Source organism: Amyelois transitella, chromosome 30, assembly GCF_032362555.1.
Source record: "Amyelois transitella isolate CPQ chromosome 30, ilAmyTran1.1, whole genome shotgun sequence".
NCBI classification, from domain to species: domain Eukaryota; kingdom Metazoa; phylum Arthropoda; class Insecta; order Lepidoptera; family Pyralidae; genus Amyelois; species Amyelois transitella.
The window spans coordinates 3,197,179-3,462,883 of record NC_083533.1 but is presented as its reverse complement, the minus strand read 5'-3'; the positions used below and the strand labels follow the sequence as shown (position 1 = coordinate 3,462,883).

General features: G+C 36.3%; 12 protein-coding genes across 17 annotated transcripts; 8 read left to right on the top strand and 4 right to left on the bottom strand.

The window, feature by feature from the left end:
* The first annotated feature begins 4,319 nt into the window (after positions 1–4,319).
* On the top strand, positions 4,320–10,012 carry LOC106130977 (uncharacterized). Its single transcript, XM_060952861.1, has 6 exons — positions 4,320–4,493; positions 5,071–5,244; positions 5,423–5,866; positions 6,055–6,126; positions 6,539–6,608; positions 6,781–10,012. The coding sequence occupies exons 1-6, from the start codon at positions 4,358–4,360 to the stop codon at positions 10,010–10,012; spliced, it is 4,128 nt and encodes a 1,375-aa protein (XP_060808844.1). The 5' UTR covers positions 4,320–4,357.
* A 2,544-nt stretch (positions 10,013–12,556) lies between these two features.
* On the top strand, positions 12,557–26,323 carry LOC106130978 (uncharacterized). The gene is made up of 16 exons (XM_060952833.1): positions 12,557–12,716; positions 13,301–13,366; positions 15,364–15,507; positions 15,956–16,054; positions 16,742–16,801; positions 17,480–17,596; positions 18,195–18,263; positions 19,109–19,201; positions 19,541–19,612; positions 20,571–20,645; positions 21,067–21,267; positions 22,049–22,108; positions 22,905–24,095; positions 24,213–24,281; positions 24,576–24,635; positions 24,844–26,323. Exons 1-16 carry the CDS (start codon positions 12,603–12,605, stop codon positions 25,918–25,920), a joined length of 3,567 nt encoding a protein of 1,188 aa, XP_060808816.1. The 5' UTR covers positions 12,557–12,602; the 3' UTR covers positions 25,921–26,323.
* Positions 26,324–28,324: 2,001 nt separating this feature from the next.
* LOC106131019 (glycogen [starch] synthase) lies at positions 28,325–51,292 on the bottom strand. Its single transcript, XM_013329998.2, has 18 exons — positions 51,057–51,292; positions 48,042–48,186; positions 46,663–46,740; positions 46,180–46,286; positions 44,827–45,018; positions 43,528–43,622; positions 42,678–42,780; positions 42,089–42,197; positions 41,199–41,352; positions 40,423–40,543; positions 39,063–39,229; positions 38,697–38,811; positions 38,029–38,106; positions 37,004–37,178; positions 36,145–36,274; positions 33,827–33,908; positions 33,359–33,491; positions 28,325–29,553 (listed from the first exon to the last, which is right to left on the bottom strand). Exons 2-18 carry the CDS (start codon positions 48,178–48,180, stop codon positions 29,456–29,458), a joined length of 2,076 nt encoding a protein of 691 aa, XP_013185452.1. The 5' UTR covers positions 48,181–48,186; positions 51,057–51,292; the 3' UTR covers positions 28,325–29,455.
* A 918-nt stretch (positions 51,293–52,210) lies between these two features.
* On the top strand, positions 52,211–60,179 carry LOC106130979 (cubilin). The gene is made up of 3 exons (XM_060952860.1): positions 52,211–54,065; positions 55,455–59,410; positions 60,171–60,179. Exons 1-3 carry the CDS (start codon positions 52,211–52,213, stop codon positions 60,177–60,179), a joined length of 5,820 nt encoding a protein of 1,939 aa, XP_060808843.1.
* A 4,203-nt stretch (positions 60,180–64,382) lies between these two features.
* Positions 64,383–69,589, bottom strand: LOC106130980 (trypsin). The gene is made up of 6 exons (XM_013329943.2): positions 69,294–69,589; positions 67,324–67,431; positions 66,514–66,634; positions 65,954–66,106; positions 64,683–64,811; positions 64,383–64,600 (listed from the first exon to the last, which is right to left on the bottom strand). Exons 1-6 carry the CDS (start codon positions 69,561–69,563, stop codon positions 64,383–64,385), a joined length of 999 nt encoding a protein of 332 aa, XP_013185397.2. The 5' UTR covers positions 69,564–69,589.
* Positions 69,590–78,746: 9,157 nt separating this feature from the next.
* On the bottom strand, positions 78,747–89,954 carry LOC106131034 (D-altritol 5-dehydrogenase). The gene is made up of 10 exons (XM_060952976.1): positions 89,820–89,954; positions 87,913–88,068; positions 86,595–86,719; positions 84,682–84,848; positions 84,144–84,245; positions 82,555–82,650; positions 81,824–81,901; positions 80,946–81,039; positions 79,984–80,091; positions 78,747–78,900 (listed from the first exon to the last, which is right to left on the bottom strand). The coding sequence occupies exons 2-10, from the start codon at positions 88,054–88,056 to the stop codon at positions 78,786–78,788; spliced, it is 1,029 nt and encodes a 342-aa protein (XP_060808959.1). The 5' UTR covers positions 88,057–88,068; positions 89,820–89,954; the 3' UTR covers positions 78,747–78,785.
* Positions 89,955–93,690: 3,736 nt separating this feature from the next.
* LOC106130989 (lachesin) lies at positions 93,691–112,041 on the top strand. The gene is made up of 10 exons (XM_013329951.2): positions 93,691–93,835; positions 95,694–95,812; positions 98,840–98,962; positions 99,701–99,857; positions 100,714–100,813; positions 101,371–101,527; positions 102,582–102,688; positions 103,790–103,929; positions 106,564–106,690; positions 107,181–112,041. Exons 1-10 carry the CDS (start codon positions 93,781–93,783, stop codon positions 107,200–107,202), a joined length of 1,107 nt encoding a protein of 368 aa, XP_013185405.1. The 5' UTR covers positions 93,691–93,780; the 3' UTR covers positions 107,203–112,041.
* A 1,820-nt stretch (positions 112,042–113,861) lies between these two features.
* Positions 113,862–143,255, top strand: LOC106130997 (fatty acyl-CoA reductase wat). Its single transcript, XM_013329962.2, has 14 exons — positions 113,862–114,185; positions 128,994–129,187; positions 129,802–129,932; positions 133,208–133,330; positions 133,955–134,080; positions 134,744–134,889; positions 135,296–135,405; positions 135,832–135,909; positions 136,903–137,026; positions 137,872–137,997; positions 139,853–139,972; positions 140,601–140,730; positions 141,443–141,570; positions 142,057–143,255. Exons 2-14 carry the CDS (start codon positions 129,025–129,027, stop codon positions 142,142–142,144), a joined length of 1,593 nt encoding a protein of 530 aa, XP_013185416.2. The 5' UTR covers positions 113,862–114,185; positions 128,994–129,024; the 3' UTR covers positions 142,145–143,255.
* A 1,130-nt stretch (positions 143,256–144,385) lies between these two features.
* On the top strand, positions 144,386–149,940 carry LOC106130990 (vacuolar protein sorting-associated protein 37A). 2 transcript variants are annotated; one of them, XM_013329952.2, is made up of 4 exons: positions 144,386–144,546; positions 144,676–145,154; positions 146,973–147,279; positions 149,232–149,940. In XM_013329952.2, exons 2-4 carry the CDS (start codon positions 144,693–144,695, stop codon positions 149,354–149,356), a joined length of 894 nt encoding a protein of 297 aa, XP_013185406.1. In that variant the 5' UTR covers positions 144,386–144,546; positions 144,676–144,692; the 3' UTR covers positions 149,357–149,940. The 2 variants fall into 2 exon arrangements, with proteins under 2 accessions (XP_013185406.1, XP_013185407.1); XM_013329953.2 differs by having other exon boundaries at positions 144,389–144,471.
* A 4,752-nt stretch (positions 149,941–154,692) lies between these two features.
* On the bottom strand, positions 154,693–204,910 carry LOC106131030 (P protein). Of its 3 annotated transcripts, none has more exons than XM_060952942.1 (19): positions 204,721–204,910; positions 176,599–176,811; positions 175,687–175,810; positions 175,084–175,147; positions 174,545–174,680; positions 173,515–173,663; positions 172,288–172,447; positions 171,307–171,455; positions 170,571–170,774; positions 169,984–170,099; positions 168,813–168,951; positions 167,950–168,085; positions 166,812–166,909; positions 166,133–166,234; positions 164,491–164,584; positions 163,406–163,548; positions 158,299–158,409; positions 157,236–157,383; positions 154,693–156,804 (listed from the first exon to the last, which is right to left on the bottom strand). In XM_060952942.1, the coding sequence occupies exons 2-19, from the start codon at positions 176,765–176,767 to the stop codon at positions 156,626–156,628; spliced, it is 2,421 nt and encodes an 806-aa protein (XP_060808925.1). In that variant the 5' UTR covers positions 176,768–176,811; positions 204,721–204,910; the 3' UTR covers positions 154,693–156,625. The 3 variants fall into 3 exon arrangements, with proteins under 3 accessions (XP_060808925.1, XP_060808927.1, XP_060808926.1); XM_060952944.1 differs by having other exon boundaries at positions 204,747–204,910; XM_060952943.1 differs by having other exon boundaries at positions 204,764–204,910.
* On the top strand, positions 189,487–197,529 carry LOC132903785 (mucin-2-like). Its single transcript, XM_060952859.1, has one exon. The coding sequence runs from the start codon at positions 189,487–189,489 to the stop codon at positions 197,527–197,529; it is 8,043 nt and encodes a 2,680-aa protein (XP_060808842.1).
* An 8,258-nt stretch (positions 204,911–213,168) lies between the features above and the next one.
* LOC106131029 (TBC1 domain family member 4) lies at positions 213,169–254,396 on the top strand. Of its 3 annotated transcripts, XM_060952983.1 has the most exons (25): positions 213,169–213,335; positions 219,642–219,766; positions 220,305–220,393; positions 221,007–221,112; positions 234,256–234,434; positions 237,910–238,009; positions 238,997–239,137; positions 239,826–240,464; positions 240,813–241,014; positions 241,723–241,845; positions 242,186–242,301; positions 243,186–243,277; positions 244,064–244,202; positions 244,589–244,718; positions 245,240–245,345; positions 246,241–246,356; positions 247,321–247,461; positions 248,091–248,255; positions 248,792–248,956; positions 249,275–249,426; positions 249,905–250,003; positions 250,377–250,530; positions 251,100–251,269; positions 251,649–251,795; positions 252,134–254,396. In XM_060952983.1, the coding sequence occupies exons 2-25, from the start codon at positions 219,647–219,649 to the stop codon at positions 252,998–253,000; spliced, it is 4,458 nt and encodes a 1,485-aa protein (XP_060808966.1). In that variant the 5' UTR covers positions 213,169–213,335; positions 219,642–219,646; the 3' UTR covers positions 253,001–254,396. The 3 variants fall into 3 exon arrangements, with proteins under 3 accessions (XP_060808966.1, XP_060808967.1, XP_013185468.1); XM_060952984.1 differs by lacking the exons at positions 213,169–213,335; positions 219,642–219,766; positions 220,305–220,393; positions 221,007–221,112 and adding exons at positions 224,005–224,481; positions 228,419–228,489; XM_013330014.2 differs by lacking the exons at positions 213,169–213,335; positions 219,642–219,766; positions 220,305–220,393; positions 221,007–221,112 and adding an exon at positions 224,005–224,481.
* Positions 254,397–265,705: the final 11,309 nt, after the last annotated feature.

Sequence of the window (265,705 nt, the reverse complement as noted above, 5' to 3'; positions counted from 1 at the left end):
TAAGGGAATGTTGTGATGTGAAAGAAGATGTAGTGACAGGAATAGAAAAGGGTTTAAGATAGTTTGGTCATGTCGAGAGAACGAATGAAAGGCAGATTGACTAAGCTAATATACAAAGAGAGTAAGAGTAGAAGGTATAAGTTGGTAAGCCTAGTACCTTGATCAAATTAAGGACGTCCTGGAAAGGGGTCAGGTCAAGAGTACCCGAAACCGTGGAGCTTGCATGAAGAGTTATGAGGATGAAACGAACCCAGGGATCGTGGCAAGTGAAAAGATGTAGTCTCTGCCTACCCCTCAGGTATATAGGCGTGATTTTATGTTTATATGTATCATTTTATCAATCATCTCCTCCTATTTTGAAGAGAAAATATATTTTACTTTCTCATAAAAAATATTTCTACGCTTTCTGTACATAGTCAATAGTATTTAAGGCGCTACATTCAGATTACATGTACCTCGATGCGGGCGAGAGGCTCACCCCACGCGGGGCTCACCCCCGACCACGCTTACCCCGCTAGATCGCCGCCGCACCGTAGCCGCTGGCGCGTGACCTCACGTAACCCGAATAAAGTTTGCGAATGCAATGGAGTCCGCATCAGAATATTTTATTGTTTTTGATACAATAAAATAATTTTACAAAAAAACATACATATATTAAATTACATTATAAGCAATGATATAGTTGCGGATGTATGCAAACATTTTGTATAAAATGAATAAGTTTGTAATGGTTTTAAAAAAACTACTCGTAATTACTTATTCGATTTCGTTCAATCAAAGGTAATTTACATAGTAATGTATATCATATATTTTTAGGGTTCCGTAGCCAATTGGCTACGGAACCTATGGTTTTCTATATATGGTTTTCTATCTTGGGTTGTCGTTGATGTCGGCGTCGGAATAATGCCATGACTATCTAAGTCCATAATATCAACTGTCGACTCCACACCATCCGCACTTCTCTGTCCGGACATTGTCAACGACGATATCGGAGACAATTTATTTTTCCTAAAAATTAATAACAATCAAATAATGAGATAATGATTGTGATCGTGCCAAATGAAGAAAGCGAAGAAAAGTAAACCCTGCGACGTCTTGCAGCTGAGGAGGTACCCTGAATAATACAGTTACCTAGGAGTAAGTACCTATAGAAAAAGACAGAACAATCATCCAGTAAAAAGTACTGTTTCCGTAGGCAAAGACCAGGGCAACAACTAGTGACAGTATAACCGACGGCGGCGGAGCTGTTGTTTGTTGTTGTTTTATCTATCTATCTACCTACTGCCGCCCCGCCACAAGCCGGTATCAAATGAAATATTTTTCACCTTCAGTGTTTGCGGAGAAAATCTCAGTAGGCATCTATATGTCTATCTATTAGTAAGTGTAATTAGTACCCACCATCTTAATTGTCCCATATGGGAAGCTCTTTCAAGGTTTTTTTTTAACATGCTAACATTTAACATGCTATCATGACGTAAAATTATACACCTATTTACACTAAACGAAACAAAAAAACTGTATTAAAAACTAACCTAAACTATCTATAATAGGTATATTTCAGAAAGTACCAAAAAAAAAAAGTATCAAAATCCACGATCCTAAATACCTACGTAATATCACCCCGGCCGGCGGAAAAGCGACGCGTAAGATTCAGAGATCAACGACACAATTCAATAAGCTGAGCTGACAATTATGTACAGAAATAAATTCAAACAAAATGAATGTGGGAAATTAAATACTTCGCAGAATATTTTTCAACGACGCTCGGAGCGACTGGCACAGGTCCTACGTCCGAGAATGTGATCCGCGGAGTGAGGCACGCTTACAAAGGATAGCGCTTTATCCCACCCGGTCGTGTAGGAATGAGACAGAGATAAAGTGTCAACACTCTACTGTCCAGTACTATTGTCGCAACAATTTTAATTCCTGTTTTCATCTATTTAGTTTAATTACGTCTAAACAAAACATCCAATCGAAATTTCATCTACCAGAAGTTATTATTTTTTAATGATCTTCAATTTGGTACAAAATTCAAATTTTAAATCCTTATAGTTTGAGATAAATAATCGAAATCTAGACTTGTGTTCCTGAATTTTTTTGATCGAGGATTTTTGTTCCAATCGTGTTTTCATCTTCCACAAATATAATTGAATATATTTACTTTCATATCCTAAAATATTGAAACGATGCAAGTTATATTTTATGAGAAAAAACCAAGTGAAAATGACCCAAAATCTATGATGTATCGCCTTAAATTTATCTAGTTCTTCAAAGACTTTGAATCCATCTATGGATAAAATTGGACTACTTCCTTATACTGCCATAACTAGATACACAGGTATTGCGCGAAAAACTATCGCTCAATACCTGTGTATCTGATATATAAATGGGAACGAATTCAAGTGGCTTGAAAAAAAGTGAAGTATCGTAATGGCGACGTTGTCCGCATGTCAGAGTACCATAAAACTTTTCATTTCGTAAGATATACCATATATATACATACCTATGACGCATCTATGACGTTATTGGGGCGGACTATCACACTATTGATGAGAGTGTGTACAGTGTATAATATATATATATTTATATATAATACTAGCGGCCCGCCCCGGCTTCGCACGGGTGGACATATTTTTGTGTTTTATATTTTGAAATAAACAAAGAGTAAAAACAAATTTATGCCTATGTCACTTAAGGTCTATTCTATATCTGTGCCAAATTTTATCAAAATCGGAGGACCAGTAGTTTTTGAGTTTATTCCACACAAACATACAAAAATACAAATCTTTCCTCTTTATTATTAGTGATATATTCTCTCCTCTTTATTATTAGGGATATATATAATATATATATATATATATATATATAGTGGCCCGGCTATCGATGCTTCATTTTGCCGTATACTAAAACTCCGTCCGCCTTTTTTTCTACTTCTATACATACATACATACGGTCACGTCTATATCCCCTGTGGGGTAAACAATTACGTGTACTTACGTCTGTAGTTGGTACAAATAAAGTTAACAATAAATTTGTAGGTTAACATATTAATAAAGATTTCAATTTACATAATAAATTATCATTTGAGATAATGAATATTTTATAAAATTAAAACACTGCAAGAGACGGGTCTAGGCAAATGTGTTGCAAAGATCAAATCGCGCATGTTCTGGCGAAGACCAAACCTTAATTGACTAGCTTGCATGAAGGGAATGATGAATGTGGATGAAGCAACATAAATTCGCAGGCGTCGTGGTAAATGGAATGATGTGGTCTTACCTACAATCGGAAAAGAGGTGTGATCGAAGACTGCTGTCAGTTTGTCATTCGTAAAAATGTTATAAGTACTATAATAAGTAATTATATAAATTCATTTTAAGTTAGTATCTCGTAACACAAGTCTCGAACTTACTTCGAGGCTAACTCAAACTGTGTAATTTGTCCCGTGTATATATTTATTTATTTTATTATGTCTAAAATTACACCCGTCTTTGGAACGAAAAAATGAGAATATGATTAAAATAATTGTTCAGAAAGATAAACAACAGTAACGGATTTAAAATAGGTATCATAATTTTTTTTAGATATGTAATTTGGTGAATGGCTTTCTACTTTAAATGATGGCTGCCTTAAACAAATGTCTGAATACCACGAAATAAACTTAACATCTTTCAAATTACTTCTAATTTCCTTGATTTTTCCAACTGTCTATAACTATCTTGACCTGATGAATGTAAGTAGGTTAGAGTTTGTGTCAAACAAAAAAAACCATCCAATTTGTTTTACAATTCGCCGAGTACCTATTACTAAGCAAACTCGGATGTGGACTTTTTCAAAACATTACATATTATCACATCTATACCTCTTGCGGGGTAGACAGAACCAACAGTCATCAAAAGACTGAAAGGCCACGTTCAGTTGTTCGGCTTAGTGATTGAATTGTGATTCAAATAGTGACAGGTTGCTAGACCACCGCCTAAAATATGAATCCCAAGTATAACAGTCCCTTTGTCGCCGTTTACGACATCCATGGGAAAGAGATGGAGTGGCCCTATAATTTTTTCTATTAGTGCCAGGAATAGCACGGCACTATTTTTTCGGCGTCGGCTAATCGCATCGCCACCCTTTATTTTTATCGCTTTCTCAAAAAACTTAAATCAACAAGTCTTAAAATCATGCAGAAACAATACTTACACGAAAAATGACAAGCCTGTATCGATGTTTTGAAAACAAACTTCAACAAAAAAAAAAAAAAAGAGCGTGTAACAAGATTGTTAACTCGTTCATTGTTTCATTCACTTAGTTCGTGTACAGTCAGTTGGCTTCACGATTAATTTGTTTATCGATAGATCGATCAATGACAAGATGCGATTACGACGTCATCTTTTACAGGGTTTTCTGTCTATCCCTACTGGTGATTGCGTTCATTTTTACGGTCATTCTCACCAATGTTTTCGTGGACATTGACGGGTTATTGTCTGGAAAGAAAAAGGGTGAGTTTTTCAATAAATACTTATTATATACGGGACAAATTATACAGATTGAGTTAGCCTCGAAGTAAGTTCGAAACTTGTGTTACGAGATACTAACTCGACGATACTATATTTTGTAATAAACACTTATATAAGTAGATAAACATCGAAGACCCAGACCAATCAGAGAAAGTTCGTTTCTCTTTGTGTCTTGACTGGGATTCGAACCCAGGACCTCCGTTGTAACAGAGAGCTTTAATTAAAGGAAAAATAAATAGCATGTCTTCATCCTGCCGAATGGTCAGGTCAAGAGCGCCTGAAACCTACGAGCATGGATGAAGAGAGTTATAAATGTGGACGAGGTTCGCCTCGCCTTCGTAAGAAGTGTGCAGGAATCGTGGCAAATGGAAAGATGCAGTCCTATCCCTCCGGGAAAAAGGCGATGATTTTATGTATATATCACCTACGGGGTAAAAGGAATCTTGACACAAAGCCCGCGTTTAAATCGATAGCTAAAAGTTTGAAGTAAGTTTCCAAAATAGTGAGAACTTGCTTAACTTACTTTTAAATATTGGTTGGTATTTAATTTATATTCTAGATGCATCACACCACACCACTGAATCAAATACTGCCTCAACTATCTTTATGCGGGAAATTAAACCAGAGATTGTATTTAATGATGAGAAAAACTATGAGGACGCTGAAGATGTTTACAGGAGAGAAGACGTCTATGTCAATGAGGATGAATCATTTAGAAATAAGAGATCTTTAGGTAAGAACGAACCATCAGTGCCAGTAGCAGACAGGGTTATTTTAATTGTTATAATCTCTATAAAGCTGTTTAATGATATAGCCATTAAAACTTGATGAGTTTCCAAATACATAATAAAACATAGTAAAAAATCTACACATTACTTGTTCCGTTTAATGACTCTAATATATAATTTCAGAACCCCATACATTCTTACTGCATCTTCAAAATCCAAACGTGAAGAATATTCTCACGAACCATCTAAATGCATTATTAGAACAAATGGATGCTGAAGAATTTAGTACTAATGCTATTGAAGAGAAAAAGACAGATGATAACAATGACAAGGAAATAGATATTAGTAACAAAAAGTTTAAAGAGTCTACAAGGTCACTCGTAACATCCAACAATAAAGTTAGTGTTAATGTAACAAATAAAGAACGTGATGATAAAGAAATTGTAGAAAAAAATTATAAAGCTGATGTTAAAACTAAAAAAGAGGATAAAAGTAGACGTGAAATGCTTCATTTGGCAATGCATGATATACTGCTACAAGGAATTATTGGTCATATGGATTTAAGTGAGGTATATAAGAAGGTTAATATTTTAAACAAGAAGTTTGAGGTGCCAGACCAAAATAGAGGTGAGTTAATGACATATTTTTTGGCAAAACAACTATTAACGCTTAATTAAATAAAACAAATTTTGTACAATTAGACATCTTCGTCACTTTAAAATAATGAAAAATGATTTACTATGCTATATACATTTTCATTTTATGTCATCAAAGTACGTAAATGATTGAGATTGTTATAAACAATTCCCTTCTAGCAGAAGAACTCAGTGGCAAAAAAGATGAACACAAAAAAGTGGAACAACAAAACAACGGAGAAATCGTAGAAAGTAAGTTTTTTGAAGAACTAATACAATGCACTGATCTACAGAATCAAATTCGTGATACAATGGAGAAAAAAGATAAGAAACATGCGTCAATAAAGGCTGTTGAAACTGAAAGTGAGGTTTTTTCAAATATGATTTCTTGTTTTCGATGTTTTCTGAAGGTTTTAACTTCTTTCTTAGGTGTGTCACTGTTGTGTAGAGTCTGAAGACATAAAATTCTTTCAAGTACTTGATATGAAACTATTTTTCACAATATTTTTGCCAGAGGCTTTACTTACGTAGGGTTAAAGAAAAAAAGTAGCCTAAGTTATTCTTAAAGGTTTAGACTTACTTTACTGTCTAGTAATTAATTCGCTAAGACCAAATTTGAATTTTATTTTTGTTTGGTTTACATTTTATTAATTTTATATTACAGAGCCACAGATGATAATCAAAACGCTAATAGACATCAATTCTAATGACGCCAAAACCCACAATGGTGAATCGTAAGTATTTTTTGATTACTTTTATTATCCATCTTTACAAAATCTTTGAGTATTTTGAAACGTATTTTTTTCAAAATTCTCAAATTTTTGGATTTATGAACAAATTCTAGTATTGAGATTGTTATTCATTATAAACAGACTTGCAGAATATTAATAAAATATTAATTTCCAGAAACACAAGAGAAATACAAGGCCTAATTAAATTCATATATAATGGTAAACCAGTTAAAGTAAAATTAATGTCTTCTGATGAAGTCAGTAATACTTGGACATCAACAGCAGAAAACATACCCAAAAGTATAACAATACCTCTTAATAAAAATCAAATAGTTAATCAAGAGATGTCTAAAGAAGATGACATTGAAACGGGAGAAAGTACACCAGTAAAATTTAATATTCCACAATCATATTTAAACAAAGCCATATCAAATTATTTCAAAAATTACAATCATGTTAAAAGCAATCCTATTGATACAAAAATTAAGAGTTTAAATAAAAAACGTTTCAAAAGACACATTAAAATTCGTTACGATCCTAAGAAAAATGCTTCAAAATCTGAAGACGATGAATTGTATGTTGAAATAGAAACTCACTTCGATAGCAAGGGCATGAAAGGAGAAAAAAGAAAAAAGTTGATAAGAAATCTTGTGGAGAAAATCCAAAAAGCAATTCATTCGAATGTTGAGAATCACGGCAATAAAACAAAAAAACATTATCACGCTCATGTGAAAAAACGTATACAAAATCCTTTAGCGTACAACAAAATTTTAATGAATAAAAAAGTAATAGCTGTAAGAAATGGTAAAGTAGAACATAGACATGTGGATCCTATAACAAAATCAGTAGACGGAAATAAAAACGATGTTCCAAACATCTACGATCAAACGGGTGAAATTTGGAAAAGAACCTACATGGGGCCTAGATTTTTAACACCTTCAAAAGCATTAAACTCAGCAGAGATGTCTGAAGTTGACGTTGATTACAATAGAGTAATGACTTTTAATGGCATACCGCAAAGATTACAAAAGCCATTAAATACTGATAATTCCGATGAAGAATTACCAACAAATTTTTACGACTTGGGCAATTTGAAATTTATTGTCAAAGATATGGACGGTGGTGGAATTTCTGTCGGTTTTAACCAGTACACTGATGAAGAACCAGATCCAGAAACAATCAAAGTATTTACTGGTGTTGATAATCTTGCAAAAGTTTACAATCATAATTATGGAAAGATAGAACCGGTTGACGAAACCAACTCTGATAGTCAGTATAAAAATCAAGCATATAATAACGTTGGTGATTTTGAAACTCCTGACGATCATACTATTATTCGCCGCAGTGCTGTTGAAGAAGATTACCATTCTAATGAATACAAAATGATATATGATACCAATTCCCTTCCCTATGAGAACTACCAAGATATATTTGAAAAAGAAACATATAATCACAAACACGAGAGGCCTATAAAATTGGTGGAAAATAGAACTGATAAACCAGTCACGTTGGATATATTCAATAAGAAATTAAAACCAAGCGAAATATTTTCATTGGCAAACTTGTTAGAAGAGTATAGAAAGAAACGTTCACTTACTGTCAAAAAATATTCAAATATAAACACTAGAAGGAAATTAAATAAATTCTTGCAAACAAAATCAAAAAAGATTTTCATTAAGAAAAAAAGAGTGAAGCGTCATATAGATAAAATAAGAATTATTGCTACTGACAAAAGTTCTGACGCAACACATAGAAATCCAGATAAACCTGTTGACGAACAGAATATATTTGTTGTTTCCAATGAAGATGAATTCTCCAACAGAGCTGTTCTTAGAGAAGTTCTACATCCCGGAGACGAGGGAAATAGTGACATATATAGGCCAGACAGAGGTGAAGAAGTTTTTGATTACAGTCACAACCAACCAGTTCCAAGCTACAACATTTTCGAAGAAAGTCAACCAGTCGAAAATTACATAACACACATTTTCGAGGGGCGGTCGAGACATAATCCACTTATGTCAAAATATCCACATGTGTTTATGGAAGAAATATCGAAACCCAAGGAGGCTGATATGGAGCCTGCAATGTACGGAAATATAAGAAAGGTTATGAGTGATTTGGATAACAAATACTCTGGTGATAAATACGAAATGCCAGTTCCAATTTTCGAAACAACGACAGAAAATTATTATCAGATTGTCCAAAATTTATCTACACCAAAAACGTTATTATTTGCACCAAACTCGAATACAAAATATAAACTTTCCATCAAAATTGTTCCTAAAAATGTAACAGAATTGAAACAAGGTTTTAAAGAAATTCACACGAGCATTAACAAAAGTTATGACAGGGATGGTTTGCGCTTTTATTCCCTTGTGAATGTGTCAGAAATATCTAAAGTGGAGAATATTGAAAACTTAAAAAGTGCTGGCAAAAGTCCAAATGTAACAACCGTTCAGATAACAACAACAACTATGAATCCACAGTTGAAAGCGCAGCAGTTTAAAATAAAATCAATGCTGAATAAACATAAACAATTAATAGATTTACAATTAGCTCATTTAAACAAAGAAAGAGAACATTTGGATAGCATAATAGTGTGGAATCATACGGACTCTGATGAAATATTAGACTTGAAATTACCCGGGGAATCTCTGCCTATTCAAATAAAAAAGGGTGATTTAAGTAAATTACTGGCAACAGTATTATCAAGAAATGATCAAAACGCACAGCTAAATAATGATACTAATCGACAATCCCATCAAACTCCTGTTGTTCAAAGTACTACTGTTACTCATCCAACAACAACCCATCCAACCACTACACCTGCTTTTATGCCAGTTCCTGTTGCTCTGCCTATTAAAACCACTGATAAAAAATTGATAAACATTATAGAAAAGAACGGTAAACTAACTAAGGAGATACTGAACAAAATAGACAGAAACACGGAAATGTTGGAAGCGTTTTTAGTGAAACTTATAGACAGAATTGATAAGCCTGTTGAGAAAACTCTTCGTAATGATAACGCTGAGAACACAAGAGATAAAATTAATCCAATACAAGAACAAATTAACAAAGATAAACAAATTAATGACAGAAACGATACAAGATACGCTATTCCATTCATATATGCTTACCAACATCCTTATGTCGATCCGAATAAGCCAAATTCACCAGTAGCTAACGTGGTATATCAAGGTCACATACATTCAGAGCCTCAACAAATGCCAAATAATCCTGTTCTGCACAAATGGGCACCCAAAGATGAGGGTGCCATGAAAAGAGAAAATAAAGCTAAGTTCTTTATCGACACTGACTTGGGAAATGGTTTTAAAACAATACCTATTCCTTTGACAAGTTCCTCAAAGTACATTAATCCTGGTACCGTGAATAGTACAAAAACTTAAGTTTTTAATTGATTTTGTTTTTTTTTTTAATTTTATAATATGTCCTAAAGATTTTTAACTAATAAATATATTTTTGACATGTTGTGTTTTATTTAAACATGCTTTTGTCTACATGGTAGCCCAACTAAGTTCAGAGTGGCGAATCCATTAATCTGAATGTGCAGGTGTCCGCTGTAAGAGCATCGATTAGTGATCAAGATGTATGAACCAACAGTCTTGAAAAAAAAATATTGTGTAATGTGCTGTGTGGTTTTCGACACTTTTAAATCTGCAAAAAACGACTTCCACGAGAACCACTCCATATTCCCATGGATGTCATAAGAGGTGACTAAGACTTTTAAATTTGTGATTAAAAGTCAATTAAGGGAAAGGTTAATCAACTTCGTATTTCTCTTGTAGGCGATTGGTTACCAACCTCAAACCTGTCACTATTTGAATCTTAATTCTAATATGAATTAATACATCTTTTCAAAATTGTTGGCTCTGTCTACCCCGCAAGGGATATAGACTATGTTTGTATGTATGTATGTAGGTATCAAGCTTGGAAAGAACTAGATTGGGCCTACTCCACGTTGTCGAAACGTGTTTCCGACTAAACCATATTTATTTATTTATAAGGCAACACCACATACACTAACTAATAAGATACAAGGTTTCTTAATAACTAAAATTGTTCCAACTTAGCATCCTAAACGCGTATGCGCAGTTGCTTAAGATATTCATAACTGTCTTCTTGCAAGCTCGTCAGTTTCAGGTAGTCTTGACCTGACCTTTTGCCAGGACGTTCTCGATTTTATCAAGGTAACGTTCGTCTACCTTTCAACAGCACAGTTCTTATTCACACTCTCCTTGTATATTCGCTCAGTCAATCTACTCTGTTCATCATCTCCCTACGTTTGTTTGTACATACATACATACATATGGTCACGTCTATATCCCTTGCGGGGTAGACAGAGCCAACAGTCTTGAAAAGACTGAATGGCCACGTTCAGCTATTTGGCTTAATGATAGAATTGAGATTCAAATAGTGACAGGTTGCTAGCCCATCGCCTAGAAAAGAATCCCAAGTTTGTAAGCCTATCCCTTAGTCGCCTTTTACGACATCCATGGGAAAGAGATGGAGTAGTCCTATTCTTTTTTGTATTGGTGCCGGGAACCACACGGCACGTTTGTTTGTTTGTTTGTTTGTAATATCTTTATTGCATAAAAATTTATACAGTAACAAGAAAATAGTAAGTACATAGTTATAAATGAAACAAAATTAATCAAAACACGTTTTGTTTCCTTACTCCCAGCTTTAGTCCCGGTTGCATCCTCACCACTCTGGAGAGGAGCCCGGGGTGTGCCTTTGACCATGGATCCTGGATTGGGTGAGTCAGGTTTTTACACGAAGCGACTCCCGTCTGACCTCCGCAACCTTTGCAGGTAAACCTGACCCGCATTGGATTGATCATGGTTATACATCGCGTTGCATAATTGTACAGGTTTCCTCAGGACGTTTTCCTTTAACTCAATAGCATCAGTTAGTATTTAAACTAATGTATGTACCTACATAACTTCGAAAATTCTAATAAAACTCTTCCTATCCACATGTATTATTTTTACCCATATTTATTAGTCATCGCAATTAATTGAAAATTGAATGTCCTATCAAAAATTTCCGATGATTAATTGTTAAAATCATTAAACTACAGTTATTTTTAACTGATATTTTCTTGATGATTTTAGGCCGGATGATCTTCATTCTGTCATGAGTCACAGGGCGTTGAACCCGGGACATCACTTCCTTAGAAATTTTCCACTAAACACCATGGATCGGCTGCGAAAAAGGAGTTTTGTGTTTTTAATGCGATTTCTTGCTCAATTATTGAAAGATAACTTTTTAATATACATACATACATATACATACATACATACATAAAATCACGCCTCTTTCCCGGAGGGGTAGGCAGAGACTACCTCTTTCCACTTGCCACGATCTCTGCACACTTCCTTCGCTTCATCCACATTCATAACTCTCTTCATGCAAGCTCGGCGGTTTCGGGTACTTTTGACCTGACCCATATAATCACATCTTTATCTCATACAGGGTAGACAGAACAAGCTCGCAAAGAGTGGAAGGCCAAGTTCCGCTATAGGTACTATTAAATGATAGAATAAGATTCAAAAAGTGACAGGTTGCTAGTCCATCGCCTAAAAGAAGAATCCCAAGTTTTTAAAGCCTATCCTTACCTTTAGACTTTCCAATCTGCACGTGGAGAGAAGCATGTTTATTCTTCCAGTCAAGGACGGAATTATAGCTGGAGCAATTTTTCGGGTTCAACCGCCACCAAAGGGAAGATCTTCGGCCAGGCTAGGTGTGATGCCTGGGGAACCGCGCGACAGACGATGTCGAGTCGCACCTTGTATTTATGCTTCAATCCGTGAAAACTTTGCTTGCGCGATCTAGACTTTTCGCTGTTATTGACTGATAGCGACGCGTTATTGTGTTTTTGTGACTCGTAGCGTAGAGATGTTGCTACAGAATCAATATATATCGCATACCCGTCAAAATCTCAGATCCAATTAGGAAATCCGATAAGATCCTTCGATGCCGCCTGATAAAATAGCCATTAGTTATAATATATATAAACGAGATGACCTATTTGAGATCATTCGTGTAGTGATCGGGTCTGTGAATTACTTATATAAAATGAGAATCGTGGTGAGTAGGTAATCAATTAAAAGTGCCGTGTGGTGCCCGTCAATAAAACAAAAGAACCACTCCATTTCGTTCCCATGGATGTCGTAAAAGGCGACTAAGGGATAGGATTACAAACTTGTGATGCTTCTTTAAGGGGGATAGGCTTGCAACCTTTCGCTATTTGATTCACAATTCAAACAATAACCCATACAGCTGAAAGTGTCCATTTTTCCAGCCATTTCGAGACTCTGGGCTCGGTCTACCCCGTAAGTGATAAAGACGTGATTATAGATATGTATGTAAGTATTTACTAAAGATATTCCTAAAACTTGGCTGGTGTTGAAGAAGAAAAACATATTTTTTGTGTTTTCGTACTCAATTTTGAACTTGCTTTGAGTTTAAAGCAATATGTGGTTTTTTAGAATATATTCATTAACCTTAATAATTAATAAAAAATAAGTTAACCTATGTTACTCCCGAAGGAATATTTTATATCTGTGCCAAATTTCATTCAAATCGGTCCAGCGGTTTGACTGTAGCAGCAAAATAGACAAACATACTTACACATTTATAATATTAGTAAGGGATTCATTTATTCTTGACAGGTATCAATGACCTTACTTCTCTTCGAGGTCATGACAGCGGCTCATGCTGTGCCCTTATCAGAAAAGGTAAATGATAACAGATATTTACAGACAGACAAGTTCGAATAAAACAGGTAGCAAAAACAATGCATATTTTTTTATGAATGAAGTGTTGACTTGTCTTGATTCCGACCCGAGATTGCGCGAAGAGATTGATGAATGTGTATGAAGAGAAAGAGTTTCTAGAGGTGTGCAAGTGGAATGAATTTGTATCTGTTACTGCCTACCCCTCCGGTGAAAAGGCATGATTAGTTAAATGACTTACTAAAAAAGTTAACCTATGTAACTCTCGAACCTATCTGTGCCAAATTTCATTGAAATCGGTCCAGCGGTTCGACTGTAGCAGCAAAACAGACAAATATACTTGCACATTTATAATATTAGTAAGGGATTCATTTATTCTTGACAGGCATCACTGACCTTGATGATTTCCCAAAATTCCCAGAATTTTGGAAATCATCTCTGTTAATAACTCTATTAAACACGTTGTTTAAATAGGATTACTTTGCAAACTTGAATGGGATTTGTAGTAATTCGCTTATCGGCTCTCAGACACGCTCATTGTACCTTTCATCATGTACTGCTGTCCAAATTCTGTCATGGCGGCATGTGTGATAGAGATGACATAATACTGCCTTCTCTTTCACTCTTACCTATACGTATGAACTACAGGAATGTTGGAGTGGGAAGGTCTAGTTGATCAAGGTACGTCAAGAGGTCAGGTCAAGAGTGCCCGAAACCGACGAGCTTGCATGAAGTGAGTTATGAATGTGGATGAAGCGAAAGAACAATGTAGGGATCGTGGCAAGTGGATGGTGTGGTCTCTGCCTACCCCTCCGGGGAAGAGGCGTCATTAATGAATGCATATGTATTTACCGAACAAAAATGTAGACTATTTTAGAGATCTACATTTGTAAATTGACGTCCGCTGAAAATGTTGAAGTGTAGTTTGTTCCGCCGCTTCTTCTACACATGCGCTTTGGAAGCGGTGGTAGTAGAGGTGTTTAGATTTAAGTTATGTGACGTCAATAAGTGATACCTTGAATCCAATTTTGAAAATCAATGTGGTCTATTCTAGTATAAAATATCTAATAAATTGGTCGTAAATCAAATTTATGTCACAATGTCATAAATCTAGACAGAACGCGAGCTAAACCAAAGGCAAAAGCCTGTATGCAAACATGTTTTTAATTTACTTTTTTTTTCTATCTGTATGTTATTTTATCTATATATCTCGATAACAATGATCTTTACAAAACCAGATCTAAAGTTGCGTAATCTTATCTAGGTACTTGAATTGGTTCAGGAATTAGTATCGAGGTATGAATTAGTATAGAGGCATTATGTTGACGGCCTCTGTGGCGTAGCGGTAGTGCGTTTGTCTGTAACACCGGAGGTCCCGGGTTCGAATCCCGGCCAGGGCATGATGAGAAAATAATTTTCTTTGATTGGCCTGGGTCTTGGATGTTTATCTTAATAAGTATTTATTATAACATATAGTATCGTTGAGTTAGTATCTCGTAACACAAGTTTCGAACTTACTTCGAGGCTAACTCAATCTGTGTAATTTGTACCGTATAAATTAATTAATTTATATAATTTTATGGTATGGTATGCTGAGGGATGCTCTTACGGTGGTTACGATTTCTGGAAAATCCCACGGGAGCGACGTCGCGACCCACAGTTTATTGATAAAAAACATACATACATACATATGGTCACGTCTATATCCCTTGCGGGGTAGACAGAGCCAACAGTCTTGAAAAGACTGAATGGCCACGTTCAGCTATTTGGCTTAATGATAGAATTGAGATTCAAATAGTGACAGGTTGCCAGCCCATCGCCTAGAAAAAGAATCCCAAAGTTTGTAAGCCTGTCCCTTAGTCGCATTTTACGACATCCATGGGAAAGAGATGGAGTGGTCCTATTCTTTTTTGTATTGATGCCGGGAACCACACGGCTGATAGGTTGATAAAAAACAAAGTTATAAATGTCATGAAGATGAGAACCATCATCTTTTGCAGCAAGACAGACCAAGCGATGTGTATGAAATCCAAGATGCTGGACAGAAGACAAGATTCATAGCGCCGAAGCCGGAGAAACCCACGTTGCGAGAGATAGTGTACTACCATCTGATAGAGAAGCCTTATGAAGATGCTAAAGTGGAGGTAATTAAACATACATTATCAAAACATTCATTTCTGAGAGCATCTTTCACTACAATTTAAGAGAAGGCTGGCAAGTCTGTGTATAGACGATGATAGGACCGATTTACTGAAACACTTTCACCAATTGCTTTGTTTTAACACAGAAAAACATTTAAAGTTTGTTTCATCAAAATCGGTTCACTAAAAAAAAGTTATCGTTTATGAATTAACTCAATGCATGAGTTTGCCTGCAAATAAGTTAACGCGGAAAAAATCGAAATCTACGCGAACGAAGTTTCGGGCAACAGCTAGTGTATGTATGTATATGGTTACCGACATTGAATAACACTTGGCTCAGAGTAGGAGAGGCTGGTGATCTGTCATACAGGTTATCCTAGTGCAGACACCAGTGTCTCACACATAGATCATTATTTTGTACTGACTGAAATAACTAACTGTTAACTTTTAGAGAAAATCGGAGCCAGCTGAAATCGAAATGGATGAGAGTCTGCGACCCTTCACCAACGGCCATGGTTATCAATTCGCAGATTATGGTCTTCACGAAACGGTAATATGATTGTTATTTTGAATGCTGCAGTGCAGATTGTTACCGCTTCTTCTGCACTGTCGCCTTGGATGCGGCAGTAAACTGAGTTTTTAAGTAATTTATTTGACGTCAACCAATGTTGTGAAACTAAAAGTTTTGACAATTATTAAGCGATATGAAGTATCCTATAATAATGAATAAAAATTTCGAATTTGAATTTGAAAAATTTTAAATTATTTTACTCTAAATAAGTATATTTTTTGGGACTTCTCTCCTCTACAAGAATGTAGGCAACCTTCTTTATTTGTATTTTATTATTTATCTATACTAATATTATAAAGCTGAAGAGTTTGTTTGCTTGCTTGTTTGTTTGTTTGAACGCGCTAATCTCAGGAACTACTGGTTCGAATTGAAAAATTCTTTTTGTGTTGAATAGACCATTTATCGAGGCAGGCTTTAGGCTATATAACACACGCTGCAACTATTAGGATCAAAGAAATAATGGAAATTGTAAAAAAAACGAGGAAAATTATTCACCCTTGATGAGCTTCAGTGATGCCCGAAATAACTATTCCACGCGGACGGAGTCGCGGGCACAGCTAGTTGTATATAAATATTAACAGGCAAAGCCAGCTGGCATACATACGAGTATGCATGATCCTAACTTGTTCGTCGTTTGGAACCTAACCTATGTTTTGTTCTTTTCAGGAAACTCACGAGGAGTCTGCATCTGAATCTGAACATGCAAGTGATGAAAATGCAGTAGAGGTAAGTTACTCTATTTTTAACTGCCTTCAAAAAAGAGGTGATTGTTAGTTTTACCCGTATGTACGCGTATATGTATGTATGTATGTAAAAAGAATATATATTTTCTGTTTTTTATATCAGTATATACATATATCAGTGTTGGGACCAACACGCCCTCACGCACCGCCACGCGAGTCTTATTGGACAACTTCTTATAAAGGCATCCAACGCTTCATTCACCATGTTCCCCGGATTCATACATACATACATACATATCATCACGTCTATATCCCTTGTGGAGTAGACAGAGCCAACAGTCTTGAAAAGACTGAAAGGCCACGTTTGGCTGTTGGGCTTAATGATAGAATTCAGATTCAAATAGTGACAGGTTGCTAGCCCATCGCCTAAAAGAAGAATCTCAAATCGATAAGCGTATCCCTTAGTCGCCTTTTACGACATCCATGGGAACAAGCCGAGCAGCTGAACGTGGCCATTCAGTCTTTTCGGGACTGTTGGCTCTGTCTACCCCGTAAGGGATATAGACGTGACTATATGTATTAATGTATGTATGGGAACAAGATGCAGTGGTCATATTCTTTTTCAATTGGTGCCGGGAACCACACGGCACTTCTCTGGATTCAATCTTCTTTGAATATCTGTAACTTAGATACTCATATTAAACCTATTTTGTTGTCGTAGGTCAGTGAGGCAGCAGCCGACATGCCCGTTTCTGAAGAGAAACGTGAAATAGCGTCGGATGTTACGGTCATTACAGAGTCACCAATCACTACGGCTTTAGATGAGAAAGAAAACAAGGTAATATTTAAGTATATACAGTATTATTTATTTATATAAACTAACTAGCTGATGCCCGCGACTTCGTCTGCGTAAATTTCGAGTTGAATCTTGATCATACAATCAGATATGAACAGACAGATAAAAAAATGTAAAAAAGAAATCTCTATCCATTACAAACAAAATACTAAATATACAAACAAAATATTTTTATCGTTTTATTATATGTATAGATGATGTGTGACACATGAGTGAATCATTAAAAAAAAAATATAAATCCGTAGATTATGAAGAGTGATTAAATCATTTCGATGAATCATGAATACATCTTTAAATCCCGGCCAGGGCATGATGAGAAAAGAATTTTCTCTGATTGGCCTGGGTCTTGAATGTTTATATATAAATATAGTATCGTTGAGTTAGTATCTCCTAACACAAGTCTCGAACTTACTTCGAGGCTAACTCAATCTGTGTAATTTGTCCCGTATAGATAGATAGATATAGATATCTAGGTATTTAATTATTATTTTGTGCATATGATTTAAAGAACCTACCTTAAATATTTACTTCAATTTTAAATATATGCTACGAATGAATTAATTTGAAATATTATTTTCAGATCAGACAAAGGCAATTTTTATTCGATCGATTAAGGGAAAGGTACATTGCGAGTATGATGAAAACCAGTGTAAGTTAATCAGGATTAAGTATATAACGTACATATAGTTACGTCTTTATCCCTCGCGGAGTGGACAGAGCCAACAATATTGCAAACACCGATAGGCCACGTTCGGCTTAATTATAGTATTGAGATTCAAATTGTGACAGGTTGCTGGCCTATCGCCTAAGAAGAATCCCAAGTTTAAAACCTCTCCCTTAGTCGCCTTTTACGCCATCCACGGGAAAGAGATGGTGTGGTCTTATTATTTTTCTATTTGTGCCGGGACCCACACGGCTTAAGTATATAACATCATACATATATAATAACGTCTTTACCCCTTACGGGGTAGACAGCGTTAACTGTATCGCAAAGACTGAAAGGCTAACAGTTGTGACAGGTTGCTAGCCCATCATCTAAAAGAAGCATCCCAAGATTATTATCCTATACCTTACTCGCCTTTTACTACATCCATGCGTATAACAGAATATAATAATAAAAGACATCTCTAGGTTGTTGACCTTTGTAAATAAAAAAAGAATGAGACCAATTCATCTCTTTCCCATGGATGTCGTAAAGGCGACTAAAGGATAGGCTTACAAACATGGGATTCTTTTTTAAGGCGATGGGGTAGCAACCTGTCACTATTTGAATCTCAATTCTATCATTAAGCCAAATAGTTGAACGTGGCCATTCAGTCTTTAGACTATTGGCTCTGTCCACCCCGCAAGGGACATAGACGTCACCATATGTATGTGTGTATGTAAATTGACCTCACGCAAAAAGTCGAATTAGATGGCTTTTTTTTAATTCACGTAAGGTACAAGCAAGTCTATGGTGCAATTGACAGTAGTAAACCCTTAAATCATTTTCAGACAACCAAAGAACCAGAAATAATAAGTAAAAATGAAGCGATCGTCAGTTCTACCGATGCTCCCGCAATCGTGAATTTAACGGAGAAAGAAGAGGTTAGTAATTTGATTAAAATATATTATTGTTATTACAAATTATTATATTCACACATACGTTTGACGGCCTCTGTGGCGCAGCGGTAGTACGCTTGTCTGTGATACCAGAGGTCCTGGGTTCGAATCCCGGCCAGGGCATGATTAGAAAAGAACTTTTTCTGATTGGCCTGGGTCTTGGATGTTTATTTATATAAGTATTTATTATTATTATATTATAAAAATATAGTATCGTTGAGTTAGTATCTCGTAACACAAGTCTCGAACTTACTTCGAGGCTAACTCAATCTGTGTAATTTGTCCCGTATATATTTATTTATTTATTATTTATTTATATTCCAGATAAGCAATACAGCTTCACTTTTGCCTGAATCTGATCCAGTTGAAAGAGTTAAAAGGAGTCTTAATTACCAGGTAAGAACTTATTCTTAGAATTCACTCTCTCTCATATCCTACTATCATTTATGAACCGAGTGAACTACGTTAAATATAATTTAAGATAATAAATTAATAATATGAAAGCAATTCCGTAACTATTCAAAATTATGTAAATAGGTATAAAAATAGTAAATTAACTATCTATATTTATTTTAAATTGCTTATTAATATTTTCTCCAAATATATTACAATATTTTTTTATTGTTATATTCAACATAACAGCCGACATAAACCTGCCCGCCGTTCCATATTATTTTATAATTGCGATGCCCAACAGGGTTCATATTATATCTATTTATAAGCAGTAAACTGTAATTCTACAGATGTAGGAACTTTATGATATGCAATGAAGATTTTGAATTTGAATTTGAAATAAAAGATTTCCATCAGCGACACCAACAAACACATTATTAATAATAAAATAAACAAGGACTGTACAATTTATATATTAAATTTTAGTTTGTAGTCATCTTTTTTCTTTCTTTTTATAAGTAGTTTTAGTTTTAATTTGATTTAATTGTAATCTCTATTGTTGTTACTAATATAAAACTAACAATTGGAAAACAAAATAATAAATAAAATACATACATACATACATATGGTCACGTCTATATCCCTTGCGGGGTAGACAGAGCCAACAGTCTTGAAAAGACTGAATGGCCACGTTCAGCTATTTGGCTTAACGATAGAATTGAGATTCAACTAGTGACAGGTTGCTAGCCCATCGCCTAAAAAGAGTCCCAAGTTTGTAAGCCTATCCCTTAGTCGCCTTTTACGACATCCATGGGAAAGAGATGGAGTGGTCCTATTCTTTTTTGTATTGGTGCCGGGAGCCACACGGCACCTATAATAAATAAAATAAAATATTGAATATAAAAAAATGGTAATTAGCATGTATGTAAGTACTTAAACTGAATTACATTTATCTGCACAGGACATTCCTATAGCACCAACGCTGCCACCCATCGACTACAACAACTATCCTGGTCTACGAGTCTTTAGAGAACCGGTAATACATACATACATACATATGGTCACGTCTATATCCCTTGCGGGGTAGACTGAGCCAACAGTCTTGAAAAGACTGAATGGCAACGTTCAGCTATTTGGCTTACTGATAGAATTGAGATTGAAATAGTGACAGGTTGCTAGCCCATCGCCTAAAAAAGAATCCCAAGTATGTAAGCCTATCCCTTAGTCGCCTTTTACGACATCCATGGGAAAGAGATTGAGTGGTCCTATTCATTTGTTGTACTGGTGCCGGGAACCACACGTCACAAATGATATGACAATTATTAAGTGATACGAAGTGTCCCATGATAATGAATAAAATTTTTGAATTCTGAACTTGGTGGAGGCTTCTGAACTGCATTTCTTTTGACCTGCTTAAAGTGTGCTCGAGCTTTTATTTTCCATTAATTTAATTTCAGGCTGACGGAACAGATAACCAGGATTCAAAGTTCAAAATGAATGATATTTTCGCCACATCAAAACCTAATGATGATGATGTTAATAATAAAACAGAAAGCAGACTGAAGAGTGATAGTGATGATGATACTGCTTTTATACCACAGAGCGCTGTGAAAACTTACGGCATGAATCTGTCTGATGATCATGGATATGTTTGGAATGTGAGTTATCTAGTAAGAAATGTACATGCATACATACATACAGATATTCACGTTTATATCCTTTGCAAAGTAGATAGTGCCGACAGTCTTGAAAAGACTGAAAGGCCACGTTCAGCTGTTTGGCTTGATGATAGAATTGAGATTCAAATCTCAGGTCGCTAGTTCATCGCCTATAAGAAGAATCCCAAGTTTATAAGCCTATCCTTTAGTCGTTTTTGTGATATACATGGGATGGAATAGTCTTATTTTTTTCTCTTTGTGCGGGAGTCACACGGCACTTAGTTACAAATGTAAAAAAATTATAATGTGTTTACTTAAATAAGATGACCATAAGAACCAAAAATATGATTTTTCGAATTTCTGTCTGCCTATCCGTCTGTATTGTACTCGAATCACGCGAAACTATTGCACCGCTTTGAATGCGGTTTTCTGAGATGTATTAGGCTTGGCCCAACTTAAAAACTAGTATAAAAATGGTTCTCCCACAAACCCTATAAAGGTGAAATCAAGATTGTTTTTGTTTTTCAAACTAGTATTCACAAGCATAATAATATGACCAAAGAAAATTTTACCAAATGTCCCTAAAGCCAATTTCCATCAAAATGCCAATAGATTTGCTAATGGCGGTCTTACGCCTCTAAATACAGTTGCGAATTGAGACATTGGAAACAGACAAATAAAATATGAAATATATTAGTGACTAGCAAATGTATAAAACTTATCAAAATATAAATTAAAACATATCGTACTGTTAATGTACATAGTTCACTATATTTTTCAGAATATGTTCCGACCCATTAATTACCAAGTTGGGGCACCATTGACACTACACGAAGACAACGTAAGTTATACATACTTATACATATGGTCACGTCTATATCCCTTATCGGGGTAGATAGAGCTAACAGTCTTGAAAAGACTGATATGCCACGCTCAGCTATTTGGCTTAATGAAAGAATTGAGATTCAAATAGTGACAGGTTGCTAGCCCATCGCCTAAAAAAGAATCCCAAGTTTGTAAGCCTATCCCTTAGTCGCCTTTTTCGATATCCATAGCAAAGAGATGGAGTGGTCATATTCCTCTTTGTACTGGTGCCGGGAACCACACGGTACAACGTAACGTAAGTTATGGTACTAATAAAGAGAAAATAATTTAATCGAATGCTTTAGAACTGGCCGCCTCGTGCGAAGCGGGTATAAGGCTTTCAGACAAACAAGCTTGTTTAGATAATAAGGCCGGGGTGTAAAATAAAAAAATGTGTCTTTAAGATAAAGAAAACTATAACATTCAACTTAAAACATAAGAAACCCTAACTTCAATTGTGTCTAATTATCATCGTTGTGGAAAATTAACAACTGACGATCACCATTTTTCTTTTATTTAAAATTTACTTTTTTTTCTTAGCGGCCAGTGCGCTGAACAATTTTAAACAAACCTGTCAATTTGATTATGTATCAGAATTTCAATTTGTCTATGTACTTTTAACTTGGCCTTCCATTGTTTCTATATTTATACCCCCTTTCCCTTACCTTAGTTTTTCTTCATCCTCTCAACATGGTCAACTTATTTAAGCATTCTTATTTCTATATCAGACTAGCAACTATAGTCTCAAATTTTATAATCTTACCTTATTACAGCAAGATGTTGTAACTTCTACACCACAAATTGATGAATCATCAACAGAAGGTATATTAACATCATCTGAAGAAACGATACATTCAACTGGTGAAATTTCAACACCTAATGATGAAATATTAAAAGTAACTGAAGAAAATTTTACACCTAATGAAGAAATGGTAACGCCTACTGAAGGAATATTACCATCGTCTGGAGAAGAATTGCTTTCAGCTGAAGAAGGTTTAACACCCTCTGATGAAATTTTAACACGCATTGAAGATATATTCAAACCTACTGAAATAATTTTAAAACCGACTGAAGAAATATTAACTTCTAGTGATGAAATATTTACATCAACTGAAAGTATATTAACATCTTCCGAAGGTATATTAACTTCGTCTGAAGGTATAGTAACATCGAAAGAGGAAATATTAACACCAACTGAAGAAATATTAACATCTAGTGATGAAATTTTATCTTCAACTGATAAAATATTCACATCGACTGAAGGTACAGAAACATCGTCTGAACTTATAGAAACATCAGCTGAAGGTATAGAAACATCATCTGAAGGAACATTAACATCAACTGAAGACATTGCAACATCAAAAGAAGATTTAACACCAATTGAAGAAACTTCAAAATCTGGTGATGAAATATTAACATCAACTGAAAGCGTAGAAACATCAACTGTAGAAATATTTGCACCAATTGAAGAAACTTCAAAATCTGGTGAAGAAATACTAACATCATCTGAAGGTATAGAAAGATCAACTGTAGAAATATTTGCACCGATTGAAGAAACTTCAAAATCTGGTGAAGAAATATTAACATCAACTGAAGGCGTAGAAACATCAACTGTAGAAATATTTGCACCGATTGAAGAAACTTCAACAACTAGTGACGAAATATTAACATCAACTGAAGAAATAGAAATTCAAGAACCTACAACTGCCGAAAATAATCCTGAGGGCTTAGATGATATCTACGTTGATACAAATAAAGGAGAAACTAGTACTGCTAAAGCCCTAGAGGACAGTAACGCCGATTCGGAAGAAGACCAAAATACTACAGAACAACCGGATGATGTGAGCGAAAAGGGTGAACCTACAAGTGTCATGAAAGAAGATACTGAGAAAAGTATTGATGACCCAGAAAAGGGAAGTGATGTTGACAATGAGAACATAGCTTCAAAATCTATGCTGAAACACGTAAGTTTTTAAGTTATTCTTTTCGGAGCAGATGTTTTCTTAACCTGTTCTGAACTGAATATGGCTAAAGTAAATATACGTTTTGTCGTATTAAAACTATTTTTTTCCCTTTTCCAGAATAAAAGGCCAAGCAAAGATAAACCAGTTGAAGAAAAAGAGGATTTATACGAGAAACTGATCAAGAGCGTAAGTAAAAGTTTATTAGATTTCTATAATACGTTTTGTCTTAACAAATTCTATTTTAGTAGGGCCCTTTGTAAGCCACCAATGCAGCCAAAAATTAAATTTCATTCGCCGACAAATATCTTTATTTTTTTTCTCTCATTGTTAGAGTAAATCAAATCTGGAGATATGTCTCCAGATTTGATATCTCTTATTTTAGGTTATGACCTAGAGTAAGAGAAAGAAAATAAAATATGAAGAGTGGGGAATCTTTGTTTTAAAAAAGACCATTAAATTAATTAACTTAATTTACTGCAGGAACAATTCTGGAAATGGCTGGCTCATTGGACTTCTAATTATATGGAAGTTATTTCTCAAGTAAGTATAACGTGCAAGTTTATGGCATATACACATCCATACATACATATAGTCATATAATAGTCTATATCCCTCTCGGGGCGAGACTGACGGGCTTTATGACGAAATTAAAATATGATGAAATTATATATATTTAAAGATGTAGGCGATGGCCGATAACCTGTAATGATTTAAATCTCAATTATTAATGTTTTTATATATTTTTCAGCGTGTCAAAGAAATGGTCAAGCAGGAAGTCGCAAAAGAAATTAAGAAGTATGAGAACACCAACCATGACATTCATGTTAACCAAACTAAAGAAGAGAACAAGATTAACGAAACAGAAAATAAGGAACCGGTTATTAAAAACAACACCATAATTATAGATGGCAACGAGATACCAATAACTAATACTTCAAACTTAGAAGGTAATGTAATATTAAATGAAGATTTCAGTAGAAAACATAGAGACAGAGACGATAAGCCGAATCATCATAAATCAAATGTGACAAAACTAGAAAACAATAAACTAAATACTACTAAACTAGAAAGTTATAAATTGAATGAAACTAAATTTGAAATTGATAAAACTGTCAATAAAGTAGTGCAGCCTAATGTAACTAAAACTGAAGAAAATCACAATAACGTCAAAGCTAATAATATATACGGAAGTTCAACTGGTAACGACCATGTGACTAATATATTCATTTTCTACCCAAAAACTGAAGCTGGAAAAATTATTGATAGCTTGAAACCGTATTTGAATGATTCTAACATTGGGATAGAAAATGACGTTAAAGATCAAAATGAGAACGAAAAAAAGGATGAAGAAACAACAACCAGTATTATTATTCCAGTAAATAACGCAGAAAAACCTGATGAGAATGACAAAGATAATACTGAAGATAATGAAAATACCACAGAAACTGATAAAGGACCAATTTCAAATAGTAGTGAACATATCGCAACCGACGTCGTGGACGCGGATTCACATACCGAAGAATCTGTTATAGATGAAGAGAAAAACGCAAATGAGGGACTGGATAATGAAGAAATTACTAGCAGTACAACAGAAATACCAAAATCTGCAGAGGCCGAGGGAACGAATTCAGAATCTGAGCCAAATAATGATGACAATGCAAGTGAGAGTTTTGAATTACCAACTAGTACTGAAACGAACAGTAATATTTCAGAAATTTCTAGTCCAGCGCCACCTGACATAAGCAATGAAGAAAATGTACAATCTACAATTTCATCTGCTGATTCAACTACATCAGTATCTAATGAGGACTTTATAGCATTATAAAAAAAATACCTACTGTATTTAGTTATGAAATATGTGTAAGTAAAGAATTCTTATTGTAAGACAGATAACTTTTTATTAAATGCTTTTACATTCAGTTTTATATGGTGAGAGAGCTTGTCTTAAATATTTTTTATTTTTTTATTTTTGAAAACTTTTTATTGTTAAAAATACAGATTTGCTAGAAACTTAAAACGATTCGGTTTGCTTCAAAAAAGAATTACTAATGATTTAAAAGAAAAAAATAATCAAGAAATTCTTCATATACTCGTATCGCTTAAAATAATTTAAAGGGTAACTATAAGAAAAGGTTTTAACTAGCATTGCATTTTAATTTGATATGCCCGTGATAATTGTATTGTATAGAGTGCCATTAATATAATTATTAATATTAAATTATAACAATGTTTATAATCTTTCCTTTTCATAATTTGAACCTATTCAAAGACAAAAGAAGTCCAAATGACATTTTTGTGTCTTATTATTTATAATGCATTATAGTTCAATATCTGTGCAGGGAAAGCAGCTGGTTTTCTTCTTTGCTATCATACTACACACATACGAAAACAGCGATAGTTAATCGCGCAATAAAAACGCGTTCCATGCGACCTTCCCAGGGGTCTATTCACGAAACTTAATTAAGCATATGTATTATCTACTGTCTACTAATAGAAAGAGAGATATATATCATAACACATATGCCATGTCAACGTAAGCACTAGACGAATCTGCAAATTGCTTTAATTCGATATCCTTAGGCTACTAGGGGGAAATTCAAGGGAATAATAATTTAAAAAGAAAACAGACTTACATAACAATTTATTTCGTGACCAATAACAATATTATGGCACATCATTTTAAACTCCAAATATGAAAAAGCGTGATAAATTAATCCTAAAAATATATTATATAAATAATGGTTTGCTTACTATTTAAATTCGTCGAATAATAAATCCGTTTTGACAGCTGTCAACATCAACATTTTAGATCAACCTATTTCGCGCTTTTCACTTTAATATCAAGTCTAAATGATCGTTTTGTTGAATTTTGAACGACTTGAAATTACATGGCATATATTTAGTCACTATAATAAAATAATACGTTTATATTTTATTTCCACCGAAGAAAAATGGCAAAATGGCCTTAGATAAATCTGGGTGATTTGTCTTATATTTTCTAAAACACTGGTATCCTCATCAAAGTACATATATATGCATATATATATATATATACATAGTTTTGTTTTAAAAATAAGCATTTACTTTTCTATATTTAAGATACTGCAATCAATATTAAAGAAAATTAAATGCTTATTTATTGAAGTTTTTTTAAATAAATTTTCTTATAGGTACCTATCTATTTCTTAAATAAATTGCTAATTTAAATATAAATCATTTCTCAAACAGCCCATTTACAAGGTATTAATTTACACAAACTTCTACTTAAATTCTCAATTATTGAAATTATTTTGACTTAAAATTATGGAATAGGAAAAAATGGGCCCATAAATAAATTAGAATAAAATTTAATGATAGTCAAATTAAAATTCCGATAGGTAACCTGATCACACCAACGCTTATTAAAACAAGAGTATTTTTTTCTAAAAACTATTAAGTTTCATTAAGAAACTGATAAAATAGAACACTGATAAAATTATATCCATATATTATAAAATGTTCTTCTTTTTTAAGTTTGATACTGGAGTATCTTCATGTAGTTAATAAATAAAACACGAAAACAACTATAAATAGAATTCTATTCTATTGAAGACAGGTAGATATATCTAATACATAAAAAATAACTACGGCTACAAAACTATACTTAAATTTATTATTTCGTATAAGTATTATAAGTATTTGTTTTCTTTTTATAAATTCATAAAGTTACATTCAATAAAGATTTGAATTTGAAAGAAAGTTATTATTATACGAAAAAGGAAAGTTTTATAAGAGCTGATCTTTTTCAAAGCGCTATGGTTTATATAAGTTTCAATTTTAATATATGTAACAAGAAATATTTCCCTTCCCATTTAATATAATTTTATTATTTAACTGTAAATAACAATCTCTTAGAAATCTTATAGTTATGTATATGAAAAATATATTCTAATAACACTCGTTTTATCTCGTTATAAGATTCAAACCATATTTTTTAAACTTACTTTAACAGACATATAAAATGTATAATATATTTAAATTATATTTTTGAAATAAACATGCGCAATATAAAAATGTACTAGAAAAATAAAATTCGTTTCGTGGCAAGTGTACTTTTTACATAAATTCGTAAAATATTTAAACTTAAACTATATAGCTAAACAACATACATATATAATTTCGCAATTACATAATAAAAAAATTTATAAGGAATATAATTCCATATTATAATTATGTAGTATGTACTTAAGTATGTATTAATATGTTGTATTGTGATTCGTGTTGTAAAATAATATTGTATTGTATTGTAATTCACGTATTTTATAAAATATTTTTTATCAGTACAAATCACGCAAAATAAAATCATAATAGTAAAACAGGAAAAAACTATAAGGAACTCATTTTTATTTATTTATCTTTACTAACATAATAATAAGGCAGTGAAGGCGACTAAACTATAACCAAAAACAAATACCTAAACAGGCTCAATATTACTATTTGACATTATTGTAAAAAATAATAAGAATCGCAGAGACTTTGTGAGAGTGAATTGAGATATTACTTATTAATAATGCCAAATTTATGCGAGCTTAAAGCTTTTTAACAGTTATTTCTGACTTCCTCCACACTTATCACTCTTTTTATGCATTTTCTTCTTCCTACTGGCTTTAGTCCTGGTTGCATCCTCACCACTCTGGAGAGGAGCCCGGAGTATGCCTTTGACCTTGGATCCTGGATTGGGTGAGTCAGGTTTTCACACGAAGCTAATCCCATCTGACCTCCGCAACCTTTGCAGGGGAACCTAACCCATATTGGATCGATAATGGGCACACATCCAGTTGCGGTTAGTATTCAAACTAATGTACGTAACTTTAAAAATAGTCATTGGTACATGGCCGGGGTAGGATTCCAACCTGTGCCTTTTTGCGTCACACGACCATCAACAATTTTTGATGAAAGCCTTAAGCTAACCAGCTGCCGTTACAATTATACAAATGATGATATAGCTGCTAATTCGGTCGCGTCTAAACTAAACATATTAATTTTCCAATCATTGACACATTACTTACTAACCTCGCATAAACAAGGCATAATAAAAAAACAGACGAACATACAAAAAAAAAATTACCAATAGACTACTATCGCTACTAATCTATTCTAATATTATAAGCCTTTCTCGCTATATAATATAATATCGGTATATAATATCACGCTGCAACTATTAAGAGCGAAGAAATAATGAAAAATGCGAAAAAAAAAACGGGGAAAATTATTCATCCTTGAGGGCTTCAATGATGCCCGAAATAACTATTTCACGCGGACGAAGTCGCGGGCACAGCTAGTCTCGCGTAAACTTGGCATTTACTAAACTTCCAACTATACTAATCAGCGATTCTGAGTTCGGCTAATTCTTTTTCTTCATCGACCTCGTCCTCCTCATTGTCGGAACCGTGGACAGAAGCGGCAGGGGTAGTGCCTCCTGGGATGTAAAAAAAATATATGGTTTTAATTTCACCTCTAAATCCAATTCTCATACATCGCGACTTGTGACTAAACAGTGTCAAACAGCATACAAAGAAAGCTCCGCTCATCTGACAGACAATCTTGTAATTAAATACTTAATTTATAAAAAAAAATTTAAAAGAGACTTCAACAATCGCTAAAAATTAAAAGATAATTGAAAATATAACGTACAGCGTTTAATAATTTAAGATTTAAAATATAAAATAGATGGTTAAGCCAATTAAAGATTTTCTTGATACAATTTTTTGTGATACACATCAGAATATGTGTCTAAATGTACAATTTTTGGGTTATTAGGCTTCAAATACATAATTATAGGATAGCCTCATTAAGTTGGGCTTCTTTTAGACGACAGGCTAGCAACTATCATTAAGCCATACAGCTGAACGTGGCATATCGGTCTTTTCAAGACAGTAGGCTCTGTCTACCCCGCAAGGAAAATAGACGAGACAATATGTATGTATATACATGATTACGTCATCGACACGCCGCATAGCTGAAACCGCCAAAAAATACATAAATAATCAAAGGCGAAATAGAAACGTGAACAAACCTTGGTAATACATACATACATACATAAAATCACGCCTCTTTCCCGGAGGGGTAGGCAGAGACTACCTCTTTCCACTTGCCACGATCTCTGCACACTTCCTTCGCTTCATCCACATTCATAACTCTCTTCATGCAAGCTCGGCGGTTTCGGTTGCTTTTGACCTTGGTAATTTACAATATTATCAACGCGAGTGTATTTATACTCTATGTATAAGTATGTACGTCTACAATTATAACTATGTACTTCTGTTAGTGCCAGTTTCACTCGATCAAATGCGTCGAGCAAGTAAACCCGAATTTGTATGTGATTTGATCAGCGCCATCTAGTGGCGACGCGATGGAACTAATGCCAATCTCCTGTTTGGTTTCCTTCCACCCAAAGGTTGACTGGAAGAGATTGCATTAGCGATGAGTCCGCCTTTGTACCATCTCTGACTGTTTTGTATGATTTACTTAGGTACTTAATAATTGTCGTATCTTTTGGTATCACAACATTGGTTGACGTCAAATAAATTACTTAGAACTAAGTTTACTGCCGCTTCCGAAGCGTCGGTGAAGAAGAAGCGGTGACAAACTGCACTGCAGCATTTTCTTCTTTCTAAAGATATATACCATTCAAAAATAGACTCTAATGTGTTAAAAATAAGGCACACAATCCTTAAATTTAAACGAGCATAGTTTTATATTTAAGGATTGTACACCTTATTGTTATACATTAAGAGCAATTTTTGAATAGACGTATTTGTATTCCGACATTTTTTCAGTGTAATTATATGTGTGTATAGATAGTATATCGATTATAACTACAGTGAACTTAATTATTGCGACACATACCTCATAATAAAACACAATACTGTGAATTAATCACTCGAAAATTCAATTACGTTACTTGCCACCAAAAACCTCCCAAAATCTTAACTAACTTACATGTAATACGTGTAAAATTTAACTACTTATATGTATTAACGGTGCAAGTAATTAATTCTAATAAAAAATAAAACCTAAACTACAGCAAACTTAATAAAGGTCATAGCTCATTGGAATCATACGATACTCGAACAGTACAACTTCAATGACCACACCTAGTCAACAGGTGGTCAAGATATGGTCATGACTTCCTTCAAAAATCAATACTGATATTATAAAGCTGAAGAGTTTGTTTGTTTGAACGCGCTAATCTCAGGAACTACTGGTTCGAATTGTTAAATTGATTTTTGTGTTTAATAGATCATTTATTGAGGAAGGCTTTAGGCTATCCATCATAGAAATAATGGAAAATGTGAAAAAAAACGGGGAAAATTATTCATCCTTGAGGGCTTCAATGAAGGCCAAAATAACTAATCCACGCAGACGAAGTCGCGGGCACAGCTAGTAGATGCTATTAAGTTACATTGTTTATGCGCTATTTTTATCGAATTTATTGTTTACGCAATTTTGTATCTTAATCCTCAAATCATTTAAAACCAGGCTTGTTAAACCGTCTCTAGCGCCTTTAACGCCTTTGACGGCCTCTGTGGCACAGCGGTAATACGTTTGTCTGTGACACCGGAGGTCCCGAGTTCGAATGCCGGGCATGATGAGGAAAGAACTTTTTCTGATTGGCCTGAGTCATGGATGTTTATCTATATAAGTATTTATTATAAAATATACTATCGTTGAGTTAGTATCTCGTTACACAAGTCTCGAACTTACTTCGAGGCTAACTCAATCTATGTAATTTGTCCCGTATATATTTATATTTAAATATTTAAATGTTCGCTTTCTTTAAAATTACTTTTACTTCAGTAATTAGTCACAATAATTCTACAATATATGGTCTTCGAGTATCGTATGACATAACAATCTATGACTTGAACCTCACAAATTATTCGTTCCCGCTCAATTTGGCGATCATTTCATCAATCTGGCCGCTCACGTCCGCTTCTAGAAATTCACTCGGCGTCCTATAGTTGTCTTCTTCGAAAATCTTCTCGAACGACACTTCTATATTATCTTCACTCTGTATATCGCTTATTTGGAGTAGTTCCAGTGATTTTTGTATGTTTATTTGGTTCTTTCTCGTGACCATATCGGTTTGAATCTCCTCGTCTTTGGTCATTTTGTCGTCTTTTGTTAAAGAGATTGTGAGACGATTCGGGAGGCGTACTGTATCATATATTATATTAATGCCCGTTTACACCAACGACTCCCTAACTCACTACTAACTTTCGTAATACTACTAAGTATTAATTAAGTAATACTACTAAGTATTACTTAAGTTAGGGGCCTCGTAAAAATCTGATATTTAATTTACAACACGCTAGGTGTTTCCTGCTTACGGGACTCCCTAGTTATGACGTATTTTAAAAAGCTTAATGTTTCAATATTATAATAATTTTTAAAACAGAGTTTAAGGGCAATTTTAAAAGAATAAAGTAAATTGTTAAACTACGCTTAAGCAGTAGCGTAAAACTATTTTTTTTCCTTAACACGGATTTATATTACGAAATTAGTGGCTTGAAATTAGTTTGATAAAATTAATTTGACCAGTAATTTCACGTGTAGACATACAGTTTTATAATGCATCACTTTTGAGAAACTGGAGTAGTTTCATGCTATGCGCATATTTTTTTTGTAAAACAAATGACATGCAACTAATTTCGTAATGTAAATCCGGTTTAAGGTAGGTCTTAGGCCTTAGATGACACTTAAAACATAAGAATCGTTGGTGAAAATGGACATAAATCTATCTACGTATAAACAGCAACTATTTGTATCTTAATCAATTTTCACAGGCAGCACTTATAGATAAAAAACTTCCTTAGAAAAAACATGATTTTTTAACATTTCAAACAGGAACAAAATCCGTCCACGCAACTTTCCGACATTAGCGCATACGTACAGACAGAGTTCTTCTTTTTTGGACAATGGGCTAGCTACCAATTAGCTTTTTTGAATGCTATTTGAATCTCAATCCTATCATTAAGCCATACAGCTGAACGTGGACCCGGCACGTTTAGAATAGAACCACTCCATGGATTTTGTAAAAAGCGACTAAAGTAAATGTCTAAAAGACATGGTATCCTTCTTGTAAGCGATAATAGTAACAGGTCTTGTCACTATTTGAATCTCAATCCTATCATTAAACTGAACGAGACCTTCCAGTCTTGTCGAGATTATTGGCTCTGTCTACGCCGTAAGGGATAAAGACGTGATGTATGTTAACTTACTTGAGTGCGTAGGGCTTGGTGGTTCCGATATAGGTCTGGGGTAGTTGAACCTCTTGCCTAGCTCCACATCTTGAAGATCTACATAGTCTGGGTAGACTATTTTGAGGGCCTGCGCACGCGCTTGGCGGTAATACTAAACCAAAAAAAATACGGTCATTTATTTCACATACACATACTTTTTGAGACGTGTGGTTCCTGGCACCAATATAAAAAAATAATACGACCACTCCACTCTCTCCCACGAATGTCATAAAAGGCGACTAAGGGAATGGCTAATAAATTTGGGATACTTCTTGTAGGCGATGGGCTATATATATGTATATATATCACCCTGTCACATTTTTTTTTATCTCAATTCCATCATAAAGCAATAAAGCTGAACGTGGCCTTTCAGCCTTGTCAAGACTGTTTTCTCTATCCAACCCGTGAGGGATATAGACGTAACTATATGTACTTATGTATACTTACAATTCCTAAGTTCCTCCAGTCCATGAGATCTGACAATCGCTCAGTTCTATTCCTTTGTATGATACGCTGCCTTCGCGTCAATCTGGCAATTTAAAAAAATATATTCATGAGTGAATGAAATGATTCGTTCGCTGTTCAATTCCAATAAATTTTATTATCATGAAATATAAATAGAAATACAAAATGCGTAAAGTACAACAAAGGTACATTCGTTCACTTAAACAGTCATTCACACACATAGGTACATGTTTAAAAACTTCGTTAAAATAACTTATGTTTAGTTTCATTCAATCTCTCCTTTGTGCTATCTGCATTTATTATAATCACACTTTTACTTCACTCAATTCATAATCCACACGTTAGTTCACTCATTCATTCCCTTATTTTTACATATACAAAGTGATTCACGCATTCATAAATCCGTACGTACGACATCGGATCACCTATATTGCATGAAGCAGTTCTTTTGTTTATTATTTCAATGAATTAACCGATTTTCCTTCACACATTCATTCTAATTTTTATTCACGCGACGATTACCTCATTCACACTTAATGCCTTAATTCTATTATTTCATTCACTCAATTTGTACTCAAAATATTACTAATTTATCAACCTACTCATTCACTCAATGCTTCGCTCTTTCGTTCGCGGAATCAACCGTCAAATTTAAGATCCACACTTAGCAAAATCGAACTTCATTCACTCGTTCATTCAACAGATCATCGAACAAAGTAGACTTACTTAGTAAAATCGAACATGTACTGAGCTAACTGTTGCACGGAGCCCTCCAGAGATATGTAGCGTCTGTCCACTACGGAGATACCGTATGACATAGGATCATAGGATTACCTATATTGAATAAAGCAGCTCTTTCATTTACTCGTTCAATTAATTAACCGATTTTCCTTCACACATTCATTCTAATTTTTATTCACGCGTCGATTACCTCATTCACACTTCAAGCCACAATTCTATAATTTCATTCACTCAATTTTCACTCTAAATGTTACTTATTAACCTACACATTCACTCAATGCTTCGCTCTTACGTTCACGAAATCTACCGTCAAATTTTAAATCTACCTCCATCTAAGTAAAATCAAACTTCATTCACTCAGTGATTCACACGTTCATTCAACAGATCATCAAACGAAATAGACTTACTTAGTAAAATCGAACATGTACTGAGCTAACTGTTGCACGGAGCCCTCCAGAGATATGTAACGTCTGTCCACTACGGAGATACCGTACGATATTTGATAACCTACATTAAATGAAGCAGCATTTTCATTCACTCGTTCAATTAATTATCCGTTTTTCCTTCACACATTCATTCCAATTTTTATTCACGCGTTGATTAATTCATTTAACCTACACATTCACTCAATGTTTCGCTCTTTCGTTCACGAAATCTACCGTCAAATTTAAGATTCACACTTAGCAAAATCGAACTTCATTCACAGGTTCATTCAACAGATCATCGAACAAAGTAGACTTACTTAGTAAAATCGAACATATACTGAGCTAACTGTTGCACGGAGCCCTCCAGAGATATGTAACGTCTGTCCACTACGTAGATACCGTACGACATAGGATCATAGCATTACCTATATTGAATAAAGCAGCTCTTTCATTCACTCGTTCAATTAATTAACCGATTTTCCTTCACACATTCATTCTAATTTTTATTCACGCGTCGATTACCTCATTCACACTTCATGCCTCAATTCTATTATTTCATTCACTCAATTTGTACTCAAAATATTACTAATTTATCAACCTACTCATTCACTCAATGCTTCGCTCTTTCGTTCACGAAATCTACCGTCAAATTTTTAATCTACCTCCATACTGAGTAAAATTCAACTTCATTCACTCAGTAATTCACACGTTCATTCAACAGATCATCAAACGAAATAGACTTACTTAGTAAAATCGAACATGTACTGAGCTAACTGTTGCACGGAGCCCTCCAGAGATATGTAGCGTCTGTCCACTACGGAGATACCGTACGACATAGGATCATAGCATTACCTATATTGAATAAAGCAGCTCTTTCACTCACTCGTTCAATTAATTATCCTATTTTCCTTTACACATTCATTCTAATTTTTATTCACGCGTTGATTAACTCATTCACACTTCATGCTTCAATTCTATTATTTCATTCACTCAATTTGTACTTAAAATATTACTAATTTATCAACCTACTAAGAAATCTACCGTCAAATTTAAGATCCACTGAGTAAAATCGAACTTCATTCACTCAGTGATTCACACGTTCATTCAACAGATCATCAAACAAAGTAGACTTACTTAGTAAAATCGAACATATACTGAGCTAGCTGTTGCACGGAGCCCTCCAGAGATATGTAGCGTCTGTCCACCACGTAGATACCGTATGACATAGGATCAGCTATGTGGTCTTGCATGAAGCAACCAAAACCTGGAAGCAAGACGGGATTCACTTTTTCTAAATTTCACTATTCTATTTGAATTTCAATTCTGTCATACATAGGTACATACATATGAGCACGTCTATATCAGCTCAGCTGTTTGGCTTAGTGATAGAATTGAGATTTAAATAGTGACAGGTTGCAAGCCCATCGCTTAAAAGAGAAATCCCAAGTTTATAACTGATAGCCCACGTTCTGTTTTTGGCATGATGAAATAATTGTGCCGTGTGGATCCCGGCACCAATACAAAAAAGAATAGGACCCATGGATGGATGTCGTAATAGGCGACAAAGGGATAGGCTTACAAACTTGGGATTCTTTTTTTTTGGGCAATGGGCTAGCAACCTACCGTATTATTTGTATCCCAATTCTATCATTAAGCCAAACAGCTGAACGTGGCCATTCAGTCTTTTCAAGACTGTTGGCTCTGTCTACCTAGCAAAGGGATATAGACGTGACCATATGTATGTATGTATGTGTATAAAATTAAAAAATACTAGATCACATTACCTGATAAGTTAGTTCTTATACTTGGTATTCCCATTACGGGATATAGACGTGACCATATGTATGTATGTATGTATGTGTATAAAATTAAAAAAATACTAGATCACATTACCTGATAAGTTAGTCGTTATACTTGTTATTCCCATTACGGGATATAGACGTGACCGTATGTATGTATGTGTATAAAATTAAAAAATACTAGATCACATTACCTGATAAGTTAGTCGTTATACTTGGTATTCCCATTACTGTGCATTCGGCCGGGGTGTAGCCCCAGGGCTCGTAATAAGACGGGAACACTCCCAGGTGACAGCCGCGTACGAATTCCTCGTAATCAAGGCCGAACAAGGGATTGGTCGAGGTGAGAAACTCAGGATGGAATATTACCTGCGAGAATGAATGAAGCTTAACACATACATACATATAATCACGTCCAGGAGCAAAATTAAAATAGTTTTATTAATAATGCCGTGCCGTGTGGTTCCCGGCACCAATACAAAAAAGAATAGGACCACTCCATCTCTTTCCCATGGATGTCGCAAAAGGCGACTAAGGGATAGGCTTTCAAACTTGGGATTCTTTTCTACGCGATGGGCTAGCAACCTGTCACTATTTGAATCTCAATTCTATCATTAAGCCAAATAGCTGAACGTGGCCATTCAGTCTTTTCAAGACTGTTGGCTCTGTCTACCTCGCAGAAAGATGTGACCATATGTATGTACGAGTATATTAATAATAAAAAAATAAATATATACGGGACAAATTACACAGATTAAGTTAGCCTCGAAGTAAGTTCGAGACTTGTGTTACGAGATACTAACTCAACGATACTACGAGTATATTTTACAAGTAATAATACTTATATAGATAAACATCCAAGACCCAGGCCAATCAGAGAAAGTTCTTTTCTCATCATGCCCTGGCCGGGATTCGAATAGATTAGATTTATTTTCAAAATTAGATACAAGGTATCACTTATTGATGTCAAATCACTTAAATCAAAGCGCATGTGTAGAAGAAGCGGCGGAACAAACTACACTGCAGCATTTTCATCCGACGTCAATATACAAATATAGATCTCTTAAATGTAAATCATGGACGAATGCACATTGTCTACATTAAAAAACATGAATAAAACGAGCGAATCCGGGACCTCCGGTGTCAAAGACAAGCGCACAACCGCTGCGCCACAGAGGCCGTTAAAATTAATAATTATTAACATTCATTCAGTACTCACTTTGACTTTATCATTGACAGTGTTGAACAGCTGACACCGTCTCACCGAATTTAAAACGGGATCGTTCCAATCGTCCACCTGTCAACAAACAAACATACATACATATAATCACGTCTATATCCCTTGCGGGCTAGATAGAGCCAACAGTCTTGAAAAGACTGATATGTCACGTTCAGCTATTTGGCTTAATGATAAAATTGAGATTCATATAAAGTGACTGGTTGCTAGCCCATCACCTAAAAGAAGAATCTCAAGTTTAAAAGCTTATACCCTTAGTCGCCTTTTACGACATTCACGGAAAAGTGATGGTGTGATCCTATTCTCTTTTCTATTGGTGCCGGGAACCACACGACATAAAAAAAGATGCAGAGTTAGTAAATATGGGAGGATGTGGTAAAAAAAAGGCGCCGTTTTTTATCGCGCTAAAAACTATCGCTGTCCCGTTTCACGTGATAATAAAAAAGCGAAACAGCCATAGTCTTTCGCTGCTAAGTTTTGATCAAGCCTAAGATCTATTCCTGTCTGTTTCTACATACATACATACATAAAATCACGCCTCTCTCCCGGAGGGGTAGGCAGAGACTACCTCTTTCCATTTGCCACGATCTCTGCACACTTCCTTCGCTTCATCCACATTCATAACTCCCTTCTGTCTGTTTATAACTTACAATATTATGCGTGGTGACAGGCGGCAGTCCATCTCTTTGCAATGCGTATATACAGCGTTTCAGTCTTACTGTGTCGTCTTTGTGGAGTAGATCCGAAGCTTCGGGAAGGTGGCCTCTTTGAAAAAAAAAAATAGAACAATAAAAATTAAACGTGAAGAATCGCATATTTATTCATAATCGATAATACGAAATTTTTAGTTTTGTTGAATTAGTCATGAAGAATTAAAATATGTATAGTTCAAAAATTAAAAACAAGTCATTAAATTTTCTTTTTCGCAATTGACTGACAAAGAAGACTGATGAAATTGACTGACAAAGAAGACTGATGAAATGGATTGACGAAACAAACTGACAAAGTGAATTTACCTCAGACATATGTCGTACATGCGCTTGCCCACCTTCTGCTGTATATCGTGTATAGTGTCCCTGAGAGCCTTTGTCACGGCGTGACCTCGGAGGCTCTCCACGTTGAAGTTGTTCGTCTTGGAGGGGAAGATGAGAAACGCCACTACTGTCATCTCTGAGCCTGACGACTGCAACATACATACATACATACATATAATTAAGTCTATATCCCTTACGCCGAGCTTGTATGAAGAGAGTTATGAATGTGGATGAAGCGAAGGAAGTATGCAGAGATCGTGGCAAGTGGAAAGAGGTAGTCTCTGCCTACCCCTCCGGGAAAGAGGCGTGATTTTATGTATGTATGTATGTATATCCCTTACGGGGTAGCCAGAGTTGGCAGGTTGCTAGCACATCGCCTATAAGAAGAATCCCAAGTTTATAAGCCTATATCTTAATCGCCTTTCACGACATTCATGGGAAAGTAATGGAAAAAAAATAAGTCTGTATCCCTTACGTGGTAGACAGAGCCAGCAGTCTTGTAAGACTGACGGACCATGTCCAGCTGTTTGGTTTAATATAAGAATTCGAGAATACAAAATCGCCTAAAAGAAGAATCCCAAGTTTACTATCTCAATTTTATACAATTTATATAATTAACAGCCTATACATATAAAGTCCACCGACATAATGGCCTCTTAAATGCATGTGAATAATTGACATGGTATTGACATATCTTTGTACATTATGTACATACTAGAGGCCGCCCGCGACTTCGTCCGCGTGGAAACCGTATCAATCCCACGGAAACTCGGGGATAAAAAGTAGCCTATATGTTATTCTGGGTCTTCAGCTACCTACATACCAAATTTCATCGTAATCGGTTCAGTAGTTTTTGCGTGAAAGAGTAACAAACATCCATACTGACATCCTGACATACTCACAAACTTTCGCATTAATAATATTAGTAGGATTTTATTACATACATCAATAGGAGAGAGATGGAAAAAGAAATGAAAGTTTGTAAACAAAAAAAGTAATGAAAATCTGTACATACTATCTTTTATATATTTACTAGCTGTGCCCGCGACTTCGACCGCGTGGAACAGTTATTTTAGGCATCATTGAAGCCCTCAAGGATGAATATTTTAATCCGTTTTTTTACATTTTCCATTATTTCTTCGCTCCTAATAGTTGCAGCGTGATGCTATATAGCCTAAAGCCTTCCTCGATAAATGGTCTATTGAACACAAAAAGAATTTTCGTTTTCAATAGACCATTTCAATAGAGTTTCCATTCGAACCAGATGTTCCTGAGATTAGCGCGATCAAACAAATAAACTCTTCAGCTTTAAAATATTAGTATAGATACAAAAAAAACATACCTTCAAATAATGATTCAGTCTAGCCAAAGCTTCTATGAAGATGTCTGCTCCCTTGTTCCCGAACTCGTAGCGTCCGGCGATGAAAAAGTACAGAGTTTTGTCCAAATCGAAGTTGAAATGGCTGCAAAAATAATATATATATTACTATACTAGTTGTTAATATGCTATTACAATTAATCTATCTATTATTTTAAAAGTAACACATTTGTAACTGACACTCTTATATCTTAAAAAGTAAAACTTCACTCCCCGGGCTTTTGTCTGTAGAGGAAACGCCAGGGTAATGACATTGCTTTGAATCTCATTGCACTTACCCATAGAAATGTCACCTGTTGAATTAGTTAATCTTCTCTTGGGTCAGAGCATAAATATTCTGCAACTCATGAAGGGCTGAAATCTTTTTCCCCGAGCTTTTCCCCATAGAGGAAACGCCAGGGTAATGACATAGCCTTGAATTTAATTGCACTTACCCATAGAAATGTCCCCTGGCGAACTCGTTAATCTTCTCTTTGGCCAGAGCATGAAGATTCTGAAACTCATGGAGAGCTAAAATCTTCCCCGGGCTTTTCTACATAGAGGAAACGCCAGGGTAATGACATAGCCTTGAATTTAATTGCACTTACCTATAGAAATGTCCCCTGGCGAACTCGTTAATCTTCTCTTTGGCCAGAGCACAAATATTCTGCAACTCGTGGGGGGCTGAAATATTTTTTCCGGGCTTTTTCACAGAGGAAACGCCAGGGTAATGACATAGCTTTGAATCTCATTGCACTTACCCATAGAAATGTCCCCTGGCGAATTCGTTAATCTTCTCTTTGGCCAGAGCATGAAGATTCTGAAACTCGTGGAGGGCTGAGAACTTCTTCACGTTGAGACCGTTTGGGGTTATGATGTCCGGTTTGCGTTTAAGAAGATGTTCCGCTTCGTACCCTGGCGAGAAAATCAGAATAAATAAAGATAAATTAAGGAATCCTACTAATATTATAAATGCGAAAGTTTGTAAGTATGTCAGGATGTTTGTTACTCTTTCACGCAAAAATTACTGAACCGATTACGATGAAATTTTGTATGTAGGTAGCTGAAGACCCAGAATAACATATAGGCTACTTTTTATCCAGGAGTTCCCGCGGGATTGATAGGGTTTCAATGCGGACGAAGTAGCGGGCGGCCTCTAGTATATATAATATGTACATATATAAATCAAACGAAAATAAGATTCGAGCATTATATTTATATACTGTATTTTTGTCTTTCCACTCTGACCACCTGAAATGGATAAGCAATTTTATATAATAAAGATCTTTTCAATAGATATCATTAATTCACTATCTTATACGGTTTTTTGCTCTTGCTTTTACTTTTGTTATAAATTAGAATATATGTATGTATTTCAAAAAACCTTAAAACAACCAGGAACACTCCATCTCTTTCAAATGGATGTCTGTAAATGCGACTAAGGGATAAGATAATAAACTTGGAATTATTCTTGCAGGCGATGAGCTAGCCATTTGAGATTCACTATTTGAAAGCCGTGAACGTGAATGTGAACTGAACGTGGCCTCTCAGTCTTTCAAGACTGTTGACTCTATCTACCCCGCGAGGGTAATAGACGTAATATATGTATATGTATGTTTATTTATGTGCCTAAACAAAATGAGTGCAATACCTGTTATATCCGAAACGGTTGTAAATATATGAGTCATGTGAGCGGCCGCTCTCTCCATACAGTATCTGTGGTATATCTGTCTTTTTCCCGCTTCCTCGTCAACAGAAAACTGAAAATATTTTTAATTACAATAAATAACGTAAAAAGCGACTAAGACATAGGTTTATACATTTGAGATACCTCTTGTTAGCGATGGGCTTGCAACCTACCACTATTTGTATCTCAATTCTAATACTAATACTCTACTATCTAATACTGCTGAACGTGGCCTTTCAGTCTTTCAAGACTGTTGGCTCTGTCTGCCCCGCAAGGGATATAGACGTGACCATATGGATGTATGTAAGTATGTACATTACACGTACATATATCGATATGTATAAATTTTTTCATCAATTTTAAGTTAGAAACGTGAATATATAAAAAAAAATATATATTTCAGTAACAAAAGTCCCTTCGCGCGCGAATACGACTCGCACTTGGCCGATTTCTTTAAGATTCCAAATGTAATAAAAATCAGCGCTACAAATGTATATTTATAAAAAAACAACAGACTTTTGAAATAATTATATTAATATGGTAGATTACTAACCTTGTCCAAATTGTTATAGAAATCAGTGTTGCCAGCACACAAATATCTGCCAAGCAACGTGGCGTGAGTCGTGAAGACAGTAGCGACATCTACGTGCCGCACTCTGAAAACGAGACGAAATTGGAAAAAAATATATGTCTCAATTCTATCATTAAGCCAAATAGCTGAGCGTGGCCTATCAGTCTTTTCAAGACTGTTGGCTCTGTCTACCCAGCAAGGGATATAGGCGTGACCATATGTATGTGTTTGGCCTCTGTGGCGCAGCGGTAGTGCGCTTGTCTGTGACACCGGGCGTCCCGGGTTCGAATCCCGGCCAGGGCATGATGAGAAACGAACTTTCTCTGATTGGCCTCGGTCTTGGATGTTTATCTATATAAGTGTTTATTATAAAATACATACAGTATCGTTGAGTTAGTATCTCGTAACACAAGTCTCGAACTTACTTCGAGGCTAACTCAATCAGTGTAATTTGTCCCGTATATATTTATACATACATACATAAAATCACGCCTCTTTCCCGGAGGGGTAGGCAGAGACTACCTACTACTTATATATAGTTACTATATATTTATATGTAAGTTAATATATTTAAGTTCAATAAATTACATAATTATAAACTTGGGATTCTTTTTTAGGCGATGAGCTAGCAACCTGACACTATTTGAATCTCAATTTTATCTTAAAGCCAAACAGCTGAACGTGGCCTATCAGTCTTTTCAGGACTGTCGGCTCAGTCTGCCTACTTCGTTCGCTTCATCCACATTCATAACTCTCTTCATGCAAGCTCGGCGGTTTCGGGTACTTTTAACATACCCTATACCTATGTATGTACAGATTTGAAGTGGTATACCTGAGCATGATGAGTCCAACGCCGGCTTGCCACTCATGAAAATGCGCTACCACGCGGGGCGTAGTATCGCTGTAACTCTCGGCTGCTGTGCGGAACTGTAACAGTGAGGATAATTAATTTTTTTCTCTTATCCTACTACTATTATAAAGGCGAAAGTTTGTATGGATGTTTGTTACTCTTTCACGCAAAAACTACCGAACCGATTACCATAAAATTTGGTATGTAGGTAGCTGAAGACCCAGAATAACACATAGGCTACTTTTTATCCCAGAGTTCCCGCGGGATTGATAGGGTTTCCTTGCGGACGAAGTCGCGGGCGGCCTCTAGTTATAAAATATTTGTTTTATTGTGCCGTGTGGTTCCCGGCACCATTACAAAAAAGAATAGGATCAATCCATCTCTTTCCCACGAATGCCGTAAAAGGCGACTAAAGGATAGGCTTATAAACTTGGGATTCCTCTTTTAGGCGATAGGCTAGCAACCTGTCACTACTTGAATCTCAATTCTATCACTAAGCCAAACAGCTGAGCGTGGCCTATCAGTCTTTTCAAGACTGGTGGCTCTGTCTACACCGCTAGGGATATAGACGTGATCATATGTATGTATGTATGTATTATAAAATGCTAGATGTCCCGGCAAACGTTGTTTTGCCATATAAATAATTTTTAAGTATATTTCGAGTTAAAAAAAATGTTAAGGGTGGACAACCCTTATCACTAAGGGATATGAAAAATAGATGTTGGCCGATTCTCAGACCTACTCAATATGCTCAGAAAATTTCATGAGAATCAGTCAAGCCGTTTCGGAAGAGTACGGGAACGAACATTATGATACGAGAATTTTATATATAAAATACATACATACATATAGTCACTTCTATGTCCCATGCGGGGTAGACAGGAGCCAACAGACTTGAAAAGACTGAAAGGCCACATTCAGCTGTATGGCTTTATTGTGACATCAGTTGGCTCTTTCCCACTATCTTTCTATCTTATTATGACATCAGTTGCCTCTTTCCCACTCTTTTTCTATATTATTCTGTCATAAGTTGTCTCTTTCCCACTTTCTTTCTATCTTATTCTGACATCAGTTGCCTCTTTCCCACTCTTTTTCTATCTTATTCTGACATCAGTTGTCTCTTTCCCACTCTCTTTCTACCTTCCTCACTCTCTTGTCTCTTTCATCTTTTACTCTATCGTCACTCCCTGTCTCTTTCTGTCACGTTTATTTTCACTTTTTGACACTCTTTCTGTCTGTTTCTCACTTTAAGCCACTCTCTCCCTCCACAACAACACCCACCTCGGCGATGAACCGCGCCACCATGAAGCCCAGTATGACCGCGTCGTTGGCCTCCACGTCCAGGTGGGGGATCCCTATGGACGTGGTGTCCCACAGTTCCTGCTTGTAGCCGTCCAGTTGCCACGCAGCTGAGCCGATGTCGAACAGTATGATTTGCGGGTTGCCGTCCACTAACCAAGTGCCAGTGACGACCTGGATGAGAAATGATCATTTTAATCATCATCTTATCTTTTTTAGGCGATGGGCTAGCAACTGTCTGTCTGTCTGTCTACCCCGCAAGGGATATGGACGTGACCATATGTATGTATGTATATTACATATAATCACGTCTTTACCAACTACGGGGTTGACAAAATTTTATTCATTATTATAGGATACTATTATATCGCTTAATAATTGTCGTATGGTTTAACAACTTGGTTGACGTCAAATAAATTACTTAAAAACTAAGTTTACAGTCTGTTTAATTTTTGACAGTCTCGAAAAGACTAAAAGGCAACGTTCAACCGTACGGCTCAATGTTGGAATTGAGATTAAAAACCGTGAAAGGTTGCTAGCCCATCGCCTACAAGAAGAATCTCAATTTTATCAGTTTTTCCCTTAGACGCCATTTACGACATCCATGAAAAAGATATGGAGTGGTCCTATTTGAACCACACGACAGCAGATATATGTATATATGTATATATTGAGCTTGATCCAACTATGCTGATTTCGCTTTTGAGTATATCTCTCGCTTAAGATACATACATACATACATATGGTCACGTCTATATCCCTTGCGGGGTAGACAGAGCCAATAGTCTTGAAAAGCCTGAATGGCCACGTTCAGCTATTTGGCTTTATGATAGAATTGAGATTCAAATAGTGACAGGTTGCCAACCCAACGCCTAAAAAAGAATCCCAAGTTTGTAAGCCTAGTCCTTAGTCGCCTTTTACGACATCTATGAGAAAGAGATGGAGTGGTCCTATTCTTTTTTGTATTGGTGCCGGGAACCACACAGCTATAAACAATCAAGAAAACCTAATCCCACCTGTTGTTTTTTTCCCGATTTCCTTACATATGCATACATACTCGTAAATAGGCGCAGAAAAAAAGGCGGACGGAGTGTGGTTAAAAAAATGTGAAGCATCGTAATGGCGGCGTTGTACGCGCGTGTGAGTGACAGAAAACTTGCATTTTGTGAGATAGTCTATGACGTAATGGCGGCCGACTGCCACACTGATGGAGTGGTCCTATTCTTTTTAGTATTGGCGCCGGGAACCACACGGCAGAGTCGAAAACTGAAAGAGAAATAACTAGCGTGTGAGTGTGTGTAATATATATTGTGATAATTCGACATAAAACCTCACCTTATACCCCTGACTTCTCATAGCATTGACGGCGGCAGTCAAAGGTGAGTTTGGCGGGAATTCTGCCTCCTCGACTTCTGTGCGTGCGCATTGCTCCTTATATGGCCCTTTGAATTTAAAAAGGTTTAATTTTTAAATAGGTTAAGGCGATGGGCTAGCGACCTGTCACTATTTGAATCTCAATTCTATCATTAAGCCAAATAGCTGAACGTGGCCATTCAGTCTTTTCAAGACTTTCGGCTCTATCTACCCCACAAGGGATGTGTATGTATGTATGTGTATATTATCCCTTTGTCGCCATTTTCGACATCCATGGGAAAGAGATGGAGTGTTCCTATTCTTTTTTGTATTGGTGCCGGGAACCACACGGCACATAAATGTATGTTTGTATGTAATAACCCGACAATCACAATCTTGAGGGTCACAGGGGAATCACAGGTTCTTTCCAAAAGTGTAAAAAAATAAAGGTGTGGTCATACTTACCAAGCAAACAGTAATTCTCTCCCATCTCCTCGGTGGAAACGTAGGCCTTTGATCTGATAACGGTGTAAATGCCGCCAACTGGAAAAAAAAACGATATAATTTAGGTACTAATTTATTTTAAAAAGTAAGTAAGTAAATTAATGCTTTATTGTTCACTAAAGGAGTACGTATAACAAATATAAAACAGTACATTACAAAGGCGGGCTTATCCCTAAGTGGGATCTCTTCCAGCCAACCTGACAATAAGAGGATCACATACATTATTTATTTACTAATTTATGTGTGTCGTGCCGTGTGATTCCCGACACCAATAAAAAAGAAGAATAGGACCACTCCTTCTCTTCCCATGGATGTCGTAAAAGGCGACTAAGGGGTAGGCTTATAAACTTGGGATTCTTCTTTTAGGGGAAGGGCTAGCAACCTGTCACTATTTGAATCTCAATTCTATCATCAAGCCCAAAAGCTAAACGTGCCATATCTGTATTTTGAATACTGTAGGCTCTGTCTACCCCACAAGGAACAAAGACGTGATTGTATGTATGTGTGTATGAAAAGATTCTCTCAATTCCATCATAGAGCCATGCAGCTAATGGCCGTAAAGTTTTTTCTTTAAGACTATCGGCTATGTCTACCCCGCAAGGGATAAAGACGTGCATATAAATAACCCCATCTGACCGCAGTAAGCCTTAAAATAAATCTTAAAATTTCACTCAGGTAATAGCATAACATAAAACATATCATAGAAAATAAGTACCTAAGTATAATAATATGTAAATCCTAATAAGAAGAAATAACCAGTTCTAAGCTAAGACGTTAACAAAAAGCACTTAACCTACTTTCAAACAAAGAGGTTTGCACAAAGACTAATTCTTTAACGTAGAGTGCACAAACACAAATCTAGATTAAATTACAACCTGTTACAAACAAGGTCCTGTACAGTAAAGTTTACACGAAACCTACGAGCTCGCATGAAGAGAGCTATGAATGTGGATGAAGCGAAAGAAGTATGCAGGGATCGTGGCAAACGGAAACATGTAGTCTTTGCCTACCCCTGCGGGAAAGAGGCGTGATTTTAAAACATAACTTAAGATCACGTTTATATCCCTTGCGGGGTAGACAGACCCAACAATCATCAAAAGACTGAAAGGCCACGTTCAGCTATTTGGCTTAATGATAGAATTGAGATTCAAATAGTGACAGGTTGCTAGCCTATACCTTAGTCGCATTTTACGACATCTATGGGAAAGAGATGAAGTGGTCCTATCCTCTATTATAGAAGTATGTCTACGCGGTTAATTGATCTTTTCATGACTCTATCTTCCCCGCAAGGGCCGTGAACGTAATAAACGTGATATTTAGAAGTATATCTATTTAGTTACCTTTATTGGCGGCTTCCCATGCTGTCTCGAATGTCCACCTGTTCTCATCGCTCGCCGCCTGCCCCCTGTCCATGAATGAACACAAATCGTGGGTGGACTCGGCCCGGTAGAAGCGGCGGCTCTGTCTATCACGCGACATTGTGACCTGTGGAATAATATTATACAGGGTGACTTTTAATTCAACTGCATAAATTTAACTGTTAAGTGTACTCATCTAAAGGATGTTTAAAAACGTTAAAAGAAAAATATCGGTTCATATTTCAGAAAGTACGAAAAAAAATAAAAGTATCAAAATCCACGATCCTAAATACGTCATATCACCCCGGCCGGCGGAAAAGCGACGCGTAAGATTCAGAGGTCAACGACACAATTATTTCAGCTGAGCGATCTGGACAACTCTGTACTTTACTTGATCTTGATACTAGAAAAATAATTTATTTTACATGTTTAGTTTTAATTTCTTTTTGTAGTATTGGTCTTTAATAAAGCGGGTGACGTAGTTTTTGAGGGTTTTTTAAATATGAAAATGATGACGTTTATTTTAAATAAAAATAGGCTAAATCAGCTCAGAAGCATGGGTATAGTCTATGTTTAAAAGGATGCAGTTGTTTTAAATGTCACCCTGTATAGGTACTAGAAACCGCCCGCGACTACGTCCGCATGGAAACCCTATCAATCCCGCGGGAACTCTGGGGTAAAAAGTAGCCTATGTGTTATTCTGGGTCTTCAGCTACCCACATACAAAATTTCATCGTAATCGGTTCAGCAGTTTTTGCGTGAAAGAGTAACAAACATCCATACTGACATCCTGACATACTCACAAACTTTCGCATTTATAATATTAGTAGGATAGAAACGCTTAATTTCAAGAAGATTGGTTTAGTAAATAACGCTAGAAGAGAAAACAACAAAAAAATCTGTTAATATCCGTTCCCGCGGGAATTTCTAGAGACCCTCTCTTATTAATACGTTCGCTCTCTTTATGCAAATTCGGCAGTTTTGATACATAAGTATACATAACATCACGTCTACATCCCTTGCGGGGTATACGCAGCCAACGGTCCCAAAAGACTAAGAGACCGCGCTCAGCTGTTTGGTCTTACGTCAAATTATACATTTAATACAAAATAATGACTTTAAGCCCAACCCATCTGTAGTACAAAGATCTCTTATCAGCCAAGACCATGTTTTATCGATGTTATGTTAAAACAGTGGGCTTATTCTTTATCAGTGGTGATATAATATTCATTGAATAATCCATTTACGTATTACAGATCTATATTGAAAACAAACTATTTATAAACAAGTTTTTCTATTTGGCAGCTACGCTTACAAACTTATGAATATGTTTCTTTTTTAAATCTACTCGTATCATTATAAAGTATAATCTATATGATAAACGCATAAGGAATTAATGAGATAATTACGGATAAAGGTGTACACACCTATTTTATAAAGTGTATACATTGTAAAGTATATACATATATAATTAACTTATGCACGGGGCTTCACTCCCGTGGGACATTTCAGGAAACAAAAGAAACCTGTATCTGTGGCAAATATCGTAAAAAAGCCTAGAAGTTTTTGAGATTATTCATCACAAACATACAGAAATATTATTCTTTTTCCTCCCAGCTTTAGTTACGGTTGCATCCTCATCAGTCTGGAGAGGAGCCCAGGGTTTGCCCCTGATCTGTATTTTGGTTCAGTTATTGGATTCAGCGTGGAGGGAAAGGTCAGAGTGGGAAGACCTAGACAAACATATCTTGATCAAATTAAGGACGCCCTGGTAAAGGGTCAGGTCATAAGTACCCGAAACTGGCGAGCTTGCATGAAAAGAGTTATAATTGTGGATTAAGCGAAGGAAGTATTCAGAGATCGTGGTAAGTGGAAAGAGGTAGTCTCTGCCTACCCCTCCGGGAAAGAGGCGTGATTTTACATATGTATGTATGTTGGATTCAGTTTTTTGGTGTAGTGCTTTGGAGGTTTGGAACTTAACATCAGATTTAATTATTATTTTTTTTGTTTTTTAATTATTTTACTATGTTTTTAATAATAACTACGAGTATGTTGTGTATACATGTTTCTGGGTTCCAGTCCAGATTATAGTGTTAAGTTTATATTAATTTTGACGATGTTATCAATTATAACCTTTTAAATAATAAATATAAATAAAAATACAAAAATATAACTAAGTATTTTCTTTTTTATTAATGATGTGGATTTGGATTAGAAATGTAAAAAACTGGTGCATGTAGGTTTTTGGCACTTTTAAATAGTACCACTCCATCGCTTACTCATGGGATGTGGTAAAATGAAGTGCAAGCTTCTGTGGTAAGAAAAACCATAGTGTATATCAGCTAGTTCTCTTCCCCTGAATATTGAAAAAGGAAGGAAAGGGAAAGGCTGATTATCCTTTCCAGGGTACACAGAGCCTACATTCTTGAAGAGTGAAAGGCCATGTTCAGAGAGACTGATTGTTCAGCTGTATGGCTTTCATAGAATTAAAATTCAAAGTTAATTAGCCTTACCCTTGATTGACTTTTACGTTCTGCATGGGCACAGAAGCAAATATAGGAAAAGAAAAGAGAAGTATAATTATTTTTTTTTTTGGTAGCTAGACACTTTTTACATCTATTAAATTTTAATAAAAAAAAATTATGTTATTTATTTATTTATTTGATAATAACAAAGTTAAATTGCTTACATGTTTTTTATTTAAATAATGTTATTTCACAGTAATTACATATTTTATATTATGTTCCAAACTCAGTAGGTAATAAAATAATATTCTAAAGTTTAACTACAGACTCATGTAAGAAAATTTCTTTGCTTGGGTTAACAAAAAAATTAAAAAGTTAAGTAAGTACCTAGTACAATATAAAAGTTTTCAAGAAAAGTTGTTGCCAACGGCATCATTATATGTTTACTATAGTTTTACTATTTTAAATACGTACATCCATCTATTTTTAACTCAAACAGCTTCAATGAAATACGTAATAACATAAAACTTACCAATATTATGGGAAACTAAAACACCGAAACGACGAGTATATGTAAGCAACTTGATCACTTAAAATATCACAAAACACGTGTTATATTTGATTTATTTTAATTTTGATAATGTTTCGTGAATAATTGTGGTCAAATTGATGATGAATACATGTCTGCGCGGGTAGGATATTCAAAACTGAATAATTTTGTAGGTTAGAAAACGTCAAACTTCTTCACTGTGAAGGTCACCTTGAAACTTATTTGACAGATTGACAAATGACAGCTGATACAGGGTTGCCTGAATGAGGATCCAAAATACATTCAATCCATACTTTATTATGGTGAACTTATGTCTGTTTCCCCGTGTTTCACGTCAAAACCACTGGACCGATCTCCATTTTGTGTTACATTGTAAGGTACGGAGCAGGCATAGGGTAAATTATGTAAGTATGTCAAGGGAAAGACACTGAAAGGTGTGATTCTTCTTCTATAAGATGGGTAAGTAATCTGATAATGTCTGTGTCTGTCCGTTTTAAGCAAAATCTATCCTTAAAGCTATTTTGCTGAACGTGGCCTTCGAGTCTTTTCGAGACTGTTGGCTCTGTCTACCCCGAATGGTACGTATAAAGATAATGACAATCTGAAATAAATGATTGGTGGACCTATATGAAACTTATAAACCGATTTAGATTTTTGATTAGTACCGTAATACAGGTTAGTAGGTAGGTAATTTTGCCCACTGGACCAGAGCCACTGGACAATGCCGTGTGGTTCCCGGCATCAATACAAAAAATAATAGAACCACTCCATCTTTTTCCCACTGATGTCGTAAAAGGCGACTAAGGGATAGGCTTACAGGGATTCTTTTTTAGGCGATGGACGAGCAACCTGTCACTATTTGAATGTCAATTCTATCATTAAGCCAAATAGCTGAACGAGGCTATTCAGTCTTTTCAAGACTGTTGGCTCTGTCTACCCCACAAGGGATATAGACGTGACCATATGTATGTATGTATGTATGGACCAGAGCCTCCTCCCACATATAGTTATAGTTGAAGCTAAAACCAGATCTATGTAACTAAATCCCGAGCCAGATGTGGGGGGCGTTCGTGACGCCATTAGGTCATCAATATGTAACTTACCTATTCTAAAAGTAAAATTCATTGAATTAACACATGGACAAGTACAAAATATTAACTTTAATAATAAGCATATGGACGTTACGAGTTCGTTGTAATTACGATGGCAGACCCAAGATTTGGAGTTCTAATGGGAACCTCTACTTTGAAACAGCTAGAGGAAAGAGTATTTATTTACGTACCCATGGACCAGGATCAAGTGTTATCCTTGGTGATAATAATCTGATCACCGATGCCAAACCGGACAACACAATAGTACCAGCAATCAATGAAATAGACAACCTTGCTTATGCTTTGAACGACGTCATTAAAAGACTCCGAGGGTTAGAGAATGGCAATTTCGTATCTCAAGATAATTTCCTAAGGAATTGCTCAATTTTATCTAGAAGGATTAATAGAATAGCGAATACACTGAGCCACTTGGAAAGCCAAGTTAACAGCTGGTCTGGAGATCAATGTCAAATTCATACATGTCAAAATGGAGGAACTTGTCTTAATTTAGCTGGAGGCTTCCACTGCCTGTGTCCATCAAATTGGGAAGGTAGAAACTGTGAGATAGATGTTGATGAATGCCTCATTTATAACGGCACAGATTTAGGTTGTCAAAATGGAGCAGACTGCAAAAACCAACCGGGGACCTACGAATGTAAATGCAACACGGGGTGGTTCGGTACCCACTGTACAAGGAGAAAGTTGGACTGTTCTGCAGGCAATGATGAAATGTGCGGGCACGGAGCATGTGTGTCAGTGAATTCAAAAGAAGGAATTGAGTGTATTTGTGACCAAGGATGGACTAAAAATAGCAGTGTCGCCTGTACAACAGACGTGGACGAATGCGACACTAGTTTAGGCTCGCGATGTTCAACAAATCCGAAAGTGGAATGCATTAATCTTCCTGGTTCCTTCAGATGTGGACAATGTCCTTCAGGATTTCATGGAGATGGATATGTGTGTTATGATATAGACGAATGTGCGATTAATAACGGCGGTTGCAGCTCAATGGTGTCATGTCACAATACAGTCGGATCTCGCTTATGTGGCGCTTGCCCTCCAAGTTTCATCGGTGACGGAATCACGTGCACGTGGAGAGGCTCCTGCAATATCGATCATGGAGGATGTCATCCATCAGCCAGGTGTGTAGAAAATGTGGGACTTGGCGGCGGACCTCAATGTGAGTGCCCTCAAGATATGGAAGGCAATGGAATCGGCACCCATGGATGTTATGTCGCTGCGGATAATGGTACAAGGAGTTGTGAAGCTAACCCCTGTGGTTCAAATGGAAGGTGTCATATGGTTCGTGGAGGTTACACGTGCTTCTGTTTACAAGGATTTACTGGTGCTCATTGCGATATTAAAACTGATAGTTGCGCGTCAAATCCATGTAAGAATGGAGGAGTCTGTAAACCTGATCATAGTACTGGATTTAGATGTGAATGTACCTCACAATTCATAGGTAATCTTTGCCAGGAACGGTCTTATTGTGGAAGCATATTGCGAGCTGAAGAAGGTAATCTTTTCTATCCATTAACAAACATAGCTTCCGAAAGCAATTCTAAGTGTGCCTGGCTTATTCGTACTGATCCAGATAAAGTTATCAACGTAACATTTAGTCGATTCCACTTGGAGCGTTCGCCTGATTGTAATTTTAATTTCTTAGAAATTCACGATGGTCGCAACACTGCCGATCCTCTCATAGGAAGATTTTGTGGCGACGATCCACCGAATGGAGGCAATATTGTTTCAAACCAGCATAACTTGTATTTGTGGTTCCTGACAAATAGCGTTGATAATCGAAATAGATTTGCACTACATTGGAACAGTATAGCACCTATTTGTGGTGGTGAAGTAAATGCTACAATACATGGTTCTATTAGTTCTCCCGGCTCACCTGGTAAGTATCCTCCTAATCGGGACTGCTATTGGCACTTTAAGACAACCCTAAATAAAAGAATCCAACTGCATTTCTTTCAACTTGATATCGAAGCGCACAGTAATTGTAGCTTTGATTACTTGGCTATTTATGATGGGGATAGTCACACAGGGCAACTCATAGATCGATATTGTAGTACCACCCAACCTGCACCTTTAATATCATCTGGGCCAGAATTGTTAATTCATTTTCACTCTGACGCACATAGTTCTGGTAAAGGTTTTCAAATAACTTATTCTCCTGTAGAAGGTGTGCCAGGGTGTGGAGGATTTTTCAGTGGTGATGCAGGGGAAATTACATCACCTACATATGATGGGTCGTATTTGAATAATTTAATGTGTGAATATAAAATTCGGACAGGTATTGAAACTCAAATTCAATTAGATTTTAAACAATTCGATATAGAAAAATCAGTAAACTGTAAACGTGATTATCTAAAGATTTATGATGGTCCTACAGCAGAATCTCCCATAATGGGAAAGTTTTGTGGAAAGTTAGATAGGAAAATTATTCTAAAATCAACTTCAAATAATTTCTTCATGGTGTTTAGAACTAATTCCAATAGAAATAAAGGTGGGTTTAATATTCAATATAAAATATTGTGTAACTTCTTTGTGCATGGTGATAGCGGTGTTATCAAGTCTCCTGGATATCCCTTTACATATCCTGATAATAGAATATGCGAGTATATAATCGAGACATCTCCCGGCAAAGCTATACAGCTCACATTCCAAGACTTTGATATCGCAGGTGAAATAAACTGTACAACTGATAACGTGGAAATTAAAGACGGTCTTGATGCCAATTCAACACTTCTCGGGACATACTGTGGTAACAAAATACCACCTATACAAACATCGTCCCATAACATAATGAAAGTTATTTTTCATTCTGATATGACACAGTCTGGTGGTGGATTTTATGCCAACTTTACCACTATCGATATTGATTGTGGAGGTATTTACAGGAATAGCACCGGTACCATAAATTATCCATCCGAAGGCGATAAATATAAAGCTAAACGAACATGTACCTGGATGATAGTAGCCCCTACGGGAAATTATATAAATTTAAACTGGAATATATTTCAGCTTGAATATTCAAAAACATGTAATGCGGATTATATGGAAATTTATGTAATAAATGAGGACAATAAAAATACATCTAGAAGATATTGTGGACATACAATTCCTACTATTATTACAACTACCACCAATACTGTTATGCTAAAGTTTGTATCCGATAATTCGGTACAAGATCTTGGGTTCTCATTGACGTATGATTTTATTGACAATAAAAACAAATGTGGTGGACACTATGTGCATAATCATGGTTTCATATATTCTCCAGGTTGGCCCGATAAATACAGCAGGAACCTCGACTGCATTTGGGTGATAAAAGTACTAACAGGACAACAAATCAGACTAAATATAACTCAGTTCGATGTTGAAGAACCAGGTGTTTTTAATGGATGTCATGATTACTTAAGAGTGAGGAATGGTCCGTCTGAATCGTCTCCTGTGATTGGTGAATATTGCGGTAAATTCAAATGGAAATCAGTTACTTCTATGGCCAACACCATTTATATACATTTCCATTCTGACGCATGGACTAGGGGCGGTGGATTTCAAATCGAATGGGATAGCACAGTCACCGGTTGTGGAGGCACATTTACAGGTTCAGTTGGATTCATATCATCACCGAACTATCCAGAAAAATATGCAGAGAGCTCTGAATGTTTTTACAGGATTGTTACAAATCCTGGTTCAAAAATAAAATTAAAGTTTTCAGTTTTTGAACTAGAACAATTTTGTGATGATTACGTCGAAATTTTTGATGGTCGAGATCCCGAATCCCCAGGTTTAGGAAGATATTGTAAAATGCCTCCTGTCATTATAACTACAAGCAACTTCGCATTTATAAAATTTAGATCTGATTTTGCGATGAATGGTAAGGGCTTTTTACTAGACTACGAAGCAATATGCAACAATAATGTTACTGGACAATACGGAGTTATCGAAAGCTTGAATTATCCTGATAGTTATCCGGGTAACAAGAATTGTACATGGATTATCAGTGTACCAAAAGGTAACAAAATCAATGTAACTTTTACTAATTTTAATATTGCAAGTGCACAACCGATGTACGGCAGCTATTACAATAGATTTTTGTTTAATCGTCCTTATCCACTTGAACAGCGATCAACTTGCGAAGATTATCTTCTAATAGGCGAGCCGAATTTTATAAACGCTAAACCGCGATATTGTGGTTTCAATATACCACCACAAATGAGTACAAATGGAAACACATTACAAATATCTTTTAATACAGTAAATAAAATGAGATTGTTCAAATATTCAGGCTTTAGACTAGAATGGTTGAGCTACGGTTGCCAAAATCACATCAAGAAAAGTTTTGGCATGTTTAATAAAACGGCATCATCTAGTGATCAGATAGAGTGTTATTGGTTGATAGAAACGCCCGCTGGGTCAAGTGTAATGCTTCAAGTTACGAAAGTGTACGTACTAGAGACGACCGGCTGTAACACTGATGCTATAGAAATATATAATGGTCCCGATGAACATTCACCACTTCTTACTAAATTCTGTCATAACACTGCAACAGTACAGTCGACGTCAAATTTGTTACTTTTGAAACTGATAAAGAACTCATCACTAAAAGATTTACATTTTACAGCACATTTTCATTCAGTACCTTTGACCTGTGGTGGTTATATGAACGCGCCATCTGGTATTATAACTTCAAAAAATTATCCCAAAAATTATGAGAGTAATTTGGACTGCGTTTGGACAATTACAGTATTGCATGGTCATCGAGTAAGGCTTGAATTTATGGATATAGACTTGAATTATTCAGAAAATGACTGTAGTGATTCCATAAGATTATTCGACACGAAACATGGAATATTAAGTAGCAACTACTCTTATATTATTTGCAATAAGCTGTCACAAAAAGTATATACATCGAAAGAAAACATGTTGCGAGTTCAATTTATAACAAATAAAGGAATAACTGCTAGAGGATTCAAAGCCACTTTTTCCACGGTATGTGGTGGTGTTATAACAGCGTCAGAAAACGGAATTATAAATGCTGATAATTTTATAAGTCAATCAAATTACAGCTGCATTTGGACTATTCTCGCGCCAAGATTAGAACAAAGGGTGTCATTAACGTTAACGCATTTATCGTTACCTATTCATAATGATCAAAGGACAAATCAAACGTGTCCCAATTCTTATCTGAGAGTACTTGATGGAAATGATGAAAATGCCCCACTTATTGACGAGTACTGTGGCCGCACGGTGCCTCCGACGATAGTTAGTCATGGAAATGCACTCACAGTTTATCTTGGAACACATGATGATAGAATTTCTGGAACATTTTCAGCGTATTATTCATCTGTGAATTCCGCATGTGGCGGAACTTTAACTTCAGAAAGTGGTGTCATTGCTTCACCGAACTATCCTTCTTCATATCCTGTTAACGCTCATTGCGAATGGACACTTAAAACATCGCCTGGAAACAAGGTCGCAATTAATATCGACATGTTGGATATAGATTTCTCTGAAGAGTGTAACGAAGACTACCTAGAAATTCGCGAAGGTGACGGGGCCGGCAAAATACTAGGACTTTATTGTGGCAATGTGCTTCCCAGCAATACTACTTCAGCGTCACAATTATTCATCCAATTCCGTAGTGATAACAAAAACCCTGGTCGCGGATTCCTTCTTCATTATAATTTCATTCACGGAAATGATATTACCGATTTAGATTATGGTGAAATAGCCTCTCCACTGTATCCACTCTCGTTTGAGGGCACGGGTGAGTATTGGTGGCGTGTGACCACCAGTAACGGAATTATTAATATAAAAGTTGACAAATTACTAATACACTCTCATAGTGAAATTTGCGAAAACAACTTAAGTATTTACGATGGATATGATGAAGATGCACCTCTTTTGAAAAATCTCTGTGGAGCTTTACACAATAGCGAAGAAATAATGCGAACCACATCTAATGCTGCGTATATTAAACTGACTTTAAATGAACCACACGCGGGAGCTTTTTTTCATCTTCAGTGGTCTCGTGGAGATAGAGATTTAGATCAAGCTATGGCTAAATCAAACTGTGGCAGAAATAACACCATTACTATAGGCCCTGAATTTTTTACTGAATATTTTTCCACACCAAATTATCCTGATCATTATGACAATAATCTTCATTGTGAATGGGTATTCAAGACTACACTTGGTCGACATTTACAATTGCTGTTTTCTGATTTCGATATTGAAGAACGGGAGCCATGTACTCTTGGCGATTATGTATCTATATTTGAATCGAATGTACCAGCGGAATGGAAACCAGTGAAAGAAAATTTATGTCTATACAAAGATATTAAAGGATCTTTTGAAGCTTCTACTTTTATGAAAATTATTTTCCATAGTGATTTCTCACACACAAGAAAGGGATTCCTTGCTCAAGTTATGTCTACATGCGGGGCTAATTTAACTGATTCATCGGGATTCATTGAGGTTACTGTTTTTGATTTTAAAGGATTACCTTATAGATGTGATTGGAGAGTAAAAGTTCGTTTAGGTCGTCGCATAAAATTAGAGTTCATAAATTTTAATATCACCAATACAGAAAACAACTGTAAAACCTATATTGTTTTGCGCAATGGTGAATCTTTGGATTCTCCTAAACTATCCAATGGTAAATACTGCGGTTATTCACATGAAAATAGGAGTGCAATGATAACATCTGGAAACAGCTTGCTTGTTAGTTTTATTACGAATGAAAGAAATTACAATCAAAAATTTAAACTGCATTATGAAGAAATGCAAAGTAATTGTGGATTTCAATCTAAGTTAGATGCCGATCATACTTGGGAAATTATAAGCTCGCCTAACTATCCTAATGTTCCTGATCCTTACACTGAATGCAACTGGGTTATTACTGGACCTGTTGGAGAAATATTAAGAGTTGACTTTATAGACAGATTTGATATTCGCAAAAAAGAGGACTGTGATTCAGAATTTGTAGAAATCCATGATGGTTCATCAGCTCTTTCGCCCAGCAGAGGACAATACTGTGGTAATAAACCAGGAACTATTAAATCAACGAGTAATTCCGTTTTTATTAAGTATTTAACAGAACTTTCGGAGCCTAATAATGGATTTAAAGCCAATGTATCAATAGACATTTGTGGTGGGACTATAATTTCTTCCCAGGGTGAGATCACGTCACCCGGGTACCCTAACACGATACATTTACCTCCAGGAACTGTTTGTCAATGGAACATAATAGGCAGCAAAGGACAGTCATTATCAATCACGCCACATTATATGACTTTACCGCAGGCAGGGTGCTCTACGAAAGTAACAATCGAAGAATGGGACCCAATCAGTAACAAGATTGAAATTTTGAGAACGTACTGCTCTCATATTATTACTGATTTATCGACTGTGCAGACAAGCGTAAATAATGCCACCATCAAGCTGTATATTGGCAAACTTAATGAGTATTCACTTGGAGGAATCCATTCAGGCTTTCGGTTTACCTTTAAACCTTCAAAGATGTCGTGCCATGAAGACTTTACGACTTCTGACGGCTTTATTACGACTCCTAGATACCCGAAAAATGCTCCATTAGAATATTGTCACTGGAATATTAAAGTACCTGATGAGTCCCGAAGAATAACTTTGACAATTTTAGATTCTGGAAAAATACCTATTATCATAAGTGAAAACTTTTTTGATCAGCGTATAGCATTCATAGATAAATATGACAAAACGAAACATAACACAACATTCAAATCCTCAAGTAATACTATGGTAATACTAATACGAAATCTTCATGATGATAGATTTATATTCAAGGCTAGATTTAGTTCTAATGAAGAAGCTGTTTGCGGTGGATCTCTAAGTGGAATAACGGGACAATTGAAGTCACCAGATTTAGATGATACCTATATCTGCACGTGGAAATACCATGCTGAAAATAGCCAAGTAGAAAATAATATGTACCAATCAATATCAATTACAGGTACTGTAAATTCTTCTTACTCTATCGTTAGCAATTGCTTATATTCCAACACAGTTTTAACGATAGAATATTACAAAGCATCGGGTTACCAAAAACAGAGGCAATCAGTTTGCAATGGTCAGTTCTCATATATTATTCCAAATTTGGATATAGTATTTAAGGTGAGGAAAGGGACTGGTCATCATTTTTATTTCGATTTACAGTGGAAATTACAGCCATGTGGGGGACTTATTAATATTGAAGAAACTGCTGTAAATATACTAGATAATATACCACAGTCATATAATGAATCATTAGACTGTAGTTGGGCTTTAAAAACGTCTGATGCTTATACTTCTATTGAAATAAAAATTGACGGATCTTTCAAATTGAACTGTGTTGACGAATTCATAAAAATAGGACGATTATCATACCATAATCGTCACTATATATTAGATTATTGTAAAGACCACGCACAAAATTTACCAGATGTTGTTTCGTTTAGTGATATATTTGTGGAATATCATGCCAAGGTAAGAAATAGTAATAATATGAGAATTTTCGTCAAAACTGCTACACCTAAATGTGGGGAACAGCTTAGATATCCTGGAGTATTCTTTTCGCCAAATTTTCCTAAAGGTTACTCAAGCAACTTGGAATGCGAGTGGGAGATCGACGTGCAAGAATTGGGATTTCAGATATCACTTCAATTTATACATCGATTTGCAATTGAGAAATCTCCTAATTGTACTAAAGATGCCGTTTTAGTTTACGATTGGAAAGATGGTGATTACAATGAAGTAGCAAGATTATGTGGTCGTGAATTGCCACCAATTATCAACTCAACGCATAATCGAATGAAAATAGTACTGCGTACTGATAATGATACCAATTTAGATGGATTTGAAGCAAAGTGGAGTATGATCTGCGATGGCATATATAATGCTACTACGACGGAACAGTATTTGTATAGTCCTAATTTTCCTTATTATTTCCCATCAAGGCATTGCACGTATAGATTAATGGCCCAAAATAAAATGCTCCAAATAAAGTTTTTAGAATTTGAACTAGAAGGATCACGTGAGTGTGATAATGACAATTTGACAATAATATCCAAAGATACTTCACAATACTATTTTCAAATATATTGCGGGAATGAGATACCGACAATTAATGTCATGTTTAGTGACGTCGAAATCCTTTTCAATTCAGATAACTCTATGCAAAAGAGAGGATTTAAAATGGCGTACTCCCTTTTTTCCTGTGGTGGGAATATCACAGAACCCACTATACTTTCATCAGGATCCTTAGCAACTTATAATAATAACATGAACTGTACTTGGTTCATTGAGGCTCCTAAGAACAAGAAAATTATTTTAGAAATAGGTTTCTTTGAATTGGAACAATCTTTTGAATGCATGAATGACTATTTGGCAGTGTATGAAGGGCCGAACATTGATTTTGAAAAACGATTGGCACTTATTTGTGGAAGTGTCAATCCCTCCACAGTTATACAAAGTAAAGGAAATACTATGACTGTTCAGTTCAAAACTGACCCTTATGTACAAACAAAAGGATTTAATATAGATGTTATATTTTCATATTCAGAAGTGGTTGGATGTGGTGGTGATATAAATATAACATCATCTTCATATACCTTGACTTCGCCACATATAAATTCCCAAGTTTCTTACGAGAATTTCCTCGACTGCCACTGGAACATTTTAGCACCAGTCGATCACGTTATAAAAGTTTCATTCTCAGCATTCCACATCGCCCCGTGCCGTAATGTCAATCAAACTGCTGTGGGCTACAGTAAATGCGATTGCGATTTCTTACAAATCAAAGATGGTTTAAACCCTATCAGTTTAGTCATTGGGACGTACTGCGGGCATACACTTCCTCCAGTAGTGGTTTCATCGGGAAATACTTTGGCTGTTAGATTATCAACTGACGGTGAAATAACCAGTGAAGGTTTCACAGCAAATTTAATCATTCAGGAATCTATATGCGGTCAGACTTCATTTAATATATCAAACAAAATTCAAAGAGTGAAATCTCCAGGCTATGACACTGGCTCGATACCTCGTGGTATCCATTGCGTTTACAATTTCATCGTTGCACAATATCAAATAGCTCACATTCATTTCAACGATTTTGATCTACAATCTGGAACGACAGACAATATTTGTAACAGAGATAGGATATTGATTTCTGCGTCCACCCTTGCAAATAACATGACTCTTGGAAAAGATTATATCCTTGGTGCTTACGGAATGTCGTCTATCGGCGCCTTAGTTTCATTTTATATTCCGTTAATAAACGTTAGTACACCCCAACAATATATGATATGTGGTTCAAAGAAATCTGTAGATCTTTATGTGACTGGCTCTTTTTTTATGAGTATATTCACTTATACAGATGGGATATTCTCTCGACATAAAGGCTTTGACGTAGAGGTAACTATGCTTGGTGTTTGTGGAAGAAATTTTACAGAGCTATATGCGAGAGTGATGAACAGTTACAATTTAAATCTTAATAATAATACACAAGATTGTTACACGCTGATCAGTGTTCCTGAGAACTATACAATATCTCTTTATATGAATGAACCTATTTATCCATATCCTCATTCTTATTTAAATATTTATGATGGAAACACAACTGAGTCAAAGAAAGTTTATACATCCGCTGATGGGGATATTCGAAGCAATAACCCATTTTTCTCTACAGGACAAGCTATTTTGCTACACAATCATATTTACAACATGGAATATATGACAAAATTCGATTTTACTTACATAGCAACTGACAAGGGTAGAGGTTGTGGTGGAAACTTTTACGGAGCAGAAGGTACTGTAACTAGTCCTCTGTATCCAGGAGTTTATCGCCAAACTAAAACTTGTGAGTGGAAGTTGGAGACACCTCACGGGACAAGACTGGCGCTATTTTTCGAGGTTTTTGATCTTGGTCGTGACTGCGATCATAATTACCTTCAGTTAGTCGATAGGACTGGCAGAGCTCTATCAAGTTATTGTTCGGAAACCCCTGCAAATTTCATTAGTATGGATAACTATGTAAAAATTATCTTTGTAACCAATAAAAATAATGGTGGCATTGGCTGGTTGGTTAAATTTATGAGTACATTATAAATAATATGTACATAGTATTTAAAGAAAAACTATCATTGCAAAATGTTTCCCTCGTAGATCTTGCTTAAGTGTTTATTAATTTACTGCTATTATTTATGATGCACCATAGGTAGAAATATTATACAGTATATTAAAATAAATATATATGTTTCGTCTACGTTTGGCTTGTGAATAATAATAAATGCCCTAGCTTTACTGATGTCTTTATTATACTTATTTTATAAATTTGGTGTCTTAGTTATATTGACGATATTATTTTACGAGTAAAAATTTAAAAGTTCTCTCACTCTTGTATTTTCTTTGTCTAGTTGCACTTCCCTTTCTTCCTTGCCCTTCATGTCTATGATACGGGGCCCTGCGTTCACTGTCCAACCACTATACGAGTTAGGACTTATTAAATTATTTCCAATATTTTTCAAAAGTAAAATTGAAAGATTTAAAACCAAAGTACAGTAATTAATAAAATTATTTATTTTGCTAATACAATTTTATTAAACATTTTGTGCAGAATCTTCATAGTTTGTTTAAAGAATAGGTAGTTACATTAAATAAATAATAACACCGTGATTTTTTGTATGAAATGCAATGTTTTTGTATAAACTAGTAAAATTTATTACACAATGTTAAAAATTTTACGTAAATGATAAAAAATCACGGTAATACTTACACATTTTGTAAATAAAACTAATAAATAACTAATTATTACAATTATTATATTGTAAATCTTTGGCATTAAATGAATAATACTTTAAAATTAGATTCTTCATGGTGAAACATTATAATGTGAAATCATTAAAGATTCAAATTAATACGTTCTCTTTTTGTAGGTTGCGTTTCTTTTATAATTTTTCTTTTACATATTAACAGTTTTTATTCTCTTTTGTCCCATACAGTGTTTTTAAACATTTTTATTATATTTTCATTATACCAACATATAAGAATTTATCCATATTTATTTTTGAAAACACGTGAAAACTCACAGAAAAGGATTTCTTCATCATATGTCACGTCATGCGAACGGTACTTAGTACTTAAAAGTTGGCTTAACTCAACATAAATCTGAATCTTTATGTTCCAGTCATCAATAGCCAATTTTATGCCCCAATCCAGCAGCAGTCGCCCGCACCCAGTTCACGTAACTGGCGACCCTGGTGTAGACCCCGGGGCGCTGTTTCCTCGCGCACCCTGCGCCCCACGAGACCACCCCCGCCAGCTCCCAGCGCCCCCCCGCGCCCGCCTGGCACGCAAGCGGACCCCCAGAGTCCCCCCGGCAGGCATCCACACCGCCTGATAGGATCCCTGAAATGAATCATGAAAATTCTGAGATAGTTAAAAATAAAATAAAACAATGCACCATATTTTACACCTAAAATGAACTCACCAGCACAAATCATAGAGTCCAATATGGGCTGCTGGCGACCTCCAAGGACTTGGCTTCTTCTACATGTTGCCAGATCTAAAACTGGCACTGAAGCGGCTCTTAGAACTGGTGCGAAGGATTCTGTACCCTCTGCAATGAAAATATATTCCAAATTAGATTATAATATCTGGTCTTCTCATACTGTAAGAAGTTGGATAATTTAGTCATAGTGCACAGTTAGCGCATGCGCTTGTTAAACAACATTAGGTGTGGTTCCTACTTGGATGGGTGACCACAATTGTCACCAAAAATATCGCGAGCTCTGCGTTTATAAGAAGACATGTGAAGCCATTTCAGATGCCTTAAATGGCTGAAATGATCTCACATCAGAATTGGCCATTAACAATTAACAAAAATTTCCCATTCTGGACCAGATGATCCCCTGATGTTCACCCCTGGGAGTCCGTGGGAACCATTTCTACCCCCAGTCTTCAAATCTACATATACAACAGTGTACCAATGGTATCACAAATATACTTTTATTCAGTCATTTTCATTGAACGACCGAATATACATTTGTGTGTTCTTCCTCCAGGCGGTAATTCTATTGGGTCCTGACCTCACTGGATTGAAGTCCGAAGTGCACCTGTGACCACGATCAAGGATTGGGTGAGTCAGGTTTTGACAGACGATGGGTCAGCAACATGTCACTATTTGTATCTCAATTCCATCGCGAAGCCATACAGCTCAACGTGGCCTTTCAATCTTTTCGAGACTCAAATTAAAAATTCAAATTCATATTCAAAATTTTTATTCATTATAATATACTTCGTATCGCTTAATAATTGTCAAAACGTATGGTTTAACAACATTGGTTGACGTCAAAGTCGACGTCAAATGTCGACTGTTGGGTCTGTCTTCCTTGCAAGGGATGTACGTAACTATATGTATGTATTAATGTTTTGTCAAGAAGCTATTCCCATCTGACCTCCGCAAACTTTGCAGGGAGGGCTTATTCTATTCAGCAAATACCTAATTTTTTACAATGATTGTCTAAAATTAGACAACGAACGTATCTTGATCAAATTAAGGAAGTCCTGGTAAAGGGTCAGGTCAAAAGTACCCAAAACCGCCGAGCTTGCATGAAGAGAGTTATGAATGTGGATGAAGCGAAGGAAGTTTGCAGGGATCGTAGCAGGTGGAACGAGGTAGTCTCTCCCTACCCCTCCGGGAAAGAGGCGTGATTTTATGTATGTTTGTATGTATTGTCTTAAATTGAAATATATCTGTACCTGCCTGGTACCCCCAGCCGCTGACGGCGCACCAGCGCCCAGCGCTGTCGGCTGTGTCAGGTAAACAGATGGGGCGGACGTGAGAGTTGAACTGTACCCCGTGGCCTGATCGGGAGACCACTACTAAAGCGATGTCGTTGCTGTGAGGGCCACCTGCAATGTTTTAGGTGGATTGGTGTGAGGTAAAATAACTTTTGTGAAATAAGAACCGCTTACAATTGAAATTCCCTTTTTTTAAGTCTGTTTAAGTTTTAACACAATTTCCTTAGTGCAACAAACGCTTTCCTGAAAACCGCATCGAAATCGGTTTAACGTAACGCGAGATAACCGCGGACAAATATATATACGTTGGGGTTAAACTAAAAACTACCTTTTTTGAAGGCGGTTGAAATTAATCCCAATTCTTTTATCTTCTGACTAAATGTGGGGACGTATTAAGACTATTGGCTCTATTTACCCCACAAGGGATATAGACGTGACTATACTTATGTAAGCATGCATATAGGTATGTATCTTATCGATTTTATCAGTGAAATGTTTCTGAACTTGACGGTACTCACTCTTTCTAAACTCTGGATGAGGAACCACCTTCTCCGCCAGGAATCTGTTCTCGTGCTTGTCCTGCAGCTTCAGACGATGTTCTCCGACCACCAGCCTGATATGCTCCAAGTGTAACGGTTGCTGGGAGCAAGAGTATGTATTATTTTGAGTGTCCATCATGATTTAACTAAATTTCTAAAAAATAACCTAAAAATTTTATCTAACTTATAGATATGCTACCAAGAAGGTTCCACTCAGCTTTATGTCATGACATGGTCATGACGCTGCTTTTCAGCAGTTGCTTAAAAAAATATGGTCACGTCTATATCCCTTGTGGGGTAGACAGAGCCAAGATTCTTGAAAAGACTGATAAGCCACGCTCAGCTATTTGGCATAATGATAGAATTGAGATTCAAATAGTGACAGGTTGCTAGCCCATCGCCTAAAAAAAGAATCCCAAGTTTGTAAGCCTATCCCTTAGTCGCCTTTTACGACATCCATAGGAAAGAGATGGAGTGGTCCTATTCTTTTTTGTACTGGTGCCGGGAACCACACGGCACTTAAAAATAAAAAGTGCCATAATTGGATTTGTGGAGGTTATTCAGAGATACCTAGTAGCTACCCAAGATACAATATAGTATCCTATTATGAAAATAAATTCCATATTTGCCATTATTATAAAATTGATACAAAAAATTCAATCTTTTCAAGACTGTCGGCTCTGTCTACCCCGCAAGGGATATAGACGTGACCATATGTATGTATGTATGTGATACAGAAAAGTATAAATTCCTAAAGTATAAGTACTCATCTAAGCTCAAAGGACTCACTTTATCGAAGCAGTGGGCAGCAGACAGCACTAGCCGCTCTGCGATGACAGCGCCCCCACAGTGGTGTTCAAATGACAACTTGTCAGGGTCCAACATTTGTATCTCCACCTGAAATTACATCATACATACATATCATCACGTCTATATCCCTTACGGGGTAGACAGAGCCAACGGTCTTGAAAAGACTGAAAGGCCACGTTCAGCTATTTGGCTTAATGATAGAATTGAGATTCAAATAGTGACAGGTTGCTAGCCTGTCGCCTAAAAAAGAATCCCATGTTTGTAAGCCTATCCCTTAGTCGCCTTTTACGACATCCATGGGAAACAGATGGAGGGGTCCTATCCTTTTTTGTATTGGTTCCGGGAACCACACGGCACAATGGTACCTAAACATCATAATATAGTCACGTCTTTATCCCTAATGGGGTAGACAGAGCCCGAACAATCTCGAAAAGAATGTAAGGCCACGTTCAGCTGTATATTGATTGATGCGCCTGATTAAGCAAAGTCCATCAATTAATTTTGTCAACCGTTAATAATGTTAATTATACCTAAAAGATGTTTTATTTCTCGAGCAATTTGAATCTTTGTCAAATTTATTATAATCACTTACATTAATAACATTAAGATTTTGTGTAGTAACTACTGTTGGCTCTGACTTGCAAAGAAATGTGTTTATTTAATGTAGATAAACGTTTGAACCTTAGGTAGGTAATCTGTAAAGGCCAATCTTTAACAAAACGATCGAACTGTTTGATAAGAGAACGTCAAAAATTCAAAATGCCAGATTTGTAAATCGCCAATTTTTTGTAATTTGTCACAAATTGCCCGATTATTAAAAAGACAGATTTATCAAAATGACAGGTTTGCGAAATGACAGAGTACTAAAATGAAAGATTTCGTTCTAAAGACAGAGTTACTTTCGCATTAACCTTTTTCGAGGGTTACCTATATATTTACGAGTAAGGGTTTTCAGGACCTTTATGACTCAGTGACAAGAACTTTCCACTGCGCCAGAGACACCGTCATATCGCAATCAAAATCATTTAAATACAAAACATACAATTATCAATCATACCCATAATGTCGGTGCCAAAACGACAGATTGTACAGTTTTGTCGAGTTCATGTTGCAATATGCATTTATAGGTGCATAATCATTAAGTTGCTCAATATTGTTTGTGGGTGGGTTTATGATTTACTGGTTTTATACCAAAGAATTTGTACAACGAGTATAGTAGTTATGTAATTAGTTTATTTAACCTAAACTCTTTCTTTCTCTCCTAACTTTCATCTTTCTCGACAGCTCTTTGGCGCAATGAGACCAGAGTATGAATGAAAAAAATGGATGTAGAGTATGTGCTCACCTATACTAGTGCAAGAGTTGCGAAAGAACATTGAAAACAAAGGAAAATCGATTTCGTAGAAGCAGGCGAAAGTGGCCAATTACCTTCAAATTACAAATACAAAGGATAATTTCAAAATGGCGCGCCGTCAAATTTGCAGAACGCGCGCTTTTGTTTTGGCGCGCATTTGTGTGTCATTTAAACACAGGTTATGTAAGGTTTTTTTTCTTTGTATGAATAATTAGTTAAGTTTGAGTATGTTGGCAGCGACTTGATGGTAATTATGCATAGAGTTTGAAAAGCCACCCGTTATGAGAGTAGGTTGAGCCAGTGCCTAGGTTGTAATGAAAACATTCAAACACAATTTTTTTAAGCAGATATTGAACTGCTAACATGACTTAAATACTTTTTTGATTAGTCTTTTCACTTTTCTATTTAAAAACTAAAAATAGTATTTTAAGAAGCTTTCCTTAGCTGAAGCCGCAGGAAAGGCCACGGTCAAAAAGTTCTTCAAGCAAAGCTATAAAAATGTATGTTTACAGGATTACGTACTGTGAATTTTCTGTAACTGATGCGAGTGATTGAAAAACATAAGCACTTATCAATAGTATTTTTTAAGACTCACCTGCCAGGGAAATGCTCCATAAGGTGTTTCCGTGCCTCCAACAATCTTTCCAGTCCTTCGAGGGTTGAAGTCAACGGTTCTCGTACCACACTTAACTTTATCGTCTTTATCAAGTTTGAGAAAATTCTGATTAAAATAATTAGTTGAAAAACTCTCGAATTTTTTCGACGGACGCGTTTTATTTTTATAATATTCCATATGATTTATTCTGTGTAAAAAATAATCGCATTTAACAATGGCCACTAAAAAAAATAAAAATATAAATTTCATTTTTAATTCGTGCACTTCCACTCTTCAAATCGAACACGGAATCGGATACGAACGTATTTTTTTTTAATATGTCATGGCATAAACGCTCACACGTCGCGGCTACCAAAATCAGAATGGAGTTTATTGCTTTCGAACGATTTTTTTTTATTTCGCCGGACAAGGAGACAATGTCAGTATCTGAAACGCAGATGGGAATGTGTGTCAAAGAATTGATCTCGAGATGAATCCTTTAGATTTGGACAATGTGTGGTTGTTATTTAAATGGTGCTTAATATAGTTCGAAAACAGAATGTGTTTTGTTATTTTTCTATGTTTTGGGGTCAAGGTGAAAAATGCTTGTTTTTGTGCACTTTTGTATTGTAAACAACGTTTATTTATAGAGCCTTTCTCAAGAGCCACTTTCTTAAGCCATTAAGAGAACAATAAATTACATTTTCAATGGAAATAATAGTATTTCTTTCGTCAAAATAAATCTATTAATCGCAATTTCAATATTACTACATTTTTCAAAAGTTTTGCAGAAATTACGAAACAAAAGGCACGACGTCTATTAAAAAACGTGATAAGTATTTTTAAAATTAAAGCTCCCTAAAAATATCAATGTTGACTTTATACCCAAATCAATTTAATTATTTTAATTACAATATTTTCATGGAAATTCAACTTATCCGCAAGAATTATCTCGAAATCTATCTTCAAAACAAATCTCGAATGTAATAAAAAGTTGAATGTCACCCGAGAAATAGTTGACTAATCAATGTTTAATGAAAAATCGGAATAATTTAATATTTTTCCATTTTCATAACTTACCTATATCCTTAATTTATTAAGGGGGGGCTAAGGTTTGATTTTCTTATTAATTTTGGTTTGTATACCTATCTTAGAATTATTTAGTACTTAAATAGTTTTACATAATTGAAGTTTAGCAAAATTGACCATCGGTAGGTTATTGGTAAGTATGTAATTCCCATATTTATTTAAGTGATTAAATATTTTTGTAATAAAATTAGGCTCTTTAAAATATATTCATGTAAATACTGACGATCCCTGAAGTGTTGTGCTTTAGTATATTGGTTGCCAGTTCCAGTTCCAGTTGCCTGAATGTGCAGGTTTCCTCACGATCATTCTCTCACCGTAAGTGTATCAGTTAGCAATCAAATCGACTCAAAAAAGGAAATGGATTACTTGTTATAGGATTAGGAATTCCATAATTATGCTATACACTTGAAATTGATCGTTCAGTATTTTCGAGACCGTCGCTTCTGCACTTCTGCTTTTTATAAAAAAACGTGAAAGTCTGTGCTCAAATTCAAATTCAATTCAAATTCAAAATGTTAATACCTACATTATTTTGGGACATTTTAAACATCACTTAATAATCATAATAACTTATGGTTTCACAGAATTGGTTTGGTTGGAAAACTAAGTTTACTACGACCAAAGCGTCAGTGCCGAAGAAGCAATAAGTAACAAACTGTACTGCAGCATTTTCTCCAATAACTTCGCAATTATCCAAACTTAGAATAGAAATGTGGGCGAGAGAATACATTGTTCATTTACCTAATTCCCGCATAATGAAAACAAACAAATCGTCAATTAAAATAGATAAGGCTCGTATCTAATTTTCGAATAAACTAGATAAAACTGGAGTAATGTAGGTTTTTTTCGCCTTAAATGTTAACCCAGTTTGGTTTGCAGACATTAGCATTTTATCTTGTGTTTAACTTTGACCCATTATGACTGGAAAGGACAAATTGTACGACGCAGCAGGTGTATTTATGTACAGTCAGTAAAGATAATTTGTTAAAAAAATAGGTGAAAAAAATAAAAATGGCTTTCTTTTTTTTTTAATTTGACATTTTGAATTTTGACACAGAAAACGCTTCTCAGAGCCAAGACATAATTAGTAATAATTCACTTAGGAGCTACACGTTTAGTTAAATTGAGACTTGAGAAAGTTGATTTACACAGCTAATGCCAAACCATTGTCTAAATGAAACCCTATTTTATATAAAATAAAGTAGTTTACATTAGTCCGAGACAAATGTGGAAGTAAAAAATACTTTATTGTACATAACAGAATTATAGAAGTACCTACTTAGTATGACAAAAACAATAACGCACAGCATTGGTCTTTTGATTGCAGAAAAACAGTTAAAAAAATTATTGAAATATGAAAGATAATGATAGGGAAAGATTTAAGGTTTCACAGTGTGTATAACATACAAATAACTGAATAAAAATGTCTAAATATAAATTGTGCAATACTAGGTTTAAACAATTCTAATTAGATTTAAAATTATAATGTGATATTAAGTAGGTACCTTTAGGTATGTATAAGTTTGTATGTCTACTAATACATAATAAATGTTTTACAACATCCGAAAGGGTAAATATAAAGATCTGGTATACATATAAATTTAAGACCTTGTTGTACTCATATTATGCAAATAAAAGTTTGAATTTGAATTAATTTTTATTCTAACCGTACCCTGACCATACTTCACATAAGTTATGAATATGGCGCCAATCCACTACGAGGCCGATTGCATCACATAACGGATGGCACGCAGGCAAATATCTCTCTCATTTCATAGAGAAATGTCTTAGCTTATTATATACTAGCTGTGCCTGCGACTTCGTCCGCGTGGAATAGTTATTTTGGGCATCATTGAAGCCCTCAAGGATTTTTCACATTTTCCATTATTTCTTCGCTCCTTAAAGTTGCAGCATGATGTTATATAGCCCAAAGCCTTCCTCGATAAATGGTCTATTCAACACAAAAAGATTGATTCAATTAGAACCAGTAATTCCTAAGATTAGCGCGTTCAAACAAACAAACTCTTCAGCTTTATAATATTAGTATAGATAATGAACTAGGGCCTATTCCTTCTTGTCATTTTGTGGCAATCAAATTTCTTAATGAGGTTATTTTTGCCAGTCTTATTTTAGGTTTTAGTCAGTCCTCGTTATAAAATGTTCATCTTTCCTTCGCTATTTCTTGGTAGTTTTTGGGACAACATAAAAAGTCACAAATCCATTATTGTAACAGTCTTCAACACTCATGCTCATCCACGAATGATGAATAATCGACACTCAGAAATTATTAATAGTCTATAAAATAACAGTAAAAATAGTAGCAGTTTCCTACGAAAACTGAAACTGACGGGTTTGCATGAAGAGAGTTATGAATGTGGATGAAGCGCAGGAAGTATGCAGGGATCGTGGCAAGTGGAAAGAAGTACCAAGTCTCTGCCTACCCACATAATATAATATAGCACAAACAACATAACATTTGAGCTCCCGCCAAAAACTCTGACAATTTATGCATCTTGATTCACATATTCATATTCGTGTGGTTCCCGGCACCAATACAAAAAAGAATAGGACCACTCCATCTCTTTCCCATGGATGTCGTAAAAGGCGACTAAGGGATAGGCTTGCTAACTTGAGATTATTTATTTTAGGCGATGGGCTAGCAACCTGTCTCTATTTGAATCTCAATTCTATCATTTAGCCAAATAGCTGAAGCTGTGGCCTATCAGTCTTTTTAAGACTGTTGGATCTGTCTAACCCGCAAGGGATGTAGACGTGATTATATGTATGATTCACATATTAAAATTTCGTTAATTGTTGTCCTGTCAGTTTTATACACAATGATAGCTTTTTCCATATCATGCTGTTACTTATCCTGTCACTTAATTTTACACAATACTTAGGTAATAATTATAATTATTCTGTGGTTAAAGTGCATAATAATGTGTCACTTCCATCTGTCACTGTCATGACTCACATATTGTATGTAACTGTTACTGTTATTGAGATTTCATCTCGCCACAGAGCAAAGTAAGGTATAAATAATTTACTTTCTCAAAGAATGACATAAATCTATATCTACTGTGATATTATAAAGCTGAAGAGTTTGTTTGTTTGAACGCGCTAATCTCAGGAACTACTGGTTCGAATAGGAAAATTATTTTTGCGTTGAATAGACCATTTATCGAGGAAGGCTTTATATAACAACACGCTGCAACCATTAGGAGCGAAGAAATAATGGAAAATGTTAAAAAAAAAACGGGGGAAATCATTCACCCTTGAGAGCTTCAATGATGCCCAAAATTACTTTTCCACGCGGACGGAGTCGCGGGCATAGCTAGTTTATTATATAGGTACTATAATATTTTTCAGCAAGTAACTTCTAACACAAGTCTCTAACTTACATGTGTGGTTGATCCTGAATACCCGTAAATTTATGTAAATCATATGACCGCTCTAGCACTCGAATGAACCTTGGGACGGGCTGTTTTAAGTCGGACACCTTAACCGCTCGACCACCAAAGTCTGTTGAACATTGTCAACAATGCATTCACAATAATCGTGTATAGAATGTCAGTATGTCAGATAATATCAATAAGATTTCTATAGGAATCGTGGGCGGATGGAAATTGGGACAAAAGCATTGAAAGGTTAAAGGGACAATGTATTTTTAACTTTAACCGACTGTTTAAATGTTCATTTATTCATTCATATAGTCACGTCTATATCCCTTGCGGGGTAGACAGAGCCAACAATCTTGAAGAGACTGATTGATTACATTCAGCTGTTTGGCTTTATGACAGAATTGAGATTCAAATAGTGACAGGTTGCTAGCCCATCGCCTAAAAGAAGAATCCCAAGTTTATAAGCCTATCCCTTAGTCGCCTTATACGACATCCATGGGAACGAGATGGAGTGGTCCTATTCTTTTTTTTATTGGTGCCGGGAACCACACGGCGTTTAATCAACTGGCTGTTTACATTTAATTTTATAGTTTCTCAAATTTGCTTGGGGGTCTGATTAAATTCCACCTGGGTCATGTACATTGATAACATTAGTTTGTATACTAACCGATGCTCCTGCCGTGAGGATACCTGCACATTCAGGCAACTGGATGTGTAACCATGATCGATCCAATACGGGTTATATTCCCCTGCAAAGATTGCGGAGTTCAGACGGGAGTCACTTCGTGTAAAAACCTGACTCACCCAATCTAGGATCCATGGTCAAAGGCCTACCCCGGACTCCTCTCCAGTGAGGTGAGGATGCAACCGGGACTAAAGTAAGGAGGAAGTAAGCTCGTCGATTAAGAGTAATCTTGAACTGATCTTCCGTAGGTACTCTTCTTCCCTTTGTTATAAAAATGAGTTCACGCAGGAGGAATCGCGGACAACATCAAGTACATCTGCTTTCCTCGTCAATTGATTTTGAACAATGAACCTGTACTAAGAAGCGCCCACGCAGATTAGACAATAGGTGGATAGCAATACTAACCCAGTGACCGCATAGTACTGCTTATAGTATAAGAGCTAGTCGTATTAAAGTTTGTAAATTGAGATTTATTTTCAAAACAAGATTCAATGTAGGTAACCTATTACGAGGTGAACACTACTTTTAAATAAATCTTTAACAGTAAACGGAAGAAACTACACTGAAGTGTTTTCACCTGACGTCATATATCCTAAATACATCTAGATATTAAATTTAAACCATGAAGGAATACATTTTGTCTTGATTTTAACAAAATATGTGTCAATAATATAATATTTTGTCGATCTTAGTTTCGTTTAACAGTTTATCCTTCCTACTAGTTGCGTCCGTTCGGCCTCCATAGACAGGCACTACTCTCTGACTTGACATTTAGACGAACAAAGCTGACATACATACATACAGTCACGTCTATATCCCATGCGGGGTAGACAGAGCCAACAGTCTTGAAAAGACTGATAGGCCACGTTTAGCTATTTGGCTTAATGATAAAATTGAGATTCAAATAGTGAAAGGTTGCCAGCCCTTCGCCTAAAAATGGAATCCCAAGTTAATAATCATATCATATCCCTTAGTCAAAATTGACAGATTAGGAAAAAAAGACCATGGATTTGACAGAGAAGATGACAACTAGATAAGACACACCTTGAACGATCTGAAAATCTTTTTTTTTTATTGTGACTGACCCCTCAGACCCACAGCCCGTTGACCACTGATATAACTTATAAATTCAAAAGTTTGTAAGGATGTGTCGATACATATATGGGTAAGGCCGCCGAAATTGTCAATTTTTTTGTGTGACTTTTGGTCGCTTTTTGTCGAACTACCATTATGAAGATATACTCCATAAATTGTAAAGTATACCTTAAATATATGTTTACCATCGAAGAATAATATGATAGCCCCTACTGTTACTGTAATACCGGTGCAAAAATTCCAGATATAACTTGTTTGACGACAGTTTAAAATAAAAAAAGCGTTTTACTTTTGTGTTACATTTTTTTTTGTGTGACGAATTTATACCCATTGTTTTGATTAAAACTACCAAATAGCAAAACAAAGTATTAATATGGCATCACTGTTACCGACATATAAATGTAAAAAAGGCAGACAATGTTGTTTTGTCACAGGAGGCATTTTGAAAGTCCGTTACATAATTTGCTCTGATTGAATAAAAAATTTAAAATTGTGATTTTGAAGGTAAGTAACAGAGATTTGTTTATTTTTGTACCGAATTTCTATGCAAAGTGTTTTAAAGTGTGCGTGGAATCGCTCATAAGCGTCTAATTGTAATAAATAACCAAGTTATAACCAAAAAATATTTTAAATATTTTACTTTTGTGTTGCTTTTGTATGACATATGTGTTACGCTTGTATTACTTCTGTGTTATTGTAACACAAATTTACGTGTTGCGTAACACAATAGATTTGTAAAGCCGCATTCACATTCTGTGAATTGAAAGTCGTTTAGTTTAAATGGTGCTACCTACAATCTCCCGTTGAAATAATAATTATTGATGTTTGATTCCTCTCCGTCGTGCTTCTTCCAGCCAGATAAAATAGGCAAACAGAAAAAATATAAGTAATTGTTTTGGTTGTAGGTATTGCGTTATTTGAGAGCCCTAAAAAAATGTTTACCTAAGTATTCTATTTACTTTAAAAAAATATTTTCAAATTTACAAACCGCGATGAGTTAATTTTACTGGTCAATGTCTGTGGTACACAAGTGATATAAAAGAACCAAATATACGCGGGGTTTTTATATGTGGTTCAAATATAATGAATGACATTGTAATATGTATTAATGTTATTTACAATTTTGGTTGAAAATTACTTGTTATTGATCTTTGTCGTAATGAATCACATCTTTTCATTGCAGCCAAATCCCTGATGCGCTTCAGTTGTAACAGCTGTAAGGAATCCGATTTCTCCTGTCTTTCAAACCACTTAAAAGCTATTTCTAGAGCTTCAAAAGCTTCTGCGTGAGATGTTCCTTGACATTCACCCTCAGTGTCAGTCTCTTCTTTGAGATGAGAGCGGGAGTAAACATTCGGAGGCGCGTTTAAACTTGTCCCCACATGTCTAGTAGCGCGGTACTGGAGCCGTGACGCGAGTCCGGATAATCGGAATTTCGGATAATCGGGATTCTACAAGTTTTCCCTGCTAGTAGTAGTGGTATGTGCAGTATAACAGAAAGTTAGTTGTGTTCATAATATTTTTGAAATTAAAAATATTGGTAAAATTACAAAAGTCTTTTATTCAAACCCTTTTTTACGGCCTCTGTGGCGCAGCGGTAGTGCGCTTGTCTGTGTCACCGGAGGTCCCGGGTTCGATTCCCGGCCAGGGCATGATGAGAAAAGAACTTTCTCTGATTGGCCTGGGTCTTGGATGTTTGTCTATATAAGTATTTATTATAAAATATATCTAGTATCGTTGAGTTAGTATCTCGTAACAAAAGTCTCGAACTTACTTCGAGGCTAACTCAATCTGTGTAATTTGTCGCGTATATATTTATTTATTTACTTTTTCATTACCTACTTCATTTTTACTGCAGTTACTTACTTATATTCGTTAAGGTTATTTTAGTCACCAATCTGAAACGAACTTTACCCAAAATGTTCGTTGCTTTTGGGTTACATTTGTGTTATGGTAACTCAAAATGTCTTGTGTTACTTTTGTGATACAATTGACAATTTTCGCGGCCTGACCCATATACATATAGTTACGTCTATATCCATTGCGAGAGTGAGATTATTTATAAATTGAGATTCAAATAGTGTCAAGTTAATAGCTTATTTACGATAATAGCGCCTTCAAGAAGAATCCCAAGTTTATTAGCATTTCCCTTAGTCGCCTTTTACGACATTCATGGGAAGATATGGAGTAGTTCTCCTCTAAAGAGTAAGACCAAATAAGACTAAAAGTTAGCCTAGAAATTATAGGTACTATAAAAATACATAATCACGTCTTTATCCCTTGCGGGGTCGACAGAGCCAACGGCCATCAAAAGACTGAAATGCCACGTTCGGCTGTTTGGCATAATGATAGAATTAAGATTCCAATAGTGACAGGTTGCTAGCCCATCGCCTAAAAGAGGAATCCCAATTTTATATTAAGTATATCTACTAAGAGTTGAAGCTCGCAACTCCGTTTGCGTGTTTTTGGAAATACGAAGGTCAAGGTTATTAAATTTACTCAAATTTCGGTACATATTATAAAATATAGTACTCAATTTACAGACAATTTTTTTTTTACTGATTTGGTAGGAAGTCTGTATATTCCTCCTAATGTTATAAATTCGAAAGTTTGTATGTATGGATGTTAGTTACTCTGTTTCGCAAATACCACTGAACCGATTACGATGTAATTTGGTATGTAGGTAGCTGAAGAACCAGAATAACACATAGGCTACTTTTTATACCAGAGTTCCCACTGGATCGATTCCACGCGGACGAAGTCACGGGCGGTCTCTTTTATGCAAATAATAATGGAATTACACCGATCGCGATTGAAATATAACTTACCTACTTCCGTTTATTTTGGAGTACGGCAAACAAAAGCCACATACAAATACATACATACATATGGTCACGTCTATATCCCTTGCGGGGTAGATAGAGCCGAGAGTCTTGAAAAGACTGAAAGGCCACGTTCAGCTAAGCCAAATGCTTAATGATAGAATTGAGATTCAAACAGTGACAGGTTGCTAGCCCATCGCCTAAAAAAGAATCCCAAGTTTTTAAGCGTATCCCTTAGTCGCCTTTAACGACGTCCATGGGAAAGAGATGGAGTGGTCCTATTCTTTTCTGTATTGGTGCCGGGAACCACACGGCACACTAAATACACATAGCTGGTATTAACACAAATAAAACCATATACTAAACTCAATAACATTTAATTTTCAACAATAAAACATCATCATTTGATTTTAAACACAGCTTTGGATATGGCACCGGCTTTCAAATCGTCTAGTGCGTTTTGGTACTCCGATAGTGCGTAAGTCTTCACTCCCAACTTGCTGTAGTCTAAGTACCTGAGAACGGAATGATTCGGTAAGTTAACTTTTTTCGAGAAGCCAAGTTGTGTAGTTAACTGCCTGCATCTGAAAATGTTCCTGTATCAAATAGCAGGTGCCCATCGGCGCGACTTTTATCTGTGACTAAAATAAATCTTGAAAATCCAATCTTGAAAAATATTGCCAACATAATGCTTAAGTATAAAAACAAAAAAAAAAACTGCCTGCATCTATAATCCCAGACAGAACTGTCCGCGAACTGTTCAAAATTAGAATTAAATGAGTAACTGTATTATGACTCATTCAATGCGTAATAAATCATTCATTCATTCGTTCTCTTAGATAGGCGCGTAACATGTTCGTCTTCATCGTCACTTACCATCAGGTGAGATGAAAGATGAATGCCTAATCCAATATTAAATTTAAAAAAAAACTGAATCTACCTACATGACAGGTAAGTACCTATATTTCAAAAACATTGATAACATGTTACAGCCGTGCAGTTGAAAGGGACCTTTCAGTCTTTTCAAGACTATTGGTTCGTCTATATCCCTTGCGGGGTAGGCAGAGTCAACAGTTTTGAAAATAAAGGCCACTTTCAGCTGTATGGCTCAATGATGGAATTATATGTAGGTAGGTACATATATTCTTAAAATCACGTAATTATCCAAAAATTCTTGTTTTTGGATTTTTTCTATTTAAAAAGTTAACTGGCAAACTTAGTTTGAAAGCGAAATGTTGAAAATTTGTTTCAAGTTGTTTACATATGGTCACGTCTATATCCCTTGCGGGGTAGACAGAGCCAGCAGTCATGATAAGACTGAATGGCCACATTCAGCTATTTGGCTTAATGATAGAATTGAAATTCCAATAGTGACAGGTTGCTAGCCCATCGCCTAAAAAAGAATCCCAAGTTTGTTAGCCTATCCCTTAGTCGCCTTTTACGACATCCACGGGAAAGAGATGGACTGGTCGTATTCTTTTTTGTATTGGTGCCGGGAACCACACGGCACGGCGGCATGTTTATACGATAGTGATTGTTAAATATTACTTACCAGTAAGTTATAAGGTTTCTAAATAAATAAATAAATAATAAATTACCTGCTCCCCATAGCCTGCAACCAACCGATAGCGTTATTAAAACTGAACGGGTTAATTTTAACGCCAATTATTGTCAGCTCCTTGTCGTAAATTATGAATGGGTTTACTCTGAAAACATTTACAAAGTCATTAATTTTGTACAATATAAACATTGCAAACCGCTTACATTACGGCCTATTACGGTCTCTGTGGCGCAGCGGTAGTACGCCTGTCTGACATCGGTGGTCCCGGGTTCGAATCCCGGTAAGGGCGTGATGTGAAAAGATCTTTTTCTGATTGGCCTGGGCATTGGATGTTTATCTATATAAGTATTTATTATAAAATATAGTATCGTTGAGTCAGTATCTCGTAACACAAGTCTCGAACTTACTTCGAGGCTAACTCAATCTGTGTAATTAGTCCCGTATATATTTATTTATTTATTTACATTGATTTATACCAGCGCAGAAGTAAAATTTTTTTATGGCGGGAAAATATTTAAGCGGTTGAGCCAATCAGAGCGCGCGATTTGAATCCGCGAACTGAACTGTCCGCTATTGTTCTACTAATGAGCGAGATAGGAGACATTTTGTGTTTTTTTAGAGAGAAAGAGACTTGATTCGTATTCAAAAATAACGGATTTCCAGCAATGAGAAAAACATCATGTGCATTAAAAAGGCCGGTTAGAATTAATGCTATCTATACTAATATTATAAAGCTGAAGAGTTTGTTTGTTTGTTTGAACGCGCTTATCTCAGGAACTACTGTTCCGAATTGAAAAATTCTTGTCGCGTCGAATGACCATTTATCGAGGAAGGCTTTTAGCTATATAACATCACGCTGCAACAACAAAGAGCAAAGAAATAATGGAAAATGTAAAAAAAAAACGGGGAAAATCATTCATCCTTGAGGGCTTCAATGATGCCCATAATAACTATTCCACGCGGACGAAGTCGCGGGCACGGCTAGTATATAATACTTACGAAGCCTGGTGTGTGGGTGGGCAGCATCCAAAAAGAATATATTTCCCGCCGTGCCGAAGATAACTGAAGTTTATCTCCATTACTTTGCCGACACCTGAAAAATATTATTTATTTTTTAAAAGAAATTACGTATAGGTATAGAAGATTCATTTAATTTTTAAGTAGGTTTATAATATCAAGTCTCTATCGTCCCTTGGTAAAAGTCCCGACAATAAATGACATTTTTTATTTGAAATAATCATAACCTGATATTATTTACTCGAGGCTAACTCAATCCGTATATAATCCCGCATATATTTATTTATTATTTATTTAAAATTTACTCTATTTACGCTGTTTTAGATAGTTATGTTAATGTCTTAAACATCTAAAAGCAGTAGTTAATTTGATGGAATTAAACGGCATTATTCTTTAACAACGTAAGTTTGAAGTCTTAGATGGAATCTTAATTAAATAAGTGTTTTATTTATTGTGATGTGAAAGAAGATGTAGTTTCAGGAATAGAAAAGAGTATGTTGAGATGGTTCGGTCATGTGGAGAGGATAAATGAAAGCAGGTTGACTACGCAGACATACATGGAGGGTGTGGAGGGAAAGGTCGGAGTGGGAAGACCTAGACGAACATATCTTGATCAAATTAAGGACGTCCTGGTAAAGGGTCAGGTCAAAAGTACCCGAAACCGCCGAGCTTGCATGAAGTATGTATGTCTGTTTTACATGTACATACATAAAATACTTTTACTACGGAGGGGTAGGCAGAGACTACATCTTTCCACTTGCCACAATCTTTGCATTCTTTCGCTTCATCCACATTCATAACTCTCATCATGCAAGCTCGGCGGTGTCGGGTACTCTTGACCTGACCTGACCTGACCTTACCTGTACAATCGACAATAATGTCGAACTGTGGTTTTTCTGACGCCAAAACATCAGGCGTTACTAGTCTGAAACCAGTGTCTGAAAAAAAAAACAATTATTTATTTATTTATTTAAACTTCATTGCACAAAATACAAATGTATGTATAGCACAATTGGCGGACTTTATGCTAGAAGCATTATCTACCAGTCAACCATTGGGTCTGACAGAGAACTTTATGTGGGGTCCAACTAAATAAATATATGTATACCTACTTACACAAAATATAAAAAAAAAGAATACTAATAGATATATATATAAATAAAAACTACAATAAATAAACAATATACCTACACTACATACATAAATAAATAGGTGCAACAATAATGTATTCTTTAATTTCATTATTTTTTTTATAATAATTTGATTCCGTTTTTGTTTTTGTGCCGGGAACCACACGACACCAGTACAAAAAATAATAATACCACTCCATTTCTTTCCCATGGATGTCGTAAAAGGCGACTAAGGGATAGGCTTACAAACTTGGGATTCTTTTTTAGGCGTTGCGTCAGCAACCTGTCACTATTTGAATCTCAATTCTATCATTAAGCCAAACAGCTGAACGTGGCCATTCAGTCTTTTTCAAGTCTGCTGGCTCTGTCTACCCCGCAAGGGATATAGACGTGACCATATGTATGTATGTATGTAGAAACGGTTCATGCGCGTGCCCGACACACACTTGACCCATACTAACCTAGCTTTTTGACAATATCAAGTCTTGCTTTGTTCATTTCTGACACCGTCACGTTGCGGTGGCCGTGGTGATGAAGAGTCGTTATCCATAAGTTTCCTGAAGAAGGCATAATACTTATTATTTTTTTAGATCGTAAAAGATAGGAAGGCACCAAAAACAAAAACAACCTGACAGCTCTGTCAACCCCGCAAGGGACATAGATGTGAGTATAACAAAAACAATAGGATTATACTCCATCAATTACTGAATGTCGTTAAAGGCGACTAAGCGAAAGGCCTATATCTAAACCTGAGACTCTTCTTTTAGCCGATGGGCTAGCAACCTGTCACTATTTGATTCTCATTCTATCATTTACCCAAACAGCTGAACGTGGCGTATCTGTCTTTAAAACACTTGGCTTTGTCTACCCCGCAAGGGTTATAGACTTGACTATATGTATATGTGTTAAATATTTATGATCCTTATAAAAATACCCGAATTTTAACCTAGGCGTAGTTTTAGGTAGGTACTCAAAAACTAATAAGTATTTTTCACAGATCTGTTATCAAAATAAGACAGATAATAAATTAAAACTATCAATTATCAACAGATTTAATAACATTAGTGCCTGTGCAATAATCATATCTAAATAACTTTGCGTGATACATATCGTAATTCGAGCGATTTCCTTGCCGATTTTGTTATGTATACTAATATTATAAAGCTGAAGAGTTTGTTTGTTTGAACGCGCTAATCTCAGGAATTACTGGTTCGAATAAAAAAATTCATTTTGCGTTTAATAGACCATTTATCGAGGAAGGCTTTAGGCTATATAACATCACGCTGCAACTATAAAGGAGCGAAGAAATAATGGACAATGTAAAAAAAAGTGGGGGAAATTATTCATCCTTGAGGGCTTCAATGATGCCCAAAATAACTATTCCACGCGGACGAGATCGCGGGCGCTGCTAGTTTTGTAATGTAGTTATGATAATATTATTATTATATGTTTAAAAGATAACGTTACGTATTTTTTTTATATCTTTACAACTGGTGTTAACGATTTAAGTCTTATGGATTTTTATTATGTTGTTTTGACATTAAGTTATTGCCCAGTTGCCAAAAGAAGTACCCTATGATCTTCTTCTTACTCCTGGCTTTCGTCCCGGTTGCATCCTCAACACTCTGGAGAGGAGCCCGGGGTGTGCCTTTGACCATGGATCCTGGATTGGGTGAGTCAGGTTTTTACACGAAACGACTTCCGTCTGACCTCCGCAACCTTTGCAGGTGAATCTAACCCGTATTGGATCCATGTTTACACATCCAGTTGCCTGAATGTGCAGGTTTCATCACGATGATTTTCTCGCCGTAAGAGCATCGGTTAGTATTCAAACTAATGTAGGTACATAAGTTTGGAAATAGTCATTGGTTAATGGCCGATGGGCTAGCAACCTGTCACTATTTGCATCTCAATTCCCTAAATAAGCTATACAGTTAAACGTGGCATTACAGTCTTCGCGATACAATTGGCTCTGTCTACCCCGTAAGGGATAAAGACGTGACATATGTATCTATGTATATATGTAAAAGTAAAAAACAAACAAACTTACCAATGATTCCAGCGCCCGCGATTAATATTCTCTGGCCGACTTTCAAAGGAGAGGCTCTGTCGAACCCGTGGGCGACACAGGAGTAGGGTTCACATAGTCCGGCTGTAAAAACGAACATTTTTAAATAATGATTAAAAAAAGCTCATGAACTTTGGGTTCTTCTTGTAGGCGATGGACTAGAATCCTGTATCTATTTGAATCTCAATTGTATCATTAAGCCAAATAGCTGAACGTGGCCATTCAGTCTTAACAAGACTTGTTGGCTCTGTCTACCCCGCAAGGGATATAGACGTGACCATATGTATGTATGTATGTATAAAATATAGTATCGTTGAGTTAGCATCTCGTAACACAAGTCTCGAACTTACATCGAGGCTAACTCAATCTGTGTAATTTGTCCCGTATATATTTATTTATACTTAGTAGGTAGTATAGTGCCGTGTGGTACCCGGCACCAATACAAAAAAAGAAAAATTGGTCCACTCCATCTCTTTCCCGTGGACGTAGTAATAGGCGACTAAGGGATAGGCTTACGAACCTTGTTCGGTGGTGATGCCGTCCGGCAAAGCGTACACCTGGTCCTGCGGCGCGAGGCAGAACTGGGCCCAGCCGCCGTTCCTGAAGATGCCTATGGTGCTGTTGATGCCCGCTGTCAGGCAGTACTGGTAGTTGCTGCTGCGGCAGAACTCGCAGAGGTTGCATGCTCTGGAAAGTTAATAATCATTAGACTGCATACATACATATATAAATACATATATACATATAGACACACACACTCACATACATATATATATTTCTCGCGGAGTAGACGGAACCAACAGTCTTGAAAAGAATATATATAGAATAGGACCACTCCATCTCATTTCCCGTGGATGTCGTAAGAGGCGACTAAGGGATAGGCTTTTAAACTTGGGATTCTTCTTTAGGCGATGGGCTAACAACCTGTCACTGTTTGAATCTCAATTCTATCATTAAGCCAAATAGCTGAACGTAGCCATTCAGTCTTTTCAGGACTGTTGGCCCTGTCTACCCCGCAAGGGTTATAGACGTGACTATATGTATGTATGTATAAGCAATATAAAAAAAAAAAATCTGATCAAGGCCAATCCAAACCGGAAAAATAGTCCAAATTCTCTATCTATCTTGCATACCTAGGTGGCAGATATAACAGGCGTGATATATGTATTGTTTATTTCCACGACCACTAACCTAATGAACTTGATAAAATTATCATCATGTTTATTGTTATGTTAACTTTTATCATGTACGTAATACACAGATAGTTTTAGTTTTGTCAAATCATGCACACATGTTTTACTTAAAGTTAGGTAGGTTTATTGAAATTATGAATGAGTAAATAATTACTTCAGAGGCTCACGCCATCTGTGTGATACGCACATACATAAAATCCCGCCTATTTCCCGGAGGGGTAGGCAGAGACTTCATCTTTCTACTTGCTACGATCTCTGCATATTTCATTCGCTTCATCCACATTCATAACTCTCTTCATGCAAGCTCGGAGATTTTGGGTACTCTTGAGTTGACCTTTTGCCAGGACGTCCTTAATATGATCAAGATACATTCGTCTAGGCCTTCCCACTCCAACATTTCCGTCCACACTCTCCTTGTATATCTGTTTAGTCAACCTGCTTTCATTCATCCTCTCCACATGACCGAACCATCTCAACATACGCTTTTCAATTCCTATTAGGTACTACATCTTCTTCCACATCACAACATTCCCTTATCACGCTGTTCCTTATCCTGTCACTCAGTTTCACAGCGATCATACTCCTTAACGCTCTCATTTCCACCGCATTTATCACATAGGTACATACATACATATAGGTCACGTTCAAGCCAAATAGCTGAACGTGGCCATTCGGTCTTTTCAAGACTGTTAGCTCTGTCTACCCCGCAAGGGATATAGACGTGACCATATGTATGTCACGTTCAGCTGCTTGGCTTAATAATGGAATTGAGATTCAAATAGTGACAGGTTGCTATCCTGCCGCCTAAAAGCAGAATCCCAAGTTTATAAGCCTATCCACAGCCTTTTACGACATCCACGGGAAAGAGATGGAGTGATCCTATTCTTTTTCCTATTGGTTCCGGAAACCACACGGCATTTATCACGTATATATTTATTTATTTACTAGCTGGGCCCGCGACTTCGTTTGCGTGAAATAGTTATTTTGGGCATCATTGAAGCCTCAAGGATGAATTTCTTTCTCGGTTTTTTTTTCACATTTTCCATTATTTCTTCGCTCCTTAGGTATAATTGCAGCGTGATATTATATAGCCTAAAGCCTTTCTCGATAAATGTTCTATTCGACGCAAAAAGAATATCTCAATTCGAACCAGTAGTTCCTGGGATTGGCGCGTTCAAACAAACAAACAAACAAACTCTTCAGCTTTATAATATTAGTATAGATACGTATAGATTTATACCTGTTAGGGTCGACCACCACCTTCTGACCTTTCTTGAACACAGACGCCTTGCCGGCTTCGTAAACTTCTCCACTGAATTCGTGACCAAGAGGCAGGGGACGCTCCTTCGATGCCGGGAACTCTCCCTGGACAGATACACACATAAATACATTCAATCACGTCTACATCCTTTGCGGGGTAGACAGAGCCAATGGTCTTGTAAGGACTGGAAGGTCCACGCTCAGCCGCATGGCCCAATGATGGAATTGAGACTCAAATATTGACAGGTTGCTAGCCCATCGCCAAGAATAACCCCCATGTTTATTAGCCATTCCCTTAGTCGTCTTTTACGTGCCACATTATTTCTAATTCTATTCTATTCTATTAAAGTGCCACACGGCACATCAAACCACTAAAACTTTTGATGGTGTTCCAAAAGTTAAAATGAATTTGCTAATTATGACGAGGACTGACAAAAATACGCTCTTAAAGAAGTTCAATTATTCGTCACGTCTATATCCGTTACAAGGTAGATAGTGCCAAAAAGAAAATACTGAAAGGCCAGTTGGAAAGCTTTTTATAATGAATTCAATATTCAGATTTAGTGACAGGTTGCCCATCGCCTAAAACAAGAAACCCAAGTTTATTTTTGACTTTTACAATCTGTACCGTAAGAGAATCAGACCAGCAGCTAGCTCTGTCCACCCCGAAGGGGATAAAGACGTGGCTATATAATTGTGATAGGTTGCCTGCCCATCGCCTAAAGGAACAATCCCAAGAAAAAAGAAGAATCCCAAGTTAATAAGCCTATCCTTCAGTCGCCTTTTACGACATCCATGTGAACGAGATGGAGTGGTCCTATTTCGTTTTGTTTTTTATTGTTACCGGGATCCACACGGCTATATATAAGTATTTATTATAAAAATATAGTCACGTTGAGTTAGTATCTCGTAACACAAGTCTCGAACTAACTTCGAGGCTAACTCAATCAGTGTAATTTGTCCCGTATATATTTATTTATTATTGTACGTACATACATATAATCACGTCTATATCCCTTACCTGTCTACCCCGACAGAGCCAATAGTCCCAAAAAGACTGAATGGCCACGTTCAGCTGCTCGGCTTAATGATGGAATTGAGATCCAAATAGTGACAGGTTGCTAGCCCATCGCGTAAAAAAAGGATCGCAATTTTATAAGCCTATCCCTTAGTCGCCTTTTATGACATCCATGGGAAAGAGATGGAGTGGTCCTATTCTTTTTTGTATTGGTGCCGGGAACCACACGGCACGACACATTATTGTATGTATGTATGTATTTATCTATGTATGTACATACCTGTATGATATGAAGGTCGGTGCCGCAGACACCAGAATATTCCACTTTGACAATAACGTCTGTATCGTTCACCAGTTTGGGCATGGGGAACTTGTTGTCGTATTTTAGAGTAAGGGATTTTCCATCGAACACTACGGCCTCCATTTTGGATTTTAACTGTGGAATGAAAAACTTAATGTTATACATACATACATATATATATATATATATAATCATTATCACGTCTATTCCCTTGCGGGGTAGACAGAGCCAACAGTCATGAAAGTCTGATAAGCCACATAACTACATATAATCACGTCTATATCCCTTGCGGGGTAGACAGAGCCAACAGTCTTGGAAGACTGATAAGCCACGTTCAGCTGTTTGGCTTTAAGATAAAATTTAGGTTCAAATAGTGAAAAGAATCCCAAGTTTGTGAGCCTATCCCTTAGTCGCCTTTTACGACATCCATGGGAAAAAGATGGAGTGGTCCTATTGTTTTTTGTATTGGTGCCGGGAACCACACGGCACAGCACCTATAATGACAAGTGACATCAGTCTTTACAATACTGTTGGCTCTGTCTACCCCGCAAGGGATACAGACGTGATTATATGTAGATATGTATGTATGTATGTCATTATAGGTATTTATTTGTTTGTGTATGTACCAAGGTTAGAATCTGCTTACGTATATTTTTAATCACTATTTGCCACAGAGATTATAACTTTAGATTCTTCAACTTGTTTGTTTCTGTTAGTAACTTCTTTGTTTCTTACCCATATTATACTTGATATGTCCTTTTTATTTGAAATGAAGACTGTCAAGATTTTATTTTGTTATATAAGAATTCTTTGCCAAATACTTTAATAGGTGTAGTTACTAATACCGTTGTATTATTGGCGTAAATTAATAAATAAATAATTAATGGCTTGATAAAAAGGAATATAATAATGAAATGCCGCAGAGCAGGCATTTAAAAAGAGAACGAGGTTCTCTATGTAACACTTTTTCTAATAATTTCATAATAATTTAAGGCAGTTGCATTCGGAATTCAACATCTTTAGTGCAATGTTGGCTATGTAATATTTTTCTAAACTACGTATTTTATTTCAAAAATAAAATTATAGTTGAACATGACCTTGCAACTTTTTGAATTATTTATGTACATTTTAATTCACAAAGAAAATATTTTTGTTTTTGTAGCGTGACGTCATTAAAGTATTAAGCTGTACTTTGCATTATTTTTGCAACGTCATCAACTTACAAACTAATAATTATGATGTGTTATTATTTAAGGTTACTTCTCATTTCTTGAATGAAGTAATTAGATTTTGTTTTTGTAGATAAACATTATTAGATACGAAAATACGATTGATAAATGACGTACGCGGAAGGCGACACAAATTATTTATGTAGGTAACTATATCTATAATCACTGAAAAATGTAAATCATACTTATTAAAATTAATATAACCTTTTTCTCAAGAAAATTAAAAGTGCTAGGTTAGAAAAAGCATATCAAATAAATTATCAAAATTTTGCAGATTGAATGAACAAGGTACCTACTTATAATTTTTCTGAAATGTCTATGTCCTTCTTAGTGTAACTATGTAAGTGATACGAAATTCTGAATAAACTAGTAAAAATAAAACATCAATTATTATGCACCTCTTCTGTTTTCTTTCTTTTCTATATTATGGCTTTCACCGGACTTTCGGTGATTCTGCCAATGTCATGGTTTGAAGAGAACCTCTTCTGTTAATTTAGAATTCTGTAATGTCACATTTACAATTAATTTTTGAATTCGGTTGAGTTAATATCTCGTAACACAAGTTTAAAACTTTACTTTGAGGCTAAATTTGTCGTGTACATTTATATATAAATATATAAATTGTATTTCACTAAATAAATATAACAAAATATTTACCTTTAAAAACAACTAGTCACTTATACAACTTGCCCACAAATGGTGAGATACAGTGTAAACGTTTTATGAACTTAGATAAGTTATAATGTTGATCCACGTTTCACATAATAGTATATAGGGTGGCCATGATTTTTTTGTAAAAATAGGAAAATAAATATTTGCTTAACAATTTATGAACAAAAGTATAAATATTATTATTTGTACGTGTGGTTCCTGGCACCAATTAAAAAAGAGATAGTAAAGCTAAGGGATAGGCTTATAAACTTGGGATTCTTCTTTAAGGCGATGGGCTAGCAACCTGTCACTATTTGTATCTTTAATTCAATCACGAAGCCAAACAGATGAACTTGACCTATCAGTCTTTTCAAAGCTCTTGGCTCTTTCTACCCCGCAAGGGATATAGACGTGATTATATCTATGTATATATGTAGTATATTATAGTCAAACATAAGTAGTATATTTTAATCTTAATTATATCTGGGACATCCGGTCAAAAGTGTTCGAAACTGAAGGGCCTGTATGAAGAGTACCTATATAAGTATGTTTAATCCGCCTACCCCTCCGAGTAAGGGGCCTGGTTTTATAAATATTATGTACGTATGTACATACAAAAATTACGTCACTTTCCCAGAAGGGAAGGCAGAGACTACATCTTTTAACTTGCCACGATCCCTGCATACCTACTTTATTTGTTTCAACCAAAAATCACCAAGCTCGTCGGTTTCGGGTACTCTTGACCTGACCTTTTACCACTTTGACCTGATTTCGTCTTCCAATATTTCCATTTACACTGGCTTAATTTATACCTAGCTACCTACTATATTTGTTAAGTCAACCTGCTTTCATTCGTTACCTACTTATAACTAAATAAAATCTGATTTCTTCTTAATTTCCACGCGTACTAAGCTGCGGACATAATCTTGTTTATCTTCATGATTCAGCCACATGTTAAATTATTAAATAATCAAGGATTATTGAGCATTTTTTTAGTCCATATCAATATGGTTCATACTGATACAACAACGCAATCTAATCATGCGCACATAATCTGCCAATTTTAATAGACACAATCACCCAGATTAGATGGTATTTATCGAAATATAATATATCGTTCGTGGCAAACAATAATCTATAGTCCCAATGTGGTCCCAACTTAAATCAAAAATGCGAAAGTAAGTGTAAATAAATATACCTATACGGGACAAATTACACTGATTGAGTTAGCCTCGAAGTAAGTTTTAGACTTGTGTTACGAGATGCTAACTCAACGATACTATATTATATAATAAATACTTATATAAGTAGATAAACATCCAAGACCCAGGCCAATCGCAAAAAGTTCGTTTCTCATCATGCCCTGACCGGGATTCGAACCCGAGACCTCAGGTGTCGCAGACAAGCGTACCTACTACCGCCACGCCACAGAGGCCGTTAAAGTTTGTTTGTTTTGAATCGCTTCATGAGTTATCTACTGAACTAATCATATTGAAATTGTGCGTACCTCTTAAGATAATTAAGAGTCTGGAGAAGGACTTAGTGTACATTTCATTCCGGTGAAAATTATAGCTCCCGTGAGATTTGTGAAAACCTGTATTCTTTTGTACATACATATAGTCACGTCTGTATCCCTTGCGGGGTAAACAGAGCCAACAGTCATGAAAAGACTGATTGACCACGTTCAGCTATTTGGCTTAATGTTAGAATTGAGATTCAAATAGTGACAGGTTGCTAGCCCATCGCCTAAAAGAGGAATCACAAGTATGTAAGCCTATCCCTTAGTCGCGTTTTACGACATCCATGGGAAAGAGATGGAGTGGTCCTATTCTTTTTGCATTGGTGCCGGGAACCACACGGCAAGACATTCTTTTGTAGGTGGCGCCAAATTCGCGCATGCGCAACCTCGGGTAAAATTTCCCGAGCAACAGCTAGTTTCAATAATAAATTCAATAATGTTAACAGTTCTCATTAAATTTTGTGGTTACCGTGAAGTTTATATTATCTTTTTATATTGTTATCTAAATTCTTCTTATTACATGTTTATTTCCCATATCTGTTACTATTACTAATAAACTCGCGTGGCTTTTCTCGTTATTATTATCATTATCGATCTTTTTTCTTATCGGTTGCTATGGCATGTTTACTATTAGAAGTACCTACCTATTTTTTGTTAAATATATACAACTATTATAATCAAGAAATGGTATGGTCCTAATCTTTAATGGCGGGTATCACACGGCACTTAACTACCTATTATCAATTTATTCTTAAAAAATGTCGTAAAAACAATTGTATTGCGGAAAATTTGTTTGATAATTATGAAAGCAATAAAATTAAAATTGTTTACAAAACATATCTAACATTTATTGTTAATTATCTTACACCTGCAATAAAATGCCTTCATTATAAAATTCATAACGTATTCAAATTAAAATTATTGTTTGCATAATATGAGTACCTACCTACAACAAGGTCTTAAATTTATATAACAGATCTCCATAATAACCCTTTCGGATATTGCAAACATTTATATGTATATAAGAGGTACTTAAGGAAACTTACTTATACCTATTATATAAATATATTGAGTTTGTGTTTTTACTATATACCTACTTAGTATATAAATATAAGTTTATGTAGAAAGGAATAACGATTTCTAGAACTATTTATTATATTCGTAACTAGTTGTCGTAGAAGACGACTGGGACAAAAAGGGCTCACAACTAGTGCATCGAAAATCTAAAGATATGGGTTAATTTTTTCAAACTCAATTTTGTTTCGTTTGGTAGAGAGTAGCGCCATCTATTGTTCAAAAGAAATCCTAACAACATGATTACCGACTCGCTCGGATGAATAAACCTTTCCACTAATAGATGCTAGATGTCATCGTTAACAAACTAGTTGCTTTATCGACGCAGGCGTGGCTAAATCATTCAATCAACTTTAGTTTAATCCGTCTAGTTCATTCATCTAATGTGACATTGACTGACTGTAGCAATGTTACCACTTGTAAAATTTTCCGTTACTATTTCCAAATTATAGTTTTGTAAACCCTCCAATTCGATAGATAATATCCACATATTCTAATGTGGCCTGATGGTATGCATATGATGGTTTATGTTCCATCTTTGGATAGGAGATGTTATTTCATAGGTAACAAAATATAGAGGTAAAAAATAATAATCAAAATTAAAAGGATGCCAGTAGTCTTGAGTACACACTTAAGAATTTAAGATATTATTGTATGAAAAAGTTTTTTTTGTATTCGATATTAGTTTCTATAATATTAGGTTGCTATGAAAAACAAATAATTTAATAAAAATTAAATAAACTGAAATAGTTAAATATTTGTACTTATTAAAAAGATAGATTCATAAATATTTTTTTTCAAATGACCTCCAATATCAAAGAAAGTGCTCACTAATATTATTATAGATTTGTTTTTGCCCGCAACTTCGTTCACCACAAAATGAAATCTGCGTGATTAAATAAAAAAGCTGACTCCTTGCATTACCCCTTGGAGGGATGGGGGGTATTAATTATATACCAGTTTTTAAGTTTTACTGAGGGCAACGATCAACATCGGAAAAAATCGCATTGAAATAGGAATAATAGATATCACGTGATGCGAAATTTCAAAAAAAATATGTTTTGTTTTTACTGGTTACGTTGAGACACATGAGAGATATATATGTTTTGGCTCTTTTTAAGCAAAAATTTAAAAAGTATAAATGGTTTGGTACGTAACTAGTGGAAATCAGCGGCACATTATTTTTTATTTAGTGAATGGTAATTTTACTTTTTTATATGGCAATACCAAGCCCATTCATGAGTATCGTTCACTACGCATGTTTCATTCACTAAACTCATTCAAACGAAACGTCGGTCGGCGAGTCGGTGACAAACAAGTCAAAAATCAAACGAAAGTTTTTGTTGTGAGGTGTGGTGAAGCGTTGTTTGAACGATGGCGTTTTTAAAATCCAGTATTTTAGGACTCTTTCTGAGTTATATTGCTTTTGGTAAGTCATTTGCATAACGGACATTACTATAGATGTATGTTCATTTACAAATATTGCGTACTTTCACATTTTAATTAGTTTTCATTCCTAGCATGATTCACTCTGCTCATGGTGTTTTGTTTGCTTGCAAAAACTATGAGATCCAGACACACCTTATTTATGAATTAACGCTTAAATACCACGTACGCGCGTCTGTTTTGTACCTTTAAAACACGTTTAACACCATTTTACAACATTTCCTAGCGGAACGAACATTGTCAATTTTCACATGTAATTTTATCAAAAATTCTATAATAATAATAGTAGATTTTTATAATAAATGAAATAAACATAGTTTTTTAACATATCGTAACATCTGCGACATTAAAACTAGTTATTTGGTGACATAGAAAAAAATAATAGGGTCAGAATTTTAACCCCTTTCAAAATCGATGCTATACGCTTCATCGCGTCGATTCGGAGGGGTGATAAGCTTTAGAGCTATAAATTACCCTTTGTTATAATAAGTAGATGCTTGTTAAACAATTTGTGAGCTTTTAAAGTTGTTAATAGTGCATAATGATCACTTATTAGTCTTTTGGTGGTGTTCTTACTATACCGGCGTTTATGGCTTTATAAGCACTGTACTAGTTGCGCGACGGGGCTTCGCCCCTCCAGGTTATACGAGTTCTACCCATAAATTTAATCAAATCCTTCCGGTAGATTTTGAGATAAATAGTTACAAACATCCATTCATCTTTACAAACTTTCACATTTAGGTATATTATATTTGTTGCACAAGTTTGAAGAAAAAGAAATAAATGCATGTGATACTTTTAAATGTCCAGTTTAAACCATTTTTAAATTTCATAGAGAACGTCCTGATATTTTTCATTATGAAACTAAATGCCTAGCGATAAAGTCCATTGCACATTATTTTTGTTGCAATAATGATTAAAAAACGCAATTTTTTTTTATTTCTTTTGCCCATGGCTATGCCTATGCATAGCTTTTTTGTTAACAGTCAATTAAATGCTGAATTGTTTCAGAGATATTAATTTTATCTTTATTTCAGAATTGAAATTGAGACCACAAAATGTATACTTTCCATGCATAGGTTCATATACCTACTTTGCGGTCTCAATTTCAGTTTTTGAAATGGAGAAAGAAATGACAGCATGTAATATTTTTATTGGAGGAGAAAAAGTTGAGCAAGTGAAAGAGCTTGTATATCTAGGATCAAAGTTTACATCAGATGGCAAGTATGATAGTGATATTGAAAGGAGAGTGAACGCAGGGAACATGGTGGATGGGGCTTTGCATGCCTTTATGAGCGAGTCAATGAGAGTCAGAAACTATCCAAAAAGGCTCGACTGGCTGTGCACAGGGGCGTGTTGGTCCCAACATTAATGTATGGGAGTGAAAGTTGGGTATGGCAAAAGAAGCACGAAAGCAGAATAAATGCAGTGGAAATGAGAGCGTTAAGGAGTATGTTGGGTGTGAAATTGAGTGACCGGATAAGGAACAGCGTGATAAGGGAATGTTGTGATGTGAATGAAGATGTAGTTATAGGAATAGAAAAGGGTATGTTGAGATGGTTCGGTCATGTGGAGAGGATGAATGAAAACAGTTTGACTAAGCAGATATACATGGAGAGTGTGGAGGGAAATGTTGGAGTGGGAAGACCTAGACGAACGTATCTTGATCAAATAAAGGACGTCCTGGTAAAGGGTCAGGTCAAAAGTACCCAATACCGCCGAGCTTGCAGGAATGTATGTATGTATATAAACGCAGCCTATAAACTACAAGCCTCAGACTACAAAGGAGGAAGAAGAGATATGAGTGTACATATTTATTAACCTGGACTTATTGTTCACAGCTCAAGCCCAACGTACCCCGACTATATCGCACATCACTCAGGAACAAATCAGGGATATCGGAGGTCAGGTCGACCTGGATTGCTCGGTTCACTATGCCAATGAATATCCTGTCATTTGGGTAAGTTATTTGTTTATTCAAAACTTTATGCGCGTGAAATGTACAACAGGTACAGGACTTTATGCCTTAAGATACCCAGAGGGTCGGTGGTTGAATCGGTAGGTGCCTGGTTGAATGTGTTATGCACAGAAAAGCACAGGTTCAAATCCCACTTCAGTTATGTACCAATGACTATTTGCAAAGTTATGTACATTATTTTGTCACTATTTGAATGCAATTCTATCATTAAGTAATTAAATAAGTAATTAATTAATCATTAAGTAAGTAAATCTATCTAACAGCTGAACGTGGCCTTTCAGTCTTTTGATGACTGTTGGCTCTGTCAATCCTGCAAGGGATAAAGACGTCATTATCGGATTCAGTGATTAAGGGATAAGGGCCTGTCTTGGTTGGTCATGTCTACCTCGTGAGGGATATAGACATACATACATACATATGGTCACGTCTATATCCCTTGCGGGGTAGACAGAGCCAACAGTCTTGAAAAGACTGAATGGTCACGTTTAGCTATTTGGCTTACTGATAGAATTGAGATTCAAATAGTTGCTAACCCATCGCCTAAAAAAGAATCCCAAGTGTGTAAGCCTATCCCTAAGTCGCCTTTTACTTCATCCATGGGTAAGAGGTGGAGTTGTCCTGTTCTTCTTTTTATTGGTGCCGGGAACCACACGGCATATAGACGTGATTTTATAATACATATGTATTTGAATAAGCCTTTTAAATTTTCTTAAGTCATATTATAATGCTACAAAAAATAATTGTCTGTATCATGTAACGAAAGTCGTTGACCAACCAACAAAGGGAGTGTACAAATATAAATTACATAGTTTCCTGTCCCTTTGCTACTTGTATTCATTGAACCGTGAATTTAATAGACTATAAGCGGCTGATATTCAATCTGATGTGGGCTCCAGTAATTTTTATGATCGTATCTTTTGTTGGTTTAATTTTTGATTTGAATCATAGACTAAGTAGGTATTGTACAGATCACACATCACATCAGGGCAGACATCACGCCAGATTATTCAATTTGAAACTTCAATTTGAACCAGTAGTTCATTAAATAAGCGTGTTCAAACAAACAAACTCTTCAGCTTTATAATATTAGTATATTTATTTATTTATTTAAACTTTATTGCACAAAAACAAAAATGTACAAAAGGCGGACTTAATGCCGTTTGGCATTCTCTACCAGTCAACCAGCTGACCAAACAGAAAAAACTTTAAGTTGGTGGTGCGATAAAGTGCACATGCATACTGACAAAATACATACATTACAAAAAAATGCGTAAATACATACAAGATACATAATATACACTATAAATACATATACATAGATACAGTATAGATGTTATTAAATTTTTTTTAACTAGTGTTCGTACGGCGTTCTCGAAAATTTTATTTTTTATTAGTGATGACCAGTAATTGGCTCTCAAAGGTATATTTAAAAAGCTAACGATTGTAAAACTTGCTGATGGTCATCCAAATATATAAATTGCCGGGTGCCGTGTGGTTTCTGGCACCAATACAAAAAAGAATAGGACCACTCCGTCTCTTTCCCATGGATGTCGTAAAAGGCGACTAAGGTATAGGCTTACAAACTTGGGATTCTTTTTTAGGCAATGGGTTAGCAACCTGTCACTTTATATAAATCTCAATGCTATCAGTAAGCCAAACAGCTGAACGTGGCCTATAAGTATTTTTAAGACTTGGCTCTGTCAACCCCGCAAGGGATATAGACGTGACCATATGTATGTATAAATAAATAATATTAAAATGACTTACCTCACTGACTGTCTGTACAGGAGGTCAGGATACAACTGAATAAGAATAAGGTTATTCTAAAAAAGAGACCACCTTCGCATTTTCTATATTTAGAAATAGATTGTCTCAAATTCAACAATGATACAAATGTAATGATGACCTTTAGCTCCATAGACTGGAGCTGAGAGAGATAATAGATAAAGAGATTTTTTTTATTTATTTATGTAAACGAAAACTTAATGGCAATTTCAATAATATGTTGTTCTGCCAAGCAGTTTTACGGCAAATTTTGTATAATCTTGCAATAACTTACTTTATGCCATGCTAGCTGTGTCTATTCAACACAAAAATTATTTTTCAATTCGAACCAGTAGTTCCTGATAAGAGCGCGTTCAAACAAACAAACTTTTCACCTTAATATTAGTATAGATAAGGGCAAAGGATATAGTCGTGATTATATTATATATATGTGTGTAATTGTGACACTTGCTGAAGAGAGCAAACATTTTATGATTATTACAATGACATTTATTAGAATGGAGGGGAACCAATGTTTATTTTGTACTTAACACTAATTATGATCGATGCGTCCCGTTCAAGTGGCATGTTTGATAGAGTAGAAATTAAGTTTCCAATGTGTCTTGATCCCGAACGGGGTGGACAGAGCCTAGGTTAGAATAGCAACGGTAAATTAAAAATATATATTTTATTTATTTATTATTATGGCTCATTTTAATATCACTTAATAATTGTCATATCTTTTGGTTTTACAACTTTGGTTGACGTCGAATAAATTACTTGATACTAAGCTTACTGCAGCTTCTAAAGCGTCAGTGCAGAAGAATCGGTGACTTGGTAGACGGCGCCAATGGCCCCCAAAAATTCCTCCAGAAATCGATATACATACGTTGGTTAGGTGCCAACCCACTAATGACTAAAGTACGACGTATTGTTAATTATCAAATAGTTCCAGCTTTTTAGTGTTTCTTGATACATACATACATGATCACGTCTTTATCCCTTACGGGGTAGACAGAACCAACAGCCTTGAAAAGACTGATAGGCCGATGGATAGGGTTGCTAGCCCATCGCCTAAAAGGAGAATCCCAAGTTTATAAGCCTATCCCTTAGTCGCCTTTTACGACATCCATAGGAACGAGACGGAGTGGTCCTATTCCTTTTTTTTTATTGATGCCGGGAACAACACGGCACATGTTCCTTGAGGTCGGTTTTATTTTATTTTTTTCAATATTTTTTTTCCAGGTAAAATACGACAGACTGAAGACCACAGAATCGATCCCGCTCTCCTCGAACGCTGGACTCATCCTGAGGGATTCACGTTTCTCCCTAAGATTCGACGATGCAACCGCAACTTATACACTCTCTGTAAGTGTAATATTTAAGTTTCCGCCTTTTGTACTTCACAAATTGTAATTGTTACAATAAAGATTCATCTCTCCTCTCATGGGTCTACTGGAAGAGATTTCTATCTCTTTTTTTTATAACTTCATAATAAAGGTCACCTTTGTACTAAAAGTACTGTATTAAAATGCTCCTGCATATAATTTTGTGTACATTTATCCTAACTAATATTATAAATGCGAAAGTAAGTTTGTTTGTTTGTTTTCTTTTCACGCGTTATCTACACAACCAATCTTTTAGACATTTCGCATATATATAGTTCAGAGTATGGAGAAGGAAGGACATATGATACCTTTCGTTCTGTAAAAAACTATCGTTCCCGTGGGATTTGTGAAAAACCTGTGCTCTCTTACATAGGTGGCGCTAAATGCGCGGAGTTAATTTTGAATCAATGCAGATACAAGATGGCAGGATGGTAGATTATGACTTGGAGACGTTTGCTAAGGAAGGAATTTTAAAAATTCTTTCCCAATGATGAAATAGGGGTTGCAAGTTTGTATGAAACTTCATAGTTTTTGAAGAATGCGCCATAAAATTTTGGAGTTACATTAGTGGTTAGTAAAAAGTATAAATATTGTTTTATTTCTTTTGAACATAATTGGGTAAGTAAGGCAACGACTCCCGTCTGACCTCCTCAACCTTAAAATCACCCAATACGGACCCACACTTCTGACCTTGGCTATATAAATTTACCCATTGCAGATTAAAGATATCCAAGAGAACGACGCGGGCTGGTACCAGTGCCAAGTCCTGATCTCCTTGACCAACAAGATCACGGCCGAGGTGGAACTCCAGGTGCGGCGGCCGCCCATCATATCCGACAACTCCACCAGGTCTCTCGTCGCCAGCGAGGGGGAGAGTGAGTTGTATATGATTCTTACCTTCTCCCACTAAAAATACTTCTCTATATATGATATATAATTATTGATATACATACATACATACATATGGTCACGTCCATATCCCTTGCGGGGTAGACAGAGCCTACAGTCTTGAAAAGACCGAATGGCCACGTTCAGCTATTTGGCTTAATGATATATATATAGTTGAGATTCAAATAGTGACAGGTTGCTAGTCCATCGCCTAAAAGAAGAATCCCAAGTTTATGAGCCTATCCCTTAGTCGCCTTTTACGACATCCATGGGAAAGAGATGGAGTGGTCCTATTTTTTTTTGTATTAGTGCCGGGAACCACACGGCATTTATTGATATACTCTTAAAAATACATACAAACATACATACTTATAATCAGGGGAGGCAGGATCCCAAGTTTATCCGCCTATCCCTTAGTCGCCATCTACGACATTCAAGATAAAGAGATGGAGTGGTCCTTTCCACTATAGTGTATCACTATACACACAATATAGTGGAAATAAAGGGGGTCAACGATCCAGGGTAACGAGTGAGGTCATAAAGCGACTTCTATTTGACCATCCTGACTGATCCTGATACTACTGTGACCTTTCTAGGGTTAATTGAATAGGCGTAGGTTCCCATGCCTCACCCAGGTTCAATTATCCTTAGATGCGAAAGTCTGTCTGTCTCTTTGTTCCGCTTTCACAGCTTAACCGCTGCACCGATTCGGATGAAATTTGGTGTACGTATAGTTAAACGTTTATAACATGGCCAAATCGGTAGCTAAATAAACTGGTCTTGTCAAAAAAATGATTTGTCAGAGTAGAAGAAATATAGTTTTTTATTTTTGGTTTGTTTTAGGCGCTCAGATGAACTGCTATGCCGGTGGATTCCCGCCTCCGAAGATATACTGGCGTCGTGAGAACAACGCCATTTTGCCAACCGGAGGATCCATTTACAAGTAATTATTATTGCATTTTAAATAAAAATAATATGAAAAATAGCCTTGTGGTTCCCGGCATCAATAGAAAAAGAATAGGATTACTCCCATCTCGCTCCCGTGGATGTCGTAAAAGGCGACTGAAGGGTAGGCTTATAAACTTGGGATTCTTCTTTTAGGCGATGGGCTAGCAACCTGTCACTATTTGAATTTCAATTCTATCTTAAAGCCAAATAGCTGAACATAGCCTTTTCGAGACTGTTGGCTCTGTCTACCACGCAAGGGATATAGACGTGATTATATGTATGTAGAAAAATAACTTTTGCAAAGTGCGGTGAGTTGCTTTCAGCTGTTTGGCTCAATGATCGAATTGAGATTCAAATAGTGACAGGTTGCTTGCCCATCGCCTAAAAGGAGAATCCCAAGATTATGAGCCAATCCCTCAGTCGCCTTTTACGACATCCATGGGAAAGAGATGGAGTAGTCCTATTTTTATTTCTATTAGTGCCGGCAACCACACGGCTGTTTGTGTATCATGGTTCGTTAAGAATTAACTGACTGATTGATTGATTCTCCAGCGGTAACGTGCTGAAAATCGCGAACATACGCAAGGAAGACCGCGGCACGTACTACTGCGTGGCGGAAAATGGAGTCGGCAAAGGTGCAAGGAGGAATATCAATTTGGAAGTGGAGTTCGCGCCGGTGGTGACTGTACCCAGGCCGAGATTGGGACAGGTATGACTCTATCTCTCTCAGTTTTGTTATTTCTCTTTCAGTTTTCGACTCTATGATTATCTCTTTTCTCACTTACTTACTCGTATCTCCTCTCGCCTCTCTTTTCTACCTCCCTCGCTTCCTCTCATAGGCTTTTATTATCTGAAGAATAAGTCTAGGAAAGGTGCAAGGAGGAATATCAATTTGGAAGTGGAGTTCGCGCCGGTGGTGACTGTACCTAGGCCGAGATTGGGACAGGTATGACTCTATCTCTCTCAGTTTAGTTATTTCTCTTACAGTTTTCGACTCTGATTATCTCTTTTCTCACTTTCTCCTCTCGCCTCTCTTTTCTACCTCTCTCGCTTCCTCGCATAGGCTTTTATTATCTGAAGAATAAGTCGGGAAAGGTGCAAGGAGGTATATCAATTTGGAAGTGGAGTTCGCGCCGGTGGTGACTGTACCTAGGCGGAGATTGGGACAGGTATGACTCTTATATCTCTCAGTTTAGTTATTTCTTGTAGGAAACTATAGTCATAAAAGTTATTTAATTCCCACAGAAGATAGAAGGAGAAAAGAGGAGAAAAATAATCAGATATAAAATCGCTATATTATTCAACATAAAATTAATATGAATATCCATTTGACAAATAAAAAATATTTTTTTGACATATCTCTTATAAACTACATCATGGCAACCGTTGCTATGTCGTATACCAAGAAGGTTGCCTACATTTCTCTTTCAGTTTTCTTCCCTACTCTATGATTATCTCTTTTCTCACTTTCTTCTCTCGCCTCTCTTTTCTTCCTCTCTCGCTTCCTCTCATAGGCTTTTATTATCTGAAGAATAAGTCTGGAAATGTGCAAGGAGGAATATCAATTTGGAAGTAGAGTTCGCGCCTGTGGTGACTGTGCCTAGGCCGAGATTGGGACAGGCCTATCCCTTAGTCGCCTTTTACAACATCCACGGGAAAGATATGGAGTGGTCCTATTCTTTTTTGTATTGGTGCCGGGAACCACACGGCACGTGATTATATGTATGTATGTATGTTTATATATTATTCTGTGGTGTTCACAGGCCCTGCAATATGACATGGACCTGGAGTGCCACGTGGAGGCTTACCCGCCGCCGGCCATCACTTGGCTGAAGGACGAGTTTGAACTTTCCAATAACCAGCATTACAGGTATGAAACACTCACATACATACATACATACGGTCACGTCCCTTACGAGAGCCAATAGTCCAGAAAAGACTGATAGAATCAAATCAATCAAATAGTGACAGGTTGCTAGCCCATCGCCTTAAAAAAAAGGATCGCAATTTTATAAACCTCTATACATTAGTCGCCTTTTACGACATCAGCGGGGTAGACACGAGCAAGACAGTATTGAAAACATTGATCGGCCACGTTCAGCTGCTTGGCTCAATGATAGAATTGAGATTCAAATAGTGACAGGTTGCTAGCCCATCGCCTAAAAAAGAACCCCTAAGTTTGTAAGCCTATCCCTTACAGGTATGAAACACTTGTATATTTTAATTTTAATGGTAATAAAAAGTATAGGACAACTTCTTCCCTTTCCCGTGGATGTCGTGAAAGGCGAGTAAAGGATAAACTTATAAATTTAAGACTCTTCTTTTGAATCCCTTGCGGGATAGACAGAGCGACAGTCTAGAAAAGACTGAAAGGTCAGCTGTATGGCTTTATTATGGAATTGAGATTCAAATTGAGACAGGTTGCTAGCCTAGGATAGGCTGTTGTTAAACATGGGATTCCTCTTATAGGTGATGGGCTATAAACCTGTCACTATTCGAATCTCAATTCTATCATTAAGCCAAACAGCTGAACGTGGCCTATAAGTCTCTCAAGACTGTTGGCTCTGTCTACCCCGCAAGGGATATAGACGTGATTTTATGAATGAAATAGTGAATCATGTAGGTACTTACATAAAATAAACGTGTTTCTCACAAGCTTGGAAATTTGTAAAATTTCATTTTTCATACATAATTGACACGAATCAGCTTAATGAGCTGCTAGTGTGTTTAAAGTATATAATATATAATAATACATACATACATACCTACATAAAATCAAGTCTCTTTCCCGGAGCGTTAGGCAGAGACTACCTCTTTCCATTTGCCACGATCTCTGCACACTTCCTTCGCTTCATCCACATTCATAACTCTCTTCATGCAAGCTCGGCGGTTTCGGGTACTCTTGACCTGACCCTTTACCAGGACGTCCTTAATTTGATCAAGATAATAATAATAATATATAAATTACCAGGATATCTCACTTCGCGACAGCTGATGAGTTCACAGACACCACGATAAGAGTTCTCACCATTGAAAAGAAGCAATACGGAACGTTCACTTGCAAGGCGCAGAACAAGTTGGGCTCAGACGAGGGTCAAGTGCATTTGTTCGGTGAGTTTATGAAAATATTAGTGTTTTTTTTTAATTATAAAATTACACAGATTGTGTTAGCCTCGAAGTAAGTTCTTTGAGACTTGTGTTACGAGATACTAACTCAACGATACTATATTTTATAATAAATACTTAATATAGATAAACATCCAAGACCCAGGCCAATCAGAAAAAGTTCTTTTCTCATCATGCCCTGGCCGGGATTCGAACCCGGGACCTCCGATGTCACAGACAAGCGTATTACCACTGCGCCGCAGAGGCCGTCAAAATTATTAATGTAACATTTCAATACAATGTACCTACATTGTTCAGAAATAAATGAAATGAAATGAAAATTTTCAAATCCGAGTTGTAAAAAGTTTGTTGGCTTCGTTGAAGTGTAAAGTCTGTGTAAAAAAAAATTATGCATAAAATTCTCGTGTCACAATGTTCGTTAGCGTATTCTACCGAAACGGTTTGACCGATTCTCATGAAATTTTGTGAGCATATCGAGTAGAGAGTCGGCCATCACCTATTTTTCATATCGCTTAGTGGTAAAGGTTGCCCATTCTTAACAATTTTTTTTTTAACTAGAAATAACTTAAAAATTATTTATATGGCAAAACAACGTTTGCTGGGACAGTTAGTATATAAATATTTGACTTGAATGTGATATCCAACGCCTCAGTATATTGAGTATGTGTGAAACTGTCGTGTGGTTACCGGCACTGTAGAATTGAACTACACCATATCTTTGCCATGGATGGTCGTTAAAAGCGACTAAGGGATAGGTCTATGGATTTAAGGTTCCTCTTGTAGGCGATGGGCTAGCAACCTGTCACTATTTGAATCTCGATTCGAATGTTACTATATGTATGTATGTTTGTCAATTATATTTACTGACTATTCTTGAATACACATATTTTAAAGGAATAAGTTAATTTGAATTTGAAAAATAAGTACCCCGACTAGACAATATGTGTATGAAAAATTTCATGAAAATCGGTTCAGTGTTTTCGACGTGAAAGACAAACAGACACAAAACATTTAAACATTTTGATTACAACGTGAATGTAACAACTAGATGCCCAGGGGACCAGGTTGTGGAGGTCAGACGGGAGTCGCTTCGTGTAAAAACCTGACTCACACAATCCAGGGTCCATGGTCAAAGGGCGCACCCCGGGCTCGTCTCAATGGAGTCTTTCTTTAGACGAACCCGGGATCCACATTTAAATCCATATTGAAGCATGACCAAATAATGCTCATCGACCATTTTGTGTCATTATTTCTTTTTTTTTCCGGCCAGCGTTATCGTAATGTTACAAATTTGTAGTAGTCTTGCGTATTTTTTTTTTAATTTTTGTAGTGTTGCCATTGCGTAGGTATGCCGTATCGGCGACAGATTGATCTTGTAATTGTTGTGTTATTTGTGGATTTCTAGCATAATCGTGTAACGCAGACCTCAATAATTTAAGCAAATTGAATTTATAGAATAGAATAGAAAAGATTTATTTTCAAAATGTGATACAAAGTACCACTTATTGACGTCATATCACTTAAATGCGCTTCCAAAGCGCATGTGTAGAAGATGCGGCGGAACAAACTACACTGCAGCATAATAAATTATTAATAATTCTATGGACTCGCTGATAATTTTGTCCGTCCGTTCGCAAATGGATCTTATTGTTTTACAATAAAGTGCACAATCCTATGACAATGTTTTATATTTGAGTGACATAGTGTGTTTTATTGCTATTCGTATTAAGATCCATTTTTGAATGGATGCATTTATAAGCCATTTTGTAAGATGTAAAATCTTAAAAAATGGCTTATAAATGTTAGGTCCTTTTTATTTTAATTTTGCCCTCATGTTTTAAGTCTATCATTATAATTGAACTAAGATTATTCTAGAACTCCAATTTTTGGCATGTAGCATGCTTGATTTTGTTATAATTACCCGCCTAGAAACAATTAAATTTAATGACATACATAACACGTGTCTCGAACTAACTTCGAGGCGGTTGACTCAATCTGAGTAATTTGTCCCGAAAAAATAAGACATTACATAGTTTTTTTTATAGTATATACACGGGAGAAATCACACAAATTCTAAATATATAGCCCCAAAGTAAGTTTAAGACTTGTGACACGGGATACTAACTCAACTTATACCTACTTAATAAGCATCCAAGACCCAGGTCAATCAAAAACAGTTCCTTTTGCATTACGGCCTGACCGAGGATCGAACTCGGCACTCTTATGTGAAGTGGGGAGAAAGGCCTTAAAAATGCATTTGAGAAAGTTTAAACAAAATTAAACACTCCATCTCTTTCCCATGGATGTCGTAAAAGGCGACTAAGGGATAGGCTTACTTTGGTATTCTTTTTTAGGCGATGGGCTAGCAACCTGTAACTATTAGAATCTCAATTATATCATTAAGCCAATAATAGCTGAACGTGGCCATTCAGTCTTTTCAAGACTGTTGGCTCTGTCTACCCCGCAAGGGACGTATAGACGTGACCATATGTATGTATGTTAAACAAATATTTTTTTTGCCAAAATTTATTAAATGATTTTATCTTAGTAGGTACTCCGAATTTTCGGCATGAAGCATGCTTTATTTTTTATTTTTATTTTTATTTATTACTCGCCTAGAAACCATAGTTCCCGTTTGCCCGCCCGCCTGCGACCAGGCGCGCTATGGCGGCGCCGCGACACTAGCGCCATCTGTTAGCGCCGTGACTACGCTTTTGGTTGTGTATACCGCGTACGCTGTTAGGAGGTATGTGTGTGTGTGTATATATATATAGATAGGTATATTTTTTTTTGTTTTTTTTTTAATGCATGTTTTTTTATTTGTGAGTTTTTTTTCTAGGCCGTGTGGTTCTCGGTGGTAATATAAAAAAAAAGATTAGGACCACTCCATCTGTTTCCCGTGGATGTCCTAAAAGGCGACTAAGGGGCTTATAAACTTGGGATTCTTCTTATAGGTGATGGGTAATCAATCTTTCCCTTTATCTCAAATCTATCCGAAATAAGGCGACTAAGAGATTATAAACTTGGGATTCTTCTTATAGGTGATGAGCTAGCAACCTGTCACTTTATATGAATCTCAAATCTATCATTTAGCCAAACAGCTGAACGTGGCCCATCAGTATTTTCAAGACTGTTTGGCTTTGTCAACCCCGCAAGGGATATAGACGTGATTGTAGTGATATGTATGTGAAATTAAGATAACACAAAATATTTTAAAGTGTCACGTTTATTTTCAGAATCGCCAATACCAGACATTAATTACAGTGGTTTAAGACCGGACCCTCTCGTGTATGGGTACCCTAACACGGCGAGTACTCATCAAGCACATATCTTATTGTTCACGTATATATTATATTATTATGTATTTCATTAACGGGACGCGCCTTCACACCTTTTTGTTCAACCCTTTGGCAGCTTACAAAGAATGTGTCCTAATTTGTATCACGAATCAAAAAGATATTATATAATACGGAATAGATGATCTACATAAAATTAAAATACGAATTCAAATAAAAAATAATAATAAAATAAAAATTCTACGTGGGGCGTTGATATGAGTTGACGGATTTTCAGAAGTAAAATCTTACACATAAATCATCTTAGATAGATTTCGGAATAATACAAGCCTATAGAAGCGGCAATTACTTGTGAATGTGACGTAGCAACTGATAGTAGTTAGTGACGCCTTAACGTTTATCTCAATTTTGGGATCGATATCTACATGTCGATGACGCTTACAAACGCTGTTAATTTCAGGAACAATATGCCATTTCTATTGTTTAACATTGTTCCGATTGCTATCTTGCCTTTTCGTAGGCGGCCCTGGGTACCTTCCTTAGGACGTTTCCTGGACAAAACAAAAGCCAAGAAAATAAATTACGTTAGGGCGCGTCCATTCTCGACTTTAAAAAATTTAAGCAATAATTGTATCAATTGTATTGTAACTAATTTTATTAAGAATGATATCTCAATCAATTTTTACCAAATTATTATTTTTGTAGTGACATTTTTTATTATTATTGTAAGCGTGTATTATGTAAGTTGACGACAAAAATGCCACAAATTATACAATTTTAGTGAAATTTGATAGGAAAATATTGTACTTTTACAAAGCATACTTGTTATAGTTTATTTCTATGGTGACAAAGAAAAAACATTAGGACGAATTGAGAACCACTTTATTTTTCGAAGTCGGCCAAAAAGGGCATTGACCTGTATAATATCTCGTACACAGACAATCTTAGTAATCATTTAATTTCAATATTTACATTTAAATTCCTTACACGATTTGGTCTATAGATTCGAAATGTCTTATTGTTTAACTTATGAATGTGCAATGTGCATTATCTGTCTTTCCAAAATTTTGGGGTGTGCGTCGCACTAAGAAGAGGTACGTAATAATGCGATATATTGTTTGTATGTTTGTTACCACTTAACGAGTTATCTATTGAATTAATCTCCTTAATTTCTTATTCTTAATTTATATATGTATAATTAAGAGTCTGGAGAAGGATATAGGGTACCTTTCAATGCGGTAAAAACTATAGCTGCCGTGGAATTTGCGAAAAACCTGTATTCTTTTGTAGATAGCGCTTAAGCGTATGTTTGTGTATTTTGTAATTATATTTTTCATCATAACTGCAAAATATTCTTTACTGCTTCGGAAATAAACTATAACATGTATTAAAGAAAAAAACTTTTAAAATTAAATAATTTTCAGAACCAATGTTTAACAATGTAATGTGACTTAATATGTACCTACAATTAATTTTATACCACATTGGTTATAAAATATAGTTATAAAAAATAACTATTTGAAGAATCTCAAAATTGTATTAATGTATTTCAGGAATCTCAATTTACATCTTATACTTATCTAAAAAAATATTTTAAGTAATATTAAATTGGTGACTCCATATATTTATGGGTCGTTACCAAATTAAATCAAATCACTCCCAATTAAAAAAAAAAGTGGCCATAGTTGTAAGTTATATGTTGTGATTGTTCTATATAAGACTCAGTGTTTAAAAATTAAGTCCAGTCTAATTTGTTTCTCACTTGTAATATAATTTTTTTGGCAATTTGTCACGCGTATTGCCTTGTGGGGACGAAGGAGGCTTCGAATCAAACAATATTACTGGTGGTAAAAGAAGACTTAAACGCAAAGATTTCACCGTGTTCTGTGAGGCCAAAAATTATGACAACTTGCCTACTAAGTTTCAAAGTAATTAGCTCAATAAAGCTGTTTTTTTTACGAATAATGACTGATAACAGAGAGAATAGAAATAAATATAGCTTATTTTAAAAATTTCGCGTTAATCTATTTAAAAATAATACAGGTATTAAACGCGCACGTGAAGGCACCTTTATTTTATCTCGTTTTTTTACGTGTCGAAACATGTCACATTTGTAATACATACATAAAATCACACCTTTTTCCCTGAAGGATAGGTAGATACTATATCTTTCCACTTGCCACGATCTCTGCATACTTCCTTCGCTTCATCCACATTCATAACTCTCTTCGTGCAAGCTCGGTTTCGGGTACTCCTGACCTGACCCTTTGCCAGGACGTCCTTAATTCGTTCAAGATACGTTCGTAATATGTTTAATACCTGCTTTATTTATAAATAGAAATTAAATTGAAAGATTTTTCCCAATGTCAGTACCTACCTACATTGAAAATGAAAAAATGAAAATGCATTTATTTCTTTAACTACAAAGTGTACACTATACATTGATAGGATTTTCTATTTAGCAAAGTATGCCTGTATCAGAAAATCGTGATCTTGTACATTGTATCTTTTTGATAGTCTTCTGTCTTTTGACAAGTGAAAATTGTACGCACACGCACATATCAGGTTTTATACAAACACGCATTGCTGTGAAGCAGTGAATCCAAATAAAATTGAGATTAAAAAAAAATTACAGATACATATGAAATTTTATCAAAATCTTTTCTGTTATTTCGGGGTTAATCTTTTACCTATGTCGTGACAGGAGATTTTTTTTTAAATTATGAATAACAATATGATTGAATTACATATACTTGACATCTACTTTGAAAGTTGCTGATTAATACGTGTGTTAAAATATATATTTTAAAAAAAACGGACTAAAGGATGAAAAGATAACATTAAAAATATAAGAATAGAATAGTATGTAACTGTGTGTACTTTAATATTTTTATACCGTATTTTGTATAGAATTTTACTGTTTTGTACAATTTTTTAATGAGACTTGTCTATTTGTCAGTACTTAGTTGCTTACAAACTTCACTGTCATAGCCTACTATCTGCATTTAAGGTACCTCTTCTTTAAAACTTGTCATATAAACTAAATTACACATTATATGATTACACTTTTCTACTTGCGTATTAGGCAGAGAGTACATCTTTAAAATTAAGGCACTATCCCTTCATACTTTTGCATCATTCACGTTCATCAATCTTTTCATGCAACCTCGTCAATTTTGGGGTTCATTGCCCGATTGGATCTAGATACCACACAAACTTAAAACTTAAGTGGACGTGTTTGTTAAAGATTGCTAATGACAGATAAATCTTTAAAAAATTGTCGAATCAGTATATATTCACATATAGAATTAATTATAGTATTTTGTACGACAAGCTTTAGTTGGAAACAGCAAATAATGTAGTTATAACCCCGTAAAGAGTGACAATATATATACATTCGCTTGATAATATGTTCACGAAATCTAAGTACTTATAGTGCGTTTTTATGTAATTTTTATCACATTTATTTAATTTTATATGGTTTTAGAGGTTTTAAGGTTACATGATCCCACCAGAAATCTGTTAATTTTTTTTTAATACGAAAGGTAATAAAAACATAACTTTTATTTTCCTTAAAAAAATCATACAAATATTTTTATGGCCTTTGAACATTGACATAACTTTTTTTCAAATTGTATGAACTTATTTCTTTTAGAAAATATCATTTTATAATTGAAATTCTTAAATTACGCAGAGATTAACAGATAAATTAGACTCTGTCCACCTCGTTCAAAATAAAATGGACACTCACCTAGAATTTTCTACGTTACCTACGTTAGAGCCAATAAACCCCGATGACGTATATGAGAACAGACTAAATAGAATTCACAGATTGAAGGAGTGACAGTGTGGTAGCAAATTAATTTTTAACAAAGTCTGTATAAGAATAGACATAGGAAATTTCGGATAGCTTTTTAGTACAAAATGTGGTGGATTATTGGCGTTTTTTAGATTATTTGCACGAGCGTTTTTTAAAAGTCGCGTTTATTATGTTATATTAAGTGTTTGTTTTTTAGAGCGAGAGTTTGTTACCTGCGTTTACTTTACAAAAATACCTTTTGATATAACTCGAAATTAATAAATATTTTTCTATACAATTTCAAGTAGCAGTAGATTAATTATTCTTTTAAATTCTAGTTAAAATTGTATACAAAAAGATTTATATATATTTTTTAAAGTTCAAATTCGAGTTGAAATAAAAAATAATCATATCGGTGTAACTTTTTAAGGGCCTGGCTAAAAACGCTCGTGCTAATATGAATTTGGTCTTGTATTTTTAAGTCAAATCGTCATTAAACTATACAATTTTTACAAAAATGTAATGAAATTCTTTACTTGCATTAGGTATGTAATTTACATGTACAAAATTTTTATACCAATGTATTTTAATGTTTAAGTGGCTTATAATTTGTATTTTAGGTGATCGATCATTCCGTAATAATTTTTGACTGCACGATTCCATCCATTTTTGTATGAATTAAGTATTTATTGTTTAAGACGTATCATTTTGTGTGTAAACGCTTATAACGTATATTTTTGTACAATTTTATTATGTATTCGGCGCACGCTATAGGGTCCTGTCGCTTGGAACGAAAAAGAAGCCTAAACATTCTTTTGCCAGGAAGACATCGACGAAGGTTTTGATTTAAGAATCTTAAAAAAAATTCAAATATACAATATTTTTTAAAATACCGCTAAAGAGAAGATGTCAGTTCACACCAGCACGGGAAACTAGGACGGACTCATATTATTGCGTCTCAAAATTTTACGTTATTTAACAAAGAAAAAAAATTTTTCCTTTTTAAATAAATATAAGTTTTGAAACCGCTTTTTTCAAATGTGACGTCTCGTCTCGGTATGAACTGACTGGAAATAAAATATTTCACAGTCCCATTAACTGTACAATAGAAATTATTACAGTTCATCGCCAATACGAGTAAAATTAATTAGCAAAGTCTGCTAATTAATCAGTGTATAGTGTGCGCCTCTAATCGTATGAACTTTTATATTGATTTATTTATTTTTGTATCTATAATTGTATTATTGTGTATTGCATTTCCCTTTAGACGCCATGTTTGTAGATTTTTGTTTAAATAAAAAACGTATGACAATTTTGTTTTTTTTTTTCAAACCTTTCCTTTCATGGTTATTAGTCTTCAAAGGTTGCATTCTTGATTACGTCCTCACTTTGTCATTATGCTAGCCCGGGATTCGAACCTGGGACCCAAAGACCGCTTATCTACTGGGGTGCCACTGAGAAGATGATATTATGATAGTTTGTAAATGTGTGAATTTGAGTCATACACAGCACACAGACGTAAGTATCATGGTGTGCGTAGAATTGACATAATAACTTAACAAATAACTGAAATAATTTACAATATCGAGATAGGCTATATTTTATAATAAATACTTATATAGATAAACATCCAAGACCCAGGCTTAACTATCGATAATGGACTAATCCGCAACACTTTTCTTCCCTCTTCCTCCTGGCTTCAGTCCCGGTCGCATCCTCACCACTCTGGAGAGGAGCCTGGGGTAGGCCTTTGACAACGGATCCTGGATTGGGTGAGTCAGGTTTTTACACAAAGTGACTCCCATCTGAGCAACAAACAAAACAAAAGCAACGTTTGCAGGTAAGTAACCCACACCCGTATACTCGTACATGGTCGAGAAGGGATTCGAACCTGTGCCTTTGTGCGCATCACGCATTTTAAGACGCAAAACACAGATTTTCATCTATTTTTTAGATTTGCCAAGGTTTTGGAAAATATAGGTATTTATAACTTAGGTATGGTTAATTTGCGTCAAATTGCGGTTTGAACTTCTAGGCTGATCTGTGTGATTTGTCACGTTAAGAATTATATACCTACTAGAGGCCGCCGACTTGGTCCGCATGAAAACCCTATCAATCCCGCGGGAACTCTGGGATAAAAAGTAGCTTACATGTTATTCTGGGTCTTCAGCTACCCACGTACCAAATTTCATCGTTATCGATTCAGTAGTTTTTGCGTGAAAGAGTAACAAACATCCATACTGACATCCTGACATACTCACAAACTTTCGCATTTATAATGTTAGTAGGATTTGGAGAATTCCAAGCTTATAGGTACCTTGTTCAACCGATACGACACCAAATGATGAGATTCAAATAGTGACAGGTTGCACCTGCAACCTGTCACTATTTGAATCTCAATTCTATCATTAAGCCAAACAGGTCAACGTATCAGTCTTCAAGACTGTCGGCTCTGTCTACCCCGCGAGGGATATAGACGTGATTATATGTACCTGCCTATGTATAAGCAAAGTCACATATACAGCTGATAAATCATTACCTACCAATACAAAACGTCTCTTCCGCAATTCGTGACAACAAACAAATTTATTTACATCAAAAGTCACGCAATGAAGAAAATAACATAAAAAAAAAAATGCTTACAATAAAATGATGCGCGTTCTTACAAGATCGTAACTCACTGACCTTGTTAAACACTTTCTCAGGTGGTCAGAATGCGCGATTCTCGTCGTTGCGACGGTGACCTACTACCGATGGTGGGGCTTGGACATCCGTCTTGCTATCTGAACATCCAAGGAATCCATTCATACTGAAACTTTCAACTGGGCGCTCGTGCCATCCGAAAAAAATTAGGGACGTCGATAACCTAAAAATTTTAAACTTTGCATAATATACGGCGAGTGCTAGCGGCGATTTTTATGTAATATGCTGTAATAAAGTTATGTAACTATCATTTTGGCCTCATATTTTGGCGGGTTACGATAGTCTACTCTTCACCATGGCGGCGGTCGTTCGCGCGCTTTCCTTTTGACAGTTCAGTGCGTTTGAAATTCGAATTCGCGAAAAAAGTGTGTGTTCCATTTTGAGTGTCAAAAATAAGTAGTGTGTGATTTTATTTTTCTAATTTGGCAAAGGAATTTAATTAGGTGAGTTGTGCAATTTTTGTTATATCATTTATCTCATAACGTATACGGTTTCGAAATATTTTTTTCTGGGTTTTATCAATAAGAGGCTTGTGAAAGTGTTGTCGGAGCGGAAATACGTTAGCCTACTACCATCTTTTTGTGGTATGGAGGTTTAGCACACGTACTGAATACAATTTAATCATCGCGCTTGCGTAATGATGGCTGATGACAGCTGATGCACCTTTAAAGCCTTCTGGTAAGATTTATCTTCCATTGTAGGTATTTTTGCTTGTACGTGCCGTGTAGTTTCCGGCACATTAAAATAGAAGGCATTCCACATCTTTCCCATGGGTGTCGTAAAAGGCGACTAAGGGATTGGCATAGGATAATCCCTTGGAATACCAAGTTTTTATAAACTTTTTATAAAATCGTAGGCGATGGGCTAGCAACCTGTCACTATTGGAAACCCAATTCCACCATAAAACCACACAGCTGATCGTGGCCTCCAGTCTTTCCAAGATTGTCGGCTCTATCTACCCCGCAAGGAATATAGAAGTGACTATAAGTATTTATACCTATAAGTATAATGTCTGATATCTTTGTACGAACTAATAAATCTGTGTCAAATGTCTCTTCCCGCACAGAATGGTTCTATTCTATGGGAATCTCGATCTCTCTCTCTCTCCCTGTTACAAAAAAATTCTCGAATTAAAAAAAATAACGCGTGCGAAGTCCCCGGCAGGACCTCTTACTAATTACGAAAGTGATTGCCATCAGATAACGGGACCTAACTTCCGTTTATGAACTGAATTAAAAATTACATACATACATATGGTCACGTCTATATCCCTTGCGGGGTAGACAGAGCCAACAGTCTTGAAAAGGCTGAATGGCCACGTTCAGCTATTTGGCTTAATGATAGAATTGAGATTCAAATAGTGACAGGTTGCTAGCCCATCGCCTAAAAAAGAATCCCAAGTTTGTAAGCCTATCCCTTAGTCACCTTTTACGACATCCATGGGAAAGAGATGGTGTGGGCCTATTCTTTTTTGTATTGGTGCCGGGAACCACACGGCACAATTAAAAATTCGTGGCAGTATTAATTTCTGTAACCATTTTTACAAGATCTGACTTTTAATTTAAATGGTTTAAATGGTTGGTTGGTTTAAATGGTTGATTCCTGTTATTGCCTGAATCAGCAGATTTTTACCAAGTTCATCATCATTGTAGAAACATTAGTTAGAAACATTAGTTAATAATATCGTATCTTGATCAAATTAAGGTCGTCCTGGTAAAGGGTCAGGTCAAAAGTAACCGAAACCGCCGAGCTTGCATGAAGAGAGTTATGAATGTGGATGAAGCGAAGGAAATATGCAGAGATCGTGGCAAGTGGAAAGAGGTAGTCTCTGCCTACCCCTCCGGGAAAGAGGCGTGATTTTATGTGTGTATTAAAAATATTTTTATGAAACCAGATGACGCCTGGAGTTCCACTCGTGTGTTCCCCTGGGAGATACGAGATAATCTCGTAGTTGTAACCTACATTTGTCAACATGCCAAAATTCGGCTTCCTTCGCCCAGTAATTAAAAAAAAATTTATAAAATCCGTTCTCCGTGCCGGCGTGAAACTCCTAACGCTCGCTTCTCGTTAGTCGGTTAAGAACAGGTAACTGTTGCCAGCCATAATATTAATTAATAAAATGCACGCTATGATTTTGAACGCGTATCGATTTTAAAAACGTGTTGAAATTACAAAACTGGAGTGCATCGTGAGGAAATCCGCACATTCAGCTAAATGTATCTACATATTAATAATGCAAAAGTATGTAAATAATAATCTGTCTTAAATATAAAAGAACATTGGTTTATAATTAAATTTGGAAGATTGTAAAAAAGGGCTGCACAAAGAGAGAATTTCTCGGAATTCCTGTCAAAATAAATGGCCTTTTTTGCAAATAATTAAAAAACTTCAAGTTTTTTAAATTACCTTCTTAATAATAAAATTAAACTAATTCTTAATAATCTGAAATTAAAATTATCAATTTTAATTAATTAAAAAAAAGAAAATAGACTTATATTTAATTTATAATTTTATTCATAAAACGACTTACCTATTATTTTACAATCATTTAATTTTCATAAATAAAAAAAATTATCGAAATAAATTAAATCCGATTATAATTAAAATTAATCTAAGAAAAAGGAAAATAAAATAATAAAAGATAATACCTCGTGAGAAAGCTTCTCATAGGACTGATGACTACCTTAATGACAATAAAAATATCTGACTTGGGCTTGGCGCAGGAACCTCGTAAAGATTTGTAGGTCAAATCAAATATTTTATTTAAATTTGACATTCCATTTTAAATGATATTTTTTTAATTTCCGCTTTACATAATCACGCCTTTATTCCTTACGAGGTAGACAGAGCCAACAGTCTTGGAAACACTGAACTGGCCACGTTCAGCCGTAGGCATAATAATAGAATTAAGATTCAAATAAGTAGTGAAAAGTTGCCAGCCCATCGCCTACAAGATAAATCCCGTGTTTATTAGCCCTTCCCTTAGTCGCCTTTTACGACATCCATGTGAAGATATGAAGAATAAATTTCTGCTTTATTTTGTACTTTTAATTTTATTTCAATGGTCATAATCAAGCAAATGCGGTCACCGCTGACCACGATATCGTAACAATCGGTAGCGTTCATTAAATTCCACTTGTATTCCAAGATGAGAGTCGAGTGGCGCAAGCGCAGCCGTTCGCAACGCGATATTGTTCAACGAATAACTGTTAAATTGCTTAATAATACCGCGAAATTATTAATACTTAGTTCTAATTTGTATAATTTTGTCCCGTATATATTTATTTATATAGTTCTAATTTGTATAATTTTGTCCCGTATATATTCATTTATTTATATAGTTCTAATTTGTATAATTTTATCCCGTATATATTTATTTATATAGTTCTAATTTGTATAATTTTGTCCCGTATATATTTATTTATATTTACATTGCCGTGTAGTTTTCGGAACTTTAGAATAAGACCAGTCCATATCTTTCCCACGGATGTCGTGAAAGGCAACTAAAGCATAAGCTTATAAACTTGGGGTTCTTGTACGCGAAGGGTTAGTAACCTGTCACTTTTTAATGTCAATTCCATTATAAAGCCATACAGCTGAACGTGGCTTTTCAGTGTTTTTCAAGGCAGCTGGGTCATGTAACTAAGGTTTTTTTTTCTGTGAATACATCCTTATGTATCAGGATTTTATTATATAGATTCATATGATGGCCTCTGTGGCGCAGCGGTAGTACGCTTGTCTGTGGCATCGGAGGTCCCGGGTTCGATTCCCGGCCAGGGCATGAGGAGAAAATAACTTTTTCTGATTGGCCCGGGTCTTGGATGTTTATCTTTATAAGTATTTATTATTAAATGTAGTATCGTTCAGTTAGTATATCGTAACTCAAGTCTCGAACTTACTTCGAGACTAACTTAATCAGTGTAATTTGTCCCAAAAAAAAAAACAATTCATTGAGTAGGATCTGTGAAGATGATATGGAGTTTGATAAAACAGCTTTTAATACATACATATAATCACGTCTATATCCCTTGTGGGGTAGACAGAGCCAAACAGTCTTGTAGAGACTGATAGATCACGTTCAGCTATTTGGCTTTAAGATAGAATTGAGATTCAAATAGTGACAGGTTGCTAACCCATCGCCTAAAAAAGTTTGTAAGCCTTTCCCTTAGTCGCCTTTTACGACAATGGATGGGAAATTTCCATGGGAAAGAGACGAAGTGGTCCTATTCTTTTTTGCATTGGTGCCAGGAACCACACGGCGTTGTAATTAAATGTATTTATAAAATCACATGACCTTAGCCAGCCATCGACCCTAGGGGGTCATCATACAATTTATTGGCGAAATTAACCCTTATAAGTTAATATAGGAAGTCATAAGTTTGACAACCTCGATGTGAAGATGAGTTATTTTTGAACGACGATAAATCGTTGATTACAGTCGAGTAAAAAGCTATTTTTAAATGTATTTCCATTAATTAATAACTCCTTCTTCCTCCTGACTTTAGAACAACTGATTCTCTTTTACATACATACATACATATGGTCACGTCTATATCCCTTGCCGGGTAGACAGAGCCAATAGTCTTGAAAAGACTGAAACGCCACGTCCAGTTGCATTGCTTAATGATAATTTTCTTTTAAAATGGAAAATAAATTTTTATTTATTCATTTATATTATTTCGGAAGACTTATTGAGAAATAACAAGAAATAATAGATAATATAAATAAAAAATACAGCCGATTAAAAGTCTTTACAGTTATAAAATAATTTACCTGAGAAGAACAAAATGCAAGGTCAAATCTGTATGCCTAAGAAATCACTGGAATAATAATTATGGATAAAATAATAAAAATTATTTTATAAAAATAATAATAGAAAAAATTTGAAACAAAAAGTTTTCGTTTTTTTTTTTAATTTTAATTGATTAGTTGATTTATGATTAATTGAGGCCTTAATTAATTGTTTAGGCCCTAAACAAACAAAGTTTCTCCTCAAATATTAGTTCTTGTTGTATATTTAGTTTTTTTTTCCTGTGGGTAGTTGCAGGCAAAACATTAAAAAACAGCTGATCCTATATTTTAATTATTTAATATTATATTTTTAATACTTTTAATTAGTTTTATACAACAACTAATACTACAATCATTAAGTTAATGATATAATAAAAGGAATACCTGCACCTGCCTGCCTTGTGGATAAATTTCTTTTATTACACAAACAAAATGGACACACAGCGAAATTTACAACTGGAGCAAGTCCAACAGACGCAGAGGCAACTGGAATCTTCATTAGCTTGTCGCATGGCAGAGTTTGAGAAGAGGCTTACTGCAGCACCATCAGCAGATATAGGTCAGTTGCAACGGGAGTTCCGGGACTTCAAGGAGTGTGTCTATTCCATTTTTCAAAATTTGCAACAGCAAATAAAGGATTTAGGCTGCAGAGTGGACTCCTTGGAGATGAGAGGCCGACGGAAAGTGCTGGTGCTAAATGGTGTCACGGAAGATCCCAATGAAAATATCAAGGTAATAGTGAGTGACCTTCTTGCCGATAAATTTAAGTTAACAGATTCAAGCGCACAAATAAAGATCTGTCACCGCATTGGAACTAGAAGGCCAGACCGAGCTCGTCCAGTATTAGTGAGTCTCTGCTCTCTGAAGACAAAATCTGACATATGGAACCAGAAAACAGCACTAAAGGGTACCAAAATTAGTATTGCCGAATTTCTCACACACACAAGGCAAAGCGTGTTCTTAGCGGCTCGACGACATTTCGGTATGAGGCACTGTTGGACTCTCGATGGAGTTATCAATATTAAGATCCCAACTGGTGAGCGTGTTAAGATCACAACCGAAGGTGAGCTAAATGCTTTAATCAAGCGATTTCCAGGAGAGGACATATGCAGTGACCAGGGCTCGTCGACGGCAGTAGACAAGCGTCCACCCCCAAAAAGAACGACCGCGGCTGTAGTTGATAAAAGGAATGTGACCCGACGGCAGACACAGGCGGTCAAATCTAAGTTGCCACCACCTCCGCATACAAATTGAGTCTGTTGGCCTCTTTCACTTCCATCTCCCTGTGTATGTTTTCACGCGGTGCTTATTAATTCTGTATTTCGTTGGTTGGTCCACTATATTTTGTTAAATGCGAGTGGGTAAATTCCTAGTTTTCTCTTAGTTACTGATGACTGATGTAGGTAGATTTGTTTGTTTTTCTTTTTTATCTGACAGCCGTCGTTTTCCTGTCTTAATGACAGGCGTCAGTTGTCAATTTTCTTTTTAAAGTAACCGTCATATACTTTGGAATGAATCCAATCGCTATAAAGCCCGCCATACACTCGAGACTTGTCTTTTGGTGTGTACATAATATTTTTTTTTTTGTTTTATGTTTGAGTTTCTTTATTTTTCTTTGTCTGCTTGTGTCATAGACCTTATAATAAAATTTGTATCTGTATCAGTTATCAGGTCCGGCCGGCAGGTTGTGCAGGAACAGACTTAAAACTACACCCTACATACATAATATATTAATATTTATATTTTTATAATTTGATTATTTATTATATTTAAATTAACCTATTTATATATATACAATGCAGCAATGTGATAATATTTTTTTATCCGAAACCTTCTGCTCTGCTGAGGGATCTGGTGACTCAAGTTTTGTTTCCTGTGACTCTTCAATGACCTTGGGGGCTTTTGTTGATAATACATTCCACAATTTTCCATATAATTTTAATGTGTGTCATATCAATGCACAAAGCATTCCTGCGCATTACACAGACTTCATTGAAACGTTTTCTTCCGTGCACCTTGGCGCAATTCTTGTGTCCGAAACCTGGTTGAAACCAAATTTACCTTCGACTAGCTATTCGCTACCTGGCTTTATCTTAATACGAAACGATCGTGTCGGATCCCGGGGAGGCGGTGTTGCCATTTATTTAAGAAGTGATATACATTACCGTGTGCTCGCTATGTCACCTTCTGAATACACCGCCAGCAGCGAATATATATTTCTTGAGGTCTCGTTTAAGGGAGTCGGAGCCGCTTTGGGAGTATTCTATTGCCCCTCTTCACATATTAATTATTTCAGTGTTTTTGAATCTCTCCTTGAGTCGGTTTCTCCAGATTACACACACCATCTGATCCTAGGAGATTTCAATACGTGTCTGATGAAGGATGACTCCAGGGCCAAAAAGCTGCGGGGTATTGTCAAGTCGGTCAATTTCTCAATCTTACCATCCGGTTCAACACACTTCACAGAACATGGTCCCTCTTTGCTTGACTTGATCATTACCTCTTCAGCTGGTCTTGTTGCCAATCATGGTCAAGCGCCCGCTCCTGAATTCTCTCATCACGATCTTATTTACGTTTCCTATAAAATTAAAGTTCCAAGACCAAAACCAACCATAATGAAACTCCGTTGCCTTTCCAAAATAAATAATGATGCTCTTACATCTGATGCAGCTAGGATAGATTGGTCTTCGGTTTTGTCGGCTAATGCAGTGGATGAAAAAATTGCAAGTTTTAATAATGAAGTATTAACACTGTACGATAAACATGCTCCCGTACGTGCCATCAAAATAAAGCGCCCTCCTGCACCATGGATCACGGAGGCGGTACGTATCGCCATGAGAAAACGAAATCGTGTTTTTAGAAAGTTTAAACGGGATCGTACTAACGAAAATTGGTGCTTATATAAGGCTGCAAGGAATCTCTGCAATAGATTTTGTAGAAATGCAAAACGCCAATATTTCTCCGACAACATAGAAAATGTTTCTCCAGCTAATATGTGGAAATTTCTTAATTCTCAGGGTATAGGTAAAGTACAGAAATCATGTTCAAAATTCCCTTTCACTTTGAATGAGCTTAACAATCATTTTTCCTCAGTTCCTCTTTTAGATGAAAATACAAAATTAGCTTCGATCTCTTCCATTCTTGCTTTGCCTTCTCCCGACGGTAGGCCATTTGAATTCTCAGCTGTCACTGAAGACGACGTATACAAAATCATTCATTCCATCTCCTCTAATGCCGTTGGTCCAGATCAAATAAGTCGTGTGATGTTAATTCCAATCCTCTCTTATATCCTCCCTATCATCACCCATATTATTAATAACAGTTTCTCAGAAAATCGCTTTCCTCTATCATGGCTTATGGCCTATGTACGCCCTCTCCCAAAAATCCCAGATCCAACTCATTTGAATGAAGTACGTCCTATCTCCATACTTTCATTCTTATCGAAGGTTCTAGAAGCATCTGCCTTTAACCAGTTATCAAAACATCTACTTGATAACCACCTTTTAAACAAATATCAATCTGGTTTTAGGCCGGCGCATAGTACCACCACTGCACTTCTTCGAGTTACAGAAGACATTAGAACGGGCATGGAACATAAACAAGTCACAATTTTAGTATTAATAGACTTTAGTAACGCATTTAATACTGTTGACATTGATATCCTTTTAGCCACCCTTTCCCGTTGCAACGTCTCTTCTTCAGTGATTTCTTGGTTCTCCAGTTATCTTCATGGACGCCGGCAACAGGTTCGTAACGGTACGGATGAATCAGACTGGTGCGAATTGAAAGCTGGCGTCCCACAAGGCGGTATTCTGTCTCCTATTTTGTTCTCAGTTTTCATAAACTTGCTTTCATTATATATTAACTGTTTCTATCATTTCTATGCTGATGACTTGCAGCTTTATGTACAGACGAATATTGATAACATGAAACAGGCCATTGATTTGCTGAATCATAACTTAAATAGAGTTCTAGACTGGTCTAATCGATTTGGCATTTCTGTTAATGTTAAAAAGTGTCAGGCTATAGTAGTTGGCAGTTTCTATCAGATTAATAATATTGACATTAACACCTTGCCACCGCTGATCTTTGACGGAACTATTATTGAATTTAGTACGACGGTTAAAAACCTTGGCCTACATATTGATACCAACTTACATTGGGATTCACACGTTGTTGCAACCAGTCGGAAAGTTTACAGTGTTCTGCATTATCTGCAACGCTTAAAACATTTTCTTCCAACAAAGACGAAGATTATGCTTACCCAAGCACTTCTTCTGCCTATAATTGATTATGCTGATGTGTGTTATCTGGATTTAACTGAAGAGCATCTCAACAAATTAGAACGTCTTCTAAACAATTGTATCAGGTTTATATTCTGCCTTCGGAAGTACGATCATATTTCTGAATACCGTTCTCAGCTAAATTGGCTCCCCATCCGTAACCGTAGAAATCTTCACATTTTATGTCAGCTTTATACCATTCTCAATAATCAGCTTGCCCCAGACTATCTTAAAAAAGACTTCCAACTATTAAGTTCTACTCACGAAAAAATCCTTCGTTCTTCAAATAAGTTAACTCTTGCTATCCCTTTTCACCGTACAGGTATTGCCTCCAATTCTTTCGCCGTTATGGCTGTTAGGCTCTGGAATTCACTTCCCGAGTCCATCAGGACATCCCCAAGTCGTTCTAGTTTCAAATCGCGGGTAAACGGGTTTTTCTTGAGTCGCGAGGGTATTTAATATCGCCTTTTCACTCATTTAATCGCTGCACCTATTTAATTATGTATATTGTTTATCTATTGTAGTTTTTATGTATGTATATTGTTTATCTATTGTATTTTTTATGTATGTATATTATAATTATTTTATTTTATATTTTGTGTAGGTATAAATATATTTATTTAGTTTAACCCCACATGAAGTTCTCTGTAAGACCCAATGGTTGACTGGTAGATAATGCTTTTAGCATTAAGTCCGCCAATTGTGCTATACATTTGTATCTTGTGCAATGAAGTTTAAATAAATAAATAAATAAATAAAATATTTACCTTGATGTACATACGAATATATATTATATAAATAAATAAATAAGGCGGCCTGGGGCACTCCTCTTTTTTGACTGAGGGTTAAAACAGCAATGTGTGTCATAAGAGTACGAGGTAAGAATACAATGACCGCCTTAGTGACCCATTTCACTAACCTTGTATGGTATGCGCGTGAGTCGCATACAATAACGTATAATACCTGTAGCCCAAGAATTCGATTCGGTAAAGGGCATAGAATTAATAACAGTAATAACTTGGGATTCTTCTTTAAAGTGATGGGCCATAAATATAAAAAACTCATTTTTAAATCCGGCTCGAAGGACCATGTTGGAATGATATTTATATCTCATCAGGTGGATGTTGTGTTTCAATTCTGTACGTTATAACATACGTACATATAATCACTTCTACATAGATACATAATAATCACGTCTATACCCCTTGCGGGGTAGGCAGGGCCAACAGTCTTGAAAAGACTGATAGGCCACGTTCAGCTGTTTGGCTTAATGATAGAATTGAGATTCAAATAGTGACAGGTTGCTAGCCCATCGCCTTAAAGAAGAATCCCAAGTTAATAAACGTATCATTTTGTCGCAAGAAGAATCCCAAGTTTATTAGTGCTTCCCCGAGTTGCTTTTTACGACATCCATTGGGAAGAGATGGAGTTCAATTCTATCATTAAACCAAGCAGCTGAACATGGCCTATTAGTCTTTTTAAGACTGTCGGCTCTGTCTACCCCGTAAGGGATATAGACGTGATTATATGTATGTATGTATAAAAGATTTTATATTCACACGACTTTACCTAAAAAGTAGGTCAACAACCGTTTTGAATGAAGTCACTATTCTATTCTTTAATTGCTTATATAACTTTATAAACTATGATATAATATAATTAATTAGGAATATATTAAATTTTTATAGGTACGTTCGTTTCATACGGTTTCTTGTTTATTTATTTAATTATTTTTTAGCTAGATATTGCCCAAGATTTTATGAAAATTAAAGTCCTGTAAGAGATAGGCAGTACTAAACTTGGGATTCTTCTTCTAGGCGATGAGCTAGCAACCTGTCACTAATTGAATCTCAACTCCGACATAAAGGCATACAGATGAACGTGGCCTTTTCAAGACTGTTTTTCAAGTGTTCTGTTTTTTTTTGTATAAGTAGTTTGTATTTTGTGCAAATGTCTCTTGGATCGTGATAGTATCTTTTCGACTTAAAATTTACTTCTTTTTTTAGGCGATGGGCTAGCAACCTCACTATTTCAATTTAAATTATATCATCAAGCCAAAAAGCTGAACGTGACCTATCAGTCTTTTCAAAACTGTTGGCTCTGTCTACCCCGCAAGGGATATAGACGTGATTATATGTATGTATGTATGTATGAACTTGAACTTCAGAAACTGTATTGCATCAATCTCAAACAAAAAAACAATTAACCAAAAATAAATCAATATTGCCGTGTGGTTCCCGGCACCAATAAAAAAAATTATAGGATCACTGCATCTCGTTCCCATGGATGTTGTAAAAGGCGACTAAGGGATAGGCTTATAAACTTGGGATTCTTCTTCTAGGCGACGGGCTAACAACCTGTCACTATATGAATCTCAATTCTACCATTAAACCAAACAGCTGAACATGGCATATCAGTCTTTGCATGACTGTTAGCTCTGCCTTCCTCGCAGGGGATATAGACGTGATTATATGTACATATGTAAATCAATATTCAATCCTTTTCTGCCATTCGAATCTTTGCATTTCAACCTATTGTAACCATATTCAAGGAATAAATGATTCTGATTATCTATACTGGACATTAAAAATAAAATAAAAAAATACATACAGCAAAGTTGGAAATTGTAAAATTATATGTGATGCTTGCCCCTCCCTGCGCCCATAGCTACGCCCGTTCATGCCATTTCCTTAGACTATTTCCTGATGGACCGACATGTTCTTTACGTGCATTAGATTATATATAAAATATGAGTTTGTTATGCAATAGCCTTTACTTTTGCAAATAATGTATTGCTATCATTATTATTCCAACTAATATTAAAATTAGCTGTTCCCGCAACTTCGTCCGCATCATTATTTTGGGCATTATTGAAACCCTCGAGTGTGAATAATTTTACCCGTTTCTTTTTCACATTTTCCATTATTTCTTTGCTCCTTATAGTTGCAGCGTGATGTTATATAGCCTAGTCTTTGTCGATAAATGGTCTATTCAACGCAAAAAGAATTTTTCAATTCGAACCAGTAGTTCCTGAGATTAACGCGCTCAAACAAACAAACAAAAAACTCTTCAGCTTTATAATATTAGTATAGATGCGTAATAAACTTTATTTGCTTGTTTGTTTGTTTGTCATCTCACGCGTTATCTACTGAACTAATCTTGAATGTACCCTATGTCCTTCTTCAGACTCCATATATTATATATTTTGCGTATGTGTGGTTTCCGGCACCAATACAAAAAAGAATAGGACCACTCCATCTCTTTCCCATAGATGTCGTAAAAGGCGACTAAGGGATAGGCTTAAAAACTTGGGAGTCTTTTTTAGGCGATGGGCTAGCAACCTGTCACTATTTGAATCTCAATTCTATCATTAAGTCAAATAGCTGAACGTGGCCATTCAGTGTTTTCAAGACTGGTGGCTCTGTCTACCACGCTAGGGATATAGACGTGACTATGAATGTATATAGAACCGTACTTTTACTAAATTTCTCTTTAGTATAAATTATATTCCTTTTTTTCCTTGATGTAGTTTGTAGTTTAGGAATTTTACTTTATTCTAATTTGAGTTTTTCTTAATGCCGGGAACCACACGGCACGGTTCTATATTTTTTAGACAAAGTATTTATATTTACCACTTAGTACCAATGGGAATCAATGTTAAACAAATTCAGGATTTCCCAACCATACCTTGTGCCTTGACTTGTATGCATGCAAAGAGTAAACATAATTTCCTCGGTTCCGTTATAGAGCGCGCATCGGCAAGTTACATTGTCTATGCATGATTTAGTCTTAAACATTCTACACCAAATCAAAATTTATTTAATTCTAATTACTAATACTATTTAAGCACAATGATATTGAGACCATCACAAGCTGTCAAATTAAGTATTTGTTCATGTCATGTGGTTCCCGGCACCTATAAGAAAAAAAGGACCACTCCATCTTGTTCCTATGGATGTCATAAAAGGCGACTAAGAGGAAGGCTTATAAATTTGGGATTCTTATTTTAGGCGACGGACGGGTAAGCAACCTGTCACTATTTGAATCTCAATTCTAACATTAAACCAAACAGCTAAAGATATAGACGTGATCATATTTATGTGTGTCTGGATTAACCATAGTAATGTAAAGTCATGTTAATTGACTTCAGGTAAAAATGCTGCAGTGAAGTTTGTTTCGCTGCTGTTTCTTCTACACATGCGCTTTGGAAACGGTAGTAGATTATATTTAAGTTATATTAAAGTCAATAAGCGATAAGTTTTATCATATTTTGAAAATAAATCTACTTTTCTATTTCTATACGCGAATTCTATGTACAGATTGTCACTCTATGTTGAGATTATAGTATAAATCGTGTTAAGTTCGTTGTCTGCTCCTTATTCAACTTGTAACTTAACTAAGTCATACTTAGGACCTTTGATGTTCTTCTAAGTTATAGGTTTTTATTATTTTGTGTTAAAATTAGGGCGTGCGGAGTGTTGAAAGGATTTGTTTGGGTTAGCTAAGGGTAGGAATTCTTAATTTTAAAAAATATATTAGTTTGAATACTAACCGATGCTCTTACGGTGAGGGAAAACATCGTGAAGAAACCTGCGTATTCAGGAAACTGGATGTGTGACCATGATCGATTCAATACGGGTTTTTCTTTTATTTGTTGTAGCTATATGTTTGTCACTAGTGTTAAAAATTTATCTAAAGGTTTAAGCCTGAAAAGGTTGCGGAGATCAGATGTGAGTCGTTTCGTGTAAAAACCTGACTCACCCAATCCAGGGTCCATGGTCAAAGGTACACCCCGGGCTCCTCTCCAAAAATCTCAATTATTAGACAAAATAAGTTTATTTTTATTTAGTTTTTTATTATTATTTGGTAAGCCTTCTGGGCACACTCCCGCAGGTTGATGCTATGGAGGGACTGTACAATATGTAAATGTTTTTCTTCATTGTAAAAACATCGGTTAGTACATACATTACATAATTATGGTCACGTCTATATTCCTTGCGGGGTAGACAGAGCCAATAGTCTTGAAAAGACTGAATGGCCACGTTCAGCTATTTGGTTTAATGATAGAATTGAGATTCAAATACTGACAGGTTGCTAGCCGATCGCCTAAAAAAAGAATTCCAAGTTTGTAAGCCTATCCCTTAGTCGCCTTTAATGACATCCATCGGAAAAAGATGGAGTGGTCTTATTATTATTTGTATTGGTGCCGGGAACCACACGGCATCGGTAAGTATTCAAACTAAAGGAATATACATATACGACGGCCTCTGTGGCGCAGCGGTAGTGCGCTTGTCTGTGACACCGGGGGTCCCGGGTTCGAATCTCGGCCAGGGCATGATGAGAAACGAACTTTCTCCGATTAGCCTAGGTCTTGGATGTTTATCTATATAAGTATTTATTATTATTATAAAATATAGTATCGTTGAGTTAGTATCTCGTAACACAAGTCTCGAACTTACTTCGAGGCTAACTCAATCTGTGTAATTTGTCCCGTATATATTTATATTACACTAGCTGACCCGGCAAACGCTGTTTTGCCAATTATTTTTATATATTATTACGGAACCCTATTTTTTTCCAAAATAAACTATAGTCTATGTTACTCGTGGATAATGTAGCTTTCAAATGGTGAAAGAATTTTTAAAATCGGTCCACTAGTTTTTGAGCCTGTTCATTACAACCAAACAAACAAAGTTTTCCTCTTTATAATATTAGTGTAGATATTCACCCAATGCAGCTTATACCATGATACAATATAGGTCATCCAGGTATACGTTTGACCACCATCATACCCTCGGCACCTCTCCAGAGTGATGAGGAAGTAATCGGGACTAACGCTAGGAGTAAGAAGAATTAATATGAATGGATATCCTATAACTTATTAATTCTTCTTTTGCCGTGTGGTTTACTACCGTGCAGTTTAGATCTATTTCTCCATGGATGTCGTAAAAGGCGACTAAGGGATAGGCTTATAGACTTGGGATTCTTTTAGGCGATGGTCTAGCAACCTGTCACTATATGAATCTCAATTCTATTATTAATCCATAAAGCTGAACGTGGCCCTACAGCCTTATCAAGACTGTTGGCTCTGTCTACCCCGCAAGGGATATAGACATGAATATGTGTATGAATGTATGTTGGAGTATATATATTAAAATAATTATCTCTTGTCCACAGAAAACAATGTTGAAAGGATACTGAGCACAAAATGACAGTCATCGCGAAGAAATCCACCAACATGGAAACTAATATATCTGATGTGAATTATGTGCGCGACTGTACCGCCGTAGACGTGAACATGAACGAGAAACGGCTGACGACTGTACAACAATTTTATAATGGAAAGAATATTCTAATAACTGGCGCTACAGGTGAGTAACTACCTATATACCTAACTAGCTGTGCCCGCGACTTCGTCCGCGTGGAATAGTTATTACGGGCATCATTGAAGCCCTCAAGGATGAATAATTTTCCCCGGTTTTTTTTTTCACTTTTTTTCTTTACTTTTTCGCTCCTAAACAGTGCAGCGTCTATTCAACATAAAAATATTTTTTCAATTTGAACCAGTAGTTACTGAGATTAGCGCGTTCAAACAAACAAACTCTTCAGCTTTATAATATAAGTATAGATTACAATTTCATTCAAACACTTCGCCGTGTGGTTCCCGGCACCAATAGAAAAAAGAAAAGGACCACTCCATCGCTTTCCCATGGATGTCGTAAAAGTTGATTAAGGTTATAATATTATAGGTTTATAAACTCGGGATTTTTCTTTTATGCGACGTATCATTAACCCAAACAGCCGAACGTGGATTATGATTCTTCTGAAGACTGTTGGCTCTGTCTACCCCGCAAGGGTAGACGTGATTTTATGTATGTATGTCATTCAAACGGTTTGATCCAAAAAAACTTTTTACTACCAATACTTTAAGAAACGTGAGGACCCAACAGGGCCACGAGAATGTTAAACGAGATATTATTTGCAGGTTTCCTCGGCAAAATTCTGGTGGAGAAACTTCTTCGGTGCTGTCCAGGTGTTGAAAATCTGTACCTTTTGGTTAGACAGAAAAAAGGAAAGGATATTTACACGAGAATAGATGAAATTTTCGATGACCCTGTAAGTATCTTTCTAAATCTTAAGTATACTTAACTAACTATAGCGAAAGTGAGTTTATGTGTCTGTTTGTTACCTCTTCACGGGTTAACTACCCAAGTAACAAAATTTGGTACCTACTATTAATGATCAAAAGCTCAGCGTGGCCTGTCGGTCTTTTTAAGACTGGTTGTCTCTGTATACCCCGCAAGGAATATAGACATGTTTGTATGTATGTAAAGATCAAAGTTTTGAAACGTGCTAATTAGTATTCATGATTAGCACTTACATATATATTTATATTGTAAACATTTATAGAAAGCCGAATAGGCCTCAGTATTATGACTAACTGGCTGTGCCCCCGACTTCGTCCGCGTGGAATAGTTATTTTCGGCATCATTGAAGCCCTCAAGGATGAATAACTTTACCCGTATTTTTCACATATTCCATTATTTCTTTGCTCCTTGTAGTTGCAGCGTGATGTTATATAGCTTTCTTCGATAAATGGTCTATTCGACGCAAAAAGAAATTTTCAACTCGAACCAGTAGTTCCTGAGATTAGCGCGTTCAAACAAACAAACAAACTCTTCAGCTTTATAATATTAGTATAGATTAATTCTTTAAAATAACATACTCGTATAGGCTGTCTTGGTGACAAATCAGCTATGTAGAAGTGGTAAGAAATACTTTTCAGTACTTACTAAATTAAGGTATTCGTTACGTTTATGGTATAATTAACTAGTCTTCTTGAAATATCACATAAGTATAAATAAATTAAGAGTCTGGAAAAGGACATAGAGAGCATTGAGTGCGGTTATTACGACGAGCGTTGCTATGTGAACGTCAGTACCACAACAATTAGTAAAAATCACAAAAAAAAAATTAGAAAAACCAAAACAATTATTGAAATAAATATCAGTGTTTGTCACAAAAATCATAAAAAATTAAAAAAAAATATATATGTTATATAAATAGGACAGAAAAAAAGTGTAACTCATCTCATGAGTAATTTATTTATTCAGTCGCAGGACGGCCATCTTTAACGATACACAAATATACCGATGAAAAATATTGACAATGCACAATTACACGGCTAAAATGCTTCTTGAAATTCACTTTTAATTTAATAAATTACATTGAACCGAAGTAGACATCATTAATTATTTATTTAATTGATACCACTATTAACTGGCAGGTATTTATTCATTGTCATACATAATTACACAAATTAACAGATACTTAAATTAAATACTCAATGTTTTGTATACTTTTTTTCTGAAATTATTATATAAGTAATAATTACTCATCACGTTTTATAGTTCGTGTTAATCCACGTGTACAATTATTAATCCCAATTCCAAACTCATATTATTATAAATGAGGAAGTAAGTTTGTTTGTTTGTTTTCTCTTTACGCGTTAACTCTATATTATCTATAAAAAAAAACTGGAAATGATATCAGACTAAACTCATAGATATTTATTTTAATTACACATATTTATAGATAAATACTAAATGCTTTATACTTTTTTCCTGAAATTACTATATAAGCATCACGTTTTCTAGTTCGTGTTTTTCCATGTGTTGTGTATTATAATTAATTTTAAATATTAGTAATTATATTACAATTATAGCATATTACTACCATTAATTATTATTGTTATAGCACCTTTAGCTTACGTCATTTTAAAGTATCTGAAAGAGAATTAAAGAATTTTAAATCATCTAGATGCCGTGTGGTTCGCGCTATTTTAGAATATGAACTTGATTTTTTAACATGGGTGTCGTTTTCATTGAAACAGTGCCGTGTGGTTTACGGCCCTTCAGAATAGGTCCACTCTACCATTTATTATTCCCATGGATGTTGTGAAATGCGACTAAACGATAGGCTTTTGAACTCGGATTCCTCTCGTAGGCGATGGGCTAGCAACCTTGTCATTTTTTGAATCACAATTCTATCATTAAGCCAAACAGCTGAACGTGGCCTTACAGTCTTTTCGAGACTCTCGGCTCTATCTGCTAGGGATAAAGTCGTAAAAAGCGACTAAGGAAAAACATATTAATCTTTTGCAAGCTTCGGTGCTTATTTCTTGTAACACAAAAATAAAATAATTAATTCTGAAAAATAACTTCAAACAAATAACAAAATAATAAGACAAAAAAAACATATGTTATTTTGATACACTACGTCATAAAATAATATTATTTTGATAACTAAATTACATAATACTTATTAAAAAAATTCGTCTAAAAAATAATAAGACCGATTTAAGATAATTTTATTTTCAGTGAATAGTTATAACTAGTCCGGTGAAAATGCTGCAGTGTAGTTTGTTCCGCAGCTTCTTCTACACGTGCGCTTTGGAAGCTGTAGTAGTTATAATTAGATTTAAGTGATGCGACGTCAATAAGTGATACCTTGTATCCAATTTTGAAAATAAATCTATTCTATTCTATTCCAGTGATTTCTAGTAAGCACTTAATGTTTATTCTGTTTGTGCAATATTTTGAATACAAAAATGATTTCCTTCTATGACTAAAAGAAAATGCAAGTTAATTATTGACATTGTATCTGCTAACGTACATATTATTAAACATCACAAAGGTTATGACAATATTTCAGTGTAAATAAGTAATCACTTATAGCAGGAAAAGTCGTTTTTCTCAATAACCAATATTTAAAATGAAATAAATACATGTGCCGTGTAGTTCCCGGCACCAGTAAACAAAGAAACGGACCACTATTTGAATCTCAATTCTATCTTTATTCTTGGTCTTCAGCTACCTACATACCAAATTTCATCGTAATCGGTTCAGTAGTTTATGCGTGAAATTGTAACAAACATCCATACTGACATCCTGACATACTCACAAACTTTCGCATTTGTAATAAGTATTAGTATATATGTGGGAGAAGTTTTGTTTTTTGTTTTTATTTAAATCCTTTTTGTTAGCTGACCTCTTACTTATTTTTACGTTGGTAACATTATGAGATAGAATAGTGAGTCTGTGGTACGATGTAAGACGTTATAAGATGTGTTTTTAAGAAGTCCAATAAAATAAGAAGATTTACGATATAATTCCGCTCTGTTTTACTTTCATTCCCACATATACTTATATATGCTGACCATGTCAAATCTAAACCTATTATTAAAAATACAACTAATATTAATTTAAAAAAAAAACAAAAAAATCGTTCTAAATTACAGACTAAAAATATTATTATTTAAATTTCGACCCCTAGCTTTTTTTTTGTAGCTGATTTTTTGTTTTTTATTTCTGTCATACACTCATTTCCAGGTGTTCGACCGGCTCAAAGAACAGCTGCCGAAGTTCCGCCACAAAGTGGTGGTGGTTCCTGCTGACTGCGAGGTCGCTGGGTTGGGTCTGACGCTGTCTGACAGGCAGATGTTAACTGAAAAGGTACCTGCGCACTTTGTCTACATAGATACATAAATAAATTTTGGTTGATTGGAAGAAATCCCGTTGGGGATAAGTATTTTACATATTCTTCTTTCTTCTTCTTTTATTCTTTGTATTGTACATATTCTTCTAAATCCAATAACTGTTTTGTAATTTGTTATATTTATTTTATGTCCAATAAAGAGTTTACATACATACATAAATATACACAGATTGAGTTAGCTTCGAAGTAAGTTCGAGACTTGTGTGACGATATGCATACATACATATAATCATGTCTATATCCCTTAAGGGGTATACAGAGCCAACAGTCTTGAAGAGACTGATAGGCCATGTTCAGCTATTTGGCTTAATGATAGAATTGAGATTGAAATAGTGACAGGTTGCTAGCCTGCCGCCTAAAAGAAGAATCCCAAGTTTATAAGTTCATCCCTTAGTCGCCTTTTACGACATCCATGGGAAAGAGAGTGACCCTTTTCTTTTTTGTATTGGTGCCGGGAACCACACGGCACATTAATTTCACCTCTTTCAAATCTGGGGACAGATTTGAAGTGACGTTTGATCATCGGGTCTAAATGGTCATACATCATAGTTTTTTACATAAAAGATTGTATCTCATTCCAGGTCAACATAATTTTCCACTCGGCAGCCACTGTGAAATTTGACGAGCATCTGAGAGCGGCGCTGAACACCAATGTCAGGGCGCCTCTCCATCTCCTCAGGTTGGCCAGGGATATGAAGGACTTAGACGTAAGTGAATTCTTGGACAATCTCCTTCATCTGTTCCGTTGTTGCCATCCATCTCTTCACTGCGTAATGAATACCTGATTTTGCCAGTCATCAAGTTATGGATAAAATAAGCCTCTATTTAAAACTTTAAATTTGGGAAGACCTAGACGATCGTATCTTGATCAAATTAAGGACGTCCTGGTAAAGGGTCAGGTCAAAAGTACCCGAAACCGCCGAGCTTGCATTAAGAGAGTTATGAATGTGGATGAAGCGAAGGAAGTATGCAGAGATCGTGGCAAGTGGAAAGTCAAAGAAAGGTAGTCTCTGCCTACCCCTCCGGGCAAGAGGCGTGATTTTTATGTATGTATTTATGTTAAAATATTAATGACGCTATCTTTATTTTGCATTATTCAGGGTCATGGATTCTTAGGATTTTTGACCATGTGTTGGTTTTTGAAATTCTAATTCAAAAATGATATTCATTATTATGGGACACTTCATATCATTTAATAATTGTCATATCTTTTGGTTTCACTATATTGATTATTGCTATTTATTCTTAATGAAATAACTTAAATTTGTTAAACACTAGAAAACAAATTAAAATCTGTAGTTATACTATTTCGTTTCAGAGAACTTTAGCTGACTTAAAAACATTTTCGTGACATCAGTTTCTTTTTCTAGGTACTAATGCACATATCGACTGCATACTCCAATTCCCACCTTTCTCACATAGAAGAACGATTCTATCCATGTGAAGCTGACTGCGAACAATTGCATAGGATGATAGACAAGCTGACCGACAGAGAAATAGATGACTTACTGCCTACGTAAGTTTATACTTTACAGTTGTAATTTCACGAAGGCATTTGATTGTGTTGATTTATAAATTTTAGCTGCAATTGATATAAAAATCTTTAAAATTACGGACTTGCCAATTTTCTATATATTTATTGCATTAAATCAATGATCGAACATTTTATGATATATGTATAAAACAGTATGTAATGATAATTTTGATATTGGTGTTCCTCAAGGATTAATGTTTGGACAACAAATGTTGAAGTACTAATGTTTTTGAGACTATCTGCCATTCTTTTGAATGTGTGAAAACGTGAATTAACTAATAATGATTTTTTTTTCATATTTACTGTTTTGTGGTATAAGTGTTGCGAAAAGAAACATGAGTTTTAAAGAAAATATATTAGTAAAATATAAACCTTCATATCATTTCAGGATTTTAGGAGCATGGCCAAATACCTACACATTTACAAAAGCGCTTGCGGAAAAAGAATTACGAACAAACGCTTCTGGTATGCCCGTTGGTATTTTCAGGCCAGCAATAGGTACGTGATCTGCTTTATTTTACCACGCGTGTTCCTGATAGCTCCCTCCATTACTCTCCAATATATCTCTCTCCACTTTTTCCAGTCTTCGGCATCCTTAGTTTTAAGTACATTGGATGGCATATCATCGTTATTTTGATCACCCTTCTCTTTATTACAGTTTCTTACATATAGCATAGCCTTTTAATCTTCAAAGTGCCCTACTTTCAAGTTCATAATTTAGGTCTTATATTTTCAATTTTATTGACATAAACATCATTCTGCATAAATTATCGAATGCAAAATGATGATTATGCCTAAATGGTTATGCCAGAAGATTATTATGCCTTAAAAAATTATGAGACCTAACATGGACAATGTTTGTCACAATTCCAAAGATTTTTTCTTCGGTTCTTGTTCTTAATTATGTGTTGCATCATTTTCCAGTCACATCTACATACAAGGAACCAATAAAGTGTTGGTTGGACAACATGTATGGTCCCACAGGAGTTGCTGTAGGCAGTGGTACGTATTATTTATGTTCTTTTATTTTTATTTGCGAATTTTGCCTCAGGACCTTCCCAAATTCTATAAGTATACAAAATATTTTGAGCATCCATTTGTGCCACAGCAATAAAAAAAAAGAATAAGAATACTAATAATGCCGTGTGGTTCCCGGCTCCAATAGAAAAAAGAATAGGACCACTCCATCTCTTTCCCATGGATGTCGTAAAAGGCGACTAAGGGATAGGCTTACAAACTTGGGATTTTTTTTTAGGCGACAGGCTAGCAACCTGTCACTATTTGAATCTCAATTCTATCATTAAGCCAAATAGCTGAACGTGGCCTTTCAGTCTTTTCAAGACTGTTGGCTCTGTCTACCCCGTAAGGGATATAGACGTGATGATATGTATGTATGTAATAAGACTACTACCATCTCGTTCCCATGGATGTGGTAAAAGGCGACTAAGGGATAGGTTTATAAACTTGGGATTCTTCTTTTCGGCGATGAGAAAGCAACCTGTCATTATTTGAATCTCAATTCTATCATCAAGCCAAAAAGCTGAACGTGGCCTATCAGTCTTTTGAAGACTGCTGGCTCTGTCTACCCCGCAAGGGATATAGACGTGACGATATGTATGTAACTATGTATGTCGGTTTTACATCTAAGAAAATATATACTGCGTGATACAACACACCTGGGAACTGTCTGAAATTTCCATTTCTTTCTATCTCTGAATGCCAATTCCATCAATTAGTCATTCAGCTGAACTTGGCTTTTGAGGCATAAGGCTTCCCTCATCACACTGCCACTCCTTCCAAGCACCTACTTAATACTGTTTTAGTTTGTAATCATCTTTTTTTATTTCTTTAAGTAGTTTTAGTTTTAATTTGAATTCATTTTAATTATTATTTGTTAAACCTAAAATAAATCTTAATACGAGTAAGAGAATGACGAAGTGATTAATTGGTTGTAAAATAAACTTTAATGCAAATAATATGTGTTATCATTTACAGCGACAGGCATCCTTCGGACTCTGCAATGTGACCCTGAGGTCACAGCTGACCTGGTGCCCGTTGACAGCGTGGTCAACTGCCTCATGGTGGCTGCGGCGAAAGTCAACGCTTCCTATAAAACGAGGTGAGCATTATCTCTTTCATTAGAATAGAATAGAATAGATCTATACTAATATTATAAAGCTGAAGAGTTGGTTTATTTGAACTAGCGCTAATCTCAGGAACTACTGGTTCGCATTGAAAAATTCTTTTTGTGTTAAATAGACCATTTATGGAGGAAGGCTAAAGGCTATATAACATCACGCTGCAACTATTAGGAGCAAAGAAATGATGGAAAATGTAAAAAAAAACGGGGAAAATTATTCAACCTTTAGGGATTCAATGATGCCCAAAATAACTATTCCACGCGGACGCAGTCGCGGGCACAGCTAGTTTATTTATAAAATTGGATGCAAGGTATCACTTATTGACGTCACGTAACTTAAATCTAATTATAACTACTACCGCTTCCAAAGCGCATGTGTAGAAAAAGCGGCGGAACAAACTACACTGCAGCATTTTCATCGGACATTCGTCATCCATCAGGCGTTAGTCCAGGTTGCGTTCTCACACCTCTTGACATAAAGGTTTATCTATAAATATACATACATACATATGGTCACGTCCATATCCCTTGCGGGGTAGACAGAGCCAACAGTCTTGAAAAGACTGAATGGCCACGTTCAGCTATTTGACTTAACGATAGAATTGAGATTCAAATAGTGACAGGTTGCTAGCCCATCGCCTAAAAGAGAATACCAAGTTTGTAAGCCTATGCCTTAGTCGCCTTTAACGACACCCATGGGAAATAGATGGAGTCGTCTTATTCTTTTTTTTGTATTGGTGCCGGGAACCACACGGCACGGTTACAATATAGAATAAATAAATAAATAAATAAATGCATGTCACATAACCTTAAACGTTTTTCAGTACACCACCACATGAACCGCCCGTTTTCAACTACGTTAGTTCGGCTGAGAACAGGATGACCTGGGGCGACTTTATGAGGTTGAACATGGCCAAGTTGGACAAAACACCGTTCTCGAACGCTATTTGGTGAGTTTTTTTTTTTTTTTTTTTAATTTTGTTTGTTGTCACTCAAAGTTTTTTTTTTTAATTTTGTTTGTTGTCACTCAAAGTTTTTTTTTTTTTTAATTTTGTTTGTTGTCACTCAAAGTTTATGTGTCACTTGTGTAAATCAGCTTCCTGGTTTGTGTGCTATTTGATGCATCTTCAAGCCAGGTTGCTAGTGTTTTATGCAATGTGAATAAATAAATAAATAAATATATACGGGACAAATTACACAGATTGAGTTAGCCTCGAAGTAAGTTCGAGACTTGTGTTACGAGATACTAACTCAACGATACTATATTTTATAATAAATACGTATATAGATAAACATCCAAGACCCAGGCCAATCAGAGAAAGTTCGTTTCTCATCATGCCCTGGCAGGGATTCGAACCCGGGACCTCCGGTGTCACAGACAAGCGCACTACCGCTGCGCCACAGAGGCCGTGAAGACGCAAATGATTTAGTATATATTTATATTTATATTATATTAAATTGAATTTTAAGACACATCTATATTTAAATACTTGAGGTAGCCTTCTGGCTCAATTGCCATTGGATACAAGCTATTTGGTGAGTAGGTACCTTCATATAATACACTAGCTGTGCCCGCGACTCTGTCCGCGTAGAATAGTTAGTTTTGGACATCATTGAAGTCCTCAAGGGTGAATAATATACTCCGTTCTTTTTTTCACATTTTCCATTATTTCATCGCTCCTTATTGTTGCAGCGTGATGTTATATAGCCTAAAGCCTTCCTCGATAAATGGTCTATTCAACGCGAAAAGAATTTTTCAATTCAAACCAGTAGTTCCTGGGATTAGCGCGTTCAAACAAACAAACTCTTCAGCTTTATAATATTAGTACAGATACTTACATAGGTATAGTCACATCTGCACTTTGTTACCGATTCTTCGAATGTATTCTCTCGTCCACATTTCTAAGTTTGGATAATTGTAAAGTTGACGTTGTTGAAGAAAATGCTGCAGTACAGTCTGTTACCGCTTCTTCTGCACTAAAACGCCTTGGAAGCTACGATATGAAGTATCCTATAATAATGATTTAAAAAGTGACGGGTTGCTAGCTCTACGCCTAAAAGAAGAATCGCAAGTTCATAAGCCTATCCCTTATTCGCCTTTTACGACAGCCACGTGAAAGAGATGGAGTGGTCCTATTCTTTTTTTTTATTGGTGCCGGGAACCACACGGCCCAGCTTTTTATTTATAACCTGAAACGGGACAGTGGTAGTATTCCGCACGTTATATAAAAACTAGAGGCCGCCCGCGACTTCGTCCGCGTGGAATCAATCCCGCGGGAACTCCGGGATAAAAAGTAGCCTATATGTTATTCTGGGTCTTCAGCCACCTACATACCAAATTTCATCGTAATCGGTTCAGTAGTTTTTGCGTGAAAGTGTAACAAACATCCATACTGACATACTCGCAAACTTTCGCATTTATAATATTAGTAGGATGGTAGATAGTATAGATAGCTATGCGGCAGGGGCTGGGACCTTCTAGAACTCACTTAGATAATGATGACATAACATACATACATACATATCATCACGTCTATATCCCTTACGGGGTAGACAGAGCCGACAGTCTTGAAAAGACTGAATGGCCACGTTCAGCTATTTGGCTTAATGATAGAATCGAGATTCAAATAGTGACAGGTTTTATAGCCTGTCGCCTAAAAAAGAATCCCAAGTTTGTAAGCCTATCCCTTAGTCGCCTTTTACGACATCCATGGGAAAGAGATGGAGTGGTCCTATTCTTTTTTGTATCGGTGCCGGGAACCACACGGCACTGCTGACATAACTATAAGAGAATTCTCTTTTCAGGTATTTCTCATTGACACTCACGAAATCAGCGATGAAATACAACATATACGCGTTCTTCCTACATTTAATACCCGGGGCGTTGATCGATGCGCTATCGATATGTCTGGGAAGGAAACCTAAGTAAGTTTGATCATCACTTAAACTAATTAGACTTTTAGGTTCGCATTCATGCCAAGTTCAGTGGCCTCTGTACTCTATTTATCATTTTAAGCTGTTATTATGGATCAATTTACACGAAAGTCGAGACGCGAATACGCGATGCGTCATTTTAATTGAACTTTTTTTATTAAAATCACGCATTTATTATAATTTTCAATTCAAAGTTAACATAACATAAAATCTGACAGAGACTACCTCTTTCCACTTGCCACGATCCCTGCATACTTCCTTTGCTTCATCCACATTCATAACTCTCTTCATGCAAGCTCGGCGGTTTCGGGTACTCTTGACCTGAACCATTACCAGGACGTCCTTGATTTGATCAAGATACGTTCGCCAAGGTACATATCTAGGTATATATCTTCAAAGTTATTAATTTTAAATTAAAAATTATTAATTTTAAATTCAAAATTATTAATTTTAGATTCAAAATTACTAATTTTAAATTCAAAATTATTAATTTTTATTGAAAATTTTATTTTTTCCATTAGACAAATATTCGTCGCATCTTTGGTATAAAGTGTGAACTGACACAAACATTGTTAATGTTTTTTAATAAAATTTTTAAAAAATATGATGTTATTTCCAGAATGCTGAAGGTCTACAAGAAGGTGCACAAGCTGTCGTCAGTTCTGTCGTACTTCTGCACACACGAACTCACATTCTGCAACAAAAATACGCAGGAACTATGGAATTCTACATCTGATGATGATAAGAAGGTAGGTACCTGCCTATTTCTTAGTGACCATCTTCTCTTTGTCATTACCTTTTCCCACTTTCTACGCGGGGTCGGCACAGTATGTTAGTTTTCTCCAATTACTTCTGTCAATTGCCATCTCACTGGTCACTCCCTCTCTCCTCATACTATCCTTTACGCCGTCCATCCATCTCTTTTTCGGTCTTCCCCTATTTTTGAACCTTTCACTTCCATATTTAAGGAAAAGAGAAATAAGAAATGTGAAAGTAAGTTTATTTGTCTGTTTGTTTTCTGTAATATACCTACTGAACCAAACTTTTTGAAATTTTGCGTACGTAGGTACCTCTAATTATCCGAACTACTTACTTGATATTTGAAATGCGAAAGTAAGTTTGTTTGCCTGTTTACGCGTTATATACTGAACCAAACTTCTTGAAATTTTGCGTAGTAACCTCTGATATAATTAAGAGTCTAGCGAAGGTCATAATGTACTTTTCATCCTGATAAAAACTAAAATTCCCGTGGGATTTGCCAAAAAAAATATATATAGATAATAAAAATTACTTTCTTTTTTCCATAATCATCGTGACGCATAATGTTTCACATCTTAGTAAAAAGTATAAGGTTTAATAAAAATTCGCATGCGCATATAAAAATAAGAAGGAACCGTATAAATATTATTCCTAGCCATGCGAGTTTAAGTATAACTATAATTTTTCTATAATTTCCCTCAGATATTCCCGTTTAGCATGAGAGAGGTGAATTGGGAGGAGTTCTTTGAAGAATACGTAGTTGGATTGAGGCGGTATTTGTTTAAGGAAAGCGATGACATGCTACCACAAGCCAAGATGAAGTGGAAAAGGTAAGATTATTATCAGTCATTACAACTTTTAAGTAAAAGGCGACTAGGTGATGGGCTAATAAACTTGGGATTCTTCTTGTAAGCGATAGGCTAAGCAACCTGTCACTTTATGAATCTCAATTCCATTATTAAGCCATACAGCTCTGTGCGTGGCCTTTAGTTCCTCTCAAGACTGTTGGCTCTGCCTACCCCAAATAGGATATATATGTGATAATATGTATATATGTATTACCACTTTCATAAGTTTAAGTTATATAAAATGTACCTGTGCAGAAGTCAAATTTTTTAATGGCGCGTAAATATTTGAACTTCAGCCAATCAGAGCGCGCCATCTGGCGTTCGTATGTCACAGCCACTTTATTCGGACAATATGAGGTATTATTTTGAAGAGTTATCGAGATCTGAGATTTCGACGAGCAGACTTTAATTTAGTTAGTTATTTTTTTTTGTAATATATATTTAATAAATCTTTATTTCTCTTTCCAGATTGTACTATCTACATCAGATAGTGAAAATAATTTTCTGCGTCCTTGCAATTTATATTCTGTGGTCGGTGTTCTTGCGTCTATGGTAGAAGTGTACATTTTTATTGTAAATATTATGGTTACTAAGTCAATTTAGTTATGGTCGGTCAGCGATATTTAATTTTAAGTTTATCTAAACGAACGATGATTCGTTCTTTAGATTTATAAATTTTGTACTAACTTACAGAAAAACATTTTTTTACTGAAAATCGACATATTATGTACAAATTGTTTTAAAGAGTAAAAATTATTCGACATACACGAGATATTATGGCGGACTAAAATCCTGAGTTTTATTTTCAAAATACCGGCCAGGTAGGTATTTTATTGTAAAAGTTAGTTGATTCCAGAAACTAACTTATTTAAACAGTTTCGCATATTTCAATTAGGTGAGTAGTTACCTTATAATGTAACAAACCAAATATTTTGTACCATTATTTATGTTTAAACATAAATAAATTAAAAATAATATTCCATTAGTTACATATCGTAAATAAGATAGACACGCGCCTCCATATAAATTTTTGAGCTAGATAATATGATTCTGAGGTCGTAATTATTATTGAGGAGGTTGCACAAATAAACGAATGTTCAAATTATATTTACCTAAGTAAAATTGCTCAATTCTTTTAATACACACCAAATTTATGTAAAATAATGTTTTATTATAATAAATGAACTGGATAAAAATATACGGTTTGACTATACTTTGAGCTATGTGCCTATGAAAAAAGTGTTCAGTTTATTATAAAAAAAAAAAACTTAACTTCGAGAAAAGGATGGTACGGCCGTGCCGCTTTTTTTGCTCGACTGGCGGGCGCACTGCCGTGCCCCCAGATAAATATTTAAGAAGGTCAGTGTCTTCTTTATGAAATGAATTAAAATATTTATGCTTTTTTTACATACTATTTTCAAGACTGTTGAACAAATATATTCTTTGCATTGTTTATTTTTTATATACATATACCAAATGGTGTTATGAATTTCGGCACATAGATTCGAGATAAAATAAATTGTCCACGCTATTGGTCGCTAACTGAATTTTTGTCGTGGTCACAGACCGGACTAGAATGTCAGTCTATCGGTGCTTGAAAATATGGTTAAACCGTCACATTTCAAGATCTAACCAAAATGGTATTTAAGTATTGGTATCTATTTGTTTAACATTGTATATTTTAATAAATGAGTTAACTGTGTACTTGAGGTGTATTTTTAATTACCTCCCTCTCATTATACCTATCTCAAATATTTCATTCGAGATGACGATTCGACTTCCGTCTCATCCGTGTGACCTCGGTGTCCTTTATAGAGGAATCCTACCTAATAGATACTATAGATGAAAATGCCTATTCCCTTAGTCGCCTTTTATATCATCCTGAAAATTTAAGTAAATATGTATCTCCAACATAAAAAAAAACCTGTAGAGGTAGTCGCCTCCCTGATTTGTCTACCAAGTGAGGGATAAAGATTAAAGAATTGATATTAAGAACTTTGTAAGTATATATTTACATACGTGTTGGGCCTCTTTATTAAATTAATTGGCATAATCATCAATTCGCATAAAGATTATCATAACGTTTGCCATGTGAAAATTTATGCAAAACAATAATTATGCCAAAAACATTATGCAAATCGACGAGGAAAAAATATTAAAGTTATTAAATATCTATATATGTCGGCTGTAGGCAGTTATTTCCGGTCTAGTTTTATTTTATTGGTTGCAGAGATGCGACATAGAAAACTTGTAGTACGGGTAGACAGAGCCAACAGACTTAAAAAAATTGAAAGACCACTTTCAGTTCATCATTAAGCCAAATTAAAAGGAACTTCCTTCAACGACATCCATGAGAACGATAATGGAGTGCTCCTTTTCTGAAGTCCCGGGGAGTTTTATTGTGACCACACGTCACAATAAAATGCCTGCACCCTCATGAAATGGTACCCTGGGCCCTGTAGTAACACATACAGCTAAGGTAAGCTGTGTGACACGAATGATACAGAGGTTCAAAAAGATTTCAATTTTGTAAAATAATTACGGCTACAGCTACACGCCCGACCGGCCACACTGATGTATTTTGACTGATTTTTGTGTTCATTTACCTAGGAACCGGCCGAGTATATACATAGTCTATTTTTGTTTCATTTTCCTTTCAAGCTCAATCAACATGGCCATTCTCTATTCTATTCTCTAACTATGATGCGTACATCGGTTTGAAAAAAAAAAATCTAATTTCTGACAAATAACATAATGTTGACATTGACAGTCGAATCGAAATGACAATGACATCGTCATCTTATCACACAGCAAAACAAAACAAAAAATTGCTGAGATGTGGTATTGATTGGATTGTATATATTGATCGTCTTCTTTTTTATGGTAAATGCTTTTCTTTAGATATTTAAACCATTTCGAATTCAAGATTAATCATACCACTCTTATTGTTGTTAAGGGGTAAGTATCTATATAAATTAACTCTTCTACACTACGTTTTCGTACCGTTTACATGCTTAATATTTTGGTCCTATTTTGTTATACATGCACAGATTTTCCTCGAAAATAAATAACAAATAACGTTTTCAGCATCAAATATACCAAAAATGCTCCAACGCACATATTACAACGAGCAAGACATGAGGAAACGACAAATTGACACGCTAAAGATTTTTAATGATAACGTTATAGAAATCGATGAAAATACCGAATATCGAGTAGAATTTGTTGTTGACGGGAAGAACATGAGTTTGAACGTGATGTTAAGCCCCGAATTCCCTACTGAGAAACCTTCAATATTTGTCAGTCCAGCTTTTCCTCATCCCTGGATTTCCGAGAACAATGCTCAGGTCGTTGGTGCTCCAGGACTGATAAATTTCACCCAGCATTCAGACTTGGGTCGGGTTGTTCAGGCCATAATAAGAGAATTTCAAAGAACTTTGCCTAATTTGGATGATAAGAGTGATGCGAGTACTCAGTCTTTTACGAGTCAGTCACTTACGTTTCCTGAGTTGAGTGAACTGACCGTGGACGAGTTGCAGGAGATATTGGAGAATCCAGATTTACAGGTATTTATTACTTTTTTTAAAAGTACATTGTAAGTTTTTTTTTTATGGTTTTATGAAAGTAATTACAAAACGAGATGTGCCCTATATCTTTTACAAGTTCTTTCAGTGAAAAAATTACATTTATTTGAATACTTCACCTACATTTGTTTGTATACTCTATGTTGCACATACAAACAAATCAAAATATTTATTTCTATATATTAACCGATTCATTGCGGATGGCACGCCTGCCGTGCCATTACTTTCTTTTACGTGTGGCGTAGGGCGCGGGAGCCGTGTCATTTTTAAATCGATGATAACTCCTTCAAATTAGGTTTTAGGGAGATCTACCCAGAACAAAATTGTCGCTATTTTTCATCTAAATCAAGGTCGTAGCCTTCGTTTCTGGTAATTGTATGATTTTATTAAAAGCAGGTGTAACCAACCTTTTCAGATGCTTAAAATTGCAATTTAATAATACCTAGGCTACATTTATCTATACAGAAGTTATCATGCTTGTAATTTTGTGAATTTGGATGTTTGTTCTCAATCACGCTGAAACGGCTGAACTGATTTGGATGAAATTCTGAACGGGAATAGTACAATCAACTTAAGCTTAGACAATGTATAAATTTGAACGCGGGCGAATTGCGGGAAAAAAGCTAGTATTTTTAATAAATATATACCTATTAAGTACTAAATCAAACTTGACAGTTTATCATTACGTAGTGTAAATAAGTTGAAATTTCTTGTGAGCAAAACCAAAACAATAATTACAGAACTAACTTAAAACCTCATTTAGTCAAGCCCACATTCCTATAAAACTATTCAAACCATTAGGACTTAAAAATAAGTTCAAAAGGTTTTGCACACCTTCATTAGAAATGTCACTTACCTTCCATTTTCAAAAATACACTTGTTATGCCACTTATAATCACTTGAAACAACGTTTCTGTATGTTCGCGTTAGATTTCGAATGTCAACTAAAAGTATGTAAGCCTAAAACATGTAAAAACTGGTTGAAATACTGTATTCTTTTCCACATGGCTGAAGACACAGGAGGCGTGTCATGTAATCGTATGGCGCTTGACCCGGCAGCCGTGTCACATAGTTTTTGTTGAACGCCATTAGTAAAAGTTTGCAAAATTAGGCATCGCAATGAATCGGTTAATACCTTCATATTAAATAAATATATATGGGACAAATTACACATATTGAGTTAGCCTTGAAGTAAGTTCGAAACTTGTTACTAGATACTAACCCAATGATATTATATTATAATAAATACTTATAATAAACATGTTAGATCCAGACCAATTAGGTAAAGTTTGTTTCTCATCATGCTCTGGCCAGGATTTAAACCCAGGACCTGCAGTATATATCAATAATAGAAAAGAACTGCCATACGCAACCTTGTACCATGTATTTAAAAGAAATCTTAAGCCTAATAATAGTTTACATATTTGTATGCAAAATGAAAATATTTGTAAAAAATTGGAAATAATAAATCCTCATATTGTACATTTCTTTATACATATGGTCACGTCTATGTCACTTGCGGGGCAGGCAGAGCCAACCGACTTGGAAAGACTGATCGGCCACGTTCAGCTATTTGGCTTAATGATAGAATTGAGATCCAAATAGTGACACGTTGCTAGCCCATCACCTAAAAAAAGAATCCCAACTTTGTAAGCCTAATCCTTAGTCACCTTTAACGACATCCATGGGAAAGAGATGAGTGATCCTATTCTTTTTTGTATTGGTGCCGGGAACCACACAGCACTACAATACTTACTACACTTCTTTATTTGTAGTAAATATTTTAATACATTTCAACAGGACAAATTAATAGAAAACAGTCCACAACTAGTCGAACTAGAAATGGAAACTGAAGAACTGATGAACAGCATCGAACGCATTGCGCAAGACAACATAGCTAAGCAACGGTCGCTTGATGATCTGAAGACTGAACTGATAGATCGTATCTCCACCATCGTTCAGATGAAGATGGAGTACGAGGAGTTGAACAGGAAGCATCAGAGGTTAGCTGAGATGTACGATCCACACCGTATCAGGGATTGCTTGAAAGTGGCAGCGATGCAAGCGGATGAGGATGCCGAGGGGGTGGCCGAGCAGTTTTTGTTGGGTGAGTATTTTTTTCTCTAGTTGCTGGAATCCCAACTAATATGATAAACTAGCTGTGCCCGCGACTTTGTCCGCGTGGAATATTGGAATAGTCTTTGAAGCCCTTGGGGATGAATATTTTTTTTCACATATTCCATTATTACTTCGCTCCTAATATTTGCAGCGTGATGTTATAAAGCCTTCCTTGATAAATGGTCTATTCAACACAAAAATATTTTTTCAATTCGAACCTGTAAATCCTGAGATTGGCGCGTTCAAACATACAAACAAATTCTTCAGCCTTATAATATTAGTATAGATGCGAAAGTAAGCGGGCTAGTGCCGTGTGGTTCCCAGCACAAATACACAAAAAAAGAATAGGACCACTCCATCTCTTAAACATGTCTGTCGTAAAAGGCGACTAAGTGATTTAGGCTTATAAATTTGGGATTCTTTTTTTGGGCGATTGGCTATCAACCTGTTACTATTTGAATCCCAATTGTATCATTAAGCCAAACAGCTGAATGCTATAATAATAGGGGAAGACGGAGAAAGAGATAGATGGATGGCGTAAAGGATAGTATGAGGAGAGAGGGAGTGACCAGTGAGATGGCAATTGACAGAAGTAATTGGAGAAAACTAACATACTGTGCCGACCCCGCGTAGAAAGTGGGAGAAGGTAACGACGAAGAAGAAGTTGTGCTTTTCACAATCTCGCCTCCCGCTTAGATAGATTAGATAGATACATACATATGGTCACGTCTATATCCCATGTGGGGTAGACAGAGCCAACAGTCTTGAAGACGTATATGGCCACATTCAGCTATTTGACTTAATGATAGAATTGAGATTCAAATAGTGACAGGTTGCTAGCCCATTGCCTAAAAGAAGAATCCCAAGTTTATAAGCCTATCCCTTAGTCGCCTTTTACGACATCCATGGGAAAGAGATGGAGTGGTCCTATTCTTTTTCGTAGGTGCCGGGAACCACACGGCACCACACGCAAGATAGATAGATAATAGTTTTATTCACTATCGCAATACATTTGTTGGACACATACGTAATTAACAGTAAAAAACAATGTGAATGTGCAATGTGCATGACCAATGTGCAACCACAAACAGTGATGGACAGTGGAAAAGGTCCTGACTCAGCTTAGGTATTCTTCTTTTCGGCAAATACCAATCTTCACTTAAAACAAAAAATCCAGCGACCTCAATAATTTATTTTACCGCTACCCCACTAACATGAAAGAATATATATACAAAGAAATCAGACATATACACTTATAGGTAAACACATATCTATATCCCTTGCGGGCTAGACAGAGCTAACAGTCTCGAAAAGCCCAATAGGCCACGTTCAGCTGTTTGGCTTATCTAATTCTAGAATTTAGATTCAACCAGTGACAGGTTGCTAATCTGATGTTACAATGATTCGTAACGTCTGAGTCAATCAGTCGCTCAGTAAAGAAAGATTTTCATATAAATTGTATATTTATGCATTCATACGTACATACATACGCCTATATCCCTTGCGGGGTAGACAGAGCCAACAGTCTTAAAAAGACTGATGGGCCACGTTCAGCTGTTTGGCTTAATGATAGAATTGAGATTCAAATAGTGGCAGGTTGCTAGCTTGTCGCCTAAAAGAAGAATCCCAAGTTTATAAGCCTATCCCTTAGTCGCCTTCTACGACATCCATGAGGAATAGATGGAGTGGCCCTATTCTTTTTTCTAATGGTGCCGGGAACCACACGACACTTGTTTATTTATTACTAGCGACCCGCCCCGGCTTCGCACGGGTGCAAAATTATAAATGTTATTATACATAAAAACCTTCCTCTTGAATCACTCTACCTGTTACAAAAAACCGCATCAAAATCCGTTGCGTAAGTTTAAAGATTTAAGCATACAGACAAACAGACTAAAATAGCGACTTTGTTTTATACTATGTAGTGATTATTCATCACAGGTAACATACCAGTGGAAACTTTCATAGTGAAGTTTGCTGAGAAGCGAGCTATAGGCCAAGCGAGGAGAGCCAGGGAGGAGAGGCTAGCGCACCAGCTCGCCCAACTGGACAGGGCGACTACTTAAATATACAGACATACATACATAAAATCACGCCTCTTTCCCGGAAGGGTAGGCAGTGACTACCTCTTTCCAATTGCCACGATCTTTGCACACTTCCTTCTCTTAATTTATATATATATATATATATATATAGGTATATAAATTAAGAGAAGAGAATATATATGTATATATATATATAGTGATGTGTGGTTCCCGGCATCCCAATAATAAAAAAAAAGAAGAGAAAAGAGAAAAATTTTTTTTTTCTTTTCTTACCTTGATGAATGATGTATCAGTTGTTTGTTACCTCACAGATTGTTAAGGTCAAGTAAAGGAGAGTAATTCAAAATGGTCTAATCTTCGGGAAGAAGTATTATTAGTTAAACTAATTTATTCATATCTTCCAGTGTAATAATACTTAAATGTTTTATTGTTAGTATTTGTATGTGCAATAAGTTATTTCAATTAAAATGATGTTCATAAGTGTTTTTAATTTTTTGTATAAGGCGCCATATATGATTGTATTGATTTTGATAAGAAATTTACCAATATTACCAATTTTTTTTAGGCATAATTATCGTTTAATGTAATAAAAAAGTTATGTGGTCTATGGTTCTGCAAAAATTCATTTGTCAGCTTGGTATATCCACACTCACACAAATGTTTGACGGCCTCTGTGGCGCAGCGGTAGTACGCTTGTCTGTGACACCGGTGGTCCCGGGTTCGAATCCCGGTCTGGGCGTGATGAGAAACGAACTCTCTCTGATTGGGTATTGGATGTTTATCTATCGTTTTTATTATAAAATATAGTATCGTTGAGTTAGTATCTCGTAACACAAGTTTCGAACTTACTTCGAGGCTAACTCAATCTGTGTAATTTGTCCCGTATGTATTAATTTTTTTTATTTATATTAATACATACCTAAGTGCACTTTTTGTGATGAGAAAAAAAAAAAGTGAAATTTGCGTTATGACACGTGACCTGGACCCTTGCAGCCGTTTAATATACAATATATATATTCTAATATATTTCGACGGTTGAAAGGCTAATTGTGTCAAGCGACATTTTTTGCGATATTGAGTTATATACATATTTGGAATCAGCGAATTTTTCTCCATCGTTTGGGCTCACTCTCATATTTTTCTGAGCATTTTTTTGGCGCTTGACACAACCGCAAAAAAGGGTCTCATTTTGGCGGTCATTGATCTAAACGACAAAGATTTGGGTAAATTTGTGGATCTGCCACTTAAACCTTTTTGACTTTTATCATAATTTTTGTGTCAAGGCGTATGGATTACATTGCATCATACTATTTTGAAAATCAGAGGCGATTGCGTCAATTTGCCTTTTCGCTTTTTATAGGATATGGTCGCTTGACCCATTTTGATTTCCAAGATAATATTGAAGTACGTCGCTTAGCCGTTTTTGTTTTCCATTGCCCCACATACGCATGTCGTTTGACACATTTTGTTGCACGATGTAGGTAGTTATCGTGTTGTGTGCGCTATCGAGGCATGTTTCGCTCGCGCTCGCGCGCGTCTTCGGCGTCAGTCAAACGCCGGCGGTTAACGAAGTTGTACATACATACATACATAAAATCACGCCTCTTTCCCGGAGAGGTAGGCAGAGACTACCTCTTTCCACTTGTCACGATCTCTGCATACTTCCTTCGCTTCATCCACATTCATAACTCTCTTCATGCATGCTCCTTTATTTTCTATTTCTGTAACTACATCTTCTTTCAAATCACAACATTTCCTTACCACGCTGTTCCTTATCCGGTCACTCAATTTCACACCCATCATACTCCTTAACGCTCTCATTTCCACTGCTTTTATTCTGCTTTCGTGCTTCTTTTGCCATACTCAACTTTCACTCCCATACATTAATGTCGGAACCAACACGCCCCTATGCACAGCCAGTCGAGCCTTTTTGGATAGTTTCTGACTGCTCATAAAGGCATGCAAAGCTCCATTCACCATGTTCCCTGCGTTCACTCTCCTTTCAATATCACTAACACACTTGCCATCTGATGTAAACTTTGATCCTAGATATACAAACTCTTTCACTTGCTCAACTTTTTCTCCTCCAATCAAAATATTACATGCTGTCATTTCTTTCTACATACATACATACATTAAAGCACGCCTCTTTCCCGGAGGGGTAAGCAGAGACTACCTGTTTCCACTTGCCACGATCTCTGCATACTTCCTTCGCTTCATCCACATTCATAACTCTCTTCATGCATGCTCGGGGGTTTCGGGTACTTTTGACCTGACCCTTTACCAGGACGTCCTTAATTTGATCAAGATACGTTCGTCTAGGTCTCCCCCTCCGACCTTTCCCTCCACACTCTCCTTGTATATCTGCTTAGTCAACCTGTTTTCATTCATCCTCTCCACATGACCAAACCATCTCAACATACCCTTTTCTATTCCTGTCAATACTTCTTCTTTCACATCACAACATTCCCTTATCACGCTGTTCCTTATCCGGTCACTCAATTTCACACCCATCATACTCCTTAACGCTCTCATTTCCACTGCATTTATTCTGCTTTCGTGCTTCTTTTGCCATACCCAACTTTCACTCCCAAACATTAATGTCGGGACCAACACGTCCCTATGCACAGCCAGCCGAGCCTTTTTGGATAGTTTCTGACTGCTCATAAAGGCATGCAAAGCTCCATTCACCATGTTCCCCGCGTTCACTCTCCTTTCAATATCACTATTGCACTTGCCATCTGATGTAAACTTTAATCCTAGATATACAAACTCTTTCACTTGCTCAACTTTTTCTCCTCCAATCAAAATATTACATGCTGTCATTTCTTTCTCCATTTCAAAAACCAGTGTTTTAGTTTTACTTACGTTCCCTCTCATTCCGTTCTCTTTTAAAGCTTCATGCATACAGATTACCATCTGCTGTAACTCCTCCGCTGATGACGCCAGTATAACCTGATCGTCGGCGTAGAGCAGACATTTGACGAGTAACTCATTCATCCTTAATCCACTTTCAGACTCTTTGTTTGAACAGTTCCGGTGACGCAACACATCCTTGCCTAACGCCTTTCTCAATCTTAAACCACTCAGTGTGCGCTCCGTTTATCCTGACGCAAGCACTCGAATCCTCATATAAGGATTTCTTTTTTGTTTTATTTAAAAATAACCGTTATTTAATTCCTAAAAAAACATTGTATTGATGACAAGAACCTAAAGTCATGATCACCTTTCTATTGGCATGTCGTTTGTTTCAATTTTCTTTTTGTATTATTTTGTCTTTTAAACTGAAATATCAATTTAGTGTTGAAAATTACATGGCATTTAAATCATTTTCAATTATTTTGTATTACATGGGATGGGCACTTGAACCATTTTGCTGTCCAGTTATTTGTTCACTTCAAGCATTTGACTCATTTTGCTGTCAAGTTATTTGTTCATTTCAAGCATTTAACTCATTTTGCTTTTCCCTGGAAAAGTGTCATTTTGATGTAAGCGCCATAAAATTACTGAAATATTGCTTAATAGTAACAGAAATAATGGTTTTACGTACGTTTTAACCTTATAAATATACTGTATTAATTTTATCAAAATCGGTCAAGCCATTTTTTAACAGCGAATTTTTTTCCAAAAATTAAAACTTTAAACCGCTTTTTCTCAGCTTTCACAAAATGGCGCTTACCACAATTAGCCTTTCAACCGTCGATTTAATATCGGCGATAGTTTAAGCGCGCGATAAACTATCGCTCTCCCGTTTTACGTCATAATAAACGACAAAGTCACGTCTATATCCCTTGCGGATAAGACAGAGCCAGCAGTATTGAAAGACCGATAAGCCACATTCAGCTTTATGGCTTTATGATGGAATTGAGATTTAAATAGTGACAGATAGCTAGCCGATCGCTCACAAGGAGAATCCTAAGTTTTTAAGCTTAATTAAGAGTAAAAAAAGTGTTAAAATATATTTTTATTTAAAAAATAAACACACACTAACAGTTCATATATTTGTGATGACAATATTTCTACCTAAATTACGTATACACAATTACAAAATACTGACTTTCAGACATTTTGATCACCTAATTTTGATAATTTTATGTCAATATACATACATACCTACATACATAATGGTCACGTCTATATCCCTTGCGGGGTAGATAGCTAAAAGACTGAATGACCACGTTCAGCTTATTGGCTTAATGATAGAATTGAGATTTAAATAGTGACAGGTTGCTAGCCCATCGCCTAAAAAGAATCCCAAGTTTGAAAGCCTATCCCTTAGCCGCCTTTAACGACATCCATGGGAAAGAGATGGAGTGGTCCTATTCTTTTTTGTATTGATGCCAGGATCCACACGGCACTATATTTATGTCAATACCTATCACACTCTTTATAATGGCATACCACAAAACACTACGCAATCAAAGACAATCAACATAACCGGGACTAACACCAAAATCCAATATTTCACTACTAATTCCTTTCGGGCACCTATTTTTACACATCTACGTAACTTAAGTACAGTTCAATTAGAATACAATGTCTTTTCACACGCTACAAAATATAATTAACTTACGTATGCACTTTTAAAGTTAAAATATATTTGTTTAGTATAACTAAGAAGGTATAAAAATGTTAAAAAAAATTGTATTAGTAAAATTGTTTTTGTCATTTCGTTTGTATAATTAGACAGGTAAGTATATTTTGTTTATAATTTGCTATCAAATTCATACAAAAATTTACGTCTATCTCATTTCAAACTAGCTTCTTGGCTATCAAAATAATGATTAGAATCTTGCGAAAGTTTAATTTATAGTAGGTACCTAGCAAGCTTCTATGAAATAAAATATACTATACTAGTTATAAATTCTAAAGAGAACGCAATCATGATTTGCTTGCAAAAAAAAATCTGAAGAAATAAGAAGTCATCTAACTGTTTATGTAATTTAACTGAAAACCTTTTTATTGTGATTCAAAGTCGAAATAAATCCTTCGAGAAGATATCGGATCATTGAGAAATTATGCTAAACTTGCCGACTTCGAGTGAGTCGCTCGTTTCAAAATAAGCGCTCGTGCGTTGATAAGTCCACGCTAGTTTTTTTTTAATAATCACAAATAACGTTATATTTAGAAAACGTCCTACTCATTTAACTATCTAATTGTAAATAATAAAATATACAACCACCTTTACGAATCAAATTAATTACTCTGTCCATATTTTATTCTTTAATCATAATTTTTTATAATCAAATTTTTATACAAAGTTTTCATAGCTACTTATATAAATCACAATTTTCGATATATTTATTTTTATCACAAAATAACAAATAACAAAATATTCTATAGGTAAATGCATAATATTTTTCATAACGTCTTTTCAGTATTTTAATATCTACTTACTAACAGGTTTCATGGGTTTTTAAACCCTACCTAAAAAAGAGTTCTCAGTTAATTGTATACAAATTTATATTTCTTTTCCAACACTAGATTTGCTTTCCCGCCTTTTTCGACATGTTACGAGCGCAAAATAGAAAAAGTGAACCTATTGCTATACCTGTGCATAATCTGTGCCCGCTAACCTTAAGAAAATAACAAACCAAATATGAGGAGTCTCAAAATAAAAACATAACTAATGAACAAGATTATTACTATCCAAAGGTTGGCTGGAAGAGAATTCATGTGAAGATCTTGTATTATTTTCAAGTATTAATATACAGTGCTTTAAAAAAAATCTTTCTATTTATCAATATTTTTGAGTTATTGTAAATATTGCGAGGCGTTGGTACTGCCTACCCCGCAAAGAATAAAGTCATGATTATATGTATGTAGGACTTGGTACCTAACATATTTTAATAAGGTGAATATGACTTATCTTCTAAAGATAGTATACTAGAGGCCGCCCGCGACTTCGTCCGCATGGAAACCCTATCAATCCCGCGGGAACTTCGGGATAAAAAATTGCCTATATGTTATTCTGGGTCTTCAACTACCCACATACCAAATTTCATCGTAATCGGTTTAGTAGTTTGTGCGTGAAAGAGTAACAAACATCCATACTGACATCCTGACATACAAACTTTTGCATTTATAATATTAGTAGGATAGTCTTCTAAAGGGGTAGACATAAGGAAGTTAAAATGTGTTATCAACTCCTCAGTAAGGAGATTACACATTATGATTAAGTTCACGGAGGGGTAGGCAGAAACTACATCTTACCATTTAACACGGGCCCTGCATACCTACCTATTTCGCTTCATTTCACACATTTATTTTATCAAAAATTCAAACAAGCTCTTCGGCTTTGGGTACTCTTGACGTGACTTATGTACGACTATTTACCCGATTTTATAAAGGTATGTTCTTACATCTAGGTGTTTCATCCAAAGTTTTCATCTACACTAAGAAAGCGATCAAGATATAATTAAAAAAACATGCTCACTGAGTGATTGACTCACACATCATTTGAAATGTCCAGTTTATTTATTTGTAATTAAATTTAAACAATCTTGATATGTCTTTTTGTTGAAAAATCAATTAGGTATGAAGTTTATCTAGTTGTGTAGCGATGATTCGGCTCGACCGCCACAAAGGGAAGATCTTCCGCCAAGCTAAGTGTTATGCCTGGGGAACCGCGCGACAGACGATGTTGTGTCGGAGGTTGTATATGCTCCAAGCCGTGAAATCTTTGCTTGCGCGATTTAGAATCTCGCTGCTATTGGCTGAGCGCGTCACATTGTTCGCTTTGATTGGCTGATGGCGTGTGACGTTAGTGATGTCGCCACATAATTATGTCATTATTAACTTTTGCTACGATTTAAAAAATAGTTCAAGATCAACTCAGCTAATGATCTGTTTCCTTTGCGTCTCACTTAACAATGGCCGCCACATATCGATGTTTTTTTTTTTATTAACAGTACTTTATTTGAGAAAAGTATTTTTCGACAATAAGACGTATCATAATTGTTTACCTTTATTTCAGTGCCTAAAGAAATGGACAAATATAGGTAGCATTGCCGAACTATTGATATTTTAATCGGATATTTGACAATCGATAGTTGTTCTTGGAAATTACTCAACTATCGAAATACTTATAGTCTATGGACAACTGTCTATGGATAGTCTATTGACAGTCTATACATAGACTGTCTATAGATATTCTACTTAGATTATCTATAGATAGATGATCGATCGGCAACAATAACCATAGATTCCTGATATGGTCTAGCGGTGCACTATGAGAGAATTCCCCAGGAATTCCCGCGGGATTTTACGCTTTATGTACTTACGTCTAGTCTAGTGCCAAGTACAAACACAATGACATAATAACAGATAAGCCGTGGCAACTAATAGGTTTCCTATCATGACTGGAAATCCGATCTTGAGGAACTGCATGAAGGTGAACCGGTAGCCGTGCTGTTCGGCCACTCCTGCGCAGACCACGTTTGCGCTTGCGCCGATTAGTGTGCCGTTCCCTGGCGGAAGGAAATAAAGTTATTTAAGACGACTACATCAGCTAATTGAGACTTTTATAATGCGTCGTGTAGACGATTCACTGCATTTATTATTCGGAAAAAAATACTTACATGTCATTCTAGGGGACATATAGTATGAATCTATATCTACTAATATTATAAAGCTGTAGAGTTTGTTTGAACGCGCTAATCTAAGGAACCACTGGTTCGAATTGAAAAATTCTCTTTGTGTTGAATAGACCATTTATCGAGGAAGGCTTTATGCTATACATATTACATCACGCTGCAACTATAAGGAGCTAAGAAATAAAGGAAAATGTGAAAAAAAAATTCAATCCCTTTAATGATGCCCAAAATAACTCTCCACGCGGACGGAGTCGCGGGCACAGCTAATTAATGAATATGTAGAACTACTTGTATGTTTGTCTTACCTCCAAGACAAGCCCCAAAACTCAACGCCCAAGCCAACGGCGCTAGAGGCAGCGCTAACCCACCAGGGTCTGCGAGGGCGACTGTCACTCTGATCATCATTGTCGTTAGAGGAATGTTGTCTACGAAGGCTGATGTCAGGCCGGATACCTGAAAAAATTCGCGGGAATTATACTCGAAATAACTTTTTTCATCGCTGCATTGTAAATTATAACAAATTTTTCTCAGACATAGACATATTTTCCTGTTCTCTGTTGTCCACTAAAAACAAAGTGTGTACAAAATTTATCTTGAAACAGATTTCTTAATATTGTTTTCGGTTTTATTTTTTATTTTTATACTCTTTACGATTTTTGTGTAATGCTAATTGTATGCATGCATCCCGTTACATACTTTTAATTTAAATAACACAAAGTTCGTTAACACGCGTAGTTTTAAGTTATTATAATTCATATAATATTTACTTAATCGGCACTGTTTGGTCTATAATACTGTATACTGTTCTATAAGATATTTTATTTTGTACTTATGACTGTTTGTGCCAAAATAAATGAAAAAAAAAAAAAAAAAAAAAAAAAAAAAATTATAATTTATATGTGTAAGTGTAAGTGTGAATGGTGTAAGTTCAAGGGTTAGCGTGTAAGCAATTTTAATTGGGTAAGTAAGTGTAAATGTAGGTGTAAATGTGTAGTTTAAGTGTGTAAGTGTAAGTATATAGGTGTAAATGTGTAGTTTAAGTGTGTAAGTAAGTGTAAATGTAGTTCAAGTGTTAATGTGTAAATTTAAGTGCGAAAGGGTAAGTGCGTTGTGTAACTTTGTGTAACAACTTGTCACACCCAATCCAGGTCCGTATTCAGTATAATGATGATAAATGAATTAATGACGATGAATGAATAATAAACAATGAATGAAAATTAATGAATAAATGTTGATTAATGAATAATAATGAATAAATGATGATGAATGAATAATAATGAATAAATGATGATGAATGAATAATAATAAATAAATGATGATGAATGAATGAATGATGATGAATTGAATGAAAACAAATACAGAACTAACCCATAACATGAGGACGATAGCGACAGCCAGCCGTGACTCTTCACCGACTTGCAAAATGAGGGATTCTGTTATTTTCCCGATCCACGCAATGAGACCCAGTTTTGACAGCACCTTTAAAGGTTTTAAATATAAATCATTTCGTAAGTAAACCTACCTACTAACATTAACTACTATTGACCAATCCCGGCTTCTCACGGGTAGCACTTATAGATATAAACCTTCGAAAATAGTCATGAGCATGTACCTATATTACATTATATACGGTCACGTCTATATCCCTTGCGGGGTAGACAGAGCCAACGGTCTTGAAAAGACTGAATGGCCACGTTCAGCTATTTAGCTTAATTTTTAAGCTTTAAGAAGGCTTTTTAATGCTTTAAGATTCAATTAGCTGAAAGTAGCTGTAGAATAACTAACCATTTCTCAGTAAATATGGCTTTATTCAATAAAATTATACAGTATGACTTTGAACATGTGACAGAACTGTAATGTTCGTTTTATGATAAAAGGTGTCAAAGCTAATGTGGAGGTTGCATATCACCACATTCTCCCCAGGTTTTAAGAAAGATCGTAATCTTGAAGATGAGACGGTGGACGTCGGTCTCTAGTAGAACGTCGCAGTTCAGGGTTTTGTGTTGTAGTAGCATCTGTAGTCAAATTAACTGGTTCCTGTTCTTCAGTTGTTGTCTCTTCGTTTGACTCTGCTGAATCCCAATTAGATGAATCAGAATCAGCCTCCTCAGTATCAGACGAAGTACCCATTGGGGCTAAGTGCCTGTTTGAAACTACTAATTCTCGTCCATTCTGTAATCTTATGTGTGAATGAAGGTTGTTAGCTTCTAATAATTGTACTTCTTCTACAAGAGGATCATATTTACTTCTCCTCACCGGGGTTCGATATAAAGCTTTATCTGCTTCTGTGAGCCAAGATGGCATTGATTGTCCATTAGAAGAACGTCGTGAATGATTAAACATACGTTCATGGGGCGTACATCCAGTAGCTGTGCATAGAAGTGAGCGGATAGCATGAAGTGACTTCTCAAGGACAGTTTCCCATTGAGTAATAGGCAAATTAATTGATTTTAAGGTAAGTTGTATAGTTTTCCAAATGATTCCATTATATCTCTCGGTCTGACCATTGCCTTGGGGATTATATGGTGTAGTGTAGCTTGTAGCTATGCCTAATCCGTGCAGAAAGGTTTTAAGTTCGGCTGATATAAATGCGGTACCTCTATCCGAGTGAACGTAAGATGGCAAGCCAAAAATGGCAAATAATTCAGAAAGTTTCTTTTACACAGTTGATGAACTTACATCTGCACACGGGAAAGCGAAAGGAAATCTAGAAAACTCATCCACCACAGTAAGTATATAACGATTTCTTGTATTATCGCATGGCAATGGTCCCTTGAAATCAATAGAGATTCTTTCAAAAGGTGATGTTGCTTTGATTAATGTGCCCTGGGTTCTAATAAATCGTGGTTTTATTTCAGCACATACATTGCATGATGACGTCATACGTCTGACATCCTCAACTGAGAATGGTAAATTTTTTGATCTGATCCAGTGTACCATTCTAGTTATACCGGGATGACACAGATTATTATGCAACTCGAGAAGCTTAGCATTGTCTACTGTTGTTAATGCTGTTACATTTGCTCTTGAAAGGGCATCGGCCACAATGTTATCCTTGCCCGGGCGATATGAGATCTCAAAATCGTAATTTGAAAGTTCTAAGCGCCAACGTTGAATTTTATCATTCTTAATCTTAGAATCATGTTTCTGATCGAACATGAAAGCTACCGATTTTTGATCTGTGATAAGTTGGAAAGTTTTTCCTATAAGAAATTGGCGCCACTTTTTTATACTTTCAACTATAGCAGTTGCTTCTTTCTCTATCGCCGAATGATTTCGTTCATGATTGTTTAAAGTTCTTGAAAAGAATGCTACAGGTCGCCCGTCTTGAGTGAGCGCTGCAGCGATAGCATAATCAGATGCATCAGTTTCAATGATGAGTTGTAGCTTAGGATCAATGACTTTAATAGCTGATTTTGCTATTTCCTTTTTAAGTGTGTTAAATGCTTGTATCGATTCAGGTGATAGTGGGAAAGTCTCTGTTCGAGCAAGAAATTTTATTTTATCTGAGAATTTTGGAATCCATTTTGAATAGTGTGCAAAAATACCCATAGTCCTGCGTAGTGAGGCTGTGTTGTTCGGAATTGGTAAATCCAAAAGAGGGCGTAGACGCTCTGGGTCTGGTTTGATGATGCTATTGCAAATATTATATCCTAAAAGATTTATCTCAGTTTTTGAGAATTCGCACTTCTGTAAGTTTAATGTCAAATTGTAACGAGTGACGACTTCTTGGAATAAGCGTAATTTTGCATCGTGATCCGCTTGATCGTGTCCACATATTGTAATATCATCCAAATAAGCATAAACACTCTGTAAGTTTTCTTTTTGTATGATTGAATTGATTGCTCGCTGAAAGGCTGGCACGCCATTGGTGACGCCGAATGGAATGCGTCGGAATTGATAAAGATTTCCACAAGCTTCGAATGCTGTATATGGTTTTTCATTTTCCAATATAGGAATTTGATGATAAGCGCTGCGTAAATCAATTTTGCTGAAAATTTTATGTTTCGCTACTTTAGCAATCAGTTCGTCCATTGAAGGCAAAGGATAAGCATCTAGTTGAGTAAATCTATTAATTGTACGTGAGTAATCAATTACCATTCTCTTTTTATGGTTTTCGTTAGCTGTCACAAGAACTTGAGCTCGCCAAGGCGATCTGCTCGGTTCGATAATATTATTTTCCTGTAATTTCTTTATTTCTTCAGCAATAAACTGAGAATCTGCTTCAGAATGCTTTCTAGATTTTACTGCGATTGGTTTAATATTAGGCATTAAATTAGTGAACAGGCTTACTGGTTCGATATTTGCTTCATTCAAAGCACACAATTTGAGTGTAGGTTTGGAGCCACCAAATTGCATTTCTAGAGCTTTGTGTCCCTGTAGGACATCGTGTCCGAGTATAATATCAGCACAAAGTCCATCCATAATCATTAGTTTAGTCATGATGTTTTGTTTTTGTAATGTTATTTTAACTGAACAAATTCCGTTTACCTGTGTGCATAGATTGTGTGTAGCCATTGTGATCTTTTGGTTGCATGGAGAAATGTTCAGCTTACACAAATCCACAAGGCGTCGGTCGATAAAGCTTGCTGTACTTCCTGTATCAATTAACGCTCTAGCTGTAATAGTATCATTAACTAGTACAGGTATCGTAGCTCTTTTCAGATCTGCTGCAGATGATATACAAGAGAAAGTATGTGCTTGATTGTCGTAATTATCTTCTAATTGCTCAGTTGCTGATATTTGGTTAGTTCTTTTGCTAAGACACACCTTAGAAAAGTGTCCTTTCTTGCCACATCCAGTGCATATAGTGTTGAAAGCTGGACACATAGACCGCTGCTGATGTCTTTGTTTTCCACAAAAATAGCACGGTTCGTGTTTAGTTACGTTTCTTGTAGCATTTGATGTGGATGTATTTGGAGAAGGTCTATTAATAGTTTGATTTACTATTGGAGTTTGTTGATAGTTGTATTCTGTATTTTGAATTTGTGCCATTTCTAAGGATCGTGCTTGTTGGTATGCTGCATCAAGAGTGAGTGTATAGTTCTCAAGTAGTCTTTGACGTATAGATGAAGACGATAGCCCTGCGATAAAGGCGTCTCGTATGTATTCACTCTCATTTTGTTCCGCAGTTACTGACTGGAAGTTACATTTCTTTGATAACAGTTTTAACGATTGAATGTATTGATCAACTGTCTCTCCTGACTTCTGTTTTCTTTGAGACAGTTGATACCTTGAGTAAACATTATTAACAGGTTTGATAAATAGCGCATCTAGTCTCTCTATAGCTAAGAGATAATCTTTTGTATCTTTGACATGAGTATAAAGGAGTGGAGATAAAAAGTTTACTAATAATTGATACTTGCAGTCGTTATTTACGGTATTTCCTTTATTTTCAATTGCATGTGTGAAATTATTGAATGTTTGTTTCCAATGAATCCATTCGCAAGATTTGTCCGAGTTTGTTGTCGGGTTTGCTTCGAATCGTTCTGGTTTCAGATACTTATCCATGATTATTTATTTTATTGAATAAATTGTAGAATAACTAACCATTTCTCAGTAAATATGGCTTTATTCAATAAAATTATACAGTATGACTTTGAACATGTGACAGAACTGTAATGTTCGTTTTATGATAAAAGGTGTCAAAGCTAATGTGGAGGTTGCATATCACCACAGTAGCCATTCAGCTTTTTCGGGAGTGTTGGCTCTGTCTACCCCGCAAGGGATATGGACGTGACCGTATGTATGTATGTATATTACATATAATCACGTCTTTATCAACTACGGGGTTGACAGTCTCGAAAAGACTAAAAGGCAACGTTCAACCGTAGGGCTCAATGATAGAATTGAGATTCAATCAGTGACAGGTTGCTAGCTCATCGCCTCAAAAAGAATCCCAAGTTTGTAAGGTTATCCCTTAATGAAACTGTTTCTGAACCAAATGCTGTTAATAGGTACACTCAGGGTCACCTCCCCCCACCGTAACCGTGACGTCACCATGACTATTTTCGAAGTTATGTACATTAGTTTGATAACCAACCGATGCTCTTACGGCGAGGGAAAACATCGCGAGGAAACCTGCACATTCAGGCAACTGGATGTGTAACCGTATGATCCAATACGGGTTAGATTTACCTGCAAAGGTTAAGGAGCTCAGATTAGGAGTCGCTTCGTTTAAAAACCTGACTCACCCAATCCAGGGTCCAAGGTCAAAGGCACACCCCGGGCTCCTCTCCAGAGCGGTGAGGATGCTAGGACTAAAACTATCTACACTACTAATTTTTTTTCATATTTATTATTATATATACCTTCTGTGTCGAGGCTATTGGCTATTTATATTTATTTTGTATAAAATGCATGCCCATACTTATATTAATATTGTTTTCTCAGTAAGTGATTTATCTAAATCTAATAAGAATAAAGTTATTCTAAACCTAAACCTGAAACAACTAGGGAGAAGACTCTGACCTACCTCCATCAGAACGAACAAAGCCGCGAAGAACAGCAGCGTGGACCACTCGACCCTCGCCAGCACTGGCTCCAGGTCCTCCTTCTCCGCCAGCACCAGCAGCAGCAGCGCCCCCAGGAGGGCCGTCCAGCCCAGGGATAGGCGTTCTGAAATTATAAAGATACATACATACATATGATCACGTCTATATCCCTTGCGGGGTAGACAGAGCCAACAGTCTTGTAAAGACTGATAGGCCACGTTCAGCTGTTTGGCTTAATGATAGACCTATACATATATCTATGTATGCATTTTCATTATACATCTACGTATTTGAGTATCTAACTAACATTATAACATACATACTTATATATATCTAATCACGTCTGTATCCCTTGTAGGGTAGACAGAGCCAAGAGTCTAGAAATGACTGAAAAGCCACGTTCATTTGTTTCGCTTACTGATAGAATTGAGATTAAATAGTGACAGGTTGCTAGCCAATCGCCTAAAAGAAGAATCCCAAGTTTATTAGTATCCAAATAGCTGATTGTGGCTTATCAGTCTTTTCTATCAGACTGTTGTCTCTGACAACCGCGCAAGGAATCTAGACGTGACTTTATGTATGCATGTATCAATTAAGTACCTATATATGTAAGAAAGAAAGATCGAAAAGAAAAAGTAATTTATTTGACGTCAACCAATGTTGTTAAACCAAACGTTTTGACAATTATTATCTAAGTGATATGAAGTATCCTATAATAATGAATAAAAATTTTGAATATTGAAATTTTGAATTTGAAAAATCTTATGTATGTAACTAACTAATATAATTTTTCTTTTTTAATATTTAAAGTACATACATACATACATAAAATCACGCCTCTTTCCCGGAGTGGTAGGCAGAGACTACCTCTCCACTTGCCACGATCTCTGCATACTTCCTTCGCTTCATCCACATTCATAACTCTCTTCATGCAAGCTCGGCGGTTTCGGGTACTTTTGACCTGACCCTTTACCAGGACGTCCTTAATTTGATCAAGATACGTTCGTCTAGGTCTTCCCACTCCGACCTTTCCCCCCACACCTCCTCCATATTTAATGTAACTTACGTAATTCTGGGAACGCGTGGAGGAAAAACACGACCACTACGAATGACACGCTCACCGCCGCTTTGATGAGCAGCTGTTTATCCCTGATGCGGTACTGGAACAAAAACATAACTCTTGGGAGCCGCCTCCAATAGATGTCCTCTTTTTTGAAGAAGAAGTGAGGTAAAACATCATTTATTTATTTATTTACGCCAATAAATACAACGGTAGTAGTACACCTCTTAAAGTATTTGGCAAGGAATTCTTATATCTGGTCTCGCGGAAGGATATGGACAAGGAGTACCTTTGATCCGTAACTCGAGCTCTCGTCCAGCGCCGGTATCTTCCACGATCCAAAGGGTAGTTTTTGGGAAACACAAATCACTGCACTTCACAAATTAACCCCGGGGTGCGTAGTTAATAAAGTTTTAGCGTCTGATGAATTTTGAGAATATTCACAACCGATGCAGAGAGCGATGCATTTGCGCGCGGAGAGACGAAATGGCGCGCTTTTTTTAAAATTCTTTTTCGAAATTTGGGAAATGTGTGAGAGTGGGACAGGAATAGGATTGAGTGCGTGAGTGAAAGAGTGCGTGTATGTAGTGTTGCGTTTATAAAAATAATGTTAAAAAATAAATAATTGGCGAAGACAATATCTATACTAATATTATAAAGCTGAAGAGTTTGTTTGTTTGAACGCGCTAATCTCAGGAACTACTGGTTCGAATTGAAAAATTATTTTTGTGTTGAATAGACCATTTATGGAGGAAGGCTTTAGGCTTGTATAACATCACGCTGCGACTATTAGGAGCCAATAAATAATGAAAAATGTGAAATTATTCATCCTTGAGGGCTTTAATGATGCCCAGAATAACTATTCCACGCGGACGAAGTCGCGGGCACAGCTAGTAACAAAATAAAATCTTGACAGTCTTCATTTCAAATAAAAAGAACAAATGACAAGTATTATTATCTTTTCTTTCTTATATATAAAATTCTCGTGTCACAATGTTTGTCTCCGTACCGTAATTTTGCATGCATATTCCGTAGGTCTGAGAATCGGCTGACATCTATTTTTCATACCCCTAAGTTTTAAGGGTTGTCCACCCTTAACATTTTTTTTACTTATATGGCAAAAAGTAGATGTGTAACCATGATCGATCCAATACGGGTTAGGTTCCCCTGCAAAGGTTGCGGAGGTCAGACGGGAGTCGCTTCGTGTGAAAACCTGACTCAGCCAATCCAGGGTCCATGGTCAAAGGCGCACCCCGGGCTCCTCTCCAGAGAGGTGAGGATGCTGGGACTAAAGCCGGGAGGAAGAAGTCCATTACAAGTACATATATACCTACATCTATCTATGTAAATATAAATAAATAAATATATACGGGATAAATTACACAGATTGAGTTAGCCTCGAAGTAAGTTCGAGACTTGTGTTACGAGATACTAACTCAACGATACTATATTTTATAATAAATACTTATTATATAGATAAACATCCAAGACCCAGGTCAATCAGAAAAAGTTCGTTTCTCATCATGCCCTGGCCGGGATTCGAACCCGGGACCTCCGGTGTCACAGACAACCGTATTACCGCTGCGACATAGAGGCCGTTCCGATATTTGTACGAGATTACAATATCCGGCATATAAGTTGAACCTACCTTCTCCTTCATATGCGCAAGAGTGGTACAAAATCTTGGGTCAGATTTCGAAGTTCCCCCGCCTGCTTCCCGTTTGCTCAGGGTAGTATTAAGCCTCTCGACCTATAAAAAAAAAAACAGTTTTGTTGAAGTTTTTTGCACATTCTATTCTAAGTTTGGATAATTGTGAAGTTGACGTTGTTGAAGAAAATGCTGCAGTGCAGTTTGTTACCGCTTCTTCTGCACTGACGCCTCGGAAGCGGCAGTAAACTTAGTTTTAAGTAATTTATTTGACGTCAACCAATGTTGTGAAACTAAAAGTTTTGACAATTATTAAGCGATATGAAGTATCCTAATGAATAAAAATTTTGAATTTGAATTTTGGTGGCGCTAAATTAGCGCGAGCGATGCTGCGGGTAAATGCAAATTATAAATTAACGGTAAAGATGGCGCTAATAAATAATCTAAATTGTAGATGGCGCTAAATTAGCGCGAGCGATGCTGCTTGTAAAAGTTAGTTATAAATTAACGGTAAAGGTGGCGCTAATAAATTATCTAAACTGTATATGGCGCTAAATTAGCGCGAGCGATTTTGCTCGTAAAAGCTAGTTTTGAATATAAATCTATTTCTATTCTTCAGTACCACAAAATTGAGGGTCGAAATAACATGTTTTTCATGATTGTGCGTTGTTATTGGTACCTTTTTCTCCAAAGCCCTTCTGACTAGATCTTCATCTCTCGAATACGATGACAACGAAGCGGCCGCCCTTCTCCAAACGGCTATTTCTTGTCGTAATTCTAGAAATTTCATTATTAATTACTTGAGTTTATCGTAGCGTAGTTATAAATAACTTAAGTATGATTTTTTTTTTAATTTTCAATCTCTCTAGAGCCAATACATACATACATAAAATCACGCCTCTTTCCCGGAGGGGTAGGCAGAGACTACCTCTTTCCACTTGCCACGATCTCTGCATACTTCCTTCGCTTCATCCACATTCATAACTCTCTTGAGCCAATGTTTCGATCAAATCAATTAGGTAAATACAGGAAAGCCGAAAAAGTATTTACATTTATACCTACTTCCTCTTCCTCTTGGCTTTAGTCCTAGCATCCTCACCGCTCTGGAGAGGAGCCCGGGGTGTGCCTTTGACCATGGACCCTGGATTGTGTGAGTCAGGTTTTCACACGAAGCGACTCCCGTCTGACCTCCGCAACCTTTGCAGGGGATCCTAACCCGTATTGGATCATATGGTTACACATCCAGTTGCCTGAATGTGCAGGTTTCCTCGCGATGTTTACCCTCACCGTAAGGGCATCGGTTAGTATGCCACGTGAATTAAGTATAGCTTCATAAAAGAAAAGATTTTGCTAATTCCACGTGAATTATAGATTTTACCCGGATGAAAAGTATCGTATGTCCTACTCCAGACTTTAAATTACACAATACGTAAAATTTCATTAAGATTGGTTCAGTAGATAACGCGAGAAGAGACAACAAACAAACGAACTTTCGTATTTATATTTTCACTAGCTATGCCCGCAACTTCGTCCGCGTGGAATATTTTGTATGATGCCCACAATCATTGAAGCCCTAAAAGATGAATAAATTTCCCCGTTTTTTTTTCACATTTTCCATTATTTCTTTGCTTCTAATAGTTGCAGCGTGATGTTATATAGTCTAAAGCCTTCCTCGATAAATGGTCTATTCAACGCAAAAATAATTTTTCAATTCGGTTAGAATTAGTTCCTCAGATTAGCGCGTTCAAACAAACTTACTCTTCAGCTCTATAATATTAGTATACATTGAAATAGTGACAATTAATTACACCTTTTACCTTGTATATCAATAGGAACGCTATGCCTCAGCTTGTTCATGTCTCTAAATATGAACCTGAGCTGTATGTATGTCTGTATCGACACCAGCAAAATGCCGAGACCCATGTGGACTGTGAACGACGCGAAATTTATATTCTGAAAAGAGAATTAAGAACAACATTATAACAACATACATACATAAATATGCTCACGTCTATATCCCTTGCGGGGTAGACAGAGCCAACAGTCTTGAAAAGACCGAATGGTCACGTTCAGCTATTTGGCTTAATGATAGAATTGAGATTCAAATAGTGACAGGTTGCTAGCCCATCGCCTAAAAAAGAATCCCAAGTTTGTAAGCTTAGTCGCCTTTTACGACATCCACGGGAAAGAGATGGAGTGGTCCTATTCTTTTTTGTATTGGTGCCGGGAACCACACGGCACAGGTTAGTATACTTTAGTACCCGAAACCGCCGAGCTTGCATGAAGTGAGTTATGAATGTGGATGAAGCGAAGGAAGTGTGCTGAGATCGTGGCAAGTGGAAAGAGGTAGTCTCTGCCCACCCCTCCGGGAATGAGGCGTGATTTTATGTATGTATGTTAGTATACTTTGTGTGTGCCGTGTGGCTCCCGGCACCAATACAATAAAGAATAGGACCGCTCCAATTACCATGGATGTCGTAAAAGGCGACTAAGGGATAGGCTTGCAAACTTGGGATTCTTTTTCAGGCGATGGGCCAGCAACCTGTCACTATTTGAATCTCAATTCTATCGTTAAGCCAAATAGCTGAACGTGGCCATTCAGTCTTTTCAAGACTGTTGGCTCTGTCTACCCCGCAAGGGATATAGACGTGACCATATGTATGTATGTATGTATACTCACCTCTCGTAGTATGGCTGGGTGGCTCGCTATGATGACATTAGGGGGATCCCCTACAGGGGTAGCGGCGCCCCCCACGTTACTAAAGATCACCATACACATTAGTATGGGCACAGGGTTCAGTTGCATCACTTCGCATAACCTGAAAGCGATGAATATGTAGGTTAGGTTAGGTTTAAAGAACTTTATTTCCTCATAAAGTATTAACAATTCACTTACTGAGAAACTAACAATATACATCACAATTATAGCAAGACAGTGAGCGTTAAACGTTATATGTTAGAATTAATATCAAAATATAATGTACTAGAGGCCGCCCGCGACTTCGTCCGCATGGAAACCCTATCAATCCCGCGGCAACTCCGGGATAAAAAGTAGCCTATGTGTTATTCTGGGTCTTCAGCTACCTACATATCAAATTTCATGGTAATCGGTTCAGTAGTTTTTGCGTGAAAGAGTAACAAACATCCATACATCCATACAAACTTTCGCCTTTATAATAGTAGTAGGATTTAATGTACTACTAGCGCCCTCTATGTTGTGTCGTTGTAACTGCCTACCTAATGTCAAGAAATAAATTTAGTCTTTCATCAAGCAAAGTACACGTTTTATTAGAATAAATAATTATAAAGCTGAAGAGTTTGTTTGTTTGTTTGAACGCGCTAATCTAAGGAACTACTGGTTCGAATTGAAAAATTATTTTTGTGTTGAATAGACCATGTATCGAGGAAGGCTTTAGGCTATATGACATCACGCTGCAAATATTAGGAGCGAAGAAATAATGGAAAATGTGAAAAAAACGGGGTAAATTATTCATCCTTGAGGGCTTCAATGATGCCTAAAATAACTATTACACGCGGAAGAAGTCGCGGGCACAGCTAGTATTAGAATAAATATCACACAATTATCCAGCTCCAAGGTTTCTTGGGTCCCTTTTCCTGTCAAGAATAGGACCACTCCATCTCTTTCCTATGGATGTCGTAAAAGGCGACTAAGGGATAGGCTTACAAACTTGAGATTCTTTTTTTAGGCGGTGGGCTAGCAATCTGTCACTATTTGAATCTCAATTCTATCATTAAGCCAAACAGCTGAACGTGGCCTATCAGTCTTTTCCAGACTGTTGGCTCTGTCTACCCCGCAAGGGATATAGACGTGACCATATGTATGTATGTACCTTATTGTCACTGGAGTCATGAGTAGAACCGTGGTCACATTGTCCAAGAAAGTTGAGAAGACAGCGGTGAAGAGGCAGAGGCAGTTGATGAGAGGCCAAGTACGCCCGCCGGTCACCTGGAACCAATTAATGAATTTATGATCAAAATTCTATCCTTTGGAGACAAAGAGAAAGACCTGGACCCACAGGTAGCTGGAACTGCTTTATCCAGGGTCGAGGTGCTGAACAGCAGCAGCAGCGTCTCCACGTCCAGCCACGACGTCAGCTCTGGGAGAGACGGCCTGGCCCCGCAGATAGCCAGGACTGCGATACCCAGGGTTTAGAAGACTAGACAAATGAGTCAAAGCACTGACCTCGATTGCTTCTATCCGAAGGTGTAGGCTTCTATACTTGGGATTCTTCTTATAGGCGATGGGCTAGCAACCTGTCACTGTTTGAATCTCAATTCCATAATTACGCCTGAACATAGCCTATCAGTACTTTCAACATTATTGGCTTAAAACCCCCTTTAAGGATTGAGAAGTAATTACATGATATTATATGAAGAGATACCTCAGATCATTCTGAATTTCTTTAAATATTCTGACCTCAAAAGCCAAAACAGCTAAGTAATCAAACAGCCCAGTCTCAGCCATGATGGCCACCAACAGCATCATGCTGAACAGCAGCAGCAGCGTCTCCACGTCCAGCCAGGACACCAGCTCTGGGAGAGACGGCCTGGCCCCGCAGATAGCCAGGACTGCGATACCCAGGGTCGAGGAGAGAAGGGCTGCTATAGTCCTGTTTACTATCTGAAATTAGAGAATTTGTATTCATCCAGTGAGGAAAAAAATTGAAATAGAGTTTAAAATTACATATATAAATCACGCCTCTTGCTCAGAAGGGTAGGCAAAGCCAACAGCCTTGAAAAGACTGATAGGCCACGTTCAGCTGTTAGGCTTGGTGATAGAATTGAGATTCAAACAGTGACAGGTTGCTAGCCCGTCGCCGAAAAGAAGAAGTTTATAAGCCTATCACTTAGTCGTTTTTATGACATCCGTGGAAAAAAGATGGATTCTATTACTTTTTATATGTATTTATATAGTCTAGTCTAGCCTTAAAATTCTACCATCAAAAAAGTTAATTTAAATTTTTTGATGGTATAATATAATGGGGGATTGGCCTGCGTCTTGCATGTTTATCTATATAAGTACCTATTTATTATAAAATATAGTATCGTTGTGTTAGTATCTCGTAACACAAGTCTCGAACTTACTTCGAGGCTAACTCAATCTGTTTAATTTGTCCCGTATACCTATATTTATTTATTTATTTAATTCTAACCTCAAAAATGATGAGCAGGTACAAGGAAATAAGCAGGAATGAAGCGTAGACCAGCCCTTCAGTCTCGCCTATAGGGTTCATCTGGTAGTTCAGGGTGAAAGGAACCGTCACATTGCTAGTTGTGCTGATGCAGAGAGATACTGCTGTGCCTGTTGATAATTATAAATCAATTATAATTAAATATCTACATACATATGGTCACGTCTATATCCCTTGCGGGGTAGACAGAGCCAACAGTATTGAAAAGACCGAATGGCCACGTTCAGCTATTCGGTTTAATGATAGAATTGAGATTCAAATAGTTACAGGTTGCTAGACCGTCGCCTAAAAAAGAATACCAAGTTTGTAAGCCTATGCCTTAGTCGCCTTTTACGACATCCATGGGAAAGAGGTCCTACTCTTTTTTTGTATTGGTGCCGGGAACCACACGGCATCGCATGGTTTATCTATATAAGTACTTATTATAAAATATAGTATCGTTAAGTTAGTATCTCGTTTTAAACTTACTTTGAGGCTTACTCAATCTGTGTAATCTGTCCCGTATACATATATATATCACGACAAGTGATACAAAAATATATATATATGATATATATATATAAATATATATCACGACAAGTGACGTGAGTTTTGTCCTGATATATATGTATATATCAGGACAAAACTCACGAGCGTCGGTGGTGCGAATAAAGGCACAGGTTCGAATCCCACTTTGGCCATGTACCAATGACTGTTATCGAAGTTATGTACATTAGTTTGAATACTAACCGATACTCTTACAGTGAGGGAAAACATCGTGAGGAAACCTGCACATCAGGCAACTGGATTCGTGATTCGTGTGAAAACCTGACTCACACAATCCAGGGTCCATGGTCAAAGGCACACCCCGGGCTCCTCTCCAGAGCGGTGAGGATGCAACCGGGACTGCCCAAAATAACTATCGCGAGCACAGCTAGTAAATAAAAAAAACTTGGTACTTACCATTTTGAGAACTTCCGCTTACATTACTAATACTTCTTAATACTTCAACGTTACTTGTGTTTCTATTTAAATTAATGTATAATGTGTTTGTTTCTGCGATACTTTTGGAAAAATCTAGTTTCTCGTCTGGCTGTAAGTGAACCGACCATGTTGAGGAATTCTGAAAAATAAAATAACATTATCTTTATAAACCAATAATAAGTTCATTTCAATATTTGAGGTGAGGACACATCCGTATATCCATAAGCATATCGCAATTGTGTCCTTTTTAAAAATGTTGTTGTTGTCGAAAATGGCGTCTAAGGGATAGGCTTTGATGCTTGATAAAGCTTGGAATTCCTCTAAGGCGATGTGCTAGCAACCTGTCACTATTTGAATCTCAATTCTATCATTAAGCCAAACATCCGAACGTGGCCTTTCAGTCTTTTCAAGATTGTTGGCCCTGTATACCCCGCGAGGGATTAAGACGTGACTATGTGTATGTATGTAAAGATTGTTGGCGCTGTCTACCCCGCGAGGGATATAGACATAAGTTGTATGTCTATTGTCATACACAGGAGGATTTCTTCGTACATACAATTGAAAGGCCACCTTTCAGTTTTTTTCGAGACTATTGGCTCTGTCTACTCCGTTAGGGTAAAAGACGTGATAATATGATTGTACAGGTAAGTATGACCTTACACGTAAGTACTTAAATGTAGGTATGTTTTCCATACCTCGTATGGCGATAAATATTTATGGCGTGTTTGATAGCATTATACGGCCATTGTTTTGTAACACGTGTATGTGTGTCTGTCTGTGCAATGTTGTCGAATAAACAATTTGATGTGTCCACTTGTGCAACACTTGTTCGGCATTCCCTGTGCGACTTTTACGATGTCTATAGTGGTCATTAAAACCTTATAATCTAGGGCTTAGTAAGGGAAGACATTATTCCTTATTATACAATTCTAGCTGTGCCCGCGACTTCGTCCGGGTGGAATAGTTATTTTGGGCATCATTGAAGCCCTCAAGGTTGGACAATTTACCCCGTTTTTTTTTCACTTTTTCCATTATTAATTGCTCCTTATAGTTGCAGCGTGATGTTATATATGTATAGCCTTACCTTCCCCTTTAAAAAATAAGTAGTTCCCTTGTAATAAATTTCTATATACATACATACATATATACCTATAATCACGACTATATCTCATGCCAAAGTTTGACCACGACTCTCAACGCTCCTACCTGTTCCAAAAGCAATCCATCAATATTAATAGCTCTTCGTAGCCATAACTGCAGAACGTTGGATGTATTATTGTCAGGAATATCTTGAAATGGCCCCGTTAAGGTAATAAGAGTCTGCACCTTTTCTTCTGTCATCGGCAGATTGTATTCTGAAAAGAAATATGCCATCAAAAACATCCTGTAAAAAAACCCAAGTCTCACAGCTCAGTCTTTCTACCGTAAAAAGTTGCGAGATCCATGTAATATCAAGTCTGTTAATCTAAAAATTTAGTCTCTACTTATAGGACCTTCTGTCTTAAGTTATTACATACTAGCGACCCGCCCCGGCTTCGCACGGGTGTAAAATTGGGAAAAAATTATACATAAAAACCTTCCTCTTGAATCACTCTACCTGTTACAAAAAACCGCATCAAAATCCGTTGCGTAATTTTAAAGATTTAAGCACACAGACAAACAGACTAAAATAGCGACTTTGTTTTATACTATGTAGCGAAGTTATTATCAGGCCAATATTAAAATTTTATGTTTTTAACACATAGATCGACTTGGACAAAAAACACAATTGACTATTTATTCGGTTAGTACTCAAACTAATGTAGCTTTGAAAATAGTCATTAAAAAATGGCAACAAGGTGGGAATTCGAACCGGTGCCTTTATGCGCGACAAGCGTTTTAACCGGGAACTTTACCAATTCTGCCCTGGTATAACTAAAATGCCGTTATCTGCCAAATCCTTGTTTTAAGTAAAACGTCAAAAACTGCGGTAAAAATTTAAACTGATGCCATTCGTCAATGAGAACGCCTATTTATGACTTAAATGTACCAAAAAGTCGTATATACAAATCGAAAGAGATTTTTTTTTTCTTATTTTACTGGTAAAAAAGGTGTAAATCCTGATGTCAGATAACGGCATTTTAGTTATAACACGGCAGAATTCGACCACCGACGTTCTTGACAGAGCGAGAGAAAAAGGCGTTCTTATGAGAGACAGGTGAGGAGGTAATCAGGACTAAAGCATCGAGAGACATACCTTTAACTTCTCCAGTCTTAACCGCTGTGTGCAAGACAGTATCTGATTTCTCAGTGTTTAGTATAAGAGCTAGTGTCAGTAATATCCAACCGGAAACCAATACAGATAGCTTGAATATCCTCGCCAATTTTAATATCTGTAACGTGCAAAGTTAGTATTATAATTTAGCTGCCGTGTGGTTTTAGGCAACAAAAGGAAAAAGAATGGGACCACTCCGTCTCTTTCCCATGGATGTCGTAAAAGGCGACTAAGGGATAGGCTTACAAACTTGGGATTCTTTTTATAGGCGATGGGCTAGCAATCTGTCGCTATTTGAATCTCAATTCTATCATTAAGCCAAATAGCTGAACGTTGCCAAAAGACTTTAATGAATGCCGTTTGGTATGAAGTCGTTATTATCTTCGACGAAGTATGCAGGGATCGTGGCAACTGGAAATATGTAGTCTCTGCCTATCCCTTAAGGAAAGACGCGTGATTTAATTCACATTAAGTTTGTATGTACAACAGCCTGACTTAAATCTAGATAAAAAGGTATTTACCTGTATTTTTCTACGAGACTTTTCCTTTTGTTCGTCCACTTCTGCTTCTGCGGGTAGCCTTAACCTGATTTTATAAGCAAATGTAAGTGTGATGTGAAATTTTTAAAAGAATTTGTATATATTTTTTACTCTACTAAAGATGAATGAAATTTAAAAAGGTGGAAATGACAATGGCTAATGTGGTTCTCGACAGTTAAGAACGAAACAAGTACCGCGTTTAAAAAAATGTCGTAAAGCGACTAAGGGAATTAGCACATTTGTCTGAAGTGCTAGATTCATTCAGGTCTAGTTTCAATGTACCTTAATGTTTATAATAAAGAAAACACATGCTGTGTGGTACCCGGCACCAGTAGGAAAAAGAATAGGACCACTCCACCCCTTTCCCATGGATGACGTAGAAGACAAATAAGGGATAGACTTGTAAACTTGGGATTCTTTTGTTAGACGATGGGCTAGCAACGTGTCACTATTTGAATCTCAATTCTATTATTGACCACACAGCTGAACGCGGCCAATCAGTCTTGTTAATACGGCTCTGTTTACCCCGCAAGGGATATAGACGTCGCCATATGTATGTATGTAGTTTAGAAGCAAAGCACTGACCTACTTCCGTTAGTCTTATTGTCATGATTTAACTCTATCTTCTCATCAATGGGTCTCAGGTCCGCTATCTTTTTGTCAAACGTTTCATCATCTGATTCCGACAGATTTTTGATGTCCAATTTGCCTGAAAAAATGTTAAAAAAATTAACTTTTAAGTGTCTAGGTAATTATGTTTTAAACTTTTAATCAAATGATAAGTCCTGATTGTTCTCTTCTCTAAAAAGGAGCCCGGGGTCTGACCATAAGAGATTAAGTCTTCTTAGATAGCATTTTACACGTAACGACAAAGATAAATAGATTCTTACCTAAATATTGTTTTTTTTTTTATTAAAATTTATGTATTTGTTTATAGAATAAGCGAAATTAAAACTAAAACTACTTATAGAAAAAAAGATGATCACAAACTGAAATTAAATTTAATAATTGTACGGTCCATAAATAAAAATACATTTTCAGTTATTTAACATATTAACCATTACTAATCCCTCATAGGGATAAGTCCGCCTTTGTGCATTGTTATTTTTTAATGTCTATTTATGTACTACAAAAAATTTGTTATGTACAATAAAGTATTTACAAACAAACAAACTAATTATAATAATAGATACAATTTAACCGGGTGCCGTGTGGTTCCCGGCACCAATACAAAAAAGAATAGGACCACTCCATCTCTTTCCCATGGATGTCGTAAAAGGCGACTAAGGGATAGGCTTACAAACTTGGGATTCTTTTTTAGGCGATGGGCCAGCAACCGCTGTCACTAGTTGAATCTCAATTCTATCATTAAGCCAAATAGCTGAACGTGGCCATTTGGTCAAGACTATTGGCTCTGTCTATCCCGCAAGGGATATAGACGTGACCATATGTATGTATGTATGTACAATTTAATTAGTTCATCAAAAATAAACATACCATGATGCTGTTCATACAGGTTCTTGAACGGCGCCAAAGACGGGTCATATTTGATCTCGTCTGGAAGGTCTACCCACACCTCCAGAGATCCAGGGGTCAGGTCGCTGCAGGAGACCACAGAATATACACTCTTTCTATCCCCTTTCCTCAATTTTCCGAGGAGGGCCATAGTCGTAACATTAGAATTGATACGGCGAAATTGTCATGTAAAAGCTGTGTTGAAGCACATTTTGATAAATATTGACATTGAATACATAATTGGCTCTGTCTACCACGCAAGGGATATAGACGTTAATGTATGTATAAATAAACGGAATGATTTTAATGATTAATATTTTTTTGACATAGCTTGCCGCTGACTGAAAGAGATTTTTAAAATACCCACATTAATTAAAAAAAAAAAAAACACAACACACACCTTTTTGTGTAGGTAACTGTGAACTTGTCTTTGTCTGTGTTTATGTCTTAAATTCAATTCAAATTTGATCTAAAATATATTTATTTCTTTTTTTTTTCATTTTTCCTATGATTCTTTTTGATCCTTGCGTATTATATTATTTTTCATCAAAGATAAGGAACTTATAAGGAACTACTCGTCCTTATACTATATTATAACAATTTTCTTTATTCATTTAATTTTATTTATAAAGCAACAAAATCTCTAAAATAATACAAATAATATATTCTTCTAAATCCAATAACTGTTTTGTAATTTGTTAGATATATTTATTTTTATGTGCAATAAAGAGTTTACAAACAAACAAGAAAGTGACAACACAGCTTCTCGAGCGAAAAAAAAGCAAAAGTTAGTGTTGCCATGTAAGATACCGCCGAAAATACTAGCCACACCTTAGACTGCCTCTGTGGCGCAGCGGTAGTACGCTTGTCTGTGACACCGGGGGCCCCGGGTACGAATCTCGAATCAGGGCGTAATGAGAAAAGAACTTTTTCTGATTGGCCTGGGTCTTAGATGTTTATTTATAGAAGTATTTATTATAAAATATAGTATCGTTGAGTTAGTATCTCGTAACAGTCTCGAACTTACTTCGAGGCTAACTCAATAAGTGTAATTTGTCCCGTATATATGTATATTTACACCCCCGGCGCCACCCGCGTGAAAAGAACCCTATATACTTCTCTCTACTTCATTTCATGGATATCGGATCAGTGGTTGGACAAACAAACACATTTTCACATTTATAATATGAGTACAGTTTCAATTGATTCGTGTAATCGTTTTGCATCTACATCTCACCGGAAAGAACCAGTTCACAATGTTTGCCAAACATTTGGAACAAACATTTTTCGAAGCCGTAACATATGTAAGTTTTTACATAAATATAAATAATAAATATATACGGGACAAATAAATATATACGGGACAAGTTACACTGATTGAGTTAGCCTCGAAGTAAGTTCGAAACTTGTGTTACGAGATACTAACTCAACGATACTATATTTTATAATAAATACTTATATAGATAAACATCCAAGACCCAGGACAATCAGAAAAAGTTCTTTTCTCATCATGCCTTGACCGGGATTCGAACCCGGGACCTCCGGTGTCACAGACAAGCGTACTACCGCTGAGCCACAGAGGCCGTCGAACGTTTTACATACATACATACATACATAAACTCACGCCTCTTTCCCGGAAGTAAGTAATGTAAGTTTTTACATTTGAAGTAATTCCCACGAAACTACATGCCCGACTAAATAAACAATTACCTACTGATATTTGTACTCCGAAATAGATTAATCAATAATTTTCATATCGACGACTGTAATATTTAAACGCCATTTAAAAGGTAGTTCTCAATTTGATCTGCATGTAGGTATATATGTTTATCCGCGATTATCTCGCGTTTCGTTGAAACGATTTTGATAAGTTTTTAAGGAAAGAGTTTATTACACTTAGTAGAAGGTTTTAACGGACTTCAATAAAGGAGGATATCGATTTGAGGCGGTTCTCTTTCTTTTTTTACAAAAGTTATTGATATTCATATTATTCATACTTCAATGCTGGTCTTCAGTCGGAAGAAATCGAAAGTTTGTATGTCAGGATGACAGTATGGATGTTTGTTACTCTTTCACGCAAAAACTACTGAACCACTGCAACATTTTCATCGGACGTCAATTAAGAAATATAGATCTCTTAAATCCTTTAATTTGGCCATTTTCCATCCTTCGATATTTGCGACTGAACAGAGCCAATGCTCTGTCTACCCCGAGAGGTATACACGTGACCATGTCACGTGACGACTTCTCGGGGTACACGTGACGACCTAACCTTCGAACTTCAAAAAAAACCGAATGTGCAATTGGGAATACGAAAATATGAGAGATTTTAATCTTAAGAGAACCAGTTACGGCCGGTGAACGACCGCACGTAACCGCCGCAAACCGGTTCGAACTAGTTTCACGTTGCGTCACATAGCGTTTTCTACGGCGATCGCGTTGTCGGTCGCGACTTTTTGTAGGTTTTGCGAAATGTCTGGATCTAAATAGGCAGGTATAGTATTAGATTTTTTGGATGAAGAGCCTAAAAAATTATATTTGGTAATTTCTACGAGAATAGTCTTCGACGAAAGCTAGTTTGCAATTCAATATGATTCACAAAACACGAAAGTTTTCAAAAAAATCGTCATTTGGTATCGCCTTAATATAAAATTTAAGTTAAAATATGGTAGGCACTTCCTCTTAAAATAAAGACAGTTAATCTTAGTAAGTGCCGTGTGGTTCCCGGCACCAATACAATAAAGAATAGGGCCACTCCATCTTTTTCCCATGGATGTCGTAAAAGGCGACTAAGGGATAGGCCTATAAAATTGCGATCCTTTTTTTAGGCGATGGTCTAGCAACCTGTCACTATTTGGATCTCAATTCCATCATTAAGCCGAGTAGCTGAACGTGGTCATTTAGTCTTTTCGGGACTATTTGCTCTGTCTACCCCGTAAAAAGGGCTCCACCTCTAAATGTGGCAACTACAGAACGCTAGCACTGATATCACATGCCAGTAAAATGATGCTCCATATCATCAACAGCAGAATTAGACACTTCCTGGACTGGCAAATTCCACAAGAGCAAGCGGGATTTGTTAAGGGCAGGGGCACTCGCGAGCAAATCCTAAACATACGCCAGCTGATCGAAAAAGCCTACGAATTCAACGTACCTATCATCTTGTGCTTCATCGATTACAGCAAAGCCTTCGACTGTGTCGTGTGGTCAGACCTCTGGAATATACTGGGAGAACTGGGAGTGCCTCAACATCTTGTGGCGCTTGTCCGCTCGCTGTACCTAAATAACCAAGGCATCGTCAAAATCGAGGATTGCACATCGGAGCCATTTAGTTTTGCTAAAGGCGTTAGGCAGGGCTGCATCCTGTCTCCGATTCTCTTCAACGTTTACGGAGAATACATCATCAGGCGGGCTTGCGAGGACTGGGATGGCGGAGTCACGGTTGGTGGCACCAGACTGACAAACCTTCGTTACGCAGACGACACCACATTAATAGCTGCAAGTGAAAGCGAAATGGTGGAATTCCTTGCCCGTATTGAGAACACCAGTTTGCAATTAGGTCTCAAAATCAACCACGCCAAAACCAAACTAATGGTGGTAGATCGTGCCGGAAGACTTGAACTGACGAATGCTCTCAACTTAGACATCGTCAATGACTTTGTCTACCTGGGGGCCAACATCAGTGACAGGGGATCCTGTGAGACGGAAATAAGGAGACGAATAGGGATGGCCAAAAATGCCATGTCTCAACTACAAAAGATATGGAAGGACCGAAGCATTTCACGGAAGACAAAAAAGAAACTTGTCCACACTCTGGTCTTCTCCATATTTAGCTACGGCGCCGAGACATGGGTCCTGAAAAAGGCTGATAGAGACCGCATAGATGCCTTCGAAATGTGGTGCTGGAGGAAGATGCTACAGATACCCTGGACTGCCTTCCGTACCAATGCATCTATCCTGCGTGAACTCCAAATCAAAACGAGACTGTCCACCACCTGTCTCCGCAGGATACTGGAATTTTTCGGCCACATTGCACGGAAAGACGGTCACAACATGGAGCAGCTAATGGTGACAGGCAAGGTTGACGGAAAAAGACCTAGAGGTCGCAGCCCTACAAGATGGTCGGATCAAATCCGATCGTCACTAAACACCGATCTCCATAAGGCCCTCCACGACGCAAAGGATCGCAACAGGTGGAAGGAAGACATCAAAGAGAAAGTGATTCGGCGGGGGAGTCACGACCCTCAGCAATGAGGTATACGACGCGAGGAGGAGGACCCCGTAAAGGATATAGACGTGACTATATGTACCTATGTATGTATGTAATCTTAGTAATTTATTAGAGGTATTATGCTATGCATATAGAAACAGTTATCATTAAGAAAACTGTTATCATAATGCTTGCCTGTCTATTCATGCTGTTAGGACTAATAAAATCAAACGTGTTTTAGAGATAAGTTTCATCAAGGATACTGAACAACTTACAAGTGTGTAATAGATTAGTTTTATCAACTTCTGCTTTAAGTATGGTTTCAGTCAGAGTTAAATGGAATTATGTAGTGGATGTAAGAGGCGACTAAAGTATTGTTAGGTTGTGCTAGTTTATGAAACTACATAGGTATATTCATTTATTTCATTAACATTTACATAGAGTCACATCTATATCCCTTGCGGGGTAGACAGAGCCTACAGTCTCGAAAAGACTGCTAGGCCACATTCAGCTGTTTGGCATAATGATAGAATTGAGATTCAAATAGTGAAAGGTTGCTTGCCCAGCGCCTTTAAGAATTCCAAGTTTACAAGCCTATCCCTTAGTCGCCTTTTGCGACATCCATGGAAAAGAGATGGAGTGGTCCTATTCTTTTTTCTATTTGTACCGGGAACCACACGGCATGAAACAGTTACTTATATTATCACAAATGCATACAGCTGAACGTGGCCGATAAATCTTTTCAAGACTATTATTGGCTCCGTCTAGCCCGCCAGGGATATAGACGTGATCATGTATGTATACATATAGGTAACACTCAATGGCAATTGCACGGGTAAATTACACGATTTGTGCAAAAAGAGGTGTGTAGGAAACTGTTAATTAATACATCATGATGCGACGGATATGTATATCTAGATGTTAATATTATATTCAAGGCTAGTTACAATTGGGGGGAAGGGGGGGAGGGACGGTTAGCTGGTCAAATGGATATCTCGCTATCCTGCTATAAAACACACAACCGTTTCGCTACATTTATGTAAATGTAACTAAATCGGATTTTTTAACAAGATATATAATTGTTTATTTTTCCTCCGTGCAGTGCCGTGTGGTTCCCGGCACCAATACAAAAAAGAATAGGACCACTCCATCTCTTTCCCATGGATGTCGTAAAAGGCGACTAAGGGGTAGGCTTACAAACTTGGGATTCATTTTTTAGGCGATGGGCCAGCAACCTGTCACTATTTGAATCTCAATTCTATCATTAAGCCTTTTTCTGAATGTGGCCGATAAGTCTTTTCGGGACTGTTGGATCTGTCTTCCTCGCAAGGGATATAGCCGTGACCATATGTATGTATAAGAGATTTGGGGTAAAAATATTTTTTTTGTATCTATAGGTACTATAATATTATAAAGCTGAATAGTTTGTTTGTTTGAACGCGCTAATCTCAGGAACTTCTGGTTCGAATTGAAAAATTATTTTTGTGTTGAATAGACCATTAATCGAGGAAGGCTTTAGGCTATATTACATTACGCTGCAACTATTAGGAGTGAAAAAATAATGGAAAATGTGAAAAAGCGGGGAAAATTATTGACCCTTGAGGGCTTCAACGATGCCTAATATAACTATTCCACGCGGACGGAGTCGCGGGCGCAGCTAGTGCGCACATATTTTTTTTACGCGATAACTTTCAAACCGATGCTCTGATTTTGATAAAACGTATGTATGACCTATGTCAAAAGAATTTTTCAGTTCGTGGGGCAACAAAATCGGTTAATTACATAAATGTTGTCACGTCTACATCCCTTGCGGGGCAGACAGAGCCAACAGTCTGTAAAAGACTGATCACGACAGAGCCAGACAGGCAAGACAAGCCAAGCTCAACTGTTAGGTTTAATTATAGAATTCACGTTCAGCTGTTATAGTAAGTAAGTAAATGTACCTATGTTACTCTACTTTTATTTATTTTAATAACTTAACGAATATTCGTTAAGTTAACATTCCATTACGAGTAACAGGAACCTTCTTTTTGTGTAGCCTCAATAATTACACTTCGAGCAAATGAGAGAACCTATACTTAGGACCTAATAACTAACTAACTAACTCATATTAATATAGCAACTCATATGTTTACCAATCATTTATCTATTCTAGATAGATAAAAGATAAGTTATCGCTTAAAACTGGCGATAACTGGAATAATCCAGAATTCTACTTTTTATCTGACAGGCATAATATATTGAGAACTCAATAGATTAAGGAATTGAAGTGTTTTTAATAATGAACCCTAAGCCTTAAAGTAGTTATTATCTGTGAACAATGGAGCAATAATACTTATTAATAACGAGTAATAATAATTAAAAAAAATACTTAGCCTTGCAAGTTAAGTTGTTAGGAGTTATAACAGATGTTGTTATAGTGACAGAAATAAATATAAATAAATAAATCAAATAAATATATATATACGGAACAAATTACATAGATTGAGTTGGTCTCGAAATAGGTTCGGGACTTGTGTTACGAGATACTAACTCATCGATACTATATTTTATAATAAATACTTATATAGATAAACATCCAAGACCCAGGCTAATCAGAAAAGTTCGTTTCTCATCATGCCCTGAACGAGATTCGAACCCGGGACCTCCGGTGTTACAGACAAGCTCACTACCGCTGCGCGACAGAGCAAATAGCTTCTGAAATAGTCATTGGTACATGGCCGAGGTGGGATTCGAACCTGTGCCTTTCTGTGCATAAACACACATACATACATACATATGGTCACGTCTATATCCCTTGCGGGGTAGACAGAGCCAACAGGCTTGAAAAGACTGAATGGCCACGTTCAGCTATTTGGCTTAATGATAGAATTGAGATTCAACTAGTGACAGGTTGCTAGCCCATCGCCTAAAAAAGAATACCAAAGTAAGCCTATCCCTTAGTCGCCTTTTACGACATCCATGGGAAAGAGATGGAGTGGTCCTATTCTTTTATGTATTGGTGCCGGGAGCCACACGGCATAAAATTCGCGATTTTAACCGATTCCTGCGGGCAAAAATCATGTGTCTAACAATGAATAGATTCGACTCTTTGGCAATAAAATGTACTTATTATAATGACATGATTAAATGCTTTGGCGGACATACCTATATGAGTGTTAGAAATAGAATGCGAAATTTGGCTGTGACCAGACAAAACATACAACTGTTCATGACATTTAAGCATATATATATCTATATCTATACATATAATAAATCTGTAGAAAGGTCAATTCTGTACATTGAAAATATTGAAAAAATAAATAGCAGGGGGTGTTACTGGATCAATACCAAACACAAAAATGTGATTAAAAAAATTTTTGTCTGTCTGTCTGTATGTTCAGGCATCACGTGAAAACTAACGGTTCGATTTTGATGAAACTTGGTATAATTATACCTTATTATCCTGGGCGTAAAATAGGATACTTTTTATCCCGAAAAAATACGAAGAAAAAAAAAACTTAATTTTCAGTTTATCCATAGACGTTGTTCTGTAGAACCGCGAACACACGTTGCGTTACCCGCAGTGGATTTAGCGCTGTAACCTGTAGCGCCTAAAGTCGGCTTTGGCTTGAACCGTTTGCTGCACAAGCGGGCCGCTACTAATTACTATGAAAAAAATACTACATAGCTACATTAATTCCCATCAAGCTGAAAATGAGTATAATTATTTAAAACACAATCAAAAGCATTATTTCAAAATTCCCCATGATTCCGGTTTAAGGAAAAAAATTTACTCACGGTCAAAGGTAAAAAATGGGTGTATCGCAATTTTCACTAAAACGGTAAGTTTTTCAAATCGGAAAATTACCTCAGACATAAATTGTAGATCATAAAGTTATCTATAAAAAAGGTATCAATAATTTTTTTCAACAAAGCTACCGTTTCTGTGATATAACGATGCAAAAAGTTGCAATCGTCATAATATGCATCCGTTTCCTTGCCACCTCTGAGGTAGTGTACTATTAGCGCGTTTTTTTTTTTACACTTTTATTATTAAACTTGAAAAAGTCTGAAATAGGTTAGAATAAACACGTGTTTTCACTACGCAGTGGCACTCAAGACTAACTTTCGTATTTATTATTAAAAAAAAAAAATAGAATAACCCTAAGTGAAGAAAATCATCTTAGGACAATAATAGAGGTTACAATTATCAAATTCAATGCAATAATCAAATTAAAACTAAAGCTACTTATAAAAAGAAAGAAAAAAGATGACTACAAACTAAAATTTAATTTATAAATTGTACAGTCCTTGCATAGCATCAACATGCGGGAATGTGCCCAGAAGGCTGGCAGCATTGCCAATTCGAATGGCAATGCTGATTCTCTGAGCCAGATAATTTCCAGCCCTCCGGTCAAGATATACCTCAATTAGCTTTTTCGACAATTGTCGGAAAAGCTGATGGGCAGATAGGCCCCCCGGTCCCAGAGTTTCTACCCCAAAAGGTTCAAAAGTATAGATATTACTGATAACTACATACATACATACATAAAATCACGCCTCTTTCCCGGAGGGGTAGGCAGAGACTACCTCTTTCCACTTGCCACGATCCCTGCATACTTCCATTGCTTCATCTACATTCATAACTCTCTTCATGCAAGCTCGGCGGTTTCGGGTACTTTTGACCTGACCCTTTACCAGGACGTCCTTAATTTGATCAAGATATGTTCGTCTAGGTCTTCCCACCCCGACCTTTCCCTCCACACTCTCCATGTATATCTGCTTAGTCAACCTGTTTTCATTCATCCTCTCCACATGACCGCACCATCTCAACATACCCTTTTCTATTCCTGTAACTACATCTTCTTTCACATCACAACATTCCCTTATCACACTGTTCCTTATCCGGTCACTCAATTTCACACCCAACATACTCCTTAACGCTCTCATTTCCACTGCATTTATTCTGCTTTCGTGCTTTTTTTGCCATACCCAACTTTCACTCCCATACATTAATGTCGGGACCAACACGCCCCTGTGCACAGCCAGTCGAGCCTTTTTGGATAGTTTCTGACTGCTCATAAAGGCATGCAAAGCTCCATTCACCATGTTCCCCGCGTTCACTCTCCTTTCAATATCACTATCACACTTGCTATCTGATGTAAACTTTGATCCCGATAACTACATATTTGCGCCTTTTGAGGTTTTTTGCCTCATTTGAAGCAAAACGGCCTTAGATTTAGTAACCTGAAGATGAGACGGCGCAAGTGTGTCGACACAAGTAGCATCCCACACCAAAGGCCGCCCCAATCTCCAGGGTACCAAAGTCATACCATCCGGTCTCTTGGCATCATCCCTAGCCAGACCGTTTGGTTCTAGGAGGATTATATCATTTAGGGCGGCATGGCGCCCTAAACGGCCGGCACTCCTAGGGCATGAGATGCCGTGGTGTCCATAGCCGTCTACTATTATTAAAGACTAACGGTATTTCATGTGTTGAGCATTCTGAGATAAAGCAGCTATACGACCCTAGCCACGTACACAATTAAACAGAGAGACAGATGTTGTCTCAAGGTTTCACTACAGTATAAATGAAGGGACTGGGTTTCATTATACTTATGTATATTTTATATTTTGAATTCAAGTTAAAATTACCGACAGAACAATATTTTTACTTATATTACTGCTACATAGAGTATATACGAGACGTGCTTATGCATATTATGACGCTTGCAACTTTTTGCATCGTAATATCTCAGAAACGGTAGCTTTATTGAAAAAAAATATTGATTCCTTTTTATAGATATCTTTATGATCTACAATCTATGTCTGAGGTAATTTTCCTATAAAACTTACCGTTTTGAAGAAAATCGTGAAAATCCCATTTTCTTACCTTTGACCTTGGGTAATTTTTTTCCTTAAACCGGAATCATGGGGAATTTTGAAATAATGCTTTTGATTGTGTTTTAAACAATTATACTCATTTTCAGCTTGATGGGAATTAATGTAGCTTCATTCCTATTTTTTGGTCTAAATTGACCGGACTGAAAATAAAATGGAGAAATAAACCATCTACGCGAAGACTGACATCCGCGCGGACGGAGTCGCGGGGGAAAGCTAGTATATATATAAATAAAATAGCTGTTCAATTCGCGAACTAAACACAACAAATAAAAACATACACACACACACCTTAAATTATTTACATACATACATATAATCACGTCTATATCCCATGCGGGGTAGACAGAGCCAACAGTCTCGAAAAGAGTGACAGGCCATGTTCAGCTGTATGGCTTTATAATGGAATTGAGATTTGAATAAAGACAGGTTGCTACCCTATCGCCTACGAGAGGAATCCCGAGTTTATAAGCCTATCCCCTAGTCGCCTTTTACGACGTAGTTCTATTTTAAAGTGCCGGAAACCACACGGCACACTCAAATAGTTATTTTGGGCATCATTGAAGCCCCCAATGATGAATAATTTTCCTCGTTTTTTTCACATTTTCCATTATTTCTTCGCTCCCAATATGTAGTTGCAGCTTGATGTTATATAGCCTTCCTCGATAAATGGTCAATTCAACACAAAAATATTTTTTCAATTCGAACCAGTAGTTCCTGAGATTAGCGTGTTCAAACAAACAAACTCTTCAGCTTTATAATATTAGTATAGATATAGATATATTTTTTAAAGATAGTACGTCATTTTAAAATAACTCTAAGATGGTGACTTTAAAATAAAACATACTAGAAGTCAAATCAACAACTCTTTTTTGCAAATAAAAAAAGAAACTATATTGAAATCGCTTCGTTTGTGAGCTATGCCAGAGACAGACATACAAGACATCGACAGAAATACACATCAAATTTATTATACCCCTTTTTAGTCGGGATTTAAAAAAGGTCAAAGCCTGAACAGTAGGTACCTACCTACATTGCGCAGAAGAAATGACAGCTGAGAAATAATATTATGAAACTACCCTCTTTTTTTTTATTTGGAGAGATGTTTAATTTATTGTGATCAACAAGATAAATAATAAAATAATATGAAATGAAATAATATAATGATAAAATATAGGAATAGTGACATTATTTCACTCGAAAACTACAACAGGTTAGTTTTTTTTAAGAAAAAATACGTTATTAGTTAATTATCACTAAAATGACAAATTACTTTTTTTAAGTGATGTGTTTAGTTCATAAATTTATATTTTATATATTATAATATTCTGAGTATCGCATACGTTTATAGTTGTGTGTTAGTGTAGTCGATTAAAATAAAAAAGTTATGTGTTTCATTACTACATCACTATTAAAAAAACAAAAAAAGGTTTTATCAAAAACCGACTAGATATTAGAGTGTACAAAAAGTGTTATGATGTTACTCTTTCACGCAAAAACTACTGAACCGATTTCTATGAAATTTGGTATGTACTTTTTAACCCGGAGTTCCCGCGAGATTGACTCCACGCGTACGAAGTCGCGGGCGGCCTCTAGTAATACTATTCATCATCAATAATATAATTTTCAGTTTATTATGGGCGACGATGACCAGCCGTCTTAATCAATGACGGTTATAGCATTACAAAGAATGAAAAATTTCTTATGGCGGTAACGAATAAGTATATAAAATTTAGTATTTGGACAAGGGTACCACAAAATCCGCATGGAGATGGAAAAAGTATCGGAAGAATGCCATTCCAGTATTATGCTTAAGGTTCGTATGTTTTCTGTGACGTCAATAAGTGATACCTTGTATCCAACATACATACATATAATCACTTCTATATCAAATACGGGGTAGACAAAGCCAACAGTCTTGAAAAGACTGATAGGCCACGTTCAGCTATTTGGCTTTAAGATAGAATTCAGATTCAAATATTGACAGGTTGCTAGCCCATCGCTTAAAAGAAGAATCCCAAGTTTATAAGCCTATCTTGTATCCAAATTCTGTATATTATACCGGCTGTTGCCTGTGATGTGGTGTCGTGTGGTTCCCGGCACCAATACAAAAAAGAATAGGACCACTTCATCTCTTTCCCATGGATGTCGTAAAAGGCGACAATGTGATAGGCTTACAAACTTGGGATTCTTTTTAAGGCGATGGGCTAGCAACCTGTCACTATTTGAATCTCAATTCTATCATTAAGCCAAACAGCTGAACGTGGCCATTCAGTCTTTTCAAGACTGTTGGCTCTGTCTACCCCGCAAGGGACATAGACGTGACCATATGTATGTATGTATGTTGCCTGTGACTTCGCCGTCCTTCGAACCTTCGTCTGGAGAAAATCCCGTCTTCACCTTCTGGAAAGAAGCCAGGGGCGTGCCTTTTTATCAAGATCCCAGATTGGGTGAGTCGGAAACCGAAGTTACTCCCATCTTTGCTGGGGAACATTTATTATATTGAATTACGGCGAAAGCTTCATTAGATCTTTGACCTTTTCTCTTAGTCGCCCTTGTCAACATCCATGGAGGTTTTTAATGGTACTAATTTTCTTTTTTTAATTTTACAGCATAATAAAGTTGATTCGAAGATGGATCATTCCGGTGAGAGCTTTGGACCAGCATGTAAACCCGCCCAATTCCTACCTGATCACAGTCAATGCACCCAGAGTCAACCCGCTCAAAATCTGTCCACCCGGAAAAAATACACACGAATCAAATCCGCTCAGACGACAATGGAATCCTGTGAAATGGCATCCCCCGCGATGGCATCTAACCAGAAGCAATCCGACAAAATGAAAAAATACACACGAATAAAATCCGCTCAGACGACAATGAAATCCTGTGAAATGGCATCCCCCGCGATGGCATCTAACCAGAAGCAATCCGACAAAATGAAAAAATACACACGAATAAAATCCGCTCAGACGACAATGAAATCCTGTGAAATGGCATCCCCCGCGATGGCATCTAACCAGAAGCAATCCGACAAAATGAAAAAATACACACGAATAAAATCCGCTCAGACGACAATGAAATCCTGTGAAATGGCATCCCCCGCGATGGCATCTAACCAGAAGCAATCCGACAAAATGAAAAAATACACACGAATAAAATCCGCTCAGACGACAATGAAATCCTGTGAAATGGCATCCCCCGCGATGGCATCTAACCAGAAGCAATCCGACACCCTGAAAAAATACACACGAATAAAATCCGCTCAGACGACAATGGAATCCTGTGAAATGGCATCCCCCGCGATGGCATCTAACCAAAAGCAATCCGACAAAATGAAAAACCGCCAGATGCTGTCCACAACGACGACATCCAACCAGACGCCATCCGACAAAATGCAATCCTGCCAGACGCTGCCCACAACGATAACTTCCAACCAGACGCCATCCGACAAAATGCAATCCTGCCAGACGCTGCCCACAACGATAACTTCCAACCAGACGCCATCCGACAAAATGCAATCCTGCCAGACGCTGCCTACAATGATAACTTCCAATCAGACACCATCCGACAAATCGCGATCCCCCGACATGCTGTCCACAACGATGACATCCACCTATACACCATCCGACAAAACGTGGTCCCCCGAGATGCTGTCCACAACGACGACATCCACCTATACACCATCCGACAAATCGTGGTCCCCCGAGATGCCGTCTACAACGAAAACATCCAACAAGACACCATCCGACAAAATGAAAAACCGCCAGATGCTGTCTACAATGACGACATCCAACAAGACAATATCCGACAAAAAGCGATCTTCCGAGATGCTGTCCACAACGATGACATCCACCAACACACCATTCGACAAAACGAGGTCCCCCGAGATGCTGTCTACAACGATGGCATCCAACCAGACGCCATCCGACAAAATGCAATTCTGCCAGACGCTGCCCACAACGATAACTTCCAACCAGACGCCTTCCGACAGAATACTATTCTACCGGAGGCTGTCCACCATGATGCTATCCAGCCTATCGCCGTCCGACCAAATGCAATCGTCCCAGATGCAGCCCACAGTCATGACGTCTAACCAGACACCATCCGACAAAACGCGATCCCCCGATATACTGTCCGCAGCGATGACATCCAACAAGTCACCATCCGACAACACGCAATCCTGCCAAATGCTGTCCACAATCATGACATCTAACCAGACGCCATCCGACAAAACGGAAACCCACCAGGTGCTGTCGACAACGATGGCATCCAAACAGACGCCATCCGACAGAATACTATTCTACCGGAGGCTGTCCACCATGATGCTATCCAGCCTATCGCCGTCCGACAAAATGCAATCGTCCCAGATGCAGCCGACAGTCATGACGTCTAACCAGACACCATCCGACAAAACGCGATCCCCCGAGATACTGTCCGCAACGATGACATCCAACAAGTCACCATCCGACAAAACGCAATCCTGCCAAATGCTGTCCACAATCATGACATCTAACCAGACGCCATCCGACAGAATACTATTCTACCGGAGGCTGTCCACCATGATGCTATCCAGCCTATCGCCGTCCGACAAAATGCAATCGTCCCAGATGCAGCCGACAGTCATGACGTCTAACCAGACACCATCCGACAAAACGCGATCCCCCGATATACTGTCCGCAGCGATGACATCCAACAAGTCACCATCCGACAACACGCAATCCTGCCAAATGCTGTCCACAATCATGACATCTAACCAGACGCCATCCGACAAAACGGAAACCCACCAGGTGCTGTCGACAACGATGGCATCCAAACAGACGCCATCCGACAGAATACTATTCTACCGGAGGCTGTCCACCATGATGCTATCCAGCCTATCGCCGTCCGACCAAATGCAATCGTCCCAGATGCAGCCGACAGTCATGACGTCTAACCAGACACCATCCGACAACACGCAATCCTGCCAAATGCTGTCGACAACGATGGCATCCAACCAGACGCCATCCGACAGAATACTATTCTACCGGAGGCTGTCCACCATGATGCTATCCAGCCTATCGCCGTCCGACCAAATGCAATCGTCCCAGATGCAGCCGACAGTCATGACGTCTAACCAGACACCATCCGACAAAACGCGATCCCCCGATATACTGTCCGCAGCGATGACATCCAACAAGTCACCATCCGACAACACGCAATCCTGCCAAATGCTGTCCACAATCATGACATCTAACCAGACGCCATCCGACAAAACGGAAACCCACCTAGTGCTGTCGACAACGATGGCATCCAACCAGACGCCATCCGACAGAATACTATTCTACCGGAGGCTGTCCACCATGATGCTATCCAGCCTATCGCCGTCCGACCAAATGCAATCGTCCCAGATGCAGCCGACAGTCATGACGTCTAACCAGACGCCATCCGACAAAACGGAAACCCACCAGGTGCTGTCGACAACGATGGCATCCAACCAGACGCCATCCGACAGAATACTATTCTACCGGAGGCTGTCCACCATGATGCTATCCAGCCTATCGCCGTCCGACCAAATGCAATCGTCCCAGATGCAGCCGACAGTCATGACGTCTAACCAGACGCCATCCGACAAAACGGAAACCCACCAGGTGCTGTCGACAACGATGGCATCCAACCAGACGCCATCCGACAGAATACTATTCTACCGGAGGCTGTCCACCATGATGCTATCCAGCCTATCGCCGTCCGACCAAATGCAATCCTGCCAGACGCTGCCTACAATGATAACTTCCAATCAGACACCATCCGACAAAACGCGATCCCCCGAGATACTGTCCGCAACGATGACATCCAACAAGTCACCATCCGACAAAATGCAATCCTGCCAAATGCTGTCCACAATCATGACATCTAACCAGACGTCATCCGACAAAACGGAAACCCACCAGGTGCTGTCGACAATGATGGCATCCAACCAGACGCCATCCGGCGAAATGCAATCCTGCCAGACGCTGCCTACAATGATAACTTCCAACCAGACGCCATCCAACAAAACGCGATTCCCCGAGATGCTCTCCACAACGATAACTTCCAACCAGACGCCAACCGACAGAAAACTATTCCACCAGATGCTGCCCACCATGATGCAATCCAACCTTTCGCCGTCCGACCAAACGCAATCGTCCCAGATGCAGCCCACAGTCATGACGTCTAACCAGACACCATCCGACAGAACGGGAACCCACCAGACGCTGCCCACAACGATAACTCCCAACCAGACGCCATCCGACAGAAAACTTTTCTACCAGATGCTGCCCACAACGATAACTTCCAATCAGACACCATCCGACAAAACGCGATCCCCCGACATGCTGTCCACAACGATGACATCCTCCAAGACACCATCCGACAAAACGGGAACCCACCAGGTGCTGTCGACAATGATGGCATCCAACCAGCCGCCATCCGGCGAAATGCAATCCTGCCAGACGCTGCCTACAATGATAACTTCCAATCAGACACCATCCGACAAAACGCGATCCCCCGAGATACTGTCCGCAACAATAACTTCCAACCAGACGCCATCCGACAGAAAACTATTCTACCAGATGCTGCCCACCATGATGGAATCCAACCAGACGCCATCCGACAGAAATCTTTTCTACCAGATGCTGCCCACCATGATGCAATCCAACCTATCGCCGTCCGACCAAACGCAATCGTCCCAGATGCAGCCCACAGTCATGACGTCTAACCAGACACCATCCGACAGAACGGGAACCCACCAGACGCTGCCCACAACGATAACTCCCAAACAGACGCCATCCGACAGAAAACTTTTCTACCAGATGCTGCCCACCATGATGGAATCCAACCAGACGCCATCCGGCGAAATGCAATCCTGCCAGACGCTGCCTACAATGATAACTTCCAATCAGACGCCATCCGACAAAACGCTATCCCCCGAGATACTGTCCGCAACGATGACATCCAACAAGTCACCATCCGACAAAATGCAATACTGCCAAATGCTGTCCACAATCACGACATCTAACCAGACGTCATCCGACAAAACGGAAACCCACCAGGTGCTGTCGACAACGATGGCATCCAACCAGACGCCATCCGGCGAAATGCAATCCTGCCAGACGCTGCCTACAATGATAACTTCCAACCAGACGCCATCCAACAAAACGCGATTCCCCGAGATGCTCTCCACAACGATAACTTCCAACCAGACGCCAACCGACAGAAAACTATTCCACCAGATGCTGCCCACCATGATGCAATCCAACCTTTCGCCGTCCGACCAAACGCAATCGTCCCAGATGCAGCCCACAGTCATGACGTCTAACCAGACACCATCCGACAGAACGGGAACCCACCAGACGCTGCCCACAACGATAACTCCCAACCAGACGCCATCCAACAGAAAGCTTTTCTACCAGATGCTGCCCACCATGATGGAATCCAACCAGACGCCATCCGACAGAAAACTTTTATACCGGATGCTGCCCACCATGATGCAATCCAACCTATCGCCGTCCGACCAAATGCAATCGTCCCAGATGCTGTCCACAGTCATGACCTCTAACCAGACACCATCCGACAAAACGGGAACCCACCAGGTGCTGTCCACAATGATGGCATCCAACCAGACGCCATCCGACAAAATGCAATCCTGCCAGACGCTGCCCACAACGATAACTTCCAATCAGACACCATCCGACAAAACGCGATCCCCCGACATGCTGTCCACAACGATGACATCCTCCAAGACACCATCCGACAAAACGGGAACCCACCAGGTGCTGTCGACAATGATGGCATCCAACCAGCCGCCATCCGACGAAATGCAATCCTGCCAGACGCTGCCTACAATGATAACTTCCAATCAGACACCATCCGACAAAACGCGATCCCCCGAGATACTGTCCGCAACGATAACTTCTAACCAGACGCCATCCGACAGAAAACTATTCTACCAGATGCTGCCCACCATGATGCAATCCAACCTATCGCCGTCCGACCAAACGCAATCGTCCCAGATGCAGCCCACAGTCATGACGTCTAACCAGACACCATCCGACAGAACGGGAACCCACCAGACGCTGCCCACAACGATAACTCCCAACCAGACGCCATCCAACAGAAAGCTTTTCTACCAGATGCTGCCCACCATGATGGAATCCAACCAGACGCCATCCGACAGAAAACTTTTATACCGGATGCTGCCCACCATGATGCAATCCAACCTATCGCCGTCCGACCAAATGCAATCGTCCCAGATGCTGTCCACAGTCATGACCTCTAACCAGACACCATCCGACAAAACGGGAACCCACCAGGTGCTGTCCACAATGATGGCATCCAACCAGACGCCATCCGACAAAATGCAATCCTGCCAGACGCTGCCCACAACGAGAACTTCCAATCAGACACCATCCGACAATAAGCGATCCCGCAAGATGCCCTCCACAATGACGGCTTCCAACAAGACACCGTCCGACAAAATGCGATCCCCCGACATGCTGCCCACAGCGATGACATCTAACCAGACGCCATCCGACAAAATGAAATCCTGCCAGACGCTGCCCACAACGATAACTTCCAACCAGACACCATCCAACAATAAGCGATCCCGCAAGATGCCCTCCACAATGACGGCATCCAACCAGACACCATCCGACCAAAAGCGACCCCGCCGGACGCTGTCCACAACGATGGCTTCCAATCAGACACCATCCGACAAAACGCGATCCCCCGAGATACTGTCCGCAACAATAGCTTCTAACCAGACGCCATCCGACAGAAAACTATTCTACCAGATGCTGCCCACCATGATGGAATCCAACCAGACGCCATCCGACAGAAAACTATTCTACCAGATGCTGCCCACCATGATGGAATCCAACCAGACGCCATCCGACAGAAAACTATTCTACCAGATGCTGCCCACCATGATGGAATCCAACCAGACGCCATCCGACAGAAAACTATTCTACCAGATGCTGCCCACCATGATGGAATCCAACCAGACGCCATCCGATAGAAAACTTTTCTACCAGATGCTGCCCACAATGATGGCATCCAACCAGACGCCATCCGGCAAAATGCAATCCTGCCAGACGCTACCCACAACGATAACTTCCAACCAGACACCATCCGACAAAACGGGAACCCACCAGGTGCTGTCCACAATGATGGCATCCAACCAGACGCCATTCGGCAAAATGCAATCCTGCCAGACGCTGCCCACAACGATAACTTCCAATCAGACACCATCCGACATGCTGTCCACAACAATGGCTTCCAACAAGACACCGTCCGACAAAATGCGATCCCCCGACATGCTGCCCACAGCGATGACATCTAACCAGCCGCCATCCGACAAAATGCAATCCTGCCAGACGCTGCCCACAACGATAACTTCCAATCAGACACCATCCGACATGCTGTCCACAACAATGGCTTCCAACAAGACACCGTCCGACAAAATGCGATCCCCCGACATGCTGCCCACAGCGATGACATCTAACCAGCCGCCATCCGACAAAATGCAATCCTGCCAGACGCTGCCCACAACGATAACTTCCAATCAGACACCTTCCAACAATAAGCGATCCCGCAAGATGCCCTCCACAATGACGGCTTCCAACAAGACACCATCCGACCAAAAGCGACCCCGCCGGACGCTGTCCACAACGATGGCTTCCAATCAGACGCCATCCGACAAAATGCAATCCCGCCAGACGCTGTGCACAATGACGGCCACTAACCAGATGACATCCACCCAGATGATGTCACACCAGACGCCATTAAATTATGCACCATTAATTCAAACGCCATATACATCATCTGACAGAATGCAATCCTCCCAGATGATGTCCAGCATGATGCAATCCACCCAGACGCCATCCAATCTAATGCAAACCAATCACATGATGTCCAGCCTGATGCAATCCACCCAGACGCCATCCAATCTAACGCAAACCAATCACATGATGTCCAGCCTGATGCAATCCAACCAGACGCCATCCAATCTAATGCAAACCAATCACATGATGTCCAGCCTGATGCAATCCACCCAGACGCCATCCAATCTAACGCAAACCAATCACATGATGTCCAGCCTGATGCAATCCAACCAGACACCATCCGATCCAATGCAAACCAATCACATGATGTCCAGCCTGATGCAATCCACCCAGACGCCATCCAATCTAATGCAAACCAATCACATGATGTCCAGCCTGATGCAATCCACCCAGACGCCATCCAATCTAATGCAAACCAATCACATGATGTCCAGCCTGATGCAATCCACCCAGACGCCATCCAATCTAACGCAAACCAATCACATGATGTCCAGCCTGATGCAATCCACCCAGACACCATCCGATCCAATGCAAACCTATCACATGATGTCCACCCAAATGGCATCCAACCGGATGCCATATACCCAGATGACATCCACCCAGATGATACCACACCAGACGCCATTAAATTATGCACCATCAACCCAAACGCCATATATCGAGACGCCATCTGCCCCGATACCGATTAACCAGACGCCATACACCCAGACGCCATTCAATGGTACGCTATGCACCAGTCGAAAACAATTGTATGAGTTACTAGAAGCAGAGGCTGCCTACTTTAACCGTATAAGAATTCAGAATTGGGTGAACTCTCAAGCTCCATATATTCCCTATATGTTAGAAAATTCAACATGTACGGATGGAACTGCACGAAATTCATTGTTTGACCCGTCCATCCATAATGAAGCCCGACTAAGTCCGCGTTTCAATGACCAACCATCTTTAGATCCAATCAACTGAAAATCGCTTGCGCCGATTGAATCATTAATTTCTGATAGAAGATTAGCAATAATTCGTCAATCCAAAACATATCAGCCCACAAGCGAGAGAAAGGAGATAGAACCGATAACACATATACCATCAACTGAATATCCGACCCAGATGACGTCAATCAAAAACATGTCAACTTAAATTTATCGATCGGTCGTCAGTCAGCTCAAGTTGGGATGGCGGGACTGATCAACTGCGAAGCAATTAACGGAGAAGCAATAAATCGAGACAAATAAGTAAGAAGCAAATAATTGAGAAGCAATTAAACCAGTAAATTGATATTCAATGCACACTAAACCAATCAATTTAGAAGCAATTGACCAAGGACCATTAACTGAGAAGCAGTTAATTGAAAAGAAAGTAAGAAACTCATCGACTAGGCTTCAATTGACGCGGAAAATATAAAGACAAAATTAACTGGGCGGAGAAACCGCCGAACTGGATCTAAAAGAAGTGATCAAACTATTTATTGTCTTATCAAAAAATTTTTTGAAACAAAAGAAAAAAATACGTAATTAATTTAAAATGTCGACTTTTTTTGATACAATTCAGAATACAATTTTATCGCGTGACCCAACAATCCAAACTTAACATACTATGTCATATCTGAATTATTCTACTTTGAATAAAATATGTCAAGTGACTCATGTGCATCATGATACATACATAAAATCACGCCTTTTTCTCGGAGGGGTAAGCAGAGACTAACATCCTTCTACTTGCCATGATCTCTGCATACTTCTTTCGTTTCATCCACATTCATAACTCTCTTTATACGAGTTTGGCGATTTTGGGCACACTTTTTCTCATTTCGACAAACTGTCTTCATACCTCCTTTAAGTCAGATCAAGAATAACCGTTGAGAGTTATGAATGTGGATGAAGCGAAAGGAGTATGCAGAGATCGTGGCAATTGGATCTTTCCGATTTCTGTCTCTGGCGTCTGGAAAAAGGCGTGATTTTATGTATGTACATATATTTTAATAACAACATTTATTTTTAAATGATGTTTTTATGGTTATGAATGATGATAAATATATTATGTATAATATTTTCCTGATGGTCAATGAATTATATCTGACTGATATTTATTTTGTCTTAGAACAAATTTATTAATTTAATAGATATTTTCACTTTATTAGTAATGGCAATAAATCTAATATTTAAGTTAAATATATTTATTTTTTTACAGGTACAGGTACAGGTTTATAGGTACGAACTAAAATAAATGTAACCAAATTAAAAATCTTAATCAAAAATGTAAAAAAAAGTTAAGTTTATTTTATATTGCCTTTTTTGTATTTTTCAATAAAAAGAGGTTTTGTTTGTTTGTTTGTTTTTATTTTTAATCCAATAATTTAAATTTTGTTCACAATGTTATGAACTATTTTTTATGTGCCGTGTGGTTCCCGGCACCAATATAAAAAAGAATAGGACCACTCCATCTCGTTCCCATGGATGTCGTAAAAGGCGACCAAGGGATAGGCTTATAAACTTGGGATTCTTCTTTTAGGCGATGGACTAGCAACCCGTCACTATTTGAATCTCAATTCTATCATTAAGCCAAACAGCTGAACGTGGCCTATCAGTCTTTTCAAGACTGTTGGCTCTGTCTACCCCGTAAGGGATAAAGACGTGATGTATTTTTTATGTTTATAAATGCGAAAGTGAGTTTATTTGTTTGTTACCCCTTTTTACGGGTTATCTACTGTAGGTTTGCGTAAGTATAAATAATTAAGAGTCTGGATGAGGACATAGGGTATCATTCATGCCGGTAAGAACTAAAGTTCCTTTAAGAACAAAACCTGTAACCTTAAAAGTAACCTGTTTTCATAAGTAATGTATTTAAATTCGTCTTTTTGAAGGTGTTGTTAAATTCGACGCTTTTTGAAGGTGGCGCTAAATTCGTTTCTTTTTGCAGGTGGCGTTAAATTCGACGCTTTTTGAAGGCGGCGTTAAATTCGTCGCTTTTTGAAGGTGGCGCTAAATTCGTCGCTCTTTATATGCGGTCATAATTTCGACACATTTTGTAGGCGGCGATTTACAGGGACTACACAATTGATAGTTTTTTTTTTCTCCTTTTTTTTAATTAATAATTTCTAACTGTGTTTATTAAATAAGACAGATTTAAACGTTAAGTAATATTCCAGTACATTTAAAAATTATTAAGATTGCAATAAAATAACTATTTGTACGTACTTCTCTCATATTCAAGTGACAGTCACTTGAATTCCTCTTAGTTATTCAATGGTCGACTGGAGGAGATCCGTGAATGGGATAAGTCCGCCTTTGTATATTTTGTGTTACAAATTTATTGTATTTTTGTGTTCCTTCGTAAATCAAATCAAATCAAATATATTTATTGTGCCGTGTGGCTCCCGGCACCAATACAAAAAAGAATAGGACCACTCCATATCTTTCCCATGGATATCGTAAAAGGCGACTACGGGATAGGCTTACAAACTTGGGATTCTTTTTTAGGCGATGGGCTAGCAACCTGTCACTAGTTGAATCTCAATTCTATCGTTAAGCCAAATAGCTGAACGTGGCCATTCAGTCTTCAAGACTGTTGGCTCTGTCTACCCCGCAAGGGATATAGACGTGACGATATGTATGTATGTATATTTATTGTGCGACGCAGGTTAAAGGCTGAATGTCGTATCACTACATAGTAAGTATAAAACAAAGTCGCTATTTTAGTCTGTTTGTCTGTATGCTTAAATCTTTAAAATTACGCAACGGATTTTGATGCGGTTATTTGTAACAGGAAGAGTGATTCAAGAGGAAGGTTTTTATGTATAATAACATTTATTATTTTGCACCCGTGCGGGGCGGGTCGCTAGTGAACAATAAAGATATTTATATTATACTAGAGGCCGCCCGCGACTTCGTCCGCATGGAAACCCTATCAATCCCGCGGGAACTCTGGGATAAAAAGTAGCCTATGTGTTATTCTGGGTCTTCAGCTACCTACATACCAAATTTCATGGTAATCGGTTCAGTAGTTTTTGCGTGAAAGAGTAACAAACATCCATACATCCATACAAACTTTCGCCTTTATAATAGTAGTAGGATAGTAGGATAATAAAGATATTTATAATATCTTTACACATAAGAAACCGAAACCGCCGAGCTTGTATGAAGAGAGTTATGAATGTGGACGAAGCGAAAGAAGTATGCAGAGATCGTGGCAAGTGGAAAGAGGTAGTCTCTGCCTACCCCTCCGGGAAAGAGGCGTGATTTTATGTATGTATGTATTACACATAAAAACAAAAACAAAAAAAATGTTACATGATTATTTTAATACCAACATGTTTGACGTTAAAATATTAAATGTACTGTTTTGTATGACAATTTATGTACTTACTTGGATATATATTACCTACAATTTGAGGAAAAATTATGTCATGAAGTTAGAATGAACACGATTTAATTTACGATTCAATTGTGATACGTATAATTATAATTCTTTGAAGCGTTTTCCTGTTTTATTGACTAGCTTTTGTCTGCTGCTTCGCTCGCAAATTTCACACGCTTTTGCATGAAATTTACTCTGTCCTTCTCAGACTTTCCATGTTTGTTTGTATGTAAACTCTTTATTGCACACAAAAAGATCATCATCATCATAGTTTAGTTATTTTGGCCATCATTGAAGCCCTCAAGGATGAATAATTTGCCCGGTTTTTTTTCACATTTTCCATTATTTCTTTGCTCCTTGTAGTTAAAGCCTTTCTCGAAATGGTCTACTCAACACAAAAAGAATTATTCAATTCGAACCAGAAGTTCCTGAGATTAGCGCGTTCAAACAAACTCTCCAGCTTTATAATATTAGTATAGATTTACAGGTCACCTGGAAGAGATCGCTGTTAGTGATAAGGTCCGCCTTTTGTTGTTATATTTTTAATACATGATTGTGAATTTGCTGTAATTTCTTGTGGTGCAATAAAGAATAATTGTATTGTATTGTATAATGGTTTTGACTCATGACAGTAATATAATATTCTTTGCGTCTCGTGACGTCATTTTCCGGGGAAATGATTACTTTATGGATTGGCATTTCACTAAATATCTAATTAAGATATTATTGTCTTTACTTGTTTTTGCTAATGAGTTTGCTAAATATTACTGATAAAGTACCTACAATTTGTTTTAAAGGGCTTCGAGTATTTACTCTATCTATTGTAGGTACTTTGTGCATAATCCTTAAACCATCATTTATTTATGTATTTATAACTTTATGCACGTAAAATGTACAACAGGTGGACTTAATGCCACGAGGCATTCTCTGCCAGTCGAACCTTCGGACCAAACTGAGATGGATGTACGGGTGGAGCGATAACTGATCACATAATTTAAAAAATTAATTAAAATTTTAACATCATACCTGCTTACATAATTTAAAAATCCAATTAAAATTAAATGTTACCTTTACCTTATAACATACATACATATATTACGATTGTTAATTTTTACAGCCTTTCGAATCAAAAGTTAGGTATCAATTTGTCGATCATATTTCAGTTTCAGAATTAATAGACTGGCTTGTATTGTCGCCATCTAGAGAAAGCGACGAATTTTACGCTAACTACAAAAAAGCGGCCAATTTAGCACCACCATTTACAAAAAGCAACGATTTAAGACCTACAAGTAGCGATGCATTTAGCGCTACTTACGAAATAATACAAGGTTTCTCAAATCCACGGGGAACTTTACTTTTTATGAGGCTGAACAGTTCCTTATGTCCTCCTCCAGACTCTTTATACTATTGTCCTAGCTGTGCCCGCGACTTCGTCCGCGTGGAATAGTTATTTTGGGCATCATTGATCATCAAGGATGAATAATCCTTTCTCGATAAATGGTCTATTCAACGCAAAACGAATTTTTCAATTACAACCAGTAGTTCCTGAGATTAGCGCGTTCAAACAAACAAACAAACTCTTCAGCTTTATAAATATTATAATATTAGTATTGATAAACGCAAAATTTCAAAAAGAAGTTTATGCGTAACTAAGTACCTAAGTGGTACCTAACAAACAAGTAACTTAAGGCATTCCAGTATTTAAGTGAGTTAAGTCTGTTCAGAACCTATTTCACACTTAGGTACTTATCTCGAGACTTATTACCGCCTATAAGACAATGAACAACAATATATAATTAAATATCACATTCAACATGCTAAGAGTCACTTCACACGAGAGACGCGAAGCGACATTTTAATAAAACGACAAAAAAAAATTAAATATATTAACTTGTTAGTTTTAAACGCAGCTTCGCGAATTTAGCGCTACCTACAAACATTTAGTACAAAAAAATACAGGTTTTTCGCTATTTCCAAGGGATCTGTAGTTTTAACTGACATATAAGGTTCCCTTTTTCCTTTTCCAGACTCTTAATCTTATATATAAAATTCTCGTGTCACAATGTTCGTTCCCGTACTCCTCCGAAACGGCTTGATCGATTCTTATGAAATTTTGTGAGCATATTGAGTAGGTATGAGAATCTATTTTTCATACCCCTTAGTGATAAGGGTTGTCCACTCTTAACATTTTTTTTAACTAGAAATTACTTAAAAAATATCTATATGGCAAAACAACGTTTGCCGGGACAGCTAGTATATATATATACGTATCTATATATGAGTGTCCTCTTTTTTTTATTTTCTTTAGAACTCTGATTGATGGAAACATCCAAACACACCCAAACTGCAAAGCCTAGATTTGAAAAATTTGTCAAAATGTTTCATAAATGGTCTACATACATACATACATATGGTCATGTCTATATCCCTTGTGGGGTAGACAGAGCCAACAGTCTTGAAAAGACTGATCGGCCACGTTCAGCTTTTTGGCTTAATGATAGAATTGAGATCTAAATAGGGACAGGTTGCTAGCCCATCGCCTAAAAAAAAGAATCTCAAGTTTGTAAGCATAGGCTTACAAATCTTCTTCAAGCATCTTTCCCATGGATGTCGTAAAAGGCGACTAAGGGATAGCCCTTAGTCGCCTTTTACGACATCCATGGGAAAGAGATGGAGTGGTCCTATTCTTTTTTGTATTGGTGCCGGGAACCACACGGCACAATGGCATAAATGGTCTACACTGACGGGATTTTTCTTTGACGCAAGCGTACTTCTGACACATTGCGGCAAGTATAAGTTTTTAATTAAATTCTTAAATAATTAAGACATTATCGATCGAAAAATTGGGCAGTGTGATGAATTCTTTAGAGCACAGTGGCTGAAGAGGTAATGGCTTATTTAACCTTGGCAGTCAAATGTTGGTGCTACACGTGTTTACATACATAAATTATGTCAATTTATTAACTATATATGTTTTTGTGGTCCGAAAAACGGATTTTGTTATGCATTACATAAGTATAATAAAGGGAAAATGGGATAAACTGAGTTTTAGTTTAGGCGTTCAGTCGACTAGTGCAATCTGCGCGCGGCTAGGAACATTAAATGTTTTTTTTTAATTGAGTACTTAGGTAACTATAGTTCAATACACAAACATGGTATATCCAATTCAGCCGGAATACTCTTGGCTGAAACTCAAAAAGTTTGAAATGTTTTCAGTAAAATATTACCAAGACAGTGTAAGAAATTTTGCGCGAAATAAAAATGAAATTGTCGTGTTTACACAAAAGATCTGTCGGTGAGACAATATTGTAATATCGAAATCGATATGTACATTTTGAAAACATGCTAAAAATTAATTACTTACATACATACCTACATAGTCACGTCTATATCCCTAGCGGGGTAGACGGAGCCAACAGTCTTGCAAACACTGAAAGGCCTTGTGCACAAGTATGGTTTCATGGTGGAATTGAGATTCGAATTATTTATATTTAAAGTTTTTTTTAAGAACGCGGTCACTATTTACAGTCAATTTGACGAATTATATATATATTTCTCTACATATACCTAGATAGAAGTAGTTGACTTACAATCTACATAGAAACTAATCAGAAACAAAAACCGTCAAATATTTTACGCTTAGTTAAGGACTATGAGAATTTTCATAAAAAAAATTATGTATGAAAGTTTTGTAAAAAAATTCAGCAGCCGACACCCTCGCGTAGGTATCAAAGTTGCAGAAAAAGAACAACAAAACTTTGTTCTAAATCTTCAAACACTGGCAACATAGAAATTCCGCCATACCAATTAAAAAAAAAACAGACACCAACAGCACAACAACACAAACTTTTTCAAATTTCAGTTGACACTGGCCGAGAACACCTTTCGAAAATGGAAATTTAAAGATGGCGGACGGCGCGCGCGCGTCTCTCGTCCGCGACCGGTGTAAGTTTACTGTCTAACTAACGGTAAGCGCGATGAATATTTTGTAAATACAAAATGTACGGATGTACACGGCTGTTCGCCGCGTAAATAATCAACATATGGTGTCCTTATCTGCGCGGCTGAAATCGAGGACATGGATAAAAAACCCGTACGATATGCAAAAGTAGATTATGCGTTTATTAAAAGCTCTTTTTTCTAAGATATTTTAAGCTATGCTCATGCGATTGACAGTTTAGGTTTTGGCGGCGTCTTAAGATTTAAGTGCCGTGTGGTTCCCGGGACTAAAAAATAGGACCACTCCATAGTTATAGTAAGCCGTATAGTTGAACGTCGCCTTACGGTGGTTTCAAGACTGTTCGCTCTGTCTACCCCACAGGGGATATAGACGTGTCTATATGTATGTGTGTTGTGTATGTCGTCGGTTTAGGTTACTCTTGACCTGACCTTCATCCAGGACGTCCCAGATTCAACGCTAACACTTTAGTTTCTGCCTTTCTTTTCCAATGTAAATGTTTAAAATTTTAATGTTTAATTAATTAATTATTATTAAAACTTAAAATTTATAATAAATTAAAAATAAATAAATAAATTAAATTATTTATTTAAATTTAATTAAACATTTGAATTATTTTTTTAACAAGGTTTAAAACCTCTATTTGTCCTGTCTCCATTGTAGGTATGTGTGAATATTAAGATTTAAGACTCGGAATTATTAAAAAAATTTAATATCTTTTAAAGATCTCGTTAAGGAGATATACATCTATTTAATATTATTTATTTCTATATTTATGTAAATTATGGAAAATAAGAATAAAACTTAAAATAAAGATAATTCAGTACAAGGGCACTATTTATTTCTAGAGAAATTTCTTCCAGCAGGCCCACGACACGACACGACTATTTGATAACATAACATAAAATCACGCCTCTTTCCCGGAGGGGTAGGCAGAGACTACCTCTTTCCACTTGCCACGATCTCTGCATACTTCCTTCGCTTCATTCACATCATCATCAACATCATGCAAGCTCGGCGGTTTCGGGTACTCTTGACCTGACCCTTTACCAGGACGTTCTTAATTTGATCAAGATACGTTCGTCTAGGTCTTCCCACTCCGACCTTTCCCTCCACACTCTCCTTGTATATCTGCTTAGTCAACCTGCTTTCATTCATCCTCTCCACATGACCAAATCATCAAAGCATTCCCTTTTCTATTCCTGTCACTATATCTTCTTTCACATCACAACATTCCCTTATCATAATGTTCCTTAGTCAAAAAGAGAGAGCATGTGAAGAATTAAATAAACAGTCAAGATGAAAAGTAAAAAAGTATTTTAAAAAAATACTTGGGCTATATAGAATATATAATTAAACTAAATATTCAAGGTTGAAGTTTGTATAATATAAATATACCAAAGGATTTTAGATAGATAAAACAAAAGAATAAATAAGTTCATTATTCAGTGATCAAATCGAACTTCTTTTTTTGAATTTAAATTTTCCGAACCGGAATAAACCGGTGAGTGAGGCAACCTTGAACTGTTCTAAAAATAAAGTACAATCACCGATAAAAATGTTGAATATTAATGGAGAATGGGAACTGAATGCGTAATTTTATAAATTATCTTCAATATATTCCGAAATATTACTCATTGAATTTTGGATGGGGAAATATTTTTGTGAAACTAAATAGAGGTAACGTCTGTGAGGCTTCGCACACGTTTCAGAAATAAATGCATTTAAATGTTATTTTTATGTGTTATTTGTATATTATTTATGTGTCAAATGTATTTAATACTGTGCGGTTTAAATAAAGCTTCACGCAGTCCCGTAAAAAATTAGCTAATGTCCTCATGGTATTGAAATTCTTGAAAATACTTAATTAAAATTAATCAACTTTAAAAAATTACTGATGTTTTATATCCTAGTTCTCGTGTTTGTCAATTTATTAATTACCAAATTTTAAACACTTAATTAAAACTAATCGAAGTATGAACAATTACTGATGTCGTTATAACTAATGTTTGTCAATTTAATGTAGGTATAAGTAGGTTACCAAGTTAAAATAAATAAAAATAAATATATACGGGACAAATTACACTGATTGAGTTAGCCTCGAAGTAAGTTCGAGACTTGTGTTACGAGATACTAACTCAACGATACTATATTTTATAATAAATACTAACATAGCTAAACATCCAAGACCCAGGCCAATCAACCAAAAAGTTCTTTTTCATCATGCCCTGACCGGGATTCGAACCCGGGACCTCCGGTGTCACAGACAAGCGTACTACCGCTGCGCCACAGAGGCCGTCAAAATAATTAACAAGATATTCTTTTCACATTAGCGCTCACCTGTACCGTTTAGGCGTGAAGCTTAGTGAATGTTAATTAGTCTCTACACCACAATATCTTGTATTGTTACAGATACTATAGCAATTTTTTATTTAGTAACAGTGCGACTATTAGGTATCTGATATTCTCTCTCTCTTTCTATCGTAATGGTGGTTAATCAAAGTTAGAGAGGGATGGGATATCGGCCTTGCCAACGTTCGTGAAAAACACCTGTATATTTCTAATTCGCAAGGTCCAAGGTTCTCTTCCCGGTTTGTAAATAAAACATGGTGTTTCAGAAGCGTGCATTTTTGACTCTGATGGGCTAGCAATCTGTCACTGTTTGAATCTCAGTTCTATCATTAAGTCAAGCAGCTAATCGTGGCCTATCAGTCTTTTCTAGACGGATGGATCTGTCTACCCCGCAAGGGATATAGACGTGATTATATGTATGTATGTAAAGGCTCGAGCTTCATTCATGTTGCATTTTTGGTCTGACTAAACATTTTTACTGCCCAAGAGGCCATCCTTATTCTAATTTTGTTTGTACTTCAAATATTGTACCTACTTATAGTAAGACACATGTTTTTATTCAGACATGACACGTCTGTATACTTCACGGGACAGGCAGAGCGAATGATTATAAAACTGAACGGTCGCATTAAGATTCAGAATAGTGCCTACTAGAATAATTTCAGTACGTAGTGAAAAAACTAATAGCAAATAAACAAGCATGCGTTAAGAGTCACTTTTGCACTAGGCGTCTTTTTATCATACATAATCACATTTTTATCGCTTACGGCGTAGACAGTGCCAACAGTCCCGAAAAGACTGAAATGCCACGGTCAGCTGTATGGCTTAATGATAATATTGAGATTCAAATAGTGACAGGTTTCTAGCTCATCGTCTGAAAGAAGAATCCCAATTTTATAAGCCTATCGCTTATTCGCCTTTTACGACATCCATGGGAGAGAGTGGTCCTATTTCTTTTTTGTATAAGTACCGGGAGCTACACGGCACACACTGACTACTATCAAAATTTAACCAGCGGTTCGAAATTTATCGTTTAACAAACATACATACACAAATATATTTTTGCCCAAACTAGCTCGGTCTTAAATTTATTTGTGTGTGTATTTATCTATAAATACTGATAAAATAACAACATACCGATCAAAATCAATGGTGGATATTCCTCCAGTACTGTTGCTCCTCTTCAGAAAGCCGTTCTTGCCAAATAAACTTTTTTTCTTATTCTTTTTATTCGTCACCTTCACGGCAACATCTTCAACACTGGATTCTATGAAGGATATAGTCGAAGATGTAATGTCGCTTGTTTTGTCCATTTTTTTTTTACTAAAAGATAAACAAATAAATAATAAATATACACGGTACAAATAACATAGATTGATTTAGCCACGAAGTAAGTTCGAGACTTGTGTTACGAGATACTAACTCAACAATACTATTATTTTGTAATAAATACTTATATAGATAAATATCCAAGACCGAGGCCGATCATAAAAAGTTCTTTCCTCATCATGCCCTGGCCGGGATTCGAACCCGGGACCTCCGGTGTCACAGAGGACGTTAAAAAAGTAATTAATAAATTATTTATATACTTGTAATCGTAAGGCTATACAGCTAAACGTGGCCTTTAAGCCTTTACGACGCTGTCGGCGATTTCTACCTATCTGTCTGGGATAATACGTGATTATATATACGAATCTTATGATAGGTCGTACGCAATGGAGTATGATAAAAAAATAGAATATTTATTTCGTTTTTTTTATAAGACGGTCGGAAAAACTTTAGAAAAAATTAAAAAAATATAACTTCTGAAACATAGAACTGTAATTTTCTTTTTAAAAGAATATAACTTTTTGAAATTTGGAACTGTAATTTTGTTTTTTTTTTTTTTGTTATATATGATATTTACTTCTTCTTACTCCTGGCTTTAGTCCCAGTTGCATCCTCACCACTCTGGAGAGGAGCCCGGGGTGTGCCTTTGACCATGGATATATAGGATTGGGTGGGTCAGGTTTTAACACGACGCGACGAAGGAACCAAACCCGAATTGGATCGATCATGGTTACACATCTACATACTTGCCTGAATGTTCAGGTTTCCTCACGATGTTTTCCCTCACCGTAAGAGCATCGGTTAGTATACAAACTAATGTACAAACACACACTTTGAATACAGTCATTGGTACAAGGTGGGATTCGAACCCTTGCCGTTTTGATTTAAAACTGACTGGCACACGCATTTTAACTGGCCACCTGCCCACCAATTCGACCATCGACGCTCTACTGTGATATTTACTAATAAAAAAAATAATTATCTTACCGTATGCAAAGATGAGGTAAAAATTCTAAACAGGCAACGAGAAACAATTGTTTTAACACTCTGTTTTAATAAAATCCACGTGCAAACCAGTTGCCTAGTATCTTAAAATAAACATGTTCAAAGCTGATGAACTCCTACAAGAGGTGAAATTAGAATCACAATGAAATAATTCGATATAGTCTAAGATCTTGGTGCTCATTTGCATCAGAAGAGAAAAAACAATACAATACTTATAATTACGTCGTTAAAATTTACGGAGTAGACAGGGCCAATAGTCTTAAAAAGACTGAAAGGTCACGTTCAGCTGAATGGCTTAATGATAGAATTTAGATTAAAATATTGACCCATTGCCTAACGGAAAAATCTCAAATTAATAAATTTTCCCTAATTATTACTATCGTAATCATTGTAGGTACATAAAATTATAATACCGATGTATCTTTAAGCATATAAAAAAAAAACTACATTAATGTGTGGTGGTTGACAGGTTCTCACTTCCCGGCTTTTTTCAGACAGACAGAGCCAATAGTCAGAAGACCACGTTAAGCTGGACGGCATAAAGTAGAAATAAAATTAAGAATATCTAAAAAATAAGTTTTTTACAAAAGTAAATTAATTATTAATGGATTTTCACTGTAAGTATGTTTATACAGATTAAACATTTTAATTATAAATTTTAAGTAAAATAATGATTTAATAATCCATACTAGCAATTATTTGTATGAAAATAGTGCATTTCATATAGGTAATATGTCCAATATTATATTATTAGTAATAACTAAGTACTTACAGAAAGTGTTCAAATTTTGGTGAATAAATTTTACACTGAATATTTCAATAGCTATAAAGAATATATTATATATTTCAGTAGGTATTTAGTTTATTTAAAAAAAAATTTAATCTTAATAAAATATGAAATATATATAAATTTGAATTAAAATAAAGTACCCAAGTAGAGCTCTTAGACTAAAACAAATCATTGAAATATTATGTCGCATCGATAAAGCACATTTACCTACAGATTATCTACAGTTTTATTGAATGTTAATAAAACTAAACTTTACGCGCCAAATACGTTTACAGCGCGACGCGCGGTCGTACCTGGAACTAATCACTTCAATTCACATTACATTATTTTTATTCATCACTTTTTGAATTAAGAACATCACTTTCAGTCAATAATATTCATTTAATGGCGGTAACATTATTTGAAAATATGATAAACAAAATGAACGTGCTTGTTTAAGGGAGGTTAGCTAGAAATAACGTAATCGATATTGTGACGTCATTATCCTGGGAAGACCTACAAAATTTAGACTCGAGTGCGAGAGGGACATGTATACTTGATAATCAAGAATATGATTAAAATAATAGAGAAGTGGGGAATGAGAGCAGAATATGTAAATAATAAAACTTAAGTTTCGTTTTTGGTTTAAAAAAAAAAGGAATTTCCATACTTTTTGAAGAACTAGCTTTTAGTCAATCTTTTTACAACGTGGCGTAAAATATACTTTTTTTTTTTGTATTTAACTAGAAGCCTGAAAATGCTTTTAGGAGGTCAAGGTCTCCATCTCTTGTGGGATGTCCATATTGCCGTATTTAATTTTTATCTTCGTCCTGTTTCCTTATTTAAAAATTGTGTATTCTTTTTTAACTATTATTATTTTTCATTTGTATATTTTTATATGTACAATTAAACCTATTTTTACATTTATTTATCTCGATTGCATCTTATCTATTATATTTCCTTATTTGTTCTTTTTATCTTCATCTGTCAGTTTTTCTTCTGTTCTAAGTATAATAAAGTGATAAAAATCAAATTAAAATTTTTATTTGCATAATAAGTATTATCTACTAAAAAAATATATACCTAACCGATCGTCGTAATAACCGTTTCGGATATTAACATTTTTATATGTAATTTAATAATCTAATTAATTTTGTTTTAGTTTATTCAATATATTGTTCTTATTGCAAAAGTTTACATGTGCGTTACTGTGCCTATTTTTTGTTATCGAAGGGGAAATCCTTTTTACGGACAACCCCCGGGTCTTCACCAGGGAGAGTGTGACTCCTGGCACCTAATGTACCAGACTACCCACCAAAACCCACTGCACTTTAAATTAATGGACTAGTTTTAGGTCGGGACATAGCTGCTGTATAAACTTAAAAAATAGGCCTTAGTAATTTTCATATCATTGTCCAGTTTTTTTTACTAATATTAAGTAGTAAGATGTTTTTATTTGCAAACATCATATTATTTAATTCGTTATAATTTTAGGCACCAATACAAAAAAGAATAGGACCACTCCATCTCTTTCCCATGGATGTCGTAAAAAGCGACTTAGGGATAGGCTTACAAACTTGGGATTCTTTTTTAGGCGATGGGCTAGCAACCTGTCACTAGTTGGATCTCAATTCTATCGTTAAGCCAAATAGCTGAACGTGGCCATTCAGTCTTTTCAAGAGTGTTGGCTCTGTCTACCCCGCAAGGGATATAGACGTGACCATATGTATGTATGTATGTATAATTTTAGTTGATCATCATTTTTATTTAATTTCTTACGCAAACAAATACTTACACACGTATTCCTTACAGAGAAATCTATTGTATTAAAGAAAAAATAAAAATGATAGGTATCGGCAAAAGATACTTTTGTTTTATTTTAAAGTACATGTATGTACCAATAGATGGCGCTACGTTATCTAGGTTCTTGCTAAGATAAAAAACGTTATACTTCGTAAAACACTTTTACATACTATTAAAATTAAATTATTTTCGTGTTTATAAATTACTTTTGAAAATAGGCATTTATACATTCATATAAGCACGTCTATATCCCTTACGGGGTAGATAGAGCCAAAGTCTTGAAAATACTGATATGCCTCGTTCGGCTGTTTGAAATAGGTATTGGAAAATAATGTAACAATGCTTTTTTTAATTTACATTATTTTGGTAATTTAACTATTTTTATTTTAATGCAAAATAAACTATTTTCATATCATTTTCGTTATATTTAGTTTTAAAATATCCTTAAATAAAGTATTTTTTTACTTTGTTCTTAGATGATTAATTTTTTTTTTAATTATTTGTTAATTAACTACCAACATTTTTTTACATTGATTGTTTCATAATGGTTTGTAATAATTTATCTAAAACAAACAAACCTAGGTAATTAAGCAAAAAAAAAAACCAATAATACTAGTACAATTTATCTTAAATATTTTTAAGCCCAATTTGTCATAAATTTACCTTACTGATTAAAAAATTACTGACACACATCGGAAAAGGTGAAATTAAATAAAATCTTATAATATATGTATATGATAATATAAAATAAAAAGCTGCATCAAGCATTTCATAAAGTTCTAGAAAAATCGTTAACTACTTCGCAAGGGTGAGCCGAGAATTATTGATTTTTATATCCGGGACCCGTATATATACCTACCTTGTAAGTATATGATTCCCGGTTTAATCGGAGGGTGACAGCCCTTCGCTTTGTAAAGATGTAATGCTGTCACTTTCATCCTCCCAGATATGGCACGCCTAGAAAGAGATGCAAGAAATACAATACAAGAACAAAACTCAGTGTAGTCTTAGAGTTACCTAACCGCGGTTGCCTTTTTGTATATATAAATAAAAATTTTACTTAAATAATGTTAATTGAATTACACATGTTTTCCAGAATGTGCTTTATTAAATGTGAATCTTAGTAAATGAGTGAGGGTTGGGATGTAGCGGTAATTGTTGGAATTATCGATTAAGTGATTTCGACTGGACTTAGCAAGTAAGGTGAGAGAAAAACTTTTATTTTTTGTTATTTTTGTTTTGTATAGATTTATTATTGTATAATTTTAAGTACTTGCTATAAAATATTTTACAGGTTTCATCGTCGAAAAAAAAATGAAAGCACGTTATTATTGTGTTTTGCGAACGAGTAGACGTTTGTTTTTTTTTTTAATTTAAAATTTAGTTTATTTTAATAAATTCTGATTTATATAAAATGCAAATAGAATAGGTATAAGGGTTATGGTATTTCTTTATTTTTCGTATTCCTTGATTGACTATACATTCTGGTATATTTTTTTTTGTTGGGTTGGTATGAATGAGGATCCCACTAATAAGTATTATATGAAAACGTCTGAAAAGATTTGTGGAAAAGTGTTTATGGTATGTGTGTGTGTGTATGTATTTAATTCTTAATTCCATCATAAAGCCATACAGCTGAACGTAGTCTTTCAGTCTTTTCAAGACTGTTAGCTCTGTTTAACCCGCAAGTGATACAGAGTCACTATATGTATGTGTATGTTTGTGACTCTGTCACGCAAAAACTATTGATCGGATTTACATGAAACTTTGTAGTGATAAAACTTTAAACAGTATAACATAATAAATTTAATTTACAAAGCTAGTTTTCACTACACTACATAATACAAAGTCACCTATACTTTTTTCTGTATGTGTCTTTTTGCGCTAATTTCAGATAATCGTGGGCGGTTCTTCTTGTTTAAAATTTTGGAAAGAGGGTTTCCTGAGATATTTATATCAATTAATGCTACCCGTGCGAAGCAGGGGCGGGTCGCTAGTTAATAATAAACTAAACTTCCTACATATGTCAAATCAATTGTCCTCATAATATAAAAAACAGGGAATCGCTACGCAGTTATAACAAACATGTAATGTTATATGTTTGTTATTACCTACTGCGTAGCGTTTCCCACATGCCGTGTGGTTCCCGGCAGCATTAGGAAAAAGGAATAGGAGCACTCCACTTTTCTATCGATGTCGTAAAAGTCAACTAAGGGTTAGGCTCATAAACTTGGTCTTCTTCTAGGCGATGGGCTAGCAACCTATCACTATTTGAATCCCAATTCTATTACAAACCAAAAAGTTGAACGTGGCCTATCAGTCTTTTCAAGACTGTTGATTCTCTCTAGCCGGCAAGAGATATAGACGGTAATTATATGTATATATATGTATGTTATATAACTTACGACGTTTTGCAATTAGAAACCCTATGTTTTTCGACCTTAGCGCACGTTGTTCGCCTACCTAACCATTTATGAAGTTTGTTTTGTAAATTAACATTGATATTATGTAAGTTTAAGAACATGTTGTACTTAGTACAACGCACAATATTATTGACTAGCTGTTGCCCGCGACTTCGTCCGCGTTAATTTCGAGTTGAATCTTAATCATACAGTCAGATAATCTTAATAATAACACAACTCCCATCAAATCTGTCTTTAAATTTAAATATGTTAACTCTGATAATATATTAAAGGCGTTCAAACAACTTAATTTGAAAAAGTCTGAAGACTGGGGTATGTCTGTTAGTATCATAAGTCAAATCATAGACATTATTGCATCTGATCTAGCTTTTATATTTAATGAATGTATTGATGAGGGTATTTTTCCAAATTTAATGAAATGTAGTAAATTAATACCTTTATTCAAAAAAGGGGAGAAAACAGTCCTTGGCAATTATAGACCTATTTCTATATTGCCAGTTGTGAGCAAGGTGTTTGAGAAGATGATGCTTAATCAAATGCAACAATATTTTAAAATCAATAACATTTTCCATTCCCAACAATATGGGTTCACTGCCGGGAAGTCCACCACTGATGCGGGAGTAGCACTTGTTACTCAAATCTATGACGCGTGGGAGAGCTCACAGGATTCAGTTGGAGTCTTTTGCGATCTCTCTAAAGCATTTGATTGCGTAGATCATCAGACACTTTTGTGTAAACTTCGTCAATATGGGTTTGACCACAAATCAACTAAACTAATGGCATCCTATTTGACTGATAGGCTTCAAACTGTAGATATTAATGGAGTAAAGTCAAGCGGATCAAGCGTCTCAATGGGTGTTCCTCAGGGCTCAATTTTAGGACCATTCCTCTTTTTGGTATATGTCAATGACCTGCCTTTTATGGTGGAAAAACAGACGGGTATAGTGCTGTTTGCCGATGACACTTCTTTAATATTTAAATTAGATCGCCATAGCGAAAATGTAAGTTCGGTTAATAATATACTGTCGGCCATATCTATCTGGTTCTCAACCAACAATCTTCTTTTAAATGCTAATAAGACCCAATGCATTAAATTTACCCTTCCAAACGTAAGGCAGGCCAATACTGACATAATACTGGAAGGCCAGAAATTAGAATTTGTTGAAAATACAAAGATTTTAGGAATTATAATTGATGCAAAGCTACAGTGGGGTGCTCATATTTCTAAACTTTCCAATAGACTTAGCTCTGCCGCTTATGCTGTTAGGAGGATCCGACAATTGACAGATGTAGCTACAGCTAGGCTTGTTTATTTCAGCTATTTTCATAGCTTGTTATCTTATGGTTTACGGGGTTTATGGGGTAGCGCGGCTGATATACAAACTATTTTTATAATTCAGAAAAGGGCCGTTCGCGCAATTTACGGCTTAGGACCAAGATACTCGTTAAGACAACTCTTTAAGAAAATAAACATACCTACAGTAGCGTCCCAGTACATTTTTGATCTTATAATGTATGTTAGGAAAAATACCTCTTTTTTTCAAAAAGTTAGTGCCACAACTGATAGAAATTTACGTAATAAACATAAATTAGTCATGCCGTTTCAATGGCTTAGCAAAGTCAGTAAATCATTTATGGGGAACTGTATACGATGTTATGATAGGTTGCCGGAGTCTGTTCTTGATATGCCCAACCGAAAATTCAAAGATTATGTAAAGAAAGTACTTTGTGAGAAGGCTTATTATAGGACTGATGATTACCTTAATGATAAAAACATCTGGCTCGAGCTTGGCACAGGAACCTCGTAATTAATTGTAGTTTGATTTGATCTTAAATCAAAATTCAGTACACTCTGTACATAAATCTTTTTAAAATTGGCAATCCATAAAATATATATATGTATTTTTCTTTTTTCAATATTCAATCTCATATATAAATCTGAACAATGTATTCTCTCGTCCACATTCTATTCTAAGTTTAATTAATATTGTAAAGTTGACGTTGTTGAAGAAAATGCTGCAGTGCAGTTTGTTACCGCTTCTTCTGCACTGACGCCTTGGAAGCGGCAGTAAACTTAGTTTTTAAGTAATTTATTTGACGTCAACCAATGTTGTTAAACAATACGTTTTGACAATTATTAAGCGATATATAGTATCCTACAATAATGAATAAAATTTTTGAATTTTGAATTTGAATTTGAGATACAGACAGACAGACAGACAAAAAATGTAAAAAAAAATTCTCTATCCGTTTCAGTCAAAATATTAAATGTACAGACAAAATATTTTTACCGTTTTATTATATGTAGTATTTTGATTTTCAGTTTTTTTAAATAAAATACTCAAACAATACAAAAAAAAATATTAAAAAAAAAAGATCCTGTAATTGTTGGGATTCGAACTTGGACCGCCTACTTCACAGTCTCACAGGCTAACCACTGGACCATCGAGGCCGTTGCGTTGATGGCGAAATTAAAGTAGACTACAAACATATGGTCATGTCTATATCCCTTGCGGGGTAGACAGAGCCAACAGGCTTAAAAAGACTGAATGACCACGTTCAGCTTTTGACTTAATGATAGAATTGAGATTCAAAAAGTGATAGGTTGCTCGCCCATTGCCTAAAAAAGAATCCCAAATTTGTAAGCCCATCCCTTAGTCGCCTTTCACTTATATTTATATGTTATAGGTATAATGCTGTCGTATAATGATAAATGACTATGAATTTTTTAATTTCATAACTTATTTGCAGGCAAACTGATGCCTTGAGTTCATTCAAATGTCGATAACTTTTTTTTTAGTGAACCGATTTTGATGAAACAAACTTTAAATGTTATTCTGAGTTAAAACAAAGCAATTGGTGAAAGTTTGAAGTAAATCGGTTCAGTACTTTCGGAGATAATCGTGATCATACATACAGACAGACAAGAAATTCAAAAAAAATATTTTTGCTTTCTATTATTCATTCTAAGTGTCCCTCTATCCATTTCAGTCAAAAATACTAAATGTACAGACAAAATATTTTTACTGTTTTATTATATGTATAGATGATCCGTGCTAGAATGACACGCGCGACGTTATTGTCCCACGTAAAATTTTTAATATACACGGACACGGGACAAATTACACAGATTGAGTAAGCCGCGAAGTAAGTTCGAGACTTGTGTTACGAGATACTAACTCAACGATACTATATTTTATAATAAATACTTATATAGATAAACATCCAAGACCCAGGCCAATCAGAGAAAGTTCGTTTCTCATCATGCCCTGACCGGGATTCGAACCTGGGACCTCCGGTGACACAGACAAGCGCACTACCGCTGCGCCACAGAGGCCGTCGAATTATTAAAATTAAAATATCTCTATTTCGTTTTTTATCTTGACACGAAAAGGGACAGAGATAGTTTTTCGCGCGACATGAAAGACGTCTATGCTAGCCTCGTTCCGGGCGCAGTGAGCAGAGATAGAGATAATTAATGTGCCGTGTGGTTCCCGGCACCAATACAAAAAAAGAATAGGACCACCCCATCTCTTTCCCATGGATGTCGTAAAAGGCGACTAAGGGATAGGCTTACAAACTTGGGATTCTTTTTTAGGCGATGAGCTAGCAACCTGTCACTATTTAAATCTCAATTATATCATTAAGCCAAATAGCTGAACGTCGCCATTCAGTCTTTTCAAGACTATTGGCTCTGTCTACCCCGCAAGGGATAGGGACGTGACCATAATATGTATGTATGTATAGAGATAATTAATGCGCCGTGTGGTTCCCGACACCAATTGAAAAAAGGGATAGGACCACTCCAGAGATTCAAATAGTGATTAGGTTTGTAACCCATCGCCTACAAGAGGAATCCCAAGTTTATAAGCCTATCCTTTAGTCGCTTACGACATCCGTGGGAAAAATTCTATAGTGGAAAAACCGCATGGCCCAAATAGTGAGTTAAATATCTATTAATTTATTTAACTATTTTGTCGATAATCTCTTTAATACATACAAACATACATTAATCACGTTTATATCCCTTCCGGGATAGACAGAGCCAACAGCCTTCAAATTACTGATAGGCCTCGTTCAGCTGTTCAGCTTAGTTTGGCCTTTCCCTAAGTCGCGTATATGACATCCATGGGAACAAGATGGAGTGGTCCTGGATTCTTTTTTTCTTGGTGCCGGAAACCACACGGCGCAATCTTTTTAATACATACATACATATGGTCACGTCTATATCCCTTGCGGGGTAGACAGAGCCACCAATCTTGAAAATACTGAAAGGCGACGTTCAGCTATTTGGCTTTAAGATAGAATTGAGATTCAAATAGTGACAGGTTGCTAGCCCATCGCCTAAAAAAGAATCCCAAGTATGTAAGCCTATCCCTTAGTCGCCTTTTACGACATCCATGGGAAAGAGATGGAGTGGTCCCATTCTTTTTGTATTGGTGCCGGGAACCACACGGCGCAATCTTTTTAATATTTTTTATTTATTACATACGGAATGACATAATGTATGCAATAATCGGTTCGACGGCCTTTTTACGACCATTTGCAGATATTATGAACAAGGTTAATCAATAACAGCAAAGCCTTGCTCTTAAATACCCATTCAAGTTCATTCTACCTAGCCGAGTCTCTTTTCTGCAACATAAACAGGAAAGAATGGTAAATTAGAGATATATTTATATTACTAACTAGCTGTGCCCGCGAATTCGTCCGCGTGGAATAGTTATATTGAAACCCTCAAGGAGGAATCATTTTCCACGTTTTTTTTTTCACATTTCCATTATTTCTATGCTCCTTACAGTTGCAGCGTGATGTTATATAGCCTAAAGCCTTCCTCGATAAATGGTCTATTAAACACAAAAAGAATTTTTCAGTTTTAACCAGTAGTTCCAGAGATTAGCGCGTTCAAACAAACTGACAAACTCTTAAAGGCGACGTAAATTAATACGTTTTGTTATTATTGTATAATTTTGAATTAATAAATATATATTTTTTTTTAATTTAATTTATTATTTTCGCATAAGTATTCATTGCACTGACAATATATAAATATATATATATATATTTTAAATTTCCTCTTTCACAGGCAAAATGAAGACCAGACTGACGTCAGTAACCTACCTCGGCTTCACCGCCATGGACCGAAGATTCTCCACCACCATGCTACCCTGGCTGCTTAAGGAAATTCGAGCAACAGGACTAAGGAATAAGGTATAATATTAATTTGCTTAGAATAATAAGTATTAAATGTCCGGCAGTTCAATTAATTTGCTCAGAATAATAAGTTTAAAGTGCAGTGCAGTGTGGTTCAAGGCACTTCGTTGATCACTCCGTATTTCCCTTGGACGTCGTAATAGGTGACTAAGGGCAGGTAAGCAATGAGCTAGCAATCTGTCACTATTTGAATCTCAATTCTATGATAAAGACATGAAGCTGAACGCGACATTTCGGTCTTATCAAGCATGGCTCTGTCTACCGCGTAAGGGATATAAATGTGATTATATGTATGTAAGTATTTTTAAGAATTAGAATTAGTTTAAGCAAAAGCACAAATCCATCATTAAGCCAAACAGCTGATCGTGGCTAACCAGTCTTTTCACTGTTGGCTCTGTCTTCCCCACAAGGGATAAAGACGTGATTACATGTATGTATGTATGTGAAGCGAAAGATAATGCTAAATATATATTTTTTTACACCAGGGTCAGTCAGACGAGATAATACGTGTACGGTAATATCATAATTGTTTCAGCTCAGCATTGCAATAGAAGATGGCTGCTTAAAAGCTTACAACGGTAACTTCGAGCCGGTCATTGTACATCGCTTAGTAGATATTATTCGGTAAGGTTTTACTAAATGAAGTGTCTCTGATAGATTAATTAGTGATGTCTCTAATAGATTGATTAGTGATGTCTTTGATGGGTTGATTAGTGATGTCTCTAATCGATCAGAAAATAAAAACGAGTTAAGATTATGGATGAAGCGAACGAAATATGTAAGAGGTATACAAGGTATAAAACTCTTAATTTATGAATTGTGTAGACCCCGTAAATAGTAATATGTATTATATAAAATATCAAATTGTCGTAAAAGACGAATAAGAGTTAGGCTTATTCATCTATTAGGCTATGGGTTAGCAACTTGTCACTATTTGAATCTCAATTCTATTCTATTCTATCATTAAGCCAATGTGGCCTTTCAGTCTTTTCAAGTCTGTTGGCTCTGTCTACCCCCGCAAGGGATATAAACGTGATTATATGTATGTAAGTATTTTTAAGAATTAGAATTAGTTTAAGCAAAAGCGTAAATCCATCATTAAGCCAAACAGCTGAACGTGGCTAACCAGTCTTTTCACTATTGGCTCTGTCTACCCCACAAGGGATAAAGACGTGATTATATGTATGTATGTATGTAAAGCAAAAAAATAATGCTAAATATATTTTTTTTACACCAGGGTCAGTCAAGTACCCGGTCGACCTGAAGAGCTGTTCTACATCTTCGTAAATGAGAAGGAGGCTCTGCTGAACTGCTTCCTGTTCAGGGCTTCATCAGCTCGGGAGGTAAATAAGATACTATTTCTTATTGACTTAAATTTCATTTTTATATTATTGCGTTATCTTTTTGCGTGATGTGTGAACAAACATGCGTTGGTACTAAAAATATTTTTTTTATAAAAAAGAAAAATAAATATATATATATATATATATATACCTGCAGAAATGTTAAACTGTTTAAAACTAGTGGACAAATAGGTTTATTAAATTTATTTTTATAAAATTAAAAAAAATTAGAAAAAAAATATTATATTTCGAATATAGAAAAGTAAAAAGACTCAAAAGAAAAAGTTAATAATATGTATACCTAATTATAGTATTTGTTGCATTAATATCTTATACATATTATATTACTTAAACTAACTTTGGGGCTAAGTCAATCTGTGCGATTATTCACAAAAACAAAAAAAAATTACATTATTAAAACTGGCACAAAAAATAAGTGATGTCCCATCTTATAATATAAACAAGTACGCCTAGGTAAAGACAATGTTTTTTTTTTATCTCAAAGATATGAAAAAGATTAACGATGTTAATGAGATGACTTCTACTGATAACGTAATTACAGTTATTTTTTGACGTTTTTTATTCGCATATGTAGATTTATTTTACATTTATTTCATATAAATAAGTTAATTATTTGTGTAGTACTTATAATTCTAATATAATTCTCTTTCGAGCGTTTAAAAACTATTTCGCTCAATAATTCGTGTTTAAAAGCCCAGCGTATTGATTTTTTTTACTTAGGTAAAATACATACATAAAATCACGCCTTATTCCCGGAGGGGTAGGCAGAGACTACATCCTTCCAGTTGCCACGATCTCTGCATACTTCTTTCGCTTCATCCACATTCATAACTCGGCGGCTTCTTCCTTTACTTGATCAAGCTACGTTCTTCTAAGCCTTCCCACTCCGACCTTTCCCTCCACACTCTCCTTGTATATCTGCTTAGTCAACCTGCTGTCATTCATCCACTCCACATGACCAAACCATCTTAACATAACCTTTTCTATTCCTGTCACTACATCTTCTTTCATATCACATCATCCCCATACCACGCTTACTTATTTAAAACAGTAAAAAAATTATAAGTAACAATATTTACAGAAAATACAATAATTTCTATGCCTATTTATTGTACAAATACAGATGTAAACTAGCTATTATTTATGCCATTTGGGACTGCCGTGCCGTGTGGTTCCCGGCACCAATACAAAAAACAATAGGACCACTCCATCTCTTTCCCATGGATGTCGTAAAAGGCGACTAAGGGATAGGCTTACAAACTTGGGATTCTTTTTTAGGCAATGGGCCTGTCACTATTTAAATCTAAATTCTATCATTAAGCCAAATAGCTGAACGTGGCCATTCAGTCTTTTCGAGACTATTGGCTCTGTCTACCCCGCAAGGGATATAGACGTGACCATATGTATGTATGTATGTATTTATTGGACTGGCAGAAAAAACCTTATGATATGATTACGTAACAGACCAACAGTCATAGGAATTGATCAATAGACATAATTTTGATTTCCTTGTTTCAAACATTGCATAGTTGTATTCAAATTAATGCCTGTTTATTGGTTTCCTTTAATATTTTATAATATCAATGAATTATTAATTTGATTCAGGGTTGAGAAAAGACCAATTATTTTTTAAAATTTAATTAGTATTAATTTAATTTATAGTTTTAATTTACATGAGACTTTATAATGTCTTAGGTGATTTTCCAATAAAAATTGTAAAAAACAAAACTATTTTCGTAATAGTGTTTTTGGCGATAGAAAATATTTTTTAATGATGGAAAAATGGGGATTTTTCTTTAATGCGATGGGCTAGCAACCTGCCATTATATGAATTCTATCCCTTAGTCGTTTTTTAAGACATCCATAGGAAGGAAGTAGAGTAAGGAGAATGTTATCTTGGAAGCCACCTAGTTCGTTAGTACTAGTTAGAAAATATCTGTCTAAGTAGTTTGTTCAAAGATGAACCTGAGCACGTAATGGCACGATTTTTATGTGGGAGTGGCAACCCTAACAGAAAAACACCTGACATTGTATAAGAACCTTGGTCAGATTTAAATTTAGTATGCATATCGGCATCATTCAATTAGTTATCTATGGAGAACTGTTTAATTAAGTCGTATAATTAATACATTTAAAAAGTGAACAGTGGAAAATATTGTCTGGAAAAAAGAAATATTTAGTGGTAAAAAAAAAATGTTTAAATAAAAATTGGAACTAAAACGCATTTGAAAGTCATCAGTGAAAAGGGAACAGTAATTTCGAATTTGAAATAAGAACAAATAGTTTTTAAAACGACGGAAGACAGCGCTGTTCTACATATAGAGTACGTGGAAATAATTTAAAGACCTAACAATTTATTAGGCGCCAAAAACTTTTGGAAGTTAGCAATGATGTGCATTGATAAAAAGTAAAGTTTTTTTTTAATTCAAAATTAAAAAAAAGATCTAAAACGTTCGCACTTTACTCAAATAGTTAACAATAATTATTGTTACTAATTCTTCGCATGTTTTATACATACTAAGTGGTGTTCCTAAAATTATTTTACTAGTCCAAATAAATTTCATAATAACGAGAAAGCGGATATATAAAGATGAAAAGAAAGATTTATGCTTTAAAGAGTTCACATATAAACGAAAAGTTTTGAATACTAAAATCATTTGTTGACTGAAAATAGAAGTACCTATTAAACCGAAAGCCCCTCCTGTGGTTTTACCAGACTCGTACTAAAACCGGTATATCTCTGTGACAAAAACCAATCCGAAAACCTTCATAAACTACATAAAAAGAATTGACTCGATGCTAAAGTCCAAAAGCGCCAAACGTGGCTAATTATTTCGAAGTGAATATAGTGCCAAGTCAAGACTACAGAGATGAATTCAGTATGGACGCCTCTGTCTCGGCAGCCAGTCGCTTTTACCGCCACATTTTCAAATTTGGAATTTTGGACCGGAACAATTTTAATTCTATTCGCGTGTGAAATGGACCTTATTTACTTTCATGTGCTAAACGCTTTCGATGTGCAGTTGTTTTAAGTTTAAAAAATTAAATCCAATATGGAATCTCATTCAGTGTTTTGAAAATAGAACGCCAGCGACTGCCAGTGCCAACTCGCGTGAACGTTTTGTAAACAGAAAACATCTGATCGATTTCGAACGTGGAATTTTGTGACTGAATTTTATTAATTAATTTTGTAATCGATTACATGAGAGATGTGGATATAATGAGTTTTTAATCGATTGACGCAATAGATGCTTAATTTATTCTTTGGTATGGTTTGATACAATGTTAATTGCGCGTGTGAAAATCATCTTTTTGTTGGATTATAAACCTGTGGATTTTTAGAAAAACGTAAGTTCGTGTGTGTGAATTTTACATAATACCTTATATACATACATTTTTATAACACCATTTACTCATTTTTACCTCAATTTTTATTGTGTTTGTCGAGTTCTCCTGGTTGCAGAGGTCAGACCTCAAGTAAAATCACTGTACAAATTTTGATGATATTTGGTCCAACAAATGGAATGTCGCAAGGACCACTCAAACTGGAAAGTGGTAGGTACGTAGTGAAATTAGACTACCTAAGTAGTAGGAAAGATAATTATCTCACAGAAAATTCTTAGTAGCAGTGTGTATAAGCAAGCACTGATAACACTTATCAGAAGATAATCACAAGCAAATGTTTTCATAATAAAGCCTTAATTTCTCCAATTTTTAACAAGAACTAGCTACCCTCTCTGGCTTCGCACTGGTAGCAATTATGAATATAATAAAACTTTCTCAGAAAACCCTCTTTACAACATTTCAAACAGGAACAAAATCCGTCCAAACTTCATCCACATTCACAACTCTCTTCATGCAAGCTCGGCGGTTTCGGGTACTCTTGATCTTTTCTAGACTCTTGTTATTATTATGTAGTGACATTATTTTCGGATTAACTTTTAATATTTTTTTTCTGCCCTAATTGGCTATGTAAAGTTACGAGACTGATGTGGGTAATTCAACAATTGTCTTACCTACTTAAAGTGTCTGTTACGACGCCATAGACACGTTAAACTTATAACACCCATTGTTTTGTCGTCGGGGGTTAAACATTCTTTCATTAAGCAATACGTGGTCTAGCTAAACGTGGCCTTTCAGTCTTTCCGAGATTGTTGTTTCTGTCTTCCCCGTAAGGGATAAAGACGTTACTTATTATATGTATGTATGTTACAAACGGTTGTTGCTGCTCCATAGTGCGAAAGTCAAAGAGTAAACTTGGAAATTTGCCAACCTTGAGTAGGTAGTGAAAATGGTAGATCGTTATAGATAATAATAATATTTCCTGGATTTTGTATGAACTATATTATATTATATATGTATATAATTATTATAATCTATCGTTATTGAGTTACAAACATAAAAACTTTTGTAAAAAGTGAGCCGCCAATCGATATCCTTCTTTTTTGAAATCGTTTGGATTTCAAAACCTTCTCCTTAGTGTACCTAATAAACACTTTCCTGAAAACCGTATCAAAATCGGTTCAGCGAAACGCCAGTTAATCGCGGACAAACTTTTATACATAAAATACTTTTTTTTTTAAATTTTACTTTTCTTTACTGGAGGACTCTAATTTTAAATTTAAAAATGTGGTTAAATCTTGTTGAAGATAAGACGCTAATCTCAGGAACTACTGGTTGGAATTGAAAAAGGTTTTTGCGTTGAATAGACCATTTATCGAGGAAGGCTTTAGGCTTTATAACATCACGCTGCAACTTACAGGAGCGAAGAAATTATGGAAAATGTGAAAAAAAAACGGGGGAAATTGTTCATCTTTGAGGGCTTCAATGATGCCTAAAATAACTATACCACGCGGACGAAGTCGCGGGCACAGCTATTTTATTAAATGTATGTACAAAACATTATTTGCGGAAAATAACCAACTATACAAATCAATGTCAACTACATACATACATACACGTATGCCTTGGTGTCGTAAATGTTAAGGAAAACTGTATGTAGTGAGTTAACTTAGCTGTTATCCGCGACTTCGTTTGCTGTAAACTGAATCTCTTTAATCAGCGTGTTTCCCGGCACCAATAGAAAAACAATAGGATCACTCCATCTCTTTCCCATTGATGTCGTAAAAGGCGACTAAAGGATGCTTATATATAATTGGGACAGTTTTATTTAGGTGATGCTCGCATTGAGGCGATTTAATTTCACCAAAATCGGTTCAGTGGTTTATATGTAAAAGCCTAGCAGACAGACAGATTTACATTTATGACATAAAAACGGATAGTAGGGATATTTAATGTATAAAGACGACGTTTTCACAGAAGCTCACGATTATGCAAAACAATGTTACCAACTCATGTTGCCTAGTCACATCACGTGAGTTGTATTGACGTAGAACATAATTGATCTAACGTGCCTCCATTTTCAATAACAAAGACTTAGTTTATTAATATTGTACACTATATAACACCTACAGTACTTAACATACCGTAATAATTATGTAGGTTTTAAAAATGTTGTGAACTTAACTATACTTATATTATAAAGCTGAAGAGTTTGTTTGATTGAACGCGCTAATCTCAGGAACTACTGGTTCGAATTGAAAAATTATTTTTGTGTTGAATAAACCATTTGTCGAGGAAGGCTTTAGGCTATATAACATCTCGCTGCAACTATAAGGAGCAAAGAAATAATGGAATATGTGAAAAAAAAAACAGGGCAAATTATTCATCCTTGACGGCTTCAATTATCTATTCCACGCGAATGAAGTCGCGGGCAAAGCTAGTGTTACATAAATCTTTGCCGGAGGAGTAGGCAGAGACTACATCTTTCCACTTGCCGTGATCCCTGCATACTTGTTTCGCTTCATCCACATTCATAACTCTCTTCATGCAAACTCGTCGATTTAATATGTTTTTTTTTTATTTTTTGTAATGTAAGTATAAACTGTTAGTTGAGTGAACTGCAAGGAAATCAATCGTATAAATACATCACTACTTTTATCGACTCAATTCGTCACATCACTAATTTTACACTCAGGCTCAAAGCCCTCAAGTATAAATAATTTTCCCCGTTTTTTTTTCACATTTTCCATTATTTCTTTGCTCCTTATAGTTGCAGCGTGATGTTATATAGCCTAAAGCCTTCCTCTATAAATGGTCTAACTATTCAACGCAAAAAGAAACTGTTCAATTCGAACCAGTAGTTCCTGAGATTAGCGCGTTCAAACAAACAAAAAACTCTTTAGCTTGCAAAATCGATTAAATGAAGGGATTACGAATACAATACTCTGTCTACCACAGAGCCACATTCTCGAAAGGACTGAACGGCCATGTTCAGCTGTATGGGTTGATAATGGAATTTCTATTTAAATAGTGACAGGTTGCTAGCACATCGCCTTAAAGAATCTCAAGTTCATTAGCACAATAAAATAATGAATAATTCATTTTTATCTGATCGACACGGGTCGATTTACATACGAATTTCGTATTTCACATACGAATGTGAAAAATTAAGCATTATTGGACATTAAAAATTGAAAATGAATCTAAATAAATTATATCTATGGACCGTATCACAGGCCCCGGGTTCTAATCCGCCATTTTGAGCCGCCAATTATTACAAAATTAACTTAGGTCTTGCATGTTTATCTATAATAAGTATTTATTTTAAATTATAGTTTCTTTGAGTAACGTTGAGTTTATATTTAATAACACAAGTCTACTTCGAGGCTAACTCAATTTGTGTAATTTTTCCTACCTACACATAACCACGTCTTTATCCCTTGAAAAGACTGAGAAGCCACGTTCAGCTGTTTGGCATAATGATAGAATTGAGATTCAAATAGTGACAGGTTGCTAGCCCATCGCCTAAAAGAAGAACCCGAAAATAAGTCCCTTTGTTGCCTTTTACGAAATGCATGGGAACAATATGGAGTGGTCATCTTCTTTTTTTACTGGTACCGGGAACCACACATCAGTTAGGGACATAGACGTGTCTTTAAGCATGCATTATTTCTGTAATTACTGTAAAAACCAATCAATTTATTTTAAGCATTACCTGTTTGACTTTATATATATATTTATATATATGTATATATAAAGCCCCGCATATTTATTTTTACTATACTTTACACTTAATTATTCACTGAATCTGCATAATAGGTACTTTTACTTTTAGGAACTTACTGTTTTTTTTTATAAATGACGTTTTCGTACTGACATAACGTAAATAACGTTAATAATTATTTTTGATATTTCATAGTTAAATTTTTTTTTTTTTCAACAGAAAAAATGAATCACAATCGGCCCTTTTTTGGGTCCCACTCGGACACGTCTGCTATAAATTTGAAACATATGGTAAGGGCATGCAATGAGTGTTAAACTGACCGAGTTTCCTTCTTGTTTTTTCTCTTAACGCTAGTCCCGGTTGCATCCTCACCTCTATAGAGAGCGTCGGTGGTACAGTGCAAATGCGTGATGCGCAGAGGCACAGGTTCAAATTCCACCTCGGCCGTGTACCAATGACTATTTTTCCAAGTTATTTAGGTACATTAGTTGTAATACTAACCGATGCTCTTGCGGTCAGGCAGAGTATCGTGAGGAAACCTGCACATTGTAACTATGTGTGGCAACTGTATGTGTAACATGGTCTATTACGGGTTTAGGTTGCCCTGCAAAGGTGCCTCTGAAAAACTATCGCCGTCTCGTTTCACGTCATAATAAAAAGCGAAACAGCAATAGTTTTTCGACTGACCTCTTCAACCTTCGCAGTGGAACCTAACCCATATGGTAACCATGGCAACCGGGACTAACAAGATGGATGACGAATTACTTAAACTAATAATGCATTGTTTGAAAGTTGATGTTAAACATTTATGCTTTTAATAAAAATATCTTGCATGCCCGATTGAATTTTTCTGTCTAATAAAATTTCCAGCTTATTTGTTAAATTTATCGACATATTAAAAAAAAGTGACGTGTAAAATAAAAACAGTAATCGCTGTTGTTAGCGACGCGCTCACTTCAGTCATTTTTTTGCAAATTAAATTTAACATAATTTTAGGTTGTACACTTCTCGTAAATAACGATTATTGTTGGCATAAAGTACTTAGATTGTTAGGTTTAATAAATTATTTGTTTCTTTTTAAGAGCGTGGGGCGCAATATTGTTTTGAGTTTGGATAAAAAAGTCAACTGTTTGTTTATGGTTATATAGGTATAGGTACGCACGCTCGCGCCAATTTTAAAATTGGAATTTGTCTTGGTCCGCGCTCAGAGATTCTCTGACAGAGAACCAAGCGCGGCAATTTTTTTTCTCTGCTTTGTTTATTAAACTCACTATATCTGTGCAAAATAAAATTGTGACGTTAAGTTATTTCTGAACCGCACGTTGGTGTTTTGTCTGACCTGACCATCCGTCCTTAACATCTGTTGTTGCATTTACTTCAAATAAAGATAAAAATGTGTCCGTTTTGAATGAATGAAGCATGTTGCTGAAACTGTTCTTTTTTCTTGAGATTGTGCTGTAAGTACTAAGTACATTTACCTGAAAACAAAATTCATAATAGGTAATAATAAACTATATATATTTCATAATATAATATAAAAAACATAGAATAAGAGATAGTATTATATAGGATTATAAATGTGATTCTTCTTTTAGGCGATGAGCTAGCACCTGTCACTATTTGAATCTCAATTCTATCATTAAGCCAAACAGATAAACGTGGCCTTTCAGTCTTTTGAAGATTGTTGGCTCTGTCTACTCCGCAAAAGCTTAATACGAGATTATGTTAAAAAATACATTTCCTTTAATTTTCAAATGTATCTATTTCAATGAAATTTCGCAATAGTAAATAGGTATTTGTAATTGGAGCATAATAATGTGGATATAGCGTTAGAAGTAGGTATGCAGGGATTGTGGCAAGTGTATTCTCTACCCAACCCTCTGGGAAAAAATCGCTACTTTTATTTAATACTAGCTGTGCCCGCGACTCCGTCCGCGTGGAATTGTTATTTTGGGCACCATGGAAGCCCTCAAGGATGAATAATTTTCCCCGTTTTTTAAACATTTTCCATTTCTTTGCTCTTAATAGTTGCAGCGTGATGTTATATAGCCTAAAGCCTTCCTCGATAAATGGTCTATTCAACGCAAAAAGAATTTTTCAATTCGGACCAGTAGTTCCTGAGATTAGCGCGTTCAAACAAACAAACTACAGAAGGAGATAAGGTTAAATTCGCCGCTTTTTGTAGTTGGCGCTAAATTCCAGCGGGCGAAGCTGTGGACTAAAGCTAGTGTAATAATAAAATTGTTCGTCTGCATGTTGCGATGTTTGACCATGATACAGGCATGTGTTTTGTCTACGCATGCCATCTGGTTTGAATATTGTTTCCGCCTGCGAATGTTACTGTAATTTTTACATACATTCATAATAATCACGTCTTCATCTATTACGGGGTAGACAGAGCCAACAGTCTCATTAACACTGAAAGGTTTAACGTTCAGCTTTAATTGAAATTGTGACTATAATTTTTCATATACACTAACAACAAAACTATTTACATATGGTCACGTCTATAACCCTTGCGGGGTAGACAGAGCCAACAGTCTTGAAAAGACTGAATGGCCACGTTCAGCTATTTGGCTTACCTAATTATAGAATTGTGATTGAAATAGTGACAGGTTGCTAGCCCATCGCCTAAAAGAAGAATCCCAAGTTTGTAAGCCTATCCCTTAGTCGCCTTTTACGACATCCATGAGAAAGAGATGTAGTGTATTCTTATTTGTATTGGTGCCGGGAACCACTCGGCACTGCCGGGAACCACACGGCATAACCATAACCTTTGCAGAGAACCTAACCCGTAATGGATCATGATTGATTACACATCCAGTTCCCCGAATATGTAGCCCCCCCCCCCCTCTCCCCACTTCATCAGTTAGCAATCAAACTAATGTATGTAGCTCAGAAAAGGGTATGACCGTAACATATTGAGAACAATTACGACGCGTTGTACGCACGTGTTATAATCAAAGCACTTGTAGGGAATCATTCACATTGGAATTGAATGAGGTCGTGACTTGTGTTGGTAAATGTAGATAAACAAGTCGTTTGTTTGTTTGTATTTCAACGGCCTCTGTGGCGTAGCGGTAGTAAGCTTGCCTGTGTCACGGAGTATGGAGGTCCCGGGTTCGAATCCCGGCCCAGGGCATGATGTGAAACGAACTTTCTTTGATTGGCCTGGGTCTTGGATGTTTATCTATATATAAGTATATATTTTAAAATATAGTATCGTTGAGTTAGTATCTCGTAACACAAGTCTCGAACTTACTTCGAGGCTAACTCAATCTGTGTAATTCGTCCCTAATATATTTTTATTTATATTTAATTTGAGGTTTCAGATAGAGTAAAACCTATAAAAATTACTAACTTGAAACACTATATTCAGTTAAAGGTTATAGAAGCAGTATTAAGTTGGTTAATATTAAATGTATAGGTAATCCAGCTCCTTAATTTATAACTTTTAAGTACACTCACAAATACATACATAGGTACATATCATCATGTATAGTATAGTATAAATTCTTATATATATATATCCCTTGCGGTGAAAATCCAGTTCCTTTATTTAAAATTTTTGAGTACACTCACAAATACATACATAGGTACATATCATCATGTATAGTATAGTATAAATTCTTATATATATCCCTTGCGGTGTAGACAGAGCCAACAGACTTGATTGTACTAAACAACCACATTCAATGGTTTGGCTTTATGATAGAATTGAGATTCAAATAGTGACAGGTCGCTAGCCCATCGCCTAACAAAAAATACGTAGGTATTATAATGCAAATCTTTTTTCTTTATGTGCCGTGTGGTTCCCGACACCAATATAAAAATGAATAGGACCACTTCATCTCTTTCCCGTGGATGTCGTAAAAGGCGATTAAGGGATAGGCTTTATATACATGGGATTCCTCTTTTAGGCGATGGGCTGACAAACCTGTCACTATTTGAATCTCAATTGTGTCATTAACCGAAGCAGCTGAGCGTGGCCTTTCTATCTTCCGCTGACTGTTGGCTCCGTCTACCCCGCAGGAGATATAGACGTGATTATATGTTATGCTATTTTCTTTACAAAAACAGTATCGGTAGAATATTGTCAACATGTTTCATCCTAATGTAAATGTTGATTACATATCGTGACGATGTTGACACCACGTGCGCATGCGCATGCCAGAGCCTTGGCTGAAGCCTGTTGTTAGTGGTCGGCTGGTCACTTAATGAAACTGTTTGTTATTTGTTACACAACCCATACATCGACTAAAATGAAGTATTTGATGTAAATTTTTTTACTGACTTGAAAGGAGAAGTAATGTTTTTGTTTTTCGAAACTTACGAGCTTACATAAAAAAAGAGTAATTTATTTATTTATTTATTATGATACACATAACAAGTTGTCACCAAAATAATACAATGCATAATAACCGAAAAACTACAGCTAGGCAACAACTCAACACATGCGTATTCAACAAAGTTACAATAACAAAACAAATTATAGCTAAATGAGCTTATATAAAAAGAAAAGGTAGATACATATATATATATATATATGTAAATACAAACGAATTACTAATAAAGAAAAGTCTAACAGTTGCAGTACTAACATATTATACATAGTGGAAAAAAGGTATAATTGAGTAACAAGCATAGTATAGTTGTATTGAGACATCAATTAAAACAAAAACAACAACAATTTAAAGACTTAAAAGAAGGCGTATCTTACTTTTGTAGGAATAAAACGAGATTTCAAAAATATCAATATCAATAGATTGTGATTTGTGGCTGAGTACCAGATCGTTAAAGGCTCTGCACATTCGAACAACGGGATTATAATACGAGGTGTTATTTTTACGAACATCCAGTGCGAACAGCTTATGCGTGGGATTACCTAGTATTAAAGCTAATGAGGGACAATAGGGGGGGGGGGTGCATCGACAAGAGCATGAACTATTTTATACAAGTAAATTAGATCACTACAGTGACGACGACCCTCCAAAGAGGATATGTTGAAGTGTTTAAGTCTATCCGAATATGACGTCAACTTACGATGGTTATTAGTTCTAAATGACATTATTTTTAGACTCCTGTTTTGAACTTGCTCAATACGATCAATGTGGATCTTAAAATATGGAGACCAGACAACTGAATTGTATTCAAGAACACTTCTTATAAGTGCAAAATATAAATTTTTGAAACCATTATAATTTTTGAAATCTTTAGTACTTCTTGAAATAAAACCCAACAATCTGTTACCTTTCGAAATAATATAATCATAATGATTACGAAAAGAAAGTTCACTGTCAAATATTACTCCTAGATCCTTGACTGTTACAGTACGTTCAAGTTTGTGCATACCTAACTTGTAATCAAATAAAAATTTATTGTGTTTACGCGTAAAAGAGATGACGAAACATTTTTTCTCATTCAGAAACATGCCATTTCTGCTACACCAATCAGCCACAACATAAAGGTTATTTTGAAGTAACATGGCATCATTTTCATCAGCGACAGTATGGAAAATTTTTAAGTCGTCTGCATATAGAAGTGCGGGGCAAGTTAACTTATCAGCCAGATCCTTTATGAAGATGTTGAAAAACAGAGGGCCTAAATAGGAACCCTGTGGATGAAGCGAAATAAATACCTATGCAGGGATATTGGTAATGCAAAGATGTAGTCTCTGCCTACCACTCCGGAGAAAACGCGTTATATTATTAATCCATCTTTTGGTGACCCAAAACTACAATCGTTTATTTACATACATACATATATGGTCACGTCCATATCCCTTGCGGGGTAGACAGAGCCAAAAGTCTTGAAAAGACTGAATGGCCACGTTCAGCTATTAGGCTTAATGGTAGAATTGAGATTCAAATAGCGACAGGTTGCTGGCCCATCGCCTAAAAATAAAAATCCCAAGTTTGCAAGCCTATCCCTTAGTCGCCTTTTACGACACCCATGGGAAAGCGATGGAGTGGTCCTATTCTTTTTTGATATTGGTGCCGGGAATCACACGGCACGTTTGTTTAAAGTAATATTAATAAGATTTTCCCCCGTTTCAGGTGACAGACCTATTCGCCCAAATGCGGGAGCCGTCTCCAGGGGCCCCCAGTCCCAGGGGGTCTACGGGGTCCCTCTCCAACGGAGCTGTGACCAAAAACATTGGGTTCCAACAGCAGAACTCCGAATTACCCTGGACAAGTCCAGCAATTTCGCTTCCGGGGAACTGCAATAGTAACTTGTAAGTATATATTAGGACAGCCGATTATATAAGTTTAATAATATAAGTTTATTCTAAGTATAATTTAATATTGTGAAGTTGACGTTGTTGAAGAAAATGCTGCAGTGCAGTTTGTTACCGCTTCTTCTGCACTGACGCCTTGGAAGCGGCAGTAAACTTAGTTTTTAATTAATTTATTTGACGTCAACCAAGTTGTTAAACCATACGACAATTATTAAGCGATATGATAGTATCCTATAATAATGAATAAAAATTTTGAATTTTGAATTTGAATTTTTTGAATTGCTCACCATAATCAATTACAGTTAAGTTAAATAGAACAATATAAAAAACTTAATTCTAAGACAATTGGTACAATAACAATTTTTATTCTTATTTAGGTGTTAGGCTAATAAAACAGTACCTTCTATAAGATCAAGGGAATGCTATAAGGCATTCCCTTGGGATTCTACTATAAGGCGATGTGCTAGCAACCTGTCACTATTTGAATCTCAATTCTATCATTATAAGCCATACCTACAGCCGAACGTGGCATTTCTGTCTTTTCGAGACTGTTGGCCGTGTCTACCCCGCAGGGGATATAAGTTGTTACGTCTTCAGTTTCATTGGTTTAATATTGTGGGCTTAGGAAGTAAGTACAGCATACATACATACATACATACACACATAAAATCACGCCTCTTTCCCGGAGGGGTAGGCAGAGACTACCTCTTTCCACTTGCCACGATCTCTGCATACTTCCTTCGCTTCATCCACATTCATAACTCTCTTCATGCAAGTACTCGGATACTTTTGACCTGACCCTTTACCAAGACGTCCTTAATTTGATCAAGATACGTTCGTCTAGGTCTTCCCACTCCGACCTTTCCCTCCACACTCTCCTTGTATATCTGCTTAGTCAACCTGTTTTCATTCATCCTCTCCACATGACCGAACCATCTCAACATACCCTTTTCTATTCCTGTAACTACATCTTCTTTCACATCACAACATTCCCTTATCACGCTGTAATTGACAAAATAAAGCATAAAATAAAGAATTTATTCTTATTTCTTAAATAGTTTTTTGTGACTGTCTGGGAGAAGACTAAAAAAACACGGATGTTCATTTGAACTTGAACTTAGTAATGTTGGAAATATAATCATTAGCATAATACAAAGAGGCTTTTGTTTCGAAAACAGAACTAACAACCATACTAATGTTATTATGTACTAGCTGTGCCCGCGACTTCGTCCGCGTGTAATAGTTATTTTGGGCATCATTGAAGCCCCTGAAGGATGAATAATTTTAGCCGATTTTTTTCACATTCTCCATTATTTCTTCGCTTCTTATAGTAGCAGCGTGATGTTATATAACCTAAAGCCTTCCTCGATAAATGGTCTATTCAACGCAAAAAGAATTTTTTAATTCGAAGCAGTAGTTCTGAGATTAGCGCGTTCAAACAAACTAACAAACTCTTCAGCTTTATAATATTAGTAAAGATGTACTCGTATTTTTATATGACTATACATGTCTATTTATTTCTACTTACCTGCTGTTTTGTCAACATATTGTCACTAAGGATTTGTGTGTACTTCTGCCATAGGTACCTATTCAAGTTACCTACTCTCCTCTTAGTTGTTCAATGTTTGACTGGAAGACATCCGTAAATGGGATAAGTCCGCCTTTGTATATTTTGTTCTTACCAATTTACTACACTTTTGTGTTGTTTCATATGTTCAATAAAAATATTACATACATACATAAATCACGCCTCTTTCCCGGAAGGGTAGGCAGAGACTACCTCTTTCCACTTGCCACGGTCTCTGCATATTTCCTTTGCTTCATCCACATTCATAACTCCTTCATGCAAGTTCGGCGGTTTCGGGTACTTTTGACCTGACCCTTTACCAGGACGTCCTTAATTTTATCAAGATACGTTCGTCTAGGTCTTCCCACTCCTTCCTTTCCCTCCACACTCTCCTTGTATATCTGCTTAGTCAACCTGCTTTCATTCATCCTCTCCACATGATCGAACCATCTCAACATACCCTTTTCTATTCCTGTAACTACATCTTCTAAAAATATTACAAACAAATAAACTAACTTTTGTTATTATTGATATATAAAATGATTTATGTACTTTATTTCAATAACAAATTTATAATAGGAATAAAACTAAAGCTTAAACTACTTATAAAAAAGAAACAAAAAAAAAGATGATTACAAACTAAAATTAAATTTACAAATTGTAGGTACATATAATTATAGTTAATAAGAATGTATGGGTGTTTGTTTGTCGCATTTTCGTTCAAATTTTACTGAACGGTTTTTGATAAAATTTGGTACACTGCTAGAAATAACCTAGAATAACGTATGTAATTAGCCACTTTTTATCTGGAAATTCTCACGGGAGTATTGGTGAGGATGTCACCGGGGCTAGAAAAGGAAGGACAACACTTGTTGTCCTTGTCTAATCAGTGACAAGCTTCTTTGTTCAAACCAAATTTATCTATTTGTGTCAAACACAAGATACATTCACCTTGAATGTTTTCAACACGAAAATTCTCTGGCAGAAATATGAAATGGTTATATTTCGGGTACATACATAAATCACGCCGGATAATCTTTCCCGGAAGGGTAGGCAGAGACCATACATTTTCACTTGCCACGATCCCAATTTGAATCTCAATTCTATCATTAAGCCAAATAGCTGAACGTGGCCATTCAGTCTTCTCAAGACTGTTGGCGCTGTCTACCCCGCAAGGGATATAGACGTTTATGTATGTATGCCACGATCCCTACATTCTTCTTTCGCTTCATCCACATTCATAACTCTCTTCAAACAAGCTCGTCGGTTTCGGTCACTCTTGACCTGACCTTTTGCTAGAACATCTCCGAATTGATCAAGGTACTTTCAACGTAAGTATTTTAGGTAACAAACGTAAATTTGTACTAAAACAATAAGTATGTATGTATGTAGTACTAATATCAATGTTAGGTTAAGAATTGGCACTAGTCCAGTTGATGTCAGTGGAAACGCTGGCCAAATGGTTAAAGAAAATCCAGGTATAAGAACATACATACATACATATGGTCACGTCTATATCCCTTGCGGGGTGGACAGAGCCAACAGTCTTAAAAACACTGTATGACCACGTTCAGATATTTGGCTTAATGATAGAATTGAGATTCAAATAGAGACAGGTTGCTAGCCCATCGCCTAAAAAGAATCACAAGTTTTTAAGCCTATCCCTTAGTCGGCTTTTACGACATTATTATTATGTTTCTCCTCTTGAATTTCACGGGTCTATACACCCCGGATTTTTGAGAGGCTTGCGTGGGGATATAAATCCAACACGTAGAGGCCCTTTGGAGAAGTTGATGTTAGGTTGTTCTCCTGCCAAAACCCGTTCCCGGCCATATCAATAGACGATATGTCCATGAACAGGTCTCGGTTATTATTATTATTATTCTTTGTTTTTTTTTTTTCCAGAACGAGTGAACAAGCCAACCTTGTGCGCAGTGTAAGTAATGCCTCTGCATTAACTTCACTCTGCGCTGATCTGTCACCGACTGACTCCCATTTCTTTGAGGTAATTAATGGCGTTCACAACTTGCCTCAGTTCTATGCGATCCACACGGCAACCACACGGCATATTTTATTTATGTATACCTATTATTATTAGTGCCGTGTGGTGCCCGGCAGTGCCGTGTGGTTCCCGGCACCAATACAAAAAAGAATAGGACCACTCCGTCTCTTTCCCATGGATGTCGTAAAAGCCGACTAAGGGGTAGGCTTATAAACTTGGGATTCTTCTTTTAGGCGATGGGCTAGCAACCTGTCACTATTTCAATCTCAATTCTGTCATTAAGCCAAAGAGCTGAACGTGGCCTATCAGTCTTTACAAAACTGTAGGCTCTGTCTACCCCGCAAGGGATATAGACGTGATTATATGTATGTATGTATTATTAGTTAGTGTGATTGGAGTACACTCTGTGACCCTTTCCATCATGTCTCCTATCTCGGGTCTGCTGGAAGAGATTTCTTTTGAAATAAGCAGAACCTTTGTAATTTTAGTGCCGTGTGGTTCCCGGCACCAATACAAAAAAGAATAGGACCACTCCATCTCTTTCACATGGATGTCGTAAAAGCCGACCAAGGGGTAGGCTTATAAACTTGGGATTCTTCTTTTAGGCGATGGGCTAGCGACCTGTCACTATTTGAATCTCAATCCTATATTAAAGCCAAATAGCTGAACGTGGCATATCAGTCTTTACAAGACTGTAGGCTCTGTCTACCCCGCAAGGGATATAGACGTGATTATATGTATGTATGTATTATTGGTTAGTGTGATTGGAGTACACTCTGTGACCCTTTCCATCATGTTTCCTATCTCGGGTCTGCTGGAAGAGATTTCTTTTGAAATAAGCAGAATGTTTTGTAATTTTATTTCTTGTGTTCATCAGTCTCGATGTTAACTATGTACTAATAAATGATTAAATAAATAGACACTTTAAATAAAATATAGGTTCGTGAATACGTTTCATGAGAATACTTCTATCTGTTTGTTATATTACAGGTTTTATACATCGGCAAAGTGCGTATATCACAAAGAAAGGTCCCAGAATCGCTCATTGACGATGCGCTGATGAAATTCGCTCAACACGAAGCTGAGAAAATTAAGGGTCTAAGGCGGCACAGCCTATTATCTTCCACTGGGGTAAAGAAAAATAACCATAATACCTTTTAAATTCAGACAGGGTCGACCTCGACAAACTTTCAAGGAACAAAATCATGAAAAAAATAAATGAATAGGACTAATCCATCGCTTTTCCCATGGATGACGTAAAAGGCGAATAAGGGATATGATTATAAACTTGGGATTCTTTTAGGCGATGGGCTAGCAACCTGTCACTATTTTTATCTAAATTCTACCGCTAAGCCTAACAGCTGAACGTGGACCAATTAGTCTTTTCAAGATTGTTGGCTCTGTCTTCTCCGCACGGGATATAGACGTGAATATTTTTATGCATGTTTGTATGTAAATTTCAAATGTCTTAAAAAGGGAGATGTTAGGAGTACCTACCTACTCGTAATCGTCGGATATGCATGAATAGAGTAATGAGTGTGGAGGAAGCGGGAGAGGTCTGTAAGGATCGTAGCAAGCGGAAATCCGTAGTCTCTGCCTACCCCAATGGGAGACGGTCTTGATTGTATGTATGTTTGTAAGTAAGTACGAGTAATATCAAAATCGTTTGTCTCGAAAAAAAAACTTTATTCATTTATATAGATAACGAAAGCTTAATCTTTAATTTGTAAACTCTGATGTATCCTATTTTTGACTTGATGCAGACACAATTTTAAAAGCCCTTGATATTAATTTCACATCCATTTTCATTCATTTCCAGACTTCCGTTTACAGTAACGATTCATCAGAAAACCTAGACAAATCTGATAAGCTTAATTCAAAACCAAGTCTGATACCAAGTACAACTCCTTTAGAACCAGACAAAGAAACGCCTTGGAAAAGTGCTGAAACACTCACAAAAAAACCAAAAGCGGAGACTAATGAAATCGATAAAGAATTTGATGTGTTCACTAAAGAGAGAGTAGAAATAAACTCTAAGAAACAAAACGATCAAATTACGAAGAATAATTTGGGAACTGTGAACGAAGATGAAGAAAAAACTGATATACAAACTATCATAAGCGAGACAGCTACATCTATAAGTGCATATTGTAAAAATACAATTGAAGACGCTGACAAGATTGCTTCGATAAATGAAAAAATTAAACTTGTGCCCTTAAAAATAGACGAAGTAACAAAATCTAATGACGATGATTCCCAAAATGAGAAAGTTGATAGTCCTGAGAAGATTAAATTTCACGAAATATCAAGACCCAAGATGAATGATCTTAATAGTGGAACTAGGATGCCTGAAAATAAGCCGTTTTTGAGGGATCGCTCTGCTTCTATAGGTACATTGAACTTGAAGACACCAATAACTCAGTTGATTGGAGAACAAAATCGGACGATGCTGTTTCAGGTCAGTTAAATGCTAATCTTAAAAGATTTGATTTGAGATATCGTTTGGTTTAGATTTGTAGCATGTTTGTAGCAATTTTGGTGTGAATCACAAAGATTTTGTGTGTTCCCGGCACCAATACAAACACCATCTGTTTCCCATGGATGTCGTAAAAGGCGACTAAGGGATAGGCTTACAAACTTGGGATTATTTTTTAGGCGATGGGCTAGAAACCCGTCACTATTTGAATCTAATTTTCTATCATTAAGCCAAACAGCTGAACGTGGCCATTCAGTCCTTTCAAGCCTGTTGGCTCTGTCTACCCCGCAAGGGATATAGACGTGACCATATGTATGTATTAATTTCCAGGTCGGCAGATCGGAACTGAGACTCATCAGTCCCGACAGGAAGCAGATCCTCCTCCACAGGGCGTTCAGGGACGTGGCCAGTTGTGTCCTGGGCCGGATAAGGAAGGACCATTTCGGCTTCGTATGCAGGGAGACGAACCAATATTACGCGTGTTACGTGTTCAAATGCGAGAGTGATTCTGTTGCCAACGAAGTTGTTAATGGTGAGATTTTAATTTGTCATTCGCAGCTTTGGATTCATGTTATACATACATCCTATAGTCACGTCTAACCTATCACTATTTGAATCTAAATTCTATAAATAACACACATTACACAGATCGATTTAGTCTCGAAGTAAGGTCGAGACCAACGTACATACAAACATACATACATACGTAACATACATACATATAATCACGTATATATCCCTTACGGGGTAGACAGAGCCAATAGTCCCGAAACGATTAAATGGCCACTTTCAGCTGCTCGGCTTAATGGTGGAATTGTGATCCAAATGTGACAGGTTGCTAGCCCATCGCCTAAAAAAAAGGATCGCAATTTTATAAGCCTATCCCTTAGTCGCCTTTTACGACATCCATGGGAAAGAGATGGAGTGGTCCTATTCTTTTTTTTTATTGGTGCCGGGAACCACACGGCACTTATTTATAGAATTGAAATTCAAACAGTGACAGGTTGCCAGCCCATCGTCCAATAGAAGAATCCAAAGTTAATAAAACTTGTGTTACTTTATACATTCCCCCAATGTAACAGATAACTCTGATATACTATATCTATATAAGTATTCATTATAAAATACAGTATCGTTGAGTTAGTATCTCGTAACACAAGTCTCGAACTTACTTCGAGGCTAACTCAATCTGTGTAATTTGTCCCGTATATATTTATTTATTTATTTATTATTTATTAAGCCATCAAGCAAGCGTTCGTGGCCCACGCTGAGCTGCTGAAGAAGACCAGGGAGAAGTCTCCGAACATGACCTGCGAACATTGTCCAATGCTGTGGTACCATAGACTGTGTCACGATATTGAAGGTGCGTGTTGTTCTTCTTTATATTTGAAAGTGTCGTGTGGTTCCAGGCGCCAATAAAAAAAAGAATAGAGGACCATTAAGTCTTGTTTCCTTTAACGATAAAACGACTAATATATAGGCTTGTAAATTTGGGATGTCACTATTTGAATTTAAATAGTGACAGGTTTCTAGCCCATTGCCTAAAAGAAGACTCCTGAATTTATAAGCCTATCCCTTTGTCAACGTTTACGACAACCATGGGAAAGACATGGAGTGGTCCTATTCTTTTTAACCACACGGCACATCTCTCTCTAGTATTGCATTGAATATATATTTTTTTCATTCTTACTTTCTCTAACCAGGCATGAATGAGAAGAAAACTCACTCCTTCATCCTCCGTCGCATAGAACAACTACCTGATGATGAACAGGAACTCATCATCATGAAGTATCAGGGTGGAACCAACCACATGTACGAGGTATGACTATTTCAGGTTTAAAAAACTGTAGTCACATTATCTGTTCTGCACATGTTCCGTTTATTAAACTGATCTAGGTAATTCCAACATGATTAGTTTCATGATAATGATGATTTTAGATCATCAGGTCATGGTTAAATTAAAAATGAACTTTTTATAACTGGTCCGGCCTAATTTTTATTCCCGCAAAAATTCCTTTAATTTTTATTCCCGCGGGAATTTCGGGAAATCCCTTCTTAGTGCACCCCTAGATCATATACCTAAGGAACCTATACGTCATATTTCAAATTTCTACCGCCAGCGGTTTGAGCTGTGCATTAATATGTTAGTCAATCAAATTCAAATTAAAAATTGTTATTCATTATCATGGGACATTTCAACATTACTGAATAATTGTCATATCTTTTAGTCACACAACATTGGTTGACGACAAATAAATAACTTAAAAAAATGTGTAAATGTTGTGTGTCCTGTTATCATCTGATGGCACATCACTTAGGTAATCAAAATCAACAAGATTAAATTCCACATTTTTTTTTATTCCTGTAATCACCTAATTGCACATTACTTAGGTAATCAAAATCAACAAGATCAGATTCCAAATTTTTTGATTCCTGTAATCACCTAATTGCACATTACTTAAGTAATCAAAATCAACAATATTTGATTCCAAATTTTTTGATTCCTGTAATCACCTAATTGCACATCACTTAGGTAATCAAAATCAACAAGATCAGATTCCAAATTTTTTGATTCCTGTAATCACCTAATTGCACATCACTTAGGTAATCAAAATCAACAAGATTTGATTACACATTTTATTGTTTTCTGTAATCTAATAATGGCAAATGACCTTGATGTGTGACGTTACCCAATATTTGTAGGTCGGTGAACACAACGCTTTCCTGATGATGCTTCTGAGGGCGCACTGTGAAGCGAAACAAACAAGGCATGTTCACGACACTGCCGAGAATAGGTATGTATTTTAGGTGTAACATTTACACACATATGGTCACGTCTTGTGGGGTAGACAGAGTCAACAGTCTTGAAAAAACCGATAGGCCACGTTCAGCTATTTGGCTTAGTGATAGAATTGAGATTCAAATAGTGACAGGTTGCTAGCACATCGCCTAAAAAAAGAATCCCAAGTTTGTAAGCCTATCCCTTAGTCGCCTTTTACGACATCCATAGGAAAGGGATGGAGTGGCCCTTTTTTTTTGTGCCGTGTGGTTCCCCGACACCAATATAAAAAACGATCCGCTCCATTTTTTTCCCATGGATGTCGTAAAAGACGACTAAGGGATAGTTTTATAAATTTGGGATTCTTCTTTTATGCAGTGGACTAGCAAACGGTTATAATTTCAATATCAATTGTATAATTAACAGCTGAACGAGGCCTTTTAATGTTTTAAGACTGCTATTAATTATTAAATGTTAGTACCTCTCTTTTTGGTTACTCGAAAAAATATATCCAACTTCATTATGACTGCATACAGCATCTTACAAATAGTTTTTTCATGCCGCAAAGGCAAACATGTGATACTTGTAAAATGTAACAACGAATTGTACTTACCATGTTTATGCAAATAAAGCAATATTATTACAATAAATATTATAAGAAGAAAGTATCTACTGTAATAAAAATAATGCATGACTTTGTACTTCCAAAATAATGATAATTTTTCATTACCGATTTATTTCTTAAACAGCCGAACGAAGAGTATTTATCATTGATTGATCACGATTCACAAATTGTTGACAGGTCAGAGTTTTTAAACCAGTACCTGGGCGGCAGCACCATATTCATGAAAGCGAAGCGGTCCTTGTCCAGCGGATTTGACCACCTGCTGAAGAGGAAATCCAGCAAGGACGACGGCACCCTGGCTCAGATGCAGAAAAAGGTGAGAGACTCATGTCATTTGTCTCAATCAACTATGTATAACATTCTTGCTGAAGTTTGAAGAGCAGAGAAAAAGGGAAAATAGAGACAAGAAATTGGCTGCGACTAGACGAAATCTTAAGATATTGCCAAACTTACAAATTTTACTTTTACTTTTACTTTTACTTATACTTTTACTTTTACTTTTACTTTTACTTTTACTTTTACTTTTACTTTTACTTTTACTTTTACTTTTACTTTTACTTTTACTTTTACTTTTACTTTTACTTTTACTTTTACTTTTACTTTTACTTTTACTTTTACTTTTACTTTTACTTTTACTTTTACTTTTACTTTTACTTTTACTGTATTATTGACTCAACCATTCACAAATAATTATTTTAACAGGAAGCCTCCCCAATTTCTCCGACAACAGCAGAACCTCCTGAACAGCCCGCACAAGACTTATTGTCTCCGGACAAGGATGTCGCAAACAGGAGCAAGTCCCTGTCGCCAGCTGTCTGGTCCCAGGATACAGGTGAGATAGTCGTCATCATCATCATCATCATAGTGGTGGCCTTTTGAGTAGGCCTCTTCCATGTTCTTCCACTCTTGGCGATATCATATAATTGGTAACAATTATATACTTACCAATTTATGCTGGTCCAAATTATTCTACCTCGTTGTCCGAATTTTTTTAAATCCACTAGTCCCGAGCGGTTTATTAAGTGAACCCATTGTTTGAATCCTAAAAATTTTATTATTTACTCACACATTTTTGGCCGTGAGTGCCGTGTGGTTCCCGGCAACAATATAAAAAAGAAGAACACTCCATCTCATTTCCCGTGGATGTTGTAAGAGGCGACTTAGGGATAGGCTTTTAAACTTGGGATTCTTATTTTAGGCGATGGGCTAGCAACCTGTCACTATTTGAATCTCAATTCTATCATAAAGCAAAACAGCTGAACGTGGCCTGTCAGTCTCTTCAGGACTGTTGGCCCTGTTTACCCCGCAAAGGATATAGACGTGACTATATGAGTGAATGAACATTTTTCGCAGATCCACCTTCACCCAAAAACCAAGGTTCCTCAATTCCTACGGTGGACGAAGATGATGAGGAAAAAGAAGAAGCGGGCACACCTGTTAATTCTCCAATGATGGACATGTGAGTTATATTTATTTTTATATTATATATGTATATTATATATGTTACATACATATATTATCATGAATTCAAATTCAAATTCAAAATTTTTATTAATTACATTACTTCATATCGCTTAATAATTGTCAAAACGTATGGTTTAACAACATTGGTTGACGTCAAATAAATTACTTAAACTAAGTTTACTGCCGCTTCCAAGGCGTCAGTGCAGAAGAAGCGGTAAAAAACTGCACTGTAGTATATTCTTCAACAACGTCAACTTGACAATATCAATTAAACTTAGAATAGAATGTGGACGTGTCTATACCCCTTGCGGGGTAGACAGAGCCAGCAGTCTTAAAGACTGGTAAGCCACGTTCAGCTGCATGGCTTACTAATAGAATTGATGTTAGTACTTACATATGGTCACGTCTATATACCATACGGGGTAGGCAGAGCCAACAGTCTTGAATAGACTGATAGATCACGTTCAGCTGCTTGGCTTGAAATTGAGATTCAAATAGTGACAGTTTTCTAGCAAATCGCCTAGAAGAATCCCAAGTTTATAAGCCTATCACTTACTCGCCAGCTGAACGTGGCCTATCAGTCTTCCAAAGACAGATAGATAAACATCCAAGACTCAGACCAATCAGATAAAGTTCGTTTCTCATCATGCCCTGGCCGGGATTCGAACCCGGGACCTCCGGTGTCACAGACAAGCGTACTACCGCTGCGCCACAGAGGCCGTCAAACATTTGTGTGAGTGTGGATATACCAAGGGCTGACAAATGAATTTTGGCAGAACCATAGACCACATAACTTTTTTATTACATTAAACGATAATATTGCCTAAAACAACTAGGAAATATTGGTAAATTTATGTGAGTGCTAACATTGAATGACATTATGCCATCAGCTTCATGAAAGTGAGCGACTCCCGGCCGACCACAACGGAGACTGGAACAGAATCTGACGCGACGTGGAGACAGGCCATATACGAGAAAGTTGTGCAGCCACCAGACGAGCCTGAAGGTACGTACATACATAGTATAAAACAAAGTCGCTATTTTAGTCTGTTTGTCTGTATGCTTAAATATTTAAAATTACGCAACGGATTTTGATGCGGTTTTTTGTAACAGGTAGAGTGATTCAAGAGGAAGGTTTTTATGTATAATAACATCTATTAAATAATGGAGAAATACTGTTATTTTCAGGGTTTCTAATGTGGTGTCGTAAATTCTTACATTTCTTGCCGCTTACATTTTTCCGAATTTTGCACCCGTGCGAAGCCGGGGCGGGTCGCTAGTACATACATACATATGATCACGTCTATATCCCTTGCGGGGTAGACAGAGCCAACAGTCTTGAAAAGACTGATAGGCCACGTTCAGCTGTTTGGCTTTATGATGGAATTGAGATTCAAATAGTGACAGGTTGCTAGCCCGTCGCCTAAAAGAAGAATCCCAAGTTTATAAGCCTATCCCTTAGTCGACTTTTACGACGTCCATGGGAAAGAGATGGCGTGGTCCTATTCTTTTTTGTATTGGTGCCGGGAACCATACGGTACCTGTGATTGTTCTTTTTTTATTTAAATGTAATAATATGAAGTAAAATGTACAACAAGTGGACTTACTGCCACAAGGCATTCTCACGACGGCAACGACACTATGTATGTATGTAGCATTGAAATTTGGGAATGCCATTTATGCAAAATTTAAACACGATAAGGATGTAGCGGGAGCTACGTTTTGGGCTTACGCTTATATCCCTTGCGGGGTAGACAGAGCCAGCAGTCTTAAAGACTGGTAAGCCACATTCAGCTGTTTGGCTTGATAGAATTGAGATTCATATAAAGAGACAGATTGCAAGACCGTCGCATAAAAGAACAATTTGAAATTTATTAGCCTACCCCTAATCTCCTTTTACGACATCCATGTGAAAGAGATAAAGGTATATCACCATAAACATCTTTACCCACCGATATTTATAAAACCAGGTGAATCAAAGAAACTGCTCAGCATACCATCAGCGCCTCCAGGCAAACGGAATAAGGAACAGCTTCGACAGCTGTGGAAGATGGCCATCGACCAGACCATACTGCTGGTTAGGATGGAGAAGGAGAACGCTAGATTGAAAGGTAAGAAGATTTTGTAATAGAGGTTACTACTGGATTAGCAATGGATTTATTGAGTTGGTTGATTTTTGATGTTATCTTTTTAAACGCTATTGTTAAAATATACAATCAACTTAAATAAAAATAGCAGATACATAATTTCTTGGTATTTATTCATACATACATACATAAAATCGCCTATTTTTCCCGGAGGGGTAGGCAGAGACTACATCTTTCCATTTGCTACGATCTCTGCATACTTCTTCTAGTTGAGTACCTGACCTTTTGCCAGGATACCCTTAATTTGATCAAGGTACGTTCGTCTATATTTTTTTTAGGTAAAATTAGTAAAAGTGTCCAAATCATAATTTTACGAATACATACATATAATCACGTCTATATCCCTTGCGGGGTAGACAGAGCCAACAGTCTTGAAAATACTGATAGGCCACGTTTAGCTGTTTGGCTTTATGATGGAATTGAAATTCAAATAGTGACAGGTTGCTTGCCCATCGCCTAAAAGGAGAATCCCAAGTTTATCCCTTGGTCGCTTTTTACGACATCATTGGGAACGAGATGCAGTGGTCCTATTCTTTTTCTTATTGGTGCCGGAACCACACGGCAATTTTACTAAAAATTATAATATTTTACAGAAAGAGAAGAATCCTCGGCCGTACGTCGCATAAAACTGGAGTACACAGAATTGGGGCTATGCGACGCTGGTGTGATACTAATGTGGGATTCAATGCTGAACAAAGATGGGGCGAGGCCCATGTCGAAGGTGGACAAGCATATGCTGACTCAGGCAGTCATGCAAGGTGAGGTCTGGAAAATACTATAATATTTATGACAAGAATTGAATGACTTTTCATGATAGTGATATTATTCTGAAATTTATGATATGTTCAGGGATTTGAGTGGGGAATAAAGCTTAAAGTAAGCAAAAGATAAACATAAGTTGAAGTTAAGAAATCAGATACATTGATGATGTTGTAGTTGTTTGTTAAATCAGATGTGGTTTCTATTGAATAAGGTGAAACTGTGTGATGGGATCATTCTAATGTCAGAATCTATATTAAACAAGGATGGGGCTAGGCTAATGTCGAAGATGGAGAAGCATATGCTGACTCAAGCTGTCACGCAATGTAAGATAAAACTACCGTTATGAATACCCATAATGATGTTATTAGGGTTATTAATAAAGATGATATACATACATAAAATCACGCTATTTTTTCCGGAGTGGTAAGCAGAAACAATGAAGAAATTGTGGATAATATAGTGGGTGTATAGTGTATACCCATTTTACCTTAAACAATAAATAAAAACATATTTTTTTTAATTACACATTCAGGTGTCCCGAGGATGTCTCGTGGTGGAGTTTGGTACTTCCTAGCAGAACAAGCATCTCTCCGCTCCCCACCACCCGACGTGAGGGCCTTCCCCCACTACCACACCTCGTACAGAACGCTTTTGGCTGGTCTAACGAAACATCAGCACGCTATACTTATTGATTTAGGTGAGTTAAAAAAAAATTGATTTCTTTCTTTTAGAAATGATTGAATAATGGATACAAATTTTCACATGAGTAAAAAGATATATAAAAAATATTACTTTATTTACGGATACAATAAATGATTCAGAGCACTGAGTGTTTATAAAATAATGCGAGAATTTCATTCCTATTTGTGGGGGACAGCATTAGTAAAATCTTTACTGCAGTATTGTGGTTAATTTTCATTTACAAACATTTAAAAACCGTTAGACAACTAATTTAATTCCATTTCTATTTTTATTAAGGAATCAACAAAAAAATTACTTTGCATTATTTCCCTAGGTCGCACGTTCCCGAAGCATTCTTACTTCGCCTCGGCCCTGGGGCCAGGTCAACTAGCTCTGTACAACATTCTCAAGGCGTACTCACTGTTGGATCCAGACGTTGGTTATTGTCAAGGCCTTAGTTTTGTCGCTGGGATTCTTTTGCTTCATGTAAGGCCTTCAATGACTATATCTGTTTTCAGTTATTGTTTGTTTAACTCTGATTTCCCATTTTATGGAGACACTATACAAAACTCTATTAAATTAGCTAGCTATCAGGGCCATAAATAAGTCTTGGGAGGTGCTTTGTAGTTGATTGTAGAGTTTGTTGTTGCCTTGCTAGACTTCGCCATTACATATAATCAGGTTTAAGTTACAAAGATGAATATTATTTATAAGGAAATAATGTCAACTTTACACTCAACAATGTCGAATAATACTGTATATTGGTTTATAAAAAGGAATGTTTGTTCTTATAACGTGCTACATACGCTGTATTTCCTAAATTGGTTTTTAACTAATATTGGTCTACATAGACGATTTGTTAAAAAGGAGGTTACCGTGACAATGACAAGGAATATACGTTAACACGGAAGACTAACATGCTGTATATATTTGTAGTATATCTATGGCTCATTTTTCTTTTCAGATGGAAGAAGCCGAAGCATTTGTTCTGCTTCGTCATTTAATGTTCAGAAGAGGACTAAGGAAACAGTACTTGCCTGATATGAGCGCTTTACAAGTACAGGTAAGATCCATTGTATGAAGAGAATATAGTTACCTCTATGACGCGGTAAAAGAAGCGAATCTGCAATAAATTTGAGTAGGTTCATATGCTGTTAACTATACTGTTATAATATTATATTGTATAGCCAAAGATTTCGCTTTAGTTGGAATTTTTCGAATAAAAGCGATCACATTATTTGTAGTTAGTGATAACGTTTCCTTCACTGACAAGGCATAGCCTGCCTGAATCAAGTGTCTTCATGCAACCTATAAAGTACCTAGTTTAGATAAAAAAACATCATCCATTAGGTCCGAAGGAGTGCGCTGCTCTCGCCTTTGTTCTCTAACAGCGCACTCTTTCTTGATTCCTTGAAGTTTTATATCTCCAATTGCAGCTGTACCAACTCTCCCGCTTGCTCCGCGATCACGAGCCCGAGCTGCACGCCAAGCTGGAAGCCCTGGACATCTCCCCGGCTCTGTACGCCGCCCCCTGGATGTTGACGCTCTTCACCAGTCAGTTCCCCCTGGGCTTCGTCGTTAGAGTCTTCGGTAAGACTTTCTTTAACTTTTACTGGGATGAGAAGTACCCCATGTCTTTCTCCAGACTCTTAATAATACGCAAAATTTCAAGAAGTTTATTATATAAATAAATATATACGGGACAAATTACACAGATTGAGTTAGCCTCGATGTAAGTTCGAGACTTGTGTTACGAGATACTAACTCAACGATACTATATTTTATAATAAATACTTGTATAGATAAACATACAAGACCCAGGTCAATCAGAGAAAGTTCGTTTCTCATCATACCCTGGCCGTATATATAACGCGTGAACAAACAACAAACAAATTAAATAAACTAACATACGCATTTATAATCATTAATTGGGATTAATCTACTTATTAAAACGTTATAACACAGCGAGTTGCCGCTTTTTTACCTCATTATCTAGTTCCTTTATTGTTTGTCGGTTGACTGTAAGAGATCCCTACATGGGATAAATCCGCCAATGCCAGTGATTTATTTATTTTCCATGTACGTTTCCTTGTAACTATATCAAATTATTTTCAATAAATATATTACAAACCAAATAATTTCATAACTTCTCCCTTCAGATCTCATCTTCCTAGAGTCTTTGGACGTGGTATTCTCCGTCTCGCTCGCTCTCCTCTCCGTGCACAAGGACGGACTGATGTTGTGCGAGAGTTGTGAAGAGGCTGCCGAGTATTTGAAGCACAAACTGCCGGATATGGACAGGATCAGCTACGATAAAGTTATGAAGAAGGTACGTTAGGTAAAGCTACGGTAGGTATATTCTAAGATGTAAATCCTACGTTTACCTTAGTCGCCTTTACCGACATCCATGGTGATAGAGATGGAATGTTCATATTCTAAGGAACCATACCTTAGTATATGAACAATTCATCTCTTCTTCAAAGGATTCTCATTTTAGGCGATGGGCTGGCAACTTTTCTCTATTTGAATCCCAATTCTAAACTGAACGTGGCCTATCAGTCTTTTAAACACTGTTGGCTCTGTCTACCCGCAGGGATATAGACGTGATTATATGTATGTATTTTCAACTCTGTTGTTAAATCGTGTTATTGAATTAATGTGTTTCAAGACATGCGGATATAAGAATTCAACTTCCAAAATCTTCACAGGTCCATGCCCTGGATATAAGCAGGCAACTTAGCGACTACGCAGTAGAGTACGCTGTGCTCCGCGAGGAGATGCCGAGGCTGGCAACACTCACTGAGGAGAACCGACACCTCAACGCTGATAAGAATAGAATGTCGGAACAGCTCGATGTAAGTTTATCTTCTCTCTCCCTTTCTTATTATCTTTTTTCTTTTGCTTTCTCTTTTTATTTCTCTTTCTCTTTCTCTTTTTATTCTTCGGACTGTCACTCTCACACATTTAACGATCTACATACAACTGAAACCACTAAACAATTTTCCTATGGACAATGAAGAATGTTTTTAATACAATATAATTACTTAATTATATTGTATTAAAAACATTCTTCGAACGCACTTGCGTTCTATAGAAGCTAGTATATACATACATATAACCACGTATATATTCCTTGCGGGGTAAACAGTCCACGTTCAGCTCTTTAGCTATTCATAAATTCTTTTATTTACAGTCTGCAATGGACGCCATAACGAACTACCAGAAGTCACAGGCCAAGATGGAGTCGCAGAACAAGATGATGGAGCAGCAGCTGACGCTTATGAGCCGCTACATCTCCTCGCACCACAGGCAAGAATTACCGCCAGAAATCAAGAAAATCGTTCAAATACACAACAAAAAATTATCATTCGGTTCCAAAATATTCTCATCGAAATTCAATTCGATCGATGATGACGATAAACCAAATAAAACTACAGGTGTTAGCAGTCCTAATTTGTTCAGCAAAATCAATAGAGATGACGTTCTTAATATTGTTAATGCTGATAAGAATAAAGACAATGGTAGGTTTGAATTGAAGAAATCACAATCAGTACACTCCGGTTTGATAGCGAATAACTTGAAAAATTATCCTTTGAAAATAGTTGAAGAGAAAAAGGAGGGTTCTAATAAGCGTTCTGAAAGTTTTAGGGGTGATAGTGTTCTTAGTGAAGGTTTGAAGGAGTTAGGTAAGAAAAATTCAGGCTTCTTCGCCAGCACTCACGAACAAATTAGACAAGAGAGACTATTCGAACAGCAATTGAAACATGACTTCGACGAGAATCTCAAAAGGTTAGACAGCAATTCTAAATCTTACATTGAAGATCTGAGTATGTTTCAGAGCAGAAAGAGTATGTCTCTAAATTTGAGTCCAAGTAATGTTAAGGTTAATGATAGCGGTTTCGTCACTCCTCTGAGTCCTCCACAAAAAGATAATGAAAAGAGAGATGATGCTTCTGTTATTTCGCATCCGTTGAGCGATGTTGATGCGGACATCAAATTTGATGGTCAGTCCACGAGAATTAAACAAATCAGGCCTATGAAAAGTAATGTTAGTAAATGAATTTGTTGAACTAAATTACACTGGCCGTCAATGTGGTAGAACCATTCCGTTTCGCTAATATATTTAACTGTTTATTATTGATTTAATTAATAATTTTTTTTTTTGCTTTAAATCCGGAATTGTGTTTGTTACATTAAGAAGAAGGTTTACCGACTTCAAAAAAGAAGGTTCTTGATGGTTTTTCAATTTTATTACTTTTTGTAGTTTTTTCTGGCCTAGCAGCGCTCGGTCACCCAGGTACTAGAATCATTGATTTAGTATCCTCTTACACAATTTCGAAACGTTCTTATTGATCTGCCATCTAACTCACCTAACTATTGTTCTTCTTTTGTAGAAGTCGACTTCTCTCTCAGTTTTAAAATTATCCAAAAATCTAGTTAGAAATAATGTAAAAAACAGTGTTAGAGTACAATAGAAAGGTGATACTATCTTTTTTTCACAGCGGTAAAATGTAGGTACAAATCTCGCTTTGGTCACTTTTTACTGAACTAGCGACCTGCCCCTCGCACGGGTAGCATTTATAGATATATACATACCTTCCTCTGAAAACCCTCTTTTCAACATTTCAAACAGCAACAAAATCCGTTCACAACTTACTTTGATTACCGCATACGTAAATGCACGCAGTAGCGGGACTTTATAATTATGTAGTGATTTTAGGTATTTATAGTTTAGCGTTTACCAAAATGGGTAAACATTAACTTTGATGGTCAGTGTAATAATGTATTAATGAATTCATTCAAATTTAGTTTAAATAAATACCAAAGTATATCGTTATTAGCTCAAAATCATTTCATAATTTATGATTATGTTAATTAATAATGAGAATTTAAAAATACATGAATATCTAGGTTTTAAAATAACTAAAGGTTCTTTGATTCATTTTAAGAAAAATATTTTCTTTGTTTTACGGTAAATCTTCTGAGTTTAAACAATTTTTTTTAATCAGTATTTTATCAAAATCTATTTTATTTTAGCGATCATAAAAATCCATATATATATATATTATATATATACCTGTTACAATTTCTGTACTTAAATATTTTAGCAAGTACTACAATACATAGGAAAAACAAAGAATTAAAAAAAAACTTTTTCTCTGCTTTTATTAGGTATAAAATCTTTTTGAAGGTTTGTGAACAATGTTTAAAGAAATAAAAAAACATAGGCCTCATAAACATAGCGTACATACTAATAGATGTGCAATATAAAACCTTATTGTTAAAGTGATAAGTAACACGACAGTTATTACCAATGTCTTTTTAACAAAAACCTGAGAAAATGACTAGACTTGTTATCAGATATCCACATCTTGAATAATCTCAAAAACATTAGGTCTTTCATTTCAAGAGCGCTTAATTCTGTTGTGGTGTAAAATAAAGATTATTTTTATTTATTTATTTTTGTTTTTTTTATGTTTCCTCATTTAATTTTTTGTTATTTTATTTTTGTTTACAAAACATTATTATTTTGTTATATTTCATCCATAATACTACAAAATATACTTGGTATTAGTGCTTTTTTTTCTTATTCAATATTCGAAATTTCCTTATGAAATATAAACATTATATCGTAATTTATAAATAGTAGGTAATTTAACTTCCGTGCTAGCTCAGTAATTATTATTCTATAAGAAAAATATGTTTAAAAAAGCATTGTGGCATAATATTTATTTATTCAAACATCATTGCACAATAAAAATGTATAGCACAATTGGCGGACTTAATGCTGGAAACATTATCTACCAGTCAACCATTGGGTCTGACCGAGACATAATAACTGATAGGTTAGAAGCTTGCTACCTGTTACGATCTCCGGAAGGGTTGAATTAGTTTGTTGCATTAGTGCCAACGTGTTGCCACTAGATGGCGCTGATCAAATCACATACAAACTCGCGTTTACTTACTCGCCGCGTTTGACCGAGTAAAACTTTCACCCCTTGAAAAAAAGGGACGTGATACTACATAGTAGCAGTCTGCGACACAGTTTACGACTATTTAATAAAATGCCAGTGTCTTTAAAATGTGCCGTGTGGTTCCCGGCACCAATATAAAAAAAGAATAGGACCACTCCATCTCTTTCCCATGGATGTCGTAAAAGGCGACTAAGGGTTAGGTTTAAATAAATTTGAGATTCTTCTTTTAGACGATGGGCTAGCTACCTGTCACTATTTGAATCTCAATTCCATCATTAAGCCGTAAAGCTGAATCTATCAGTCTTTTCAAAACTGTTGGCTTTTTAATGTATGTATATGACTGTGTATCTCTTATCATCGTGTCTAAGTAGTAGAGCCCTCTTTCTCCTGGCTTTAGTCCCGGTTGCATCCTCACAAATCTGGAGATGAGCCCGGGATATGCCTTTGACAACACTACAAGATTTTTTACCCATAGATAAAACTAATGTGTATCGATAGGATTATCAACCCTTAGTTATATACTAAAGTGAAAAAAAAAATAGGACGTCAAGTTTTTAAAATATTTAATATATACATTTTTTATAACATTTTTGTATGAGACTAACAAAAAGTCAAAAATGGCACAGGTTACTCCTTTTTTTATACTGACCGTCATCAGTATCTCTTAAAATACCCCAACAGTAATCGGCTAACATACGTTTATCCCAAAAACTTTGAATCTCTCTTCATAAATCTTCAAATCCTGGTGAAAACGCTCGCCATGCTCATCACTCACGCTTCCCAGGTTCTCAGGGAAAAAAATCCAAGTGAGAATGGAGAAAATGAATTTTTAGGGACATGTTCACTCCCATTTTATGGTAATTTTTTATACATTGGAAACATTTTTTTCATAATTCGAATTAACGTCGTCTATTTCCGTCCCCATCAGCTATGGATCAATTTTCATCTGCTAGGCAATGATGGATAAGGAACTTCACTAGAGTGCAGCACAGGTTTTGTAACTGATTCAACACCTGGGTATTGTATATGTTTCTTGTTTTTGTTATTAAAACCTGTAGTATCTGTAAGGCAGAAGTAACAGGCGGTAGCGTGATTTGTTGGTTCTCTCCATAGCATTGGGATATCAAATCGCAAGTGCTTTTTTTCCTGCAGCCCAATTCAGTAAAATACTTCTACAATTTTCACAAACATCACTAGGAACCCATTTTTTATCAAGGTTTGTCACCGAGATTTTAAAGTATTGGAAATAGGCTCGTTTTACGGCTTCAGTGATCGGTCTCTTCTTCTTTGACCACATAACTTGACCACAAACATAACAAAAGTTATTTGGACTTAATTTACACTCTTCTCTTCATTGATCTTGAGGACATTTTGAAGTAAATTTGATTGTGTAAAAATAGTTAAAAAACTACAAAAGACAACTTATAACGCAGACACGACAGCAAAAATAACTACATAAGTTAATGTGGGTATATCTAAAAAACTTGACGTGATAAAAATATTAGACATACATATTGGTAGTAAGAGGGTAGGTAGCAATCGTATCCAGTATAAATTATCTTGGGTAAAAAAAAAACGTTTTACGTGAAGCGACTCCCGTCTGATCTCCGCAACTTTTGCAGGGAAACCTAACCAGTATTTGATCGATCTTGGTTACACGTCCAGTTGCCTGCCCTCACCGTAAGAGCATCGGTTAGTTTCCTTATTAACCGACATAACTTCAACCGAAATGACCGAGGTCGGATTCGAACCTGCGCCTTTCTGCGCATCACGTATTTTAACTGAACCCTTTACCGATTCGACCATCGACGCTCTCATTATTCTGCGTTTACGGGAAGTTAAAAGAAAAGTATCTTCTTGGTTAAAAGATCTTAATTATAGTGAAACGGAAGTACTAATTAACTAAATATCATATTTTATTGTATTTAATTTTAAGATTTTTAAAGTTATTAAACTATTGTTTTTAATGTGTTATGTAAAGATGTAAGTTATTGAAAGAGCAGGTCTGTCTGGCACAAGCATTCCAGTCAGTCCTCACCCATGTTTGTAAACACAAATACTGTTGAAGAAATAAACTTTATTTTTTTTTATCATAGTGCCCACGTGGTAGAGCCTAGCTGTTATTAATTAATAACAGCTCAGAAACGAGCTGGCTCGACCGGGGAAGGACCACGCTCACACAGAAGACCGACGTGAAGTAACAGACGCACAGACATTATATAGATCCAACTAAATACCAACAGTCAGTCTCCCTTATATCTCTCTTATCTTTGGTGTGTTCTTTATTACACCTTCCACAAATCAGCATCAGCCTGAGGCCCACTTCGTGACATTTCTCTTACCGTTCATTGTTTAACAGCGTCTTCAGGTTTAAAATCATCTTCGACATCAACTCTTCTATCTGCGCCCGGCGGAAGTACCACAGCCAGACGTTATTCCCCAGAACGCTTGGGTGTTTTCGCAAGACGTATCCGCAATTACATTGCAAGCATTTTGTTTGCTATTAAAAAAAGGCTGTCAAGAATGCGAGAGTGAAGTGGTTTCTCCGTACTAACATCCAATGTAGCATTTTCATTACATAATGCTCCTGCGCTCTAGCACTGGTCACTTCTAGCAGCATTAGAATTAAAATTGAGAGTGAAAAGACTTCGGGTTACTGTGTTAACAACAGCTTAATATGTCTTAATTTTGCCAATGAGGTCTATCCCAACACAATTCATCTACCAACCATCCATTTATATAAGCATGCACCGATATCGCGTTTGCTCTCTAACAGCTGACCCTTTCTTTCCTCCCTACAAAATCTCATAAGGGCCTTTTAGTGCTGCCTTATTCACCTTCTATTCTAGAACTGATGATACACGTTACGCCTCATGTATCATCGCCATACCATCGCTGAAGTCGAAGTCTAGCTAAATCTCTTCAATCGTTACACTCTTTGATCGTGGGTGTAGGGTCACTTATATTCCTTCGCCACACCTTAAAAACTGCTGCCTTTCTGGGAGAAATCGGGAAGATGTTTCTTTAGAGATCTATGTCTGTGAATTGTGCTGTTGTGTTTCGTTCGGTGAGTGTTGAGATCCGGTAGCTCATTCCTTTTCTTCCTCTCACTTCATTCTTTGATCAACTAATGTAAAATTCAGAATCAAATCAAAATATTTTTTTTTATTAATTGGTGTGGGTATTACTCTATATTTTTCGGTTTCACAATTTTGGTTGACGTCGAATTAATTACTCAAAGTGCAGAAGAAGCGGTAACAAACGGAACTGCATCATCTTCTTCAACAACGTAAACTAAACAATAATCCAAACTTAGAATAGAAATGTAGATTGTAACAACTGTTCGTTCATTGACACTAGTACGAGTATCATAATACAATTCCATGATGGAAATAATGAGTAATAATTCCCACTACTAGTTAGATAGACGCGCGTAGGTTTTCGAAGATGGAACCTTTTTCTTTGTTCTATTCCAAAAAGGTTCAATAGACTTGCATCTTATTGCATAGATATTTCTTTTGCACAAGACACGGTACTAATACTAATTTGACGATGGTAAAGGTACGTTACGTGCGCGTTTAATACCTGTAGTATTTATAAATAGAACCCAATACTATTGTGAAAGCCCATCTGTTTCAAGCCTTGCATAGCTGATCTCTCGTCTCTCTACATGACTACAACTTACATTATACTTGCCCACTTGGCTTGCACATGGGTACATAAAAATCAAAAAGAAAATGTTAGGTGTATTTATTTTGGTACAATGGCAACATAATAAAATATATGATGACGAATTTCCTGAAGGATTAGGAAGAAACTACATTTTTGCACTTACTACTATCCTGCATAAGTACTTCTTTCGCTTTATCTACATTATTAACTCTATTCAAGCAATCTCTTCGGTAAATGGTCGGTTTTAACTGATATTGCCTCAACGATTTTTTTTAAATTTAATCGTTTTTAAAATAAATAAATTATACAAATAATCAGTTGTGAACATTTGATACAATGTATAATTTTGTAAAGTAGGTACCTATACTAAACAGTTTCTAAAGTACATAAAATAACATAACGGCGATTTTTTCAACAATTAATAATTTACAAAACCTACTTCCAACTTCCTGGTATCAGAGTTTATAGGCAAAAAAAAATTAATTGGAAAAAAAGCGAACAATTTTTATGAAGATGATAATAGATCTCATTTTATTGAACTTCAATTTTTCGTTAGATTTAGAATTACCTACAAAGTTTTTTGATCCCTGAAGGGCTAGATCCCCTTGTAAAATTTCATAAAACTGTCGATATGTTTTCGTGTTACTAACAAAGTAAAAAATGAACCTATTTTTTCTTTAACAGTCTTTTAAGAAGTAGGTTTCTTCTTTTTCACACTAATGTCGGTGGTAGGTATTAGATATAAGAAGTTGTTTACTCGTATTCTCGTACTCTGTTAAGGATTAGGATTATGTATTATTGAATAAAAATAAATTATTTTTATACTTTTTTATAAAAAATCTCTTGCAGATACAAAAAAAAAAACAAAAAAAAATAAAATAAAAAAAAATTAAAAATCTTTAAAAAGGAATGAAAAAAGACAAAAAAAAAACACATAAACAAATAAAAATAAAAAAAAATAAAAAAAAATATTAAAAGACCGATGTGACAGAAAATTTACATTTCAACCAAGAAATACCAGTTATAATCATCATTCTACCGGCGTTTGACCCCTTTCCTTGGAGTCACAGGCCAGGAGTAGCCTGGATGACGGTCATGCGCGAACCCCGGGCTCTTCCCAAGGACACTTTTGTTTTTCGGGTTAATATATAATAATAAATCGCATACTACTAATTCTGGGGTCGATTCGCACGCAATTTAAATACATCCGTGCGAATCGCCTACTAAAAAAAAATATTTTTATTGAAAGGGGACGATTGGCACGATCGTGCGAATAATTTTCGTGTCAATCGACTACTAACCCGTTTTTCCTGGCGTTAGTCCCAGTTACATCGTAACCTCTCCGGAGAGGAGCCCGGGTTGCGCTTTTGACCATGACATTTGATTACTTCGATAGACTGAAACTTCTAGAACCCATGGACACAATCGAGACGAACGCCAAAGTGATTACTGTGAATGATGATTGATGAATAAATGTGATGATTATTTCTAACCTAACCGTTGTATGTTCAGATTTTTTTATTAAAACAACAACTTTAAAACTATAACAGTAACACACGATTTTTTTTACGATTACGAAATCGGTTAAAAAAAATACTAATTGACTTGAGCGCGATACACACATGGAGCGTGCGCGGATCAGGCGCAAGTCAGAGAACGGCGAGTATACACGATTCTCTCCCTCACTCTCCCATTCTCTCCCTCTCTCCCTATCAATCTCTCTCTTTCTCTCTCCCTTTCTCTCTCTCTCTTCCTCTCTCTCTCTCTTCCTCTCTCTCTCTCTCCCTCTCTCTCTCTCATCTTCGCGTGGTCCCAGTTACACCCTCCACCATATTGCGTCGGGGCCTGGGATCCGCATTTCGATACTTAACTTCTACTTTATCCAGTTTCCAGTGAGATCGGTTTTAAGATGACTAGTACTTATAAATTATCTTCTGCGATATGTGCGATGTATCGCATAAGATTTTTATAAAGGTGGCGGGTCGGTCTCGGCCTCTCTGTGTGTATTTCGCGTTAGTTAAGTAAAAAAAAAATAGTAGGTAAGTAGTGAAACGGGTTAAATAAGGTAAAAAAATATATATTTATTCATCAAAAAACTGAACGAAAAAAAGTAAAAAAAAAAAAATTAAGATATTAAATTTTTTAACAGCTAGTTGAAAGCCCTATTAAAATATGAAATGAAATCTTTGGATGACTTTTGACCATCCAACTAAAATGGTGGTCAAAATGCATACTAGTGTAAGACATTAAATTAATGACCTAAATATAGCTAGGAACTATATTCTAGGCACGATGGTCTTTTGTTACTTTTGTTAACGATACGCACTCCCATCCGATCAGGTGTCGTTTAAAATCGTATTGGAACATTTGTATTTTTAAGGGTAGTTTTAAATAAAAAATAAAAATATATAAAAATAATGAATATCTGAAAATCTAATTGAATCACAGATGTGTGTATCTAGTAAGGCACTATAATTAAGGCACTTCGGGTCATGTAAATTTGCTAACGATGCCAATTCCCCTTTAGTATCGTTACAATCGTACATGTTTGTGGAATGCTCGCAAAACTGCATGAGGAAATTATTAATATTAAATTATGTTTTCCAATCCCCGTTGGTTGGAACATTTGTATTTTAAGGTTATATTTAAATATAAAAATAAAATATATAAAAATAAATATCTGAAATTGAACAAAAAATGGCGGTGAAAGTGTGACGCTAGTTTTGGTGATTGTGGACACTTAATTCTAGTAAGGCACTATAATTAAGGCACTTCGGGTCATGTACTTTTGTTAACGATGCAATTGCCCTTCAGTATCGTTACAATCGTACATGTTTGTGGAATGCTCGCACCCGAGGACGCTCACAGCGACCACACGTACCGCCGAGAAAACTGCATGAGGAAATTATATTAAATTTGATGCCCACAGAAATGGTAATAGCGCGTTTCAGAAATTACGAAATGCCAATGACGCATCGAAATACACATCTAATTAAAACGCCCATGTGGGTATTCCGTGTGGTTCCCGGCACCAATAGAAAAAAAGAATAGGACCACTCCAAGGGATTGGCTTATAATCTTGGGATTATTCTTTTAGGCGATGGGCTAGCAACCTGTCACTATTTGAATCTCAAATCTATCATTAAGCCAAACAGATTTTCAGACAGACGATTTTCAAGACTGTTGGCTCTGTATACCCCGCAAGGGATATAGACGTGATGTTATGTATTTATGTGGATCTAGTAGCGAAGAAAAACTTAGGTGTTTACCAGCTGTTTCCCGTATATATACATATAATAAACTTGGAATTGTTATTTTAAGTAATTAGTTGAGTGACGTCCATTTGAACAGCTCTCAGCGATGATCAGATGTGTTGCAAAATACCTAAATATGTTTAATATATTTTGAGAAAAAAATCGACCCAAAATTACCAGGGTGAAAATATACATATAAGAAAGATGTTTTTTTTTTCATTTTTTAAGTAAAGCCAATGAGAAAAAACAGAATTGTTCTATTATTCTCTTCCCGCCATCTCTCTAATTGAATTAATATAATTGCGCGGGACCGTTTTTTTTTAATATAATGCTTTATAAATTATGTTATGTCACTCAGTAAATAAGATAAATTATTATTATACATTAAAATTGTCATCACAATCAGTTAAGATTACATGGAGCGCCATCTATTTTATTTCTCGGTTATTATGAAAACGGTAATCACTGAAAGCATACAGTGACATCTAATTTAATTATTTGTAGGATAACTAGCGCCATCTGTTATTATTTACATTTCATAAATAGTTATTCTTTTTACTAAATGGATGTTTTTCCTGATGATAGATTTATATCAAATTTTACTTGGAAGTTTCGTTTACTAACAAAATACTAAACTTATATATTGACTTTTAATTGGTGTCCTATTATATTAGAAACCAAGAAGTTTAAAATCAATAATGAAATGTAAAAGGTAGCAATCAATTTTTGGGTAGACAGTAGACAAAGTTTACCATCCAAAAAACAATATATCTTACATATAAAATTCTCGTGTCACAATGTTTGTCTCCGTACTCCTCCGAAGCGGCTTTACCAATTTTAACCAAATTTTGCATGCATATTCGGTAGGTCTGAGAATCGTCTAACATCTATTTTTCATACCCCTAAGTGTTAAGGGTTGTCCACCCTCAACATTTTTTTTAACTATAAATTACTTAAAAATTATTTATATGGCGAAACAACGTTTGCCGGGACAGCTAGTTTAAACGTATAATCATGTGGGAATATGTTTAATGATAGATCGTATACCAAATTCAAAGTAATAGGTTACGAAAGGATTTAAGGAATTAAGAAGAAGCTGAACGTAGAAGCTACCTAGTCGTAACGATACATACATATATACATAAAATCACGCGTTTCCCCGGAGGGGTAGGCAGGGCTATATCTTTCCACTTGCCACGATCCCTGCACACTTCTTTCACTTCATCCACATTTATGACTCTCCTCATGCAAATTTGTCGGATTCGGTAACTCGTAATATAACTAGCTAGGTTCGAAGAGAATTAGATGAATTATATTTTTTTTCTATAAATAACTAAAATATTTTTTTTACGTTTAAGCGAGTTAGTCATCAATTTTTTTTTTTAATTTTCGAATTCGATTTTTATTATAATTAAATTGTTTACAAAGAATGAACTTTTTATTATAAGGTTTGACGTACAAGCAAATCTTTTACATTGACGCATTCGGGTATAAATATACTCATTTACTTTGTTAAGTATGATTATGTAATAACACGATTAAAATATGAAAAAATAGTTTTATATTAAAAGAAAAGAAACAAAGAAAAAAAAACGGAAGAAATAAATGTATTAAAAAAAATTAAAAAATAAAAATCTCATGTTGGAATATGTCGGATCTCATAACAGCTGACAGCTTCCAACAAGCTGGTCACATACTTTATTACAACTTCGGGAAACTGCTTTAAACTTTATCCGGATGCTGTAATGATAGAATGTGTTTAGTCTCTAATCTTAGAAAATAAGTAGACATTAATAAAAAAAACACTCATAAAAAGAATAGACGAGATATTATTTTTATAAAAAAATAGAATACTTTTATTAATATCTATGCGATTTAGCCACTGAATGAAAAACTTTCTTTAAAAAAAATTGAAAATACAAAAAAAATATAGATTTTTAAGACAAAATGGCGGTTAAAGTGCATAACGCTGAAGGATAGAGAAGAACCTTACTGCTAGTTGGAAGCCCAATATAAGGCACTCCGGGTTTCGTACTTCGTTACAATTTCCGATTTGAGCCCATTTAAGATAAAATCGGATGTTGTAACAATAGTAAGTGAAAAGACATAAAAAGAAAGTACTCATGTTGGAAGACGTCATCTTAGTAAATAATTACAAGTAAAAAATTGAAAAAAAAAAGGGTTTTGTTAAACAAAATGGCGGACAAAGTGCATACGCTGAAGGATAGAAAAGAACCTTAATTCTAGTTGGAAGCTCAATATAAGGCACTCCGGGTTTCGTACTTCGTTACAACTTCCGAGACCAGACCACTTCGGATGTTGTAACAATAGTACCTAAGTGAAAAGAAATAAAAAGAAATAACTCATGTTGGATGACGTCATCTTAGTAAATAATTACAAGTAAAAATTTGAAAAAAAAAGGGTTTTTAAAACAAAAAAGCGGTCAAAGTGCATACGCTGGGGGATAGACAAGAACCTTACCACTAATTGGAAGCCCAAAATAAGGCACTCCGGGTCACGTACTTCGTTACAACTTCCGAGACCGCGCCTTATTAATCGGATGTTGTAACAATAGTAAGTGAAAAGAAATAACTTTTGTTGAAAGACGACATCTTAGTAAATAATTATACGTACAAAATTGAAAAAAAAAAGGTTTTTTAAAACAAAATGCGATCAAAGTGCGCATACGCTGGGGGATAGACAAGAACCTTAACACTAATTGGAAGCCCAATATAAGGCACTCCGGGTCACGTACTTCGTTACAACTTCCGACTCTTGGCTTCTATTATCCGGATGTTGTAACAATAGTAAGTGAAAAGAAATTACTTATGTTGGAAGACGTCATCTTAGTAAAAAAATGAAAAAGAAAGGGTTTTTTAAAACAAAATGGCGGTCAAAGTGCATATGCTGGAGGATAGAAAAGAACCTTAATTCTAGTTGGAAGCTCAATATAAGGCACTCCGGGTCACGTACTTCGTTACAACTTCCGAGTCTTGCCTTCTATTATCCGGATGTTGTAACAATAGTAAGTGAAAAGAAATAACTCATGTTGAAAGACGTCATCTTAGTAAATAATTACAAGTAAAAAATTGAAAAAAAAAGGGTTTTTAAAACAAAAAAGCGGTCAAAGTGCATACGCTGGAGGATAGAAAAGAACCTTAACACTAATTGGAAGCTCAATATAAGGCACTCCGGGTCACGTACTTCGTTACAACTTCCGACTCTCGCCTTGCCTTATTATTCGGATGTTGTAACAATAGTACCTAAGTGAAAATAAATAAAAAGAAATTACCCATGTTAGAAGACGTCATCTTAGTAAATAATTACAAGTAAAAAATTTAAGAAAAAGGGTTTTATAAAACAAAATGGCGGTCAAAGTGCATACGCTGGAGGATAGAAAAGAACCTTAATTCTAATTGGAAGCTCAATATAAGGCACTCCGGGTCACGTACTTCGTTACAACTTCCGAGCCCGTACCCAATAATAACTCGGAGGTGGTAACAATAGTACGTACAAGGTGATGTACCTGCGGACACACTTACAGTGTATACGCGGCAGTACGGGTAGGCACTACCGACCGCCGACTGGATTGATAACATAATTATATTTAAATTAAAAGTGTTAACACTAAATTATACATACTCATCGACTCAGTTAGGAATGGTTATGTAGTAACACGGGTAAAATATGAAAAAATATTTTTATAGTAAAAAAAAAGAAATGAAAAAAGAAAATAAGCATAGAAAAATAATGTACTTAATAAAAAATTAAAAAAAAAACTCATGTTGCAAGATGTCATCTTAGTAAATAAGTAGACGTAAAAAAAGACACTCATGAAAAGAATAGATGAGATACTACTATTTT

Coding starts and splice junctions, on each gene's coding strand:
- LOC106130977 (XM_060952861.1), top strand. CDS start 4,358: ATGACAAGATGCGATTACGACGTCATCTTTTACAGGGTTTTCTGTCTA. Junction 5,245..5,422: donor TAGAAATAAGAGATCTTTAG/GTAAGAACGAAC, acceptor ATATAATTTCAG/AACCCCATACATTCTTACTG. Junction 6,609..6,780: donor AAAACCCACAATGGTGAATC/GTAAGTATTTTT, acceptor ATTAATTTCCAG/AAACACAAGAGAAATACAAG.
- LOC106130978 (XM_060952833.1), top strand. CDS start 12,603: ATGCCGCCTGATAAAATAGCCATTAGTTATAATATATATAAACGAGAT. Junction 22,109..22,904: donor TGACACTACACGAAGACAAC/GTAAGTTATACA, acceptor ACCTTATTACAG/CAAGATGTTGTAACTTCTAC. Junction 24,282..24,575: donor ACGAGAAACTGATCAAGAGC/GTAAGTAAAAGT, acceptor AATTTACTGCAG/GAACAATTCTGGAAATGGCT.
- LOC106131019 (XM_013329998.2), bottom strand. CDS start 48,180: ATGTCGCGTGATAGACAGAGCCGCCGCTTCTACCGGGCCGAGTCCACC. Junction 33,909..36,144: donor TATATGTTCGATTTTACTAA/GTAAGTCTACTT, acceptor TTAAATTGCCAG/ATTGACGCGAAGGCAGCGTA. Junction 33,492..33,826: donor ACTGGAGGAACTTAGGAATT/GTAAGTATACAT, acceptor TTTTTGGTTTAG/TATTACCGCCAAGCGCGTGC.
- LOC106130979 (XM_060952860.1), top strand. CDS start 52,211: ATGGACAAGTACAAAATATTAACTTTAATAATAAGCATATGGACGTTA. Junction 54,066..55,454: donor TAGTTCTCCCGGCTCACCTG/GTAAGTATCCTC, acceptor TATATTCTCCAG/GTTGGCCCGATAAATACAGC.
- LOC106130980 (XM_013329943.2), bottom strand. CDS start 69,563: ATGAAATTTATATTTTTATTTTTTTTAGTGGCCATTGTTAAATGCGAT. Junction 66,107..66,513: donor TCATCCAGAGTTTAGAAAGA/GTGAGTACCGTC, acceptor AAAACATTGCAG/GTGGCCCTCACAGCAACGAC. Junction 64,601..64,682: donor GGACTCTATGATTTGTGCTG/GTGAGTTCATTT, acceptor GATTCATTTCAG/GGATCCTATCAGGCGGTGTG.
- LOC106131034 (XM_060952976.1), bottom strand. CDS start 88,056: ATGGAGGCCGTAGTGTTCGATGGAAAATCCCTTACTCTAAAATACGAC. Junction 84,246..84,681: donor CGGCATCACCACCGAACAAG/GTTCGTAAGCCT, acceptor TCGTTTTTACAG/CCGGACTATGTGAACCCTAC. Junction 80,092..80,945: donor CCACCCACACACCAGGCTTC/GTAAGTATTATA, acceptor AAATGTTTTCAG/AGTAAACCCATTCATAATTT.
- LOC106130989 (XM_013329951.2), top strand. CDS start 93,781: ATGGCGTTTTTAAAATCCAGTATTTTAGGACTCTTTCTGAGTTATATT. Junction 99,858..100,713: donor CGTCGCCAGCGAGGGGGAGA/GTGAGTTGTATA, acceptor GGTTTGTTTTAG/GCGCTCAGATGAACTGCTAT. Junction 100,814..101,370: donor ACCGGAGGATCCATTTACAA/GTAATTATTATT, acceptor TTGATTCTCCAG/CGGTAACGTGCTGAAAATCG.
- LOC106130997 (XM_013329962.2), top strand. CDS start 129,025: ATGACAGTCATCGCGAAGAAATCCACCAACATGGAAACTAATATATCT. Junction 134,890..135,295: donor ATAGATGACTTACTGCCTAC/GTAAGTTTATAC, acceptor ATATCATTTCAG/GATTTTAGGAGCATGGCCAA. Junction 135,910..136,902: donor AGGAGTTGCTGTAGGCAGTG/GTACGTATTATT, acceptor TATCATTTACAG/CGACAGGCATCCTTCGGACT.
- LOC106130990 (XM_013329952.2), top strand. CDS start 144,693: ATGCTCCAACGCACATATTACAACGAGCAAGACATGAGGAAACGACAA. Junction 145,155..146,972: donor TGGAGAATCCAGATTTACAG/GTATTTATTACT, acceptor ACATTTCAACAG/GACAAATTAATAGAAAACAG. Junction 147,280..149,231: donor GGCCGAGCAGTTTTTGTTGG/GTGAGTATTTTT, acceptor TATTCATCACAG/GTAACATACCAGTGGAAACT.
- LOC106131030 (XM_060952942.1), bottom strand. CDS start 176,767: ATGGCCCTCCTCGGAAAATTGAGGAAAGGGGATAGAAAGAGTGTATAT. Junction 171,456..172,287: donor AAGCGGAAGTTCTCAAAATG/GTAAGTACCAAG, acceptor AATTATCAACAG/GCACAGCAGTATCTCTCTGC. Junction 166,235..166,811: donor GAAGGGCTTTGGAGAAAAAG/GTACCAATAACA, acceptor TTTTTTTTATAG/GTCGAGAGGCTTAATACTAC.
- LOC132903785 (XM_060952859.1), top strand. CDS start 189,487: ATGGAATCCTGTGAAATGGCATCCCCCGCGATGGCATCTAACCAGAAG.
- LOC106131029 (XM_060952983.1), top strand. CDS start 219,647: ATGAAGACCAGACTGACGTCAGTAACCTACCTCGGCTTCACCGCCATG. Junction 250,004..250,376: donor TGAGCGCTTTACAAGTACAG/GTAAGATCCATT, acceptor CTCCAATTGCAG/CTGTACCAACTCTCCCGCTT. Junction 251,270..251,648: donor ACGATAAAGTTATGAAGAAG/GTACGTTAGGTA, acceptor AAATCTTCACAG/GTCCATGCCCTGGATATAAG.